The sequence below is a fragment of the Drosophila virilis genome, chromosome X, assembly GCF_030788295.1.
Source record: "Drosophila virilis strain 15010-1051.87 chromosome X, Dvir_AGI_RSII-ME, whole genome shotgun sequence".
Taxonomy (NCBI): domain Eukaryota; kingdom Metazoa; phylum Arthropoda; class Insecta; order Diptera; family Drosophilidae; genus Drosophila; species Drosophila virilis.
Window position 1 is genome coordinate 22,091,687 of NC_091543.1, and position 243,793 is coordinate 22,335,479.

The window sequence follows — 243,793 nt, forward strand, 5'->3', positions numbered from 1 at the left end:
AAGTTTCTTCGGTTTTTGTTATATTAACCGTTAAACAGTGGAATTCGTAATCTGTCGGAATGTCTATGGTTCCTGTTTTAAATATGAGATATCCGTTATGGGCTTTGATAGGATTAATTTCAATACTCTGTGCATTTATATGGTTTACAGTTATTGATAGTAATATTATAATAATTAATTTAAGCTGGTGCTTGTATGTTTTGATCGCTGTCTGTTGTTGACCTGTAATTGTTATATTTGCTTTGATTAGTCTTCTTTTTCTTTTTGAATTTGGTTTTGTAATGTGTTATTTTCCTGCCTCTGTTAGTTTCCTCAAAATGTTTGTCGTCGATTTGTCTTAGTTCTCCTGTTTTCTTGAACGGGGTTGTCGTCTTTGATTTAACTAACGGTGAGTGTTTGTATCTAGTGTCAATTTCATAATTTGTTCGTTTTTTGTTGAGGTTATTTATTAGTTTTTCTTTATTAGCTTGAGTGTCATACTCTGGTGTACCTGCATATATGAATATGTCCGCTGGTGTTCTGTTAGTCGTTTTGTGCTTTGTTTTATGATTGTACGTGTAGAGTATAGTTTCAAATTTTGTAAGTTTATTTTCGACGTCTGAGTCGCTGTTAATGATTCTTAGTTTTTCGTTAACTGTCTTATGAAATCGTTCTACGTCGGATATACCATTTTTACTAGTGGTTATATTAATATTTACTGCTTCTGATTTTAGCCATAATTGTAAAGCTGTACACATAAAAGCTGAGTCTTTGTCTGCCTTTATTTCGATGGGTTTACCCATTTGGTTGAACACTTGTAATATAGCTCGTTTGGTTTCTAGCCAGTCTCTACTTTTTATTTCTATTAATGATGCAAATTTTGAATAGATATCAATGCAAGATAAAAATTGTTTATCTCCTACTATGTAAAAATCCATTACATATTTTTCTCGGATATTAGCGATTTCCGGAGTTATTTCGAAAGTTAATTTTGTATCTCTGTGTTCTGTTTTTGCGATGTTGCAAATCTCACATTCATTTATTAGATTTTGAATTAAATTTTGATAATCTGGGAAATAGTGGGTTTCTTTGAACCAATTGATAGTTTTTTCAATTCCTGGGTGTAATAATTCTTTGTGCTTTTTTAATATTAATTCTTTGAATTCTGCGTATGTTTGAAGGTCTATTAATTTTGTACTAGTTTTCATTGCCTTTGTTGAATTATTCGGACTTATTATTTCTAAGTAGGCTTCTTGAAAAATTGGAAAATCTGCTTCGTTGTGGAAGTATAGCACACTTTTCTTTGTGCATAAGTATTCTTTTATTAATTCTTTGGCATGCGTATTAGTCATGTCTTTGTACGTAATTTTTATGTTGGTTTTGTGAAAGTAATTCGTAACTTTTGTTTCGTTCTCGGTTCCTTTTTCAAATTCTATTTGTCGATTATAATAATTAAGTGGTCTTTCTGTGATTTGTAAATGGTTACTGTTGTCTTCTTGAGCACTATGTATTGTTGCTCTTGTGCTAATTGTATCTTCGCCTAAGAAGTTTTCGTTTAATTGAATTCTGGACAGAGCATCTGCCACATAATTTTCTTTTCCTGGGACGTATTTAATTTGGAAATCAAACTCATTTAGCTTGATCTTCCACCTTTGTAATTTCATGTTAGGTTCTTTCATATTATTTAACCAGACGAGTGGTCTGTGATCACTAAGGATTTGAAATTGTCGACCAAAAAGATAGGACCTAAAGTATTTAGTGGCCCAAACGATTGCTAATAATTCTTTTTCAATCGTTGAATAATTTAACTCATGCTCGTTGAGAGTTCTACTTGCATAGCATATAGGCTTATGCTCTTGCGAAAGGACGGCCCCTATTGCCATATTACTTGCGTCTGTAGTTAATGAAAATGGTTTTTCGAAGTTAGGGTATATTAAAATTGGGTCGGATGTTATGAGTACTTTTAGCTTTTCAAACGCTAGTTCGTAGTCTCTGTCTTTTATATTGATTTTTGCTCCCTTTTTTAATTTAAGTGTTAATGGTTTTACTATATTAGCGAAATTTGGTATAAATTTCCTATAGAAACCACATAATCCTAGAAATGATTTAATTTCTTTTGGGGTTTTTGGAATTGGGAATTTGACAATTGCTTGTATCTTGTTGGGATTTGGTTTTATACCCTCAGTTGTGATGATGTGACCGAGAAATTCAGTTTCTTTTCTCATAAACTCGCATTTATCCAACTGTAGTTTTAAGTTAGCTTCTCTAAGCTTCTTAAATACCTTTTGTAGCGACAAAATGTGTTCCTCCAATGAAGTGGAAAAAATAATAATGTCGTCTAAGTAGACCAGACAATCTTTAAAAATTAAATCTTCTAAGAGATTGTTCATACAACGTTGGAACGTTGCAGGTGCATTCTTAAGACCAAATGGCATGCGAGTGTACTCGTAATGGCCATGTTTAGTCGAAAATGCGGTCTTGGGTATTGAACCAGGATCCATTTGGATTTGGTGGAAGCCTTTGGCTAGATCAATGGTTGTGAAATATTGACATTTTCCAAGTTTGTCTAATATTTCATCCATGATCGGGATAGGGTATTTATCATTAATAGTTAGTTCATTGAGATTGCGGTAATCTATGACTAACCGGAACTTTTGCTTTCCAGATGCATCGTTTTTCTTTGGAACGATTATTACTGGTGAGCAGTAAGGGGATTTGGATTTACGTATGATATTTTGTTTTATCATATCGCTTATTTGTTTATTTACTTCCTCATCGTATATTTGAGGATATTTGTATGGACGCTTGTAAATTGGGTCCTCATGTTTTGTTAGAATTTTGTGTTTAATTGTACTAGTGAAAGTCAAATTGTCACCTTCATGGTACTGGATATCACGAAATTCATGTAAAACTTTTTTTATTTTTTCTTTTTCTTCTGAGTTTAGGTGCTCTAGCCTAAACTCATTGTTTTCTATTAATTCATTATTAATAGCGAAGTTAAATGGTCTGTCCTCTGTTGAGGGTGGATCAAGGCACTCTTGTGCGGTCATGTCCTCTTCGACCTCTTCGTCGTTATATCTAAAACAAAAGTTAAATTCTCCTAAGGTTACGGATCCTTGTGCATAGTCTATTTTTGCTTGACATGCCTCAAGGTATTCTCTCCCAATCAGAACATCATAATGCTCTGAGAAGTCGTGAATATAGAATTTTTGTTTGCTCGGACAAATTTTGCTTGCTCCTAATCGTATACTTTGTTTTAATTCAATAACACCATTTATGGTGTGAACCTTTAATGTTTCGTTGTAAACTGGAAAATTTAAGCGGTTTGTTTTCATTAGATTTATGGTTGAACCTGTGTCGATGACACATTTTAGAACTTCGTCATTCATAATCAATTTTATGAATGGATTTCTTCTGTTTGTTCCGAGGCTTGCTGATGAAAATTTTCGGATGTATCCATTTTCATCTGCCCACTGTTACTATCTCTTTGACGTTTAGTCGGAGGGTTTGGTGCATTCAAGCGTGAATGGGACTGATTTTGGTAGTTTAAGGGATTTTGGTATCTACCTTGACTTAATTTCTGTTGGAACTCGTGGTGAGCTTTCTGATTGTCTTCGGACTTATTATGCTGTTTATTTTGTGCGTGATAACTCTGATTCGTGTTGGAATAGCCACTTGAAATGGTGGTTGGGTTAGCATTTTGCTGATAATTTCCCATGTTCCTACGATTGTTATTTGGATTTCCCTGAACATTATTATTTTTAGGTTTTTCAGTAACGCTATTTTCATATAATCCCTCTCTTTGAGCTACTTGCTTTAGTTTTTGTGTCGACGTAATGTCGTGTCTGGCTAACATCATGAAAAGCCTATCTGGTAATTTTTTTGTAATAACATCTTTGATTGTGTTATTCATAGCATTTGTATAAAGGGTTGTATTGCTAGGTATATTTTCTAGTGCTAACTTATTTAATATAACAAAAGATTTATTCTCGAGCTCCTCGATGAACTTACGGACGTTTCCTTGGTAATTCGTGTTGTATAAGCGTCGAAGGAGTTCTTCAAATGGTGTCTGCACTTTGTATTCTTCAATCAATGCGTTTCTCAGCTCCTGCCAAGTGTTGGCTGCTGTCCTTTGTGATATTCTCTGAGCATCTCCTGTGACTTGCAATTCGATGGCTCCGTATAAGATGCTATGTTGTCTAACATCTCGGGTTGGATACAGGTGTAGGATGTAATCTATCCTTTTAATGAAGGCGTTTAGTTGATCCGTTGATCCGTCAAAGCTTGGCACCTGTCTAAGTTGTGAAAGGGCCTGGTTGAGGTGTTGTTCTGATAATTCCATTGTCATCTTGGTGTAATACACTTTTTTTTTGAATAGTTTTGAGTTTGTAGGTTTGAACTTTATTGTTCTTTGATTTTGCACTTTTATTTTAGGTTAAAGTTTGTGATGGATTATTGGTTAAATGTTTCTTTTTTTTTTTTTTTGTGTGTGTGTCTTAAAAAGACTCAGTAATAACGTATTGCAGGGATCAAACGATATGCAAATCCAGTCGTTATTAACTGTAGTAGCTTTATTGCCCAAAGGGTCAATATTATTAAGCTACTAGTGACCCGAAGGTTCTTGTGCGGATACGTATTCGAGAAAATTTTTATTACACTCCGACAACACTTTCGGTCGCGATTGTGCGTTAGATCTGGGAATTAATTATCCTTTAGCGATCTTAACTTTTTCCCGACGTATCCTACCGGCTGCGCCAATTAAGTTTTGCACGTTAGGTTACTATAAAAAAATATATTTCAATTTATTATTTTCACTTAACGGCTACTTTTGTTGAGTACATTCAGATTTGCTTCCCGAATATGAACTGATTTATCTAACTGTTGCGGTCGCTTAGCAAACTTCGCTTTGAGAGAGTTTGAGTCAAAATTGAGTGAAGTTTGAGCTGCGTCAGCAATTATGCGTGGGATAGTACTCTGATGGGAACATTGACAGTGGCGTGATATTTAGGGTGAATTGTTTATGTCTACCAAAGGGGGACAGTTTGATCTTGACCAATGTCGATGTTATCACCAGGCTCTTTGTTTACAATATTAGAAATGTTTATAATTGTGCTTATGCTTATGTGCTAAGTTATGTTAAAGGGTGGGTGCGACTATGGATATGTCACTATATACATATACATATACATATACATATACATATACATATACATATACATACACATATACATATACATACACATATACATATACATATACATATACATATACATATACATATACATATACATATACATATACATATACATATACATATACATATACATATACATATACATATACATATACATATACATATACATATACATATACATATACATATACATATACATATACATATACATATACATATACATATACATATACATATACATATACATATACATATACATATACATATGCATATACATATACATATACATATACATATACATATACATATACAGGTAACGCCCTGCCACAATGAATCGCAATGTGTGGCAGACGACGGGCGGGTGGTGCAACAAGTGTGTGGTACATGGTAACCAGTTGCCAAATGAAACTTGGCAGCGCATAATGTATTCAGAAAACATTAAATGGAGTCATTGACTCTGTTTGCTGCCTTTGCCTTAATGTTTTCTCTTATGGCACATTAAGAGAGAGTTTGTTGCTTTTGTTTTTGTTGCTGTTGATCTTAGTTCGTGGAAGCCATCCGCTGTATTCCTGCGCATCCTTCGTTAGAAAACCACTTAGAGCGCCGTCCCGATTTCAGATGTGCCACACAATAAACAAGCAAAAGGTCGTGCCGAAGTTTAAATACCCTTGCAGACATGTGGCATAGAAGTGTTTTTATACAATATCTTTAATTTTGTTCTATCGCAGCCATATGAATTAGTGGACCGATGTTGTAAAGGTGTTGCCTATATATAAGAATCATACCAGAGCTTTCACTATCAGTTTCATATTTTATAAAGAGGTTATTAGAGTACAAAAAGATTATCACGAAAAGGACGCTTACGCACACACAAACACTCTAAAGCACAAGAGACAGATACACACAATCACAGTGAAGGCAGCGGTGCACGATCTTTAAATTCTATCTACGTTTTGCATGGTTAATGGGATTCCAATCGAATTCCCATTGCCGTTTCTCATATAGCAAGATTTAAAATAATAAAAACGCAACGAATTCAATCGTGAGCATAAAATGTGTGAATTAATTGAATGAGATCTGGAAGAAACCCCCATATCCAAATCAAACGATCAGTTATTCAAATTCAAATTGATTCAAATGGCAAAATAAAAAAAATACACAAAAAGTAAGTTAAAATGTGTATAAATTTGCAATACTAAGGATAACAAAATTCTAAAAAATATGATCAACGTAGTTCTCGAATGTACAGATGTTTATTCTCATGTAATACTTTAAATCTCTACATATAAAACTGTTTATCCTGACTGACTGACTAATTGACTGGTTGGTAATCAATTTCATTACCAAAGAAAAATAATTTGAGACGTGTTTCACACTTTTCGCAGAATCCCGAAGATTCGGGGGAAATTCTTTTCAAACTTTTTTTGGTCAAGTTTTAAGTTTTGTCCGATTTGCTTCAAACTTATTTATATCAAAACTTAATGAATACAGTATGTCAAGAAATTGTTTTCACATTAGAAAAAAATTATTCTTATACTTTCGCAGCAAAAGTTAATATATTTAAATATTGCAAATATTTTTTTTATAAATTTATTATAGTTGCTTATAGTATTTACTAAATAGAATTCATAAAAATAGTAATAGAAAGTAGAATGATATGTGAGAAATAATACAAAATTAAAAAATAGTCGCCTTTTTCATTGTCAAACAATTGTTTACGCATTTGGCATAAGTAATAATTAGTAATGTAAAGTAATGTACGTGTTTCGGCGATTTGAGAAAATTCCACCCGCGACAGTGGTAAATTGGCGGAACACGTTTATATGAAAGTTGTTTGTTTACCGTCCGATCAGTGTCAAAATCGTTTTTTAAGCTCTTTGGGAATATTGATGTCATGCGTGCCACGGGCAAGATCGGGCTATACCAGCTGGTATATATATGTATAAAATAGCAGTTTACACTGAAAAGAAAAAAATGTGTATATGTATATACACTTGTAGAGGGTATTATAGTTTTCCTTTCCGAAAACAGTATCAACCATAAAACCAAGTCCATCTTACCGTCTGTTGCTATGCAAACAAGTTCTCAATTTAAAAAAGTCATGAAAAGTTGCATAGGATATGGCATATGACGGTGTCTCTAGCACATCGACTTAGCTCGTCGCTCTGATCAAGCATATATATCTATTATGTTTCTTCTGCATGTTACATTAATATGCGCATAATAATCCATTAACATTTTGTACGCATTTTCAATGGGCTTAGAGTATAAAAAAGTAAATGTATTACCAAATAAATATCCGAACTTCTAAAGTATGAAATGTTTTTGAGTTTGGGAAAAGTAAATAATCATGGAGTTTATAAGTGTAAGTATAAGTAATGGAGTATGAAGTTTAATTGTGAAACTCGAAGGTGGAAATTGTTGTTCATTTAGCTTGATAAGCTGAGAAACGCGGGCGCCCATTCAAATCAAATGATTTTTAATTGTACTGAAAGGTTGTCGGTGTGCGGCAATGCTTTAACTTTAAAATGCTACACACATTTGGCGGTCTTTGGCGGCTGTTGGAGGGAAACAAATGGACTCTAGTTAAATGGGCAATTAATCAATCAACTGTGGGTGGGCAGAGGGACGGGGGAAATGTGTCACACTCTCCTTTATGTGGCTCGGTGGTTGCTGGCGCACAATTGTCCACTTGACTATATGCTTTGGCTGGAGCAGAATGTGGTCGAGAATGTTTGGTCTTGATGCGATTCGTTATGGCCACAAGTAACACAACAAACGTGGCCAGCATGGCGACAATTAGTTTGCCGATTGTTGACACTGCCGGCGGCCCCCTGCCCCTACCACGCCTGCTCCATGGGCTGGGCAATGGAAACCAATTGTCCATGGCCAAAGAGCTGGCCAAGCAGCCAGCCAACTTTCTGGTATCAAGCTGATTGCCAAGTGTGGCCAATGGGATTGCTGTACGCAGAATCTCGCCCAGCCGCAGCTCCCAGAGATAGTCGCAGTAACGACCCAAATTCAGAAAGAAAAAAAAAAAAAAAAGAAAAAAACACAATAAAAAAAGAATTGGAGACGCATTTCGATTGTTGTTTTTAGCATTAATGTGGCAACTTTTTAAGTTTTCATCTCGTTTGTTGCTGGACTTTGGTGACTGGCGTTTGGCCGTTTGGGTTATTTGGTATTTTGGTATTTGGTGGTCGGATCTTCTCTGTTGCCAGGCCAGTTTGCAGCGACGATTATTAAGCAAATTAAGGAATGTCAATGCATACGCTTAGCATATACAAAGCAACAGGTTGCCAGCCGTCGGTAAAACTCCATTGAACTGGTTCGCAGCGTCTCTCACACTCATAGATTAACATAATTTGCTGCCTCAGATGATTTTGCGTATCAACTTCCCCACAAAAAAAAAAAAAGACAAAGCTAATAAGCTCAGCTAGTTTTCGTTGTTACAATGCCAGCTCATAAGATACCCTGTATATACCCTAACAATACAAGGGCTGCTTTAAAAATGATCATTGTTGCGATTCACGGTTCAAACCAATTTCCTGCCCTTAGGTTCGGTTTCCGAACGAGCTTCTTAACATTCATTTTAGCTTAAGCCTTGATTAATTGCCTCTTGCGATGAAAATTTGCTGATTGGGCTTAAGGTTCGGTTCTGGACATGAACTGGATCAATTTGAACCTATTTTCATCCATGTTTCCGAACAAGGGTATACAATTTGCTAATAATTGCAAAGATTGAGCAAGCAGTTTGATAAGTACAGGGTATTTTCAAATTTGCATTAGGCGCGCTGCTGATTTTAATGAACAATAAACAATGATCGCACGGATTAGATATTGATATAGATTTCATTAATTAGTTGGCTCAACGATATATATATATATATATATATATATATATATATGTCGGAACAGAGAAATCACTTTCTTTGCAATTAGGCATACTGGCAGTACAGCAAGTCCCGAGTGTCGTTATAGTCACAAAATAATTATATTTTTAGGAGCGAGCACGTCTGTTCTCTATGACTTCCACTTTTAGAATGAATAATTTTCATCGTCCTCGAGCATACTACTCATGCTCTTGTCATTCTATATTCTTCTCTGACTTTTAGTACTGTTAGTGAACATTCAACACTATAGCAAACTGGACGTTATACAACACACTCGGGCCATGCTCGGCAGAGACTATCTTTTTTTGTCTCACACCATGCTTTCAGTAGCAACCCTAATACAAGTAGGACAGTTATGTTAAATAGCAGTACCTTCTGTCAAATTCTCTGATTCTTACTAACACTTAATCGTTAGCATTCAAAATAATACTCACAATAATTTATTGGATACACGACACGGCCTTCCTGACATTTCACACGTCCTCGTGTGTACATTTCGCTTAGATCATGCCATAGTCAAAATTGTTGGGTAAAATTTATTAGTCATTACTTTACTTTAAGAATAGCTTTACAAACAGCAGTATCATCGGTCATTGTAGGTTTTATTTTTTTTATTTTTTTTTTTTTTTTTTTTTTTTTTTTTGTTGTTGTTCTGTCATCACACGTCTATAGGCTCTTGCTGCCCAGCAACGATAATATGGAGCGGATCCATACAGGTCTTTCAACCTCTGACCCCCGCCATAATATCACCCGCTTCAGCACGCCATGATCGAGCACTTGTGCACGGCGTGAGTATTATGGTGCGGTCTTAGCCATCGTGTATGAGCCCAACCGCACTCTCTCTTAGTGCCACAGTGTCTTGAGCAATGTCCTCAACATTGTCACACTCATCATCTCTCAAATCTATCAACTCCTCCGATACATTGTTGCTTGGAAAAGCTCGCAAATACTCATGTGCATACTTAAACGTGCGCTTACTCGTCAATGACTTTAATAAATATCTGTCTCCATCAAGTATTTCGATTATCTCAAAAGGTCCCTTAAACTTGGGATCTAACTTCGTTTGATTTCGTTCTTCCCTCTTGAGTAGGACATGATCACCAAGCTTATATTTTACAATTTTTGCTTTATTTTTATCAAACCTAGCCTTATCATATTTAGCGTTATTCACCATGTTATCTTTCGCTTGTGCTCTTATTAAATCTTTATCAATTGTTTTTTCATCTGATATTGTTATCATTCCTAACGGCCTTGCCTCTTTACCGATTAGCAATTCTAACGGACTATATTTCGTTACACGATTTGTCGTGCAATTTATTGCCAGCTGTATGTCTTTTAAAGCGTCTTGCCAGGATCGCTGACTACTCTCAACCGCTGTGAGCATGCTCTTCAAGGTGCTCATGACACGCTCTACTTGGCCGTTTGCTCGACTGGCGCCCGTCGCAATCAGGTGTAAACCTATCTTCTGCGAAGAACAAAATTCCCTAAACCTTGTGCTAGCAAAACATTTACCCTGATCAGCTATGATGCGTGCCGGCACTCCGAATAGTGCAACAGTTTCTTTGACTGCCTTAATGCAGTTTTCCGTATTAAGGTTCAGCGTATGTTGAAGGTGAACAAATTTTGTGAATGCATCAACTTGAACTATGATGTACTCTTTTAAGTCGTTTTTGCCACTTAATTTTCCGGTTATATCAATATGCACAGTGTGCCAGGGTATGTCATCTTTAGGAATCGGGTGCATTTCTATTTGTAGCTTACCAGATGGTGGTTTTGACACTCTACAGGTAATGCAATTTTCTACAAACTTTTTCACATACTTGGACATCTTCTCGAACCAGTAGTTGGCATACATTTTGTCTAGAGTTTTCTTCCACCCTAAATGCATTATGGCTTCGTGAACATTGTTAATGACTGACCATCTAAAGGCTCTAGGTATTACAGGCAAACATTTTGTGCTGCCATTTCTTTGAATCCTTCGATATAATACTCCTGCTCTCAATTCGTACGACGCTGAGATAGCTTCTCCCATCTTATGGTTTCGCAATTTTAAGGTTATGGAAGCAATGTCAGAATCTCGTTGCTGTTCGGCTAGAAGCCAATCGTCGGTTATCTCAGCTAGGTTTATGTGCATTTCAACCGTTTTCGCTGAGGATTTATAATCAGTAGGCAACGGATTGCGCGAGAAAAAATCAGCATGTAACATGCGTTCTCCCTTCCTGTATTCAATGCTGAAATCAAATGATTGCAGATATGCCCACCATCTATGTACCCTTGGGGTAAGGTTAATTTTTTTGATACTTGCTTTCAGGGAGTTGCAATCTGTATGCACAATAAATTTTTGACCATGTAAATAATGGCGGAAGTGTCTTACTGCGTTGTAAACTGCGAGGGTCTCAAGCTCGTATGAATGATATTTTGCTTCAGCCATTGTCGTACATTTGCTGTAATATTCAATGACTCTGGGTCTATTTTCTATCTTGTGCATTAAAATAGCACCATATCCAATAGAACTTGCGTCTGTATGTAATTCAATTGGCTTTAGTGGATCGAAAATTGTCAAAACGGAGTCATTAGTCAAAATTGATACGATTTTTTGACGAATTTCCTCATATTCCGGCTTCCAGACAAATTTATTATTCTTGGAGGTGAGATTATATAAAGCTTTCATCTGCTCAGAAAATTTTGGTACGAATTGCCTAAAATACGAGGCTAGGCCTATGAATTGTCGCACCTGCGTTACTGACTGCGGTGACGGCAATTCGGCCAACGCTTGTATCTTGCGTGGATTTGGTCGAATTTGACCCGCTTCAACCAAGTATCCTAAATATTCTATGCTTGTTTTCAAGAACGAGCATTTTGTAATGTTAAATGAGAATCCAGCTCTAGACAAGTTTTCCAAGACCGTTTGTAGCCTTTCAAGTGCCTCTTCCTTTGTCTTCGCTAGAATTAACACGTCATCTATATAGACGATGGCATACGTTTGAGCCAAATCACCCAATGCTCTCACGATTGCGCGCTGGAAAATCGAGGAAGCATTTTTTAATCCAAAAGGCATGGCCAAAAATTCATACTGTCCTTCTGGCGTGACAAAAGCAGTGCGCTCGATAGAGTCTGGGTGTATTGGAACTTGGTAAAAACCACTTGCCATGTCTAAACTGGAGAAATATTTGCCTTCACTCAGTCTATTAATTTGATCAGAAATCAAAGGCAGCGGATATTTGTCAGCGACCGTATTAGCATTCAGTTCCCGATAATCGACACATAGTCGATCGGTTCCATTTTTCTTTCTTACCATCAGCATTGGGCTTGCAAATGGAGAGCAACTAGGACGTATAACGTTTGCGTCTAACAATTCTTTTACTTTATTTCGCACGACTTCTTTTTCTTCTATGCTTAACCTATACGGACGCCTTTGTACAGTTTTATTTGGGTCAAGCAGGCGGATTTCAAGTTCACCCGTAGTCACTCGCGTTTGAGGAATACCCTCAATAAATTTATCAGCATAGTTTTGCAATAATTCTAGCAGACGATTCTTATCAGTGTTGCTTAATGCTCTATCGTTATTCAGATGCTCTACGTAACTTATATCTGGCACTTTTATTAGTACATCAACAGTTTTGGTTTTGTACATTTCAAATTTGTCGGCCTCGATGGAGACTCCAAAGCCTAATCCGAGTATATCACGGCCTATCAATACATCGTATTTCAAAAACTTATCCATTATTACATGAAATAATATTTCTAAGGAGTACTGATCAATTTTAACAGTAGCCAAGATTTGCATAGTGCTATACACAGGATTTTCTCCAATACCCCTCAAAACTATCAAATTATTAATTCTTTTTCCGGAAAATTTCTCGGCACAACTCTCTCTGATGAGCGTACATTCCGCTCCAGAGTCAAAACAAAATGGAACGAGCTCACCAGATTGACGCAGGATTCCTTTTGGCTCGGACACACAACAGATGTTTATACGCTTGTCATGTGATCCAACACCGCTCGTAGAAACTCCTTTCGTACATGAAGACGCAATGTGGCCAGCATCGCCACATTTGAAGCAGGTAACGGCAGATCGAACTTTAGGTAATGCTGAGTTTTTTGACACGTTGCCTTCTTCATACTTCCTCTTGCGACATTCGACCATTTTGTGTCCGAGGTTTCCACAATGATGACATTTAATGCCATATGTTTTCGATCTCTTGCGATCTGGTTCCATTGGGATATTTGGCTGTAGACCTCCATTTGACCTTCCATAAGCATAGGCCTTCAGATGCTGTTGCATCTCGTCTTGACTTTTAATATTGGTCGTATATAACATACGTTGCAGACTTTTGTCGATTTTCGATGTATGTGCCAAAACAACTGAGACTGCAATTTCCTCCATGTTCGCTGTCTTCCATTTGGATAAAAGTGAGGTCACAAGACGGCTCGCATATACGGAGAGGCATTCGCCATCATTCGGTCGGCCATTAAAAATGTTCATTAAAGTTGCCGCCGATGTTTCCATTCCCACGAAACGTTGCAAAAACAATTCCTTAAAATTTTGCCAGTTCATTCCAGTATAGCATATTTGAGAAAGCCAGGGCGAGGCGCTTCCTTCTAGGGAGCCGCTGAGGGTCATCACCAGTGTACTGCCCTCAATAGGATTATCGTCAAGTATTATGTCCACAGTTTTGCACCAGGCATTTGCATCTGCGCCTGCAATGTCCGGGTTGAACTTTGGCAACGAGATGCTCTTCTTTGTTGAGGATGCTGAATTTGACATCTGCATTGCTTTAATAATCTCAAGAATATTTCGATTTTGAGATTCCAAAAGCTGACGCCACGAATCGTCAGAATTGCCTCGTGGAGGGGCATCGCCTAATCCCACTTCTGATGTCGGAACAGAGAAATCACTTTCTTTGCAATTAGGCATACTGGCAGTACAGCAAGTCCCGAGTGTCGTTATAGTCACAAAATAATTATATTTTTAGGAGCGAGCACGTCTGTTCTCTATGACTTCCACTTTTAGAATGAATAATTTTCATCGTCCTCGAGCATACTACTCATGCTCTTGTCATTCTATATTCTTCTCTGACTTTTAGTACTGTTAGTGAACATTCAACACTATAGCAAACTGGACGTTATACAACACACTCGGGCCATGCTCGGCAGAGACTATCTTTTTTTGTCTCACACCATGCTTTCAGTAGCAACCCTAATACAAGTAGGACAGTTATGTTAAATAGCAGTACCTTCTGTCAAATTCTCTGATTCTTACTAACACTTAATCGTTAGCATTCAAAATAATACTCACAATAATTTATTGGATACACGACATATATATATATATATATATATATATATATATATATATATATATATATATGTATTTGAATTGGTTCGATCCGGTTGGGCGTGTGTTTCTTTTTCAGTGAATCTCTTTTTCCTTGTTTCTTTTTTCATGGCACGTTGTCAAATCAATGCCACTTCAAACATTTCGTATGCAAATGAGTTGTTTGAGCCGGCGCATAAATTATGAGCACAACAAAAGACAACTTCATATGTTCAAGTAGACAACCACAAAAAGCCAGCAGCAGCAACAGCTCGAGCTGAAGCAACACACTGCACAACTAAAGGCATCGCAGCACGTGCGTCGGCTTGGAGGGTGTGGCTCACTCCTCGAGAGAGGGGACAGTGGCGGGCTTGGGGGTACTAAGTGCTAGTACAAAGGGATCTATCTGAAACGAGGCCGAAATGAACCATTGATATTTTCTGGGAGCATTTGTGCAAGCCACAGAATTTCAGGTCCATATAGCTGACATTTACTTGTTACTTTACCAAGACTACATCTCCAAAAAGAAATATCGCTGGTTCGATTAATTTATTATTTATTTAATTTACTATTAAGAGGTTTTTGGCATCTTTAAACTCTGTTTTTGGTTAATACTTACAGCCTAATACCACTGTCAAAATTTCTTAAAAACCAACATTTTGACATATGCAAAAATGTAACATTTGTTGGTATTCAACCCAAGTAATTCGTATAAACAATATCATTACCATTAACAGCTGATATAGCAACGAAGTTTAAATTATAATTTTAAATTTTACTAGTCTCACTGTTTTTAACATTGAAAGCAAAGAGTCCATTAAAAAGAGGCCCTACTTCGAGTACGTGTTATTTGACTTTTGGAAGAAAAATTTAGGTAAATCAAATCAGACTGATTAGCTGTTGATTTGTAAAACGGTTTTTTTTGCCAACAACTGACACTTGCTAATGGAATCGCGGAATGTGAAGTTTGCAAATGAAACATATTTTGTGCATATTGGAATCAGGCTACTAGTTCGTTGGATTCTAAGTTATTTGAATCGGTTTTTTTTTTGGCAAATGATTTGGTTTAAGGCTCATTCTATAGTACAAAATAAATTGCAGTTCCAGCTTGAACTGGTTAGGCTCAAACCTGGTTTGCTAGCTACGCCTTAAATAGATACATTTTTTTGATATTTGGCGGTTTAGTTGAACTGTTTGTTAAGTTTCGACACGAAATATAACATAAAAAGCTGAAAATGTTCATATAAAATAAACTACTTATAATAAAAAATCGATTTGAATATGCATAAAATAGTGCGCTGGGAAAGTGTGAGAAGAGGGCAATCAGGCAATTCAGTAAAGGACTTAAAAGCCTTGTCGTCAAGTAGATCAAAAAGAAACGCCAACAAATTGCGAGCGGCTGTTGATTTTAGTGTTATTTATTTAATTTTATTTTTGTTTTCTTTTTAGGGAAACAAGATTTCATTTCATTTTAACTGGAATCAAATTACGAAACCCATGACGATGATGATGATAATAATAATGATGTTTATGAGAAGCAGCGGCACACTCTGCCAAGTTGTTTTCTTATACTTAAAATCTCGGATTGGTAGCGAATTTACGTTACGTTTTCAACTTGTTCGGCGAAATGCTTTTGAAGCGCCGCAAACGAATCCTGAATGGCTGAGCAGTTAAGATCTGCTGCCAAGAGCTAGGAACAATATGGAACCAAGGATGTTTCAGTAACCCTTTCCAATTCATTTGGAATGTGGTTAGTTTTCGCCATGCAGTCTGCATACTGAAGACTTTGGCATGAGTTGGATTCTGGCTAATGGCGTGTGCTTAAGTTTGTCTGCTACTACCAATGTGTCATACTAGTTGCCAATTTCTAGTGTACCTGACGCAATACTTCATAATGTGCCCCCTCCCCACTTGCACACACACATACAGAGAGAGAACTGCAATTGGTTGTGAGAAAAGGTTGAGCTCACGCGCATCTTGTACAGGAAGCGTTCCGGGTACCGGGGCTCAGGTTCAGAGCTCGGACATGGGGACCGTCACATACATTTGGCATTGACAACGGTGGCGTCGCCACATGTCTGTGGATCGAGGGAAGCTAAGAGGCAACTGAGGGTCAGTCGAACGCCATGGGCATGAAGTTCACACTCGTAAGTAAATAAATTTAAATGGCGGCACTTCTTCTGCTAATCTTTTTTTCCCTTTATTTTTTTCTGTATTTATTTTGATTTTTTTCTTTCCATTTTTTTTTTTTTTTTTTTTAGTGGTTTCAACCTACTCAGTTGTCTTGTGTGCGTTTTTTTTTTTTATTTTTATTTTGTTTGTTGGTTGCGCGAACGTTTTTCATAAGAAATTCAGCAGGCAAGCTTAAGATTTCGTTTCTTAGCGCTGGCATTAAGATTTTTATGGTTATTAATTCGCTAAATAATAAGAAGATGGCAACGACGAATGCTGATGCGAAGTTGTTGCTGATGTGGCCGGGTCGAGTTGCCGGTTGCCGGTTGCCGCTTGGCGGCTCTGGGAAAGGCCCCAACCTCAACCCAAACGTCAACCTCAACCTCAAGCCCAGCATAAGCATAGCCAAGTGTGGACTTCTCTGAATGAAGAGCACTTTGCATTGAGCGAACCAACGAAAAATTAACGTAACGAGGTACGTTCATGATTCGACCGAGAGACTTAATGTTAACGCAGCTTGTGGGCCCAGAAATCGCGCGCTCTAAATAACCAGCCGGAGTTGTGGGCCCCATATGTGTCCCAGAATTGAGGGACATGGCCATTGCAATCGCATTCAACGTAGTTTCGAAATCTGAGTCCTCAATTATTTTATTTTATTTCAATGTTCAGATCGCAGGATCTCGTGTACCCGATACGATTAAGCAAAGGTCTTCAGCGGTATCGCATATATAACGACTGCCTGGATATAATTACTGCTTAAATGTCTTTAGGCCCCACTTAGCTCTATATAGTAATTTAATAGTGCTCTTTTGTATAAACATATACATATACACATATACAATTAATATGGACTAGATACTTAGTTCGCAATAAGTATTTTATGCAAATACAGAGCATTTGTATACCTTGAACCCATTAAAAAAAATTGCAATAGTTCTCACCCAACCCATCCATAATTCTTCAAGATACCGCTTCAGTGTTATTAATGTCTGAGGGCAGCGCAGTCGGCCAAGCTCGTCTCCTATTCAATTTTGTATGTAACTTTCAATTTCCTTCAGCTCACAAAACTGACAGAAAGCTAAAAAAAAAAAAATTAAGAAATGTGTACAAACAAGCGCAAACATGTGTACAGACATACATAAGTATAATAACGAATTAATACATAAATAATTAAGCAATGCTCTGGGCTTTATTGGGCACTGGCCCGCCACAAGGCCCTCGCCTCTCGGTATGCCATCGGCCCGATGGCATAAACCGAATCTGTCATATCAAGTTTGGCAGTTTGGGGCACATTCCAGCAACAAAAAGCCAATGTTGGGAGTCGCATAAAATTAAATGAAATTCAAAAGCAATAAAAAAGAACCACTCATACGCATTGTGGATTTTAATAATGTTTGTATTGGCGACGACTTCCCCTTTCGATTATGGCCATGTAAGACATGGCCAGAGTCAGACCCAAACCCATACCCAGAGTCAAGCTCAAATTGGAGTCTAAGCCTACAGCTGACTGGGCTCTGGGCAAAAGTATCTGTGTGTGGGACGAGTATGTAAATTGGTGTTTGAAATATTTATAAATTTATTTGCGTGCGCTATGCGTAACTATTTGCAGCCACCTCAAATACGCACATTCTTTTATTTATTCACACATTGCGCAAAAGTATTCCGCGACAGGCGACAACCGAACTACTGAATATGTGAGTTAGCTTAAAATTAAATCTCATTGAAGAGTATATAAAACTCATTTCAATTCTCAATTAAGATACAGTTTTTAAATGCGGCATAATATTATAAATGTAATTACTTAATCCAACTGGACTCTAAGTGAACTCTCCTTGTCTAGCGTATGATAAATGAAATATATAAAATTAATTTTTAATTTGAATTTTCCTTAAAATCAAATGTTATTCTAGACAAATCTAGTACCTACCGCTTTCTAGCAGTCACCTCTTAGCCGCTGTCCTGAGAAACTCTTTATAACTATATATATAAACATATAATATGCGTTTCAATTGATATTGACAAATATGTCGCCTTGCTGGCTGCCTATCTAGGCTTTCTCAGGCTGTTGTCATGCTACAGAACTGAGGGCCCCATTCAATGGCAAGCCAATCAAGTCAGCACTGGATTTTTATATAACTGCGTAGATACTTTCTGCTCTTTTCTTTATTTTCTTTTACTTTATTTTATTTTTATTTTATTTTTTTGTATACCTGTACTTCTATCCATTTACTCATATATGGTTTTCTATTACTCGCATTTCTTGTTGTACTTTTTGCGTATCTATGCGGTGGCCCTCCCTGAACCCTGGCTGGCTGGCAGTGCGGGCCTTTTGTTAATTGTAAGTGGCATTTTTAATAGAGTTTTTATTACATGTGTTTCGTCTTTGGCGCTGCTGCTGCCGCTGCCGCTGCCTTTGTGATAATTTATGCTACCTTATGTCGGGTACGCATCTATTTGAATGTGTTTTGCGGCATTTTATGGTTTTTATATCGCTCGCTTTGCGTATTAACATAAATAGTTTCGGAAATTTCACATACACCACGGTGTACAGCAATAATTACAACGTTTTCGCCCCCTTCCTGATAAGCTAAACACTGAGAAAACAAAAACATTGCCCTTTGTTTACAATTTATGTGGCGGCTGATAAAGGAGGGGGCATGAGTATCCACTTGAGTGCCCCGCCTCTAATGAAGACTAATAGTCCAGGGCTTAGCTTTGACAAATCGAACAACTTGCATATTAACCCATGTGAATGTGTGTGTGTGTGTGTGTGTGTGTGTGTGTTAGGGGGTGGAGTGTTGGGGGCATTGCGAAATTTGAAATTCATATTATTGAATTGAAATTTGGTGTTTTCTTCTGGCTTCCTATTCTTCTTGTTATTTTTGCCCGCTGGCGTTTTGACCTCCAGCTGAGCAATGACGCCACCAGCATCAGATTTGGAATATGCTTGGTTTTGTGGGCGTGCCAAAAAAGGCGGCATGCTCTGTGCTCCTATTCACACGCTGGTTAATTGAATGTGGCAACTGGAAATTGGTTTTACAATCATTAGGCCAACAATTCTTTTAGGGGCAACTTCAAGGCACGCCTCCGGCCAGTCGGCAATCAATGCCGCCTGCCCGCCTGCCAGCCTGGAAATATCGAGTCAATAGCAAAAATGCCACCTTCCATGTTAATTGCAGTAATACCCTACCCCGAGCCGCTGGCCGAAATTGAAATCAATTGAAGCGTACATCGAAGACTCGAGGCTAAAACTAGAGCGCAATGCGTCGAGGACTTGTGTTAATTTTATTGTATCCTGTAACTGCTGAAAACGGCTTAGAATGGGTATAATGGTTTTGTGCAAGTATATGTAACAGCCAGAAGGAGGTATCTCCGAGCCCGTAAAGTATACTTCATTGGACTGAGTCTAACAGGGTGATCGTGTCGATGTCGATAACTGCAAAAGCTTTGAAGCTTAACTCCTATTATACCTAGAACAAGTTTTTATTTCGATATCTATCAAAGCATCTATAAATATCGATTTTTACACTTTATTTATTTCGAATATATAAGGTGGTACACAGAATTTTTCCCTTCTTGGATACTCCATACCTTTCATCTCTTGAATTTTGGTGTATGTGTGTGTGTTTGTGTTCCTTTATAGAGTAAAAAGCTAGAAACAGCTCGGGTACATGGTATCTCCGAGTCGGTCCCACCTAACTAGAGCACTCTTACTTGTTCTTGGTTTGCCCTAACAAAGTGAAGTCTTTGGACTCTTGAAATATAAATAGAAGTCGCTAATATGAGCCGAGCTACCTGGGCATCATTTGGACATCAGCCTCATCAATCTGCTCTGTTCGCAGTTCACACTTTTTATACTCTGTTGGCATAAAGAAAACGAGCGTATTGGGCACAACCAACACCAGTTGCCAGCTAATATTGGCAAAATATCATATAGTAGAGTACATACACTTACTCTTCGCTAAAAAAAATATATAACAAGAAAAACACTGTAAGATTTGAGCTCTAATTCTTATTTGAAAATCTCGTGTTTTATATATCTTTACGCTGGAAACAGTGTATTTTGCAGCCGGGTACTGCTGCAGCAACTTTTTCGTTTTTATTTTATAGTTTCAATTTCGATTTCGGTTCGGTTCGTTTCGGTTTGGTTCAGTTTCAGTTTCAGTTTCGGTTTTGAAATGAAATCTCTGCCTAGTCGCAACACAATGTTTGCTTAAAAAATTCATTAATCATTGATAATTACATTAAATGTAGGCCTATGCCTGCCTAACCGCCCATACTCTAGCCTGTCTAATGAACGGTCTCCAAGAGAAGCCGAGCAAGTCTCTAACTTGGGCAATGACTATGAGTCTGAGTCTGAGTCCGAGTCCGAGTCTGAGTCTAAGTGTGAGTCTGAGTGTGGCTATGGGTACGGTCATGAGAGTTGTGTGCAGGTGTGTGTGTAAGCCATACACTCAGTTGTAAGTCGTATTCAGTGGCAGGCCCATATATGTTGGTACGTGAGTGGCCGCGCTTAGTTCCTGTCTGAGGTTTAGTTTCTAATTTTCAAGCTTGTTGCCAAGCGTTTGCGTGTCAGGCTTTTAATTGCTTGCGAATTACAGAAACACGGGACGGAGCAGCCGCCGGGCAAGCTGTCGTACGAGGGACGCGGATCGCATATCGCGGATCGAGGGCGCGGTTTGCTGGTACTCTAGATGCCCCGGATAAGGGCAAGGGGTATCTTTACCTCGCGCATGTTTGATACGTGCAGGGTCTTATACAAATCCAAATTTGTTTTTTTTTTTTTTGCTTTCAATTTTCGTCGAAAAGGTTTGGGGTTTTTTTTTTTGTTTTATTTGAACAACTCGTTAAACATTTTAGGCTAGTCAAGCTAAATAAATAAATGTTTGACTTTTTGGTACCACTTTTTTTCTGGTGTGTTGCGACCCATTTATCCATGTGGGGAAATCTTCGCACTCTCTGCACCATTTTTTGCATGGAGAATCCAATTTTAACACTTCCAGGTGGATTTTCTCGTACTCCTGACAAAGTAAGCTGCCAAGGTTGTTTCTTTTTTTTTCCATCTTGTTGTCGCGATTTCGGTCAGTCGGCGTTAAAGCCTTTTGAAGAGGGCATTGTAAAGCTAGCTGACAACCAGTAAAATTTTGACATAAAGTTCCATCTCACAAATGGTAAAAATTGTATTATTTATAAACTTGGCTCAAGTAGCCAACAATGAAATAGGTTTCGTTCTGACTATTCGGATATCAGCCATAGCATCCGATGGCCCTCGGTTTTTCCAATATTGATAATGTTCGATTAGCTTCCCTTCATTCCAACTAGCGATTATTCTAAAATATCTATCGTTATCTCAGCATTCTAAAACGATCGGAAAATACGATCGAGGGATTAAAAAGGCGTTTGAGTTTCTTTAAAGGGTATATACAAGTCGGCCAGACTTAACGTTTGTACTAAAAAATACATGCTCAATTTCGTGCATGCGCAATATATTGATAAATATAATTATTTCTGTACATACGGTCATACGCATTCCTTTATACAGCGAACAAAAATAATATTTTGACATCAGCGCCACTTGAACTTTGGCAAAAAGCACTTGAAAAAATTAACATGGATTTTCGGTCTGGCCAGAAAATTGGGGGCAATGCATTTGGCTGCCTGGCCAGCTAGGCATGAATGATTCATGCTAATGCATTTTCCCAAGGAAAAACCTGCCCGGCCATAAAGACAGGCCAGTTGCCAAATTCGTCGTCGTCGTCTTTTAGCAGTCGGTGGCGATCCGTTGGGTAGGGGAACTCACGCTGAATCAGTGACAACATTTCGTGCTCACCAGATGGCGTCATCGGCATAGGTTTTGCCGGCCGGCTGGCCGGCATACGGACTGTTGGCCGGTCAACTTAACATCTCGGCCCACTCAGTCGGAGGCATCGATTTTTGTGTATTTTGTGTTCATTTTGCTGTGCTCTATCTCTTTCGCATATGTGGGGCTGTCTGTGTGTGTTAGTGTGTGTGGGCAGCTTGCATTTTGGACGCATTTGCAGACGCAGAGCCAACTGCTTGTTGCCAAGCGCTTGTCGCTGTGATTGTTATACAAAACTAATTGGCCTCTATTAATCAGTGCTGTCAGATTTAAATATGCTTCTCAGACCCAACACGAATGAGCTGCCGTCTGCGCAGCACCGAAACCCGAACACCCTTACATATATAGCCATAAAGTGAATTTCTCTCAACACAAGCTTATAAAATGCGAGGCTCTTGTGTGTGTGAGGCTTTCTTTGGGTCGCAGGCCACAGTCGTCAGCCATCAACGCACGGCCCAAGCCGTAAGAGCTAGAAACCTGAAAGCTGTTGTAAGCTCATGTGAAGCTTCTGCACGGAAAGCGAAATTCAAGCCCGAAATGATGGAAAAATCATGGAAAATTGTTACATTTAACTTCTCTGTAATAAAAACTTAATTAAAACGTTATTCGGCAATTTTTGAAAATTCCACCCGCAGCTGTGAAAAATTGGCAAAAAACAGTTGTGCGAAACTTTTTATTTACCATCCGAGAGGCTTCTAGTGCAATTTCAAGGAATCTTGTGTAAATTCATTTGATACTTGTTTCCCACTTTTCCGCAGATCCACCCCTCTTATATAGCAAATTGCTGTCCAAAGGTTGTAAACAAACTTTTTTTTTTTGTCTGTAAGCTTAAACTTTATACAAGAGGAAAAACGTTAGCAGGTCGTTCTCCATTGCGAGCTGAATTAAAAAAATTAATAGACAATTGGCATGCCGAAAATGAAATACCCTTTATAATATATGGCTTACGCTTTTTCAGATATGTGAGTTTGATTTAGATATATTGACAAACGGAAAACTTGTCCACACAAAAACACAACTCGGGACCGATTCTTCCTATAAAGCCTAATATAATAGAACAGTTCGTTTTGACAAATATATCTTGTGTTATGATTATGACAGACGGAAGTCGATATAAGTTAAGAATACACATTTTATGACAAAATTATTATTACAACGGAAAGACTTTAAGAACAATATTTGCCAAAACATTTTTTCGTTAATATTGATTTGGTTCGGTTTCAGATTCGGCAACTGGTTTGGTCTAGGGTTCAGAGTAAAAGAAAATTGTGCAGCACTGCATACAAATGTATGTGATTTCTGCTGTCATCGCTACACAACACTACAGTGTTTTCAATACTTGGAAACTAATATTGCCGTGTGGCAAAGCGAGCCGACTTGCCATGAATTATGCATGTACATGTTTTCACATTTTTGGGCAATTTCGGTCATGTTTTCGAAACGTGTCGAAAAAATGCCAGAATTTGGTCGCTGAATCTCGAAACCAGATAGCCAAATCTCTTGCTAATAAACAGTTTATTTAACTGATGAAGCAGGTCCAAATACCTGGGCTATATAATATTATAATGTCATATTTTAAGACTCCCATTCAATAATGCTGAAAAATGAGTTTATATTGCTGTCTCACAATTTATAATTTTCGGGCACACGCACGAAGTTTCATTGTTTGTCGAAGATTTTAAGCTTCTGAGTGGTTGTTGTATTTTTAAACATTTTTTTTTTATATATTGTTTTTGCTGAGGCAATTAACACAAAAGCATTAATTAAGTTACGAACTAATGTCTTTTAGACAGCAGCTGCCCTGACAGACAGCCAGACGACATGAATGAAGATGATTTGTTTTAAGCTCCACAACAACAACAAATATATATGGAGAAAAAATATTGTTAAAATAATAATAAAATAGAGAGAAGAATTCCTCCGCAGGCAGGCTGGCGGGCAGCCCATGGACGGGTCCACGATCCGCAGTCCGGACAAGGCTGCTTAACAATTTTTAACATTTCAATGTTGAAATTCGTTATAAATGAATGAACATTGTAACGGGCAATGTGCGGGGATCGTGGGGGCCGAGCCGTGCCGAGCCGTGCCTCACCGGTCAGGTGGTGCGTGAAGGGGCAGCTGGAGGGATTGTGGTTTACCCAAAAAAGGTTGTAGGCTATTTTCGCCGTTGCCTGGGCCATGTTGCTTGTTGTATCTTTGCTGCTGCTGCTGCTGCTGCTGCTGCTGCTGTTGATTGTTGCTATTGCCTGTTGGCTGTTGTCTGTTGGCAGCTGCGGTGCGTTGTTAGTTTTTCCAGTTTTTTTTTTTTTTTTTTTGTGTTTTTCGTTGTTATCTAAACACTTCAAATACGAGTAAGTAATAATGATGGCTGTGTCCGTGTCCATTGAGGCCTCGCTATTAACCAGCAAACGCAGCTCGTAGGCATTTTGCTAATTGAGCAACGACAAGTTCGTCCATGCTCCGTTGGCCAGTTTGAGAAATGGTGTTAACATTTCCGGTGTTTCGACCATTTGCAGAACCAACCGGCCAACTTTTACTTTTCCCCAAGGCAAAACGACTGCCCGTAACCAAGCGCCAATATTAATTTTTTTTTTCTCTCTGTTCGCGGCCATTAAAGGGCTGCTTAACTTAAGCCTTAATATATTCCAAAATATGCTTGTTGCCAAGCAAAGTGGACTCACGCACAAATATGGATATCCAATGAATAATTTTGATACAAAGCATTAAATTGAAAACCCCTGAAGTGCTAAGGATTGATTTAACTTGCGAAAGTGCTAGCTTAAGATTTCCAGAACGAATATTTACGATGAAAAAGTTAGCTATCATTTAATAGGTTCAATTTATATAGTCTGAAAATGTTAGTTCCCAGGCAGCAAAAAAAAAATAAAGGCAAAATCTCTTTAAGGTTCAACTGTCTAAAATGTTTATGCTATTTTACTTTATATGTCAAGACAATTGTGTTTAGCTATCAAATTGAAGCTAAATTGTAATGCGGGACGTAAATAAGAAAAAAATCAAACTGAAAATTATAATCAGTAAAGTCAGGCAGCAGTAGGACTGTTAGGGAGGGTACGGGTCTGGTAAATAACGAATGATTTTCACACTCGATTAAGCAGATAATTGCTTATGGGGTGAAGTGTCCGCTATTGAACAGAATTGGGCGCTATCTTAATCAAATCATTCATGATCTGGGACTGGCAAGTCACATTCTGTCAATTCGGCAACACTCGATTTCAACGGAAGTAAATAAATTGATTAATCAATATTAACAAATATTAAATGTAAACATTAATAAAAAAAAAAGAAATACAAACGACGCTTTGAAAAAAAAAATAACAAGCGAACGGTTTAAGGTTCAAGGTTCTACCGAGATTTGAACTCGGATCGCTGGATTCAAAGTCCAGAGTGCTAACCATTACACCATAGAACCAGCTGTTAGCTTCGCGTCCAAAACTCAGTCAAAGGCAGCGACATAAACAGTGGCATCAGCGCTTAGCTATAAATAGCATACCGGGGGGTGGCCTCAGTTGACGATGGCGGCAGCGTCGCTGCAGGGCGCATTGCAAAAGCAGAGGCCGTGGCAGAGGCAGTGGCAGAGGCGAAGTCAGCAACAGAGACGGCGGCCGTCGCCGTTACCGTGGCAATTGTTGTTGTTCCTGTTCTGAATTTTTTTTTTCTGGTTTCCTTTGTACGTTGCGAATGCGATAAAGGAACGGAAATACGCGTGTATTTCGGATTATCGAATGCTTGGAACTAAGCGGCGAATAATTCGAACTGATATGCAGAAAACAAACATTCCAAAACGATATTCAATTGGAAATAGTTCAAGCTTGTTTCGCTAATGCTCTAATAATATAAAGCAGCGTAATTCATTCATCTATTCCCATTAAGTATATAACTACTAAGATTAAGCTAGCTGGCTTTAAGATTTTTTTTTTTTTTTTTTGATTAATGAATATTTTTGGTCAGCGTCAACAAAACTGTCTGCTTCTAGTCAAGTAAGTATCTCAGCTTTAAAGCTATCCTGATTAAATGCTCGTATATGAACTTTTGGCGGAAAACTTACTTTGTTTTGTTTTTACGTTTTTGCCAAACTCTTTTGGGCTCAAAGTTGTTCGAACAACAGCAAGTAGGTGTAAGTAATAACTGTATACAAAAAATATGAATGAAATATTTGTATTCAGATAACGTCGATAAAATACATAGTAGTTCGTTTTAAATTCAATCTTTTGAATAATGTAATTTTCTATCGATTGGAATCTTTTCAAATTGAAAAAATATTTCAGATAATTTTAGATTATTGACTGACTTTTGGATTTCTTTAAACCTTTCAATTACAAACGGTTGCCAATATTTAATGGGGACATCAGACAGAAGCAAATAAACGAATAGATTGGTCAACATATGAATAAGATCTTAATAGATTACATTAATTATCAAAGCGGCATTCACATTTGTAATCAGTAAAATGTTTTTTGAGTAAGGACTTCAATTGATTAAATATATAGTGACATATCCATAGTCGCACCCACCCTTTAACATAACTTAGCACATAAGCATAAGCACAACTATAAACATTTCTAATATTGTAAACAAAGAGCCTGGTGATAACATCGACATTGGTCAAGATCAAACTGTCCCCCTTTGGTAGACATAAACAATTCACCCTAAATATCACGCCACTGTCAATGTTCCCATCAGAGTACTATCCCACGCATAATTGCTGACGCAGCTCAAACTTCACTCAATTTTGACTCAAACTCTCTCAAAGCGAAGTTTGCGAAGCGACCGCAACAGTTAGATAAATCAGTTCATATTCGGGAAGCAAATCTGAATGTACTCAACAAAAGTAGCCGTTAAGTGAAAATAATAAATTGAAATATATTTTTTTATAGTAACCTAACGTGTAAAACTTAATTGGCGCAGCCGGTAGGATACGTCGGGAAAAATTAAAGATCGCTAAAGGATAATTAATTCCCAGATCTAACGCACAATCGCGACCGAAAGTGTTGTCGGAGTGTAATAAAAATTTTCTCGAATACGTATCCGCACAAGAACCTTCGGGTCATTAGTAGCTTAATAATATTGACCCTTTGGGCAATAAAGCTACTACAGTTAATAACGACTGGCTTTGCATATCGTTTGATCCCTGCAATACGTTATTACTGAGTCTTTTTAAGACACACACACAAAAAAAAAAAAAACATTTACACAATAATCCATCACAAACTTTAACTTAAAATAAAAGTGCAAAATCAAAGAACAATAAAGTTCAAACCTACAAACTCAAAACTATTCAAAAAAAAGTGTATTACACCAAGATGACAATGGAATTATCAGAACAACACCTCAACCAGGCCCTTTCACAACTTAGACAGGTGCCAAGCTTTGACGGATCAACGGATCAACTAAACGCCTTCATTAAAAGGATAGATTACATCCTACACCTGTATCCAACCCGAGATGTTAGACAACATAGCATCTTATACGGAGCCATCGAATTGCAAGTCACAGGAGATGCTCAGAGAATATCACAAAGGACAGCAGCCAACACTTGGCAGGAGCTGAGAAACGCATTGATTGAAGAATACAAAGTGCAGACACCATTTGAAGAACTCCTTCGACGCTTATACAACACGAATTACCAAGGAAACGTCCGTAAGTTCATCGAGGAGCTCGAGAATAAATCTTTTGTTATTTTAAATAAGTTAGCACTAGAAAATATACCTAGCAATACAACCCTTTATACAAATGCTATGAATAACACAATCAAAGATGTTATTACAAAAAAATTACCAGATAGGCTTTTCATGATGTTAGCCAGACACGACATTACGTCGACACAAAAACTAAAGCAAGTAGCTCAAAGAGAGGGATTATATGAAAATAGCGTTACTGAAAAACCTAAAAATAATAATGTTCAGGGAAATCCAAATAACAATCGTAGGAACATGGGAAATTATCAGCAAAATGCTAACCCAACCACCATTTCAAGTGGCTATTCCAACACGAATCAGAGTTATCACGCACAAAATAAACAGCATAATAAGTCCGAAGACAATCAGAAAGCTCACCACGAGTTCCAACAGAAATTAAGTCAAGGTAGATACCAAAATCCCTTAAACTACCAAAATCAGTCCCATTCACGCTTGAATGCACCAAACCCTCCGACTAAACGTCAAAGAGATAGTAACAGTGGGCAGATGAAAATGGATACATCCGAAAATTTTCATCAGCAAGCCTCGGAACAAACAGAAGAAATCCATTCATAAAATTGATTATGAATGACGAAGTTCTAAAATGTGTCATCGACACAGGTTCAACCATTAATCTAATGAAAACTAACCGCTTAAATTTTCCAGTTTACAACGAAACATTAAAGGTTCACACCATAAATGGTGTTATTGAATTAAAACAAAGTATACGATTAGGAGCAAGCAAAATTTGTCCGAGCAAACAAAAATTCTATATTCACGACTTCTCAGAGCATTATGATGTTCTGATTGGGAGAGAATACCTTGAGGCATGTCAAGCAAAAAATAGACTATGCACAAGGATCCGTAACCTTAGGAGAATTTAACTTTTGTTTTAGATATAACGACGAAGAGGTCGAAGAGGACATGACCGCACAAGAGTGCCTTGATCCACCCTCAACAGAGGACAGACCATTTAACTTCGCTATTAATAATGAATTAATAGAAAACAATGAGTTTAGGCTAGAGCACCTAAACTCAGAAGAAAAAGAAAAAATAAAAAAAGTTTTACATGAATTTCGTGATATCCAGTACCATGAAGGTGACAATTTGACTTTCACTAGTACAATTAAACACAAAATTCTAACAAAACATGAGGACCCAATTTACAAGCGTCCATACAAATATCCTCAAATATACGATGAGGAAGTAAATAAACAAATAAGCGATATGATAAAACAAAATATCATACGTAAATCCAAATCCCCTTACTGCTCACCAGTAATAATCGTTCCAAAGAAAAACGATGCATCTGGAAAGCAAAAGTTCCGGTTAGTCATAGATTACCGCAATCTCAATGAACTAACTATTAATGATAAATACCCTATCCCGATCATGGATGAAATATTAGACAAACTTGGAAAATGTCAATATTTCACAACCATTGATCTAGCCAAAGGCTTCCACCAAATCCAAATGGATCCTGGTTCAATACCCAAGACCGCATTTTCGACTAAACATGGCCATTACGAGTACACTCGCATGCCATTTGGTCTTAAGAATGCACCTGCAACGTTCCAACGTTGTATGAACAATCTCTTAGAAGATTTAATTTTTAAAGATTGTCTGGTCTACTTAGACGACATTATTATTTTTTCCACTTCATTGGAGGAACACATTTTGTCGCTACAAAAGGTATTTAAGAAGCTTAGAGAAGCTAACTTAAAACTACAGTTGGATAAATGCGAGTTTATGAGAAAAGAAACTGAATTTCTCGGTCACATCATCACAACTGAGGGTATAAAACCAAATCCCAACAAGATACAAGCAATTGTCAAATTCCCAATTCCAAAAACCCCAAAAGAAATTAAATCATTTCTAGGATTATGTGGTTTCTATAGGAAATTTATACCAAATTTCGCTAATATAGTAAAACCATTAACACTTAAATTAAAAAAGGGAGCAAAAATCAATATAAAAGACAGAGACTACGAACTAGCGTTTGAAAAGCTAAAAGTACTCATAACATCCGACCCAATTTTAATATACCCTAACTTCGAAAAACCATTTTCATTAACTACAGACGCAAGTAATATGGCAATAGGGGCCGTCCTTTCGCAAGAGCATAAGCCTATATGCTATGCAAGTAGAACTCTCAACGAGCATGAGTTAAATTATTCAACGATTGAAAAAGAATTATTAGCAATCGTTTGGGCCACTAAATACTTTAGGTCCTATCTCTTTGGTCGACAATTTCAAATCCTTAGTGATCACAGACCACTCGTCTGGTTAAATAATATGAAAGAACCTAACATGAAATTACAAAGGTGGAAGATCAAGCTAAATGAGTTTGATTTCCAAATTAAATACGTCCCAGGAAAAGAAAATTATGTGGCAGATGCTCTGTCCAGAATTCAATTAAACGAAAACTTCTTAGGCGAAGATACAATTAGCACAAGAGCAACAATACATAGTGCTCAAGAAGACAACAGTAACCATTTACAAATCACAGAAAGACCACTTAATTATTATAATCGACAAATAGAATTTGAAAAAGGAACCGAGAACGAAACAAAAGTTACGAATTACTTTCACAAAACCAACATAAAAATTACGTACAAAGACATGACTAATACGCATGCCAAAGAATTAATAAAAGAATACTTATGCACAAAGAAAAGTGTGCTATACTTCCACAACGAAGCAGATTTTCCAATTTTTCAAGAAGCCTACTTAGAAATAATAAGTCCGAATAATTCAACAAAGGCAATGAAAACTAGTACAAAATTAATAGACCTTCAAACATACGCAGAATTCAAAGAATTAATATTAAAAAAGCACAAAGAATTATTACACCCAGGAATTGAAAAAACTATCAATTGGTTCAAAGAAACCCACTATTTCCCAGATTATCAAAATTTAATTCAAAATCTAATAAATGAATGTGAGATTTGCAACATCGCAAAAACAGAACACAGAGATACAAAATTAACTTTCGAAATAACTCCGGAAATCGCTAATATCCGAGAAAAATATGTAATGGATTTTTACATAGTAGGAGATAAACAATTTTTATCTTGCATTGATATCTATTCAAAATTTGCATCATTAATAGAAATAAAAAGTAGAGACTGGCTAGAAACCAAACGAGCTATATTACAAGTGTTCAACCAAATGGGTAAACCCATCGAAATAAAGGCAGACAAAGACTCAGCTTTTATGTGTACAGCTTTACAATTATGGCTAAAATCAGAAGCAGTAAATATTAATATAACCACTAGTAAAAATGGTATATCCGACGTAGAACGATTTCATAAGACAGTTAACGAAAAACTAAGAATCATTAACAGCGACTCAGACGTCGAAAATAAACTTACAAAATTTGAAACTATACTCTACACGTACAATCATAAAACAAAGCACAAAACGACTAACAGAACACCAGCGGACATATTCATATATGCAGGTACACCAGAGTATGACACTCAAGCTAATAAAGAAAAACTAATAAATAACCTCAACAAAAAACGAACAAATTATGAAATTGACACTAGATACAAACACTCACCGTTAGTTAAATCAAAGACGACAACCCCGTTCAAGAAAACAGGAGAACTAAGACAAATCGACGACAAACATTTTGAGGAAACTAACAGAGGCAGGAAAATAACACATTACAAAACCAAATTCAAAAAGAAAAAGAAGACTAATCAAAGCAAATATAACAATTACAGGTCAACAACAGACAGCGATCAAAACATACAAGCACCAGCTTAAATTAATTATTATAATATTACTATCAATAACTGTAAACCATATAAATGCACAGAGTATTGAAATTAATCCTATCAAAGCCCATAACGGATATCTCATATTTAAAACAGGAACCATAGACATTCCGACAGATTACGAATTCCACTGTTTAACGGTTAATATAACAAAAACCGAAGAAACTTTTAACAATTTAATTGAACAAAGTAAAGAATTCAATAACCTTATACAAATCGAATACCTAGTAGAGAAATTAAACAGAGAAATAAACGGCTTAAAAATAGCCAAACGTAGCAAAAGAGGTTTAGTTAACATAGTAGGAACAGCATATAAATACTTATTTGGAACATTAAATCAAGAAGACAAAGCAGAAATTGAACAAAAAATAAGCAACTTAGCAGAAAACAGCGTTCAGGTTAACGAATTAAATTACATAATAGAAGCTATAAACAAAGGAATAGAAATCATGAACGAACTAGATCAAGAGAAACAAAAAGGAAAGAAATTAGATATCCTTATATTTAACTTACAACACTTTACAGAATATATAGAAGACATTGAGATGGGAATGCAGCTCACAAGATTAGGAATTTTTAACCCAAAATTACTAAAACATGACTATTTGTTGCATGTTAATTCTGAGAAATTGTTGAATACAAAAACTTCCACTTGGTTTAAATCAGATACAAACGAAATACTGATAATATCCCATATTCCTCGAGAAATAATAAAAAGCCCGGTATTCGAAATAATTCCATACCCGGATGAAAATAATAATATTTTGACAGAAATAGCTCATGAAAAATATTTTACCCAAGATAAAAAAGTTTATAGCAGAGAAACAAAAAAATTAATTAATAATGAATGTTTAACAGGAATTTTAAACCAAATAACATCAGAATGTAGTTATACTAAAATTTTGCAAAATTTTCAAATCAACTACATAGAACCAAATATAATTTTAACTTGGAATTTACCAAAAACTATATTAAATCATAATTGTATAAATAACGAAATAACAATAGAAGGAAACAATATAATAAAAATCTTTAATTGTTCACTGCAAATTAATGAAATTTCAATTTCAAACAATATGTTAGATTATACTCAAAGCATTTACGTAAGCAATGATGTTATAAAATTAGAACCACTTTCGTTTGTACAAACGAAACAAATTATAAATGCACATACAAAATTTAACAATGTATTCCAGATAATTACAATAACCATATTTGTAATCATATTAATAAGTTTAACACTGTATTTGACATATAAGTTCAAAAGCATACCTAAGAAATTAATTATAAAATATAAAAAACCCAAAGTAGAAGAAACACCTACAATAATAGGAGATATACCAATTCTAAAAGAAGAAAATGTTACACTATATCCAAACTTAAACACCTGAGGACAGGCACTTTTCTAATGGTTGGGGGAGTGACATATCCATAGTCGCACCCACCCTTTAACATAACTTAGCACATAAGCATAAGCACAACTATAAACATTTCTAATATTGTAAACAAAGAGCCTGGTGATAACATCGACATTGGTCAAGATCAAACTGTCCCCCTTTGGTAGACATAAACAATTCACCCTAAATATCACGCCACTGTCAATGTTCCCATCAGAGTACTATCCCACGCATAATTGCTGACGCAGCTCAAACTTCACTCAATTTTGACTCAAACTCTCTCAAAGCGAAGTTTGCGAAGCGACCGCAACAGTTAGATAAATCAGTTCATATTCGGGAAGCAAATCTGAATGTACTCAACAAAAGTAGCCGTTAAGTGAAAATAATAAATTGAAATATATTTTTTTATAGTAACCTAACGTGTAAAACTTAATTATATATATGTATGTACATATATACAAATATATATCTGTCTCATTACAGTTTAGTTTTGTCTGACTTGAAACATCTCAATTCATCAGCATTCAGTCATAATGCAGGCAGTGCAAGCTGATTGAAATGTCGCCGAGCGACCACAGTTCGAACCGGTTGACTTGGATGATCCGCTGGAAACTTGTCTGCGGACAGCCTGGGGGCAGGTTGAAGGTGTCGGGGCGGCGATCGTCACGTCTAGACATTGACTGCTAATGACCCGGCCCCAAGACCCAACGGTTGCATTATCGTGGCAAATCCATTAGCCCTTTTTCTTACGGTGAGTGCGAGTACTCGCACGGCGCATACGAGTAGTTCACAGTGGTAACAGTCACACTCACAATAACACTCATTCAGATTCACGCACTCGCAATCTGATGCGCGTCCATGACGCAATCGGCGGCTTGAAATGCTAATGCCAGTCTTTAGTATGGGGCACACAGAAGTCTGGCCAACATTCTTGGGAATTTTTATTACAATGGTTGCGCTGCGGGATGGCTCGAACGTGTTGACAATTTGCCGTTTGCCATGAAGAACAGAGACAGTCAAGTGCGGCAGAAGAAGAGTTCTTGCGAAATAAAACCAATTCAGAAATTCATGAAATGCTTAGACAAACGCTCGCAAAACCCATAAAGCGTACGCACCATTCGAGTCCGTCTTCCTGGGCACCAGGGCCGTGGCAACTACCAGCAACAAGGGACGATCGTCAACTCGGCCATGGGGTGATGGTGACACCTCGTCTACACCTGTGCGCATGTGCGCGCGCGCGTGTGTGTGTGTGTGTGTGTGCATGTTTTGGCTTTCGATTTGTCAAGTTTTATGTTACCACTGTTACGTGTCTAAATTTTGGATGTGCCCAACTCCAGCTCCGACCACCACCAAATTGACTACTTGCACGTAAGGGCATAATCTATTTGCATACGAGATCGCCGGCCTGCCAAGTAGTTGCCACCGTGCAACTTGTCCAACTGGCAGTCAAGTGTCAATTTATTTGGTTGCTTTTTAATAAGCCTAGTTACGAGTACGAGTCTGCTCGCACTTCGTGCCCTGAGCCAGGGCTGCCATCTACCCTGGTGGATGGGGAGAGGGCTTTGATAATGCCGATACGGCTTATCGTGTTCGGGTCTTGGTCTGTGTGTTAATCACCCGTTGCTAAATACGCCGTCTTTTTAAGAGGCAATGCGATTGAAATGGTTGACGTTTTCCTGCCCCGGCTGAGATAGAGCCTTGAGCTATATGAAGAGGATCACTGGCACCCCTCGGGCTGTGGCAATTGCCACCCTTGTTAACTCGCTTCACGTGCCCTTGTTGCCAGTTGTGCTTTTTTGCCTATTGTTTATTATTTACGGCGCACATTCCGATCCCAGACATCAATCCATATTTAATTGTTAATTTACGTTGAATACAGTTTAATTGAAGCGCATAATTGACCCTCGTCAGGATGTACGCGAACTTATGGCGCAATAGCAGCAGATGACATTTCTAGGGGACCTCTGAGATATACAGTTCAAAGAGACAAAAAATCATTACAACTTTCAGAGAGAAACACTCAATTGGATATTCTAGCTGCCGAGCTGTGTGGACTATATACCCTGAACCCATTGAAAGAGAGTAGAAGGAGCATAATAGCTTTGTGCGAACTTATGTAACAGACAGAAGGAATCGATCCGCTATCGATCGCTTCGATTGCTGAAACTATTATCTTCCGCAAAGCTAACTTATTACTTGCTGTGGATATCTTCTACCATTTCGATAATATTCTCTATTGTGGGACATCGACTTTAAAACATAACTCCAAAAAAGAATAGGAGCAACATACACCAAAGGTGAAACGTAGGTTCTCGTTGAGTACATACAGATTACCATAATTTCATATTATGTATTCCATTATCACAAAATCGGAGAAAACGCATTTTTAAACGTAGAGCCATGCACTTGAATATCGTATTCTGAATTAGACACAGATCGGACCATAAGCGCCGACTTCAATAAGGAAAACATTATTATGGCAAAGGGAAGCATCGTGTTAGTCCGGAACTCATGACTGGAGCGCCCTTACCTGTTGCATCTGTCGTTCTTCAATGACTGTAATTTATTGTACAATAAATTATATTAAAAAAATGTAATAGAAGTAGCAGTAGGTAGAGCAAATCCGACTGCAGATGGTAGCGCTTAGATACTTACTTTAAAAGTTGTGGAACTTAAGCTCATCAAATACTTGAAGTACTTCGAATCGAGCTATTGACAAAGTGCATGTGTAGTAAGTGAACTCACAGATTTTATGCTTCGATTTCGGTAATAAATAAATGTTAAAGTCAATGGAAATACAAGATTGCCGAAGATCTTATACACTTGCATATTCATTGAATAAGTTAATAATCAAAGTACGGCAAATTACATTCGGCACATTGAAATATTATTTTAAGCCGTATAACACATAAGAGTTGTAAGCTAGGAATAGACCAGTAGGCACATCGATTAAGCCTGTATATTTGTATCTCTAACCACTGTGCGTTATAGAAATTGTGTAGAAAAATAAAACAAATATTGGTCCAATTTCGGCCGACATCGGCCTTGATGTTTAAGTGCTGATAACGCAAAAGAAACTATTTTATTATTTAATTGAATTTTATTTATTGCCATTACCATACAAATTTCGTTAGCTGGATCGGTTTATTTGCTGATCGTTGCGATAGGCCTCAAGTGCTTGGACTGTGATAAAAACTGAAAATGTCTGGCAGAGGTTTTCCTTTAATCATCCGTCTGAAATCACGTTTCACTTCCACGTTGGCCACTTCAGAACATTTCCAACAATTTGGTTACTGCCCATTGCCCATTGCTAGTTCTTGTTAATCTACAGATACGCCACGGCCTGACAGTAAATAAAAATGCATGCATGACATATTTGTTGGTAGCTAGAAAATTTGCCTCGTCATCCAGTCAAGTTGTTCAGTAGTATACATAGATTAAATGCATGTGTGGGGCTTGTGAACTGTGCACACCCGGAACGCACCGCTTGGATGAGTTCAGTTTACCGATTACTTTTAATATGGAGCACATTCCATGGCAGAGGAATAATTTTCACAATTTGAGCCCGTCTTTGTCTAACATTCTCTTGCAAAACATTGCCATACGATCTGAAACGAACTCTTTTTATGTATCGTGGAGAAAGGACAATTAAAATCTTACAACCACGCAAAACGAATATCTGCAATACCTAAATTGCTTTATAATTCAGTCAGAAATATAAGAATATACAAACAATAATATATATGCCAAGCGAGAACTGTTTGCTACTTGCATGCTACAAATTATTGACTTAAGCCAGCCAACGCCGGGTAGCAGCTACACGAGAACGGTTAATGTTTTGCATGATCTGTACAAACTGCATTTATATTTCTCATAAACATGTTAAAGGCCATAAGGAAGTCCATTTCTCATTGTCAAGTATTATTCGCGCCGCTTCGATATTCCAGTCGTAATGTGTATTTGTAAATGTTTACATACAATTATGTATTGATTTGTTTATTGCTCGGATAAAATGATCCGATGCTTGTTTCTCAGCTGCATTTTTTTTTTCAATTTAATGTTTGTTATTCAATTGAGCTGCTTGTGAGTAAAATGACCTATAGAAAAGTTTTCCGCCTAAAGAATTAATACATACCTTATTTTTGAATAGTAGAGGTGTTTACATATTTTTGTTTTCTTTTGGTTTTCCAAAATCTGATTGATTTGATTATAAAAAGGTCTCGGGAATCGTAAATCCAAGTGGACCATTTAGAATTCGCTAATAAGCTAATTAAGTTTAAACAGATACCAGATATTAAGTATATGTAAGCTTTTCGGAGACTAAGTCCTTTTTATCCTAAGGCCAACATGCAGGCTGTATTCAGGAAAGAGAATTATCAGAATCCAACTTGGTGGTGTTGGTACTGATGACTGTACTTTGATAACAAGAACAACGTCTAATTTCAGCTCATTTTTCTTATTGGGATTCGCCGTCTGTTGCGTTGCCAGGTAAGAAGGACGCGCAAATGAATAATTTGCAGCGCAATCACTTCGTGGTTCATGGACAAAGCTCTGGTTCCTAATAGAGTTCAACCACTCTATTTTTTTGTTGTTGTTTGGTTTTTGTGTTTTTTTTTTGTTTAGGCATACGTATTCATTATATCGTTATGAATTGTTGTTGTTGCTGCTGCTGTTGTGTATTTTATCCATTGAATGGAAAGCTCGTCCTTTTGATGCAAATATTATTTGTTGTGTTTTTTTTTTTTTTTTGTTTTGGTTTTTGTCCTTTGGCATTTTCAGGTAAGCCTTGGCTTTGTTCTTTGTCTTGAGCAGTTCAGGTTTTCGGTTTTGAATTTCATCATAATGCGCATCTTAATTGGTTTCCGAGGCAAAGTTGCGAAAACCTTGACAGAGCTGTACCTACCCATCAAGTAAGTATATGGCTAGGGTAAAGTCTCCAGCAAAGTATGTATATGCCGTGAGCGTGTATCGTTTGATCATCAGCTCACCTACTTACAACTGACAACTAGCAACACATTTGTCGCACTGAAAATGCTTTTCGAAATTTCAAGCAATAAGTGGAAACGTCTCCCAGTCCCATTTCGAATACAAAATGGTTTTGTCTAACCCAAACGAGTTCAAATGTGCCGAGACATCGGCGACATTTGCGCGACAACATCAAAGCGTCGCACTTGGCTACTTGGTTACTTATACTTATTTATGTGCTAAGTATACTGAATATACCGAATATATGTGCATAGTTCAATTTCGATCTGAATCACCAGTGGTTGCCTTGGGATGACGACAAAAGTTACTCGGGCATTGGTGCTTAAAGCATTCTTAAAATTCTCAACTGGTTTAGGTCCAGGCCTAGCCAAGTAATTGAATCGTCTGGCAGAGAGTAATCGTTCCCTTATAGACCTAAAAAAGCCAAGTCCGTATCCATGTTTGTCTTTCAGCTGTAGACTTATGTCGTGGTCGGTATCATATTGCTATATCGTAGAGCTGCAGTATGAAAAGGTTTTATTACTTCTACTCTAAAATCAATTAGTTACCCATCAATATTTTCGAATAAATTTGGTTTTAAATTAGCGGCATTATTTATAATCAAAATAATTATTGAAGACCTGATCACACGTGCCAGCTGTCTAACAAAATATTCGTATGCTTATCAAAGCAAATTCGGGAACTTTTTTTTCTTTTTTTAACCGAGACTAGGGGCGGTGCCCTACAATCAGACTTGAGCAATGTGTTAGATATTGATATTCCCTGGTACTGTAACTAGTATGTTAGATAGTTTGCAGAGGCTCGTCTTGAAAGATCTGCGCATTATATCTACACTCTGGCCACTAGACGATTCCAAAACAAGTTTGGAAAAAGTGAAACAAAAATTTTAATGTGACACTCATGGCGATTTAACTAATTTAATTAATGCGTTTTTTTTTATGCCCATAACGATTATTATTATCATTTTGTGTGTTTTTTTTTTTTTTTTGTTGTTGCGATATTTTAGTTGTAGATTCATTTAGCACATATATAGATACATATATAGACTACATATGCAGATGGGTTGGTGTGTATGTTTGTATCGACAGCGAGAACATTTTATGGGCTGCCGCTTTTGAAAAAAATTCATGATATTTATTGTTCGTCTCCGTCTCGTAGCTGGCAACTGCTTGAATATTATGGCATCATCTCATGATGATATCAAACTAACTGACAAACTCGTTTTCTAACTGTCGCCTAATGACGCTCCATTGGCCCGTGCGACTTTCATGCATATATTTAGTGAATCGTTTAGTGAATAGCTTGGTGCCACCGTCGCATCGCAGCGGGCAGGCAACAGGTGCAGACAGGTGCCCAGCCTCAGGTGAGTCGCAAGCCGAATTAGAGGCCTCAGCCTGAGCATAGGGCACGGGTGATCGCGCGGCTGAGGCTAATGCCTTCGATCAGGTTGGCCGTCTCTATGCTAATTCTGGTTGCGGCAAATCAAATAAACATTCAAATATGAATTAGCTTAATCAATGCAAATGGTTCGCACTAATTTAGCAGTTTCCTTTATCGTTTCATGTTTCATGTTTCGTGTTTGGTGTTTCGTGTTTGCTGTGACGTGTTCTGCGTTTCGCATTATGTGCAAAAACTGTTTCAATTTCGCGATCGCAGCTTGTTTCAACTTGGTTTCTAGCTTGACTTCCTTGTTTGTCGGCACGTTGCATTCCGCAAATAAATATGAATGCATATGTGAATGCTCAAACACACTTATTGTTAAGTAGCATGTGGGCATCTGCTCGTTAACATGCCACTCATAATGACTCCAGCCGCAGAGTCAACGGAAATGTTTGGCCAAATCGCCATTGCCACAATTAACAAGTTCTTATTGCCTGACTTGACGCTTATGCTAATTGAAAGTGCACTCAAACTCGGCGTCGGGCACGGCCACGGGTACGGGCACGGGCACGGGCACGGGGACAGGGGACGTTGACCCCTCTTTTAGCAACTGCCACCCCCTGAGGTACCACCATCATGCCAGACATGCCCAGCGAGTGTTTTTGATGGCTGCAACTGTTTAATGCCATCTTCAGGGTATCTTTACCACAGTCGTATTCGAGGGATATACTGAATATAAAATACATGTTTGCATGTACATTTATCTTTGGGTGTATATAATGACAATAACATTAACTATATAATATAAATATAGAACAAAAAGGAGCAGTACTTGAACCTGAGCCTGTAACCTTGCATAGATATACTGTGCCATGCACAGCCTGCTCATGGCAAAGAATTCCTCAGTTCATGCCAAATTCTTAATTGATATCTCAAGAAATATAAAAATGTTAAGCCAAGAGCTAATTTTTTGAAAGATCCTATAGCGAGATGATATAGGGTTTCGATCCGTAGACTCCAACAAAGTGGCTGCACCAAAAACTGGTTCTATGCGTGAATTATTCAAGTTTATTTAACAAATATTATTGTAAATGTCTTTAGATAAATGCTTGGGGTAAAATAAACTATTTCCATTCGTAACATAAACGTATTTAGAAAATATAAACGTAAACTTAAGTAAATACAAAATTAATAGCGATTTTCTAAAATAGCAACGAAATTTTTCGAGTGTACCCCAAAGAATCTTATAATCCCAATCTTCGGATTATGATATTCTCTTAATTTTCGCAACACTCATTCAATTCAATTGTTTAGTCATCTCTGAAAGCAATCGTGCAACAGTGGGGCAAGCGTTCTTGGCACGAAAACCGTTACGTTTCATTTACTCATTTATAATCTATTTACATGAATGTACGTATGTATGCATGTAAATATGTGTCAATGTGTGTATCTGCATATTGCTGTCATAGTGTGGCAAAGTTCCGCGAAATGTGACTCATTCTGGCCGCATTGCTGTAGTATATTAACGCCGTCGCATTGCTCTACTCGCAGTATACGCTCCCACGCTAAATGGAACTACATATACATACATATGTGCATGTATGCATATGTACATACATGCACACATACTTATCAATACATATGTATAAATGTGACTCAGACGACGAAACACACAGCTGTATGCACATTTGCAGTTACAGTGGAACATGCCTAGCTCGACCCATCATTTGCCACATAAAACAATTCTCATTTGTATATTAGTATGATTTATTATTTAAATAAAAAGAGAATGGATCTCCGACACGTTTAAATCTTTAAAATTATCATTGTCTGTCGTATTCGATTGTCTTTTTGTATTTTATTAATTATTTGCACAAGAAATTCTGGCGCGTATAATTCACATTTTTCGTTAATACTCTTCAGCAGATTAATACAGTCGATAAGTTTGATAGCGTAATAAACTGTTGATTATCTTGGAGTTTTTTTCACTTTCAGGTGACTAGGCCAGGCTTGGCCTACAGCTAACCAAATATGGTAAGACAAATTTTTTAAATATATTTTTCGGGTTATGACTTGCTTATGAATAATGTGAGCAAAACAATTTTAACGCAATTAAAAATTTTAAAACAAAAAAATAACCTCTAAGATCACGCGTACATATTTTTGGATCGCCTTAATGAAGTCCGACTGTAGACTGTAGTTTTTGCAAATGTACATATGCACATGTATGCAGACAGATACAAATATGTACATACATGCATATGTATGCATATGCATGTAAAAAACGTGTTATTGACAGTGTTGTGGCTGCATTGATCGCCATGTTCAATGCGCCATTATTGATATTTGGGGCTTGCAATAGCAAGAGGAAGAATGAAAAGTATGATCGGTAACAAAAAACGGCAGCAGCAGCAACAACAACAACAACAACAACAACAATTGCAAAACTGTGATTTCCTCCTCCGTGTTTATGCTTACAAAATATTTAAACGAATAACGCCTTTCGCGGTAATTTAAGGCATTTGTGTACACAAGTATTTTGTTAAGATTCGTAAACAAATCACGTACAACAACAAACCGCAGCAAACATTGCGGCGCAGCCAACAGCATCGCCTGGCGCTGCAAAAATCAATGCCAATCGCGAAGCTTTTTGAATGGCGCGCAGCAACGTACTCACACACACACATATATATGCGCATGCAGAGACTCAACAGGCTTACATGCGTGCATACATGCATACGCTTGTATTGATGTGCTCCGACGCTGCGTTTCTGGTTGCGTCGGCGTTCTTCGACTGCGAACGTTTCCTTTTCTTGCAGATATTTTACTTTGTCGTTAAGCTGGTGACCCATATGCAGATATACATACGTAAATAGATATGTGTGAGTAGCTGCATATATATGTATGTACATATATGTACAGTACAGATAACATGCGTAGATAAATAAGAGCGTGTATGCATACTATGCATAAACTTTACACCTAAGCAACTTTTTATTGTTGTTTTTCCATAGAGTATTCAATCTTCGCCTTCGCATTTATTAGCCGTATTCATGCCAATGCGCTTTGCAGTGTGTTTGCGTCCGTCCGTCTGACGTTCACGCAGTCTGCCGTCATCCATCGGTCCACTTTGCATGCATGTGCAAATGCTCGACGCGTCATCGCTGTCCGCTTCTCTGTTTTCGTCTCGCCATTTACTACTCATTGTTTCTCTTCTGCGTTTGCTTGTCGCTGTTGCTGTTTTTTTCTTTTCTTTTGCTTTTATTTGTATTTACTCTTGTAGAGAGTATTTTAATTTTGCTATGCAACTTGTAACGCAAACAAGGAGACATCTCCTGCCCCATAACATAAAAATAAACTTGATCAGTTTCCGCGGCCTAGTCGATAAGGACAAATATGTCTATGCATAATAGTCTTCTAGTTTCTGAAGCAGGTCAGTTCTTATGTAACACAATGTTATTGATTAATAGTTTTTTCTTAATTTCTTTAGGGTCCCTATATATGAGCAACATATCATCGAGCTTTATTGGAAGAATCTATCGAAAGAGCGTTTTTTCGTTGCTAAATTTTCTGCTTATCAATTTAAGTTAACCAAACCTAAAACTTAAGGAACCTATCTATTGCCTGGACACTTCTTATTAGCAGCAAACTTAACGTCCACAAGGGTATTTAGTCTTCGGCTTGCTGAAAATAGCCGTTCTTTCTTGTTTTTAATAAAACACGCAAACAGCGCCAATGCCGGCCGGCATTTTTAACCGACTGCGACTGAAGCTCAGTCTGTCGGCGGCTGGCAATGCCGGGGCACCGGCAAACGGCGATTGACTCACAATAAAGACTTCGCAGGTTTTTGAACTTGCACAAGGTACACACACACACACACACACACACACACACAAATACACACAGCATTAACATTGACTCGAGCAACAACGTCTGCGCCGGCGCATTGGCGTGCAGTTTGCGCCCGTTCGCTTTTTGTTGTTTTCTTCTGTATGTTCCCTTTTATTTTGTTTTCGTTTCTTGAATTTGTACGTCTGTTGGTTTTTTCTTTCTCTTGCCAGTTGTTGATTTCTTTTTTGTTGTTTTACCTTCTTTGTTGTGCATTTTTGAAATGCTTTTGCGATTACTTCTTTCGCTAGCTTTAATTTTTTGTTATCTTTTCCGATGCCATATTTTCTCTGCCATGTTAACGTTGTCGCCGCTGCCGCTGCTCTGCTCTGCTTTGCAGAGCTGCTGCTCTGTCGCAGCGCAGTCGCATCGTACGCTGCTATAGTAGGGCTCGGAGTCACACAACTTGTCGATGGCCTCTTAACTACAAAATGGATTTGGTTTTTTGCGCAAACGCCGCAGCCGGCGTATGCAAAGGCGAATTGGTGGCTGGCTGCGGTGAGGACTGAAGTCGAATTGGAGCCGTATCTGAGGACCTGTGTCGCAACGTGAGCACATCATAAAAACGTGCCTAAAAAGCACACAAACTGATCTGCCAATTAATTAAAATGCATAAATTATTGCCGCCGCTCCTTTCCGCACATTTGTTTTCGTTTTTTATGGCGCCGTTTCATTAGTTCAATGTGTTCCTGTTAGTTCACAATGTTGGCGCTGCCGGCGCCCAAAAGCAGGCAACGAAACTTGCGTGTCCCATCAATGCAAGCAGTGCACTGCGCATGTGTGTGTGTGCGTGTGTTAGCATGTGTGAGTGCGCGTGCGTTAAGGGCTGCCAACTTTTTTACACAGGGAAAATACGTTATCATTTACCCTCTATTCAAAAATGACTTACAAGAGTTGATTTAAACAAAAATTAATCGCTAATATGCAATCAAATAACTTACACATGTTACAAGGATTGCAATGTTTCACCTTCGAATGGTTCGAATGGTTACGTTTATACATAAAGTAAAGGGCTCCTACTCCTAATTATGCCCGAAACCCACTTTTTCAACTCCACTTGTCTTATTGTACCTCCTGATTCCTACCAAGCGAAATACTCTGAAAGAAGAATATAGTTGTGTAGCTTTTGGGGTGTTTACAATGATGGGATATTTACATTAAAGGAGTTAAAGACAAAGCCTTATAGGGTAAGGGAGGGTAATTAGTTATCAATTGTGAATGAAAATATAATAATAACAGTGGGAATAATCTGTGTTTTTATTGATATAATTTTAATAGGGAATTTAATGTTTTTAGCTAAATGAAAAGAATTCGTTCCTTTTGCCCACTTGACACAATTTATATGAAGGAAAATCGATGTGAACAGTTTGTTTGTTGATTGGGCCAAAAAAAGTGGGATGAGGCCGTTGAATGAATAAGGCGTACCCGCAGTAAAGAACAGCGGTAAGATGAAGGATGTTAACAAATTTATTTATAATGGATTTGCAATCAATGGTAACTATTTGTCAAATTTAAAGATGTTGCTGCTGATCTTTCTATTAAAATGTTGAAGCCAAATGATACGCAGAGCTTATCTATACCATACACTTTTGGCAGCAGCAATCATAGTTTGTGGGCAATAAACCATTTTTGACTAACAGTTAAATTAGCACTTATCGATTGCCAGCTCGTCGTCAACTCGTCGGCTAGACGTTAGCATAATTGCATGCAAATTTGAACGAGTTAAGAGTATAGAAAAAGGAATTGAAGTTGCAAACGTATATGAGCTTGGCTAGACCAGACATACAGGGTATCTATTGACTCTGCACTCCCGTACGCTTCGTTGTTCCTTTCACACCAAGTCATAGGTATGCAACAGACAGAAGAACAGGACCATGACTTCATGTGCAAAACAAATATATATATATATATATTCTTGATCAGAGCTGGCGAGTCGTCTGGGCCATGTTTGTCCGGCTGTTTGTATTTAAAGCGATGTGGTTCCGAACCGGTCCTGCGTCCGGGCATCGGCATCGGTAATTCCTGCTCAATGGCTCATCGTTGCTGTAAATTTGCCTTAAATTGTTGCCGCTTTGTCGGCTGCCTCTGTGGTGTGTCCCCGAAGTAGCACACACACACATACACACACGCACGCACGCAAAACACTTAATTTTTGACAAAACAATTAATGTTTATTTTTGCATTTTAATTTGCCAACATTAATTGCATGTTTATTGAGCCGCCGGTTGAGCCATTGTTGAGCCAATGAACCGCACGCGTTAGCCTTGAGCCGCCGAAACAAAAGATTAAAGATGCTGTCAGATGTTTTGGGCTGGGGGCGTGCTGTCTGGCTGGCTGTTTAGGATTTGGTCGTCAGGGTCATGGCCATTAGCACAATGAAGGCGGAATTGGCCAGCAGATTGAAGTGGACACCCAGACCCTCCCAGTAGTAGTCGAACATGACAGAGCCGTAACGTGCAGCGAACGCAATTGCCGCCATTCCGCCGTAGACGTTGCTCGACTGGTTGACACCCAGGAAGAGCAGCGACACCACATTGCCGAGCAGCGTCAGATCCTTGAGCGTAACGGTTGAGTTATCCTCGATGTCACGCCATTTGGACACCACATCAAAGGCCAGCGGCACCAAAAAGCAGCCATGCGCCATGGCCAAATGCGGACTCGACGATTTCAGATACAGCTCAATGTTGGTCAATGGCAGCGGCACCAGCTCCATAATCCCGGACGTTATCTGGCGCAGCCGATTGCACTCATCGTCATCATTGTTCGCCGCCCGCACCACCCCCAGCAGCCCATGGACCAGACTCACTGCCGCCGCCGCATATCCGTAGGGCGTTTGCGTTGGCTGCAGCGTGTACATCGCATATCCGGAGCTAACCACCAGCAAACTGTTGAACAGCGCATCCATGAATAGCATCTTCTTGTCCAGCCAAAGCCGAGATTATTCCGATCCACGTCCCGATCCCAAATGCCAGATCCCAGATCCCAGATCCCACTGCTGTTGCACCTCTCGATTGCCTCTGCTGATGTTGTGTGCCTCTCAGTGCGGCAGATCCTGCATTCTTCCTTCGATTATGATGATGCACTGGCGACTGAACACTGGCCTCTGGCGATTGGCGACTGCACCTCTTAACTTCAGCTTTTGGCGGCAGTTGGTTCGGTTTCTCGAAGTTCCTTAATTCCTCTGGCATTCACTTCTGTCTCCTCTGCAGTTTTTTTTTTTTTTTTTGTGTGTACTTGGACTGTTCGGTGAACGAGCACGGCAAATTTTGTGTTATTGAAAATGTTTCAGCCACATGTTTGACTGTTGTGACAGCTTTGGCGACGCTTCATTTCTGTTGGCCCCCAATCACACATTGTTCATCTCTTTTAACTAAATCCAAATTCCTTTTTTGGTATTCTGTATTCCAAAGACCTATCTATTCAATGAAAATTATTATATCGATTCGTATAAGTATGTGTGTATACCCGCAAGTACAGGTTGACTGGCCGTGAGTGCCCGACTTGTGGATACCCAATGCCAAGCATATTCGTTCTTAAGCCCGGAAGCCGAGGTTAACTGAAAGCTAGCAGAATTATTTTTTAAAAATTAGAAAGTTTTATTATTGATATTCCTTCTATATATATTTTTGATTTGGCAATATTTTGTCAGCTAATTTAAATTATTCATCTAAGATTAGCAATCCAACGAAGCAAGTTCGTGAGCCAAATCAAAGGGTTGAATCATTTGTCGATTAACAATCTTATAAAATATGATATGATTGCAAATTTTAGTAAAACGAATTTATTTTCCAGTGAGAGGCACAATAGACCCAGACCCGATTGGTGACCCCCAGTTTCTTTATCTCGATAGACGTTTAATAAATTTATTAAATCGAATATGCATGCCTCAACATGTGACACACGTTTGGGGTTCTATGGGTAAAATCAATAAAAAATGTAGAATAATTTCGTATTCTTTCACATTCAGAATTTGTTCCCTTATAATTTTGAATGAAACATATTGGTTTTGTAATCAATCGATTCAGTTTAGAAATTATTAAAAATGGAATCCCCCGGGTATTTCTAATAGTCATCTATGTAAATTCATGTCAGTCATAATTTAATGATATACGCCTTATCTTTTAGGCTCAGTAACTGCCGCGCTTTCGGAGCTGCAAGGCGCGCTAGTTGTCAGTATCGGTAATGAGAATCAGGCAGAATCTTATATGGCATATCAATGATGACACGAACTTCGTTTCCTCTGTCAGGGGGAAGGCTTCGCATTTGGCTGCACTCGGTGCCGGCCAATGTCTCCGTTGATTTATTGCGCCTTGTGGCAGCTTAATCCGCATCCACCTGCAACCGACACGGAGTCGAAGACGAACAGCTGGCAGATACCCTCACCAATAACGCGAAGCCAAAACTCAAACGCAAACACACCAGACCAGACCAGCCCAGAACAAGCCCCGCTTAATTATTAATTTAAATCGCACCGTTTATATGATAAAGACACTGAGACGTGCCGCTGAGCATTGAGCACTGAGCATTGTGCAGTGCGGCCCCAGACCCAGTGGCTGGCGTCTTCACAAGTAAATAAAGTCTTCTTGCTCGTCTTGAAAAACTCATCCAGTAGCGGTCTGCAGTCATTCCGGGGCCCTAAACAGCTCTTTGTGCTAGCCGAGCACAGTCCAAGACGTCTGAGCTAAGCAGCTGATGGTAAATGTGGGGCCATATCTATAAAAATTGTATTCCAGGGATGAAGGAGACGCCTTCGATCCCATAAAGTACATACATTCTGGACAAGAGTGTATAATAGAAACCAATCGAAAAGAGAATACTTTTCCTTTTTTTGAATATTAGAACCTATTATATCTTCATTGGAGTACTATATTTTATAATTCCCATACGAACAATTGATTGAAATCAAGGCTTTGCTATGACAAAGGAAAATTTTCAAAGATATTTATTATTATTACGAGTTTGATGATTAGTTTGCATTTAGTCGGACCTGATTATGATAAAAAGTAACATTCATATACGTATTGGAATAAAGTAATTGAAGGCTGGATACGCACCTGTTGCATTCAACAACATTCACCTGCAGTTGCGCCCCTGTGCGCCCATCTGGCCCTATAGCGTGACAAAAGTTGTTGCTCGAATGCGCCCCTAGACAATTTGCAGTCGCGCCGCGAACTCCGCAACCGTAAAAATATGAAAAGTGCCGCGCGCGCGGTTGCAAGTGCAGCAAAGTGCAGTCCAAGTGCAGACACTCCATTCCAATTCATAATTAATCAGGTTGCGCTTTTGTGTTTGGGCTTGAGTTCAGGCTTAGGTTCAGGCTTTGGCCAGGGCTACGGCTTAGCTTTGGGCTCTGCTGGCCGTCTCCAGACCGTGCCCAGACTTAACACTTGCATTACGAGGGCGAACCGCGAACGAGCGCCCGTGGCGGGATATGTTGTTGCTGTGCTTGAGCAAACACGCTTGGCTCAAGATGTGCGGGTAAATGCTAAAAATGCTAAAAGCCAGCTGCCCCCAGTTAGGGCCAGAACGTGGCTTCAGCTCTAGTGGGGTTTACTTGGTTTCGGTTCAGTTTCAGGTTCAGTTTCAGTTTTGGTTTTGGTTTTGGTTTCGGTTTCAGTTTTGGTTACAGTTCCACGCCATGGCGCGTGTGGCTCTGGTTTAACCTGTTGATTTATGGGCTGCCATTGAAGTCTGCCTCAGCGCAGTCGCCTAGCAAAGCTGGCGCCAAGGTCTGCCCCGGGCACCTACCACGGTCTGCCCTCACCTCAACTCTTCTCACCTGGAAGGCCCTCCGTTGATTGGCAAAGTTAATCAGCGGCATTTGCATGCAGCTCGCAAAATGTGCCCAAAAAGTTTAATGAGCAAAAATTGCGTGGACAAATATTTTCCGGGGCTGCGCACAAAAAGTGCGTGAGGCGATGCCCCAATATATGTATGTATATATTTAAGTATTTATGTAACTTTGTATATAAATATGTTCGTACTATATGGTATAAATACATGTGTACATCCAAGTCGACAGGCGCTGCTTGAAATGCGCACCAGAAGCCCTACGCACTTCATAAATTATTTAACAGCTGTGCCCGGCAAATTGGAAGACAGACGACGGACGACGGACGACGCCCAGTTGAGTGGCTGAACTGAAGAAGGGAACCAATTTTAATTGCCGGCTACATGACAAAGGCGTCATGGGCAAGGGCCGGGAGGGTCGGGAGGGAGGGGCCGGTGAGTGAGTGAGTACCATGTCCGTATAAAAAATGTGCGAATTTTTGACAACTGCAAATCGAAAAAGACCATCGGTAACAGGTAGGAGTAGGGATTGAGATTGGGATTGGGGCTGGAGCTGGGGCTGGGGCTGGGGTAGTGGGAGCAATGCGTGTCATGTAGCAACATGGCAAGACACGATCGCCGGCTCGGCTGATTTATGGCCCGAACACTTACTTCAATAGCGCGACAAGTTTTGGGTTAGCCTAGCTGCGATTCATATCTCTCTACGCAGCACATTTGCTATGTAGATCCAAGTCCGAGGGGCCTCATTCATAAAACTAATCAATGACGCAGCCGCTTCGCAGAATTTCACACTTTCGACTTCCGCCACGACCCAGAAGTGTTCCCAGAAAGCAGGCACTTGTATGGCCATTATTATGCGGGTTCGCTCGCAATTTCGGTCGCGGTCTCGTTCTCGGTCTCGGTCTCGGTCTCGGTCTCAGTTTGGTCTGGGTCTCAGTCTGCGTTTCCGTCGCCGTCTCCGTCTTGGTCTTCGCATCAGCCTCTTCTGCGGCTGTTCTTGTTATTGTTGTTGTACTTATTGTAGATGCTAAAGCTGCATAAAATAAAACAGAATTTGAGCGGTCAAAGCATTGGAGTTCTCCAAATAATAACAATAATAATGGGAACATAAGAAAACATAAAACTGCCGCAAGCGATCCTTGGCAGACCGACAAACTAATCAAATACACGAGTACTATTTATATAGTAATAAAATAGGCGCTACCTATTTAAATGCTTTAGTAAAAAGCCATCAATTAATCAAAGATCAAGTCCCTGACACGCATTTGCTTTGTTATATGTGAAATCTGTGGCAATTTGTGAACAAAACTCAACTAAAGTCCACTTACCATAATTGAAATGCTTAGGATTATGCGGAAGTTGAAACGCAATTGAAATAGTTTCTTGAGTATCATGCTCTGATCAAGTTTATTTTAAATAATGGATATCTTCCCTCATTTCATCAGAATCGATAATTATTGACTTTAATACCCTGTCTTACAAACATATTCCCGGCACTCCTGACTAAGGGAGCTACCTTTCTTCATTTTATGTGCAATTTTTTAATGTATTGATTGATAATGAAGAAATAAACTTTCAAATGAAGAAAATATTCTAAAATGGCGTAATATAAATATGTAAATATATCAAACCGTTTGTTCTGACTTACTGATTGACTGACTGTTGATTAAAGCACAGCCCAAACCTTAAGAGCTAGGAAGATGGAATTTCTCTTTATAGAAATTCAAACCGAAAGTTCGCAGAAGTAAATGTGTTGCTTGTATGCAGAAGAAGCACTCTGTTTGGAGGAAATTTGGATGCAAACTAAAATTATATTATTTTACTGGAGGAAATACCTTATTAAATAATCGACTCTAATGAGATCGAATACAATACTAAATTACAATATAAAAACTAAATAGAGTATAATTAAATATTGTGTTGTCTTACTAATACACCAAAATATATCTATAGTGGAAAGTTGCTACCTGAATGAAATGAAGAGGTATATTTGCGGTAGTGTTGCCCCAGAGTTGTATTAACGGTATCTGAATAAAACTACGAACCAGTTCCAGCTCCTGAGAATCAGTCGAATGATGAATCGGCAGAGCTCAAACCAAAATCGACAAGTTTTTGCATTAACAGAGCATGACAGAGCAGTTAACAGACATCCTGGCCCCCTTCATGTTAATTTGTACAGCACATCAAAAATGTGTCAAAATTGTCTTGAATGCCTCATCTCCAGCTCCATATTCAGCTGAACAAAGAGTCAGAATCGGGAACAAGTGGGGAAACGGGACCCGTACAGGGAACGGGAACGGGAACGAGGGACATCCATTTGAGTTGGGTAACCAAAAATTTTGACGCTGCATAAAATTAAAGCTGGCTAGAATGTTGATGGCGTGGAGGTGTGAGCAGGGGGCGGTGGGTGGGTGTTTAAATGGACTGGGATCTGGATGCAAGACGACGACGCGTCGTCTGCCTGTCAAATGCCAATGATGTTATTTAAGTTTTTTTTTTCTTGCCCCTCCTGCATTAGGCAGCTCTCTCTTGGCGTGCACCAGACAGTTGAAACTCATTCTTTTTTTTTTTGTGACAGGATATGCAGTGGGCAATACGAAAAAAGAGAATATGAGGGAAAATATTTTGCACATTTAGCAAACTGCTTGGGGGTCGAAGTCGAAGTCAGAGTCAGAGTCGGAGTCGGAGACGAGTTGGTTCTGGGCCAAAGAAGTCATTAAAAATGCGTAGAATGTCAATGTAAAATGCTGATAATTCGCAATTATGCGTCTCTGGCTTCAATTTGAGTGTTGCCGCCGCCTCAGCCGACGCCCCCTACCCGGCTCCCGTCTCCCGTCTCCCGCCGTCACCAGAGTCAACTTCATATAAATAAATAACAGCGCAAAAGGAAGCTAATGACAGTTGCCACATAAAAAATGATGATGACGACGCCGCCGACCAACCGAGCGACCGATCGGCCGACCGCTGATATGAACCGATGTGGGCTGCATGTCTGCTTTAAACTTTAAACTAAAAAAATAAATGGAAATCTGCAAAGAATGGCGCATCGAAGATTAAACACTCTTCCAGATAAACGGCTTAGAAGCGTTTTTTCCTACATGAGCCTACCTAAGCGACAGATTGCCTCTGCAAGAGAATTCCATTTCAATATAGCCTGGCCAAAGTCTTGCATACAAATACTCTTTGACCGATTCTGTGTAAAGAGCTCTACAACAGAGAAATAGGATGTTTTTAAGATAAGTCTATAAATGCCAAGTCTCGTCAAGGTATCTTAAAGAAGAAACATTATATAGACTCGACCGACTCCAACAAAAGACAAACTGGCAGATCCATGTCATAGTCGACATATGTTTATCTACCCGACAGGTGATACTGATCAAGAATGTATATATATAGTGTTAAGGACTTTTTTCTCTATGCGTAACACATTTCGTGTCAAAATTAGAATACTCTCTGCAAGGGTATTAAAGAGGTATATATTCATAAAAAAAAAATATATATATATATATATATATTTATTTTTTGGTTTGTTTTTAGTTTAAAGCTGAGGGAAAGAACAAGAGCTTGAACATAATCAAAAAGTCGTTGGCTTCGCCAAAAGCGAGAGTTACTTAACTGCCTGTCATGCATGGAAATGAAATACACTTGCATATTTAAAAGCCGCCTTCAAAATCTGCAAATACACACCATTTATGTGTGTGCATTATGGAAAAGAACAACAAAAACAACAACAGCAGATTCAGATACAGATACAGAAACAAAGAAGCAAACTTATTTAAAATGACATCCCTTTATTTGCCTCGGTTCGAACAAGTTCAATGGACTTTAGTGACTCCAGACGCTATCTGAAATAACCGATTTAATGACTTTTTGAAAATTACGGAAGTCAACTCTTTCATATATAGTTATTATGCACGTTAAAAGCACTATTAACGGACAGTTCCCTTTTCAAACAAAATGTCCCTAGAGGCTTAAACGTTTCTTATTAAAATAATCTTTTTGGTGGACAATCAACTTTTCCAGCAAGGAACTCCATTAAAATTGGTAGGAGCTCTCGGCCATTGGATTGTCAGGAGCTCTACGTTATTTTCTTTTGTACACAATGAGCCTGTAATTGGCCAGGAATAAAAAACCTTCAATTTAAGGAATTACGTTTGCTTTGCACAAGGGACGATATGTCCTGTATACCGGTTACGCCAGAGGGAGGGGTCAGTTGCGTTAGTAGAAGGAACAGACAGCCCCTGCTCCAGATTTGCTGTCTTGTTGGAGCAGCGGCTAATAGAGGTTCTATTGGATAGCGCTGCTCTTTGAAAATCATTCAAGCTGGTCATTTAAACGACATCCCAACAGAGAAGAGCAAAGCAATTTGGTAATAGAGATTGTGTGAGTAGAAGGCAGATCATCATTATGTTTGAGTGATTTTTTGGTAGGCTGTGGGAATCCAGTTCGCAACTTTTTGTCTCTCTCTTAGTAAGATGCCCGAAGTCCTCCAGATTTTCTGAGTTGACAGCTTAACAGAATCGGAATTAGAAGGAATTTGGGACTTTGACTCTTTCGTGTAAGTTGAATGTACGTTTATAAAATTATGTTTACCCTCAATTTAAGATTTGCAGCAGAAGAGACATAAGTAGAGCACATGTCAAAATGTCACCAAAACGCAAGCACATCAAAATCTAGCCAAGATTTAATTACTGCACAGATCTTGGACAGCATTCTATCCATTTATATTTATTCTATATTTTAGCAACTGCGTTGACAAGTAGGGCTGTCAAATTGCAACTAAATACTTCTGACTTGAAGCTATGTTAAAATGTCTGAAAGCCATTCGATTAGCCTTAAAAGCGCTCGAATGTATACGAAGTTCCATATGGTACCATATATTTTACACGCACACACCCATACTTAGCATTCGTATATTGTACAAGCAGCAACTGCATAATTTTAGCTGTCAAAATATGTAAAGCTTCGAAAGCTCGCTATAGCTAGAAACAAAATTTAAAGGCAGTGCGGCGATGTACACATGCTTATACAAAAATATAAAATAAATATAAGACTTTGCACCCATTTTCCGCCCGTGAAAATACCTTAATCTTTCCATACTACTGTTTGTCAGCGGGATGCAAAGTGCGCAGCACGTCTTCAAAGCTATTGTAGAATGTGCCTAAACCAGTTCGAATGAAAAACATAACTATAATTCGCTTATGTTCCGGTATCTTCCATAAGTATTTAAGCCTTCAAGCTCTGACAGTTTGCGCTCATCAGTCACTTCATCAATCAATCAGAACAAACAGTTGCACTTACATACATACACTGGTAATTATGATTCATATATGATTAAAAATAGAAAAGTATGTTTATGCTTATGTTATAATAACATATCATCCAGGTGACGCTTGCCTGAACTGTCATTTTGATTATTACGAGCGAAGTGGAAAACTATTCAAGCCTTGCGACAAAACACAAAATAAATGAATGCCATTAATTAGCAAGCACTAAGTCCACGTCTGGCAACCTCCTCCCATTACCATCATGGAAGCAGAATTGATAATATTGTTAATAGGTATCGTATTAGGTATCGAGAGAGTATCAAGTTAGACGGGCTGATAAGCAGCAAGCCAAGAAGGAAGACAATACTTAAGAATATCCTCATAGAAGCCTGGATCATTCAGTTAATCTAGTTCTTACGCACTGGAAGAAACTTTTTCCTAATTTTCATGATACAAATAAAAATTGTTTGCATTGTGCATAAACACGTTATTTGCACAGGCGGCCAGATATTTTTATAAACATTCACGATCTCATGCCAGCCAAAAATGCCATACCACGCCCCCAAGTGCTCGTGTCGCAAGATATACACAAACATACATATATATGTATATATATATTCCGGCCTTGTCCGGTTCATGTTTTTTGCCTTACATTTGAGATCAATTTTCCTGCCCGTGAAAAAATTAAATCTTACCGTTTCAAAATATATGTATATTTTCATAGATATTTTCTATTTCGTACTAAGAATCCGAAATTCGAAGCCGAAGTGTGTAACACGTCTTTAATATATATATTATCTTTTCTTACAAAAGTTCAAAAGTCATGTTCAACCAGTCAGTCAGTCAGTCAGTCAGTCAGTCAATCAGGAAAATAAGTTGCATACTATATATAAAGTATAGAGAGAGAGATATATGTATATAGAATCCCACACACTGCACAGAAATAAATACATAAATTCTCGCAGCTCGTATGTGCGAATTTGAAATCTTTTACGCAGTTTCGCGCAACATTGTAACCAAATGAATTTCACTTCCGTGTTTGTGTTTGCAAGTGTGTGAGTGTCTGCCAGTGTGAATGTGTGTGTGCGTGTGAGTGTGTGTTACGCTTGTCTATGAATCAATTACACGTGCGAGACCTTTTAACACGTAACAGCAACATTTGACGCTTGGCTTTTTTTTTTGCATTTAGTAAGTAAAAAGCAGCTCATATACATACATTTTTATAGTACTACGAGTCGCAAAATATACTATGCCATATACCAAATATATATGTATGCATGCATATATGTAAAATACAAAAATAATTGTGCATTCAATTTGCTTGTTTTTAATCAAATGCTCCTGACTAATACCTCAACTGAGACGGACGGTATTTCGGGCTTGGTGTCGGTTCACACATCAATTGTATTATGCAAATACTGTCGGATCATTGATTTTGGTAATCATTCATTGATTCATTCATGCACTCACAAAGTTGCACTTGGTATCCACACGAGATGGCAGTATTTGTATACTAACCCATATGAAATTCGAATATGCCGCCAACTACAATTGCAATAACAAAAATAGCTTTGTTTACAGCACTTGCATAAATAAATTAATAAATTTGTATATAAATAAGTTTTTATATACGGTATATATTTAATGAATGCATCAATTAGTTAACATAAATCTATTACTCTGAAATATAATATTTTAATGATAGCCATAAATGGAGAGCCCCATTAATAAACGCTTGCAAGCGAGACGTCTTCAAATCCTTATCCGTGCACTATAGATGGAATGGGAATAGGTATTCATAGTATATTCAAAGGTAGCCAAACATTTGGAAGCTATTCAGTTTCAGTTTCGTCGCTGACGGCGGCGGCGACACATTTAATGGTCTGCGACGCCGACTGGCCCCGTTAATCGGAAATCTTATTTATGGGCTTTTTGGCTGCGTTTAGCGATTATCACGGAAAGTGGGTCACACGCGTTTGGCTAGGACACTCATTGCCAGACCTGGCAACTTGGCATCCAATCCCGCAGCCAGAACCGCAACCACAGCCACAACCACATCCACCTTGGCAGACGATGTGCGTCAGTTTGACGTCCACTTTGCCGCAAAGCATCTAAAGAAATCGATCTGCTTGAAGCGTGAAGAGGCCAAAAGAAATATGCCAAATGCGTGGGCCCATGTCACCATCTGGTGAGCTGGCCCAGTGTAAATGATATAGAGAGCATCATAATGTGTCCATATAGATCATATAATGGCAAAATGCTATCAACGTAGCTCGCTATCAGCTGCCCACCCCTTTCCAGATCCTCCCTACGCTCTGCCCCTTCTGTTTGGCGCGCTTTTACGGGGCGTATGTGCAATTTGTAGACATGTATTTATAGTATACTCATATGCGAATGTATTCATTCGTACACAAATATGTGTTTACATACATTGCTTGAATTGGCCCTGGGAAACAACGATAACAAAATATGAATAATCATTTATAGCAATTTGTTGCAATTTGTTGCCTAACAACAAAGTCCTACAATCCAATCCCAACCATCAGCTACGCTAAGTAAACATACATATATATACATATATGTATATATATATATATATTTATTTATGCCTACATACATATTAAATAACTACATGGATTGCGTATAACTCGATCGCCGAGCGGAACGAACTGATTAAGTAATAAATATGGAAGAGCGGAAGAAAGGACAGAAGTTGACAGAAAGACGAATTACAAATACACTCTCAGATTAAATTGTTGACGATATTCTAGCCGGAACTTTGTCACAATCTATCAAATATAAATCTATTTGGTACCTAAACTAAATAAATATTGTCCGAATATTCTAATGTGTGCTATATTTTAGAGAAGTTCGTGAAGTGAGATTAACTATCATTTTGGGAATCGAAAATATATATATGCTTTTAAGAATCGGGCCAATCTAAAACAAGTTAACAATTAGCTATTTTTCTTCATAAACACTTCCTTGTACCTAAAGTAAGTTTCTTTGTTTATAAGTTTATTCTGTTTATACCGCACGAGAACCCACATACCAAATTTGATATCTCCAAGCGGACATTAAGGTCAATGAGCATAAGGTGAGCTCCTGAATCTTTCGATTCGTATTACAGGATTTATTAAAACGTAAAGGAGCGTCCCCTTGGACCATCATTTTCGCAGGTACCCACCCATTAAAGACACTTCTATTTGGTTGTGTAGGAGGGACTATTTACATCTCTTTCGATGTAAGAGGATCGCGGCATCCGGTTGTATACCGCAACTTCACATCCACCAATTGTTTTACTCGCATTTAAGCGTTGAACCAAAATCTTTAAGTGTGCATAAAGAAGAATAAGGGAAGATGGACTCCGATCATTTTGAAGATCAGCAGGTTATTCACTTTATGTCGTCAGGGAAGCCCCCTTCTGCCGGCTACAAACATTTGTACAAGAAATTAAAAAGTGCTGTAACTTACTTTCTTTTAACTGATTTGTTGGGAGTTTCGCGACGCAACTGAAAATGAGAGACTATCACAGAAGCTGTCATAATCACAACTCAGTCTGGACAGGACAGTACAAGCAATGCGTGATGATGTAAATAACGTCCATTGACCAATTTTGGAAGCTATAAAAGATCCCTCAAATGATACATTCAATTACTGGCACAAATCAGGCAAATCCGTATAGGCCACGATATAAACGGAATTGGGAAGCTTACGATTTGGAGCTCTGGTATTGCTGGCCACATCAAATCTATCCAGAAGTTTTGCTAGAATTAGAATACGTCGCGTCGTTGGCCTATCCAGATTATGATTCTGAAACCAAACAGGGTAGAGAGTCATCGCGTCTCTTTCGCCTATCAACATTTGCTAAAGTATTTGAAAGAATTTTATAGAATTGGATGCAGAGAAATTTGATGATTTGAATGGGATTATCAATTTTAATTTCGCTTGGCCCTCTAAAGGTTATTCAACTTTATACTTGACAACAATAAACAGACATTTAAGAGAGAGTGTAGCATGTGGCTTTCTTTGTCATTCGCCCATATACCTGATGCTAAATTGTCATGTGGAAGCGTCATGAGTCCTACTTCCTAGTCCTAGCTTATATACGTGTGACTTGAGCGTTCCAGTTAATATGCACTCACGTACAGTAATATATACTGATGACACAGTTATTACCTTCATATCGAATTGCCTCTGCCTCCACACATCTAGCGAAGATAAAACTTGTAACTTTTGTCTATAAAGAGTTTTCTGCGTCCATAATCAAAATAGAGTTCGTCTTCTAAAGAAATGTTATTTCTATATATTTAATTTATATTTGGGGCGTTATAGCTCAAGGCTCAACTCAATACTCAACCGTGTTATAGGAAGTCTTAAAAAAAAAACTAAGAAAAGAGACTTGTTTGAATAAGTCTTAACTTATGCAAGAACATCTCAACGAGTGCACATATTCTTATTTGATTTTGAATTGTTTGATGGACATTTCATGCGGGTAAGGGTATATCTCCGTTTAAGTAGAGTACAAATAGCGTAGTTATGTGTGTAGGTATTTGCTGTATTTCTCGCTTAAGCTGATAAGGTCTATCGGTAAATCCAATAGACAACAACTCTTGTGACTTTGCCCATGAATCGCAGGGGCGGGTCGCATCGGGTCGCATCGGTTCGCGGGGCTTATCTGCCCCATGGCGCTACAATGAGCCACTTTAGAAACAATTGAAAGTCGCCTGGTAAAATTCTATTTGAATTACAAATCGATGTGTGCGTCCATTAGTCCCATTGACAGCTACAGATTTTTTAAAAAGCAACAACACACACACCAATCACTTTAAGAGCGAGAAAGAATGCTTGACTTGAAAATACCACGTACTCTGTGCGTAGATATGTGCTTTATGCTTTATGCTTTATATAATTATGCAAATAATAATTAAAAAGTATTATTGGTATTTAATTATTAATATAATGGAAACATTAACTACTTCTGCATATTACATATATTTTTAAAAAACTTTATGACACCCATTCTTAGCCCTTATTTATGTACAGGGTATGGAGGGAAGAGCAATATTAATGGGCCATAAGCAAATGGACAGATAGAGAGACAAGCTCGTATATATGTCGCTGTAATTCTCGTCTAGGGCATATTATTAATAAATAATGAAAATAAAATAAGCATATGAAAACATCGTTTTTTTAATCAACAATTACAATAATGAGAACACGACCAGTTGGAAATCTCAAGCAATAATCTCTCAATTTATTTGGCTTTCAATAGCAAATTTCTGGCCATTAGTTGTTGGTGTGTTTCATTTTCGAGATCTGTAGTTTCAACATATCAATTAGCCGCGGCCGTTAATAGATCAAAATGTTATGTGTGAAAAGAGTCTGCAACATGGAAAACATTTACCCAGGCATCCGACCTTGATCTCCATCCCCAGCTGTTTCCCACACACGCACTGACAGCCGAAGGCCGACACCCGACGGTCAATTAAATCTGCGCGGATTGCCTAATATGGCAATGGGCCTGTGGCACTTGAAACTATCGTCCAGTCATACTACGTACAACTGTTTGGCGCCAAGGAGCTTATCACTTATCGCATATCACCATTCCATATGAATATTAAAAACCAAGCAACGCCAGATTAAACAGTCAATAAAAGCGGGCAACTTAGTTGAACGGACACATCGGTCACAATATGAATCCACCTCCTTGTTTACACGTGATTTGTTATATTTTTATTTTGTCACGATTACTTTCAAAAGTATTTCCGCGAGAAAGTCCATCGCAAGCCTTTGATTAACCTTGTTAATGTTACGCCAAAGAGGCCTCTACCAGCTCTTATCAAAAGATCATGTTGGCAGAACTCTATATTTAGTTTAACAATATTTAAAACAATTGCAAGTACTATTTTAATTTAATGGGCACAAAGCAGTCCATCATCTGCATTAAAAGTACTTAAGTCAGGATAGACCAACTAGGAGATACCGTCAACCTGGCGTCGAGCTGCCCTCACAGCTCATACAAGCTTCGAGATATGCTATAAAAAACAGGATTTCGATAAAGATAACGGCTATCGATAATCAAAAGTAAATTTGTTCTATACAGGCAATAGAAGTCGAGTCTAGTCTCTAAAATCTGAAAACATGGACAGAAAGTCAGGCATGGCTCAATCCACCCGGCTGCTGATGCTGACAAAGGAAATGCCTCTATCTGACTGATGCACAACAAATTATGCACTTTCCATGCATGTGCAGTCCAGGGAATCGAAATGAACTGAATTGTGTGAATTCCATCCCATACCTATAATAATATTGTCCAATATTTATAAATTAATGTGGGTACATGCTTGTCTGGGCGCAGTATTCCATCAGTGGCAACGCAAGTTGAGATGTCTCTTGTTCATTTCAGATTTGTAATTTGAGCTCTCAGATTTGACTTGTGGGCCAACGCATTTCCTAATCAGCGGCGCACACTTCAAATATTTACGCAAGCAGCTGGGGCGGCTCCTCATGTCCCCTCTAAGCCCCTCGCCAACCGGCTCCACTTACCAGTTAATTTCTTTTCAAAAATTATCATGTCTAGATTACTTTATACATTTTTCACACACACGCAGAGGTTCTACACAGTCATGTGTGTAGATTTTGCGCAAGGCCCATAAAGTAGCTGACAACGCGGCGTATGAGTAACACGATTTTTAAATTTGAATTCTGCGTAGCGTGGCACGTGTAATCAATGCTAAAAAAAAAATGATAGCGAGCTGATAATTTGGGAAATAGCTGGTGACAAGCGATTAGCGTAGAGCTCATTAAAGACACTATTTACAATGCGTATATAGTATATATATATATATATATAGTATGTCGTGCTGATCATGCCGTGATCATGACTCTGCACTTTGCGCTAGTTGGAAGTCAACCATTTTTTCATACCCATTGTCAGTGAGGAGCCAGTACCTGGCTGTTTAAGCTTCTTAGCGGAATGATTTCGTATCGCACACGCAGCTATTAAACAATTTGAAGTGTGTGCGGAATGCGTGTGACGAAAGTACTATACACACACACACACACACACACACATATATATATATATATATATATATATGCACACGCACACCTAGTTGATAAGAACTATAGTTAAGAGCAGCTTGGGTTGGCAACAAGCGAACCAGCATAGCGATCATTCAAGTTGAATAGATAGCTATGCCAGACACACACACTGAGAAATCAGCAATGCGAACTGCTCGAAAAAAGCGGAACTGTGAACAGACATTTTAAACTAAGTAACTTGTCCAAATAATAGACAAATATGCCCATAGATATTCCCATGAAATGATATATGACACAAATTTTAATCAATTAAGTACGAGAATACATATATTTCATATAGCCCATCTATACCACGGTCCGTTCCATTCGGATCGATTGTATATTGTACGATTTCGTACATCGTTGATATCATAAAACTTTATATCGTTAAATTAACATTTTTATTAACTTTATATTACAGTCACAATAAGGAAAGATTAGTCGAACAATACGTAAGGGTTCATAAAATAGCTCTCAATAGCTAAACTGTTTTAGATGAAACCACGATCAAATGATTGGCACATAGAGCTCAATGACAGCATATGACGATAGTATATTAAATATTTTATTGTATTATTATAAGAGTTTTTTTTTTAGTGCATGGTAACAAGTCCTTGATGGTCAATTCTATCTCAAACACACATACTCCATTAAGAAAATTGCTATTCGATGACGGAGAGTTAAGGTTGAGCTATTGAATTTATGGGCAGTAAGTCCTTATTATCAGATACTAGCGAGAGATATAAATTGTAATGTATGACAACAATGAAAAGGATCAGCTTACTTTCCTACACTTCGGGAATGCATTCTTGATAGTCCGATGAGAATGACATGCTCCTATTTTTCTATTCCTATTGCTGTTGTAACCTATTGAACGGTAGGGGTTTATGAATAGGGGTATCTAAATAGGGGTATCTATACATTGCAGTTACTATTCGAGCTTGTGTGTCTAGCTCTTATAACGTCCAAGCTATTCGACATTTTCTATATCTTCAAAATCGGTAAATGGGAATCTAATGAAATTACAAACTGCGAATGAAGCACGAGAATGTATTTGTCATATATAAGTACATTTTCTAGGGTTTTCCAGTTTCGGGCACATACATACGGACGGGCAAACGGACATTGCTACAAGGACTCAGCTCGTTCTGCTTGTAACATACATTTCGAAAAAAACATCATACCCTTTACGCGCATTTTCAGTGGGTTCGGTGCCTAAATATAGAAATGCACAAGAGTTTCTACGTAATCAAAGCTAACAAGCAACACGTTTCAAAGATTTTATTGACAGAACTTTGGAAAGATATAATAAAGAAAGAGAGAGAACAGGAAAAAAAACGGAATGGCGACATTTTTGCAAAAATGGCAAAATTCACTTGAAGTTCGCTTTGATAATTCATTTACTTTTATTGTCACACGCAAACCCTTGAGAATGCAGCCAAATATAAACGTATTTATAAAACTGATTTGATTCCGTGACCAGCTGATAGCATCGACGTCGAATGGGCAGCAATTTCAAAAACTAATCACGAAAAGTTGACCTAATTTTGATAAGAGCCATTCGCAAAATGAGTAAAACAAAAATCGAAAAAAAAACCTAGGAAAATAATCGAAAATCGGGCCAACTTGGTTGATAGACGAAATTTAACCTAATTAAAATTAATTGCGCTTGCTTGTTGTTGTTGTTGTTGTTGTTGTTGTTGTTGTTGTTGTTGTTGGCATCGTCGATCGTTTGACAGGTTCAGCTCATACACGGGCATGACCCCGCCCAGCTGATAAGAAGTCAATACGCTGAATCAAATGATGGCGTTGTTGTTGCTGCTGCTCTTGTTGCTATTGATGTTGTTGTCGTTGTTGCAGTTGTTGTTGTTGTTGTTTTAGTTGTTTCTGTCATTGGGGCACATTTTGTGACACGAAGTTATGAACAGTGGATGCGTCGAAAGAGTAGCTGATAAGCCTGATACTAAGGTAATCGCAAGCCATTGATAACTAAATACCTGACCTGTCATTAGACGCGACACAATCAGCTTCGACGTACATATATATATATATATACAAACATATATATATATACATATATATATTGTACAAACAGCTCCGAATCAGAGACTATTCCATTGATATACTGAGAAAACGAAAAGGTAGACTTACAATTTACAAAGTACGAACGAACAGTTTTAAAATAATGTAATTCAAAATTATATTAGAAAAATCCATGTAAGTTGTAATTACAGTTTTATAATGCAGAAGATTGAACTGAATTTAGGTCTACCATTTGATTAACTTAAAGCTTAGAGAGTTCGTTCTAAGATTTAATACCACTTACTTATAATTATTAAATTATATACATAATAAAACAATTTGACAATATTACCTATACCTACATTTACCGATACAATTCCCCTCCACTCTAATCCAATTCTATTAGCCAGATGCTCCTCTAGAGCGGTCGAAACTTACCCGACTTTTCGCCCAAGGAAGTTTAGGGTTAAGTTAAGGGTAAAGCTAAAAACAAAAATTATATAATGCAATATGGATCAAGAGGTTGTCATCTGTTAATTTTCTCAGTGTTGTATGGTTGAATATTTTGGGAACACTAAGAAAACGTAAAGTCTTTATCTACACTGGTCCGTTAAGAAATCTTCCAGTTTCGGTCGAAATTCATCTCGGTGCGAGTCCCAGACTAGAGTCAGCTAGTTAAGTTGATAGCTTGAAGCTACATGCAATAGACGCAAAAGTAATAATAAAACTAATGCTAATGATAATGAAAAATAATTCATTTGCTGTTTCTAGGTCCGGACTTTATTTTATTGAAATCAATTTTATTTGAATATATATTTCTTTATAGAACAAATGTGTCTTATAAAACTTAATTATAATAATAATATTATTAATAATAATGATAATAATAATGATAATAAATTGTCGTTATGTAAATTTGAATTGTTATTTAATGTTTGATTTAGTATTTTCTCCAGTTAACTTTGCTATTTATAATCCCTTGTGCATTTCATTATAGGTATTAACGAATTCCCGACTTATGCAAATATGTTAGTTTTTATCGCAAAGTAAGCCATAAGCGAATCAAAGTTCAATAAACGATTCACACGTGTGACCCCTCCCTTCCACCCTCTCCCTCCCCCACACCATGCTATGCACACTACAGTTTATCGAAACTCTAAGCACACAACGACTTCCTCTCATTTATTGAGTACTTGAGCGGGGTTGTCGTAGCACTAGGCAAATATGTTGTTCCCTTGAATGCATCATACAAATTTTGAATACTCAACTGATTATTCATTCCATGAATGCAGTTGCCACAAATAAAAACAATGACTAAGCGTTTAGGGGGAAAATTTAATTATGTAAGCCAAATCGTCTATTGATGCTATGTGCATATAATATATCTATAAAGAATATTGTGGTCGGCACACCTGAGAATATCCCCCCAGGCACTTGAACTGACTTCGGTTCCGAGAAACCTCAACTTAATTAGGAAAACACTAAGTTCTCAGCTACATATATCATTTAACGCCGTGAATCGGTTCGCTTGTTTAGCGACTGCAATATGATTATCACGAATAGTTAAGAATTGGCGCCAGGCAATTTTTAGATTTCCGCGAACTTGGGGAACATGCGAAGCTCTGATCGTTCAAATAATATGTTAAGGCATTTGTTTATACATACAAAAAAATATATATATATATAGATATATATATAGATATATATATATATATATATATATATATATATATATATATATATATATATATATATATATATATATGCACATATATAAGAAGTCGTATCGCATTTATGGGTCACACGCTCTATATCTAGAGTTGAGTTGTAAATTATTGCCTATTCATAAATTCGTAAAGGCTTAGTTCAAATACGACCAAATAAAAGACGACAGCAAAATAAACACACATAAAAAATACTCGTAATAAACAGAAAATTATGGATAGGCGTTTGTCGATAGTATACGACCGGGAGATACCCTGCAACCACACAAATGAGCCCACCTCATTCTGATAAGCTGTACAACTTATCGAACTACGTTTGGGACTACTCAAAGTAGAAGGGAGTACTGAATATGGACTCGATGTCAGCCAAATGGTTGTGCTAAATGAAATCCCCTTAACAACTAGAGGTATCATATCCATAGGGATATATACCCTGTAACCTTGCAAAGGAGCTACATTAGAAACTATTCAAAGTGGAAGGGAGTACTTAATATGGACTCGATGTTAACCAAATGGTTGTGCTAAATGAAACCCCCTTAAGAACTAGACGTATCATAACAAAAGGGTATGGTAAATGAAAACCTGTAAGTACTAAAAATAGCATATCGAATTCTTAACATCTAACCTATTATCACACCATATCAAATGAGGTATTTCTTGTTCTGATAAAGTGCTCACGCATCGGAAAGCTCGCTTTAGATAGTCAAAGTTACGCCTGGTATCTGATATTAAGGCTTAGATAATCTATAAAGACTCAAATTTGATATACGATAAAACAGACGTGATCTAAATTGACATTTTTAATGAGTTTTTTACAAGGAACTTATAACATTTGAGAGGGAAACATGGCTTTGTTGTTGTTCTTGTGGTTGGGTTGCTGTCGTTGTGTTTCCGTCATTTATTTCTGTTTAATTTTTCAGTTTTCATTTTCATTTGCTTTCTATTTGTTTATTTATATTTTTTTACACTCTTTGCAGTTTACCTGTACTGCTGATATTTCGCTGTATTTGCTTATTAGCAAATGTTTACCCAAAACCTTGAAATTGAAATATGAACTTGACTTTGGCATCTGTTTCAGTTGTTATTGCCCAGCCCGGACATATGGGAGACACAACAAATAGCGCAGCAGCGAAAACGAGCTATTATACTAGCTCAAAGGCTGTTGGCAAATTGCAAATTTGCTTTTCTGTTTCGAGTGGCAACAAGTGGAAGCCGCGTTCGATCGGTCGCAGTCGAATCGCAGCTACTCTTTGTCTCTCTTGGAAATCGATTACAGCTCAAATTATCGAGGAATTTTAGTTGGTTAATCGAACGAAGTGCTTGCATAGCAATCACTTTTAATATGAATACTTTTCCATACTCTTCGACTACGGATATTTGCTGTCAAATCTGAAATTGTTTTACGCTGGCTGCAATATCCTTTAATACCAAGCCGAATTATGACTTGAAATATCGATAACATGGTCAATAAATCAATACAAAATCGACGGAAATCAAAGATCGCATCAATCATAGGCAACTCTGACAATGCTATTCCTAGGCACAGCACAACTATAAATGCCCTTTCCCCAATTACGATGCCACAATACATAGTTTTTAGGTCTTATGTCAACACGGAGGCTCGAACCCGCGGGTTTCGCTTCGTCAGATCATCTTTGTCCGCTCAAGAGAAGTGCCCGCCCAATGGCCGGTTTTATAATTTTGTTTAGATTAACTGAGAATGAAGTAGATTAATTAACAAAAGTTAAAATGTAAACGATATGAGAATTCACAAAAATCAGATATACAAAAAGATGAGTATCTTTAGCATTGCTACCCAACAATCAGTGACAAGCTCAGGATCTGGATTCTTTATTCGCGGAAATATTCAATATAATTGCGACTTTTTTTTTGCATATCATTTGTCCGTGTCCGCTTAAAAGGCATTCCGCCTAGAGCGTCAAAAATGAATGCAAACAAAAAATGTTTCAGAGAAAATGTGCGCCTTAACGTTCTCGGATACATTACCTAATATTTGAACATATCTATGTACGTTTATGAATGTGAATACGTAAAGTTTATTTATTGGCTCTGTGTGGGGCAGAGGAGGGGTTCACATATGCTACTAGCTGATAACTATTATCGGGCGTGTTGAACCAAATCCGGTCAATGTGTCAGATATTTGCATATAAATATTGTGCATTATAAAAGCCAGTGACAAATGCAGCTGCGGGTATGCTGGTTCCGTATTAACATATTTATATGCAAATAGGAATATTGCAGTTGGGTATACAAGACTGTGATATACCCACCATAGTCCATAAACACCGTGGACTGGGTTACCCAACAATGTCATCAAGAGATATCGTTATCTAAATAAATAAGTAGTCTTAATTTTACTTCATTTGGCGAATCTAGTTCTTAAATTACAAAAAGATATATTTTCATATAAACATACATAAAAGAGTATGTGCGACAATCCAATATACTCACTTCGCTTTGTAAACAGAGTATAAACATAAGTACGATATGCAAAATATGAACATTACAATGCGTTGCCAGACGGCTTAACTGCCCGTAACCGTGCATAACTGTACCTGAGCTTATTGCAGTGCTGCCAGTTAGTGTAGAAAATACACACATGTGTGGCGGCTGGGCAATGAAGCATTTACATACGTGCCGTTCAGTCCGAATCACCTGGCAGACGATTAGCGAGTGGCGAGCGGCGATTGGCGAGTAACGAGTAACGAGTCGAGTGCAGACCCTATTGGCATTAATGAAATCTTGTACATTGCTGTATTTCTAACAAGGGAAGCAACGTAAAGCAGTGCGAATTAAAGCATCAAGGATTGCGTGCTCAGAGGGGAGAGCGGCGCTGCCCAAAGGGTTAGTGGGTGCACTTATCAGTTCTTTTTCGGTGCCAGGTGGCAAGGCGCGGCCATCTCTTCCCTATGTACAGTTTCTTGCTTGCTTTTTTGTAACTTTTTGACTCTGGACACGGCAATAAGATGAGGTAAAAAAGGGTATGGAGTTTTTGTGCAAACGTATGTAACAGACATAAGAAATCAACTCCGACCCATGTCTGCTTGTCTGTGTGAACTCGTCGATCTCTGAAACTGAAAGAGTAAAAATCTTAAAACTTGAAATATATGTACATCCTCCTATACAGTACGCAGGGCATAAAATATCGATTTAAAGATAGATTGCAAAAAACTGAGTAAACAAATTCAGAATATTAACTTGCTTTTAAACCTTGGGACTTTCGCTTGGTTATAAAGTACTCAAAGATCGGACTATAAGAACCAGCTCTAATCAATATGGGAAGAAAATAGCACAGTTAAGTTTGGGGCTTCACCGATGTTAGCTTTTGTGTATATACTTACATATGATGAGAAGACAGCTCGAAGTCCTCTGATACGGCATCTCGGCCAGGGGTATCTCCAAGTCGTGCTCCTCTTTTTTGCTCACGCGTCGCTTAATCGTAAAGTTGGGTTTGGGCAGTGCACGAAACGCAAATGTCAATGCATGAAATTTCACACTGCTTTTCTTTTAAAAGAGGCGGCGCCACGCCCCCTTGGCTCAACTGCAAACAGGCAGGTTAGTTCCCACATTTAATGCTGATAAGGCAAAGCGAACGAACAGAAACAAGCATTGATATGCGCGAGTCTCAAACAAACCATAAACAACAAGCAATATACCCTGTAAATTTATACGCAGCGTATTGAATACACTGATATTTCCTATTCTGATATTTTACTGCCAACTGAGTTTGGATTGCTTTCGATGTCTTACAAATTATCTTAAAGTAACTACATAGTTTTTTTTTTATAATATTTATTATACTGCTGTAAATTTTATAAATGCTTGAGGGAAGTATTTGGAATATTTTATTTAAATAATAAATTATTTACTTCGGCTTTGGTAAAAGGCGCCAGGCTGCGGCGCAATTGAAGTAATATACCCCGCGAGTGCATCTTGTCTGTTGGGTATGCCTACGGATAGTATAACGTCCGGCATGTGCTGACATTTGCAGCGCCGGCAGCTTTGGCAGCGACGCGTCGCAACGCCGGCTGCGGCAGCGACGGCAGCGGCGCAGCCATCTCAATTTGCAAAACGCAGACAAGCAGCAGGAGCAAGGGAGACGGAGACAAGACCGTGACAGAGACGAGGGCAAAGTGCACTACGTCAACCACTGCAACTGCAGTTCAAATGAAAAAAGGAAAAGAATTAAATAATAAAAAATAAAAAAAAAAAACGTACAGCAAAGAGAATATAAACAAAACAAAGCCAGCGGAAAAAATAAACAAACAGAATACATTACACAGGAAAAGCAACAACAACAACAACAACAACAACACGAAGCTGGACAAGTAAACAAATGTGAATTAGACGACATATCGAATGCCGGCGCATTGGTATCGAATCGGAATCGAAATCGGAATCGGATTCAGAGTCTGAAACCTGAGCACAAATCGAAGAGCAAAGGAAAAACATGGGAAAACAGAATGGAAACTGAAAACTATCCGCGTTCTGGTTTACAAATTGACTAACGAACAGATTAAGTACATACACACATCTTTTTCTTAACAAATTCTTAACAAATATGCTATCAAGTGCTGCAAAAGGGTATTATGCAGTCGGTTGCAGCCGTTTCAGCGACAACATTGTGTGACAATGCTTCTTGCTGCATTATCCAATTAAAATACACATATATTCAAATAAATTCGTAGAGTATAATTAAGTACTATAGCAGATATCTTGAAAGCAGTCTACAGAGTATACAAAGCATGAAAATATATACACTGTATATATACACTATGTATGTATGTCTGCACAAAAATGAATGTGTGATTCATTTGGTCGTGTTCATAAGAACACAAATTAAGTATTTAATGTCGGACAGTAAATCACTTCAAAGGAAAATCAACCCAATAATATCAGATTTAAAATATAATTTATTCTCAGGCTTTCTTACATTTGCACTTTAGTTTTATTTTATTTTGTATTTTACTTTGGACAAGTTACGCCCTGTCTGGCGTCTGCTGGCCATTTGGATGAAAGGAAAGTACAACTTTTCCTAATGGCAAAAATGGATCGAGTTGGACATAAAAGGCGCATCGTAAACGGCATCAGCAACTGCTTAGGGATTCAATTTATCTGACACTGCACAGCTGACAATTTTCACATTTGATAGTTCCAACGACTTTATACTGAAAAAGAAAGGAGAACAAAAATGAATTAGGACTTCAATGAAAAATGTTCTCTTACAGGGTATGTTGTCTAAGAAGTTTAAAAAGTTATTTACAGATACATTTTATCAAATATACAAAAGATGTAACTCGGGAAAACTCATTCAAAGCGCGCAAACTGGAAAGAAGTCTTTGAATTGCCGAAGATTGAATACCCTTTCTGATATATACACGAAAGAAAAAGTCGCCGAAAATGGAATACCCTTGCATGGCATACCCTATATTTCATTATTTGAATGTGTTTTCTAATGAAAATCTCATGTACCGGGATTTTCCTTTATTTGCAGAGTACATTGCAGGTCGTAGTTGTCGGGCTTGTTAAAGATATCTGAAAAAAACAAAAACATTTTTTATAGATATTTATAAAGCTCCAGTACATATTAATCAATCAATCAATATTCCATTCAAGGATTGCTTCCGATTGTCTCTATATAAAACTATAAAACCTGAATGCCTTCACACACACACACACACACGCACACACACACACACACACACACACACTGTTAGGGCATCGAATGCACGTAGTGAGAACTAAGTACATTCAATTTCTAATGCCTGATAATGTTTGTTATAGTAATACTATCTACAAAATAGGAATAGAATTTAGAGCACAAGGTATACAACATATTGATTATGCGCCTGCTGCTTGAACTGAGCAACGCTTTTTGTAGATACCCCAAGAATATTTCTAGAGAGTATATTATAGAGATAGGTGCATGCTACAAGGTCTCACGGTGTAGAGACAAATATTTTGTTAATCAACGTTTGGAAGTGTCTGCGTTTCTATGCGGAAGCCACATATACAGACATATAAAGTCATTTATACAAATAAGTATATATATTTAAATATATTTGATCTTAAGTAGTACTTCAGCTATGCGATTATGCATTCCTCTAGGTATACCTGCTCTAAGATCTATTCGTATTAAGATAAACGATTCCTTGAAAATAAAGACAAAGTAACGAAAGTGGTCGAGACTGCTCGACCAGGCGATACCCTGCAACGTATATCCAAATCGATTAAAAGCAGCGCCTACGCTTCTAACAGGGTGTAATGCCATTACCTTACAGTACAGGGTATATTCGTGAAGTGCAATAAATTATCATTCGAGTCAACATTCTGCCCTGCTTCCATTTCAATTCGTGTTCAGTTTCAAGATCATGAACTTCACTTCTCTCCCAAACAAGCCGTCACAATGTCGCACATGAATTGAGATACAACTGGGTGGGAAAAGGGGTGGGGGGGATGGATGGTTGAGCGGGCAGCGATGGGGCTGGGTATGCCCGCCGAGCAGACTTCAGTTTTAATCAAAAATTAACGTAATAAATAATCATAAAATATGCATAAATGTCAAATTATAAATTTAGGCAATTCGCCTCGTAGCAGTTATACGAGCCAAACACATAGTCTGCCTTTGTGTGTGTGTGTGTGTGTGTGTGTAAGATTACTATCGAAAAGAACACAAATAAAACTACGCCTACGATGTTTTGCCCTGGGCGTGGCCAAAAAGAAAAAAATATAAAAACAATGTTTACATGCATATATTTGCACATTTGCAATATACTTTAGTTTAGTATAGGGTATGAAAGAGTATAAGCAAGCCACTTGAAAAGGAGATCTTTCATATATATGTATATGTACATACATATGTACATATATTCCCCCCGCAGCTACCCGCCTACGCCCCTTCTTGATGTAGGTCGTGCAAGTTGCAATTAGCTCTGTCTGCATTTTTGGGCAATCGCAAAAGCAACAACACACACACACCCACACACACACACACCCAAAGCCAGACACCAGCTAACGGTCACTTTTGCTTTCAGCCCATCGCATAGCCAAAGAACAGACACACACACAGACATTTTACACACACATTCACACAAACAGAAAAGAAGGGAGCATGTTACGTGCTTAACCCTCGCCTACTGCCACGCCCTCGCCCTCGCCCACGCCACGAGGTCGCCAAATGCTGTGTGGATAGACAACGCTGACACAGACGCTAACGCTGACGCTGACGTTGGCAGAGACTGCAGCGCCACGCCCCGTAGCCTGCCTGGCCACCAGCACAGCAATTGACACTGCGCTTTTGTCTGTGCTTGTGTTTGCACTTTTGGCGCAATAGTCAACAATGGGAGCTTTTTACTACTCCACGAATGCATATGTATGTATGTATGTATGTATGTATTAACATACGTGCACGAGTACTACGACTGTGAGTACTACGTTGGCGCCGCTGCCGCCCCATTGCCGGCATGTGCCATTATCTTCTCCAAGCAAATCGAGTATAATAGATATTTTTACTCAAAGCCAGTTGCTTCGCGCCAAATTGTGAAATTCATAAAAGTACATACATACATACATACGTATGTATGCATGTACACAACGTGTGAGAGCTTCGCTCTCTCTCAGTCTCTGTCAATCTATTTCACAAATATTTGCATTCACCGGTTTTTCTGAAGCTTTTTGAGCGAGTTGAAGCGTGTTGAAGTTCTCTCGCGCTGCTCTCTTGAGTGCTTAGCAAGTTTTGAGTGGCATCTTGAGTGCGAATTGGTTTTGAGCTTTGAGTACACTTATCGCATGAGTGCTGCAACATTGTTGCCAGAGCGTGGCAACATTTATTTCTATGTTGCAACAAATCGTACCTTTAATGACTGTTACTAAACGACAAAATTCTTGATCATTAGTTCAAGATGCTTGGAAAATTCTATATTAAGCCAACAATGATTTACTCCTTGTTTTATTTTTTTTTCTCAGCAACATTTGTCGATTTACTTATATAAGCCGGATAACTGAATTCCGCAAATTGAACTGTTATCCAATACGTCTTCTACTGATGAAATGATTTTGTATATAGATTTCAGATTTCGATTTCACTTGAAATCTAAACGCAGCATATTATCTAAGATAATACCTATTACACATGCATATACTCATAGGGTTTTTCTTTAGAAGCTCGCTTAGATATTAGTTAGAAACAAGAATTGTTATGCACGACTGAGCTCCCCGCTCCGTCCCTCATCGACTGATACTTACTATGCATTCATTAGTCGGCATCGAGTGAATCCCCCTTGCAATTGATTTGCATTCGCATTTGCATGTGTGCTGCATTCCAGAACGCTTCGAATGAATAATTTAAGTGGAATGCGACTCTTTTCGACTGTTGTTTGAGGTGTTGCGGAGTTATTTGTGCAGCACATTCCCCATACCAAATCCAAGTTAACACACACACACACGCACACACACACACACAATTCCTATGTCAATCAAAATTTACTGAGCTTGCGAATCTTGGTACTTTATTTTTGCAATGGCACTCACAAACATTATTTTATATTTTATATATGGTATTTGTATATGCTTTGATATGTGGTCAGATTTGAAATGATTGAAAGAGATATATTCATAATAAGAAAAATGGTACATCTTGGTACATCTTGGTACAGCTTGGTACAGCTTGGTACAGCTTGGTACATCTCTGGTGCAAGGCATTTCTATCAATCGGCTCTGATTTGAGACACGCTCTCTTCGTGCCACCCGCTCTCTCTACCCTTTTCCACTCTTCTGCCATCCTGCTCGAGTCTTGCATCACGAATTGCACTCAATATTGTTGATTTGTTGTTGCTGCTGCAATTCAATTGCCTGCCATTGAGCTTTGCCAATGTAACTGTCACTGTTCGCGCTGCGCTGCGCTGCTTCCCACTCTTGCTCTCTCGCTCTGGCCTGTGGGCTACTGTTCATTTTGTGAATGGTGCTTTTTGCACACACACACGCACACGCACACGCACACGCACACAGACGCACTGACATGCATAGATTATGTATCTGCAGCCAAATTATTGTTGACCATTGTTGTTGTTGTTGCAGCATTGTTCGATAGCATTCGCTTTCAAATGCAGCACGAGGTCGGCGCACAGAACTAAAGACTTTGGACACAAACCTCCAGCGGCAGCGATGCGTGTAAAAGCAGAGAGCAACAGTTGTAGTTGCATCTCGCTCTATCGCATGCGCTCTTGCGGCGTTCGTGCGAATAATTCAAAATGCACGCACACAGCTAAAGTTAAACCAATCAGTAGCTGCGTGCGCTATATAAGTGCATTTGTATGTGTGTGTGTGTGTGTGTGTGTGTGTGAGTGTGCATATTACGTCACTTCCTGTGGCAGCTGCCTGAGGCATATGCATAACTGACGTTTAAATCCATTGAGCATTAAAAGCTGCGCCTTATGAATGAAAATTCTGTTTTCCTATGCATGCCTTTTATCAGCGTCTGTCTCTCTCTCTCTCTCTCTCTCTCTCTCTGTGTGTGTGTGTGTGCATTTTGCTATGCACATTCATTGATACGCTCAGTGACTCTTCGTCTGTTGTGTTGCATGTGCCAATTATTTGAATAAACAATATTTGTGTGCCTTGTTATTTATTTTTGCTTTTATTTGAACAAATATTCTAAACATTTCTTGCATTTTGTACATTTTTTACATGGCAATTAACTTGTAAACTGTCACGTCATTTTAATTAAATTATCGCAATGGGAAGTCCATTATTACCTGACATTGAGCTGTCGACAGAAACCGCAAAAAACAATTAAGAGATTGACATTCTGAGAGATAAACGCCAAAACGACTTGGAATGAAACAAAACAAACTTCAAATTACAATTAATCGATGCTATTTTGTAGCGAAAAGATAACTTTTAAAGATTTACAAAAAAAAAAGAAAACTAGACAACTTTAAACTAATAATTTGAAAAATATCTTATCCCAAAACGACTTGGAATGAAACAAAACAAACTTCAAATTACAATTAATCGATGCTATTTTGTAGCGAAAAGATAACTTTTAAAGATTTACAAAAAAAAAAAAATAAAACTAGACAACTTTAAACTAATAATTTGAAAAATATCTTATCCCATACCCGAAAAGAGTTCTTTGGTTTTTTTTTCGAAATATTTATACCAGGCAGATTAAGAATATTTCACTACTTGGAGAACTCTCTCGTTTTTATAGAAAACTGAATAAACAAATATTAGGTATTAATACGGTTTCGTATAAAGATCGGACAATAAGCACCGAGGCTTATCAAGAATGTATCTGCCTTATATAGCGGGGGGCAGGGGGAGATCTCGGTTCAGAGCATGAATTAAGAAAAAGAACTATTTACCATTGAGTAATGGGCTCGGAGTATCTATTTGTGTAGCTCTGTTTTCTGTCGATCTTCTGATGATGATATGATCTTTTCTCGCGGCAGCTCCATTTAGCAGATTTAAATAAGAAAAGCCTTCGCTCTGTAAATTTAAAACTAGAACTTAAAAGTTAAGTTGCCGCTCTCAGTTGCGAAACACTTTCAATATTGAGATCAGAAGCTGGCTGCACTGAAGGTTGCCCGACTGAAGACTGACTGTCGCAGATTGATTGAAATCGAAATTTGAAATGCAGGTCGCCATCTGATCGACACAAATGCATTCAATGGGCGAAACTGTGTCACTGGGCTACTCTGTTGGCGGCGGCGGTGTTAACGTGGCTCACATTGTTCACGTTTGTTTTGTTTTCTTGTTGCCGGTGGGTCTGTCGGCCAATGGCCCGGGCTAACAAAGCTGTTGCCACTCTCGCCAGGCACGACTACAGCAACAGCAACAGCAACAGCGACAGCCTAGCCCCAGTTTGTGCTAGTCAACAACTTGCAACTTGCGACTGGCAACTGGCAACTGGCAACTGGCAACTGTTGTGCTGTTTCCCTTTGGGCCAAAATGGCCAATTAACTTATCTGATGCTGGCAAACAGTCAACAGTCAACGGCAAACGGCAAACGGCAACAAAAACAATGCATGGCGCGTTTTGTCTACGATCCTCGGCTCGCCTAGGCCAGCACAACAGTTACCAGATCGCATACACACACACACACAGCTGTGGCACGTATCCGCATTGTTGCCACAAGCCGGCAACCGGTAACGGCCTCTGGGCCAACTCGCTGGCTGCGTCGCTCTGTCTGCCATGGCCTAGCAGCAAAGCCTTTGTGGCTGCGGCTGCGGCTGCGGCTGCGGCTGCGCAATCTGTCAGCTTGGGCGGCTCGGATTGGATTTCGAATTCAATTGAAGTACAGCAACAACAACAACAAAGGCGCCGCACTGGTTAAACGGGTTTGCAAAAGATTTTTCCCGGTTTTTCCAGATGGGCGCAGTTTTACTTTCGACAAGCCACCAGCCCATTGCCAGCTACAGCTTGGAATCGGAAACGGATTCGTGCTTCCCCTCCATCACCTTGTTCATGGGAAGGATTGGTAAATGCTAAACAATGAAGAAAGTCGAAACTAAATATTCTCGCAACTTAGCTGCTGCTTTTGTAAGAATGCGTTAACTACTTACAAATTGCAATCCAAATTTTGAGTAAATATATATATTAAAGCCTTGGCACGCCAAGCAGCTATTGGATATAAAGTTGTTGTTCGATCAGTCCGACTGCTATTTTATGCTCTCCGCTAAACTAAAACAAACCAAGCTGAGTTTTATGACGTTAGCGTTAGAAAAACAGACCGAAGGATACACAACAAAAATATAAAACTGAATCCCGAATAGATGATCTATGCTAGTTCCATTCAGACGAGATTTTAAGGCAGAGACAGGAATCTTATCCTTATCTTCTGGGTTATTTGATAACCCTTGTTAAAGGATAACACATTTGGGGACAGGTATTAAGATCTGTATCCCTTCCGACATGAAGTCTACACTAGTTGGATGTCGGTTGACGGACAATCTACGAGGACTACAAAGAGTAAGATGCAGGACTGCACTCCTGCTTGCATAAAGAAATGTTGAAGGAATTAGCTTTGGGATGGATAAAGGAAGAAATTGGATTCAGGGTAGCTTTTAGTCGTTCATGCCCATCTAGTTGTTATTCTTGGCATGTCGTTCCATTGTTTTCAAATTTGAATCAAAATATAAATTCACAAAAAAACCCGCTTGCTTCACCTATGAACCTTTCGGTTCACCAAGAGTATATTATTTGCTTTCCTAGGAATTCTTTGTAAGTCGATTTACGATTTCGAAGCTTATTTAAAAATGGCTTTCACCTTGGTTCTATTTAACTTTGGTCTTTATTCAATTTGTAAGTGTTATTTAAACATAGTTAAATATGCTAATTGCGCGGATTGCCAAGGATTTATTTTATTTGCAGCATTGTCTTTTAAGTCCTAATGTTGTTCAGATATCAATAAAGTAAGGAAATCAATTTATGTGTAATTGTAAAACAAATAAGATAAGCTCTAATCAAAAAAAAAGCAAATGCTATGTGCGCAGACTTTCAATACTTTCAGGTATTTGTTTTCTTAGAAACTCTTGTTAGCATTAACTGAGCTGACTTTGTGCTTAGCATACTCTATACTGCTCTGATCTTTCTGCTTTATATGAGGTATTGCTGCGCACAGCCGCGGGGGCTGCTCAAGTGCCCAGTTTTGGTGTTGTTTGAACAAATTTGTTTGCTGTTCGCCCACTCGAATATCAAAGACGAAATGCTTTCCATAAAATTATAAAAATAAAGACATGAACGAAAATGGAAAACTCTTAAACCTTTAACAGCTTCAGCTGTGCGCACGGCGTGAAAAGCGGCGCTGCGGGCGTTGCTTTGTTGCCTGTCAATCAAAATTGCATTTTGCTTTTCAATTTTTTCTCCAGTTTTTCTCGTGTAGCAGGCGTCTGGCGTCTGGCGTTTGGCGGCAAGCGCGAACGCAAGGAAAGCGGTGCACCGTCGTGAGGAAAACCGGAAAAGCTTGTCCTCCTATTGGGAAAAACTTCAAAAACCGAAAGCCGAAAGTGCCTGCGTTTAGTTGTTCTTCTTATTGTTGTTGTTGTTGTTGTTGTTGTTGTTGTTGCTGTTGTCATAGCAAGGCATTAATTATGTCATCAACAAACCGTCGACGCAGTAGACATATCCTGTTGACAGGCACACACACACACTAGGCACACACACACATGCCTGCAGAGTGAGAAAAGTTTTTCGCATGGGCAACGGAAGTCACGTCGCCGCCGTCGCCGCCGCCGCTTGGCCTGAAATTTTCCAGTGAAAATCCACAGCGCTAACCACTTATTAAATAATAAAAGTCAATATGAAAGCAGCGGCATTTGGCATTATAAAGTGACAACCCATCAAAACACCAGGCACGCCCTGTCCCGCTTTGTAGTTGATGTCCTGCGAAAATTGTGTCCATGAAGAAGGCTGCTTTTGGTTATGATTATAACGAGCATTATTAATGAGGCCTGAAGGGATTACGTATGAAAGCACCGAATCAAGCTCTTGAGATTGGCTAAGATTTTCGATGCTGTGGAGAAGTCGCTTGACTTTGATTCAGCCAACTATAAGGTTTGTTGAGATGCGTTTCGCAACACATTTTGAGCAGGAAGTCTACTCGCGAAGTTGAAGAGCTGTTGTGAATGGAGAACCAACTCGGCAGGCATCGCATCATAGTCTTTCCCGCTGATAAGCTGGACTCCAATCGGTTTGATATAAGTTTGTTTCAGTCATCTGTTAATGAGCTGTATTCGCATATCTGAGAGAAGAAAATCTTGACTCGAATACCACGCATGGATTTGGTATTATCTAAGTCGAACTCGTAGAATATTCATAATATTATTAATTCTAATTTATTTGCTTTAAATAGTTTATTCAATGTGTCATTCACGAATTAAACAAATTTAAAGATCTGTAAGATCATATTAGATTTAAAAAAATGTTTACTTTCTGTCGTCGGGGTAAAAAAATACGCAGCGCGTGTTTGTGTGTGTGTGTGTGTGTTTAATTGTGTGGAAATTTAGCCCCGTTTTCGTACAAATAATTGTTGTATAAAAATAAAATAGAATCCAGAGAATATATGCTACAGTCATATATGACCAGATACAGATACTTGCGCACGTTTCGGCGCTGACAAATAGAAATTTCATTCCATTCCAGCTTAAAAATAACACACACAACGCGTTTGGCTTTTCGGAATTTTCCAGCAGGCGGCGCGACGAGCCAAATAGCTTGGGGAAATTTTACAAAAATTGTCCCATAAAACTCAATTAATTTATGTGCGTCCTATGGCAACAAGAAAATTTTCACTCCAAAATTAACAAAACCAGCAACAACAAATTAGAAAGAACGCCTATCTTCGGCACGCCGAACATGAAATACTCTTTGGCAGATATGTGAGAACTGAGAGCTGAAAGATAGTTTAATAAACAGAAAGTGTTTCGATACAATAACTAGTTTTGCGACCTTTCCCTTCTATAGTGCTATATGATATAGCTTGTCTCCTTCGTGTGGAGCATGGTAGAAACCGGGCTTGATGTCGATCAAGAATAGCCGGGCAAAGGAATGTGGCTATATAAGCCCGTCAATATTGACCTAGAATATATACAGACAGCCGGCAGAGGGATAGGGCTATAACATCCCCTAGATATTGATCAGGAATATAATAAAATAGAGGGTTAGAGCTGTACCAAAGCGGCTGTTAATATTGATCAGGAATATCTACACTTTATTCCGATTATGCCTATGAGTTACACATCTGATGACAAAAGTATAATACCCTCTAAAACGTATATAAATAAAAAGAAGATAGAAACCAAAAAAAGCATTTTCGTGCTCGCAATGAGGATCGCCTTTCAGGTATTCCATTGACCCCTGCCCCGCCCACTTTTCACTCCTGATGTGCCTGTCAGTTCCTGGCGTTTTGGCGTCGCCGTCGCCGTTGACGTTGGCGTTGGCGTTGGCGTTCGCCGTTTGGCGACGCTTTCAGCCTCTTTGCCAGCGTTCTAGGCGATTAGTTGCTTAAAAATAGCGCAGACATGCGGAAGATGAAGATGCTCTGATGTCTTTGTTGTAGTTGTGGTCGTTGTTGTTGTTGTTGTTGTTGTTGTTTCTTTTGTTGTTGGCCTATTGCTGCCGTGTGCTGGTTCGCTCGGCGGCCGGGTTGCCAGGCCATTGTGGCGTCGCCTCTGCTGTCTCCGTCTCGGCGGCCGCCCACTCGGCTGTCTGCATGTTCGCTACCCAAAAATATTTGTCACTAATCCTACACAAAAGTATTTCGGGCGCTGTCACAGTCAAAGAATTTTTCCATACCACAATGCCCAGCAAAAGGCAATCCAGCCATTCAATCTGTCAACTCGGCCAATAATCCCATTCCGGCAGCCATCAGCCAGCACTTTGAACACGCTGACACCTGCGATTTGCGCCTCTAAACCAAATAATCTTCCATCGAATACATTCTAATCGATAGCTCACATGTTACCAATTTAAGTGGTATATTTCCCTCAACAATCTCAAAGATCTTCCTTGAAATTCACAAGACTAACGAAGCTAAGTGGATTTCTGCTATTAAACTATTTTGTATACCCTTTTAGCTCAGATCAAAGAGAGCATATTGGTTATATGAACGGAGTCCTTAAGCTTGATATGGATACTCGTTCACAGTTCAAACCAATTATAAATATATTCCAATTTACTTGACAAGAATACCTAGAGACTTGAAATTTGGTATGTAGGTCCTCCTAGTCCATGCGCAGTATGAGTTTCCGATAATCGATACCTTAATCCGTTTCTAAGCAATCGATAAGAATCGATATCGAGTATATATCAAGTATATACCAAGTTAATAACCCAACTAGCAATGGCTACCAATTTAAGCCACAATCTTAATGCAATCGGCTATTTGTGAATACACAAATATTATAGAAAGTTTCAGAACCTGTAAGAGCTGGAGTATTTTAGATGTAGGTGCTCCTAATTCCCCCGCAGATCGAGTTTATTTCCGATAATCGATAACTTAATCCGTTTCCAAGCAATCGATAAAAATCAATATCGATATCCTGTTTTTTGGGCAATTTTGGTAAATCATAAGAGCTAGAGTCACCAAACTTGACATATAGCTTCTAAAATAAAATATATATATGCATTTGATGTTGGAAGAAGAGGGTTCAGGGTATCCCCTAGTCGGGAGCTCCCGACTAGAACCTCTTACTTGTTTTTTATAATATCTCGGGTAAATAATGTCTGATTTTGAAATATTATAACTTTTTGAATGCGTACGGATGCCATCAATTGGCATTCAAGCAAATTAAACATCGTTTTGTTAAAAAAAAATGTTGTAGACAAAAAACCGATTCGTTCGTACACTCAACCTTTTTGATGATTTTCTGGAATATTTCCGTCAAATAATGCCCGATTTTACAATATCATACCAGTTTTGACTCGTAAGGATCAGTTCTATCGATTGGCATCAAAAAAAAAGAAAATCCATAATTTTGACCCAAATCGACAAAATGGCAAGGGGTTACATCACGCTATTTTTTTTCAAAATCGAGGTCGATGCGAAAATCGAAACTTTTTCGATTATTTTTTTTTATTATCTCGGGTAATAGCTCTGCGCGCAGATATGACGTTCCAAAACGACATAACTCCGCGCGGACAAAAACGACATAACTCCGCGCGGAGATATGACGTTCCAAAACGACATAACTCCGCGCGGACAAAAACGACATAACTCCGCGCGGAGATATGACGTTCCACAACGACATAACTCCGCGCGGAGATATGACGTTTCAAAACGACATAACTCCGCGCGGACAAAAACGAAATAACTCGCGGGGAGATATGACGTTCCAAAACGACATAGCTCCGCGCGGACAAAAACGACATAACTCCGCGCGGAGATATGACGTTTCAAAACGACATAACTCCGCGCGGACAAAAACGAAATAACTCGCGGGGAGATATGAGGTTCCAAAACGACATAACTCCGCGCGGACAAAAACGAAATAACTCGCGGAGAGATATGACGTTCCAAAACGACATAACTCCGCGCGGACAAAAACGACATAACTCCGCGCGGAGATATGACGTTCCAAAACGACATAACTCCGCGCGGACAAAAACGACATAACTCCGCGCGGAGATATGACGTTCCACAACGACATAACTCCGCGCGGAGATATGACGTTCCAAAACGACATAACTCCGCGCGGACAAAAACGACATAACTCCGCGCGGAGATATGACGTTCCAAAACGACATAACTCCGCCCGGACAAAAACGAAATAACTGTGCGCGGAGCTATGACGTTCCCAGACGACATAACTCCGCGCGGACAAAAACGAAATAACTCCGCGCGGAGATATGACGTTCCAAAACGACATAACTCCGCGCGGACAAAAACGACATAACTGCGCGGGGAGATATGACGTTCCAAAACGACATAACTCCGCGCGGAGATATGACGTTCCAAAACGACATAACTCCGCGCGGACAAAAACGACATAGCTGCGCGGGGAGATATGACGTTCCAAAACGACATAACTCCGCGCGGAGATATGACGTTCCAAAACGACATAACTCCGCGCGGAGATATGACGTTCCAAAACGACATAACTCCGCGCGGACAAAAACGAAATAACTCGCGGAGAGATATGACGTTCCAAAACGACATAACTCCGCGCGGACAAAAACGACATAACTCCGCGCGGAGATATGACGTTCCAAAACGACATAACTCCGCGCGGACAAAAACGAAATAACTCGCGGAGAGATATGACGTTCCAAAACGACATAACTCCGCGCGGACAAAAACGACATAACTCCGCGCGGAGATATGACGTTCCAAAACGACATAACTCCGCGCGGACAAAAACGACATAACTCCGCGCGGAGATATGACGTTCCAAAACGACATAACTCCGCGCGGACAAAAACGAAATAACTCGCGGAGAGATATGACGTTCCAAAACGACATAACTCCGCGCGGACAAAAACGACATAACTGCGCGGGGAGATATGACGTTCCAAAACGACATAACTCCGCGCGGAGATATGACGTTCCAAAACGACATAACTCCGCGCGGACAAAAACGACATAGCTGCGCGGGGAGATATGACGTTCCAAAACGACATAACTCCGCGCGGAGATATGACGTTCCAAAACGACATAACTCCGCGCGGAGATATGACGTTCCAAAACGACATAACTCCGCGCGGACAAAAACGACATAGCTGCGCGGGGAGATATGACGTTCCAAAACGACATAACTCCGCGCGGAGATATGACGTTCCAAAACGACATAACTCCGCGCGGAGATATGACGTTCCAAAACGACATAACTCCGCGCGGAGATATGACGTTCCAAAACGACATAACTCCGCGCGGACAAAAACGAAATAACTCGCGGAGAGATATGACGTTCCAAAACGACATAACTCCGCGCGGACAAAAACGACATAACTCCGCGCGGAGATATGACGTTCCAAAACGACATAACTCCGCGCGGACAAAAACGACATAGCTGCGCGGGGAGATATGACGTTCCAAAACGACGTAACTCCGCGCGGAGATATGACGTTCCAAAACGACATAACTCCGCGCGGATAAAAACGAAATAACTCCGCGGGGAGATATGACGTTCCAAAACGACATAACTCCGCGCGGACAAAAACGAAATAACTCCGCGCGGAGATATGACGTTTCAAAACGACATAACTCCGCGCGGACAAAAACGAAATAACTCCGCGCGGAGATATGACGTTCCAAAACGACATAACTCCGCGCGGACAAAAACGAAATAACTCCGCGCGGAGATATGACGTTCCAAAACGACATAACTCCGCGCGAACAAAAACGAAATAACTCCGCGCGGAGATATGACGTTCCAAAACGACATAACTCCGCGCGGATAAAAACGAAATAACTCCGCGGGGAGATATGACGTTCCAAAACGACATAACTCCGCGCGGACAAAAACGAAATAACTCCGCGCGGAGATATGACGTTCCAAAACGACATAACTCCGCGCGGAGATATGACGTTCCAAAACGACATAACTCCGCGCGGATAAAAACGACATAACTGCGCGGGGAGATATGACGTTCCAAAACGACATAACTCCGCGAGGACAAAAACGACATAACTCCGCGCGGAGATATGACGTTCCAAAACGACATAACTCCGCGCGGATAAAAACGAAATAACTCCGCGGGGAGATATGACGTTCCAAAACGACATAACTCCGCGCGGACAAAAACGAAATAACTCCGCGCGGAGATATGACGTTCCAAAACGACATAACTCCGCGCGGACAAAAACGACATAACTGCGCGGGGAGATATGACGTTCCAAAACGTCATTTTTGATATTTTATTTATTAATGGTCGACAAAACGAGTGTCTTTCTCATTATTAAAAATTGTACAACATATGCTAAAATTATGCTAAAAGCCTAGTTAAAGGATACAATTTTCTAAATAGCATCACCGACCGATGGAGGTGTTTTAACTCCGCGCGGAAATATGACGTTCCAAAACGACATAACTCCGCGCGGACAAAAACGAAATAACTCCGCGCGGAGATATGACGTTCCAAAACGACTCCGCGCGGACAAAAACGACATAACTGCGCGGGGAGATATGACGTTCCAAAACGACATAACTCCGCGAGGACAAAAACGACATAACTCCGCGCGGAGATATGACGTTCCACAACGACATAACTCCGCGCGGAGATATGACGTTTCAAAACGACATAACTCCGCGCGGACAAAAACGAAATAACTCGCGGGGAGATATGACGTTCCAAAACGACATAACTCCGCGCGGACAAAAACGACATAACTCCGCGGGGAGATATGACGTTCCAAAACGACATAACTCCGCGCGGACAAAAACGACATAACTCCGCGGGGAGATATGACGTTCCAAAACGACATAACTCCGCGCGGACAAAAACGAAATAACTCCGCGCGGAGATATGACGTTCCAAAACGACATTACTCCGCGCGGAGATATGACGTTCCAAAACGACATAACTCCGCGCGAACAAAAACGAAATAACTCCGCGCGGAGATATGACGTTCCAAAACGACATAACTCCGTGCGGATAAAAACGAAATAACTCCGCGGGGAGATATGACGTTCCAAAACGACATAACTCCGCGCGGACAAAAACGAAATAACTCCGCGCGGAGATTTGACGTTCCAAAACGACATAACTCCGCGAGGACAAAAACGACATAACTCCGCGCGGAGATATGACGTTCCACAACGACATAACTCCGCGCGGAGATATGACGTTCCAAAACGACATAACTCCGCGCGGAGATATGACGTTCCAAAACGACATAACTCCGCGCGGACAAAAACGACATAACTGTGCGGGGAGATATGACGTTCCAAAACGACATAACTCCGCGCGGACAAAAACGAAATAACTCCGCGCGGAGATATGAAGTTCCAAAACGACATAACTCCGCGCGGAGATATTACCTTCCAAATCATCACGACTTTTCAAAACCGAGGTGGGTGCGAAAATCGAAACTTTTTCGATCATATTTAAAATAATGTCTGATTTTAAAATATTATACCTTTTTGAATGCGTACGGGTCCCTTCCATCAATTGGCATTCAAGCAAATTAAACATCGTTTTGTTAAAAAAAAATGTTGTAGACCAAAAACCGATTCGTTCGTACACTCGGATCGAGTTTGTTTCCGATAATCGATTACTTACTCCGTTTCCAAGGAATCGATAAGAATCGATATTGATATCCTGTTTTTTGGGCAATTTTTGTAAATAATAAGAGCTAGAGTAACGAAACATGATATGTTGCTTTTAAAATAGAATATATATATGCATTTGATGATGGAAAAAGAGGGTTCAGGGTATCCCCTAGTCGGCGTTGGAATAAAAGGGTGCAGAGTATCCCCTATCGGGAGCTCCCGACTAGAACCTCTGACTTATTTTTTTTTTGCAACTCTGGCTATCTCCAAGCTTCTGTCCCATTGCTGGAATTATGGGGAAAATGCAAAGTTCACAGAAGATAAACAAGATATAGACGCCAATCAACTGTGTTTTATATTATAATTATGACTGTATACATTATAAATTGTGGCTGCAAGCCCAAAACACGTTTTCTGGGGTTCGAATCGATTCCTTCCCTTCTGCTTGAATCTATGAACTCAGAATGTTGCCCGACCCATTTCTCTAAAAAAGTTAATAATTTTTTAAAATAATGATTTGATTCTGATTAAGTTCCGCCTGTTCCTTTTTCAACTCATGCGGCTCAAGGTTCGTTTCTAGCAGCCTCATTTAAAATTGGTCAAATCGATCAACATTTATTTCTCAGTCAGACCTCATTAGACATTGAGGATATTAACAATATTACAAATTTTAAGCTTAGCCCTTCGACCCAATATTTAATTATTACTTGCCGTTATTCACTCATTTACGCGATTTTTGCACACTTGGGGATGAAACTCATTAAAATCCACAAATCACAAATCTATTCTCGCCGAACCCATGTAGTATATATATTCCTGATCAGTTCGCTCGTCCGTCTCAATGCAAACTAGTTGAATAAGTAGGTTTTTAGTCGAGTCGTGTTAAACGAAATGGCCGCAATGTGGCTGCGAATACCGCGAATACACCTTCCTTCTTAGACATTCTAGCAGGCGTTTGGTTGTGTGTGGATGTGGAAGAGACTTCTCATATCGTGCCCAGGTAATTTTCATGCAGTCATTCCTCATTCATTAAATGGTCGGCGTGAAGACAGCGCCAAACCAAAGCCGGATGAAGTCAAGAGAAGGAAAACCTGAGATACATAGTAGAGACAGCTCATCAGCTACCTACCGGCAGCAGCAGCAGCAGCAGCAGCTCCCCTTCTACCCTCAACCTCAAGAGACTAGCCAGCACATTCTTAAACCGGCATTGGCACTGGCACTGGCACTGGCTCTGGAATCCCAGAGCTGTCTTTTGCAGGCTTTTTGTCTGCTTCTTTTTCGCGTCTTGGCATGGCTTTAACCTGCAGAACTCCTTTCACTTTACATTCTAATTCCAAAAAGTTTACAGCATTCGCATTCTTAAGTTTTCGATTTGTTTGCCATGGGGCGAGAAGTTTACGATCCAACAACTTGGCCAACAGCTCGTTATGGGTCATCGTCATTGTCTGCGTCTTCCGTCTCTGCCGGCATTCTTCTCGTCCAGGCTGGCGGAGCTTAAGAAACCGGAATGCCTGATGAATGTTAATGCTTTTGGCCAGTAAGTCGTCAGTGGGCCCTATGAAATAAACATGCGGACAATAATAAAGTGTGCGGATGGTGAAGAGTATCGATCGACTTTAAATGCGTCCAAATCGATGGCACACATAAAATATTGAATTGCCCAATTGTTGTGAATTATTATTAACAATCAAGCTAACAATAACAATAGCTGCCCGCCCCTCAGTTGTTTTTAATTAGATTAAAGTGCATGTCACTTCAAGTTGGGCGGTGCAATTAATTTTGTTTGATACACATTCGAAGGTAATAAATGATTTTTGACGCGCTGCGACTCCAATTTTTATTTATATTTTTTAATCACTAAATGGAAATTCAAACAAAATTCCATTGCCAACATGCACGCGCCAAAGAGCCTCTCAAATGTATAAATTAGATACGTGCAGCCCAAGAGGCAGCCGAAAACTGGAGCATTGCTGATAACAGCGATACCAATACCCATGTCCATACCAGCCCAGACCAGCCCAGGCCAGGCCAGGCCAGAGCCTACTGAACGGAACCCAGAACAGAATCGTTCTCCATTGTGGTCTGATGTCAAGAAACGATCTAATAAATAATGCCACAAATATGATTGCAGCGAGCTGACGGCGCGCTCTTCTAACTGTTATTTGTGTTGGTAATATAGCACTTATATATGATATACTCCCAGATAAGATGTTCAAGAGTGCGTTGACAGCACCAGCAGCCGCACTTCAGATAACGCCATCCGCGATAAACAAAATATAGAAATAATCGAAAGCTAAAGCCGCCTAGCAACTGTTCTGGGTCGCCCTGGGGAATTCGGAAAATTACGTAGCATTGCTTTCATTGAAATTTAGACTAACTTAACATATTATCGAATGCATTCAATACATTAGAAAGAGTATAATCATTTTGTGCAAATGTATCTGAGATACTAGAAAACAATTCAAATTTCATTTCCTTTGGCAAGCGTCTCTCCTGGGAGGCCCTTCTTGTATGCCTTCCTGGTATAACCTCTCGGGTAAACCCTCCTAAAAGTCCCTCCTGATAGAAAAACATCATTCTAGGTACTTATGCAATAAATCTTAAAAATAATTAATGCAAAATCAAGAAATAATTAAATAGGTAGAGAAAAAATTCTTGTTCGCTTACCTCCGTGGATTAAACGTCACATTCCTATAGACTTAGGTTATCGGGTTGATTATCTGATGAATGAAATTTCTATGTTGTAACTAGACCTACATATTAAGATCGTTCGGATTCCCCTGTGTTGATAGGGATTGCAGAGTAATCCGTTCAGAGTCTTCCATTCCATCATTATATATGAAGATCAGATCTACGAAAAGAATACATTCAGGCAGCTGTGTTGAACATCAGCCATGTTAAGGTCAGCAAGAGATGTTACTTTTTCATCATTATTTTTGGTTATGGCAGAAGTTGTGGAATTTTGTGATATGTACTACTTATGTATTGATAACTATTGCAATGACTTGACAATGTTTGTATGCGATATCCCATTAACCCCACCAGAGGCTTGGCCCAACCTAAGCCCATAACGCTAGCCGCAATGACAATAAAAACTAATAAATTTTAAGAGCTAATGTCAACACGCGTCGTGTAGCACGCACAACCACCCGCACAGCCCGGACAGCCCCCACGTCCATTGGCCCGGAGCTGCACACACCGTGCTCAATGACCATGACGCCCCAAAGTTGTCGTTGTAAAGTCATTTAGCTGCGTCTTGAGCTTGTTTATTGTTGATTTTATGACTTATGTTGCGGCGAATGGAAGTGGAAGTGGAAATGGAGCCGAAGTGGAGCTGGTAGCTGAAGCTGGTACATGCCAGCGTTTTGTTGGGGTAGACTCGACTTTTTTGGCCGAACGTTTTATGTACAAACTTTGATTGGCAGCTGACGAAACGTTAAATCAAGAACTGGTTGTTACAAAAATGTCTGTTATCATAAGTAATTGGCCGTCTTTGTCTTGGCCCGAGCTACTGGAGCTACAGCACAGCTCCAGTTCCATAGTTAGTGGCACCTAAGCCCATAAGCCTCGCATGCGCTAAAAGGCTTAGAGGCCCGAGTATGGTGCGATGAAGTCATCTGCAGTCAACCAATTGCCTTTTGACATTGATTTAACTGGCCCACGATAAAGTCCAGACATAGGCATTACATGCGAGTACATTGTTTTATGTGCTCCATATATATACATCGATACGGGCTCTAACACACACGCGTACACACTCATCATACATTAAGAGCTATGTACTTACATGGCAGTGCTCGTACATCCGGGTCAGCACACACCAAATGCCACTCAATTGTAGCGACCACTCCAGACTCCAAACAGTATATTGGGCTCGTTTATTGAACCCTTCCAGTCCATCGATCCGGCCCATTGTGGGAAATTAGATTTATTACATTGCCCAAAAAGATGATTATGGCTATTTGAATACACTTGAAAAACGAGCTAGCGCTGGGCAAAACACCCGCCGTACGCACTCACACCCATTCGGAGTGAGTTCGCGCAAATTGATGCCCCCAAGTGCTCTTCAGGTCTTTAGAGTTTTTACCGCATGAAACTGCTGCAAATGCTAGACAACAATGGAAGGCAAATAAATAATATCAAATACCATAAATAATGTCCTAAGCCCTATTCATTTCCCCTGTATTCCATTGTATTAGGCTAGCCAAACTAGCCAAAGTTGTCAATAGCCCGCGGAAAGGACATAGCTGACCATTATTTGCCATAGCCATATATTGCAAAATGTCATGTCAATCAGTGCTAAGCTAACTTGGAAATTCGAAATTGCCTGGAAGAGAAAGACTTTCTCTTATGCATATTAAACAAGGAACAGTTTCAGGTCAGCATCTTTCACATTCATAGCACTCAAGATCTCTTGAAACCCCAGGGCAAGTTTTGCAACCTTGTTTTCTGAATCTTGTTACCCTTGAACTTTTCTATGCATTGTATACAGCAACACAAGCATGTTAATCATAATATTGTGTCTTTTCAAAATGCCACAAAATGATTAAGAACCGATCTCTCCTTATTCTTATCTCTCCTTATCCTTAGTGGTTATTTTGTTCCCACTGGGGTTCATTAGGCTGAGAACCATTGTCATGTCTTAATAACATCGAATTTCCCATGTAGCTTACGTATATTTAGAGGAATAGATTAATAGATTTCATTTGATTTGTAGAACAGAGTCAGACCGGGCCTTTAGGTACCCCTCCGAAAGTAAAAGACGCCACAGTTAAGATTCGCTTCAAATTATTTAATAACTTAATTCAAATGGCAGTCGCATATTAATCATATTATCACTTCGCTATTCCGAGTAATGTGCAAGTCCATAAGCATCCAAATTTCATTTCAACTTTTTCAATTGGGTCTAATCGTGTTTTTTTTTTTTTAAGTATTTGTGTATTTCATGTGATGCGTTTCTCAAACAATTCAGGTTGATTACTTCTTGCCGGCAATGGCAAAGCTAGTTAGCAAATAGAATCCGGACCAGCTGATGTACTTGATCGGATCCCCAGAGCCCTCGATTTGAGTTTCAAGGAATTCAGAACCATATTTGGCCATGAACGCCAGGAAGGCCATGCCGCCCATGTAATAGCTACCCTCGTTGATGGCAAGGTAGCAGAGAGATGTTATGTTACCCAGAATGGTCAGAAGCTTGAGTGTCTCGACCGCATCATCGCCCTCGCCACCTTCACCCTTGATCAGGCCGACCAGCACAGAGATGGCCATTGGTACAATGAACAGGCCATGACCCAGGGCAATGTTGTTGCTCTCGCCGCCAAAGAATATATCAATGTTGACAAGAGGCAAGGGAACTATTTCCAGAATCGAATTGGTCGTCTCCCTGGCCGATTTCACTTGTTCGCTGCCAGAGATGCACTCGATCAGCCCCAGCAGACCATGGCAGAAGCCAATCAAACAGGCCGAGAAAGCATACGGATGACTCTGTGGAGGCATTGCATAGAATCCATATCCGGTAACGCCGCACAGCACCGCATTTAGTATACCGGAGACCGCCGAATTGTCCGACATTTTTGCGTTAACTTGTTAATTGAATAAAGCTTAGTAAAGCCAAAAAGCGCAACGAATTGATAAATTTATAAATTTTGTACAACGAAAGGCCTCACAAAGTGAATTTTAATAAAATTTAAGAGAAAATTCACAAATATTGAATTTTATGTACTTTTCTCTCAATATGTCGACCGAATTGTTAGACTTGCTCTGTGATAATGATATAATCCCAGTTCTGACATCTCGACGGCTACTACGACTTAATTATCCAAGGCACCTTGACATCCAAAAAGTTGAGCAAATAAATATATCAAGCTGAAGCTAAGTATTTGGTTTCCTATATTAAAAAAACAAAAGAAGGAAATGCTTGTATTGTTTTCTATAAGATACCATTAATTATTATACTTATTTACATATATATATTTATATTTATAATAAATATATATTTGGGCAAAGGTAACAAAAGTGTGCCAACAACAAAACTCAATACCTCTTCCCCTAAGAAGCCAACATCTGACAGGCAGACAACAAAAAACAAGTAAGAGGTTCTAGTCGGGAGCTCCCGACTAGGGGATACCCATTTTTAATGGGTTCAGGGTATAATAATAATAATAATATTTTTTTAAATTTAATTTTATTTTTTTTTTTTGGTCCAGCGATATTAGGACTTTATCTCTCTTAAGGAATAATACACGCATAATTATTTTTTCTTCAATTAATTTTTTATTTATACTTTTATATAACTCCTTTAAGTCCAGCTCTATTTTGATCGCTTACTAACTCATCCGTTTAATAAGTAGCTGATCATCCATTTAAGTGTGCTCCAATAAGTATGCTACATATTAATTTCAATTTCAATTTAAAGGTAGCTACGCAATTGCTGCTGAGCATCTGCTCATTTCCGCCTAAGGTATTTTAGTTCGCTTAGTATTTTCATATGGATTTTCCATTCCAAAGGTGTTAGGTTCTAATATTTAAGTGGGCCTTGAAAATTATATTTTCCTAACGCCAAAATCAACACATTTTGTTTTCACATTTTCCCGAATTTCATCAAAGAACTATATATTAAAATACTAAAAAATATTAATAATTATGGTATGTATAAGGATATGTTAAGAACCATGAACAACGAGTTCACAGGCTCAAAGCTGGAGACAGCTAAGATCACAACAAAGAAATCTGTAGACGACATTTTCTTACACCAGAAGTTGAATCATAAAATTGACTGCATAACGGCATCTGAAATCTACAAGTTACATAGCATTCCCATTCCCAAGTTCAATTCTCTGGAATATGGGCTTATGACGGATCGCGATCGGATTTAACTTTCCATTTTAACTGTCGTGTAATACTTGTAGTATAAGACAAGCTTGTGAATTAAAGATTGCAATATAAGAGTGGACCTTAAATCTAAAATAAAGCTAAAAGCCTATAGTTCTATGGGCTGAAAAGCCCTATCACTTTTTGGGACTAAAGACTTGTTCTTCTGTGCGCGGTTCCAAGGATTGATATAGAAAGAGAGAGAATGCGAGAGAGCGAGAGGAAAGGTGTGTTAGAGGGGGAGAGAGAGAGAGCAACTTTGAACTTTTTGTGGTTTAGGATAAGTGCAGCAAAACTATGTAATTAAAACACAAAAGAATTTAGATTGTGATATCCCTTTGGAATTTCCATGCATGAACACTAAGTTTTGTGATTGGAGGCATTCCGCTGCCTGGTCTGGTTAGAACCATGCTTCAATTTAGCTAAGAAACAATGTGTATGGACGGTCTGGCACGCTTATAACAACATGATCTCTAACATCATCGGAATCGGAATCATCTAGCTCCGATGTTGTGGTCGCATCCTCATTCACAACCTCATCATCCACATTCTCCTCATCGGGTTCAGAATCATTGTCGTCGGAACCGGCATATTGTCGCATATCTGCCTGAGATCGGGACTGCCCGGCTGGCATATAGGTGCGCACATTCTCCTCAGTATAGTCGACGATGTGACGGCGTGTCTTGTTCAGATATTGTTTCTGTCGCAAATAGATCTTGAGAATGCCCTTCAATCCGATGAATGTGAGGCCGCCGAGCAGCGTGCGATACAGCGGCGCTGACATGTTCCTGTATATGACATTGCCCATTACTGTCGCAATGCTGGGCAATAGGATGGCGCCGCAAAAGATGCGGGCAAAGTCGACGGGCTCATCGGGTACTGGCGGCGGAGCCGGATCCCCAACACGGGTCGCCGGATTCGTTCGGGCATTCAACAACCAGTTAACGAGCGGCAATTTGCGTACTATGCTGTGACGATTGTGCCAGAGGCGTAGAACTGCGTCCTCCCAGCGGATGAGACGGGTGAGGATCAGAGCGACTGGTATGAACGGCAGCCCGATCAGCAGGAAAAAGGGATCACCCTTTTCCATCAGCTCCATGCCGCGCTGCTGGCCGAACACTTGTATGACCGTGATGCCGCCATATGTGACGGCTGTCCAATAGACGGAACCGAGGAATGCGCTCGCAGCAACAAACGGGCTGCACTGGCGGACTAGATCCTGAAAGCGCTCCAGGATCATCGCCATACGGCTGACCTTGGGGAAGATTATGATGTACTCCACGCGGCATTGCATGCAGGATACCTTCGTTCGCGAGTTTCCGTTCTGCTTCTCGTCGATCCAGCGATAAAGACAGCTCTCATGCACCCACTTGGTGCTGCCGCGGCACTGGCACGGATGCAACCAGGTGGCCAGACGGTTTTCCGCCTCAGTCGCAAAGCATATCCAGCAGGTGCGCTCCGACTCTCGCGCTAATGACTCTGGCTCCCCGCCAAGCTCTGGAACAAGCCCTTGACCAGTCATGTCAATTAACCAATCAGCCCCGAAACGATTGCGATTACCAGGCAGAATAAAATATAAATATTTAAGAGTTAGAAAAATAGAGAGATTAAAATTTTCGGCAAGGCGTGCGATGTTTTTCAGCAGCCGCTCTAAATTAAATAATACTCACGCCATATTCCCTACACCCTACACAAATCAAGCAGCTGTTGACCCAGCAGAAGCACTACGCAATCCCAACAAATCCAAGAACAACTGCGATTCACTATCAATTAACACAATTTTCATAGTATTTTTTTAAGCATTTGAAAACCCTAATAAATCACACGATTCAAAGTTTTGTGAACTAACGAAACGGGTGAAATACATTTTTTACGGCACAAAGGCAACCCTACGCCTTTTCCTTACCATTGATACGAGCTCGAGGTTATCTATTAAATGCCCAGTTCCCAGAGTTGTCTTCTTAAACTGTCGCCTGACTCGACTGGAGCGCTTCTTGACTTTTAAATATACATATCAAAATCAAGGCTTCAAGCTGGGCTTTAACGGAATCACTTTGAGCCCGGAATTTTTTGATTTTTTTTTTGACAACGAAACAACCTTTAAGCCGTTTTAGTTGACCAAAAACCAAAACTAAACCAGGCGCGAACCATAATACAAGAGAAGAAAAAAACCGAAAATGAAGCGTTTCACTTCGAAAAAAAAATAGTTTCATGGGGGAACCTAAGACAGCAATTCGTCATCAAAATACATATTTCCAGTAGCACATTTGAGGCTGCATTGTTCCCTAATAGTATTTGTTTCTTCCGCAATATGTGCATTTGCATTTTCCAAACTTAAGATATGTTGCCTCTTAAATACACCAACTGTTCGGCATCAATAGACAGACTGTCTAATTTAAATATCAGCCCGAAGGTATGCAACACATTTTATCAAAAAATTGCTCGCTGAATGGAATATATTTATATATTTTGTAAATAAATGAAAATGTACAAATGTATATATATATTATTATTAATAAGATATAACATATATATGAAAGACATATATAAATTGTGCCTATTCGTAGGTCAAATGAACTATTTTGAATAGGAATTCTCAACGGAATTGTTTTTGTAAAGCGCGTCAACTTCAGACAAAACAGATTTATTCTAATATTAGCTATGTGCTAAATCAAAAAAGCCAGCCATTTTCTTATTTAAAATATGTTTTTTTTCCGGGAGTTTAGGCCCTTAACTCATGCTCAGATGCTTGGCCCACTACGCGATCTAGAGTTTATTTTCCAGCATTTTAGAAAATATGAAAATAACAAAAGAAAAATGTTAAGCATTGTTATTTTGTTAAATGCCTTTAATTTGTCAATTAGATGCTGTCACTTTTTTTTATTTAACAACAAATTTTAAAATGCATAATTGCCAGTGAATTAGAGCCGGCGACCTGTCGCGTGTTGGTCAGACTAATAAACATATAAGCAGCACTGGCTTTTCAATTGATCGCAGAGTTTTTGGTGCTTTTCTTAAAACCCCACATTTGGTAACTTATCTAAGCTTTTAAATTTAAGGGAGCTTAGCAAAGCACGATTTCTTACTCTGCTTCGTCGCATTACATATTTTTGCTCAGCCCAAAAGCATGCAATAAACTTTTTCAAATGTTGTCTGCTTGCGCAAGCGCACCATCAATTGCAGGCAAGTCCCATATCGTAGTACACACGCGATAGGGTTCTTAAGTGGACCTAGAGAGTTTCCATCAACACGCTTCAGGGTAAACTTCGATGCCATCCCAACCTTTTACCAAGTAGCTACATAGCTCCTGTCTGGCGTTATGGAATCCAATCCGTCTTGCGAAAATCAGTTTGTTACCAGCAAAATAGCTCCGTAATCTTTCTGCACCTTAGATCTCCCCATGTGCCGTTGATGTGACCCGAACATTCAAGCGAAGAGCATGCCGGTTCGAATCCCCGCTACATGAATGCAGCTACAGCTGTAGCAGCGAGTGCTTGTAACTATCTCCTATATCTATAGTTAAATGTCTATGTATCTATAGTTATAATTTTTAGTTATTTTCAAAGATTTTTGAGGCGTTTTGTTTTCTGTAACTAACCAAGTTCCCTTGAAATACCAGCAATCCTTTTAGAAATGTGTCTTTTCCATCAACACAATAAGTATTTGGTGAACACCATATAAGTTCTTAAGTTATTTTTATTTATATATTTTTGTCTTTGATTTACATAAGAAACTATGTATATAAATACATATATACATATATGTATATATATTCTGCAGTTCTTCGCACAACTATCCCAGGGACATCGCCAGCTCTGGAGCTGTTCCCAAGTCCCAAATGCGAGACTTGCAGCCAACTGACTCAAATATCACAACTGTTAATAACAAACGACAACATTTGCACTTCGTAGCATAAGTAGATATACAAAATACATACATATACATATATAAAAAAAAAAAAAAAAAAAAATTTGAAAAAAAAAGCACACACTTCTTGGGTAAATACGCATTATTACTAGAAACGAAACAAAATGGTACGCGAGTGAATAAATCCAATTTAATCAGCTTCGGCGGCCAGTTGGAAGGGGAGGGGGGGGGAATGGGAAGGGGAACTCTAGCATGTCGGGCACTTGACCAAGCCAACCTCATCGCAGTTCATGCACTTGAGGGCCACGAATTCGGCGGTAAAGTGGTTTCGATGGACCGACTTCTTGGAGCCATTGCACGAGGGGCAGGGCAGCAATCGAAAGCCTCCGCAGGTCTGGCAGGTGTACGCCGTTGCCAGCGACTAAATAGATATCAAGGAATCAGTTTTAGATTACAGATAACAGATGACAAATTGAAGCTAAACCAGTCTTGGCTCACCTTATAAGGTCGCAGTAGTTGGCGCAGCTCGCCGCTCTCGTTCAGACGCTCAACCGTGTCGGCATCCTGCAGAAAATGCAATATCTCAATTCGACTTGTATCTTTTATTAAAGAGTATCTGTCAGATACTTACGCCAATGTGCTGGCCCTCAACGAATAGCTGCGGCACCCGGATCGTTTCATGGTGCATGCGATCCCGCATCTCCTGCTGATACTCGATGCTCATGAATACATCCCGTTCCTCAAACTTGACGAGCAGTGTACGCAATATCTGCTTGACATTGGCGCACTTGGCATAGGTATCCCGTATGATGCCCATGCTGGTTGTGTACAGTACTACCTTGCCCAGATCCTTCTCCATGTAGTTCTAGTTCAGGTGATAAATCGGAATAAATACTTTAGTATAACTCGTTTCCATACAAGCATATAAAGGCATACTACGGTCTCGCAAGGCCACCTTCAACAAAAGCAAAAGCCGACACAGATTTCGATATATGTATGTATAAAGCATTAAATTATTAGATACAAATACAAAACTATTTGCTAATTGGGATAGCAATTTGAACAAGAGAAATATTTGTGAAAACTCAAAGTCAACTCAAGATTGTTTGTTATGCTCGGGCTTGAAAAATGTCAATAACAAACCCAACGCACAGTGGGGCAAAACAGCAAGCGCTGAAACGAGTAAGACGACGCTAAAATTAAAAGTTGTTGAATTAAGTTTTCAGGCTAAGCTTGACTGCATTCACGTTTTTTCGGTCACATAGTGTCATTCTTGAAATAAGTATTTCATACGCGAATAAATTAAAGTTGGTCTTAATGTACTTTTAAGAACGGAATTACTTGATTTAAGCATACAATTTTCGATCTTTTTCTTGCTGCTTATGAGTGTTCAACCACAAAGATTGCCTTTTTCTTAGGTATTAGAGTACATACGATTTGGTTTAGTGGCTTGAACCTTGAAATTCTTTCGAGTTAAATCCAAGTTCAGGTGCTAAAAAGACCGAAACACAAAAACAATCAAAATATGTGATGAGTATGTTCGAATTTCCGAATCTGTATAAAGAAGTGCCTTGAAGAAGTTCTTACAAAAGGTATGGCAGCTTAACGATTTGCTTGAAAATAGTGTTCCACCCAATAGTCTGATTGTTAAAAGCTCTACAAAAAGACGGACAATTAAACACATCTAATAAACTGTGCATACTATTTTTAGGCTCCATGCAGTTGCGCCTTTCTTTGCGCTTCTCATTCATATGCGTAGCACATAACGCAGCCCCAATTCGAGCTAAAGCAATTTGCAGCTTGGCGTTAATTGCCTAATTGGAGAGAAGGTTAAAAATAAAACAACGTAAATTATGAACTAATTAAGGCAGTTAAAAATGTACAGCCAGGCGTAGATCTCTAGCTCATAATCGAACTTGTAAATTATTTATGCTCTCGATTATTCAATTGGGCGGAACACATAAACAAAGGCAACCCGGCTAGGCCAAAGCGAATGCGAACGTAACTGCGACTGACTGCACACAGATAAATACGGCAATCAAAATGAAATGAAAAACCAATTGGAAATTACGCATAGCCAATTTGTGTAAATGGCATTTAAAATGACTTAACGACATTTACAGGCGCTGCGAATTTGAAAAATGCGCTAAGTGAAAACTGCCAACAATGCACTAGCCGCACATTTTCCTGCCTATTTCCATTTGGGTGTGTGTCTGTGTGTGTGTGTGTGTGTGTACGAACTGCGATTGCAACTTGTTTTCGCGCCAAATTAATTGGCAGCAGTGCGCTGCCTGTATACCGTTAGCTGGCCAAGTTGGCAATCTGATTAACCAGATCAGACCGCCTATCGCTATCGATCATCCGATAGATATCGTTGAACTCTGCATCGCTCCGCCAGTGACAGTAGCTGTCAAAAGCTTATGAGTTATGCTCATAATAAATGACATAATAAAATGTAATAGACATTTCTTACACAGTGTGCATGGACTACACATGTCTTGTAAAACAAAGTCTTGCAATCATATGAAATAATTGACATCAATCCATTTAGCTGGCTCGGTATTTTACACAGATCTTACTACTATTGTCTGGCTATCAAGCAGCCCTTAAAATGAGCTCAACATGGTTAATAAAATAAAAAATTGACTTAATATTAAGAATAAGAAATGTTTTTAAAGTAAAGGTTTAATGCCATAGCACTTATTGTCCCTAGTATATTCGTAAGTCTGAACACTTCGAATTAATCGAGTTTTTCTTTTTGCATCATTTGATACTTTCACGAAATTGATATTTTAATTAGATGTACTCAATTACGCAATATTTTGCCAGTTTCAATTTTCTTGTCGCTGAACAAGTAGAATGAGGTGCATGTCAAATAAATATGATTCTTTTCATTATTATATAACTTTTTCTTGCGTATCAGCTTATATTGCTGATTGCACTCAAATGAAAAAAGAGTTTGTCATAACGCAATAAATTATACAATCGTAAAGATATCAACTTGCAATCATAATAAGAAATAGATTGAGCAGCCAAAGTTATGTCGTTAATTAAAAGTAGAACAATAATGTAATCGAACCTTTCTTTACGCAACTTTATTATTATATTATAAGTAAATAGAATAACTCATGCATTACGTGTCAATCTGTGTGAACGTACTCGGTTATGCTCAACAAATGAAATTGGATAATATGGGTTCACAGCGGGACCATAAAATGATGAGCTTGTTCTTCGTATGATATAAGAGAATATTTATATCAAATTTCTAATGTCCAATATGGAAGTCGGACGCTGGGTATAAGCGATAAAGGTGTCTGTCTTAATGCTGTGCACCTGTTCCAAGTTGTGGCATCTTTATCCAACTGGCCGGACAGCTCATTGGCTCATAAGCCAAGAGGCTGATGCTGTAGCAAAGGCTTGTTATTTACAGGTAATATGGCATACTTAACGTTATGCTAAGCAACACGAGTATAAAAAGATATATATATAAAACTGGTACATTAATAATTGCCATTAAGCGTCATTTGTGATGTGAACATGGATGTGGATGTGGATGCCTCTAACAGCAAAGTTCAAAGCCATGTTAAGTGACAAAAGACGCCAGCGGCGAAAATGTTTTTAGCCGAAAACTCGTTTAGCTTTTAGTGAGCGCCGAGTAGGAGTTCCCCTTCAACCCCTGTTTGAACGAGCGCATTTGAACTGTGATCCACTGTCCGAGCTGTCACTGTCCAGCATCCACAATTAACACATGCTTCTGCAGAATCGTCGACAGGCCACATCCGAATATGCCAAAGCCAAAGCCACAGCCACAGCCACAACCACAGCCAACATTACAATTTATTTTATGTTTTAGCGGCAACAGGTAAGGCTAGTGGGTAAAAATAAAAAAAAAAAAAAAAAAAAACAAAAAAGAGAAAGCAGGTCACTTGCGATCGACAAGCGTCGATTGGAGGATTGCCAATCGCGTCGCGATATGCGTCGGGAAACATAGCATAGCAACCAGCCCAGCATCTCAGACCCAACAGCATTCGGTTATGTGAGCAAAAGGAGTTGTCTTCAGCGACAACAACTGCAGCAACAGCAACTGCAACTGCAACAGCAACGTTCACACGACTCGACGCGTGGTTCCATAAAGTTCAATTAATACGTCACATGGGGCTGGACATTATGTAAGCGAATGCGTCTCACCCGGGGCGTGCCCAAGTGCGCCGATTCCGATCAATTGGGCACCTGGGAACGGCGGCCCGTGGCCGGCAGAAGGGAAAGCCGAGCGGCGGCAACAAACAACACCAAACGCTCAAATACCTTTTAGGCTTACAACAACAACAACAACAATAAACAAAAACAAAAACAAAAAAGTCATCAAAAGAATTCGAAATTAGCAAATCTTGTACAACAATATTATAAACAAGTTTTCACAATTCAGTGGACAAGCGCACCTGATGTCTAAAAAATAGCCAAAATATATCTAGCTAACTTTCAGCTGGCATTTGATTAATTGGTATCGATAACTTTTATCGATTCCCTTCCATTAAGGCCAACGCCGGAGTAGTAGGTTGCCATCAAATACAGAATTAGGTCAAAGTAAAAGAAATATATATATTTTGCGCTTGAAATGATTGCTATCATTAATTCTAGCATGAAGTATTATAGATTATCTGGCAAGCCTATTTTGAACCGAGTTGAACCCGGAATTGCGATTTATTCTTTACTATGAACCGAGCCCTTTGGAAGACAGTTTGGTTTAGAGCGCATCTTTAATATGATATAAAAAGTTCCAAAAACTGACTCACGAACAGAACCGAAAATGTAGACATTTCGTATATTATTCGAAGAATATAATGAAGAGAGAAACCTTTACAATTTAAATGTTTAATCTTTTGCGCTGTGACCAGTTTCCAAAGAGCTTTAATAATAAACAACAAAGGTGCCGCATTTAGGAACTGAATGTGTCATTCAATGAACTAACTCAATCAATTTAAAATGAACTTATGGAATCTTACAATTGACAACCATTGGAAGTTAGCTATGCTCAAAGTATGACACAAGTGTTCGCTGGTTCGGTTCATGGCAATGTTCTTAGAATCGGTTTGGTTCGATTCGATTTGTGAACCTTTATCTAGTATGAAATGAAGCAGTGCCGTTAAATATATTCAAGTTTTCAATTCTAAACTTAAAAAAAGAAAGTTAAAAAAGGCCGTTTGGTTCAGATTTGGGCCCAACTGTTTTTAATCCAACTAAATCGGTTTAAGGTTCGGCTGAAAGCTGAAACAAAATATTGGTTCAGAACAGGTTTACAGCCTTGACAAATAAATTGCATATCGAATTTTGAAAACGTGACCACGCGATGCTATACCCTTTATATTAAAGTGCATTAAAGGGCGGCATCGCATCATCAACATTCGGCCTCGGCTTGTTGACGGTTCTCATGGCTCTCGGTGTGGTAACAAGCTTCGGTTTCAATTTCAGTTGGCCTTTTTGAGTTGAGGGAGGAAGTAGAGGGGGGAGGTAGGTATTGAATTTCAGTTTAAGTCTTTGGCTGAGCTGCAGGTGCGAGCTGGCTTAGCATTAAAATTCACACACGTCGACACACACACACACACACACACGCACACACACACACATATGTTAAGTGAAACATTTCACTTTCGTTACGGCGGCCAAAAGCGAGCATCAATTTGGCAATAATTGGATATTTTAATAAGCCCATTTGCTACTTTCTTTTGGCCCTGAATGCAAATCGAAATTGAAATGCAGCTAACGCCCCATGCCCAACAGTTGCTCTTGCTCTTGTCGCCGTTGTAGTTGCTGTTGTTGTTGTTGTTGTTGTTGTTGTTGTTGTTGTTGTTGTTGTTGCTGTTGTTTAATTGTATGGCAACAATTTGTATTTTGTGAAACAATGTGGAGGCGCCTCGGCTTGTGGATTGTGGCTGTAAAAATCTCTCAGCACCATAAATCTGCGCCTGGTCACGTAAAATTCGTTTTCGTTTTCACTTTCGTTCGAATTCAAAGTTTGTTTTGCGTTTGGTATTTTTTTTCTCCAGACCCCACCCCCGTCGAATAGAAATATGCATTGTTTTTTATGGTTTTTTTTTTTTTTGTTTTTTGGTCTCTTATTCATTTGCATATATTTTTTCACAAATACCAAATTGTTTCTTAACGAGCTCGGTTTGCTTTTTATTTCTTAGCGTGCGGCCCGGCATCATTTGCATTTGGTTTTAGTTCATTTGAGTTTTTTGAGTTTAGCGACATTTGCTAAAAATGATCAAATTACGTATATATTTTGTGCATATTTTTTTTTTGTTTCTTAATTGATGGCATTAAAATGATGACTTCACTTCGCAATTTGGCAGAGCGATTGGTCCCAAATCGGAGAGGCAGAGCGACAAAAAGACAGCTGCGAGTGCATTTTCACGGGCAATCAAAGACGAAAGTTTTCTCAATATTATTATTTAGTTGAGGTCATAAGATATCTGGGATTTTTTTTTTTTTTTTTTTTTTTGTGAAAACGTGAGAAATCTCTATAATGATGGAGGCGTGTTGTTACGCCTAAAAATGGCCCATGTGAGGCGTATTCTTTCATTTAAGCTTTCAGGTAAGCTTGATGAAAGTTGACAAGAAATTTTCACCTATCAACAATTTGATAGTCTTCGGTTTTCTAATACTCTTGTCGCTCGATTTACAGCACTGTCGATGTTTATATATGAATCGCTCAACTGTTTATTTACAAGCCACATTGCAATTCTATCCTCCTGTTAAATATATGATTTGCAATTTAGACTAATCCAATCATATTTTAAAGTAGGCTTAACGTTTTTTATTTTCTATGAAAGCAGATTTAGGCAATTGAAAAGCCGCTTTAATTTGTAAATTCTATTGTATATTTTTATAAATTTCATGTATTTTTAGTACTTGATTCAAGAATCGATTCCATTTATGTAATATGGATATAATAACTTGATGAAATATAAACTAGATGAAAATTTAAGCCCTATTTACATTAAGAACCAATTAGTCTTCACTTAATACGAAGTATGGCTTTAACTTAAACTTTAGTTAAAAATGCCCAAATACAAGGATTTGAACAAATATATATATGTATATATAAAGATTTAGTTTGAGTGTGGTTCCAAGACGCAATAAATATTTATTTAACAGCAAATAAAATCGCGACTTGGCAGGCAAATCTTAAAAAATGCTGTCTCAATATAATAAGGAACTTTTGCTGATCATATAAAGCTAGTCATAATTCAGATATATACACATACACATATGTCTATCCATTATGCTTATGCTAAAATAAAAAATAAGCGAATACTAAACATTTTTGAATGGACGTTAATCTGTGAAACACTTATGGCACCTGCACATAAATAATAACGTCGAATTGGCGTTGTTGGCCTTGAAGAGCAAATCAATATTATAATTATTGGAAACTGTGTAGACTGAGGGGGATTGTTGAAACAATCGATTGCATAATTTTCAAGAAACCAAAAACCAAAAGCCAAAAACCAAAAGCCAAAAGCAAACAAATATGTATTATAATGATAAAGAGCGGCTAGCGCGCTAATTATGCGCATCTACAAAAAGTCAAACATATATTTTTTATTCGATGGACCTAAAAAGGGTGGTGGGGAGGGGGGAAGCAGATGAGGTTACAAAAACCCGTCGAATTTGGGCGCTTTTGTCTTTCGATGGACAAGTCAACTGCGAAAACGAGTTGAAACGAGTGGAGCGGCCATTAAAACATAATTTAGATAATTTACGTTTATATTTAAAATTTTCTTCTGTTTTTCGTTTAAGTATGTATGTTGTTGTGCGTGTCTCGGCCGCTTAGGCCGTTTAGCCGAATTTTGGCTTTGCTCATTGACGAAATCATATAAAAATGAAAGCTAGCATAATGAGTGTGTGCCACGCCCACATAGATAACTATCACAATTTAGTTGTGGTTACAATTTTTCTATATTCATTTTTGCAGGTAATTTACAAATTATGCTTAGATAAACCAAGAACGACACCCTGTACCACACGTGTATGTAATTGATTTCGCAAACCACAAAAAAAAAATAAACTACAACAACAACAACAACAACGAACAAGCGATAACAGCATTGGCCAAATGAGCGAATCATCGTTACAGATACAAACCAAAAGATACAAAGTCATCAAGATACATATGTATCTGTGTGTGTCTACTATTTTGTCGATGACTCGACAGTTTGTGGGCAATGCGTAAATAATGCAATTTCAATAACACTGCAATTGGGGCTGCTTATTGTTTAATGCTCTGGCTGTTGCTCAATCATCGGCTTTCAAGCCAAAAAATGGGTCAGACCGTCGATGGAAGCGTGCCAGGGCCACAGCTGACCCTGATTGAGAACTTTCGCGATAGCCGAAGCAGCCGAAAGAAAGCCAAATAGAAATCAAAAGTAACTACTACAACTTAGTAACTGCACTTAGTCAGTCCCAAGGGGGCGAGGGGGGGAGGGGCATCTAAGCTAGCATTTATCGCGTCGTTTTATCTACAACTTGAGCCATCTACTTCCGCCAAACCCAAAAGCGGGCGACACCAAAAACTTTCCCAACTTTTGGAGCTCCGTCTCGCGCGTGTTTATGGAAATTCTGATTCGATGCCATATTGGAGTTGCCCCGAAAGGCTTTCTGTGGCGGGGCAGCATATTAAGCCACTTAACGGTAAATTAAAACAACAACAACAACAACAACACGTTCTGTAAATAGACAGCAGAGTGTTAATTTTTTGATTTAAGTCCCGACGAACAAATTTCGGTGAACGCATCGAATGATTTATTAGTTGGTCATACTTTCAGTGAGCTGTTGTTGTTGCTATGAATCAGTTTTGAAAATAACAACAACAACAACAGGCAATAAACAGCAACAGAAACAGAAACAGAAACAATAACAACATCTGGACAAGCTTGGCTTTCACATAGCCCAAAACGTGAGTCAATCTGGGGGTGTAGACTGTTAATTGAAGACTGCAGACTGAAGATTTCCAGCAGCAGACACACGCGCGCGCACACACACTAACACACACATGCATTGCATAATGTGTGTGTATGCGTGTGTGTGCGTGTGTGCGTGTGTGCGTGTGTGTGGGGGGGAAGTCAGCGACCCAAACAGACACCCACGCAACTCACTGACAGCCGCAGACAAAAGTTAAACACACAAAGCCAACTTTCTCAATGAATCTCATGAAGCAAAGACAACAACAAAATACCCACTCTTCTTTTTGTTTTTTTTTTTTCGAATATTTTGATTAACCGCTGCATGTGAATGCACTCATTCATGGCTTATTCTCGATTCAAAGTGATTTTATAGGCATTATGCAATGTGCACGCATTCTCAATTCAATTTTCTCAAATGGCCAGAGAGTTCTTAAAAGTATGCTACACCAAGAGGATCCTTAGTTTCCGAGCTCTGGAATGTGGTTATGCTCTATAGCTAAAAGCAAATAGTCATTAATTAATTCCAGGAATCGATCGATAATAATCAATTTTATACGTAAGCACATTAAGTCTTCGGGCCAATTAATTAATCGAATTATATTTTATTATATTCTTGTTTCCCGAAAACAAGCAAATATTTTGTTTTTTTGAGAACACAATAAATTAATAAAAAAAATATAATGGAACTAGGCCTGAACTTCAAGGAAAGCCATTGCAACGGAGCCTCAAATAGTTCCTGTTGAGGTTGAATTTCAGAAATTGAAATAAATATCAAGCAATCTGAATTCTTAAGAAACATGCAAATCAACGAATTAATAATAAAAGATTGTGATTTCCTCATCTTCTGATTGGAGTTTATCTTAGTTTGGGATTCAGGTAAGGCACAATTAAAATTGTAAACTAAGTTCCTAAGCAATAAAAGAAATTAACTGAACATATAATAAAATGAGCAATTAATTCAAGAATTTAATTTAAATTGTGATCAAAATTTCAGAAATATGAAACAAGCAACCGAAACTTAAGGGGAATATACCAATAAATAAAACTGTCATTCGACTTGAACGAGCCAGCAAATCGATGATCTCTCAATAAGCAGCTCGAAACGTGACTCTTGAGCTTGTGTAGTATTGTTGCACTCTAACATGAGTTTAAGTACTCAATGTATAATTAACCAGTACTTTTGAGTACTCGCACTTAAACACAAACGTAACCAGCTGGCACTCACCTTGACATTCGGCTGCTGCAACTGCAAGAAGGTGGCTACTCCATTGCGCACACGATTCTTGACGCCGCGCACGGTGCCCTTGGAGGAGCGTATTGTGGATGTTTGTGAGGAGCGGCGCACATCCTTGTAGCCGGCAAAAGCATCCTCATCCTGGTCCTCGGCTTCGCCTGGCAAACAGTACGCCTCGTATTCCGGCGACATACGACTGCAGCTCTCCGGACCGAAACTACGATAATTTGCATGCTCGTTGACATGAAAATTGTAATATTGATCTGCCTCATATTGTAGAGGACGTCCATCGATTTTGGTCGCCGTCGAAGACTGTTCCATCTGCCCCTCCCTGGCCACCTCCCTGCCGCGTATATCGCGCAGCAGCGAACTGGGCAAAAGGGCGCCCAATTTAAGTATCGGCGCCGCCTCATTGGAGTGCAGCGAATCGCAGCTCAGCGAGGAGCTGCTCTCGTCACACTCCTCGCTGTCCGTCAAGCTGTAGGCGCGCGAGTGCGTTCCGGATTGCCCGCTCGGCGTATTCACTCGGATGCGCGTCGTCTTCAGATGCAGCTCCAGCTTGGGCACGCCGCTGCTGCCAATGTTGCTGTTGCTGTTGTTAATGTTGCTGTTGCTGTTGCCAATGTTACTGCTGTTGCTGTTGCTGCTGGGCGACTTGATGCTCTCCAGATCGCTGCCAGTGCCGCTGTCTAGAGTCTCGCAGGGCGAGTACTGGCCACTGGACACCAAATAGCATAGCTGATAGGGCGCTGTGGGTGGCTGTGCCTCCGTTTGCGAATGCTGTTGCTGCTGCAGCTGCAATTGTAGCAATTGCTGCTGTTGCTGTTGCTCCTCCTGCTGCTGCTGCTGTTGCTTTAAATGTAATACCATGTCGCTGTCGCTTTGGCTGTCGTTCAGTTTTACCACGCTTATCTGTTTGCCGAGCCTGGGCTGGCTTTGACTTGAATACGAGCTCTGACCGTTGGCTATCTGTATCTTGACCGTGTGCTGTGGCGCACAGACGCCAACTGTTTCGGTCACTGCACCTAACGTTAACTGACTAGCGTCGTCGTCGCCGTTGCCGTTGCCGTTGCCGTTGCCGTGGAGAGCGCTCTCTTCAATTTGAATAGCTTCAAGCTCAGCTGTGGCTGCAGCTCGTAACACGTTTCTAACGTCATCGGCAACATTGCAGCTGATAATAGTTGCTGCTGCTGGCGCCATTTCTACAGCAACAGCATCAGCAACAGGCACAGAGTTAACCTCGGCCTCGGCCTGGCCAATGCGCAGCAGCAGCTGTGGATATAATTTAGTTGCTGGCTCGTTTGTTGCTGCAGCTGTTGTTGCTTCCACCGTGTTGCAACTAGTTTCCAAAACAACATGGCTTGCATGGTCAACCTGCGGCGTCTGCAAATTGTTGTCTTGATCGTTATTGCTGCTGCTATCATTGTTGTTGTTGCTGCTGCTGCTGCTGCTATTGTCGCCAAATGCCAACAACATTGTCTGCGACTTGAGCGACATTTCGTCGCCTTCAATGTTGTTGCCTGCCGGCTTAGCTGGTTGCTCAGATTCAATTATTATTGAAATACCGCGCAACGGCCTTTGCTGCTGCTGCTGCTGCTGCATGCTGCCAATCGCAGCTGCTGCTGCTGCTGCTGTTGCTGTTGTGGTTGTTGTTGTTGCCATGATTTTTGTCGTTGCCATAGTTCTGGCAACAGCAACAGCATTTGGTAATTTGATGCGCCGCCAATATCTAATTTCAATTTTATGCAATTCTCAAGTGTGTTGCTGTTGTCGCTGTTGTTGCTGTCGTTACAGGTTGTTGCTGCTGATGCTGTTGTGCTATTTGTTGCTGACCGTTGCACGGCGCGTTTTACAGTTAGTTGGCCGCATGCAGATTGTACCTGCAACGAAAGAGCAAACAGAATGTCATTAGCAAAAGAGAGCGCCAGCGAAGGAGACAAAAAGCGAGCAAGCAAGAGCGAGAGAGCGACAGAGAGAGAGAGAGAGAGAGAGAGAGAGAGAGAAGCACCTACAAGACTCGGCCAACTGGCTAACTTGGCTAACTGGCCAACTGGTTGACTGGGTGAATGGTGGCTCCCAGCATGAGCTTGACATTTAAGCCGAAGATGTGCCCGGTTCGCTGGAAAGACTCAGACTCAGAAGCAGACGCTGGGGACAAACGGCTGCATAATAAATGTTAAAAGCTTTGCCCAAGCAACAACAACAACAAGACGACCATAAAAAATGAGATATAACAATAATCATTATTATAATGAAACACACAAAACCGCATTTAAGCCTGCCAGAACAAATAAAACAAAAACCAAAAAAAAAAAGAACAGACCACAAGAAAAACAAGTGAGAGTGTCGACTTGGAGATACTCTGTACCCAGCTTCTTTTTCTTCTTCCCTCAGCGCCACACTTTTGAATTTTGGTTATGCCGGCGAAAACTATCCAAAAAAAACAAATACCCTCGAGCTATGTAAAGCAAGCAAAAGTCTACATAACAACATTAATATTGTTCCCTCAAATTCCAAGAAAAAAAAATAAAAATAAAAAAATGAGAATCGATACTTATCGATTGGGGAAAAACATCACGATTCACCTGCGATTGAAAGTCTCTAGCTCTCCGAATATATATTTATTTGATGGATTCGCCTGCACAACAATTAAACTTTTATTCATCTACCTTCAATGGTTACAGGGTATAAGATGTATAAAGATAACGAGTATGTACGATGTTGCCTGCACTTTAATTTTTGTTCTAGGCGCAAAAAATAAAGACAGAAAGTAAAAAACAAAGGGAAACTAGAGTATTTTTGTGAAAAATATAAAAGAAATGATATTTATGTTAGTTGTTTTATTTTACGACATTTGACATAACTATTTGTCTTGAAGCGAATTTTTGCTTGTTTCAATAAGGTATACTAAGCTTTATTCTCCGAGTTCTTATTACAATTATTATTTTTTTAGGGTATTCATAAATAGAAAGCTTTATTCATACACATTTTATTAAAGTAATAGTTATAAGGCGCACTAGACAATAATTGAATCTGAAAATATGTTTGAGAAACTCTGCTCAAAAACATCTATACCCCAGTCTGAGATGCAAGATTCGTCTTAGAGACTAACTGTGATCCCTTAACTATGGAGATTGATTGATTGATTGATGTTGCTCAGTTTTTGTCACATACACATGATACATGTCTAGCCTAAGAAGCTAAAATAAAGAACAAACAGCATTTACAGCGTCCAGTAAAAACGAAATTCATTGTTTCCAAATGCTGTGCAAAGCGAATACACCAGTTTTTATGGGTCGCACATCATCGATACTTTTAGAGTCGAAAACAAAAAGCAACAATACAAAAAAAAAATAAAAATAAAAACGCTTTTAAGAACAAGATTTACATACATTTGAAGTGGTTGAAGCTGATGCTGTTGTTGTTGCTGTTGCTGTTGTTGCTGTTGGTGTTGCTGTTGTTGTTGCTGTTGCTGTTGTTGTCGTGTTTCTGGAAACTGGTAACTGGTTACACTTGAACCTGGCGCTGACCAGTTGTGGGATACCCAGTTCGAAAATATTTGAAGCGGGCGGACAAGGCGCCTAACCTCTAAAAGTAACAGTTGTTGTTGCTGTTGCTGCTGCTGTTGTTGCTGCTGGCCTGCATTCGCCGCTTGTTGCACACAAATTTCATTTGGCGGCACATGCACAACAAAAACACGAAAATAACAAACCAAACTTAGCCAACAAAAAAAAAATACAACAAAATGTGCAGCTTGTGGGGGCAGCTATCGTAAGGGCGGGTGGGCGCGGCTCACACACACACACACACAGTCGAAGGCGCACACGCACACAGGCACACACGCACGCACGCACTCGCGATTCTGAAGAGTTTCGAGTTATGGTTTTTGGTTTTCAGTTTTCAGTTTTCGGTTTTCGGTTTTCAGTTTTGGGCCCCTCAAAGCGAACGCGGCGCGTACAACTCATTCAAAATCGCGCTGGCAACTGAAAACCGCAGCAACAAAGTCGCGCTGGGTTGGCGTGTTTTGCCAGGGATTTGTTGTTGTTGTTGTTGTTGTTGTTGTTGTGTGTGTGTTTTTTTTCTACGTGCCTCTGTCGCTGCCGCGTCCGCTGCTGTTGCTTTTATTTTTTAAATTTTTGCTTTCAAGAAACCAAAAAAAAAAACCCGCAAAGCAGTTAAAAAGCAGCAGCAGCAGCAGCAGCAACGTCGCCGTCGCCGTCGCCGTCGCCAACGAAATAACTTAAAACAACAAAAATAACAGCAAGAACAACAACAAAAAGTCAGCAATCGCAGTCATAAACGTTGCGCTGCGACGACGCAGCCAGCGGCAGCAGTGGCAAAAACAATGTGAGCCGAGAATTTGTTTACGTGCGCAGGCGCAGCCGCTGTCTACGTCGACGCCGATGCCAACGCCAACGCTGGCAGCGCCTCAACCATCGTACAGACCCCCATGCCGCCACCACCCCGCAACCCACCTGTTGTTGCCGCTGCTGCTGCTGTTGCTGCTGCTGCCGCTGTTATTGTTGTAGTACTCGTTTGTTGCCAAAGTTAATTGTGTGCGGCTGCCGCAGTTGCCCCAAGCCGCACAGTGTCACCAACATCGCAAACAGCTTAGAATCAAATGCATATTATTCTCAAATATAATATTTCTGCACTTATTTGCCATGATGGTAGTTCTTTTCACAAAACTCTATCTTGCAAATTACAATTATTTTAAACCTTTTAAATGTCCATTTATAAAGAAGAATCTTTTTTATGACCTTTGAGTAAGTATAAAAATTTTAAGTATTGCCTTAGCGAAGCATGCATCAGATTGGCGGCATCTAAACATATTTTTGTGAGCCCATTGAAAACTAAATATGTATCAGAAACTATTTTGATCGAGAATTTACCAATCTGTTAAATTTGTTACACAACAATTCCTTTGCAAAACGAGCAAAGATTAGATAAGAAAACTTTTGTTTTAAATCATTAACGACTTGATTTGATTTTTATTCTTAAAAATAAGTGATATCATTGCTGCTAACATTTCCAAGCTGTAAGCTCAAAAATGATCCTTAGCTTTTCAATTTTCCTTTATGCTTACACTTCAAACCTGTCAAAATATACTCAAACTCATGTAGATATTCGTGGACATTCCGAATAGCAGTAACATGTGCCAAACCTGCTATCAATGAACAGAACCTGTTAACAGATGCGCGTTATGTTAGGCCACTGTGCATACCACTGTCGGTCGCTTGTAAACGTCGACTTTTGCGGCATTCGTCTTAGCTATTTCATTTATTTCGCCTGCCTCATATGTGTATATATATTGCATACACGTACGTGTGTATGTATGGGTTACGCCTGGGCATGGCTCAATGGCTTGGTTATCTTTCTCTCGCTCCCTCGCTCTATCTCTCTCTCTCTCTCTCTCTATCTCTCTTACTCTCTTGGTCTGTACATATTTATCTTTTCTATTCAACATATGTATTTGTGCATTGTTGTTGCTGCTATTAATGTTGTTGGCGCCTTAGGTTTGTCTAGGCTCGTCCGTCTAAGGTTGACTAGTTGTCGTCTTGACGTTGCAGTCTCTGTCGCCGTCGCAGTCGACGTTGCAGTCGCTGCAAGCGTCGCTGCTGCTGTTGACTTACCATTTAACATGTCTGTTATCGATCGATTGGCGTTGTCGATTGTTGTTGTTGTTGTTGTTGGCGCTGCCACAAAAACTATGCCAACAATTTGTGTGCAGGTGTCGCAGCTACAACAAAAACATAAACAGCAATAACAACAACTGCAGCAGCTGCAGCAGCAGCAGCATGATATTGTTGCATTTTGAATTTTGCTTTTAATTGTACTCGCCTGGCTGGATTTCCATTAACATCTATGCAAAGCTTTTCAAATTTGTGTGTGCATTCAACGAAGCCACAAAAATGTTCAAATGCACATGAACAGAGTTAGCGAAACGGCAACACCAAAGCCATAAGCAACACCAACAACAGCAACACCAACAACACCAACAACAACAGCAACAGCAGAAAAGCCCACTTCAAGCTGTAATTTTCCGCTAATTTGATGCGCAAGCTGCGGCCAAGACGCTGACGGACTAAGCATTGCTGCCCAGCCTATTGACTACCCGGCTGGCTACCTGGTTACCCAGCAGCCTGTCTACACTCCCCGCCCGCCAGGCTGATCACCTGGCAAGCGTTTCCGCCTGTTGCGCTTCGCTGCAGCAAGCCCAGGGGTGTCAACGGGCAAAGGGGCAGAGCTTGCGACTGGACAAGTTAGAACCACAGTTGTGCTGACCGTTAGGAATGCGTGGCATGACTTGCAGCTGCGGCTGGCAAGGTGCCTCAGCCAACTCAGTTAAGACTACCAGTTATCTGGCAAGGCATAAAAGCTCTCGACTCGCAACAAAGCTACAACAGACTGAGACTTGCAACCGCTTAGCGCCCCAGTAAAAGAACCCCGTACCTGGCTCTAGATACCCGCCCATTTTCCGCCCGATTCGCATTCACGCGCAAAATGCAAGACTTCCATTTTATTCACTTTTTAATGAGTACCAGAAAGAAGGAAGCAAGTAAGAAGGTCGGGTCCAGCTGACTGCGCAGTACTCATTTTATAGCCTGACCCCTTTGAAAATTGGTGAAAACCGTATAATTGATTTGATAATATTGGGCTTATATGTAAGAAGATGTCTCATTCGAAGCGTTACATATTTAAGGACAAAATTATAATACCCTCTGCTAAAGTATAAAAATAAGCACATGCACAGGCTTGAAGCACTCTTACCTCTTGATTATAAGATCAAGGACTTCTGAAAACAATACTCTCAGGCACACTAAGTTCCAGCCTGGAATATTCTGTGAACTAGGCTGTAAAACTGCCGAACATATATATATTTATATATATCGAAACCTTTTAGCTAAGCAAGAATCTGGTCTCAAATCCTAGACAACGTTTATGAATATAATATTTTGCGAGCTGAAAGATATAGTTTTTAACTATATATATCCGTATCTCATTATAATAATTATAATAATAATAGCAATGATATTTTATTTTCATATATTATTATTGTCCACATTTGAACAATGAAGATGATAAAAGTAATCTGTCCGTATCAGAAACACCTTTTCCTTCCCTTAAAGTATATAGCTTAAGGCTGCCAATTTATAAAATAATATAATTAGAAGTCGATTTAGAGTTGGCTTTTTACACAATTGCTTTATTGTCATTAGGTAAATTGTTGTTATTGTTCATCATTGGCCAACTTTTAACATAATCGTAATGATATCGAAGTGTCCTTTTATACACAATGCACATCGTTTTATATATATATATAATATTGCATATTATCCTTTGAATTTCGATAGAATATATTTTTTTACAATAGAACAAAATGCAATATTTATTAGAATAGTAAACAATACTTCAATGCTAATTAAATTGAATAAAACGCTTCACATTTTAACAGCATGGTTATTGGGAATTTTTCTGTAATGCTATTTAAGTTCCTTTTTTTATCATAAGTACTTAATTCAAAATTTTGACCCAAATCGACAAAATGGCAAGGGGTTACATCACGTTTTTTTTTCAAAATCGAGTTCGATGCGAAAATCGAAATTTTTTCGATGATTTTTTTTAATATCTCGGGTAATAACTCGAGGGGAGATATGACGTTCCAAAACGACATAACTCCGCGCGGACAAAAACGAAATCACTCCGCGCGGAGATATGACGTTCCAAAACGACATAACTCCGCGCGGACAAAAACGAAATCACTCCGCGCGGAGATATGACGTTCCAAAACGACATAACTCCGCGCGGATAAAAACGAAATAACTCCGCGCGGAGATATGACGTTCCAAAACGACATAACTCCGCGCGGACAAAAACGAAATAACTCCGCGCGGAGATATGACGTTCCCAAACAACATAACTCCGCGCGGAGATATGACGTTCCAAAACGACATAACTCCGCGCGGATAAAAACGAAATAACTCCGCGCGGAGATATGACGTTCCAAAACGACATAACTCCGCGCGGACAAAAACGAAATAACTCCGCGCGGAGATATGACGTTCCCAAACGACATAACTCCGCGCGGAGATATGACGTTCCAAAACGACATAACTCCGCGCGGATAAAAACGAAATAACTCCGCGCGGAGATATGACGTTCCAAAACGACATAACTCCGCGCGGACAAAAACGACATAACTGCGCGGGGAGATATGACGTTCCAAAACGACATAACTCCGCGCGGACAAAAACGAAATAACTCCGCGGGGAGATATGACGTTCCAAAACGACATAACTCCGCGCGGACAAAAACGAAATAACTCCGCGGGGAGATATGACGTTCCAAAACGACATAACTCCGCGCGGACAAAAACGAAATAACTCCGCGCGGAGATATGACGTTCCCAAACGACATAACTCCGCGCGGACAAAAACGAAATAACTCCGCGCGGAAATATGACGTTCCCAAACGACATAACTCCGCGCGGAGATATGACGTTCCAAAACGACATAACTCCGCGCGGACAAAAACGAAATAACTCCGCGCGGAGATATGACGTTCCAAAACGACATAACTCCGCGCGGACAAAAACGAAATAACTCCGCGGGGAGATATGACGTTCCAAACCGACATAACTCCGCGCGGACAAAAACGACATAACTGCGCGGGAGATATGACGTTCCAAAACGACATAACTCCGCACGGACAAAAACGACATAACTGCGCGGGGAGATATGACGTTCCAAAACGACATAACTCCGCGCGGACAAAAACGAAATAACTCCGCGGGGAGATATGACGTTCCAAAACGACATAACTCCGTGCGGACAAAAACGAAATAGCTCCGCGCGGAGATATGACGTTCCAAAACGACATAACTCCGCGCGGACAAAAACGACATAACTGCGCGGGAGATATGACGTTCCAAAACGACATAACTCCGCGGGGACAAAAACGAAATAACTCCGCGCGGAGATATGACGTTCCAAAACGACATAACTCCGCGCGGACAAAAACGACATAACTGCGCGGGAGATATGACGTTCCAAAACGACATAACTCCGCGCGGACAAAAACGACATAACTGCGCGGGGAGATATGACGTTCCAAAACGACATAACTCCGCGCGGATAAAAACGAAATAACCCCGCGCGGAGATATGACGTTCCAAAACGACATAACTCCGCGCGGAGAAAAACGAAATAACTCTCCGCGGAGATATGACGTTCCAAAACGAAATAACTACGCGCGGAGATATGACGTTCCAAAACGACATAACTCCGCGCGGATAAAAACGAAATAACTCCGCGCGGAGATATGACGTTCCAAAACGACATAACTCCGCGCGGACAAAAACGACATAACTGCGCGGGGAGATATGACGTTCCAAAACGACATAACTCCGCGCGGAGATATGACGTTCCAAAACGACATAACTCCGCGCGGATAAAAACGAAATAACTCCGCGCGGAGATATGACGTTCCAAAACGACATAACTCCGCGCGGAGAAAAACGAAATAACTCTCCGCGGAGATATGACGTTCCAAAACGAAATAACTCCGCGCGGAGATATGACGTTCTTAAACGACATAACTCCGCGCGGATAAAAACGAAATAACTCCGCGCGGAGATATGACGTTCCAAAACGACATAACTCCGCGCGGACAAAAACGACATAACTGCGCGGGGAGATATGACGTTCCAAAACGACATAACTCCGCGCGGAGATATGACGTTCCAAAACGACATAACTCCGCGCGGACAAAAACGACATAACTGCGCGGGGAGATATGACGTTCCAAAACGACATAACTCCGCGCGGACAAAAACGAAATAACTCCCCGCGGAGATATGATGTTCCAAAACGACATAACTCCGCGCGGAGATATTACCTTCTAAATCATTACGACTTTTCAAAATCGAGGTGGATGCGAAAATCGAAACTTTTTCGATGATTTTCTTTTAATATATCGGGTAAATAATGTCTGATTTTAAAATATTATACCGTTTTGAATGCGTACGGATCCCTACCATCAGTTGGCATTCAAACAAATTAATCATCGATTGGTTGAAAAATGTTGTTAACAAAAACGATTCGTTCGTAAACTCAACCTTTTTAATGATTTTTTGGAATATGTCCGTCAAATAATGTCCGATTTTGCAATATCATACCAGTTTTGACTCGTAAGGATCAGTTCTATCGATTGGCATTAAAAAAAGGAAATCCAAAAATTTGACCCAAATCGCTTTTTTTCAAAATAAAGGTCGGTGCGAAAATCGAAACTTTTTCGATGATTATACCCTCAACCCATTAAAAATGGGTATAAGGGTTTATTGTATTTGTGCAAAATCCAAATGTATGTAACAGGCAGAAGGAAGCATCTCTGATCCCATAAAGTATATATATTCTTGATCAGCATCAATAGCCGAGTCGATCTAGGCATGTCCGTCTGTCTGTCCGTCCGTCCGTCCGTCCGTATGTATGAACGCAAGGATCTCAGAACATATAAGAGCTATAGACTTGAAATTTTAGATGGGGCAATTTTGGTAAATAATAAGAGCTAGAGTCAGGAAACATGATATGTTGCTTCTAAAATAGAATATATATGTATATGCATTTGATGTTGGAAGAAGAAGGTTCAGAGTATCCCCTTGTCGGGCGCTCCCAACTAGAACCTCTTACTTGTTTTTCAATTAATATATGTTTATTTTTATATTTCTTGCTAATTTCATATAAGTAGGTAAGCAAATTGTGGGCTGGGTCTTTTTGGGGGTGGGGGCGGGTGGAATGACTAGGTATAGTATAATTGTATATGGCATTAAAACATTCTTTCATAATTATTGTCAACATCGATAACACTTAATACAGTTCAATATGCACGCATGTATATACTATATAATAATCTTAACTATACATGGATGCGTGTATATGTATTTATGTAAATATAGTACAACTATGTTAAATAAATTATTAGTTGCATTGCACATTTAACACACATAAATACGTACATATATAGGTACTTATGTAAGTATATTCCTTCAGTGGCATGATATATATATATATTTTTTTTAATAATATTTATAACTCCTTTAGTATATCTAAGTATATTTATAGCCAAGTTAGAGCGAGTTCTTGTCGTCCTACACAATTCGATTTCGGCTAGATGAACGGTTTCGTTTAGTTAGGCATTTAAAATATATGTAGACGTATACTATATAGTATATAGCTGTTAAAACACCGCATGATCAGAGCCCGCAGATATATAGCACATATAAATATATATGTAACTGGCTCCAATCACGTTTAGCTATACCTCAGTTATTACAATTTATGCAGCTTATGTATTTGGCTAAGACGTTCAGATCTTAAATAAGTACATTTGTTGTACTGAGAAATTATTAACAATTTTTAAGAATAACATTCAAAACTAAAAGAAACTAAACACATTTAGATTTCTATATATTCTAGATCCTAATATGGACCAAAAAATAGACGTATGCACAATGTCTGTATGTATACATATTATTATTATAATAGATATGTTCGTATTTTAAGCGACTTAAGAGCTAGAAAATGTTTTTTATAATCGCAACACAGATCAAATTTATTTCAGTTTTCATACTGTCCCCACTTGATAAAGAACTCCAGTAAGCATCTTAGAAACTACAAAACAATTACAAATTAAACATAGAAACTAAGAACCATACGAGAATAGGGTATTTTTCTAGCCAAGGCGTCTTGTTAAGTGATTGAACAACAACACAAAAAGCTAAGCGAATCACAACAGACAATCATATGGGCATATATATAGTGTGTCTAGCAGTATAACATGTCATACTTATTATTTATAACTAAAAAGATATGGTACGGTTTCAACATTGCTTTATCAATAAACATATATTGCACGTATACATACATATATATATATGTATATAGACTAAAGGCAAAAACAAAATAGAGGTATAGAGGACTTCGGAACAAACTATCGAAACACTTTAACTTTAAGCGTCTTTAAACGCTTCAGATACGATTACATTATAAATACATTTATAAGTAGTTTCATATATTAGATATAAGTACATATGTATATATATATATATATAGTCAGCAATTCATTTTATCAACTGGTTGTCAATTTCACTTTGCATTTCAATTTTTCCGTTTCTTCATTTATGTGAAAATTAATGATTCAACTTCGAATATGGCGCGTCATATGAAATCGGAAATGTAGTACATATACATATGTATGTGGGTTATGCCAAAACGTTTCGAGTATTGTATATGTGAGTACCATAATGTGTCCCACTTTTAACTATATATATTCAAAATAAAAAAAAAATTCATTTCCGAAGTTGATTTCAGATTATTTTGTTACTGGCATTTCTGCTATCCGAGCTGCCTTATACACACACACATACATAATTATCGTAGAACATTGAACATATTTATGAAGTTATGCGGAAACATTTTATAGATTTAAGTCGTTTTGTTTTTTTATTAGTATTTGTTTTATTAATTTTGATTTTTTTTTTTGTTTGGTTTTTTTTTGTATTTTTTGTTACTGAAACCGCGCACCAGGCGCTGAGTTCACCGTTGTTTTTGTCTGTGGCCATTGGGGTTCCTAGCATTGTTGTTGTCTTTCGAGCAGTCTTTGGGAACATATAGATACATAACATACATGGGAGATACAGATAGTTGTCGATATTGACGCTGACTTCCATCGGTGAGCGAGCTTTTGGCTTAGTTATTGTCCATATTTACACATAATTGTTTAGTTTCGTTATTGTCAGCAATTGCAGCAGCTGCCGCATTTATTCCTCCTCCTCTTCGAGCGACTTCTCGGGCAGCCCGTATTTGGGACAGCACATACCCTCCGTGCCGTCCATATTAAAGCAAAAGATGCTGCGCTCCAGCTCGGTGGGCTCATGGGGCACGATGCCGTGCACCTCTTTCAGTTCCGCCTCAGGGAACCAGGCAGGATCCGAATCCTCAACTACCTTGATGCCGCACAGACTATTGTTTGTCAAAAACGAGAACAAATTAGCGAACCTTGTAAAGGGTATGAAACGTTTAGACAGTAAAACCCATGAAGCGGTTACCAACCTAAATACTAATATACTTGCTCGATTAACTATTGCTTCAGATATTTGGCATATACTTTTCGCCCAATCAGAGTGAGATGCATGAAGCGATGTTAGCTGTAAGAGCTTTTAACTTACCGCAATATAGCCACAAGTGGTATCCACAGTATGGATGAGAGTATCAGGATGAAGGCAATGACAATGCACCAATGTGGCCACTCCATATTCTCGGTGGCGCCCTTAGCCGCGATCCAGGCCGGGTAGCTGCTGCCCTCGGTCAGCAGCTGGTAGAAGGAGGCCAACAGTATGGTAACCATGGCGCAGGGCGACAAGTACTTCCAGCAGAACATCCAATAGAAGCCTGGCCTCGAGCCGGTCATCATCTCAATGTCATCCGAGAAACGCCTCACCCCATAGATGTAGCTGATCGATAGGCACTCGAAGAGCGCAATAATTAGCAGCGGAAAGTTGCCGGCAAAGCTGTCCATTAGCTGAAAGATGTAGCTGCCGGCGCCGTTGGCAAAGCACATGGAAATCAGGCAGCAGGAGAGGCACAGTGCCTGCAATAAAAATATAACCAGGGATAAGCTGATGCAGCAGCTGCTGCTGTATGGGAGGGATACAACATACGCCAACGATCCACTCCTTGGGCAGATTGGGGAATAGCTTCATGTCCACCAGCGATGTGACTACGCCCTCCAGCGTGCCAAACTGCGAATCGATGCCCAGTGTGAAGAGCATGAGAAAGAAGAGTACAGCCCAGAGCTGGGCGCCGGGAAACTGATTAATCGCTTCCGTAAATATGATAAAGGCCAGTCCAGTACCCGAGGCGCTCTGCAAATGATGACAATTTGCGATTTAGAAAAGTCCAAACATTTAATGAGCGACACACACTTACATTGGCCAGCTCCTGCTCCAGATCGCAGATGGGTAAATTGTGTGTACGATTCTGGGCAACCAGAGCGGCTCGGTCCTCCGTACAGCGGTCAAAGGTCGCTGTGGCCTTAAAGCCAATCACCGAAAAGACCACAACGCCGGCGAACATAGAGGTGCCACAATTGGTTAGCGAAACGAGTATTGCATCCCGATAGCAATTGTTGTTGGCTGGATTGTAGGAGCTGAAGGCTATCAAGCCGCCAAATGCGAGGCCCAGCGAGAAGAAAATCTGTGTGCCAGCCTCCAGCCAGACCACCGGATCGAGCAGCGTGTCCCAGCGTGGGGTAAACAGATGGGCAACCCCGTCGGCGGCGCCCTTCAGTGTGATGCCACGAAAGAAGAATATGATGAGCACCACATAGGGAAATATGGCCGTCATATAGACTATTTTGCCAGACGATGTTATGCCCTGCACCATGCATATGTAGACCAGAAACCAGGACACAATCAGTGCAATGGCCATGTGATAATTGAAGTTCTCCGGCATGTCCACGCCCTCCGAGCACTGCAACGTGGTGCGATACCAATAGAATTGAGTTGGCGATGATGCCACACACTCCGGCTCATGATCGTACGTGTAGTTCCTGTAGAGGCGTGTCGGGCAATCGGCCCAGGGCAATGGCGACTCAAAGCTGTGCAGCAGGTAGATCAAGCACCAGGCAATGATCGTATTGTAATACAGCGCCACAATGAAGCTAACCACTGCCGAGGAGATGCCAATGCCCCCAAGATATGGCGACACCTGGCTCCATACGCCAATTGCCCCCTTGCGCAGTCGCTGTCCAATGGCCAGCTCCAAATAGAAGATCGGTATGCCCTGGATGCACAGCATTATGAAGTAGGGCACCAAAAAGGCGCCGCCGCCATTCTTCTGCGCCAGATATGGAAAGCGCCAAACATTGCCCAGGCCGACTGCATAGCTGTATGGCAAGCAAAAAGAAAAATGTCTGCAGTTCATGAACAGTTCAAGCTAAGAGTTCTAGACAATCGTATTGTTATTTAATTAAAACAGGAATCAGAGAGAATTGTCGAGCTATTGCAGATATTCTGTCGAAATTCCAGCGAATTTTTCGAATTTAAAGCACAGCTCCAATCCTGAACCATTTTTTCGCTTTGAGGTTTTGATTTAATCAAACCTCGCTTAACATACTAGGCAGAAATCCAGGTTTTGGCTCGAACATTGATTGAACACATTCTTCACATTCTTCAAAAGTGAATTGAAGTTATGTATTTAACAAAATTACTTAAATTTTCAACACTGCACAACAATTTAAGAAATAAATACAAAGCACTTTTGAAAAAATAAATATGCTTCGGTTTAAATTATAGTTCGGCTTAGGTTTAGCCAATTTTTCCAATTTAAGGTTCGAGTAATTTCTGGGTTCAAAAAGGACTTGAACTCTTGAATTAATTAATTTTTAAGCTTTTATTTATGCATATAGTATAGTATATCAGGTATATCTTTACTCACCCTATGGTGGCCAGCAGAAACATAATTTTGCTATCCCAGCTCTCGCGCTCGTCACCCTCCTTCTCGCCCTCAACGATATCCTGCTGTTCCTGTTGATCGACAGCAGTGGCCAGCTCGACCTTAATTTTGCTGGTGCTGGCATCGGATCCAAATGGTGGCTCCTGTTCCAGTTCGGATGACTCGTCAAAGGCATCGGACATGAAGCCCTGATTTGTGGCACCATACATGGGCTGATGATGGTGATGCAGTGATGTGTGATGATGATGACTGACGCCATGCTCCTTGGAGACCAGACGGCCACGCAGCTCCTTGAATATCAAATATAATAAGCTCAATGTTCAACTGGTTTATAGGCTACACGATTCACTCACCCGCAGCTCCAATTGATCGATACTTTTTTGGCTCTTGAGCACAATGTCACGCGAGCTCTGGCGGCGCAACAGTTGCGCTGTATTGGCCATTGTCGACGATTAGAGTTAAACGTTAAGAGTTTTGTTGTTACTTTTAAGAATTCTTTTGTCTAAGTCTTTCTAACTGTTATTTACTTAGCAAACAAGTACTTTGTACATAAGAAATGTGCGCTCTTGCGAGTTGATAATCGGCAAATTCTGTGCATGTGCGTGGGTTGTTTGCTGTGCTGTGCTGCTCAGGTAACTAACGGCTTAATCGTGACATTCGCATTGCATACTTTTGTGCGCTAAGTAAAATTATCACTAGACGCCATCTTAATTGGTGCTGTTCTTAGTTTCCTTTGGGCTTGATGGTGACGGCTAAACAAATTGTAATTTCAGGCAAATGAGCAAGAACGTAAAATAACCAAAACGTATATAAAAGTATCATGCAGCAATAACAATCAATCAGTGTATAAATACACAATATAAAACAGCCAACGGAGACACAAACATGCCCACAGACGACTGAGGGCTCCCGTTCAGGACACATACTGACAGTCATTGACAAAGCGCAGCATGGCTGGAGCACCCGTCCATAATAAATCAATCAAATGAACTTTACTACAACGACCCACATACGCAACACACACACACACGCGCATACACATACAGGAACACCCACAGCAACTGATACCTAATACGATAGGATTTTAGTAAAACAGGCTGATAAAGTACCCAGGATAATGGTTTTCACGGACAGAAACAACAGTAAATGTTGCCTTGAAAACCCTTTGATATCGTGAGTTCTAGTCAGTCGTCCAATACTGTATTCTAACAACACATACATATATTTTAACGATTTTTTTTTAACATTTTTATAATTCAACGCGTGCATACACATCATTCCACAATTTTTGATTAACTATATTGTTTATTTGAAATTAAATTTTCAATTCATTTTTCGTACCGTCGTCAGCGATTGAGTTAGTAAGATTAACAACAACAATTATATGTTGCCTACTTTTCGGCTGGCACTTTTACATATATAAAAAGCCCACGCAAATTGGTTGGCCCTTATATAACGAAACGCTCCTGCTGCAGACGATAAAAACGAATATGACGATAACGAAACGAGCGTAGGGTAAAGGACACTTTACACGTGCTGCTACGCAGGTGAGTGTCTAGGCATTTAACTGTATTAAGAGCCCTTCACATACATACATAAGCTGATAATGCACATATATTTCCAAATATATATGCGTATGTATGTATGCGATTACAAGCTTATCAACGTTAGACCCAGTAGCGGGTCGCAATGACGCGCCGTACTGCTGAAACTGCAGGACGATGACAAGAAACTGTTGAGCGGACAACAGGATGAATACCAGAGGTCGCATACGCAGCATGCTGCTGGTATATTAAGCGCGCGCGCAGTCAACAACCAGGATAGCTGGTGGCAGTGGGCGTCAGTTAGAGCGAGACGACAACAGTGGGGGGTAGCTGGAGTTCTGAATGAAATGGTTTGTGTAAACAGAAAAGGCCAAAACAAAGAAATGAGCAGCAACAAATTAGGCCAAAACCACCACTTCCACAGACAGCTGTTGGGCATATGCTTTTGTATTTGTATGACGGTTACGTGAATTATAAAATTTAAAAACTGCCACGACCGTTACATGTGAAATCAAATGCAAAGAGTGCGTTAATGTTAATGGCAGTTAAATGAACAGCGTCAACGTAAATAGTAAAGACGTAAAGCCAGGAACGTAAGCACAGTTAATGTATATACAAAAAAATACCCAAAACAAAGCGCAAAGTATCGAATCATCGCAAAGCAGAACAACGTAACGTAACGCAAACGCAATCGAACACGTTACGATATTTACCGAGTGCATTTGTTTTTGTTGTTGCCGGTTTCGGGCCCTGTAAATGACAACACTTGCCAAAAGATTTCATAATTAACCCAAACAAACAGCTGCTAACAACATGGTCTTCAAATGTCAGGAAGACAGCTTCCTTAAGCAGGCAAGATGCACTCACCTTCAAAGGATGCCATCACCGCTTAATCCATGTCTTTCTTGCAGTTCCGGACGACTGTCGTCTCGTGCGAATATGCTACTTTGGAGTGGAGCGGCGAGGACAATAGCGCAGAAGCGCGTCAGCTGCGCGGCGTCAACTTGGTCTGTGAGGACACCATCCTGTTTCCCGAGGGCGGCGGTCAGCCCTGCGACTATGGCACGATCAATGGGCAACCGGTACGCAATGTCTTGCGCAAGGGCAGCACAGCCATTCACTTTGTCGAGTCGTCTACCTGCTTTGAGGAGGGTACCGAAGTGCAGCAGCATTTGGATTGGCCGCGCCGTCTGGACCACATGCAGCAACATTCCGGTCAGCATCTGATAACAGCACTGTTCGATCGCGAGTTCAAGTATGACACAACGTCCTGGTCGCTGGGCGCCAGCGTCTCATATATACAGCTGAGCACACCACATCTTATTAGTCGCGAGTCACTTGATCTTATAGAGCGGCAAGCCAATGATCTAATTCGCGAGGGTCGCGCTGTCAGCGTGCTGCTCGTGGACCCGGAGGTGGCACAAGAGTTTCAGGATGCACGCGCACCACGCGGCCTGCCCAAGGACCATGAGGGACTGGCACGTGTTGTCCGCATCGAGGGCATTGAGTCCAACATGTGCTGCGGCACACACGTGACCAATTTGTCCCAACTACAGTGCATCAAGCTGTTGTATGCCGAGAAGGTCAAGTCAAATGTTCTGGTGTATTTTGTGGTGGGTGAACGTGTCCTGCGAAAGCTGGGCGAGATCTTCAAACGCGAGCAGCAGCTCACAGTGGCGCTTAAGTAAGATAACCTGATAACCCATTTCCCTTATCATGAAGAATTCCAGAATGTTATCCAATCGAAATCTTTTAGGGGCGGCCCACAGCAGCATCTGGAGCTGGTGCAAAAGCTGCATCAAAATGTGAAATCCACACGCAAATCGTTTCAACAGCTGTTAAAAGATTTCGCTAACGCAGAAGCCGAACGCCTGGAGAATCTGCCCAAAGCTATGCGTCCCAAATACTTTGCCCTTCATCGGCGTGACGGCATCGAAGTTGACTTCATTAACACATTTCTGCGAAATGCCCCAGAGGAAATTTTCTATTTTTTGACCGTGTCCGAGAGCGTGTCGAGCGGCAGTGGCGCCAAAGGACATATGGTACTGCGCGGTGAACCGACGCTGGTGGAGCAGCTTGGTCCAAAGTTTCTTGAGCTACTCGAGGGCAAAGGCAATGGCAAGGAGAACAATTTTCAAGGCAAGATAACGAATCTTTCCGGACTACAAGAATGTAATGCTCTGTTAGAGGCGCACTTTAAGCCAAAAAAACCAAATGCAGATCCCGCGAGCGCCTCGTGAAACAGGAAATATCGCATTACTTATATTAATTTGTACTAATTGGTTTGTTTTCTCTTGAAATGATGTACAATTTATGATATTAAACATAACTAAGCAGAGGTAACAGACAAGTTGATTTCGCGATCACTAGATGAAGCACACTGTGGTGAGCCTATTCAAACACTATCACAGATAGTTGATATCGTAATTTCGCATCTTCCACTTGAGACGCCAGAACTGGTTCCAAAAGCCCACATCGATGATGCGTTCGTGGAAATTCAGAAGGCCTACTGTTGTGTACTCACAAATGGCCGGATAGGTGCAGTCATCCTCGTCATACATATCCACCCACATCAGCGTGAAGAAGCCCAGGGAGAGGAGGCGCAGCTTCTTCTGATTGATGGCACGCTCCAGCATAATCAGATATTCGGCAGATTCGGGGTTCTGTTGTGCCGGTGGCAGCGTTATCATGCGGTTTGTTTGTTTACGCAATAGCGTCATAAAGGCAAGGTGATCTGGATTGTTCTTGGCCGTCTGGTACAGGGCGATTAAGCATGTACCGTATGCCAGCGTTTTCTTAGGCTTAGCATACGACTCTTTAATGACGCCAACGGCCACTTCTGAGTAGTCACGCAACAATCCTTTCCAGTAGTTGGCCCACTTCTCCACCACAGTTCCTTTAAAACGCTCTGGCAGTGTAAATTTCTCCTCCAAACGCACACGCAGAGCGGCCATGCGGTTGCCCACTTTAAGCAAACGCATTATGCAGCGCTGCAAAAGATAATTTAATTCAATTTGATGCAACAATAATAAAAAGTCAAAAAGATTTTACATACGTTCCGAACCTTATATTAACTATCGAAATTATTTTGTTACGTTCTGATAGTTTGACATGTTGTAAGATACGCTATTGAAAACTATCGATATACCTTATCAGCTGCAGCCAGTCACAAAGCGTCGAATAGTTTCAAATTCATAATGTGAATAATAAACTAATACGCTAGACTACCTTTTTTTTATTCATTACCTCATTTCGATGTTATTCTCCTAAGCTGATTAAAACAAAAAGTTTATTAAATATTTCCAACACCATTGAATGAGCGATTTTCCGTTATAAGTTCTTAAGGATGGCACTTAATTGAATTTCATCGAAACGATAGCGAAACTCATCGTCTCATGATCTTATAACTTGAATTTTCCTTAGCATACATCGATGTTTCGATATCAATAACAATTACAGTGTTGTTTTGAGGACGGTGCTGCCCGCGCGTAGCAAAATAATTGCATAAAAAACGGGAAACAAATGCTATTTTCAGAGTTTTGATTACCATTGTGTCGAAATCAATCGCGCGTGTAGACGTAGCGCCCACCGTCTGATTCATGCCAACGTCACACATTAACTTTCCAGACACACACACGCACACAAACGCGTATACACTGCTCGCCTGCGCTTCGCTGCGCGGTTGGACGACAACAACGACAACCACCGACCACAAATTTTATTTATCAAAAACGTCATTTGCGCTGAACACTCGAATTTCATAGTCTCGGCGACGGGGTAATTACAGTGCAATCGGAGGCGTTTGCTTGTTGTTGTTGTTGTTGTTGTTGTGGCAACTAGCCAGCAACTGTGTCGAGCCTGAGTGAAAACGCAAGAGAAGCCTTAAATTGCAAATAAAAGTTGACCATTGGAAAAAACAAACTTGTTGCTCACTGCCGCGCCAGAGGCTGGGGCTGCGCATTGTGAAATTCAATTCGAAGAACCAAACCAATCAGAAAATCATCTCAGTCAAACTGGAGAAGTGGAAGAGAACTCGCAATTCCACTAAAAAGATGGACCAACGCCAGCGTAGTCCAGGGGGCGCTCCATCAGCCGCAACACCCAACGCCGATAAGCCCACAGTTCTGGAAGGTAAATGCCAATTGTTATAGTATTCATTTGAATAAGCTACATATATTGTACATCTGAGTTAAATATGCATGACACACCAGCCGATATGCTCATATGTTGAATTTCACATGAAAATAACTGTGCGTGTATTTTCGAGAACAAAGCTGCCTTCAAGAAAGGGCCGCAGGGCGCCAACAAACGCTCCGGCTTACAAAACAGGCCAGTCTATAAATATAACTACGCATTAGCTGCTTTGCTATCCTGAAAAGGATTCGCACACACACACACAGACTTGTGTGTATTTAGTATTTGGTGTGCGTATGTGTGACCTGTTGATTGAGCTATTTTTATGGGCCTCAACCCGTGGCCCATTTACAATTGCGACCCGACACTGAGCTTGAGCCCTATGAAAGGCAACCCACTCAGCTCTCAATGTTAATGTTTCTATTGATGCGCCCTCCTACCGGCCCGACATACAGCATTTGCTGGTAGATTAGCGGCACGAGTAGCCCTTGCCTACACTTCATTCAAATTGTACTTTTTTTTTTTAAAGTACATCAACGAAAATTATGTGATATTAATTAAAGTCAGCTGATAGCTATTATCTATGGAACTGGCGAAAAAATGTTCTTTGTTATAAGTATACAACAAAATAGGGGATATTTTAGCTAAAAAATAATCCATTGCTCTGCAGTGTCCGACATAAAGATACCCTGCATCCAGTGCCAAGATTCGATTACAAGCATCCTAACTTCTTTCTATACATTGTTCTGCGTTTGGCATAGAAGCCTATATACTTTAGATTCCAGTTAGAGATCTAAACTTATCACTAGCATGTTTGTCATCGCAAAGTGCTCATCAGCAAAACGAAATACAATCTATGATGATGCCAATCGTAGTGCTTCAGCAGATGTTATATTAAAGGAATAAACTGATCTTTTTAGTCGCCCTGCTTGATTTATTTGAACCGACTTCGGCGTGAACTCAAGCTGCAAACCTATTGAGAAACGCCCCCGTTAAGTTAGTGTGTTTGTGCATTCCACAGGCGTGATGTCCAACATATTTGATGGTCTGACTGACAAAGATGAGCAAGTGCGTCAGGCCATGCAGCAGGCGATAGTGAAGATTCTGGAGACGCATCCATTGCGTGCCACGCTCATACTGACTGATTATCGCGCCAAAAACGCTAAGCTTAGCGAACAAACTGTGTCCATGATATTGGAGTAAGTGCTTACCGATATTTTCCAGTGCTGTTTATTTCATTGTTGATGTTTCAGTTGCATTCATCGGGTGGTTGCCGCGGACACCCCGTTGCCAACGGCAGCTAATGAAAAACTGATTGCCCTGGCCTTAGAGGAACTGACACGCAGCGTGGATCAGCATGTGCCGTTAATACAGAATCCCTCATTGCATATACTCGTGTGCATTGGTCGGGGCGATGACTGCAACCTGGTGGTTGAGGCACTGCAAGCGCACAGTGGCCCCTCGAGCACTGTGCCGCATTTTATGCTGATGCAGTGCCTCGGCCAGCTGGCCATGGCCAATACGGCTGGGCTGGTGCCGCACATCAAGACAATATTGGCGCGTTGTTTGCCACATTTGGGCGGCATTAAGCAGGATCACGTCAAGCTGGCATATGCCTATGCAATCGGACGCTTTAGTGAGGCGCTTATGGAACACGGCACCAACACGCCCACAGGCGAAGCCAAGGCGGCCGCCAATTGCGCCACGGAAATCAGCGTTGCCTACGACGTGCTCTTCAATCAGTGGCTGCACTCGCGTGAGCCTAAGGTATGCATGGAGATACTGCAGGCACTGTCCAGCATGTATCCGTTGTTGCCAAGCGATCGGATATTGGACCAAGCGCCGCGGCTGGTGCCGCAAATTCTGACGCTCTATCGGCGCAGCGTCGATCGCAATGCAGTCACACAATTTTTGTGTTCAGTGCTGAAAACGAATCTCTTGATGCACGCTCACGTCCTGGATGGAGTAGTCGACGGGCTGATAACGCACCTCTTCGATTTAGTCTGCGTTTATCCGGACTATGAAAAGCCACAGACGGTCAAGGGCCACTACGAGGTGCTGCGCTGCTTTCATCTGTTGGCAGGCAACTACGCAGCGAAGATCATGGATACGCTGCTCATCCATCTGCGTAACAACAGCGAACGGGAGCGCATCAAATCGCTGCTTATATTGACGCACCTGCTGAACAGCTGTGCGGTGCACATTGAAAGCCGCCTGCAGGCGCTCATCGAGTGCCTCAAGCAGCTGATATTGGCCGAGCGCAGCGTCAAGATGAAACTAACGCTGCTCAAGACCATTGTGGCGCTCGCGCAGAAATCGCTTATCCGGGACAAAGAGTTTGTGTGGTTTGTGGTGCGTCACAGCTGCAAATACAGCAAAATTAGCCAGGAGCATGGCACCCTGGAGGAGCATGCCACCCTGGTGCTAAGTTGCGAGAATACGCTATTCATGCTCGCCTCCACGGTGGGTACACTTGACGAGCTGCTCAAACGCGAGTTGCTCAACTATTTTCTGCTATTGGACTACACAGACATTTGCGGCAATCTGGCCAAGTGCTTAGCCAGCTTGTTTGCCAAATCGCCGCACATTGAGTACGACATAGCCGACGATGAGGACCAACAATCGTCGCCAGCGGTAGCAGGTGGCGAAGCAGCGGCGCCAGCTGCTGAGGATCGCGGAGGCGTGGTGAAGCGCGGCAAAGTGATTGTGCCCAGCGCCGAAAGCATCTATGCACGCTGCTTGGCTCTGCTGGGCAATCAGCAGTGCATCAAACGTGCATCGAACATACTCAGCTTCCTTAAGTACTATCATCCGCAGCTAAATCCAGCACTGGAGGAGCTCTGGAACCGCCGTATCTCCGACATGCTGCTGCACATCAACAAGCCGCAGGCATATCTGCAGCAGCTGCAAGACTTCCTGCTGGAGACCAACGAGTTTTTGGGCGCACGCGATGAGCAGTTTCCGCAGCGCTTGGCCATCAAGCTGGGCGATCAAATGTATTTGTATCCCATGCAGTTGCCGCACTCAGAGTGGCAGCTGCCGGATCTGAGCGCCGAGCGGGGCATGCTGCTGCAGTCTGTGGCGCTGACACTCTGTCAGGTGACGGATGTCGCCTGCATCCATACCAAGATAGATTTGATTGTAACAACGGCGCGACAGGAGCGTCTCGATAAGCACATCAAGCATGCGGAATACGAGCGACGCATCGAGCCATGCGCTCGGGCACTCGGCTATATAGCCCGACAACACTTGGCGCATGTGATCAAGAAGCTATCGGAACTGGCGCAAATGGGCGGACGCAAACATTCAACGGGTTTCTTTAGCAATCTGCACTTTATAAAGGACACGCACAAGGAGCTAGAGAACTACAAGAGCAATTTGCTGGTGGTGAAAGCCTTTGGCCGCATCATGGACGAGGCAGATCCGTTGCAATCGCTGCAGCATCTAGATGATACCATGCTCAACTTCTTAATGATACAACTGGCCGGTCACAAGGATCAGACCATTATGTCGGCCATACTACAAACGCTGCTTAGTATTTGTAATCAGCTAATTGTCACCAAAGAACAACTGCCAGCTCCGCTCAAGCATCGCAAGCAAATCATGGAAACTGTCTTCAGTATACCCATTGAATCGCCCTTCCATGACCTGCCATTGCTGCCCACCATTTTGAAGCTGGGCACAGATTTCATACGCATCGGTGAGTGTGCACAGACCTAAACGGATAAAGTATTTAATCCATTAATAACTTTGTTGCTATATTTTTGGCAGGCGGCAGCGATAGCTCTGAGTGCGTGGACGGCAGTATCATCTTTGAAATAGCTTGCAAAAACTTTTTCGGCTGCGCCAGGCAGTTGAAAATGAAATTTGATTCGCAGGAGGAGGATGAGCACAACAGCTTTCTTGCCAAGCATCTGAACGAATCGCTGCCACAGCTTAATGCACTGGTTCGCGCCATTGTTGAACTGGATCCGTCACCCTCAACGCTGGATCTGATCATTGGCATACTGGAGTGCTGGATGCGGGACAAGAACTCAGAGGTGCGCATCTGCGCCAGCCATGTGCTAAATAACACACTTGAGGTATACATTAAGTCCATGAAAATTGGCGGCTGTGAGGCGCCCTCCAAGTTCAATCAGACTGGCCAAATGCTAGGCAAAATTGTGCCCCGTTGCATCGACTCCAATGGCACCGTGCGCCAGGTATCAGTGGACATACTGCAAAAGACGCTGGAAATCGCCTGCATCTATGAGACACTGACCATAGCGAGTATTGACAGCAGCGCCGAATGGCTAAAGGAGATTGAATCCATCAAGGAGCACATCATCACGGATGAGCCCAAGCAAATCTATAATCTGGCTGGCGATATTGCTAAGATTATAGCGCAACGCATTTCCAGTTTCCAGTATCTGCAATTCTGGTTAGTATGATTTTTAATATCTTGTCACATCAGCTTTTGATCAACTTTTCGCTCATTATCTATTAGCTCTAGCCTCTCCATTTCATTGAATCGTAGTCAAATTGTTAAAATTGAATTGAAGGATAATAGCAGCATTTTACGAGCATTTGCAAGCTCATGAATAGATTATTCAAATGGCATGTTTGATATTTAGAATTAAAAAACCAAACAAAAGCCAGGTTCTAGCTTAGCCTTACGACATAAATAACTCAACCACAACAGTTTATGGATTAACCTTTTATGTTTAATTCTGATATCAGACTCCAGCTCTTGTAGTTTCCCTGGCAAACGCTGGAATTGCTTACCTCCCCTTAATTTGATTTGTTTCTCGAAAATTCGTACATAAGTATCAAAGCAGAATTTTGAATCAAGCATTAACTCGAATAGAGAATTTTGAATGCATGTGGCAACAATAAATAAATTCAACTACTTATAACTTATCTAAAAAACAAAGGTCGTATGCGCGTGTGTGTGTCTCTCTCTCTCTCTTTCGTAAGCCATTTACTTTGAGTCAAGCTTCTGGGTCTGGGTTCCTATTCCTCATCTTTTGACGAGCTGCTTCCCGGCGCTTGGCCTGCTTCATATCGGCCGAAGGACTTACGACATAGTAGGGCAGTTCGTAGAGCTTGTGAAATTGACCATCAACTTCGGCACAGACGCAATGAATTTCCCGCTTCTTCTCCCTTAGACGTGCGCTGCGGCGCAACTCCCTCACCGGCTTATAGTTAGGCAATTCAATTTGTTCATCCGACATCTCCTCATCCGTATTATCAGTGTTCACTTCCTGGTTTTGGTCATCTTGAACTGATGGCTCATCGCTTAAGCGCTTGAAGAAGATTATGTTCGCAGCTGAGGCAGCCTAAAGGATCCTTGACATTTTCCATTTAACTTTTATTTTACTCTCCACCATTCAATAATTCTTACCAATTGATAAACAGTGCCAAAAATGTTAAATATTCCGCTCATTTTATGCTAGTGTTTGATGTTACTGCTATGAAATCAAATCTCGACTGAGGACTATATTTTCAGCTGTGCTAAAATGTTGTGCCGCATGGCAACTAGCTCGGGACGTACTCGATCATAATAATAATAGCGCAACTAGACGTTGTCTGTAGTGCAATCATTCTGTTCTCAAATGGCAAACGCGTATATATTTTTGGTCAATGTCCTAGGCTATATCGGCCTACCTTCAACAATTTTAGGCAGACTATTGATGAATTCCTCTAAGGATCAAGATAAAACTCTTCCGGCTGGTTCAGCCTCACACAGAGAGCAGACGACCCGACTGGTCGTTCATATTATGTGTTCTAGCCTTGCTCAAAGTATTCGTAATTGAAAAAATCTGTTAAGCAAATTCAAAGATCGCAGTCTCGATAAGGCATCGCACGTCTACCCATTCGACTGGGTATCTATCTGCAAATCAATCCCTGTTCGAAACTAAGCACAGGATGCTTCTTTAGCTGCAAGTACAGCTGTCATATTAACGTTGGGGCAAGCATGGAGATTCCTAAAAAAAAGACCAATTTATGGGTTTCCAAACGATTTGTGGATGCTAATAAAAAACTTAAACTTCTATTTTAGTCTGAGAACGAAAGGCTGCTGACCGATATATTTATATATTTTATATAAATGCTTATAATTTGGGTCGGATTTCGTTGTAATAATATAAATTGAAGGGAAGATGCGACGATGCAACGCTATCTCTTTCCAGCTAATGGAATCTTCTATTTGTGTCTCTCACAAACCCGTGTGAGCTATCAAAATACAAATTTGGAAACGAAACAAATCATTGACATCAATCGATTAGTGACTTTTGGAATATATGAAGGAATAATGTAAATGAACTATTTATAAGTAATCTTCAGAAACAAATTGCAAATGTTGCTCTACCGTGCGCCGGATGCTACGCGTCAGGCTTAGGGGCTGGGAGTATCCAGCTTGCGCCCTTTGACGAGCTGCTTCGCGACGCATGGCCTGCTGCATATCGTCTTGAGGATCAAATACGTAATCCCGCAGATCGTAGAGCTTATGTAAACGACCATTAACCTCCTCACAGACGCAGTGAACTTCCCTTTCCTTATTCGGACTCGAGCTTATATTGATCGGATCGTCGTACAACTCATCCGCATCATCGGTGGACTCTTCCTGGCTTTCATCCTCTTCAGCAGATGGCTCATCGTCCAAGGCCCCGAATAAGATTTTATTTGCAGCTAAGGCAGCCTAAATAATATATAGTTTGTTATGGTCCTCTTCGTCTGGATCCGTTGGGTATTCCTATTTTATCACTTTTGATTCTTACCAGTTGATAGAAAGTGCCGAAGATTTTGAATATTCCGCTCATTTTGTGAAAGTCTTTGAGGACTTTATTCTAGTCTGTGCAGGCTTGCTGTGTCCGATGACAGCTAGCTCAGAGACCAACTTGATCAGAACAAGGAATTATTATTCAAAGTCCTAAGACAAACCAGAGACTTCTCGCTTCTAAGTCCGACACCCAAAATTGTTAGTAAAACTTTGATATAGATGTAAATATATATATATATATAAATCTTTAACTTTTTGCAACAAAAAAGTATATAGTTTGGGTACTCTTATTTCAATTATTTTCTTCTTTTTTTCAAGTAAAACTCTGTTGCAGTCCCTGCGCGATCCGGAACAGAGCTCCACCATTGGCGCTAGTGTTGTCCTAAAGTTCTTCATACAGCAGAAGGGCTCAGAGCTATTCCATGCCGTACCCGATCTGGTCAAGGACAGTCTGGTGGCGCTGCAACTGTGCGATGTGCCGCGTGCCAAGTCAGGCGTACTTAAGGCCCTGGTGGCTTTGACCAAGCACCATCCGAAGCTCGTCTGCGCGGAGATGCTGCAACAGCCGCTGCCCTACGATGAGCATCTGGTTGAGTATTGGCATCTGGTCTGCAATGATACGGAGCTCACCGGCCTTATGCTGGACAACTTTTTGCAGCTGCTCAGCGGCGCCTGCCTGCACGAACCGCAGGATGCGAGTAGCATGCCACACGATCGCCAAAGATTGGCAAGCGTTCAGCCGTTTGCCATATTTTGTGCGCTGCACGAGATGCTGCCCTGCAAGGACATACATGATGTGAGTAGCCTGTGGGCAAGCTTCCAAGATTTGTGAATTAATTGCTTGTGGTTTTGATTGCAGCAATTGAAGGCGAGATTTGCAGAGATGTTCAGCATGCTGTTGACTTCACTGTCCAGCTATACGAATCTGGCCGCACCCATGCCAGCAGCCCCGCCGGCAAGTCCCAGCCAGCCGAATAAGTCATCCAGCAAGTTTGGATTTGTGCCCAACAAGGAGCTAATCAAACTGAATCCCTGCCAAATAGCACTCGAAACATTTCAGGCATTCCTCAACAATTTGGAGATGGAGCAAATTGCCACCGTGCTGACGGTTAATACCCAACTGGCTGCCAGCACGGACTGGCACAGTTACATTGAGCTATTGACCCCGATGGCCATTGGCCTGGCCAATCAGCTGCAGCTAACCAGCCCAGGCATGCGTCAGCTGGTAAATGCTTTAAGCAAGTACGTGGCCTCGCCCCATGATGGCCAGCGCGTTGCAGCCGTTGGCCTATATTCGCGCCTTGTGCCGCTCAAGCCGTGCGGCGAACTGGCCAGCTGCCTAATGCTACATCTGGGTGCAGCTCTAAGCGATCCCAATGCGGTTGTGCGCGGCCTCAGTCTGCAGGGCATGGGCTATGTGGGCCAGCTGGGCGAGCACGAGTCACCGCGCTATTCGGAGATGGCAATACAGGCTCTGCTCAAGGGTGTCGACGATACGGTTGGCGAATGTCTAATCAATGTACCGCTGGAGAGCATGCGCGGACTCTCACGCATTTTACAGGCATTGCCCAGTGATCGAGTCGAGCCCTTTCATGTCTCGCTGGCCATACGCATACGTCCCTTCTTTGGCAGCTATTCGATGGAAATGCGCGAGGCGGCAATTATTCTATTTGGGGATTTGTGCGAATCAAAACATGATGACGGCAGCAGTTCGCCAACGTCATCGATGGAGGCACTACGCGAACAGCTCTTTGCCAATCTATTTCCGCTGCTGCTCCACCTGAGCGAGAGCGAGCCGGCCATTGCCTCCGCTTGCAAAGGCACCCTAAGACGTGTCTGCCGCCTGCTGCGCGCTGTACGCGTCAATGAGATTGCCCAGCAGCAGCTCGTGAGCGACGCGGATCAGCAGCGTCCACTTAACTACAGCAACTTTATCGTAGATTTTGTCAAAGTGATCGTAAGTATGAGAGGATAATTGCGATGCTATAAACCATTTAACTTTCAACCATTAACAGGCACTGGAACTGACCGAACACATCCAGGACTTTATAGACTCGTGCATGCCCAAGCTGCGTAGCCAGTGGCCAGAAGTGCGCGGCAGTGCGGCCATTGTTATCGGTAGGTGTCCATCCCAATGTTGATTACAATGAGCGAAATCTATAAACATATTTACCCTTAGGCATACTGCACAATTTCCTTAGCGAGCGGAATGCACAAACCGAGTCTGTAGCCGGCAAGATTGCAGTGTTGCTCAAGGATGAGCATGTGACGGTGCGCGTGCGTGCTGCCCAGGCGCTGGGCTATTTCTTTGGAGACATCTAAAATGGGAGCATCTAGTGCGCCTTCAGGCTACATGCACTGGGACCAATATAAACGCAAATCTGATCTTAACTTAGTATAAACACACACCAGCAGTCGTATTTTATGATACACATTAAATTTAGTATTTCTCCAAGTGTGATCCCGCATGCGCTTAGCATGGACGTCTAACCTTCATGTATCCTTATTATGTTTGATAATCGTTTAACTGTTTGTTCTGTTATTCGTATGTGTGTAAGCATATATGTATATATATATGCGTATATTACATGTATGGAAATCGTTATTATTCTGTTTGGCATATTTCTTGTATATAATATATATATATTTATATAAGGTATGATTGTTATCCCAGTATATTTGAAAACGCGACACATTTGGTCTTGTGCACGACCATAACATAGCCGAAGACAATACCTTGGACTTGTTTCTCAATAGATCTTAATTTGTGCACGAGCTTCAGCTTTGTGTCAATTATTTGTACTTTCCAGTAACCAAAACTTTTTTAGCATCTAAGTCTAACTCTTAGCACAAGATCAAATGCTCCTCTGTCAGCGAGCTGTTATTTTAATTCCAACATGTTATTTGTGTACCTTTATTAACGCTTATAAAAACCAAATACATAAAAATAAATAAATCCTATTCACATAGAATCGTTTAATGTAAAGCATAGAACTGAATGCGACCACTTGACCAGCCAATGGTCAGCACCGAGCGATCGTTGTCCTTGTTCAATGGCTGGAAGCAAACAAAGCTGGGATACTCGGCCGTCGTTTGGCCATTTAAGTAGTAACCGCCCGAAATTTGCAAATCGTACTTCTGTATGTATGTGCGGAAAATGGCAATGGAATTGGTTGACTTGAAGGTGATCACCAGATATTTGCCCTGCGGATCCCATACCAATTGCTGGACAGTGCCTCCAATGAGCGTATGCTTGCTGCTATCCAAGGTGCAAGCATTTAGGTCGGCAACGGGCAGCACTTCCTTATCATCGGATTTCGCTGTAGCAAGGCAAATGGGAATCAGTTTATAAAACATTAAAAGACACAACGCGCTTTGAATATGACAAAGCATGTAGGCAGCATTATACAGACGATCTGGATGCTTAAGCAGTCGTCTACCTGTTGCATGCCAACCTAACTAGTTTTGGGTTTGCTCTTGGGCAAGCTGCGAGGCGTGTGCTTGCATTAACTCGCCAGACACGCACTGTACCAGCAGTGCCCGCATTGGGTAAGTGATTCAAGTCCGGCCGGAGCACTTACATGACTGGAGAAGCAGCTGAACAAATTGAAGACGATACAAAATTGGCTCAGCAGTGCTCGCAAATAGCAGAAAGCGACCGTAGGGAGACCAGCAGGCGGCTTGAACGTTGCCACCATCGCATACCCAGCGGTCTGAGGTCCAGCGATCGTGACATTTCCACACGCGAAACACCCGATCCACAGTTGCCGCAAAGATCCATTCATTGCACGGTGACCAGCTGAGCAGAGAGCCTGGTGGACCCAGACGTTTCAGCGGCTTCAACCTTTTACTGTCAGGATGCCAAATGAGTATGGCGCGATCACCAATGGAGGCGGTGGCCAGCAAGGTGCCATCCTTGTTCCACTGCAGCGAGCTGATGGGTAGATTGTCCGGACTGAAAACACAAATGAATAAGCTGAGTAATGGCACGCTTCAGCTGGAGATTTACGCACTGTTTTAATGTGTGACTGGGATTGATGGTGCGACCCAGATGGAGATTGTTGTCAATTATCCAAAAGCACAAGCCCTGACGGCAGCCAACGACAAGCTCAAAGGCACACAGCGGCCGCCAGGCCATGCATGTTATTTGGGTTTGTGTTGGGCTTTTCAGCACGGGGCCCATACCGGCATTATTATCTGTAATCTTACTGTAAACACGCACCACGTCGTCCACGCCGGCCACGGCCAGTTTAAAGAGATGCACGTGCCAGGCGATATAGCGAACAGAGCTGTTCACCCAATCTCTGAAAAATGTATAAGGGCAAGTCTTATAGTATCACGTATAGATATACTACATAGAGAACAGAGATCGCACCTGGTCTCAGCATATTGAGCAATGCGCTCAGCGCTCAGCTGCTGTGTGTGAGGAAATACCTTTAATTTAAATCTGCTATAGAGGTCCAGCAGATGCGCAATGTAATCGGCTGTTTTGCTTATAAGAGGCGCTTGTTCGCGCGTTTTTTCGCTACGCGCCTCCGCCAGCGATTCCCAAAAGCCGCCATCGAAGAATGTGCGCGAAATGCGCTTCGGCACGCTTTCGCTCTCGACCGGTATGAAGCTGTGGCCCACAGAAAAGCGGTGAGCTGATGGATTGAGTAGCTCGTTCTTTAGATTAATTGTTGGATATTGCTCCAATTCTGGTATATAGTTTTGGCGATGCCCCACGCCCGTTGGTGAGGACAATGTAGGTATTTGTTTTAGGTTGCTTAAAGATGCCATTTAAATTTATTGTGCTTGTTGAGCTTAGAGCTGTGCGATATATACGTACCAGTTACTTGTCACGAATATGACAAACAAGTCGCGGCTCTGCCAACCTATCAAAAGCCTTCAACGAAATTAACAGTTATCAATAGAGAAATTAAAATGAATCTTCTGTACAATAAATACAGAAGTGGCAATTATCTTATGCCGATAATAGTTTTTAAAAGCAGAGCAAACGTTATAAATTATTCGTTCAACATTCTTAAGCGATGGTCGATTCATCGTACGTAAATCACGACTGCTGGTTGAATATCGTTTAAATACTAATTCATTTATTTTAAATGTTTCCGTGTAGCAGTCACTGCAACTTGTAATGTTTGACGTTAACGTTTAAACCCAAGTAGGCTAGTTTAGCATGCGTTCGGCTCCCTTTGGTTTTTCTCATTATGAACCAAAATTGACAGCAGATTGCCGGGAAAAGACTCAAATGATTTTGCAATAGAATTGAACCAAAACTTTGGGAACCACTGCATACAGTTCAGTTCAGAACCAGCTAGCATCCCTCGTTTTTTCTTAATTGTTTGGCAGCAAACAAATTCAAACGAGCTCTTTGCCTTTATTATTATTAACAAATAGTATACAGTTAGGCGTTTTACCGTTTTAGTTTTGTTTCTGAGTTGCCATTTTTAGCATGTGAATTGCGGCACGCAAAGGGAGAGCACAAGTGAAGTCTCTGCAGCTGTGTTATCCGTTCATTCGTCCAGCAGTTGTTGTTTTTTGTCCCACCGCCATTTTTGGCACAAACACAAACGCGCGCGCCTTCCATAAATTTGGCGAACGATTTATATTGTGCACTGCAAATTGACAAACGCCGTACTTTAGCAAAACAACAACTGAAGTAAAGATGCCTAACTCGAATAACAACACAAGTAGCAAAAATATTGGATATGAATTTAAAAGCCTTATATCGAAACTCAGGGAGGGCGTACACCCCAAGGACTCGCAGGAATTATTAGGTAAATTACGCAGCTCTTACACTTGCTCTGCTTTCTAATATGCATTTGCACTTTCCAGATCGAATGGTGCCGCTGGCGGTGCAGTATATTAACAAGTGCCCCGATATATTTGACAGTCCACCGCCACTGACCGAGGATGATTGCCTAGACAAGATTATGACTATATTGGAGTCAAACCCGATGTGGGGTGAGGAAGATAAGCCTGGTTCGGTGTTCCACGAGCATTACGTTGTTGCCTCCTGTGAGGTGAGTGTGGTGTGACTGTAATTGGATGACGCACCAAATACTCTTAATCATGCTGTTGCAGATTGAAGATCAGCGTATGCGGGACCTTCTATCGAATCTTATATTGTTTAGCCTGGAAACTGATGCACAGTACGTTCCCTTGAACGAAATTGGACAGCCACCTAGTCGTCGTTCCAGATCGTCAACCAAAGTGGACAGCACAAACAGGAGCTCGTGCAGCAGCATCCTCCAATCTAATGGCATTGGCTTGAATGGCAATAAGAACGGTATGTCAGTAAAGCCCTGCAGCTACGATCCAACACAGACGAGCGTGGGCCTAGGCAATCTACCTTTGCCCAACTACATCCTGGATACAACAAAGCAAAATAACGTCAACACCGATCATGATGTTGTGCAAAATGCGATATATTCGTTTATGGGCGTACAGGGCAAGTATCTTAAGAAGGATGTTATTACGGGACGCTTTAAGCTCGATCCGCTCACCATGAAGACCATCTCACCAGTGCAGTGTGGTATGCTATTGCGGCTGTCCGAGCTGGGCTATTATCATGATCGGGTGTCCAAATTTTCGAATACAATGACGGGCTACAATGCCATGGGCAGTATGGGCCAGGCATTCATGGCGAAGCTGAAACTGGAGATGAGCGAATTTCATGGGCAGGTGGCACTGCTGCAGGATCAGCTTAACGCATTTCGTCAGACGCAGATGCGAGACTTTGTCGATCGCGATCAGAGCTGGTTGGACAGGCAACGCGAGCAGCTGACGCTAATGAAGCTCCTCTGCTGGTACATGGAGCCACTGCGGCGCATGCAATGGCTGACGAAAATCGCCGATGCCTGCCAGCTAAAGAAGGGCGGTGACCTGGCCTCCGTGCTATACACATTTCTAAACAATGGTGATCCCATGATCAATAAACTGGCCAATGACCTGTTGACCGTGAGCTGTGGACCATTGGTACGCATGATCTCAAAATGGATGCTCGAGGGCGGCATCGAGGATAGCCACGGCGAATTCTTTGTTGAATCCCTTGACGAGGTCGGCGCTGATCGGCTCTGGCATGATAAGTTTCGGCTGCGGCACAGCATGCTACCCAAATTTATCACACTTGAACTGGCCGACAAGATACTTAAAACCGGCAAGAGCATTAACTTTTTGCGTGAGATATGCAAAATGGAGGAAGCGGTAAAGGGCCGTAAAGAGCTTAAGTACGTTATTGACAATCATGGTAAGCCGACATCGATACATATGCATATATATCTATATATATATATTAATAATTCATTGTATCCATTCACTTTTGTTCAGTTTCCCACATCTTTTCGTACGTGCCAGACACAACGTGGCATGCGGCCATTGAGACCTGCTATTCGCAAACTTCCAAGCATGTGCTGGACATTATGGTTGGACCACACAAGCTGTTGGATCATCTGCAGGGAATGCGTCGCTATCTATTGCTTGGCCAAGGCGACTTTGTCAGCATTTTCATCGAGAACATGAAGTGCGTTCAAGAACTAATTCAAAATATGACCTGCTTTTCAGTTTGTTTGCTTGTTTTGTGGCTTCCGCAGGGATGAGCTGGAGAAAATTGGCACCGACATTTACTCACACGATCTATCCGCAATGCTTGATGCCGCCCTGCGCTGCACAAATGCCCAGTATGATGATCCAGATATACTTAATCATTTGGATGTGGTGGTTAAGACGCCATATGCCGGTGACTGCGGCTGGGATGTCATCTCATTGCAATACACGGTCCGTGGACCGTTGGCCACCATGCTGGAACCAGCTATGCCCACATACAAGGCGCTATTCAAGCCACTCTGGCGCATCAAGCACATGGAATTCGTTTTGTCCACAAAAATTTGGAAGGTACAAATGGGCAACGCCAAGGTGAGTTAATACCAAAATAGCTGGCTATTGAAACCGAAATCCGCGAACCAAAAATATTCCACGCAAAACTACTAACCAGATTCTAGCTCTTGTGAGCTCTGGACAACCAACAAGCCTGATATACAAATTGGTTCTAATCGATTTTATCGATTATTTGTTAAATCAAACTTGATCAATCCGTACACCTGAAAGAGCTACGCTCCAAAGTCTTCAGTCCATAGTTTATGGGATCGTTGCCATTATACACAATATATCGATCATTTACTTGAGGACTGTCATAAGTGATGATGCAGACTTATTCTGTCTTAAAAACATAGTTCTTTGTTAGCTTTGCATCAAGCTGCTACTCAGTTTTTTTTTTTTTTAGTTTATTGCAAAATTTTGCATTTCGAGCTATGACACGCTTCGCTTAAACGAGTGGCAGCAGCATGTACTTTATTGGAAAGGATGTCTACTTCTTAAGTATTTGCCCATTATCAACGGGCTTAGACTACGCAAACTAAGAAACTGTTTAGTGTATTGCGATTTGATAAGGTTAGTCGAGCAAGATATCCCTGTTGCCGAATGCCAACTGTCCCCTCCATAGAAAATGGAGAATTCTGTTTATCTTTTATGGCTAAGATTAGCGCATACCTTGGCACGTAATCTAATCCATGGCCCCGAAACATACGGCTAACAATAGTCGACTTCCCGTTGCACATTTGCTATTGCCAAACCATGATAAGGGGCTAGGCTATCGATATCTGGGTATCAGGGCGCAGGTTTAAAGTACACGTACTCGCCAGGTACTTTGTGCTTGGGGTATAATTAGATTGAATGCAATAAGAAATCGAGCATAAATTCCTTCTAGGCTTATGTATTATTTTCTAATTACACATAGTATTAACATACAAAAAAAACACACATACACATTGTGCAAACACACGCGAAAATATCGCAATTACGATGCTGCAAAGTTAAACAAACCAAAAACAAAAAAAAAAAAAAAAAAAACAAAAACAAATGCGATACAAACTGGTCATACATATGTGGGATATATGTATGTACGTTGGTGTGCGTTAGATTGTGAAATCACTAAAATGTGTCTGTTTACAACTTGGCGTCCGTCTTGAGCAGAGGCGCCAGCTTCTGCGTCAGCATGATGTTGCCGGCAATCTTCAATTTGCCCTTCATGAAGGCAGCCTGGGGATTCAGCTTGCCCAAGGCAATGTCGACCATGTCCTCGTCGGCAACCGTTAGTGTGGTGTCCACCTTGACGCCCTGGGCGGGTCCCTCATACGCCTTGGCGCTCTTGCAGTCGAGGGCTGTTAATTAATGAAATCAATTAGGTCGTCGTCGTTATTATCTATCTAGCTAAATAGCAGTGCTGGTGCCGAAGTACGCGACTGTTAACTGCACTTTGAACTTTACACGGTGCTTTATCGTTTGCGTCGCGTGCGTGTTATTAGAAGTTTGCATATTTACTTACTCCATTCCTTGGCTACTTTGCCATCCTTGGTGATTTTATAGAGGAACACGCCGTTAATGGCCTTGGCCTTGGCGGCATTATCCTTCAAGCCATCGATAATTTTCTGGAAAACGGCGTCCGATTGCAGCGACATTTTATATTGCTTTTGTTGATTTGTTGGAACTGCGATTTAATGAAACCACAAAAAGAAACGAATTAGTGTTTCATTAAAAATTGTGCAATATATGTATAACGCGCGTCAAATGCTTACACCTGAAAGGAAAAACGCCAAATAATGAGCAAACAGCGGCAATCGTTGATATTTATGTGCTTTTTCTTCTCTAATTCCGCTTTGCTCAAGCGCTCTGACACTCGACTGCTGAGCTCTCGTTCATTTTTTGACACACACACACACACATACATACACACGCGCGGCACGCACACGCACACACACAAAACAAATAGTGACCAATAAAATAAATCGATAGTCCGTTGGAGTTTGCACTCTCTCTCTCTCGCTCGCTCGCTACCGGTCTGTTAACTAACATGAGCAGCTGTTGGCGCTCGTACTCGCACTGTGCAAAGTGCGCCAACGATTTGAAGATCATAAATTCTCAATGGGTATAACGATTAATGGCAGATTATGGATTACACTCAGCTCGCCCTATCATTTCTTTTCGTACTTTACGTACACATGTACACATGTGAATAAATACAACAGCAATTTGTTGAAAAATACATTTTTGTACATAGTATTATATTTATTATGTACATGTTAATATTAAAGTGAGCTTAATGCTTATGCCTGTAGGGCGTTCTCAAACTTTTCCGGGTCCAGTCCGGCCTGCTTCATCTGAACGGCAATGGAGAACAGGTAGTCATAGCACTCCGACCTGAAAGCATTCACACAATCGCACATGGCCCTAATAATTAAATATTCATGTACGAATGTAGTTACATACATAGTCTTAGTCTTTTCCCATGTCTGACCCCAAACATAGACGCCGTGTCGGCGCACGAGAACAGCAGAACATCCGGGATATTCCATCATGGCCGCATACATGCTGTCGGCCAGGTCCCGTTCAAAGGGCGTGTTTTCAATGATGGGCACAACCAGTTGCTCGTCGTACCGCAGATAGCGCTTATCAGCTTCATCATAAACGCCCTGCAATAGACCAAATTAGCATACTACAGCCCTCTGCACGTGACTTGTACCTTAATCATTTCCAGATGTGTGCAACGAAACGTTTTCCCCGGCCACAGCAATGTTGCCATTACGGCATGCTGGGAATGCGTGTGAATGACTGCGCCGGCATTGCGATGCCTGTAGGCGAGCATGAAGAGCGGGGTGCACTGACTCTTGCTCAGGCCTTTGATCTCTGGTGGCAATTGCAAATCCTTGCCATCTATGTCTTGCACAAACAGGTCTTCCGGTTGCATACGCTCCTTTTGTACACCCGATGGCGCGATATAGATTTCGTTGCTGTTTCAAAAGTCATTCAGGTTCATATTTATGGGGTTAACATTCGTGTTGCACTTGCTTGTATTTAATGCTCATGCCGCCACCAGTCCCGGTTACCCAGCCCAGGTGATAGAATTGCCTACATAGCGACGGTATCAAGTTGCGCGGATGCTCCCCAGGTAAATCCTTAAAAATTGACAATGCCATTATGAAGTTGTGCGACTGATAAGACAGCGACTGCTCAGTCACGCACTCACGTATGTAAACAATGATAAATGCGATTGTTAGTTTCACAGTCACTCTGCGCGCTGTTATTATTATCGATATATCGATGTAAATATATCGATAGCAGCCGTATAGTTTAAATCTGAGTCTTACTGTTTTTCCATGTATGTTAAACGTGTATACTATTGTATTTATGTATTTTCAGGCGCTGCGTTCGATGGGCAGTGAGATTGCCAAGGCCACCTACCGATTGCATCTGTTCACATCGGAAATCATGCACTTTGTTCATCAAATGCAGTATTATGTACTCTTCGAAGTGATCGAATGCAACTGGGTGGAACTGCAGAAGCGCATGCAACAGGCCAAGGCATTGGACGACATACTCGATGCACACTCCAAGTTTTTGCATGCGATCAGCATTGGATGCTTCGTGAACACGTCAACAAACATGGAAAGCCATCTTGAGGTGGTCTATGAGAACATCATTTCGTTGGAAAATTGGCAGGCCAACTTTTATCAAGACTGCTTCGCTGAATTGGAAGCACGTCAGCAAATGGCTAGAACGATTGCCGAGTCCGAACAGGCCGGACGTTATGGTCTGACCACTGAACAAAAAATGGAACGCGATCAGGAGCGCAAGATATTCGAGCAGAAGCTTATAACCTCCTGTCGGACGCTTGAAGGATTTGCCGTGTCCTATGGTAAAGCAGTGGGTGGCTTTCTGCTGGCCCTTAATTCCAGCGATGATCCCAATCTGCAGCTGTTTGGCACCCGTCTGGACTTCAATGAATATTATAAAAAGCGGGATACAAATCTCAGCAAACCGTTAACCTTTGAACATTGGCGCTTGAGCAATGTGTTTGGCACCTCCAAAAGCCACATGGGCGGGCGCTACAGCATGCATCCGCAAACGCCATCACAGTTTGCGAACCATGGTCACACTCCATTACTGTCCTGGGACTAACGGTTAACTCGGCCGGAAGATTGTGATACTCGCAATGAGCAAGCGCTTTATCCCAGTGCCAACAACAACGACAACAACAACAACAACAACAACAGCAATAACAGCAACAACAATAACCGCGTAAAAGATAACAGTTTTGATCGAGTGGCTTTGGTTAGACGCCCACTTTTAAAATACAGGGTTGTAAATTGTTGCGTTGTCATGTAAATTGCATTGTGCTTTTATTTCGTCATTAGGCAACGAGCTATTACCGCACGCGAGCTACCTGCATATTGTTGTTAGAAGACAAGCGTTTTTTAATGTATCATAATTGCCAAAATATCCCCAGGAAAGTATTCTACTCTACTCACATCTCTCCGAACCAGAAGTAAGAAGCAAACAACATGCACCGTTAAAATGTTTTGTTTTTTTTTTTTCACAAAAAGATATGATTGTAATGAAATGTAAGGATATACACTCATACACAGCACATTTGCTTAGCTAACCGTGCCAAAAGTATTAGAAAATTCGAAATTCTCTTGTATTAAATTAAAACATTCTGCGGCCATTTCAGCCAGTTTAATCTACACATCAAACAAACTCCTTCATCAAATCAATTAATCAATCATATTAAAGACTTGCATTTTTCTGTTATATATATCTCATATAAATCGTTAATGCTATAAACAATTTGTTAATTAACTATGTAAAATTTTGAAATCGTTTTAAAGCAAGTACCCAATTTTAGAGAAATGTCACATAACATGTTTCCACTTAAATTTCGAATAATGATAGAAACGATTTTAAATGTTAATATATTGAAACTCCACAAGTTCTAAATAAATGGTTATGTATTTTAAATGAAATATGCTTGTTTTTTTTTAATTGCTAAAAATGTTCGAATCTGGTTTCAGCTTGGTGGGAAGAACAGTTTTGTCTAACCAATCCGAATATGCCCGATGTCTTGCACATTATTCGGTTGAACTAGCTTATCGATATAATGTAGAAATCGGAATATTCGTATCGATAGTTTATGCAATATCGGCTGCAATATTTTTTTGTCGGGCGATAAACAAATAGCACAACAAACTTGTAAAAGAGCGACAAAAGAAAAAGAAAATCAATTGCAAAAAATAACACTGGAATCCAAGCTAAGCCACATCGCTTATCGCCAACAATTAAAAGCTGAAATCGGTTAAGCGCATACAAGTTCAGCAGCTTATCAAAGCGAAAGGCGTCAACAGTTTGGATTCGCAGTTTCGAGTGCTATTCGCGTTGGCAGTGATTTTTGCAAGTGCAAAGCAGCAAAGCAAAAGAACGAACAAAAAGAGAAAATCTGACGCTGCCGGCGCTGGCATTACCAATACATATACAAATTATTTTCTTTTTGTTATTGGTGCTGTGGCTGTGTCGAGTTGTTTTATTAAAATTTCAAGCAACCATATTGCTGCTCTGGAGGCGAATACAATAGCAACAACAAAAACAAAAACAACGAGAGCAACAAAGGCAGCGCACGCATCAACGGCGACGTCGACGTCGACGAAATGGCGTTAAAAAAAGTGAAGGGAAATTTCGAGCGCATGTTTGATAAAAACTTGACAGACCTTGTGCGCGGCATACGAAATAACAAGGATAATGAGGCAAGTGCTATATTGCCAAATATATTTTGTTCTTCTTGTTGTTCCTGTTGGCCAACCAAACTTGCTAATTAGCTGTCAAACTTCATTTGCATTTGCATTGGCGTAGGCGTGTATGTGTGTGTGCGTGTCAGCATCTGCTAGCTCCGCAAGGCTCAAAAGCTTGACTCAATTAGCGGCAGTTTGTAGCGTCTCGCACTCTTTGTCTCTCTCTCTCTCTCTCCCTTTCTATTAATGTCTTTCAGCTCATTTCCCTGATGTGCCACCTCACACACAGATACAAGCGCAGGCACACGCACACCCACACACACACACACACAAAAGCGAATGAGAATGCGTCGTCTGTGCAGAGCCAAACTTTCTTACTAACTTTAAGCTTGCGTTTCCTTATCAAAACCAAAAACATTTGCTCTCATGACTTCACAGGAGATCTGCAGCTGATAAAATATATATAAAAAAATACCTGAATCTTTAACTGTCGGAAATTGGCTTGTGTGTATATATAAATTGCACTAACTCGCATCTTTCGGCTGACGGTCAAGCCCATTCTGCTGAATCTGCACAGTTCCAGCAATTTGAACTTTTCCGTTGATATGGCAACAAACGCTCCTTTATGCGCAATCTGCATACCAACTGAAACTGTATTTAATGTCAACTGATAGCAACCGACAGACCCCCCCTCCCCGCACTTGGCCACAGCCACGAACTGTGATGACCCAACTGAATCGTTTGACTCTGGTGATGATGTTAATTTATAATTTTTGCTTCGACTCGTCTATCACATTGGTCATGCAGATGGGCCATGAGACCTTAGCGTGATTAGACATGCTTCCAATTGTTTTTGCAGTCTCCATGCACACTCACACACTACTCACACACACGCACACACACATATACACATAAAAAGGCCTGAACATGGCAATTTAGGAAATGTTTGGCTTTTGTAATTGAGACCTTTCTTTCTTTTGTACTCCACAGGCCAAATACATATCGCAGTGCATTGAGGAAATCAAACAGGAGCTGCGTCAGGACAATATCAGCGTCAAGTGCAATGCTGTGGCCAAGCTGACCTATGTAAGTCCATCCTCGACCAACGCGGAGGCAGCTCCCGTGTTGGCCACAGACCAACCGCAACATCTGTGCAATCACAGGGTGTCGTTAGAGATTGAAGACAGCCTTAAAGCGCAAAACAAAACTAAAACCCCCTTAATAGAAGTTAAGATAACCGCCCAATGGGTTGGTATCCATCCATAAATCACTTAAATGTAACCCTATTGGTTTCTTGGTATACCTTTAATGATGTCTACGAAGAAGATTTCACTTATTGCAAATGTTCGCACAGCTATTCCGGCCAATGTGAAAGCCTATCTGAATCAAGTTCCGCTCTCTGGACAATTCCGAATTAGCTCTATTAACAAAAACCAGAACCTTGCGCCAGATGTGATCAAAGGCTTGATGAACATCGAGGAATACCACAGGACATCTCACATCTTCCTTTCTCTCGAAGGTAGCTAGCTTATGGTTGGTTACTTTATTGAGTTGCTTTGGAATATTATGCCGCACTCTAAATCCAAGTCTATGCGAATTATCCACGGCAAACGATAGCAGTTCTTAATGATAAATGGGCTTCTATTTCCTAAGCCTGACAAAAAGTTAAAATATAATTGACTGACAATTAAGGTGCTGCAAGGTATTGTATTGACTGCTTTCATTTTTTGATAGATACAAATGCTCGGATATGACATCTCGTGGGCAGGCTTTAATATAATTGAGGTGATGAGTTCCTCGCGCTTTACATGCAAGCGAATTGGTTACCTGGCCGCCAGTCAATGCTTTCATCCGGACAGCGAGGTAAGCAGCCGTTAATTCAAAAACGTATCAAATCGATCTAATCACATTGCCTTTGCAGCTACTCATGCTAACCACGAACATGATACGCAAGGACCTCAACTCACAGAATCAATACGATGCCGGCGTGGCGCTGAGCGGTCTCAGTTGTTTTATATCGCCAGATTTATCGCGGGATCTGGCCAATGATATTATGACACTGGTGCGTATGGTTTTATATTTGTATGTTCGAGCTGACCGATTTAACTGCATTTCCTTGTTACCGCGCACAGATGAGCTCGACAAAACCATATCTGCGCATGAAGGCTGTGCTGATGATGTATAAGGTATTCTTGCGCTATCCTGAAGCCTTGCGACCTGCATTTCCCAAACTGAAAGAGAAGCTCGAGGATCCGGATCCAGGTGTGCCATGCACAAATGCACTTTAACTCCAATGTTAAATAATTATAATTGTATTCTTAGGTGTACAATCGGCTGCTGTTAATGTCATTTGTGAGCTGGCGCGCAAGAATCCGAAAAACTATCTACCTTTGGCGCCTGTTTTCTTCAAGCTCATGACCACGTCGACAAATAATTGGATGCTAATTAAGATAATTAAACTGGTGAGTATTTGCAGTGCCGTGTTACTTAATGAGTTTCCTTTTTGGTTTTCTTTTTTTTTTTTTTTTCTTGTGTTCAAATAATGAAAACGTTTTTTTTTGCTGTACAATAATATGAATACGAACTGAATATTTGTCTATCAAGTTAATTAACACAACTCCTACTCCTCCACTTCCCTTACCTGCCCAACCAAAAACGAATATTAACAAAAAATAAAAAAAAATGTTATTCAAAAAAAACCAAAAATACAGTTCGCGAGCCTCACAACTATTGAACCGGCGCTGGGACGCAAATTGACTCAGCCCCTAATTGAAATTATTTCCAGGTTTTTATCGGCGCGCTTTTATTTATTGAAGCAAGCAGCCATATTAAGAAACTTATTTATTTATTTACAAAAAAAAAAAAAAAAAATAATAATAATATTAATTAAATAAACAGCACGCGCTTTTGTTTTAATTTCTTTAAGCATTTCTATTTAACAATTGAGTTGTAATTCTTGATTTTCTTATTCTTATTTGTGCAACAGAAAGTTGTTCTTAACGTTAATTTTTCACCGTTTCCATATATTCACATTCACATTACAATTGGACAATTTGTTGTATTTAAATGCAAGAAATCAACTGCCAAATTCAATATCAACTGTAAATGTTGTTATCGAACATCGAGATCCTTTGTTCTTCTGCACTCACCGCGCATATATGTGTTTATCCTGCGGTTATCCGTTATCCGGCTAAAAGAAGCTTCCCTTCGAAATGCCACTGTTATGATTTAAGAAAGTAACTGGTTCAAATCATGCGAAAATACGTTAAAGCTGATTAAAAACAAATTGAAAAACAATAAAGTTGCATTTTTCGACTTGAATATGCTGAAATTGGCATTTAAACAGTTAAATCGAATCTTTTCGCAAGTGGAAACACATATATGCATACACACATACACACACATATAAATGTATATGTATAAATATATATACATATATATATGTATGTATATATACAGAAGGAACACGCACTCACAAGCCCTCACCGTATGCATACGAGTACATAAATATATTTATTTTTTGCTATTTATTTTAATTGATATATATACAAACATATGCGTATGTATTTGTTATTTGCTTTACTTTGCCCGAGCTAAGAGATGTCCCTGAAAGTCGCAGAAGCCAACTCTAGACTAGCTACATGCCCCGTACATGTCATGTATATGTATGTGTATATCTATGTATGCAGTATATATGTGTGTATGTATGTGTGTGTGGGTGTACGCTACAATAACGGCGTATATAGTTCAATTGATTTTTCGATTACAAATTGCGTTGTTTTCTATTTATTTTGTTCTTCATATTTTTTTGACTTTCCTTTTAAGTAAATGTTATGTCTGCATCATTTCTTACATTATTATTTTTATGTCTTTAAAGAGGAAAAAACAAAAAAAAGAAGAAAATAATAATAATTTTAAAAAACGGTTGTATGTATTGTGTATGGTATAATTTGTTGCTTGTTTCTTTTTCTCTTTGCATATTTGCAGTTTGGCGCTTTAACTCCCTTAGAACCCCGGCTAGGAAAGAAATTAATAGAGCCACTCACAAATCTAATTCATAGGCAAGTTTTTATCATTTAAAAAAAAAAAATAAAATAAAATAAAACAGAAACAAAAAATTACCCAAAAAACTGCATAAGTGCGCTCTCAGCTGTTCGATGATCGAAAGCTGATGTACAGCTAAACATTAAAAGAAAAAAACAAAAACAAAAACAAACACAAAAACAAAAACGAAACAAAAGCCAAACAAAACGCTTGTTAAGTCTCTTATACATATATGTTCAGTTACATTTGCGCTCTCCCTTCAGCTCTCTTGCGCTTGCTCTCTTGCGCTTACTCTCTTACGTTGAATGCTTCTCTTCGAGCACCAAAATTGTAATCTTTACTGTTATTTTTATTTTTTGTTTTGTTTTTGTTTTGTTCTCTTATTATTTGCATTTTTATGCTACTCTTGAATTGTTGGCTGTTGTATATATAAGTAAATTTATGCATAGATCTATATACATTTTTTATTATTCAAGTAGAATTTGTATATATATATATTTTTTTTTTGTTTGCTGTTGTTGTTGCTGTTGCTGTTGTTGTTGTTGTTGTTGTTGTTTTTTGTTTTACGCTTCTTTTGGGCCGCTTTAATCGAACTGAACTCTTTGATATACCGCCGCCCTAACCCGCCAACCCGTGTCCAACCGTCCAACCCAAACAGCACATCGGCAATGAGCCTGCTCTACGAGTGCATCAACACGGTCATCGCGGTGCTCATCAGCATCAGCAGCGGCATGCCCAACCACAGTGCCTCCATACAGCTGTGCGTGCAGAAGCTGCGCATCCTTATCGTGGACTCCGACCAGAATCGTAAGTATAGCTGCATAACAAAATCAATCTGCAACCTGTTGAGCACCAACACCAACAAATTCGCAATAGCTCACATTTTCTGCCTTTTTTGTATTTCAAGTCAAATACTTGGGCCTGCTGGCCATGTCAAAGATACTGAAAACACATCCGAAGAGTGTGCAGACGCACAAGGATTTGATATTGGCTTGCCTGGACGATAAGGACGAGTCGATACGATTACGCGCCTTGGATCTGCTATATGGCATGGTATCCAAAAAGAATCTCATGGAGATTGTGAAACGCCTGCTCGGCCACATGGAGCGCGCCGAAGGCTCAGCGTATCGCGATGAGCTGCTCTATAAAGTGATCGAGATATGTGCCCAAAGTTCCTACCTGTATGTGACCAATTTCGAGTGGTACATGACCGTGCTCGTTGAGCTAATCCAATTGGAGGCCGGCTCCAAGCACGGCCGTCTGATTGCCGAGCAGCTGCTGGATGTGGCCATACGTGTGCCCGTGGTGCGTCAATTCGCCGTCGTCGAGATGACCAATCTGCTGGACACGTTCGCCATTTCGACGCAAAGTAACTCCATGTACGAGGTGCTATATGCGGCCGCCTGGATTGTGGGTGAATTCTCTGGTGAACTGGCCGATGCCGAGAAGACTCTCAACATATTGCTGCGACCGCGTCAACTACCTGGCCACATCCAGGGCGTCTACGTGCAGAATGTGATCAAGCTCTTTGCACGCCTGGCCACCTCCTGTCTCGAACTGCAGGATTTGCCCGGCATTGTGCGCGTAAGTAATCGGAACAGCTCTAGTAGATCGAAAGTGTTAATAAGCTTTTTAATTTCTCAAACTGTCTGGATTTACAGCTGTGCGATCATGTGCTGGAAAAGCTGCAGCACTTCAATGGCTCCAGCGACATTGAGGTGCAGGAGCGTGCCAATTCCGCCTGCATGCTAATCGAAATGCTGCGCAAGCAACTGACTGCGGCTGTGGTTGATGATGGGGAGGCGGCAACGGGATCAATACCAAGCATGGCAATTGAGATTGTCCAGGAGATGGCACTGCTCTTTGCCGGCGATCTGATACCCGTGGCGCCCAAGGCGCAGCGCAAGGTGCCGCTGCCGGATGGACTTGATTTGGATGAGTGGATCAATGCGCCGCCTCCGGAGGACGCCAGTAGCTCCTCTTCGGAGCACGACAAGGATGAGTTATTTGTCAGCTCAGCTCACGATGGCACCGGTGTCGGTCATACAGACGTCAAGCGTCGCAAGAGCCTCGAGCTGACACCGGAACAACTGGAGCGTCAGCGCATGGCGCGTCTCATCGAACAGTCAAACAATCCGCACTACCTGAAGTCAGCGCCAATCTCGGCGTCTGCTGCCATCGGCAGCAGCAGCAATAACTCCAATGCGGATCAGTATGACAATATTGATGACATACCCATAACTGAGCTCCCACTGGACATCGAGGGCGTGGCCGCGCTGCGTGTGGGCAGTAAGTAAACCCTATATAACACACTCTCGTTGCCTGGCTGATTGGCTAATCATTTGTTGCAGTTACGAAACGTTCGGACAAGTATCTGAAGGAGCAGCAGGCGGCGGCTGCGGCGCACAGTAGCAAAGATGGCAAAAAGAAGCATAAAAAGAGCAAGAAGAGCAAAAAATCAAAAAACAAACTAGCCTACAACAGCAGCTCCGAATCGGATGCGGGTAAGCTTCAGCGAAACAGCAGAGTCCAAAAGCGAAAACAGAAATTCATATGATTTGTTGACCCCGTAGAACCGAAGCCTCTACATATTGTGAACACAACGCTGGACATGCCCGAAGGCGTTACGCTGTCCGACAGCGAGGATAAGGACGGCAAATACGATCCAAACGATCCACACCGGGCACTTGACATTGAGCTAGACATGTAAGCTTTATTTTCGGGCTAAATCATTTTGGACATTAACCAACTGTTTTACAATAACTATCAGGGCTGATTTTGAAGCGCCGACAAAGTCATCCAAGGCTGCGTCAGCTGGCAAAGAAAATCTCAGGGCGCAAACCCAAGCCACGTCCAGTTCAGCTGGAACAGGTACAGGCACAGGTGAAGTGGCAAGTGGTAAGAAGGCTAAGAAATCAAAAGACAAGACACGCGAGCATAAAACACGCAAGGTTCATCCAGAGCCCGATTTGATCGATACGGGTAGCAGTCCCTGCCGGACAGCAACAGACAATGGCGGCGGCGGCGGCGGCGGCAGCACCACCACCAACAACAATAACAATAATAACAACAACAACAACAACACTGTCCAACCCGAAGCTGTCCATAGTCAGCAGAAAAAGAAGAAGAACCGGGAGAAGAGCGAACGCAGTGAAAAGAGGTCGCAAAAATCAAGCAAAAAGCCAAATGATGACGCACCCACAATCACCAGCTCCGCGAACATTATCGATATGGGATTTGAGCTAACCGGCACACAGCCGGCAGAGCCGCAAGCCGAGGCGGCCGTCAGCAAGGGTCATAAGAAGAAGCATAAGAAAGACAAGTCGCAGCACAAGGAGAAGCGGACACAGGAGTCGGCCGCCTCGGACTACGAACAGCCCATGGGCATTTCGACGCCCAGCAAAGAGATTTTCTAGGTACTAAATAATGGAATAGAACACGCATCTTCATCAATGGAGCCATTCACAATTTCCATGCAATATGCATAGTTAAGAACTTTGCCATTAAGTTTGAATAATGCCTACTCCTAATTCCTACGTCTAAATTATCGCTGCGATATAAAAACAAGTTGAACAAATTTAAAACAAGTGCTAGTAATATTTGTGGAGCAACAAAAAGAAAAAAAAAACAAAAAAACAAAAAACACATGAAGAAAATTATGAACAAAAAGAAAATATAAAAAGAGATGATTTTCTATTTTTTAAATGAATTTGTAGCCAGGACCAGGCAGTCGATTCCATTATATACAATTTGATCAAAATACAATTATAATATTTTAAATAATGCTAATTGAACAGCATTAAGTGAATGTATATAGGTTCACACCACGTTGAATACATAGAGTGCATAATGTATATATAGTATTAAAAACACGCAAATTATTGAAGAAATTGTAATACCTAGACATATAACCAATGTGCAAATGTTGCGTCCAATTATTCAACAAGTTGTTTAACTCAAGAACTCAATATCTATAAAGATCTGCTAACAATATAGGATATATATATATACCCTTGCCTTGCCCAGCTATTATCCCATCTCAATCGGGCTGAAACAATATGTTGTCTGTCTGTTTTCTAGCGATATCCTTAAACGTAATCTTGTTTTCAGCAAGCAGCTCTCACTTGTTTACCTGTCCGATTGAATTACCTTATCGATTAGTTTCCTTTTGCAAATACCTTGTTTGCAAATCTTTTACAATTATATTTCGTTTTAGGTACGACGAGTATCGAGTCGTCTGCAAGGGTATAGAATCTTCGGTGCTCCGAAGACAGCTCTTCTATTTTGTTCCAATTTTTTTTTTTGAGGCAGAAAAACGAAATTTTCGCTTGCAGCAAGCAAAAGGAAAATTGTTTATATATATTCACAACACACACACACACACCAATACACAATAAATATAACAATCAAAAAGAAAATATTTGTTTTTAATTTTGTTTTTGAAGCTTTGCGAACAGTTTTTAAAAGCCCAAAGCTGCAAACTAAAATGCTTAAAGAGGTAGATCCAGCACGAAATTGAAACAAACAAGTAAGAGGTTCTAGTCGGGAGCTCACGACTATCGGATACCCTGAACCCTCTTCTTCCAACACCAAATGGATATATATATTCTTTTTTAGAAGCAACATTTCATGTTTCGTGACTCTAGCTCTTATTATTTAACAAAATTGCCCAAAAAACAGGATATCGATATCGATTTTTATCGATTGCTTGCAAACGGAGTAGGTTATCGATTATCATTTTTAATGGGTTCAGGGTATAAAAATCCAGTTTCAAAAACGTCACGACACCGAAAACCGTCTTGAAAATATGTTGCTAAGGCGGGGCACAGGGATTCAATGGATCGGTTAAGAAACCCAAAGCTGGTAAAAAGCGGATGATTATCTAGGCTCAGCAAAGAAATCAGGAAGTATGAGACTCTGGAAGACTTCATTTGCAGGTGCCAACACAAAGTAGATAAAATAATGCTCTTTATTACTGAAAACCTCCTGAATACGAACCGATTCGAACCGATTGGAGAAACGGTTAACCGTTAACCAACACACTAACAGTATTTTTTTTAACGGTTCGCTGAAGCTTGGTTCAATTGAATTATTGTGCTAGCTTTAAACGAATATTTGTGTAGCGATTTTAATTGTTATTGTTATTGTATACATATACATATATACAGGTATATATATATATTTATATATATATATATATATATATAGAGAGATATATATATGCATGCCTACTGAATTTTGCACACAAGAGTCTTAAGATAGAACTGAGAACGTTGCAAGTCCATTGAGATCGTTGCAGCCTAGACGGGTGGATATTTCTCTTCGATGGAGTGATTGCAATCATGGAGATGATAAATGGAATACCAGTGCATTATCTGCTCGGTGGCGAAACCGAACAGAATACAGTAGACCATCAGGGCCTTGGCGAAGCAGTGCCAGGAGCTCAAGACCAGGGTGCGTTCCGTGATCTTTAGCAAGAGTAACGAGTTGGTTACGAACATCAGGCAACAGGTGGATACCCAGGGCATTACGAGGAGCACAAACAATTTCTTGCCAGGCTTGATAATGCCATTGAATTCTTGAATGGGCAGCACTGCCAGCATGGTGAACAGGGCCGCAAGTAGAATGCTCTTCCGGAAGCCCTTGATGGCCGCATGGAACTGATGCGACCGATTCGCGTCCAACGTAATCAGTATGGATACCTTTGGCGTGTGTATTATCAATGCCAGCAGCAGAGTACCGTAAATAACCTTTGCAATTGTGTCCGACATGGTTTTGTTTCTAATTTTTTCTTCTTAATCTTCTTCTTCTTCTCAATTGTTGCCTTTTCGGAGCGGTCGTCAGAATTACTCTTAAAAATTTGGATTCGTCCGGAAGTAAAATAATATGTGTACTAGATTCATGAGCTACTGTTCAACAATGATTTGCTCCAACAGTGTGCTAGACGTGCGCTTCACAGCACTGACGATTGCACATTTCAAAATTTCAGTGCTGTAAAATGCAAGTCCCACTGAGTCGTTCGCCCGGCCCGGCCAGTACAGTCCGTTGAGCGATAAAAGTCTACACGACAAGCGCGAGCAGCTCTACACAAGCGCATTACCTTTGTAGACTTTGCGCGCTTTGTAGAATGTTTTGAATTGAAACAATTTGATTAATTTGGTTGTTGTTTTTTTTTTTTTTGTTTGTTTGTTTGTATTTATTTTGAGTTGACTGCAATTAAGGCAGTTGTGTACTGTAGTTTAACGGTACGTTTACTGTACTTAAATATTTTGTGTTCACTTTTTGCATTTGTCTGCTGTTAAAGTCGTTCTTGAAACTAGATGCTAACGGTAAACGGTTAACGGTAAACTAGATGTTTAGACGAGTTTGCTGCTCTCGCTCTCAGCTTGTTGTTGTTTATAGTTCATGTAAGCAGTATATTATGCGTTGCTCAAATAATTAACTCTTGCTGTTTTCTCTCTCTTAGATATGCATATACATATGTATGTATGCATGCATGCATGTATGTGTATTCTTTGAATCTAATAATGCAAGTGGCGGTAGACTGACCAAACACACTGTACACACATATACATACTTATCATATGCACGTACATTTCTGTATAATTAATAGTTGTTGTTTTTTATTTTTTGCATCGCTCGCAACTCATTTGCTTAGTCTAATTGTTGTTGTTGTTTTTTTTTTTTTTTTTGATTACCAGAAATGATACTTAATTCTCGAATAAATAACTCGATTTACGGTCTTTAACTTATTGTTTGCTCGCATTTCTTTTACATATATCTATGTATAAACTATTTTTATTTTTATTTTTTTTGTTTTTAATTCTTAGTTTTCCAATGGCTTCGCTAGCGCATTTTATTTTAAGGTATATTCATCTTGCTTTTCGTAATTATTGCAGGCCTTTTAAGTTGACTTTGTTTAAGTTTGTTTTTGTTTTTTTTTTTAATTAAAACTCTTAACTTTGCTCTTGGTATTTGCGTTCCTATAATTGTACAGCTTAAGTGCTAATAAATAAAAGTTTTTCTGTAGATTTTATTTTTTAGGTTTTTAATTTTTAAAGTAACGCCTAATTTTAGTTTTCTTCTTCTCCTTTTTTTTTTTTTTTTTTACAAATTTTGTAGCTCTGTTTTCCATACTTTTTAAATGTATGAATACATATACATATACATATACATATATGTATATATATATATATATAATTAATTGTTGGTATAATGCAGTCTTTACGGCAAAACAAAAACATAATTATGCTATTTGATTTTTCACTTGTGTGTCTGTGTCTGTGTGTGTGTGTGTGTGTAAAGTTTCATTTGAAGCTTTAAAAATTACTTGTTTTAAATACGTAATAATAAAAAATATATGTGTATACTATATAAATATTTAGGTTTGTTTTTTTTTTTTTTGCATTTAAAGTTTATGAAACCAAATACACTTATTTAGGCGTTTGCTTCTCGCTTCTTGCTTTTTGTTGCTGTTAAATAAATAATATCTCAACTATTTTCGAAATCAATTGCCAATTTATTGAGAATAATATGTGCTTTTTCTTCATTACATTTCTTTTTTTTTCTTCTTTTTTTTTTTTTTTGCTGGCATTTTTTTAAATTGAAGCTTGTGTCATTTTGTGTTTTTTCTACTCTTTCTCTTTCTCTCGTCTTGTTTTAATATTTTTTAATTTAAATTAATTTTTTGAAGGCAGTTAGAAGTGAACTTCACTTTAAGATGTATCTCAGCTTATTATCTATTTGCAAAATTTTCAATTATTTTCCCCTTTTGCAGTTTTTCTTGCTGTGCTTTTTGTTTTTGTCACATTGCATTATTAACAGTTACAGACTATGTTATGTTAATTGTTTACATTTACTTAGATTGCGTGTTTTGGCTTACGTTTAGTATTCAAATTTTTTTAAGCTTCGATTTTTATATGCTTCTCTTCCTCTTCTCTGGCTAGCATTCACACAAAAATACATTTTGGTTTGCTTCTTGGTTTCACACGTTTATTTGTTCCCTAAAGGCAATTTCTTTTTGTTTTTGTTTTTTTTTTTTTTCAAAATATATATGCATGTATATATGTATGTGTGTATAAGTATTTGTATTAATTTAGGCATTCATTGATGTATGTACACGAAATTTTACACTAACAAAATGAATACATTTGAATGAACATGCAGTAAAAAACTCTAGATAATATCGCCAAGTTGATATATGTATGTTTGTATGTTTGTATGTATGTATGTATGCAGCATATGTGTAATTATTTTATTATTTGTTTCTGCTAATGATTTGTTTTTTTTTTTTTTTTGATTATGCATAATTTAACGATATGAACGAATTTCTGATTTTCAAGGACCTCAGTGGTGGTGGCATAGTTGAAAGGAAACAAAATCCAACCAAATTTCATAAGGCAGAAATTTGAATAGCCAGTTGTACATGATATATGTAACTGTTGATTTTCTTTTTCAATCTAGGCAATGCACTAAGCATGAGAACACGAAAAGAGAACAATAAAAGAAACAGTTATAACACACACGCACGCACACGCATACATATGTGTGTGTATGTGGTGTCATTATGTTAGTGCGGATTCTGCAACGCTTGCTGCGCAATATAAGTAACGTAACGTAACGTAACGCAACGTAACGTAACGCATTTACATTGTGTTGTGTATTGTTAATAATATTACTATAAATATTCACAATTGCATGTCAGTTTTTTTTTTTTTGTTTAATGTACATATGATTAAATAATTACGTATGTACAAATTATGTTTATTGAACAATTTGGGCTGGCTTCAATTTGTGTGTGTACGTTCTGCCACAAATGTTAACAAAAATTGTATGGCATGGAAGCGATGTGTTACAATTTACTTCTTGTTATATGATTGTACAATTTGCTATTTGATTAAGTTTGAGAGGGTTTCTGTGAACATGTATGTATATGTGGTACGCTAATGAACCAAAGAGAAAATGCACACCAACAAATTCATATGCACGTATGTATGTATGTATTGACGGACGAGCCCATGCATGTGCATTTGCCCTCGTTTTCTACTTCTACTCCCACTCATTCGCTCTTACTCTCATTTCTCTGTCTAGCGCATGCATGTGTGCGTGAGTATTTTATGCGGCAAGGAATTAGCGATGGTACTCCAATTCACTTTCTTTACATATTAATGCCTTTTTACATTGTGCATACAATATGCATATGCATGCATGTACATATGTATATGTAATTACATATTAGACGCTTATGCCCATCTTCTCTCCTTGTTTAATGCTATCTTGCTGTTTGCTTTACATGTACGTTTCTTTCATTTGTAAACGTTTTTAAATGAACAATATTTATTGCTTATGATTTGCTGTCGTCACTAATTTTGAATGCAAGTATGTATGCATGTATGCATGTGTGTGTGTGTGTGTGTGTGTGTGTGTATGTGTGTGTTTGTGTGAATGCGTGAGCACGCATGTTAAATACATACATATTATTTATGAACTACATTTTTCGTTTACACTTTGTTTTTCTTCATTTTAACAACACAGGAACAAGTTTTAAATCTTAAAAATTATGAAAAAAAAAAAAAAATGTTGACACGTAAGATTTAATTATCTTACTGAATGCGGTTAATTGGCAAATAATAACATGTATTTCTGCCCTTTCCATATGCAATGTATAAAGTATAAATTTAATGAATTAAATGTAATTTGTTTTAGCATATTTTGCGTATTTTTGTTATTGGTTTACAAGTGACCAGATATAAGTGTAGTATGCATGTAAATATAATTTCTTAGATCTGAATTTTTAAAGCACTTAAAATAGTTTTAAAACAAACAAAATTTAAGTTTAATCCCTTACAGTAATAATAATGCACTACATTAAAGTTCAAGCGACTGTTGTTGGTCTCGAACTCGAACCATCTATATATTTAAATTAATTGATGTTATCATTAAATAAGAAATCCAAAAGTCAAAAATAAACAAAATGAAAGAAAAAAAAAAAAAAAAAAAAAAAACAAGATACTAATAAAATGTGCTAATTAAAGGTTTATTTTTGTTGGGATTCGCTATGCGCAATGGCGGCTGTTGAATTGTGACGTCAGAGCCGCATTACATTTGCTTAATATGTTAAATGTAACAGCGGTTGTGCAGCAAATTCTAAGAGTTCTGTTTAACATTGAACTAAATGTAAATGAAACATAGAGCTAAATGTATTCCATAGTGTATTTGTTTTAGTTTTAGTTTATGTTTTTTGTTTTTGTTGTAATGTAGTAACAGTATTTATTAGGCGGTGGTTCCTCACATACGCAGTTACATATGCATTAACGATACAAATTGGTATCAAAGAAATCGATTATGTAGGTCGATCAGTATATATCTATATATATGTGTGTGTGTGTGTGTGTGCAATAGTTTATTAAGTTTCAGTTTCCACTTGTTCCTTTTGAGTTCGGGTCGCTGTTGCAGGTTGTTGTAACTGCAGTTATTGAGGGTTTTAATACGTATATGTAAATGATATATTTATTTATACGTATGTGTATGTGTAGCGCACATAATTGCTGATATTTGTTGCATTTAGTCTATATGTGTATATGCCTATGGTAAATCAAATTTATACCATTTCGTAAAAGCTGATCAATTGAATCGCGGTGTCCGTAGTTTGCTGTACTTTAAACTACATACGTACATTATTGCTCTGTCTAAACATAATCTGTAAAGGGTATAAAAAAAAAAATAAAACAAGATGATTAATTAAATGTTTATACTAGCGCAATGAACAAAGCAACTGCTTTAGAAACTCACCTTAAATATAAATATTTGGCTCTTGTTTTGTTTTTGTTTTTTTTTGTTTTTTGTTTTTTTTTTTTTTTATAGAAAATATTTGATTTGGATTTTGAATTCGCCGTCCTCTGTTGTTGTTGTTGATGTTAATGTGTTGATGCTGCTGCCCTTTCCGCATGGATGCATGTATGCATGTGTGTGTGTGTGTGTGTGTGTATTTGTATGTTTCCATTATGTTAAGCTTATGTTAAATGCATTGAAAGGGCACATAAGAAAAATACACATCATGCTTATATGTCTGTTTGTGTGTGTGTCCGTGTGTGTGAGTGCGTGTGTGGGTTGAGCATGCTGCATTTTTCTTTGTGTCTTTCTTTTGTAAAACTCTCGATAAATTTGGCATAGGCAACTTCTGTTATCAACAAATTCAATTAGCTTGCTCCGCTTGGATCATCGATGCTGCTGCGCTGCTCGGTCGCTGCTCGGTGGCTGCTCTTAAAAGTGCATGTCCAAGTCATCCTCATCCTCCTCGATCAGATCGTCCACTTGGAAATCCGTTGGGGAGAATGTCTCACGTTTCGTGTAAACGCTCTCATCGTAAGCTGTCGCCGTAACAGCAGCTGCAGCATTGCGCGCTCTGGAGCTGCTCTGCTTGAGCACAACATCGACGGGAATGAGCGGCGGCTTGTTGTTGTTGCGCAGCAGCTTGTTCGCCGCACTTGCCGTCGCCGTCGCCGTTGCCGTCACAGTAGCAGCGACGCCAACAGCGCTGAAATTGGTATTGTAATTGGCGACGGCGGTGTTGGCAGTGCGTGCAATGGCGCCGGCAGTGACTGTCGCCGTGGAGCCAGGATCATTGTAGCGCGGACGTTTGTTTTGCAGCTTTGTCGCCCAGCATTCGGTGGCGCGGCGTCGTGCATTGGCGCAGATATTGTCGCCGGTGCTGTTGTTGCTGCCGCCTTTGGCGGCGTCGCACGTGGCATAGCTTACGTGGCGGCGCTCCATTTGCGTCTGCTCCTGCATATCCTGATAGCTTTTGTATTGCTCAATGCGGCGCGCCGTGTATAGGGATGCGTTGGGCAGGCTGTTGGCGCCGCCAGCTCCTTGCGGCCGGCTGGCATTTGTGTGTGCGGCGGTGGTGTTTAAGAACATATCATCCTTGACAGCGCTCTTACCCTCCAGCTGCGCCAGTTGATCGTCCAGCTCGTTGAGATCGTCCCCGCCTTGGGCGCGCTGCTTTTGCCGCAGATGCTGCAGCTCCTCCGCGGAACGCTGCTTACGGAACTCATGCACCAACGGGTAAATGTGCTGTATGGCGGATTCCACGTCATTTACGCTGGCGGCTGTGGACGCAAAAAATTGTTGTTAATAATCCGCGATTGCTGATATCAATATACAAAAAAAAAAAAAAAAAACAAAAAAAAACCAACTCTAGATGAACAAAACGTTTACGAAAAGCCGCATCAAAAGCAAAACTTAAACTCTAGATTAGAAAACATAAAAATAAAAGATTTTTCTCTCTATATCTTCCTCTCTCTCTCTGTCTCTCTCTTTCTGTCTCTCTCTCTCTCTCTCTCTGTCTCTCTCTCATCCTCTCTGTCTTTTCCTATCTTTCACTTTCTCTCTGCCTCTTTCTCTCTCTGTCCCTCTTTCCGTCTGTCTGTCTGTCTCTCTCTCTCTCTCTCTCTCTCTCTTTCCGTCTCTCCGTCTCTCTATCTCTCTCCTTCTTTCTTTCTTTCTGTCTCTCTCTCTGTCTCTCTCTCTCTGTCTCTCTCTCTCTGTCTCTCTCTCTCTGTCTCTCTCTCTCTGTCTCTCTCTGTCTGTCTCTCTCTCATCCTCTCTGTCTCTTCCTATCTTTCTCCTTCTCTCTGCCTCTTTCTCTCTCTGTCTCTCTTTCTGTCTGTCTGTCTGTCTCTCTCTCTCTCTCTCTCTGTCTCTCTCTCTCTCTCTCTCTCTCTCGCCGTCTCTCCGTCTCTCTATCTCTCTCTTTCTTTCTTTCTTTCTTTCTCTCTCTTTCTCTCTCTCTCTCTCTCTCCCTCCCTTTCCCTCTCTATATGTCTTTCTCTGCCTCTCTCTTTCCCTTTAGCAATACACAAACGTTTACGAATGCGATAACAAAGCAAAACAGCTGATAATGTGATATACTCTGCCAGCAAGGGTTATTTCAGCTATAGATTTTAGTTTAGTTTTTTGCAAAGAGATGAAATCGTCGCTTGTGTCGCTCACCTGTTACCGTTATGCTGCCCGTGGAGAAGATCTTGAGCGTGGCCTTTGGCTCGCGCATCTTGTACGTAACGCCCGGATGCAGTTCGGGCTCGTAGCTGGCATTGTCGCGATGTCGCTCCGAGAAATTGACTATTTTAATTGCCCAGGGCATGCTGCAGGTGCCCAGCACATTGACGATGCGAAAGTTCTGGAAGTGCGTCGGGAAGCCCAGCTTGCTCAGGCAGCGCGCGTACCGACGGGCGGCGATCTTGGCCTGCAATCAGTCGAGCATGTGAGTGTGTGCCGGGGCAGGAGGAGGAGAAGTAGGAGCAGTAGGCTTACCTGTGATTCAGATGTGGCGCCCGTGCACGTTATCCGGCCCGATGACCAAATGGAGGCAGTCGTATAGGGACGCCGCAACTTCATCGTAACCATGCCATTCTCCCGCCTGTACTCCACATTGGAGCCATTGAGCGCGATCTCGCGCAGCTTGAGATGACAGCGAACGCTGAACGAGCAGACCACATTGTTGATCACAATGTCCAGCTCGGGCTCGGCATCCTGGTCGCCGGATTTGATTGAGTTTGGCGCTGACGATGTTAGCAATGCCAATGGCTCCTCCAGCTCCTGCTTGATCTCAATTATGTCTCCGATTTCGTTGCCAATCTGCAGCTCCTCGTGCTGCAGTTCATCAATCACAGTCGCTGCTGGCTCTTCTTCTTGTTCTTGCTCTTGTTGTTTTTGTTGTTGCTGCTTGTTGTTTAACACTCTGTTGCCATTAGGAACTGTTGTTGTTGTTGCGGTTGTTGTTGTTGCGGTTGTTGTTGCTGCTGCTGTTGTTGCTGCTGTTGCTGTTGTTGCTGCTGCTATCAACTTGTTGTTGTTGTGGTTTGGGGTGGCAAAGATCAGCGGCTTGCTGCCATTAACCAACACCATGGTGTCGCCATTGAGCAGCTTCCGTTGCCCAACACTGGTGTTCAGCTGCTGCACCGGCTGCAGTTTGCTAAACTGCGAAAAGTAGCGCACGGTGCCAGCTGTGCTGCTGGATGCTGTCGCATTTGTATTGCAGCTGCTGCTGTTGTTGTTGTTGTTGCTGCTGCTGCTGTTGTTGTTGTTGATGTTAATGTTATTGCCCGTTTTGGCAGTGGCAGCGACGCCAACGCCTGCGGTTGCAGCGCCGCTTACAGTTGTTTGTCGCGCAGCTAAATGGTAACTGGAGGCGGGCGTCAAATAGACGCGCTGCGCATTTGTCAACACTGTACCGGCAACGCCGACGCCAACGCCGACGCCAACGCCGACGCCGACGCCAACGACGGTGCCGCTGCCGTTGGCTGCCTTGAGGCCGCCGTTCATATTGGCCGCTGGTATGCTTACCATATTGTTTTGCATTAGGCCGCTACCCCCCACCGCCTGCGCTTGCTTAGGGCTTTTTGAAAATGTTTTTATTACAGTTAACTTTGCACACTATTTTCTCTTTGTAACTCTCTCTCTCTTTTAATTGCCGCTCTGCTATCGCAGATTCTAAAGCACTTGCTAACGTAACTGCTGCTATTCCTGCTGGGTGTTCATCGCTGCCCACTGCTGCGCTGCTGCTGCTGCTGCTGCTGCTTTCCTCTGGCAGCGGCTGCGGCTGCGGCGGCAGCGTTGACGTCGCGCTTGATGCTGCTTGCTTTTTGTTTTTTTTTTTTTTTTAGTAGTTGTTGATGCGCTGCAGCTGTTGCCAGAGTTGCCGTACTGCACGTTTGTTGATTATCTGCTTCCTGTTGCCTGTTCGAGCTCTTGCTGTCAGACAGACAGACAGAGAGAGAGAGAGAGAGAGAGAGAGAGAGCGAGCGAGCGAGCGAGAGAGATAGAGAGAGTAGGCGATTGTTCTTTTTCTTGTTGTTTGTGTCTTTAGCTTGCTTTAGCCTAGTTAGAGCGTAGCCAGGTTTCTTCCTTTTATCGCGCTTGCAGTTTCTTATGGTAATATACTAGTGTTTTGTTGTTGTATATAAGGCTAAAGTGATTTTTGTTGTGTTCGCTGTTTGAATGATGACAAAAAAACAAATACTTTGCTTTTTAGATTTAAATTAGGTTTTGATTTGTGGCTGTTGTTGTTGTTGTTGTTATTATTATAATTATTATTATTATTGCTAGTCTTCCGTTCTTTCTCCTTGTTTTTTTGTTTTGTTTTTTGTTTTTTGTTTTTTATGATTTTAGCTTGGGGTTTTGTTGTTCCTTGTTAACAGTCTGCAACGAGAAAGCAAACAATCGTATATGAATATCAATTGATGGCACAAAAATCAGCCTATTTTGTTTATTTTTATACAACGTTTGCCTAGCTCGGCCAGAGCACGAAATATGTCAACCCTCACCTTGCCAATTACTACGAACAAAACAACAGGTAGCACACGCTGACGTCGTCGCAGCTCTGCCTGCAGATGATGCATGCAAAACAAAACATCAATGAAATCGATGACACACATCGCATATGGCTATCGATATGCGTATAAAATATGCATAGATATGCTCATACATATGCATTGGTTACAGTTCGAAGTGCCCAAATGTATGTACATATATACATACGCCCGCCCACAACAAAACGGAACGTCTAATAACAGCTGAGCACGCCTAACAGCTGTTGCTAACAGTCGTCTGTTTGTTAACAGCTCATAGGATCGCATAGCAGCAACAGCGGCGACAGCGAATTCAACCTTAACCCAGTTACGCTGCCTGGGGTGGCCTGGTCGGCCCGATGCAAAATGCATGTGTGTGCGTGTGTGTGTGTGTGTGTGTATGGCAACTGTTAGGCGAGGCGTTGATTTGTTGTTTGCCGGTGCAACTTTTGGGTCAAGGGCGGCATGCGAAAAGTGGCACACACGGCATCAAAATGTGGCGCGACGTTAATTGAGCACAACGTTGACGCAACAGCAGCTACAAAACAGCGACTACTGCAGTCGCGCTGCAGTCTGTCATTTAACAGCCAAAATCAAATGCATTTGCGAACGCACACAAGCACACCCACGCACACACATGCAAGCGCACGGCGACAGAATACCGCAAATGAGCAACAACGGCTGCTAACGCAAAGCTGCAACTGCGCGGCTGGGCTATTTTTAGAGCGGCCGGGCGGGTGGTCGGATGGACGAATGGTCGGCCAGGCGAGCAACGGCAGCAAGTGCAAAAATCAAAAATTGTTATTGTAAATTAGCGTAAATTGTAAAACGCAAATGTCCGTTGAGTTGCGGGAAGAGCGGCAGCATTAATTGTAAATTTGCGCTAGTTCGCTCTGTTCTTGTTGTTTGCATTCAAGAATATGACAGCAAGTAACAAGTACATGCATATGTACATATGTCTGAATGTGTATAATTGAAAATATTAGACAAACGCTTGCTGTTAAATTGTTATTATTATTGAATCATGTCTCTCTCTCCTTCCACAACATGACTCACAATCAGCTGTGCAGCACTTCATATATAGAAGAGTCACGAGTGTAACATACATGCATGCATGCATACATACATATCTGTTCATCTGTTAGGCCTATGCAGGCGTGTGTGTGTGTGTGCGTGCGTGCGTGCGTGTGTGTCTATGTGACCCAATATATTAATATATGCGCACATCAGCTGAGTCTGACTTTAAATTGTAAGAGCTTTTATTTGTTTTAAAATTGAAAGATCAATTTAATTGCATAGCATATTTCATATATATTTATTACATATGTATGTATGTAGCTACTCAATTGGCTTAGCAAGCCATAACAGATATATGTATGTATGTATGTATGTACATGTATGATGCGCTGTGCGTGCGTGCGTGCGTGCGCGCGTGCGTCGCATTCTGTTGCTGTAAACGCTTTTGTTCGACTATTTTTGACGGCAGCAGCAGATAAAGTAAGCGAAAATCGGCTTGTCGAGAATATTCGATTTGCTGATACCCTACACCGAACACAAAATATCAGTGTACATGCATTCTTATGGAGATTACACATAGTAAATGTCAATTATATATGGCCAAATAAATGTAAAAAAAAAATCAACCAGTGCATGTACATCAAGTACATATATATATTTCATCGTTATTCTATTTAAGTGTCAATAGATTCGGTTTACAAGTATAGCCTTTTTCTGAAATTGTTAAACCCTTTTTAGTCAATTACAGGGTATACGATATCGTAGCGGCAGACACGCGAATCGAAAATAGGAAGCAATAAAACTTAAAAGAAACAAATGCACAATAAAATGCAAATCAAATGACAAATGACAAATATGTGTGTGCTCATTGCTTGAATTTCAATACAAAATAGCAAAAATGTACAAATATTTATTTGCCCAGCAAAACAATTTGAAATATGTATGCACAGGCGAAGGCATCTGCGCAGTTTACCTACACAAACACACAGATGCATGCGTATGAATGTACATGCATGTGTACATACATGTGTACATACATGTGTACATGCATGTGTACATACATGTGTACATGCATGTGTACATACATGTGTACATGCATGTGTACATACATATGTATTCAAATTTATAGGTAAGGGTGCATTCTATCGAAATCGAAATTTGAATAATTTTACAACACTGCAATGTATATCCATATGGACATGGCAGCCATTTTGGCAATTGTTCACCTAGCTATGATACCCTGTAAATTGTATTTGTATCTCTGCTAGAGCAATCGATTTCCCAATCTGTCTGTTTGTATGAAACAAGTCTAAGGAAAACTAAATGAAAATTCGGACGAAAATAAAGCATTTAATTGCAAGGGTATTTTTAATTCCAGCCAGCCGCACATACCCTTTAATTTTATATTTATATTTATATTTTTTTTTTATTAATTGCACGCTTTAAACAGCAAAGTTAAATAAAATTCAAAATTACACAAAAGGCGGGAACGACCCCTAGATACTTGTGTGCACACATATGTACATATGTATGTATGAATGTATGAATGTATGTGTGTATGCATGTGTGTATTGTGTGCGTCAGTTCATTAACCTAGAAGGCGCACAAGTAAATGCGGCAAGTCCGTGCGATCGACTATGGCATACCTCAACTAAACTGATATTGAATACATATGTATGTATGTACATAACATACATATGTATGTATGTACATAACATACATATGTATATATGTACATGCTTCTAAATGGAACGCTTAACAGCGAGAGAGCGAGTTCTAGATGACATCTCCATCTCCATCATCCACAGATTTGGATAAGGCTATGTATATGTATATGATCAATATGCATGTATGTATGTACAATACAAATGCAATGCACACATTCATACACACACATAAATATTTGAGTAAATACACAATACATTAAGTTCTCTCAGTGATTACTTCCGCGTTCATATTTCCATTATGATTAAAATCTCAGAACAAAACAAAAATAATAATATACGCAAATGTTGTATATATAAATACACCTGTGCTGAGAACATTTGCCAGCCATAACCTTTTAAACTTTGATTTCCATGCAAAGATCTAAAACTTTAGCATAACCAACAATACATGCATGCATGCATGCATACATATATACATGCATACACGCATGCATGCATGCATACACGCACATGTATTGATATTGGCAAAAAATGCCAGTCAACGCACCGCAACACAGCAATGTATGTGTGTGTGCACATACATGCTTCAAAAGGCAAAACAAATCGCGTACAAAAAAAAAAAAGAGAAGAACAAAAAAACGTAGCTGAACTTCGAATTTCAGGTTCAAGGCCAAATGACAACTGTTTTCTAGCAATGGCAACAAAACGAAGACATCCACATACACATGCACAAATACACACATGCAAACACATGTAGCGCGGCACACATACATACATTCATACATACATACAGAAATTGTCGCTTGTTGTTGCCAAATAGCAAAAAGCACTAAATCAATCGATTTCTGCATAAAGCTCGGGGTGGGAGCCCGCCCAAGAGACTTTAGACTTCCATTTAATACAGATTGACTCAACGTAAAAACAACATATCTATATATATACACATGTATGTGTTTTGGTGCATATATGTATGCATGTATGTACATTACCAGCGGGTTTTACCCGGCTTTGCCCGGTTCACCCACTTCACGCTGCAGCTGAAATGATTCAGATGGTTTTTAGCCTGAATATTTAAAAATGAGTCGGGGCTTTTATAATCGAAAGCTAAAAACTATTCACCAAAAGCGTAAAACTCAACCCTTTCGGTGCAAATCGGGTTTCAATGTAGTTCTTGGGAATTAAGTTGTGTGGCAAAGCGGAAGATATGTGTAAAAAAATAGGTTATAAAGCTAAACTGAATTCTTGAAGAAAAATTGAATATTGACACGAAATTAGAAAATATATTGGGATTTACGAAATGATGAATGAATAAATTTGATGACACACCTTTGTGAGGATGACGAATTAAAAATGCTATAAATAGACAGAAGTCTATGTGGAATTTAGTTAATTCCAATTTGGATAAACGATCGGCTTTTATTTAACATTTACCCAACATATTATGTGTAAATGCAGCTAACAGTAACAATAACAGACTGTTAAATACAAGTTGTAACCTTAAGCCCTTAATGATGAGCATATGCTCCATGCACTCCTGTTAATCACAGAATGTTAAGTGTGCAAATAAAAGAAAAGATCAAGCAATAGATAAATGCAAATGCAGCAAACAGTGCCAAATGAGTAAATGAGCAAAGCTCATGGTGCATGCACCGTTATTGGTCGCATCACAACTGTTTTTTTTTTCTTTTTTGCAAAGAACGGAACGCATGCAAAACCAATTACTGTATTTATGGTTGTTGTTTTTAAGCTTAGTTTTACTTTTATTATAGAACGTATGAATGCATTGGAGTATGCGTGTGTTTGTGTACATATGCATGTGCATGTAGGCTTCCGTTCCATATTTCTAGAAATTTAAGTGTTATCAACAACAAAAACGACAATATAAACCAGAGTTCGCTTATAGTCTCCGACTAGGCGATGCTCTGTATATCCGAAATTTGGAAACCAAAGGCGGTATATAAAAAAGGGGGTATGTCATAAGAAACAGAACTAATTGTATATTCACGCTCTTCAGATTTTGCTTTTGCTGCCCACTCTCACGCACGCACATGCATATGTATGTATGTATCTATGCTGTTATACTGTTATATTGAGGCTCTTGTTGCCTTTTATCAGTGCTATTTGAATGCTTGAATATGCTGCTCGAAAGCGAGACTCAATTTCAGTGCACACATGCATACATACTACAGCATGTATGTAAATGTGTACATATGTATGTGTTAGATTAGTGTTTAAATTGTGGGAAAGCTTGCGATTACTATATAATGACATCACAATTATCGTTGGCCGGAAATAATATCGTGCACATTCACATACATGCATACATACATGTGTATATGTATATATGTGTGTGTGTATGCATGTATGTATATGCAAGAGGTTTAGTAAATGATTAAGCGCGATCGGCAAGCGCAGCGTCAGCCAAAGAGAATGACGCGTGAGCCGACGCACGTTGTTCTTTGCACGGCAAATGGCAAAAATGGATAAGTAGCCATTTTTACTTTTTTACCGTTGACAAATGTAAGTCGCCGAGACGGCCGAGACGGTTTTAGGCCACTGCCTGTTCTCTAACGGCATGAATCATAGACATTTCATCATCAGTTGCAAAATTTACAACAGTTACGCTTTAAGTGCGTCATAAATACACCCCCCCCTCCCCTCCACCACCTCCACCACCACTAATATATCAAACAATTGTATAAACGCTTGTATAACTGCAATAAGAATGCATAGGAATTGAAACAAAAAGCTTAGGGTGTGAGGTGCGTGCTTATGCTTGTTCTCTCTCTCTCTCTGTCTGTGTGTGTGTGTGTGTGTGTGAACTCTGTTTGGCAGTCATGCGTAAACAAACCTGTTCATGGAGTAGCGGGCGCTTGGCAACAACAATATAAAAAATACTCGCACAACAGGTGACTGCGTAGAGCTTGCAATAAATATGTATATACATATGTATGTATATACATAAATGTATGAGTTTACATAAGTACACAGCGTAACAGTGGCCTGAATGTTGAGCGTTTACAGCAGCATGTTAACGGCGAACCGAAGCTGTTAAGTCCAGAGGCATGACCCAATTTGTATGTGTATATGTATATGTATGTGTGTATTTGACTAAGCAGCTGACCGTATTCATAACAGCAGCACAACCATCAGAAACTCAGCAAAGAGGGGCAATATATCACACACATACATATATATATGCAAGAGTACGTATATATGTATGCATATGTTTTATTGATTAAATGCAGTTGACGCATCGTGCTGTAACGCCAGACACTCCAAAGTGCCAAGAGTTTGTCGCCATTTCCAATTCAGAGGTAGGTCCCAAAAATTGACATAATCATTTATATACTGTAATTGCAGGACACAGTGCTCAGTCGAGCTCAAAATGTGTACAGATCTGTGTGTTAGTGGGTGCGTGCGCATGTGTGTATGTGTGTGACGTCAACTGTATTTGCGGCTGAAGTGAACCGTCGACAGCGCTGCTCACCCGCAGAGCAATCAGCTGCACTGCAGCAATGCCGTTAGACTCATGCCAGCTAACAGTTGCCATGCGTTTATGTAAATGTACATTATGTACAATAACATATCGTTTATGTATATGTACATTATGTACAATAACATGTATCGATATGTGTGCAGCCTTATGTATATTTAATTCAGGTTTAGTTTGTGAAATGTTAAAAGTCCTATCGAGAATATTGCCATGGTCTTTTTTAATGCATGAGACGCATTCTGCCTGAAACTCTTATTTTGGATAAGTCCAAGCACATTTTTTAATGGAGCAATAAGGCTTTACAATAATGAGAAACACCTGTCGAGCCCAAACGTTCTAATCAGCAAAAATTATTATAAAAACAGCTGATTTTAGCATAGTAAATCACTTGGTAAAAAAAATAAAATAAAATAAATAAATAATTTTAAAACAACAATATAACAGCAGATGCATCTGCAGCACGACAAAAGCTGCTCTTGCTAACAGAAGAAACAAATTTAAGAGAGAAAAACAAACGTTTTTAGCGGATTTAGCGACAAAACCGGTTTAACTTTAGCAAAGTGCATAAACTAATGCACTTTATATGCATGCATAGATGTGTGCGAGTCGAAGAGAGTGAGACCGGCATCTTGTTGCCGGCTATTTGGATAATACTATCGGCGCAGTGCGTCATCGTTAGCAACATATGTACATGTATTTGGTTACACAGTGTCCGAATCGGAGACGACGAGAGACAACGACAAACGATCGCTCTGTACTCGTTCACGACTGGACGAGTGTTTCGTTATCGATACCCGTTATCGATACCCGTTATCGATAAACGATTGCAGTCACTCACCTCTTAATAGTCCTTAATTAGTTTTGTTGGAAATCTCGACCAAGGAGCCTGAAAATATAAAACAATAGAAATAACACAATTAGATAACGATAATCAAATATTATGTATCAATTCACTCAACGTATGTGTGTATGTATGTATTCAACAAGATTGAAATTTATAGCGTAAATCTGAAACTTTAGTTTACGAATCAGAATTGAAATATGTATGTATATGTATGTGATACGTTCTTTTGGATTTCAGCTTTCTGACGACTTCAACGAATACGATCCACTGTTTATGCGCACACATACATACATGCACACATACATGAACAGATAGATAAGCACACATACACCGATAAATTATTGCGATGTTAGAATTATGCTGAGAGAAGCAAAAAGTAAAAGCTTAAGAGTTTGCTGGCAGGGGTGGGGGAGCGCAGGGTGCCTTATCGAAGAAAAAAAAAAATACAGTTATCGGCTTAACATAAACATTAAGGGAACCTACTTAGACCGGATGTATAAAGGAATGTCTCTGTTTTCATTTGTTATTGTTGCAATGAAAGGATTTTATAATTTGCAATAAACTAATTGAAATGTGTGTGTGTGTGTGTGTGTGTGTGTGTGTGGCAGTGTTGAAAAATGTTTGCTGACATGCGCCATACTTAAATGGAAACCATAAAAAAAAAAAAGAAGAAGGCAAAAAACACTTGGTATCCCTCTAAGCAAAGGAAAAAGGGCAAAGACAAAATGCAACCCCAAATGTCGACATCGCCCTTAATTCAGTTCAAAAGATGTCAATGAACCACATACAAAAAGCGAAGCTGTAGGCGGCAATGGGATAGGGAATACGACAACAAACTCCAAGTCGTTGACATTTTTTTGGTTCCCATAAAGCAACAACAACAACAACAGCTCGCACAGCTGTCGATATGTTATGATTAACTGTTAACCGAGGCACCCGCCAGACAATTTGTATTTTTGGCAGGATAATGAAATCAATATACAGACAGACAGCAGCAGAGTTCAACTGGAAGTGGAGACAATGCAAAAGTTGGAGACGCTGTCTGGCAGGCCAATAACACACACACACACACACACGCACACATGTTTACAGCGAGTGCAGACAGCTGAGAACAGAGAAAGACAGACAGACAGAAAAAAAAAAACAAAAATGTTAAACGCTGCTCATCATAAAACTGACCTTGACCGCAGTTACCGTTAGGTGGCGAAACACAATTTCATATACTCCACATCGAAAGCTACATACATATGTACATATGTATGTGTGCAAGTATTTATGTACCAACATATTTTTGTATGCATGATTGCTTCTATTAGCATAAGTAGAAGGGTATTTTAAAGGCCGCAAGAGCCGAACAAAATATTTGTATTACTTTACAACGTGATCGAAGCGTAAATCAATTAAACTAACATAAATATGTTTGTTTATACACATATACACACACACACACACACATCATATATGCATGCAATTGTTTGCGTAAGCATACGTTTACACACATACATACTTATGCCACGATTTGGATAATTCCAATAAGAATATCACATGTGCTTGCAAGTCAGCAGTGTGTACACACTGTTCGGGCACACACAAACAACAAACAGCTGACAGCCATGGGCGTGCCAATTTCGAACGTCTTGCCGCGATTTGTATTCACATACATACGTACATATGCATGTGTGTGTGTGTGTGTGTGTGTGTGTGTGTACATATGCAAGTATGCATACAAACCCAACCAGTGCATTTACCTGATACCCATTAAATCAATGGGTATGACACACTTCCGTGATAGAAGCAGTAAACAATAACATTGAGAAAAATACTGTAATGTTAGCAAACACAAATTCTGCCATTGGAACATTGGACAATGGAGAGCGCGTTAACAGCAACATTCGAATATTCATACACACACTAACATAGCACATAAACGAGAGACAACATAAAACCAACAAAGAAAGCGCAACAATGGGGGCAGGCAGAAGCAGCGAAAAACGAAGACGAGCTTAACAGAAAGTAAAAGTCGAAATCAATGAATTTGTATATTCCGCTTGTTGAGTAGTAAATTTCTTTTCGTATGCCATCCTCTATTCACACACACACAGAGATTACGTAGATGCCCACTCCACAGTAAGCTGTAGACGCATGCGTACACTCTGTTAGACGACTGCTGATTTTGACAGCGAAAATTTTTAACATTGACATTCGTTTTTGACTTGTCCCTGCCTGCCTAAATCTCTCCTCTCACGTTAATTTCTGCCTTTCGCTCTTCGTCTGCAACTCCCTCTCTCCTTCTCGCTATGCCCTTCGCACATTAACCGTTCGTTTTGGTCAGTAACCAAATAAACAAGCGTGTGTAAATCAGGCATGTACTTACATACATACATATGTATATGTATGTTAGTTTATGTAGAGACATTTATATGTATGTATGTATGTACATATATGAACTGGACTGCACCGGCTAATTTACTCGTATCTATTGTCGTACATACAATTATAAGGGACCCAATTCTGCATGAGAACTGCGTGAAAATAATGAGACAAGCGACAAGACAAGAAGGTTGTACCAGATTAACAGTTCGCCAACCCAACTAATCGATAAGCATTGCAATCTGCCGATCGATCAGTTGTATCAGTAGATTATAACGTTTATGGCAGAGGGGGAGGGGGGTGGTAACGAAGACGATGACAAATGCGGCACTGATTACTGAGCAGTCCGCGATATTAAAATTTCATAAGCATAAGAGTCCGAAATTGGATATTTTCACAACCTACATACATACATACATACATACAAGCAATCTTAGGAAAACAAACCGTGTGTATGTATGCATGTATGTATATATACAAAATCAATTACGAGCCATTTGCAAGCGGCGATAAGGCGCGCACAGCTCTTTTCACTCTCTCACTCGCACACTCACTGACACAATCGGTTCCTCTTGCGATCATTTACAAAAAAAAAAAAAAGGAGGGCAAATTCCATTTTGTAAACAGCTGTAATGACGACGCTGGCTAATAAACTTGAAAATCAATTGAATATGCGGGTAGAGCAACACTCATGAGCACCGCTATCTTCTCTGTTACGTTGTATTTGCGTTCTTACTCTCGTTGACAGGTACACACATATATATATGTACGTATGTATGTATGTGTGTATGTATGTAGCTAAACGCCTCTCGCAAGCACGACAACGACGACGACGCCATCGATCGATGTTTCCGCACACACGCGCGCTTCTTCCCCATGGTTGTCAGCGTATGTATGCGTGTGTGTGTGTGTGTGTGAGTGTAACTGTGACGTCGCCTTACATGCTCTAGTTAAAGTATTTGAAATCAGTGAAAATATGAATGTACATAATTTGTACAAATGCAGCACACTCTCCAAAGAGACACCACGAATATTTGCATGATATGAACTATGCCATTTACATATTTCATGGAGGTCAATTTTAAAAATACATTTTAATGGAACAAATTTAGAAAACACACACACACCCCCTTATATGTATGTATGTACATAGAGAAACATGTTTTTGATGATCAAGCGAGAATAATCAGAACTGCCGATTACATGTACATACATGTACATACTTATGTATGTATGTGTGTATATGCATGAGCATTGCTATGACATACTCAAAATTAGCGATAAGTGTGACTATCACAAAAACACATTTACACACACGCACGCACATTAATGCGGGCATCACAGTTTTTTATTTATGCAAATTTGTCAAGCGGAAGTTACAATACACGTGTACCCTGCTACATACATATACATACATACATACATACATAAAAAAGCATGGAACAAGAGGGGCAAGCAGAAGGATGATCTATTGCTGCAACGATGGCAAGTGGTTAATGTTGGAAAGAGATGTGCAGGTCTAGAAAAACAACGGTCAACAGTCGGCGCATTGGTGTTAGTTAAGCTTGTCTGTATGTATGTGTGTTGTACGATTCAATTTTGTATTCTACTTTTATGCACATACATACATACATACATATGTGACCCCGTTTGGCAGAGTATGAATAGTATAACAAAGAATAGCAAAAATAAAACTGAAAAAGAAGTAGCCGCACCTAAAAAACTATTACATCACTATGAAAATTGACACACATGCATCAGCATGTACGTATGTGTGTATGTATGTTCATACAAATGTGTGCATGTATGGATAACGGAAGCAAACGCAAACGCATACACAGATGTAGATGTGAGCAAATTGAGCGTGAATGTATGTATGTATATACAAATCTATGTATACATATATACATAAGTACGATAAAGTTGTAATTTTCACTTCGGATATGTTGGTGAAATATACGGTATTAATTCTAATTGCATTTAATGAACATAAACAAATTCAAAACAGAAGAGGAACAAAAGCTGCAGCTGACTTCTTTTGTAATGAGCAAAAAGAAAAGCAACGAATAACTCATGGGAGAGGAAACAGTGAAATGAGTAAATTGCGGCGAAAACTTGTTAGCCTGTTTGATGCTGTTTGATGGTGTCGCTACACTCCGCGCGCTACAAAGCTACAAAAGAGAGTTGCGGCGAATTCACAATGAACGCCGACGACGACAGCGGCAGCGGTGGTTGACGGCCACAAACCGAAGTTCGTTGAAATTTCGAATGTATGAAAACGTTCAGTCTGCCGCCAGCGCGGGCCCGAGCGTTTAGCTCGAAAACGCGGCAGAGGGCCCAGCGAAAAATAAGCTGGGTCAACAAGGTGACGGGTGGTGGCAGAGCAAGAGCAGAGCATTCTCGTACGAGCGTCTGTTTTGCCATTGCCTCTGTGGGTATGCACGTGTGTTTGTGTGTGTGTGTGTGCGCGCGCGCGCGACAATGCGATGTGCTTTGCTGTATATAGCGTTTGGCTATTTTTCCCCCCATTATAAAATACGAAATTATTTGAGGAATGCGAATGCGGCGATGGCAACAGCAATACACACACGCATACGTAGGCAGATACAAATGCTGAACACACACTGTAGCTGGGGCTCTTTTAAAAATAGCCAATGTGCTCTTGGGCGGACAGCAGGCAGGCAGGCAGGCAGACAGGCGGTCGGTCGGTCGGGCGGGCGGGCGGTCATTCAGGCTGTGGCAGGCAGGCGAATTGTCAATCTGACGTCATCTAGCGAACGCAAGGATGAATCAGTGAAATTTATGCAAACGCGCTCGCTCCACACAATTTCTAGGTTGAATGCCCTTGACAGAACCTAAAGAAAAAGAACATGTCCCTCTTCCGACCCAATGAAATTAAAACCACAAACACATGCAGATCCAAGAAGAATCTGGCCATCACTCTCTCATTCTCACCGCAGCAATCACTTGTGTAGTTAAATAAAAACTCACTGCTGTAAATTTGCCGTTTGAATGTCCCAAGGGTGATAAATTTGTCGCCTGTTTAAGGACAGACGGACAGGAAATGACAAATTCACACACATGCACAAGCATGCGTTTGTGTATGTGTGCACACAGAGCAGAAACAAACAGGGCGGCGCACGTGTGGCAACGCTGGCAGTGAGAGCGCTCGTTTATATTTCCCGACTGAACGAGAGTGCTGTGTGCACGACGCGCTACAAAGCGACAAATGAGCGTAAAGCGAAACTCTCACATTTCAAAATGGGACGCGTTAAATGGCGCATTTCGATTTTGTGCATTTTACTTTGTGCCCTGAATGTTATTTGTGGACTGAGCCACATTTATTGCATTTATGTATATTTGCAGCTAGAACCAGACATAATTGGCCGAAATCTATTTACATATAGATCTACACATGTGATGATTGTCAGCTACAAACTAGTTATGAAATAAAGAGCCAGCGACGGCGACTAGCGACTAGCGAGGATGTACATACATATATATATACACATACATATATACACATACATATATATATATATACGAGGGAGAGAGAGAGAGAGAGCGAAGAAAAGTGTAATTGTTTTTTTTTTCGGTTAAAGGCAATGAAAATTACGTTTATTTAACTTGAGTTTCTCATTCTTTATATATATATATTTTTTTTGTTACTGTTTGTTTTTGTATCATTTGAGTGTTGATGGTTTTTCGTTACGTCGAAATGTGTAATTTTTTTTTTTTAGCTACAAATTGTTGTTTATCGTATTGTAATTGTAAATATGTTTTTTTTTTACTATTTTTCTTATGGTTATTTTCATTGTCAAAGCACTTTGTGGATGCTGTTGTTGCTGGTGCTGCTGACTTTTCAATAACTAAACTTACTTACTAATTTACAAATTTGTTAGCCTACAGAGGAGTTATTAAGACTATGCGAAAACTAAAACGAAAATCCAAAAAAAAAAAAGAAAAAGAAATAATACAAATTGAACAAAAAAAATCACCTTTTTTTCTTTGAGTAGGTGGCGTCGTTTGTATGGCGCTCTTGTGCTACTCTCTGGATTGAGCGCTGCTCTTTGCTCTTAAAAGCTCGCGGCTACATCTGCTCAGCGAGCAGCTTTGTTGCCGTTGTTTTGCCTTCTCGCTTGCTCCGCTGTGATTTCTGGGCCGACAATGCCGACCACATTAGCGAGCAAAGAATGTCGTTTACGAACTTTCCGTTACTTTTGCTTGCTTTTGTATTTGTACACTTTTCTTTTTGTTTATGTCTGTACATACATTCGCTTAATGTTTTCATGTATTTTAAAAGTTACAAAAAAAAAAAAAAACGGTGACTAACTCTGTACGTATATAGTTTATATGTATGTATGTCTGTGTCTATATACTGTTGTTTTGCTAGAACTTTTTGCGCTTGCTAAATTGATATAATTAATAGAATATGCATTGAAATGACTGACTGCCTCAGTAGTTAATTAACAGTAGTGTGCTAGTTAAAATACTTTGTCTTCTGGCAAAACAGCAAGCAAACTGGGAGCAAGCAACGAACGAAAGCCACAAAGCAGCAGCTACAGCGGCGACTCGCTGAGAACACAACAATGGCTAATGGCAAAATCAGTGTGTGAGTTTACGGCGGTGCGGATAAACGGAATACGCGCACACTAAGCAGCGCGTAGCACGGCGAAGGCGAAAATAACGCGACACAAACGTACACACACACACACACACACACACACACACATTCACAAATACAGACACGCATACATTCGTAGAGGTAGACAAGGGCAACATTTGAGCACATATCGCGCATGCTCAAGTCGCACTCGCTCGTTCTCTCTCTCTCTCTCGACACTACACTCGTACACACATTTTTATTCCATTGTATTTTACTTTCGGTGGCAGCGACTTGTTGTTGTTGGCCGCTGCGCAGCGATTTTTGTAGTTGGCGCTCTTGCTCAGCAGCAACGCAATAAAAGTTCAAAAACAGTTGAAGTATACCGCGACGCGAGTAAAAATCTTTCTTCACCGTCGTCGTGTCGTCTTCCGCGAATTTCAATTTCTTTTTCAATTGAACAAAAGAAACGCTAACGCTTTTTCTCTTTGGTAGATATAAATATTTGTTCATATTCGTGTCAATTATAAAGGCGAAAAAAGTGCATTTTCGATATTCATAGTCAAATGTTTATAAATTGCTCCCATATATATGTACATTAATATATATATATATATATAAGTATATATTTATATATACGTATATGTAAAATGCCTATGTATGTACAATGTACACAAATAAAAGTGTCGCTTCAAAATAGGTTTTCGTTTTTAATTCATTGCGTTTCATACATTTAATGTTGCATTTAACAACAAAACAAGCATTTCATTGTTGTTTGTGTGGCTGCTGCAGTGTGCGCGCGGCAATGTGTAATTGCATTTGGTTTTTTTTTTTGGTTTTTTTTTTTATATTTTATTTTGCTTGCTGCTCTGCCAGTAGGGGAAAAAAACTGCCTGAAATTTGCATAAATTGTTTCTTTTAACATTGTACGTTAAACAAATTGTTTATTAATTAATATTTATTGCGGCGTTAATTTATTTTATTATCGTGATTTTGTTTAAAATACTTATTAATTTAAACCAGAAGCAAAAAATTACCAAAAATAAATTCTGAGAGCACTGTATGAGCACACACGTACGTCTTCACAGTCGCTCGGCTCTCTAACAACTGACAGCACTGAGTGAACAGTGTGGCCCAACGTAGCACACGATAAGTTTCATGAGCGGTCACACTGTTACAGTTCGGTGTGACCAAAGCATATACGCGCAAAAATCGAACGGAATTTCAATTACAAATATTCATGTGCGAACTCTTCTAATATTACATAATTTTAATATTCTCAGCAAGAATCGAAATACAAATTTATGACTGCTGGTTCCGAAGTTTATTTAGAGCACATCTTTAAACTTGGTCGAACTATATCCGGATATGTGAACAAGTTGAAAAACATTTTATGCACTTACAGCTGCTGTTGTCAAAATTATACATGTATAATATATTTCACAGACTAGGATACACCACGTGCTCCAAACCATAAGAAATACACGTTACTTAAATAATAAGGTTCTTAGCTGCATGCGAGATTGGAATCAAAATCATTTGGTGTAACATAATAATAAACAAGCATAATTTTGTATAGCTCTTAATGTGTTTTTATTACCCCTTTGGTATGTTTACAAATGCTTCTGCGACACCCACCACACACACATAGCACAATAGGTTAATATCGACAGTGTGCCCAGCCTACAAAAACCAACCAACTGCGCTTGCAGTTGCTTAAATCTATCAAAATATCGATATTCTGTCTCAAACTGTAACATTCATGTACAAATCATAAGAAATGCAAATAAATGTACACTTTTCATTACTTATGATTTGTAAATGAGACTTTGGACAAAATATTGGTTTTAACGTTAATGCTTCAAATAAACGAAATTCAACGTTTAAAATATATTTGCAATAAATATCGATATTCACTGAAATATCGATGTGGAACCTTGGAAGAGATGCTGATCTTTAAAATATACTGCATTAATAGGAATTAATCATCCGATAACTAAAATGAAAACAAACAAATAAATGCCAAGGCAAGAATAATTGATATATCGATAACATATCAACTTCCCTTTTTAATTTGTATCATAATAATTACATAGTAGTATTAATGAGCATTTACTGCTGCTGCATCTAAATGACCACTGCATTGGCATTCCTTTTGCTGCTGCTGTTCACGCCGCTCGCGCCACTGGCTCTGGCTCAGATCCACCAATCCCAATACCATACCGATGAGCAGTTTCATGAGGAACTGGTGGTGCGGCCACTTGCCGGCGACCATGTAAACACATACTTTCAATTCACCACACGTTGGCATTATGGTAATCGCAACAATCGTAAGTAACTGTGCTAATTGCCACGCCCATAAGCACACATTCAACAATTGCCGCCCATTAGTTTATCATACGCAACTGACGCCGCGCGTCATTGCCGAAATACTGCAAACGTACGATGTGAAAGAGCTGCACATAGGCCTGACCCAGGGTCTATGGCGTTACGAGACCTGGGGCTATCCCATTGTGGAGGCAACCGGTGGCGCCGAACTTTGGGCCTGGTTTAGTTCACCAAATCTGACTAGCGAGGATGTCGACAAGCAATGGATGCGGTTGGCCAATGTATTCTCCGGCGTACTCTGTGCCTCGCTCAATTTCGTCGATAATACCAATAGCATAGCACCCAAGCATATATTCCGTCCACAGTTTATGCATTTGGGCAATCAGAGCCAGCAGTTTGTGCGCTACTCGACGCTGCCGCGAGAAATTGTCTGTACTGAGAACTTGACGCCATGGAAAAAGTTGCTGCCCTGCGGCAGTGCCTCAGGCCTGGCTACTTTGCTCAATTCGGGCTATGTGCATAATACTAAATACCATTCCCTGGGCGTTAAAGTGCGTACATTGTGCGACAGCAGCGACCCAGACAATTGCATTGTGGAGCTGACACAAACGGCTAATCTGGTCTACGATTTAAAACTGCTGGAGCAGAGCAGCACTGACTTCTCTCTGCGCCGTCTGTTCGGTATGGGCCTTAACGGTTACTGCGAGCTGGCCACCAGTAGCAATATTTATGTGCAGCGCAACGAGCAGGGTGAACGCTTTCAATTGGTGCCACAGCCACAACACGAGTTGACCAGCACAGTCGGTGGCTACACGGTGCTCTATGGCGTCTACGATATCCAACAACTGTTTGCAGGCCCTGGTGCCCGACTCTTCAACATCGCCTGGGTGGGAGCTAAGGGTAACAGCAACAGGGAGCAAACATTGCCGCCACCCCTCTATGCGCATCGCTATCTGCTGGGCAATGGCCAGAAGCGCGGACGCATTGCCACTGAGGTGACCAACACACATTACGAGCCACTTCCTGTTGTGCTCATGGAGCTGGTGCCCTGGTATGTGCATGCCTATCTGCACACGTTGCGTTTACGCAGCAAGCCGCAGCATCTGCACGAGTGCAGCGCCAAGATGCTGAAGTTCCAGCTGTTGCATTATGCGCCTGGCAAGCAGCGCGAGTTGCCCACACATCTGGAAATTGGCTTTGTGCTGCCTGCACAGAGCAGCGCCCTGATTACCATCGAGGTGGACTATCTGCTGCTTAAATGGCTTGAGTATCCGCCGGATGCCAATCATGGTCATTATATTGGCGCTGCCGTCATTAGTAGCCAGCTGCCGATTGGACGCAACTATACGGCCCTGCCGCTGGAGGGACATCTCTTCAAGGATTCGTTCAATGCCTCACGTGCCACATATTTGCTGACATTGCGCACCGAGGCGCTGATTGTGTCGCTGCCCACGCCAGACTTCAGCATGCCGTACAATGTCATCTGTTTGGCTTGCACCGTGGTGGCGCTGGCCTTTGGGCCCATACACAGTGTCGCCACCAAGTTGATCATTGTGGAGCGGCAAACGACCATGCCGCGCAATCTGCTGCGTAAGCTCTTCCATAAGCTGACCAATCGGGCTGGCAAGCGTTCGACAGATGTTGTTGGCGATCAGCCCTTGAAACGGAAACCAGACGGGGAGCCGGAGGCGAAGGTGGAGGAGGTCAAACAGCAGCCAGATCAGGCGGAAAGTAATCAATCTTGTGATAAGCAGGCGTCCATGTGATAAACCCGGCAAGCGTTTGACAGCGAGAGATGGAAACAAAGAGAAAGAGAGAGAGAGGGAGAGAGATCTTGAATGAAGCAGGGGATATAGGGAAAGTGGACAAGAGATACTCGTAAGCAGCACCTATTTTGGCAGCTGTTTCAAACATATTCCAAAGTACGCCAGTCATTTTGATACATCAGTTAGTTAAAGAACTTTGGCATGTCCTGATCATCGGTTACACAAATAAAACGCTCCATGTTCATGAACATTTTTTTTTATGGATTTGTTCTCAATCATTAAATAAGATATTCAATCTGTGAAAGCAGTAGTCCATCTGGTTTCCGCTATTTTAGATGCTAAAATAATTCTGTATACATTGATTTTATAAAAAATGCCATATTCCAAATCATTTTGAATAATTCTTAGCAATCCTTGATCAGGTTGACTGTCTTTTCTACTTGCTGGCAAACTAATCTACTTTCTAAAGCTAAGCAGTATGTATCCTAGAAATAAGCACATTGGAATAGTATCACTTAACCAAACAACATATAGGCTGGACATGCAGTGTAAAATAATGGGGCCATGCATTTTATACGCGACTGGTCCAAAGTCACCTTCGTTTTTGTTCGGGTTCGCGACACACTCGCATGCACTCGCAGCAGCAAGAGAGTAAGAAATACATATGGCGAACGGCATCGCTGCTCTATCTTATTCGCTCACACTACAGGAAACCGCTTTGGCTTACTCACTTCCATATGATACAAAACTGTTCTCTATGAAAAGCTTAAAAAGATTTTGTACACAAAAATGGAACAACTCCAAAAAACACCGGCTTTTATAGTGATCGTTCCGTATTAATCTTAACGCCCAATATAATGGAAAAAACAAATCAGCGTATCGAAATTATCATGTTCAGGGAAAATATATCTATGCATTTCACAGTACTCGAACATATAGAAAATGCAAAAATTAGACAGCTTGTTGCTTTTATTGAATGCATTTTGCTTTTGTTTTGTTCTTCAATTATACGTAAGTATTTTTAAATAATAATTGTATCTGTTGTGTTGTTTTGCTTTGTTTTGTTTTTGTTAGCAATAGCATTTGCCGTTTCTTAAATACAGTTTCAATATTATGTAAATGCTATCGATGACGATACACACATACATGCATGTTATCGATCATCGGTAAACCCTTTCGGCTTACAGTTACAGCTAGAATAAAGTGCGCGCGCCACTCACTATGCGTTTGAGCAGGACAGCAGCAGCAACAGCAGCCGCTCTCACTCTCACACACACACACACACACACACACACGCACAAAAAGCTTAGCCGCGTGTTGTCCGTGTTAAAAAGTTGCTTGAGTGTTTCTGTTTTGTTAATGGAATATTTGATCATTAAATACTACTTAAATCTTGGTTATTTTCATGCTTCTGCCATTTGTCGAATATAAATGGTTTATATTGTAAAATTGTATTAAAAAAAAACTACTTAGTGCATGTTGTGCGCTACATTTTACAATTGGATAAGGACAAAAACGTTAATACACACACATTAAAAAAAAAAAATCGATAGTAATTAAAACAAAAAAAAAAAAAAAAAGGGCAGACAACACACACATTTTAAAATCGAGAACATTAATTAATTTGTATATATGTAGGTAGTTGAAAATCGTATAAATTAAATGTATGCATGTAGAGTTATGTATATGCCTAATGGACGCGTCTCGACGCTTGGCTCAATTACAGTCGCTACAAATACAAAGTAATGCTATTTGTTAAGAAGTATTTTGTTTTACGCTTTCGAATTCCTGCGCGTCTATCGCAAAAGCAGTTGACAAGTGCTGTTAATAGGGACATAACTGATGGCTAGCGCATGACAGAGAGTGAGATAGAGATAGGGAGAGAGAGGGAGAGAGAGAGAGAGAGAGAAAGAGAGAGGTATCGATAGATCAAGAAGGAACATTACGTGGCGCGTGTTCAGCTCTTGTCATCCTTGTCATCCAGCCTGCGCAAATCGTTGAATGTCGTTTGTTCACTGCGGCGGCTGACTACTATAGTAGCCATATGCGCCTGCCGGCGGCGGTCCTTGTGGTGCGCCCGGTGGTGGCATCTGTGCACCGCCCGGTGCTGGCCTGTAGCCCTGATAGCCCTGTGACGGCGGATACTGCGCATAGCCACCTGCCTGCGGCGGCTGATGGTAACCGTGTCCTGGATACGCGCTGCCTGGCGGCGGCGGTCCATAGCCCTGCGGCGGTGGTGGTGGTGCTCCATATGGCTGTGAGCCAGGCGCTGGCTGATATTGATTCGGTGCCATTGGTGGCGTTGCCCCATTCGGTTGTGGTGGCGCATTTGAGTTGGGTGGCCCGCCAGGCGGTGGACCGCCCTGTTGCGGCGGTGGACCGCCCTGTGGCTGCTGTTGTTGCTGCTGCTGCTGCTGCTGTTGCTGCTGCTGCTGTTGTTGTTGCTGCTGCTGCTGCTGCTGCTGTGGTGTTCCATAGCCAGCCACGCTAGTGGGTGGCGTCGAATAGGTCGGTTGCTGCTGTGTGGGCAGTGGCGATACACCAGACACAACGGCATTCAGCTGCTGGCCAGGCTGTCCCTGTTGCTGTTGTTGTTGCTGCTGCTGCTGCAATGGCTTAAAAGAAGTAAGAAAGATTAGCTGCGTTTCATCTATATTCCATTTATTGTCGTTTTACGTACCTGCTGTTGCTGCTGCTGTTGTGGAGCATATTGCGGTTGCTGCTGGGCAGCGTTCGCGCCTGGCGCCTGCTGATTTGGTGGCACACCCGCCACAGATGTGGCTGGGGGTGGCGTCGATTGCGGCGTATTGGGGCCATTCGGATTGCCTGCTTGCTGCTGCTGTTGTTGTTGTTGTTGCTGCTGTTGCTGATTGGACGCCGACTGTTGTTGCTGTGGCGGCGGCGGTGTCTGGCTGGGTGCTGTGCTGTAGCTAGCCGGCGGTGGCGGCGGTCCGGCATTTGTGCCCGCAACGCTGACCTGCTGGGCGTTTGGTGGTCCGGGTACAGGTTGACCCGGATAGCTGCCGGGTGGCGCGCCGGTTGCCTGCTGGTACGCCTGGTACGGGGACTGTGATTGGCTAGTGGGCGGCGGTCCATAATTACCGGGCGGTCCACCGGGCGTGCCCCCCTGTCCGTACTGATTCGGCGGATAGCCTGCATAGCCCATTGGTGGCGGTCCGGGCGCCACAGCACCAGCATTTTGCGGCGGTGGCGGCCCATATTGATTGGGCAACACATTCTGTGGTGGACCAGGCGGCGGTGGTCCCGACTGTCCGCCAGCTGTCGGTGGTGGCCCGTACATTTGCGTTGGCGGCGGTGGGGGTTGCTGCCCTGGTGTCACCTGCTGGCTGGGTGGTGGTGGTGGTGGATATGCACCCGGCGGCGGCGCTTGCTGCTGCTGACCTCCGGCAGACACGCCCCCAGCATTTGGATTGGGCTGATAGGCATGCACCACACCTTGTGCACCCGCTGCAGTCGATGTGGGCGGCATGCCAGCATGATGATAGGCAGCCTGAGCATTTGGCGGCGGCGGCGGTGGCCCATAGCCCTGACCGGGCGGTCCGTACGGATACGCATTCTGAGGCTGGTACTGGGGCTGCGACTGCGGCGGATAGCCCGGATAGTGTCCGTGCTGTTGTTGCTGCTGCTGTTGTTGCTGTTGATAGCTAACCCGATACTGTGCCTGCGGTGGCGGCACCAGCCCCGGACCCTGTTGCGGCTGCTGTTGCTGGTTGGGCGGCTGCTGCTGTTGCTGCTGCTGCTGTTGCGGTGGCGGCGCCTGGCTCTGTCCGGGCGGTAGCGGTCCGTTATTGGGCCGCTGCTGCTGATCTGTAAAAGAGGAGCATATTAAAAAGTTGCCATAACGAGTTTCACGTGTTTTCCCGCCCGTTTTCGCCCACTTTCTGACTAGCCAAATGGCATACTTGAAAAGAAGAAGAAAAATGGCAGAGATGGCCAACTGGAGTCAACATTATATCATGCAAGAATTCACAATCTTTCGCATGGAAAACAGAAAGCTGTACGCCAGGCATACCCCGATACATATATATACCCCGATATATAATATATATATATATTTGGTTGCACGCTACTTTACACTTACTGGGCGCTGCATTGGACACGACCTGAGCTTGGCCAGCGCCGGCCTGTACATTGCGATAGGCGGCCTGCGGCTGGGGACCAGCTTGGCTAACTTGCGGCGACTGCTGCACCTGGCCGGCTTGTTGTTGCTGCTGCTGCTGTTGCTGAGATTGCTGCTGAGCGTTGGGCGGCATGCCCGGATGTGTAGGCTGCTGTTGCTGGCCGGGATAGGGTGGCATTTGTACGGGACCAACGCCAGCATCTGCGGCATGTTGCATCATCTGTGACTGAATGACACTGCCCGGCGGAGGCGGTCCCGGTGCCCCTTGTTGGCCCTGAACCTGCTGTTGCTGTCCGGGCGGCGGCACACCAACGCCTGACATGCCATGTGGCGCCGGTGGCTGGTTGCCCTGCTGCATTGCCTGCGTTTGCAATAGCTGTGGCGGCTGCGAAAATGTAAAGTTATACGTACATACTTAAATAATAATTATTCGTATGGCACTTACTGGCAAAATTTGGGCAATATTCATTTGGGGATCGGCAAGCTGCGCCAAGTAGACCAGATTGCGATGCAACGCCACGTGGTAGCTCATGCACTCCTGCGACTTGCCCATGTTTTGAAAGTCCTGTATAGCTTGGATGAGGCCGCAATTCTCGTCCAGCATTTTTTGTATTTGTGCCGAGTTAACCTGCTGCGTGGGAACGCCGCCACGTTGTGCATTCGGATTGGGCGGTGTGCCCATCATGACGCCGACACCACCGACGGGATTACCAACTGGCCCGGGGCCAACGCGCTGCTGCATCGGACCCATGGGCCCCATTGGTCCAACTCCAACGCCACCTGGCGGTCCTTGTCCACTGCCAGGCGGCTGCTGTTGTTGTTGTTGTTGCTGCTGCTGCTGCTGTTGTTGTTGTGTTTGTTGCTGCTGTTGCTGTGGCGGCGCCTGCGGCGGCGGCAACTGCACGGATCCCGGCGGATGCTGCGTCGGTGGCTGCTGCTGCTGCTGCGGCGGCGGTTGCGGCGAATAAACTGCAGACATTTTACTGGCTGCAGCCTTCTTCTTCCGCTTGGGAGTTTTCTCCTGTTTTTCCACAATTTTAGCGGTTATTATAAAACGGTTCGTGAAAGAAAATTCAATTTAATGCCCCCGGTACCACGCCCCGCTCGCACACACAAGCGCTGATGTGGAGTATGCGGACTTGTCTTAAGCAACAACAACAACAACAACAAAAAAGTCTACGCCTCGGGTTTGCGGAGTGCGGCTTTTTTCACATTCGCAGTCGCCGCATTAAAACACATACACACACATGCACATATATATATATATACATATATAAATATACACATATATATGCATATATATACACATATATTTATATATATATATATATATTCATATATATATGTATATAAAATGGAAATTGTAAGCTACTTAAGCGTTTTGCGTGCCACGCGCAATAGGAACGTCTTCGAACTATTTGGCCTAAAACTTAGTTTTTGCAAAACTTTTACAATGATATACTTTTGCCAAAAAGTCTACATAATTTTTCTTTTTCTTTCCACTTTTTTGCGAATTGTAAAGAACGTCAACGACGCTTTAAACGATTACAGCGGTCGGGCGATTAACAGTTATCGATGCATTTCGTTTTGCTTACACGTTCAGACCGTGCATGATGCCGCGTGGTCAAATGGCTTACTACCCTCTAGGGTTCTGAATCTAGGCATATACTGGCATTTATGTAGTTCATATTCATAAAAATACCACAAAACGGTTTATTCATAGAATATCATTATTAAATTGCGAATTTAAGAATAGATATTTAACATTGCCTTGCATGATGCATGGTAAGTCGTGTAAGCCAACATGGCGTTCTGCAAACCTGCGGCCGCTATAATATAAGATAATTGGATGTACTTTATTATGATGTAGAAACAAAATACTATACACTTAGCCTAATATATATTATCTTTATTCATTTAAAGTCTATTTTTATTTGTAAATAGAAATATTTGCTCTTAGCATAGTGTAGCGAATTTTCCGCCGATACTAATGCTAACCGGCATCAAAAAAAAAAAAATGTAAGACAATATAGCGCATATCGATAAACCAACGATAACAACACCACGCTCACGGCGACAATCTCTTTTATTTTTCACAATTTATTTTTTGGACTGGCTTTTGGCCAAATTGATTAAAGAAGTGTGTGTCTGTGTGTGAGCACGTCAGAGTGTGCGATTCATTAAACAAAAAGCAAGAACCAGATTACTCAATATCAAAGTGCAATATATATTTTTTTGCCGCGCGACACTATTTTATAAATATAAAGATCGAAAGTAAAGGTTTTTTTCTGGCAATTTGTTGGTTTTCCCATGGCAGAGTGGCTGGCTAAATAAATTAAATGCAATAAACGCATGCCTAAACATTGAAGCAACGTCCGCAACGGCGACAATCAAAATCGACGAAAAATAACAAAAATTGTGACAGCAATCGCAAGAGGCCCAGCAAGTAACAAATACAACAGTGAAAATGAGAGAAGTGATGAAACATTTAGCGCAATCAATGGTGTAAATAGTAAAATAAACCACATCAAAGCCGTGCACACGTATGCACACATGTGCATGTACATGCGTACAAACATAAACAAAAGCAGGATAGATCATATCCTTTTGCAGGCCCCGGCGGAACGCTTGTGTTAAATATCGATTTTGTGCCCTGCGCGCCTCTCGCCTGTTTCGTCTATATATATATATATATATATATGAGTGTATGTGTGTATGAAAGGTGTCCAAAAAAGCAATAATTGTGATATCGATACCGATAACGATACCGCAAAGTACAACACGGAAACACAAATACAAACAAACAATTTGAGCGCGTTATCAAAAGCACAAGAGCAACAACAACAATTTTGTAGCTCGACAGCCGGCGCGTTGTTTTTGGTTGTTTTGCGTGACTGTAGGAAGCTTTTATTTTATTTTATTTTATTTTTTTTTTGGTTTTTTTTTTTGTTTTTTTTTTAATTTATGCTAACTAACGTTAAGCTAACCTACAACAATAGTGGAGCAGTACGTTGACAACAACGACGACGACGACGACGACGCGACTGCAACTTAACAAAACTCGATTTGTAATTGCGGTAAGAAGAGAACTTCTTACCAATGATTTCGCTGGTGCAAATGAAATTTCATGCGCTGCTTATGCTGCTATCGAAGGTTTGGACATGCATTTGTTTCATGTTCAATCGACAAGTGCGAGCTGTAAGTACATCATCAAATATAGATAATAAAGTAATTATAACAAAGTGATCTGTTTATAGCACACACACCTACACACACACACACACACACACACACGCACCAAACATTATCCAAATTAGAGCTTAACGTTTTTCTGGTATTGGCACCGATTAAATAACAAATGCCAGCCACTGGTCAAGGCCGCGATAAGCAATAGCAATGCTCTACCCCTTTCTATCACACCACCTGGCCACCCCATACAGCCCTGCTGCTCATATGGTTTTTTGTCACATTGACATTTGCTCCATGGCTTAGCGATGCATTTGCATTGAATGCAGTTTCAGCGTCTTATCTCGATTGCTGTTCTTTGCATTGGTTTCTCTCGTGCCCGCATCTCTTTTGATTTGTAAATTGTGCCTTGACAGCATGACACTGCAGCAGGGGATTCACATGACTTTAGTGCTCCAATTTTGAAAGCTTTCATGATCACACTTTTTGTATTGTTACTTGTCCTTATAACTAATCACATTGTATTCCTTTTTATCAGCTGTGCAAAAACAATTGTGAATATACAACATTTGAATGTATAAATTAACTCTCTTAGTTTATCCAGTATCAGCCGGTTAAATATGAACAATTCCCGCTGTCACCGGTATCCCGCCATCGCCTCAGCCTGGTGCAGCGAAAAACCTTGGTGCTGGATCTGGACGAGACGCTGATACACTCACATCACAATGCCATGCCCAGGAATACGGTAAAGCCTGGCACGCCGCACGATTTCACCGTCAAAGTGACTATCGACAGGCATCCAGTGAGGTTCTTTGTGCACAAGCGACCGCATGTTGATTACTTTTTGGAAGTGGTGAGTCTTTTGCCGGTTACAACAACAACAACAACAACAACAACAACAACGGTCGACAAGAGTGTGAGAGCTCAGATGTGTCTGACATATGCCTATCCTCGCGTCCGGCAATCTTTCTAATATGCGTCATTCTGAAACGTTGCTCCATACATATGACCACCATCATCATCATACTTAGTGACATATGTGCATATATTGTTTATCCGATAGTCGGGTTTCTTAAGTCCTCTTTGTGCGTCATTCTTAAACGTTGTGCCAGTAATAAACATACACACGAACCACAGCTATAAACTTTAACAAAGTACCTAGAGCAAGCTATAATTTTTTTGTATAACAATTCGATTTGATTTATCACAAATCATATTATTCATATTATTTTGAACATGATTTTACAAATTTGCAATAAATGTAAAGCAATATGATGGCATTGTAATACTTCCTTCTATACGATGTGTGGAGGATACTGAGAAAGAGTTTCGAGTTCTAGATTAATTCAAAAAACTACTAAAAACCCGTTGGTTAACTGTCATATGTTTATTTATTTATTCATTTGTATAATTATAGGTATCGCAGTGGTATGATCTGGTTGTTTTTACGGCCAGCATGGAAATCTATGGGGCTGCTGTGGCCGACAAACTTGACAATGGCCGCAATATACTGCGGCGTCGCTACTACAGACAACACTGCACGCCCGACTATGGCTCCTATACCAAAGATTTGTCAGCCATATGCAGTGATTTGAATAGGGTTAGCTAACAAATTGTCTATTTGGTGGCGTGATGCCAACTAATATGTTTGCCATCTACGATTCTTGCAGATATTTATAATTGACAATTCACCAGGGGCATACCGTTGCTTTCCAAACAATGCAATACCCATTAAAAGTTGGTTCTCCGATCCAATGGATACGGCACTGTTATCCCTGCTACCCATGCTGGACGCGTTGCGATTCACAAACGATGTACGTTCGGTATTATCACGAAATCTACACCTGCATCGCCTTTGGTAGCGGGTGTGTTGCCACCAAATGTTGCTAATGCACTAAGCAAATGCGTTCGAAAAGTTAGTAAATAATAATTGCAATTAACGTTTTACAACAATTGAATTAATAACAACAACAAAAACAACATGAATGAATGAATGGTGGTGCTGTGACACATAACGAATTTTTTTTTTCAGTACGATTATGCTAATTAATAGACGAGACATGTTTGTAATAGAGGAATACTATATCTACTTCACTTCACAATTATTGCAAATTTTTTAATTGAAACAAACCCTTCGGTTTTTTTTTTATTTTGATTATGATCATTATTATTGATCAATTGTTTTCATGCGTGTGTACGTGTGCTAGAAAACTAGAAAATTAAACAAATTTTCGGGTTATTTGTACTATACGAAAGAGGCCAGTCTCTAACACACACAGTATGTTAAAAGGAAAGTTACAACTAAACTAGAAACTAGAAAAACAAACAGATAAAATATCAATCGAGATATATATATATATGTATATATAGATATATATATATACATATATGTGTATACAATCTAAGCTAAGCAACCACAACACAAACACTTTATATGTATAATATATAAAAATTACATATATTTATGTTAGACATAGTTTGTTGTAATTATATTATAAATATTATTAAATATAAAAGATTGTTTTCTATATTTACAAAACTTTACTGTATGTATACTTTAACAATTAGTTTTGACTGCAATTGATCTGGAAATCAGAGCGAAATGCATAAACACATACATACTTACATTATATATATATATACATATATTAAACAAATAACTTTTGTATAGGTTTTGTACAAATCAGGCGAATAACTTTTAAACCTCTATAGTTTTCGATTTGCTAACTTGTCAAAAGATCAACAAAACTGAAACGAAACTAAATTTAAAAACAAAAAAAAAAAAAAAAAAAATGAGTTAGGCTTATTTGTGTTATTAAAGAGAAGGATTATGTTAACTCTTAAGATATGCCTGCATGCAGGCCAAGGCATTGAAGGCGTACTAAATTTGTATTTAAATTGAAATAAGACAATGATAACTATTAAAGTATAAACAAATCAAATCAAGTAACATCTATTTTAAGGGCATAAAACACAAATGCAACGGTTGAGCCGCAGCAAAAATACACAATTACACGCTTTGGTTCAATAGATTCTTCAAAACACCGATAATATTTAAATAAAAATAAAAACAAAAACAAAAACAAATAAATGATAGGAGCAGCGCCTGCAATTATGATCTAATTAATGATAATATTGATGCAAGTTAACTGACAAATCGTAGCAAATTTGTATTTTGAACAGCAAATTAAACTGTTCGCAATACATTATTAATTGGCTGACTAATATTAAAAAAAAAAATAAATAAGAAAAAATGAAAAGAAAGAAACAAATCGCTTCCATAGATATTTATTGATCGGCAGAACAACATCCCAAGCTTGCGCCAATTGAAATTTGTTTTATATCGCATTGTATTGTAAATGTACGAGAAATGATTGTTTATTTATTAAATATGTATGCGATGTTGTTAACTATAAGTAGTTTGTATCTTTAAACAAATTTGTTAAATGAAAAGGAAATACAAAAACGCAAATAAAATTAAAAGAAAAAGGGAACATTAAACAAAATGACAAAGCAAAAATAAAAAATACATGAATTATTTTCTTTTTTTTTGGTTTTTGGGTTAAATGCAACTCATTGAATGCATATTAATAAATACTTATTTAACTTTTGTCTTTGGCCATTAGTGTGGAGCGGCAAATAATCGAGATTAAATCGATAACAAATCGCCAAATGCAACATTGAAGTGGGCATTTATTTTCCATTTCTATTTTGAGGTTAATTTTACAGTGTACAACACCGACAAGTGCGTTCTCTAATATTCTACACACTTGCACACACACACACACACACACACAAACATAAATTTACGCAACGTTTGTGGCAAGCAGGTGAGACAGAATGTTGAATTAAAAATTGTTATAACTATTTTAGCAGAAACGTTTGACATTTGCAGACGAGAAGGAGAGAAAGAGCGAGACGAAACCGAGAGAGCATCGACAAATTCGTTCGTACACATGGCAACCGCAGTGGCAAAAGTTGGAAAATCAGTTCACCGCATTTTTGTGGGCAATCTTCCTTGGACGGTGGGTCATCAAGAGTTGCGAGGCTATTTCAAAGAATTCGGGCGCGTAGTTAACGCCAACGTTATATTTGACAAGAAAACAGGCTGCTCCAAGGGCTACGGCTTTGTGAGCTTCAACAGTTTGCAAGCACTCGAAAAGATTGAAAACGAACAGAAGCACATATTGGAGGGCAATTATTTGAACATACATAAGTCATAAATGCAATACAAAATTGTCAAACCAAATACACACATCCACACAGAGACACATACACACACATATACACATAATCACTGAAAACGAGAGTAAAACAGTTTTTAGATTAGTTAATTAGTTGTTGCAGTTGCATTTAGTTAAGCATGTTTGACAGTGACCTGGAAATCGGCGATGATGAGGAGCAGCAGGAGATCGAAAAGCTCTTTTCAATGGCAACGGCGCACGTGATGCGCAAAGCGAACGTCTATGATGCCAGAGATTTGCTCGAGTTGTACGCACTATACAAACAGGCATCGGAGGGAGTCTGTGTCACGCCACGCCCCTCGATTCTACAGATGAAAGCGCGCAGCAAATGGAATGCCTGGCACGAGCTGGGCGACATGAGCTGCGCAGATGCCCAGCGTGCATACGTTGAGAAGGTGCACAAACTGGACCCCCATTGGCTGGACGCAATGTCGAGCGGCGGCGGCAAGCTGAGCGGTTGGGTGGTGCACTCGATTGAGTCAGTGCCCATTGAGGAGACCAACAGGCCGGAGCATCTGAAAACGTTATTCGATCACGTTAAGGAGAACAATTTGCAGCGTTTGCGTGAGCAACTGACTCCCGCTGATCTGGTGCAATTGGATGATCAGGGTATGGCATTGTTACACTGGGCAACCGACCGCAATGCCATTGAGATCATTGAGTATCTGGTCAAGTGCGGCGCCAATGTGGACCAGCGCGATGCCGAGCAACAGACACCATTACATTATGCCGCCAGCTGCGGCCATGTGGAGGCATTGCGCTATTTGTTAACGTTAAATGCGGATATGGATCTGCGCGACGCCGACGGCCAGACGTGCATTGATGTGGCCGATGATGAGCAGATTTGTGCCATGCTGCAAGCGGAGCTGCAGTTGCGCAAGGGCACTGCAGATAATTAAGATAAAAAAATATGCATAAATTGTAAGAAACATTCTGCTGTTTTACTATATTTTTAAAATTATATTGTGTGAAATTAAATTAGAATCAAAGTGGTTCAGTGTAACTATACGAGGTTGTTACTTCCACAGCTTCTTAATGGACATGTTCTTCTCAGAGTCCTTCTGCATAACCTTGGCAACTGCCATTTCGAAATCCTCCTGGGTAACATGCACACGACGCTCGCGCAGGGCATACATGCCAGCCTCGGTGCATACGCCTTTCACCTCGGCACCAGATGCACCCGGCATCAGTTCGGCAATCTTGCGCAGATTAATGCCGCGCGTTAGATTCATTTTGCGCGAGTGAATTTTTAGAATGTCCAAACGTGCCTCCTCATTTGGTGGCGGGAATTCAATCTTGCGATCAATGCGACCTGGACGAAGCAATGCAGGATCAAGTATATCAATACGATTGGTGGCCATAATGACTTTGATGTTCTTGGTGGCCTCAAAGCCATCCAGCTGATTGAGCAGCTCCAACATGGTGCGCTGCACCTCAGAGTCGCCGCCAGAGCCGGATTCAATACGTGACGAGCCAATCGAATCGATCTCATCCATGAATATAATTGATGGCGCATGCTCTCGCGCCATCACAAACAGTTCGCGCACCATGCGTGAGCCCTCGCCAATGAATTTCTGGACCAGCTCTGAGCCAGAGACACGTATGAATGTACATTCGGTATGATGGGCAACAGCGCGAGCCAGCAGTGTTTTGCCAGTACCGGGTGGGCCATACAGCAGTACACCCTTTGGCTGGGCAATGCCTAAGGCGTCAAACAATTCTGGATGCTTAACGGGCAGCTCGATAACCTCTTTGATTTCCTTGATTTGTTTATCTAAGCCGCCCACCATTTCGTATGTGGAATCTGGTACCTTCTCGACCATCATCAGCGAAACTAGAGGATCCACTTTGTTTGGCAATATCTTGTGCAGTGTATAGCTTTCGTTGCGCAGTGCAACACGGCAATTGGGTGTCACATCGTTAATATCAATGTTCTTATCCAAGTCAACAACAAATTTGCCCTCTGGATGCACTTTAACAAGCACCTTCTTCTTGTCCATCGGCTTTACAACTTCACCGACATAGCTACCTTGTTCCTGCAACAGCTGCAGCTCCTCGCGTAGCATACGCACTATTAAAATAAACAATAAAAAAAAAAAACATTATGTGGGCTTTTATTTTGTGTCGTTTCTTACCCTTGGCATTGAGTTCGTTACGCTGTGCCTGCAGGCGGCGAAGATTTTGACTCTTCTCGGCAACAATTAGCTGCAGTTCCTCAATTTTTTGTATGTAATATGAGCGGAAGCCCTCGCCTTTTTGGTAGGCTGCCTCCGTATCCACCTAAAATTTACCTTCTTTTTAATTGTTTGTTTTTTTTTTAGCAAACTTTGGTTATGCTCAATTACCCGATTTGTGAGTGTCATATTGCTCTACTTTTTTCAATGGATTTTCTTCTTAATAAACGACTGCTGCTTGAATAATAAATTTACAAGTTGTGTTAGATTTCAGTCGAACGCCTGCTAAGTTAACTTCTTTGATTATGACTCGGCAAGTCTACTATTTGATATATTTTGCGAGGATGCAGGGATGCTAATATTATATCGATTGTGCGATGTTAAAATACCAAGCTGTAATTGGAACGTTATCGTTATTGTTAACAAAGCAAATTTCTGTTAATTGCAGAAGTTGTCTGGGTGATTGTTTAATTTAGGGCCCATATATAAAGGAGATCCAAATAAGGCAGGTTTTTGGCTGAATTTATATAGCTTAGCATGAACTATTTTTTTCCTGGCGGTCAAAAGTAGTTCTATTGGCTTATCAATTTAAAATGTACTCAACAGTGCTAACAGTGCCAAGTGAGTCGGGTATCGATAATAACATTAACAGACCATCTGCTAACGTAATAAAATTAATAAATATGCAGCCGAAAAGTTTCTTTTCGCAAATATAATGGAGTTAAATAATTTATTTGGCTTAAAGCATCTAGATATGGGCACTGTTTGTTAAACTCTGAATAACTGGGCTGAAAACTGTAAATGGCTTCCATCAGTGGCTGTGCATATATAGTCGCTGGCATCGTTATCGGTATTTGAATGAGAATTCAATCAAGTGTTCAATTTGAAAACAGGGCATTTCTTGTCAAGCATGAGAAAACTTAATTACACAAGTTTTGTTTTGTTATAGATGCACTCAGAGTTTAATAAATCAGCGGTGAGTGGCTTGCAGATGTACTAATTAAACGAGCCGTTCGTTTTTAAAAAGGAAAAAAATCCATATCAAGATGCCGGCTACATTTGGCTTGCTATTCAAACACAATGTTCGAATCGAATTGGCTCTATGGAAGCGCACTGTATTCGAATGCATTATCATATTCATAATGCTGATTGTAATACTTGAAAATCCCATTTCACATTCAAAAAGATTGCTCTATAGCCGCACAGATTACGAGGGAGACAAGACCATCGTATCCCATAAGCTGGATGATCTTAATATACTCACGTAAGCTAAATGCAAATGTTGTATGTCCATTTAATTGAACTTCAAAGGTGTCAACTGGCAGGAGTCTGGTCGACTCAAAGCGGGAACAAACCAAATACAAGCTAGCCCACTCACCCAATACGAAATTTGTGTCAGAAGTAATCCAGGAAGTTGCCACAAAACTGGAATTGAATGGATCCGTTGGTTTTGATAACGCTGGGGCCTTACAAAATCAATTCGATGAGCGCACCATATTAGCCGGTGTTATTTTTAAGAATATTGATGTAAACGATGAAATGGTGCCAAAGGAACTTTCCATTTCCATACGGTTCCCCAGCGAATTTCGTACGCTTAGCCCGTTTCTAACTGAAGATCGTTTATGGCTGACACGGTGCTCTGGCGTTGTTAATCCAAAACGGGATAATTCCAAGGATTCCGAAATTAATCAGGATATATACATACGTGAAGGATTCCTTCAGTTACAACATCTAATATTTTTAGAATGGTTTCACAAGCTACGAACTCAAAATCCCTCAACCGCTACGGAACCTCGAACGGAAGTTTTTAATGTACGACTCCATGAACCAGCCGAACGCTGCTCTACTATGGACTTATACACTGTTCCGTCTTTTCTATTTAATTTTCTCTTTCTGTTGCCATTCATAAATATCATACGGGTGAGTCTATAACGTTTACCAGATATTATATTTAAAACTATAAACAATGTGATCCGACCGATTGGTCATCAACGTTCGGCCCAAACCGTTCAAATACCGAAGCTGACGTTCTCAATTAGTTTATTTGCCCCACAAGGGTTGTCATTTTCAGAGTTTACCAAAAACTATGTAGAAAAAGTGTATTGGTATACTGGGAATACATACATGTTATTGCCGTTCACGGGTAACTTCTGGAAAAATTCAGCTAACTATCTTACACCGTTTGGACTGTACGTTGATCATCAGTCAGTCCATCAGTCAGTCAGTCCTTCAGTCCATCAGTCAGTCAGTCAGTCATTCAGTTAGTCAGTCAGTTAGTCAGTCAGTCAGTTCATCAGTGAGTCCATCAGTCAGTCAGTCAGTCAGCCTATCAGTCAGTCCATCAGTCAGTCAGTCAGCCAATCACTCCATCAGTCAGTCAGTCACTCCATCAGTCAGTCCATCAGTCAGTCAGTCCAGAAGAAGAGGTTGCGGTGCCGACAAGGTTTAATATTCAATAATTTTCCTACAGAATATTGCCGGACAACTGAAGGACAACGTAATGACGCATCAATGGCACTACGGATATCGGTTCATGACACAATACTGTTGTATTGTCCTCGTGTTGATGATACGCCTCGTGGTTCTGGTACTTTTCGTGATGCTTGTCACGTTTGTAAGTTGTTCAAATAGTTTGATATATATGGATATGCCTTTTGTTGATTCAGATTGTGTTTTACAGGTGTGGTGGTCAGTCGAAGATGGCATCTTTTCTGGAATAGCATTGATTCTAATGATTCTCTTTGTACTGATCTTCACCTTCGAGTTGATCATAACGGGCATCGTATTTGCCAAGATCTTTAAAAACGTAATCAACGCAGTGCTCTTTGCGGTTGTTATCTGGCTGTTCAATTATGCCGTTTTTGGGGTTATCCTGAAACGGTATTGGGACGTACATGGTCACTATGTGCTCTTCATACTGATGGTATTCTTTAGCAACCAGATACCGTACAGCATGCAACTGTTTCATCGGATCATTGACGAGCCACAGACGATCGCGGCGTATGATATTGGTGCACTCTACATATCTGCCATTGTCTGTGCATTGATATACATCACGTTGCTAGTCCTCTTGCAGTGGCGAATGCCAGGACGTCTAATCAGCCGGCGTATGTTGTATAAACGGCGGCGCAAGGAAATTGAAATTGATAATACATTAATTCATCTTGGACGATTACCGAGCTGGCACAATTTCGAGTTCGGCGATGTGGGTAGCAAGGAACTAATCCGATTGCGTCATGTATACACAACCCATAGCACCTCGGAGCGCAAGATATTGAAGAACATCTCAATGCGCATCTATATGGGTGAGGTCTATGTGCTATTGGGTCATATTGGATCCGGTAAGCTGACGTTGCTGCGCGTCATTTGTGGACTCAAGTATGCGATTCGCGGCTCGGTGCATTATATGGGAGAGGATCTTTATAGCGATATGAAGAATCAACGAAAAGTTATTGATTTCCGCAGCGAAGAGAATGGCCTTTGCCCGCATTTGACGATAGAGCAGACCATTAACTATCACGTGCGACTGAAGCTCAGTAGCGAGAATTCCGATCGTTACAATCTTGAGCGGAACAAGTGGATTGAAATACTGGAGACACATGTCGATAATCGTCGTACACGAATCAACAATCTCACCTATGGGGAACGTCGTGTGGTCGCCCTTTGCTGCGCTCTGGCTGGCGATACAAAGGTAATCGTCTTCGAGGAACCCACCCAGGACATGACGGCACGCGAGGCTCAGGTATTTTGGAGCATTATAGCCATGGAGAAGGAGGAGCGCGCCTTTATCATTGCCACATACAGCATTGATGAGACCGAGGCCGTTGCCGATCGGATTGGCATCCTTAGCATGGGTGTCTTGGAAGCCAGCGGAACTCCTTTCTTTCTACGTGCTAAGTTTAGTAGCTGCGTTGAGCTGGTAAGTCACGATGTCGGTCTGCCCCTGCGTCATGGAGAATTGCAATTTACAATATATATATTAGGTAGTTAGGCTCTCGATATATTTCCACCATTTACTTAATATCGATAAATATCGATTTTAAAAATGCTTTATTTATAAGCATTCAGACCAAGCCCCACTAAAAGTTTGGCATACTATAATCATATTTTTGGTATTTGCGGCAGGTGCTTATCAAGAAACCACACGTGCCGGATGCACCTATCACAGACTTTATTGCCCTGTATATACCGTTAATAGAGCCAGAGAATGAAATCGGCGATACCTTGACATACAAGATCGAATCTGAACATAGACCGAGATTGCAGAAGATGCTGATACATTTGGAGAACGATCGCAAAAAGCTGGGCATTGAGAATATACGAGTTGTGGGCTCCGAGATGTCCGACATTTATATGAAGCTGGTCACATCGTTTCGCCTGCAGCAACAGTTCATACCCGATGTCAGTAAGTAAATCGATAATGGCAGCATACTTGTATTCGTTGATCGATTATTATCGCTTGTTCGCATTAAACAGCGCAAACCTTTAAATATGCCGTCGTATCGAAGAAGCAACTGCGAAGACAGCAAATGCGCGCCATGTTCTATAAGAAAATGATCCATTCGGCCCCGAACGTATGGCCCGTTATAATGATATTTACTTGCTTTATACTGATTGTGATTATAACGCGCCTGGCCATGGTGTTGGATGTTCCAAATGCGAGAAGCAATACGATACCGATTGGTTTTAAGGGCGAAGAGCAGTATTTAAAGAATATACCAGATATTAGGGAGTGCGGCTATATTGACATCAGATCGTTGGCCAAGATTCCTACGTATAAGAAGGCGAACGCGATATCGCGCACCTTTGATGCGAACTCGTTTGCCTGCGAGAAGGGTAAATATAGAGATGATCTGGCCAAGAAAGGCAAACAGACCAGCCTGGGTGCCGTTGAACAAAATGGTGAGCAGGACATAAACGGTTATATTAGCCAGGATACATTCCATTCAGCGCCCATGATGCTTAATCTATTGCACAACATCATAATACAGTGAGTACCGATCAGATATTCAAATGATCCATTGTTCAACTCACATCACTCAGATTATCGTATACGAATAAGACAGACTTTAGGACCCTGGTAGAGAGTCATCCGATGCCGACGCCCTTATCCATGAAGATCAATCTGCTGGACAATGAGATAGCCCACATCAATGCACCACTGGCCATTGGCTGTATTCTGCCGTTGGTCGTATCGGTTTTCATCATACCCCTGGTCGAGGAACAGATAAGCCAGATGCGCATACTCCAGCTGATCGCGGGTCTAGGTTTACAGGTGTTCTGGGGTGTTAGCTTGCTTTGGGATTTTTTCACATACTTTATCTATTCGGTTATAATTGTGATCATTGTGGCCTGCACTAACATTGGTGATTTTGGTATCTATGAGAACCTGCTCCTTCTGCTGCTCATCACCGTCTATGGCCTGGCCGCCCTGCCTATCACCTATGTGCTATCCATGTATGTGAACAGGTCAATTGTGCGCGCTTTTCTTGCCTCTGTTGTCTTTCAAAGCCTCACAGGACTTGTGCTCTACATTGTTTACTGGGACGTTGCCAATAGCAATGTCATATTCTTCTATGGTGCTTGCATGTCGCCCGGATTTTCCCTTCTCGATGGGATTAGCAACATCTATATACGCTGCCTGGAGAAGCGTTTGTGTCTGACCAAGTGCGATGCACTTGAAAGTTGCACACCTCAAAATATGCATGAGCTGGTGCCCCGTTGTGATTGTAAGTAATCCGGTTTCCAATTAGTTAAACGACCATATGCTTTAGCTGCCACTGATCCACAGTTGATACCTACTTCAAATGGGCCGATCCTGGCATTTTACCGGCCTTAACATTTATGATGCTAGCGGCACTCATTGCATTACTCCTCATATTCTGGATCGAGTTGCATCGCAAGGAAAAGAAGTTTCATACGTCAAAAAAGTAAGTGGCTTAACCAATAACATCTATTTATTTATTTATTATAAGTACCCTGGACTTCTTATAGCTAGTTTTTATAAAAAAGTAGCTTCTCAAAAAAAAGGCGGAATAGGTTTGAGATCTTTTGGTATAAATGGTTGAGGCAGACACGGACATTACTTGGACAAAGGCTCAAATCTAGTATTACCCCTTATGACTATTTTATTGAAATGTTCAGTTTTAGTTTATTTCATTTGAATATTTTTTGATATATGGAAGAAAGATTATTCTGAGTGTTTTCTAGGGTCATAATAAGTTTGACGCTTTTGTCCTTCCACGTTTTGGTTTAAGGTCGATATACCCTGTCAAATATACAATCTATATATACGATAAAGTTTCTGCCTACCCTCTAAATATTTTTCCACCGGTTTTTGATTCAACATTTTCAATCTTGAGGCTGTCATTGAAACAACCTGCAGCTGCCTTCGACTAGTTCCTAAACCCAAACTGGAACAGTCGGCCTGCCTAACTAAGTTCTAAAGTTTTAATTTATCAACGGAAAAGCTTTTCAATGTCGATTTCGTTTCAGTAAATTTACCAAATCGTTTACATTTAATTGGCAGTTTGTGTATTGGACATTAAATTAACCAAAACCTATTTAAGGTCATTGACAAAATGTGACCTTAAAGTATTAATACCCATAACAAAAACACGCGACTTCTATTCGGAACTAATCCAACTAGGAGATACCCTAAAAAAATAGCGCCTACCTTTACAAACATACACAAATGGAGAAGGGCGAAGATATCTAAAAAAAAAGTGAAATATTCTGGATCTTAGAAATCTTTTAAATTCAGTCAATAGTTCGTATGTGCTATAAAGAACAGAATTTCGATAAGGATCTTTATCGATTGCATGAAAATGGGCAGGGTATGGAACATTTGAAAGGAACTTGATCTGCGCGTGTACTAGGATGACCTAAGTTCAACAATACAAGAGTCTAGCTCTTGTTGTCTCGGAGATCGACAAACGGCCAGGAATATATCGACAGGAGAGGGTTGTCTGCTCAACAGGAGTGTCCGCTCAACAGAGGTGGTCCGCTTAATAGAAGTATCAGCAGTTCTCACTCTAGTTGATGGGCTTGAAAATGATTCATTTTGCCCCCTTTATACATTTCGATACGAACAACATACCTTTTATTTTTGTCCATTTTCAATAGGTATAAAACTGAAAACGCATTCAAAGTAAGTTGTTCCACTTTGGGGGGAATTTAAAGAGTGTAATATTTTTCGTCTATGTATATTACACGAGAACTCTATCTGACTGTTACATACAATTTCCCTAAACCTATATACCTTAATTGACCCATTTTCAGCAAAGACAGGGTATAAAACTGGACCGCTTTGTTAAATTTTTCCTTCTCCAAAGACATATGCCGAAGTGTATTTACGCTTCGGCTTGATAGATAACGTTTACCTGCCCTACATAATTGCGCTTTGCGTCTTCGTCACGTAGACAGCTTTTATAAATTGAATAAACTGCTGACCTCTCACACAATTGTGTCGTGATAATGCTTTTGATTTTGCGCTTTTTGCTGGGGCTTTTGTTGGCACCTTCGACGTTGCATTCCATTCGCCTTCGATAGCTCAGTTGGTAGAGCGATGGACTGTAGTTAATGGGCACAATTTGGGTGCCATATATAGATATCCACAGGTCGCTGGTTCGACTCCGGCTCGAAGGATTGATTTTTCTTTTTTGCCCTAGCAAAATTGTTATTAGTTTGTGCCCAATGCATTATTTAATTTGAACAATGTTGGATGCAACTTTTTTGTTTACCATCCGATCGTACTCAAACTTATTTTCAAAGATCTTTGTTTAAATTCATTTGACGAGTATTTTACATGTTTTGGAATATCCATCCTACTTGATGGAAATCGGGTGGGTGAAGAAAATCATTTGAGACGTGTTTCACACTTTTCGCAAAATCCAATCGTAAATGCAATTCAAGGATTTGTTGGCCTTAGTTTTAAGTTTAGCTCGACTAACATAGACAGAAGCCGTTGATTCCGACACTTGGTTCTTTTTTCGATCCACTTAAGGAATATTTTTAAGTTAATACCAAAAAATTCTGGTTCGGCTTTTGGATCGTTAAATTCATTTGTGATTTTGAGCTCGAAGCGGTTCGGCTCATTGTTCAGTGTAATTTGGCATTAATTTAATACTCATTTTACCCATAGACTACTTGACATGCGCACCGCTACCTATCATTTCGATGATAGCGATGTGGCCGATGTGAAGCAAAAGATTGCCGATGCGGACATGAGTAAATGCAAGCAATCGGTGTTTCTGGTCGATCAGGTTGAGGGCAAGATACCGGTAAAGGGCAACAAGGTCAATACGGTATCGTTTGCGCTAAACAAGTGAGTAAACTTTGTCCATGGTTTAACTAGAATCCATTTGCCTATTCTCTCTCTCTCTCTCTCTCTCTCTCTGCCAGATATATGAGCATGGGCATCTTTGGGCCCCGTAACTCGGGTAAAAGTCATCTAATACGGCAGCTGGTGGGCGTTGATGGATTTGCCTTTGGCGAGATCTATGTAAGGGGCCTGGACTTCAAGTACGATCTGGACACCATACTGGGCTATGTGGGCTATTGTCCTCAGCATTGTGGGTTGCTCGATGACCTAACGCCGCGCGAGCACATCCGGCTCTTGTGCATGATACGGGGCGTGACGGAACACAAGATAAGCGAGAAAATGCACGATATTTGCCTTATGCTGAACATGACCGGTTGGATGCATCGCAAATGCGGCTCCCTGACGCCGGAGAAGCGCCGCAAGGTGAACGTTGCACTCTCGCTGGTCGCCTACAACAAGATATTCATACTAGATGAGCCCACCTGCGGCATGCCGTCGACGACTCGTCGCGAAATCTGGAACATATTGCGCTATTTACGCTACTGCGGCAAGACAATTATATTTTCCACAAACGATGAGCTAGAGTGCAAGGTGCTTGCCGACTTTATAATACTATTCCAGGACAGTGAAATGCTCGCAATTGGCAGCATGCAGTATTTGCGCTACAAGTACAGCCACGGTTTCTATCTGGAGGTGCGGCTTGTACGTGATGGAGCCACCGTACAGGAATCGGAGGCCAAGTGAGTTTTCTACCAGACATTTGCAATTGATTCAGCTGATATCTTTCGTTCATAGCTTGCGCAAGGATGTTGACAATTTGGCGCGATTTATTAACTTTCTACATGATAAATCGGAATTGGTGTAAGTAAGGCGCAAAGTCAATACATGTACACGGTTTAACATTTAAAATCCATTTTTTATACCCTAAACCCATTAAAAATGAGTATTTGTGCAAATGTATACAACAGGCAGAAGGAATCTACGACCCCATAAAGTGTATAAATTCCTAATCAGCATCATCAGTCGAGTCATGTCCGTCCGTCTGTCTGTCCGTCCGTATGTATGAACGCAAGGATCTCAGAACCTATAAGAATAGTGCCCGCGCAGATCAAGTTTGTTTCCGATATTCGATAACTTGCCCCGTTTTCAAGTGATCGATTAGAATCGATTTCGAAGTCCTGTTTTTTGACATGTTGCTTCTAGAATAGTATATATATTTGCATTTGGTGTTGAAAGAAGAGGGTCAAGAGTATCGCCTAGTCGGCAGCTCCCGACTAGAACCTCTTACTTGTTATATAATATATATTTTGATTTTGATATTGATTTTCTACTTGATATTGCAGCGGCCGTTTGCATAACTGGTTCAAGTATTATATACCTGTGGGCCACATAGTCTACTCGTTTCTATATGGCGCCATGGAGAAGAACAAGGTGCGCCTAAATGTGAACGACTATTGCATCTATCAGGCAAGCATGAATGTTGTCATTGCCCAGGTGCAGGAAACGCGAGCCGCGCTGAAGCGTCGCATGTCGGAACCGCCAGCAAATGATACTGCAGAGAGATCAGCTAAAACTTACTCAGGTCCACTACACTATACACGCTAACGTAGCGGCATGTATGAGCATATTTATTTTATATCCTTTTCTACGTCAAACTAGCTACGCATGACTGTAAGCTGATATTTTGTAAATATAAATTGAGGGTTTTGGGTTGTGAACACCCGGAACTTCGGTTTACCGTGGCAAGTTGGTGCGAACCAATGCCTCGACATTATGTTTGGTTTCCGGATCGGGTGCTCCACATCTGTGAACCGATGAACGATTGGCTGAAACTTTAGTTTCCTTTTTTTTTTTGCTTTTCAACTTTGTAAAAAATGTAAAGGCATGTGAGAAGATATCCACAAAGGGAAATAGCAAATCAAATCAATAAAATGAAATATAGTTGTTCGATGGAAGAAAGATCAATCTCAGGTCTTGTCTATCTGCAATGCAGGCACTTCTGGCGGGCTCCAAAAGCCTGATAGGCGACCATAGCCTGCGTATCTCCACCAAGGCGTTGCTCATCAAATCGAGGCTGATGTCCATTTGGACCTATGCCGTTCAAGTATTGGGTCGGCCTTCCATGGTATCTCTCAAACGACTGTATCGAACGTGAAGTTTGCCTCCTAAAGGTCGTAGCTCAGGTCAATCTCTTCAGCAGCTTCTAGTTGGACGGGATCCGAACGCAGTCGCAATGGTTCTCGGTGACCCCATGACGTATATAAACCCCAAGACAACATTCCACATGCACAGTCTTTTGTGAGGTAAAATTCGACAAACAAACGCTTATTCTAGGAGTTTCGCTCAGCCTTGCGCCGTGCTGCCAGCATATGTAAATGTTCTAGCTTTCGTCTAAGCACAAAAATTGATATTGGATTTTTGAGCGATTTTAAGGAATTGGGACAATATATCGATAATTTGAAACAAGCTCAGGCGGGATTACGTTCAAATATCACTAAACTTTATGCTTTCCGGGATCAAACCGTTCAAACGGACAGACAGACAGACAAATGGACATGGCCAAATCGACTCGACTATTTAAGCTTAAGTCTTGTTGGGTTAAATATGTTTCCTTCGGTCTGCACAGAACCATAATACCCTTCTTTACACTGCTTTTCGATTTCAGTTTAGGGTATAACAATCGAGTTGTACCAATATTTTGGCATTGGAACGTATGTTATAGGAGAACATATATCTTAAATGAACTCAACCATTGATATAAGCGAAATATATCTATACTTGACTCTATAGATGATCCAGCTACTGACAGATTAGAATATGTAGAATACAGAATATAGAATATCGTCTGATTGGGCCTTTTTTAAATTCTCGGACTCAATGAAAGCAGGATCTTAAGATGATTTCTTTTATGCGTTGCAATATAATATCCTGCGCGAGGTCATAAAAAAGTCGATGCACTTAACTGAGTCAGTCTCTCCTAAAACGTGAGGGAAATTAATTGTTTACCAATGAAAGTCATTTCATGAGCAATTATCAAAATTATACTAAATTGTCGACTCATTGGGGCAAATGATTCGCTTATATAAGCCCCACAATGGATTCGTTGACCCATTCTTATAAATATTGAAAATTCCATGGCATGTCTTTTACATTCTGTTGAATATTAGTAAAACAGGTCAAAATGAATATTTTATGAACATGACTCTTCGTTTTTGAATATACCATAGCATTTCGACTGGGAATTTCAGGACGGTACACATATGTTCACGCAGTCGTGCGAGCAAAATTGATTTTTTATTTAATACTTTGTAAAATGCCGATAGAGCAATGGGCGTGTCAATAAAAAATTATTAAAAAATCAGTGCACACGTGATTTTCAAGTGTATTTGGCATGATTATGTGCTTTAAATTATTGAATTTGATCAATTAATAAATAAATAATTAAATTCTTTTTTTTTTCTATTTCTTTTATGCGATGCACGTTTTGTCCGTTGCATTCAAATTTTCATATTTCCAATATATGGTCACTCTAATCGACAGCATCTGTCGATAACCGATAGACAATTGACTCTCGCAGCTGACAGCACGCACGCATACACAGCCCTAATTTCTCACATCTGTTTTGTATTTAGTTATAAATTTCTCTTGGTTAAATTGTGCTGTGGGCGTACTTTTCAGTTACCGCTGAGAGTTGGCTTGCATTTGTGCGCGAGCGTTAAAAGTAATATTAGTTCGCTGAGTATTGTTTTGCATGCACTTTATTGTATGCATCTATGTTCAAGTGTGTGACTGTGTGTGCACCGCACAGCTGTTTAGCCGAGGACGAAGGCAGCAACGTCGAATATTGCAATACACATTCGTAATCAAACGTAGTGTTTTGTTTGTTTTTGTTTTTTTTTTTTTTAAGCCTATTAGTTTGTGATTTTTGTTTGATATTTTGATATTTACCTGCGCATGCATGTGCTTGTAAATACATACATACATATGTACACAAGTGGGGAATAGGATAACGGGATAGTATTGAGCTACTAGTAAGCCCCCCATATAACGGGAAAGTGAGTTTTTTTTTTCGACAAAGATTACATACATATTTAAATATATATGTATATGTGCATGTCTATATGTATATCAACAAGTTCTTTCTGTTTGACAACACTGCCTTTGCGTCTAACGGAACATAAACACACTCAGAAACTGACGTGTCTGTTGCATGCGCATCGTGATTCATGGCATTGCAGGCAGGCAAAATAAACATACAGTAACCGTTATAAATCGCACTCAAAATACACCGTTACGGTATTGGACATGTGTATTTCAAGCATAAACCTATGCTGCCAATTATAAATACCTAAATAACGATGACATTGCAAAAATATTTAATTGCAAATCGAACAAATCAATTTATTTAATGTAGGTTTCTATACATCTATTAACAAATTGGAAATTATTAATATCTATACATATAAGCAAATAAACAAGTTAAGGCCCTTTGAGTTAAGCAAATCAACGGTTACGGAAAGGCAGCTAACAAAATTGGATGTTAGACTATTGGTAAGTGTAAATAATTTCGATTATAATCGTATATACATATATTTATACATGTATATTAGCAACTATTACCCGTTTGGACAAAGTATTTATCATCAAATCTAAATCTAGTTTTTCACGCTAAATCAGCTAAATTGCCCACTGTGCGTAGGGTTGATATTGCTTAAATCTGTATTGATCAACTAAACATACCTCTTTATTAACCTGACCTAACCTAATTCAGCTCAGAAATGTGTTTAGAATATTTGATCTATTTATATACTTCAAGTCTTGAAATCTTAACGTTCTTGAGCTCGACCAGACTTGGCTATATGAAGTATTTGTTTTTTTTTTGTGCTTTGATTGAGAATATATATTCATGGGGATTTGCACAAAACTCTTTGACACATATAAAAAATAAGAACTAGAAACTCTGTGTCATCTAATGATAGAACAATATTTGGCGAATATAAATAAATTCAAAAATGCCGCCCAACATTTATACGCATGTGTCACGCGTGTATTTGCCACGTGCCAGGAGTCCAATTAAAATTATATGGGTGCCGATTGGCATGTTTATGTTTTCACCCTTGAGTGTGCTGTATTTTGTTATCGGTTATGTATAAACTATAACTAGCAATGTATATATGTACATATGTACCTAATCGAATTTGAGTTCTACGACGCATGATTTTTCCAGATAATTTGACAAGTACACCCAAACGAGTTTCGAGTGCCGCGTGAGTCATCTGGTTCACACGTGTCTCTGATTTGTATTTCTGCACTCAAATAGATGATAAAGGGTTGTTTTAGTTTATATATTGGATATCTGGCACGAAAATTCGCTTACGCTATATTTAGAGCTTAGCAATAATTGGAGTACGTGACCTTTTGCAAAGGTATAGCAGTTGCAGCTCGCTGTTGGGTACAGGGTATCTACTAGTCAGGCACTGGATAACTCTTGTTATATTACGATTTATTAATTCATATTTATTGGTAATGCGAAGCGCCAGCTGGCGGTATTTTATTAGGAATTTTAAATACCGTTTAGAACTCATGTATAACTTAAATGATGTCTGCCAATTCGTTATTTTTATACCCTGAACCCATTAAAAATGGGTAAAAAGCGTATATTGTATTTGCGCAAAATCCAAGTGTATGTAACAGGCAGAAGGAAGCATCTCCGACCCCATAAAGTATATATATTCTTGATCAGCATCAATAGCTGAGTCGATCTAGCCCGTCTGTCTGTCCGTCCGTTAGTCTGAACGCAAGGATCTCAGAACCTATAAGAGCTATAGACTTGAAATTTTAGATGTAGGTGCTCTTAGTGCCTGCGCAAATCAGTTTGTTTCCCATAATCGATAACTTACTCCGTTACCAAGCAATCGATAAAAATCGTTATCGATATCCTGTTTTTTGGACAATTTTGGTAAATAATAAGAGCTAGAGTCATTAAACAAGACATATAGCTTCTAAAATAGAATATATATATGCATTTGATGTTGGAAGCAGAGGGTTCAGGGTATCCCCTAGTCGGGAGCTACCAACTAGAACCTCTTACTTGTTTTCATTGGTTGATTCTCATTGTTAACAAATTAGCGAGGTTATCCACTCGTAGGCAAATTCTCGAGAGCAGCCTTTGGCTGCCAGGGTCTTTTGCTAAATAGGCTAAATGTGAATACCACTTCAGACTTAAGTAATCGCAACTTGCACGACCTTTCGACGTACTTGTTGGTATAAAATGCATAAAGATAACTAATCATTGATCTGTCCAGCGGCACAGTACCCGCCCGGTACCCATTTGAAATATGATTGCTTATAAATTTATGGTGATTTATATTCGTTTATCGAATATACTTGATAGATAACAGCTAGAGAGTTATCTGCGGTATATGTCATAAAAGCTGTATACATACGTTATATGTATATTGAGTACTTTGCACTGGATATACATATATCCAAATGATGTCCCAACGTGTTTCCTGAACGCAATGGCAATTCTGACACGATCTGTGTGACGAATCGATGATGAGTAGATTATAAATATATGCTTATATATATATGTACATGTTCATTTGATTTGACATGCATTGAATAGGCTTGAAATTGCCGAATCGTGTATTATATAGCATTCATCGGGTTGATTCATCAAAATCGACTATTAATTTCATTATGGAGGCTACATTTACTCAAACAATTATCCATATCCCATAACTATAGCATATAGCTATATCGAGAGTAAAACTTTTAAAAAATGAAACACATTTCCAAATACATACAAACTTGCCTCGTTAGCATTGATGTCTAAATTAATGGCTCCTTTACTCGAAATAAAAGGCCAGAAAATAGTTTTTTTTCCCAAGCAGATGAGTATATTGGATGCCAATTGATTGTTTTAGAATATAATTTTTTTTGGCTAAATAGTCATTCAACAACTTGTTGGCGTAAAACAAACCTCGTCAAATGAAACGGAAACTGACGTCTGTTGGGGATATTTTGAAAATGGTTCACAAATTGTTGAAACCGGTTTTCGATAAATCAGGCTTCAATCCGAGAACAGGCCTAAATAATAATGCTAATTCCCTTAACGTATCAGCGTGGGTAATGTCTATTAGTTAGCAAGTGCACATCCACTTCAGACATGAAAGGCAACTAAAACTTTTAGCTCATATCGCCGTTTTTATGGACTAGCGATGGTCGGAAAGGCCAATGGTAATTAATGTCATATGCGTTATTTTTGTTATTGTATAGATTGTATATTTATTACTGAACAATTGAAAAAATGAGCAGAATACGCTTCTCGGTTCACAGTTAACTCAGTTTGCGTTTGTCGCCAACGCCGAGCAGTTGGCCGATCTCTGCATTAACTATTCTTTTTGTTTTTTGTTTTTTTGTGGTTGTTGTTGTTTTGGTTTATGTACCTCATACAAAGGTATGTACTTCCATGACTCATCTACCATGAAAGTCGGTTTAACAATTATTTTTATTTGTGTGTGGTTAATTGAGTCTCGCGTTCTAAGTGCTGGCAATCTAAGTATGAGAATTTGCGCTTTGTAATCCCTCAATGCGACATTTATATCGGATATTCTGTTCATTCTTTCTTCTCAAGCCTTTTTTCAATGCTCTTTCCTTGTTTCTTTTGTGTGGCAGTCGAATCGACTTATGCTCCGGATTATTAAATATCAGTTAATGGATTGTTCCATTTCGTAAACTCTTTACATAAATCTTTAAATGTAAATGATTATTTGCTACCCTGTACTCATTGAAAAGGTGACAAATAGGGTGTAATGCTTTGGTGCAACTGTATGTAACAGCGCAGCAGAAAGCATGTCCATTAAGGATATATATATTCTTGACCAGGACGATGAGCTTATAATATAGATTGATCCAGACTCGTATAGTCTGGATCAAAATTGATATAGAGGCTGTCGTGTAGTATATATCGTACATACAGTTGAGAAATCTTTCACTCTTTGGACAATTCTGCCACTCCTCCAAATTTGAAATCAATTTCAAAGCTAGTGCCTTGCGATATGGTGTATATATGCACATATTATGTCATATTTATACCTTTCAATATTCATGAAGAAATCGTACTTCAAACAAAAAAGTTAATCAACATTTAATTTTCAATAATATATCGGGCTTTATTTTATAGTTTTAACAAGTCAAAGCATGCTGTTGTTAACCAAAATATTTTCTTGACCCAGGTATATAGGGGATTTTAAGGTCGAGCATATTCGACTACCGCGTTCTTACTTTTTTTGTTTTGTTTGTTTGGAATAACTCACAAGGCATTTCCAACGTATGTACACTCTATCAATTTAAAGACAAACTATCTCCAAGTCATGAGCTGTGTATATGATATATGATTTGGACGTCCATACAAAAATAAATTTTCCGATCGATTCCTTCCATAGTTTCGATGCTGACGACTAAAACTATTTAATGCCGAGTTTGATCAAGCACACAATTTTTCCATATCTGAACCTACATTTCGTCTGATCGTTCCTATGGCAGCTATATGATATGGTTGTCCGATATCAAACTATGTACTGCCTGGAACACAAAGGCGGACCTATGCAACTTGGCTGTTGATGCTGATTTAGAATATGTATTCCTCAATTAGAATGTCCTCTAAAAAAGTGATCAATGTTGTGTTTATTGAAGCCCGAAAGAATATTAAACTTGTGGGATACTTTGTCCAAAATTCTGACAAATTGTAAAAAACTCTTGGAGTTATATTCTTTGGCTTTGGGACTTACACATATTTTGATGCCATATTTGTGTCCTGGAAATTGTAAAACGGGAAGAAGCACAGCCGCAGCATAATTTATAAAAGTGCATTTTTATACCCTGTATCCATTGAAAATGGGTATAAGGGTATATTGTTTGTGCAAAATTCAAATGTATATATATTCTTGATCAGCAACAATTGCCGAGTCGATCTAGCCATGTCTGTCTGTCCGTCTATCCGTCTGTCCGTCCGTCCGTCTGTCCGTATGTATGAACGCGAGGATCTCAGAACCTATAAGAGCTGAAGACTTGAAATTTTAGATGTAGGTGCTCCTAGTGCCTGCGCAGACCAGTTTGTTTCCGATAATCGATAACTTACTCTGTTTCCAAGCAATCGATAAAAATCGATATCGATATCCTGTTTTTTGGATAATTTTGGTAAATAATAAGAGCTAGAGTCAGCAAACTTGACATATAGCTTCTAAAATAGAATATATATATATATGCAATTGATGTTTAAAGAAGAGGGTTCAGGGTATCCCCTAGTCGGGAGCTCCCGACTAGAACCTCATACTTATTTTTTGTATAGAAGAAAATTAGAATGTTTGTAAAGCCGGGTTCAGGGTATTTCCTAGTTGGGCAGTCCCGACTAGAGCGCAACATGGATCCTGCACGAACTCTTTTGAACTTTGTAAACTGAATAGTTTTGAAATATTCACCGATTAGGAAATATCCATTACACGGACAGGATATGGGACAGAAAAATAGAAGTGATTTTAAAATAAAATAGTACATTTAATGCAAATGTAAATGTGTAATAAATAGCTTAATAGTGTCACGAGACATTTTAGGTACGCCTGACAGCAATCACATTTTTTTTTGTATGTGTTACGAGTGCTTTTCATCTAATGATAACAAAAGAATCAAGATTACCATATCAGTCCATTCTGACTGTGTTAATTCTAATCTTAAGTAGATTAGCGTTGTTATCAATAATTTGAGACTTTCTTTTTTAGAATGACTAGTGGCAGGTAATACCCCGTCTTTTACGGCTCCAAATCGGTTAAACACTTCTCGAATGACATTTTGAAAATGAGTTCAAGGTTGAGAAACTGTAGAAATATGCAATTGGCTTGACGCCCATTCTTTTTTTTTTGTTTAGCCGCTTTTTTTTTTTAATCATTTATAACTTTAATAAAAAGCTAATCGAAACGTAATTGAACTTTGAAATTTCACCTGAGAGAGAAATTGTCTTAAGCTCCGTCTGCCGTTAGCTTACTGCAACGTTATCTAATCAAGACCATAAAACAATTCTATTATTGCAGGAGCAGCAACTCAGACAACTTCAACTTAAACTGCAAATAATATAAAATATTGCATTTGATATTTCTATTTAGATTTATATATTGTTTGTACAGCAAAACCTTCCCGTTTTTAACAATTACATTACTTTTTTCAACATCTTCTACTTAGTAGATTAGGCTAAACGCGCATTATTGATTTCACTTTTTGTAAGTGTGTAAGTCTTGTGTGGGTGTGTGTAACAGACAGCAGAAGGCATGTCGTCCGACCCCATAAAGTGTATATATGTATGTTTGATCAGGACGAGCAGCTGAGTCGATTTAGCTATGTCCGGCTCATCACGAAAACTACAAAAGCTGAAACTTGAAATTTGAAGTATATATGCTCCTATGTCATATCAAAACGAGTTTATTGCTGATATATTGTCGCTTTTTCAAAAGAGAATTCAAATCGTGATGCTTTTAACCAATATAGTATTAAATATTGATTGAGGGGTGCTCGGGGATTTATTTCTTGGCGATGTTATACGCCTTATTGTCAAAACCCAAATTCCACGTGTATTAAATAAATACTCTTTTATTTTACACATGTTAATATGTTAAGCCGATTGTGCTAATTACAGTGTATCTTCTAGTCGAGCACATCGAATTGATTCGGTTTTTACGCTCTGTTCTAAATGTCCAATAATGAATTTTCCACGCCAGTTCCAATGATTGGATACCCTGAAAATGATTGTAAGGGTATATGATAGATTTCTGTATACATATGTCACATGCAGCAGGCGGCGTCTCTAACATTATAAAGAACTGTTTGTCCTGACTGACTGACTGACTGACTGACGGATTGATTGCTGATTCGTGAACCGTAACGTGATTTGTGATCCAACGCTCGTTTCTTTATTCGATGCAATTAAATCATATTTAGAAATAGAAGTGTAAATCAAGACGGGTAGATTTTAGTTTTCCACTTGCGTTTACTTAGTGGATCTAGAAAGTAGAAAGCTTAAAGACTTATGAATGAGTGTAAATTCGGCTAAAAGGTAATAAAGATATCGAATCGACAAACATTCTATATTTGATTAGTTTGTATTTTTTAGACGTGATTTTCATTTTGTTGTTAAAGAAAGTTAATAAAAAATCGTATGATTTTAGAACGCTCGGAAATTAGAATATTTATCCTAATTACATTAAATACTTAACAATTATAAGCAACAATTTTTTATTTTCTTATTTTCTTATTAGAATAATTCAATTAAATTTATTCAGTGTATAAGCATATAAACCATTATTTCTGGCAGTCTTTGACAAAATCATTTTATATTTTGTGCGAGCTAGAAAAATGATAAATTCTGAAAATGTGCAACATCACAGTTAAATAAATAATAGCATATAATTGTGCTTTGCAAACGTGGTCTATGTCCAACTAATTTTATTTTATTCACAAAGAAAAAAATATTACTGTGAAAATAAATGAATCAGTGAAAAGGAATGGGAACACAAGGTTTAAGGCTCGAGCCGTCGAACAAATAGAAGACAACTAATTTATTTTGTTCAAATAAGAGAATATTTGTTTATAATTAAATCAGATCGAAGTGCAGAAATAGGCTAAAATCATTTGCAATGAACTGGTTATAAATAGAATACGATGTGGAATTATGATAAATGCGTCGACGAGATTTTACGTTTAGTGTATTTTGTGTACCCGGAGTCCATTGAAAATGGTTGAAATGATTTTGTGCAAAACTTTGTAAGAGGCAAGCGGTTAGATTTCTATTCGTTTGGCATACACAGATGGAACCCTTTCCATAACCTGTTAAATCTAAAATACTCACCTGGTAGAAACGTGAAGACTTTTCTGAAGACTGTCTTCCCTTGAGAATATTGATGCTCAAAATTAAAAATATTTGAATATATTTAGTATTTTAGTTAATTTTAAACTGAGATAATTCCACTTTAAAATCTCAAGATTAAATGCAATAAGCCAAGATGGATGAAGCATCATGCCTGCACTCTTAATCTCTACATATAGAAATGATTGTTCGGAATGATTGATTGACTGACTGATTGACTGACTGACTGAGCTAAAAGTTGACTACTCTAATTCTATGTGGATTTGCGAACTTCCATTCGCAAGAGTGGAAAAATCGCGAAAAAAGGGTTGCATGCAACTTTTTTGAAACTTCAAAATCATTTTCAAACATTCGTTTGATTTGGATCTTTCACACATATTTCACCTTGGTATTAATTGGGTTGAAACATTTGGCTTAGTATTCATTTCATAAGATCTTAATATAAAACATTTGAGACGTGCTTGACACCTATCGTAACATTCGCTCCGTTTTGATTTGAATGTTTCCATGTCCATATTTTCTATACAACTAAAATCCTGCGCTAAGCTAGTTAAGAAATACATAAATCTGATAATAATTAGTTTTAATTGTGCTTTTCTAGAAATAAAACGAAGTTTCTTTGTGTTGCCGACGATTCACATTACTATTATTATTATTATTATTATTAATTAAATATCTTTCAGTCTTACACGTTTTTGTATTGGAATCCAAGGATAAGGCGAGTTAAATTAGTTAGCAGCAGGATATGAAGGGATGAGCCAACATGGGCAAAGTAACCACATGTGATAAGTTTTTGCTGCTGCTTTGGAAAAACTGGGTTATTCAATTGAATCACAAAACACAATTTGTATTCGAACTGCTACTCCCGGTATTATTCATACTGCTGGTCGCGCTGGTACGTGTCGTAGTTGACGTGGAAAACATAGAAGAGAAGCACTATGAGGAGCAAAAAATCGACAGCTTACAGTTATTTAAGTGAGTTAACATCTATATCTATATCTATATAGCTACATGTCCATATATATCTATGCAACTATACATCTATACAACTATAAAATCGATATAACTAGATATATATATGTATATATCTAAACATTTACATGCATATATTTATTTATATTTACACTTATATATAAATATATATTTATCTATATTTTTACATATCTACACACCTTTATGTATATACATCTTTATATCTATATCTTAGCCTCGAACCAATTAGACCACTTCTGGTCGATATCAATGCCGCTTCGTCTACCTTTCGCTATGGGCATATATATAACGTTTTTCATGTCTCACCAGGTTTTAAGCAACTATTTACCAACAGTTTATAGACAGATACTTCTTAAGCTTTCTCACAAGTGGGCTTTGGGTCAGAGTACTTTTTGAATTGCAGTCGCCTTCGTTCCCACCGTTTGTTTATATTCTTTTAATTCAATTTGTATGTTTCCGAGCCAGCACTTTCACAGCCACGTATACCTAGGCACAATGCTGTAATTATATAAGGTTGCATTCTCTAGACCGACTATCAGTAATCAGCTCAGCTGGCCGAGGCATGTCCATACCCAGAGCCTGCTTCCAGCTGCTTTCGGGTAGAGTCTATAGACGCACATCCATCCGTGAGGGACACGGCCAACTCAAATTACTGACGTTAATATCCGTTATTGGTCTTGTAGCTACGCCTAGTTGGCGGTCAACATTTCATTATAATCGTACCACTTTATGGTTACCATAGGAACAATTGGTCAAACGTTGAATTTGTGAATACACTAACTTCGGGAATTCAAAATTCAGAATTCTTTCTTGTTTTTATTGTTCAAGTTTTTAAAACGGCATAAAATCCAAATATTAAAATTAATAATCGAGTCAATGTAGCTGTGCCCCTCTGCATAAATACCTTGCTCTTAGCTAAAATCTAAAAGCTTAAAGTTTCAACTTTAGAATGGAGCTTCAAATTATCAATAGCTAAGTTAATTTCGACAAAATTGGTGCACAAATCTAGTATTTACGTTATTATAGATTACTAACAGGTATTGCCCGGCCTTGCCCGGCCTTGCCCATGGCAAGCTTGGTGTGCTGGAATTTTACAAAAATCGAACAAAACTTAATGCGTAGCCCAAAAATTCTATAAATCGCATATCCATCGAGAATGCTTGAATTCTGCAAAAAGTGTGAAACACGCCTAAAATGAATTTTCGTTAAGATCTTTGAAAATGAATTTGAACGAGAAGGAATAGATCTGAGTTTTCTAGACAAACAGACACGACCTGATAAGAAAAATATTTGTATGTCCTATGTAAGGTCTTACATTCATGAACCATACAATTCACACCTTGTATAAGCTACCTTTTTTTACGTTCAAAATTTTCATTTATAGAATAAATATTTTCATATTTATAAGAACAGCAGCAGTAGCATATGGTTATGTGCACGTCCATACGTATGCATTCAATATCTATAATATGATTTTGTTATCAACACAACTTTCAGATCTGAATTTGAAAATGGGCGTCGAATGAATTCGCTCATGAACCTACTAACTACAAAGAGGTAAAAAAAAAACTAAGTGAAATCAAACAAGTCAAAAACAAAACAAAAAAAAAATATATATATATATATATAAATAACAAAAAACAATACAACTAATCGCTCTTTTGCCTCGCCGAATATTTATACCTTTGCAGAAGAATAGTATTGAAGAGATTATAATTTACCTGTCTGGCCAGTTATGTCCGTCTATATAAGCGGGTCGATCGCCAATGCTTCAAGGGTAGATATTCGAAATATATATTCGCCCTTTTTTTTAAGTAGATTTTGTTGCATGATCTGTTTGGCATAGCTCGGAAATTATAGAAGCTATCGAAATTTGGTATTTTGGTTTCTCATACTCTAAGAAATACAAAATTACGTTTGTCTAGCCTTAAAGATCTAAAGAGTTAATGTATACGCCGGTTTCGATGTAACTCCAGAAAGATCGAATAATAAATATCAAATATATTTGAGCATGAATTTCCCACAAAGTGAGGCTGAGGGAAGTAGAAGCACATCTGCTGCTATAAAAAAGAAGCTAACATGCCAGAACACACTGGGTAAAAAGGGTATAATGTATTTGTGCAAATGTATGTAACAGGCAGAAGGAGGCATCTCCGACCTCATAAAGTATATATATTCTTGATCAGTCGAGTCGATCTAGCCATGTCCATCCGTCCGTCCGTCCGTATGTATGAATGCAAGGATCTTGTCCCGTTCCTAGTAATCGATAAAAATCGATATCGAAATCCTGTTGAGTAATTTTGGTAAATAATTAGAGTTCGAGTCACCAAATTCGCATTTGGTGTTGGAAGAAGAGGGTTCAGGGTATCCCCTAGTCGGGAGCTCCCGACTAGAACCTCTTACTTGTTTTCTTTTTTATTCCGACTAAAGGATCATCCCAACCAGAGAGTTATCATATTGTACAGTCTGCAAAGTTATAAAAAAGCAACTAAGCTTTCGCAAATTACAGATCAGCTCAGAATGAAAACCCGGTAAGGCTGCAACCTTATGTTTTGGTAGACTCACTCGGAATAAAGAAAATGTTTTTATACAGCCTAACCATTGAAAATGGAGGAAAAGCTTAAATTTTGTTGTAGAAATGTATGTAATGGCAGAAGGAAGTATGTTCGAACCCATAAAGTATATATATTCTCGATCAGCATCATCTGTCTGTTCGTCCGTACGAACTTGGGACTTGATTATGAGAGCATAAGTACTTAAGTTTCATGAAATTGATAAAAGTTTACATCATTAAATTGTCTTTGAGCACATCTTGAGTTTACAAGCGCAAGCGACACCACTTTTGGAATCGCAACCGATTTAATACTTATGATTATGAACCTACATGAAAAGCTTTTTCGGTCTAGATATAAGTTAATATCTTACAGTTGCCATTGTAACGATTGCTCGAAAATTAAGTTCTTGTGAGGCAAACTTTCTTGTTTTTCAGGTTATCTGGACCAAACTTGGCTTTTCCTAGTTTTATTTGTTTTTTTTTTAAGTACTTCATTTGTGGACTCAAGTTTATCAACAACGTTGCAACCTTACCATAAAAAAGGATAGATTTGTTGCGCAATGTTATCAGAAATTGGTTCGGCTTGCAGCTATACATATTTCATAAAGTCCATTCTAGTGGACTATTGCTTAGCACAAATTTGTTATTGTTTTGATACCCTGAACCCATTAAAAATGGATTTAAGGGTATATTGTATTTGTGCAAAATCCAAATGTATGTAACAGGCAAAAGGAAGCACGCTCCGACCTCATAAGTATATATATTCTTGATGAGCACCAATAGCCGAGTCGATCTAGCCATGTCCGTCTGTCTATCTGTCTATCCGTACATTTTAGATGTAGGTACTCCTAGTTCCCGCGCAGATCGAGTTTGTTTTCGATAATCGATAACTTACTCCGTTTCCAAGCAATCGATAAAAATCGATATCGATATCGTGTTTTTTGGGCAATTTTGGTAAATAATAAGAGCTAGAGTCAGCAAACTTGACATATAGCTTCTAAAATAGAATATATATATGTATATATATATGCATTTGATGTTGGAAGCAGAGGGTTCACGGTATCCCCTAGTCGGGAGCTCCCGACTAGAACCTCTTACTTGTTATTGTTGTTATTTGTAATAATTGAACATCATTTTGCTTTATCAACTAAGGCTTCAAGCCTGAAGAAGAAAATATATTTCAATATGTGTGAATATTATTTAATTTTTGGTTGTGTTAGCAAAAAAGCGAAAGAAACATATTTATATTTCTTTTACTTTGACGTGTACGTTTTTTTTGATTCAATGTTATTTGAAGCATCTTTTTCTATGAGAATATTTCTAGGGGGGCAAGTTGGCGTAAAGTTCATGTTTCTGAGATGCCTGTGGATAATCAGGTTGGCCTTGTCCGATTATTATTCCGAAACAACTAACAACTATTTTCACACACTGCTCAGTAAAGAAAAACGTACATGGATTTTGTGGAAGCTCCGTCTTAGTCTCTGTCCGTCTGTCCGTATTCATGTGCGAGACTTGTAACATGAGTTTACGTGTTAGACGAAAGGTTAAAATTATGTCGGGTCACGCCCACGTGGGTAGACTGAAGATTGACGAGAAACTCATCCGTTTTTAAAAAAAGATACTCCTGAATTGGTATATTATAGCAAGGCTTTTATGTTGTTTTTTTTCTTTTTCGCACTAACAAAACCTGCATGGAATATATAAATTTGTTGTCTTGTTGGTTTTTGCTTTCCTAAATCGATGACAGTACGTTTCAGTCCCTGATAGAAACAAAAAATTGCTTTCGCTTGCATTTTAATTTAATTAAGTTTTGATTTTTACCCTGCGCAACCAATCATATCGTTTGTTTTAGGTGCAAATTATTTTACTAATAGAAATATGCCGTGAATTTCTTTTATTTTTATTATTATTTGTTGTTTTTGTCAAAAGAAAACAAATTAATTATTTACGTTCAGCTTAACACGTTAAAACAATTTTGTATACTACTTAATTTTGATTTATTGTACATACATTTATGCGTAGCCAAGATCACTGTTCTTTCGCTTTATCATGAAAATCTTAATATCCAAGAACTAATTGTAACAAATTCGATATTTAGTGAATCCATAAAAAAGCTATCCCAAAGTAGACCGCCTAACTTAAGGCTGGTGTTCTCGCCGGTTAATGATGAACTGGAGTCTATAATGCAAGATGCGGCCGCAAGCCTGGGCATGACCGTTTCAGGTGTTGACAATGCCCAGGAGCTTGAAGGGCAGGTGGTGGCCAATAATTCCTTTGCCGGCGTACTATTCAATGTATCCATGGACAATTTTGAATACACATTGCGTTTTCCATCAGAGCTGCGGACGGCAAAAGCCGCAATATGGAACACGTGGCTAACAAAGCGACTATTTTTATCGTCTTATATATCAGGACCGCGTAATTATAATGATGACGATGGCGGGACACCTCCGGGCTATTTGCGCGAGGGTTTCCTGCCCATACAGAACGCGATTAGCATGTCCTATATACGAAGTAAGGCGAAAGTTAAAAATGATTTGCCTGAGATTGTGCTGCAGCGATATCCGTATCCGGCCGGGTTAATTGATCCATTTATAAACGCAATTAGCACTATGTTCTCGTTCCTATTGCTGTTGAGCTTTATCTATCCTTGCACGTGCATTACCAAGGTAAGCAATCGTTAGCCTCTGTCCATATACACTGTTCACCAAATTAAAAGTTGTATCTTAGTTGTGTTCCGTCCGTTCAATTTAGATTTAATGAACCCATTTCAAATCTAGATTGAGTTAACCTTTCACTTGTTTTAAACAGTTTATAATGGGCAAAAGTAGGCTACGGGCAAACCCGAAACGAGTCGATAAACACATCGATCTCAGTGACTATATGAGGTGGAGGAGGAGAAGGCAAATCTGGACAGCAGGGAACAAGTTAATGTTAAACCCTCATAAGCTGTCTATACCGTTTCTCCGAATTTGATGTGACATTTGTTAGTGACATATTCAGGGTATCTTCCAGTCGGATAATCCTACTCGCATTTAACTTTAATTACACTGTGAACAGAGTATTGGACAGTCGGTTGCAGCCGACTGCATCGCTGCTAATCGATGAACTCTTCTCACGACATCCCTTAATCCCTTGCAGTACGTTGCCAACGAAAAGGAATTGCAACTGAAGGAGGTCATGAAAATAATGGGACTACAGAACTGGTTACACTGGGCCGCCTGGTTTGTTAAGTTCTTCATCATGTTCACCATATCGATACTTTTGATGATAATTTTTATGAAAATACGTTATACCGATGACGTCGCCGTCTTCACCCATGCCGATATATCTGTGCTGATAGTTTTCTTCCTCGCGTACATAACAGCCACCATTTGCTTCTGCTTCATGATGGCCTCTTTCTTCTCAAAGTCCAGCACAGCAGCTGCGGTGACTGGTCTTATCTGGTTCATTACCTATGTCCCGTATATGTTCACATCAGAAACCTATGATCTGCTCACTTTATCCGAAAAGTTGGGCCTGTGTGTTATATTGAATACGGCAATGGCGTTTGGCGTTGCTATAATAATGCGTTTCGAAGGTACGGGAGAAGGTCTACAGTGGAATAACCTTTTCAAGCCGGTCAACGTCGATGACAATTTAACCGTTGGATATGTTATTATCATGCTGCTAATATCCGCTGTTCTCTATATGCTCATATGCTTGTATGTTGAGCAGATATTTCCTGGCGATTATGGAGTGAAGCGCAAATGGTATTTTCCCTGTACGCGCGTCTTTTGGTGCGGCAAAAATAAATATCAGAGTGTTGATTATATTGACAATGAACCGGAACAAAATACTTCGGTCGGCTTTGAGCCGGAGCCTCAAAACAAACGCGTTGGCCTGGAGATAAAAAATCTGAAGAAAGTATTTGATGGCAAGCTGGTTGTCAAGGGTATATCGGCTAAAATGTTCGAAGATGAGATAACCGTGCTGCTGGGCCACAATGGTGCTGGCAAAACGACCACCATATCCATGCTGACTGGCATGTTGCCGCCCACTTCCGGCACGGCCATCATCAATGGCAGCGATATCTGCACCAATATCAAGGGTGCGCGCATGTCTCTTGGCGTTTGCCCTCAGCATAATGTGCTCTTTGGCGATATGAGTGTTGCGAATCATTTGCGATTCTTTAGTCGTCTGAAAGGTGCTAAGGGCAAGGCCATAAAGAAAGAGGTGGACAAGTATCTGAAGATGATTCAATTGGAGAATAAAGCTAACACTGCTGCCGATAAATTGTCGGGTGGCATGAAACGCAAACTTTCGCTCTGCTGTGCCCTTTGCGGCGATACCAAGGTTGTGCTTTGCGATGAGCCAAGCTCCGGTATGGATCCATCTGCGCGACGACAACTGTGGGATCTACTGCGACACGAGAAAGCGGGCCGCACCATTCTGCTGACCACCCACTTTATGGATGAGGCCGACGTTCTGGGCGATCGCATTGCCATCATGTGCGATGGAATGATCAAATGTAACGGCTCCTCATTCTTTCTAAAGAAGCAATTCGGTCCTGGCTATAGTCTGGTAAGTGCACAAAACTACTTATACGCGACAGGCAGCTCTTTAGCTTAGAATCGAACGAAAGGAGAAAACTTTGCTCCTAGCTGAAGGTGGCAGACTAGATTATACACTGCACCCGCAGCCAACTTTACAACTTTATTCTAGGAATATTCTAGGCACATATTCGTAAATCAAAATGTCACACGGGGAATGTAGAAGTGCTTTGTTGGGAGATAAACATTAATATTACACTAACATATATATATAATTCAGTTCTAAAGGTAACTTTTATATCGGCTGCCCACTTTTCTTTATCGTGGCATGCCTGAATTCTTAAATTGTCGAGTTTGGTAAAAATATCTTAAAAAATAGAAAAGTTTTCCATACAAGAATTTACTTTTCGACCGATCGTGATTATGGTAACTATTTGATATAGCGATCCGATGTTGATAGGATTTTGCTTGTGTGTGAGAAGCCTTTTTAGACTAAGAAATGTCGAGTTTGAACAAGATGTTTTGATTAACAACAAATTTGTTCATACAAGAAACTACTTCTTGACCGATCAATACTATAACAACTAAGTATATGATATAGTGGTCCAGCCGGACAGAAAGAACAACGACAAATGAGAAGCTAGTTCAGACAGGCGGACGAACGGACAGATGGACAGATGGACATGGCTATATCGACTCGGCTATTGATATTGATCAAGAATATGTCTCACATACATACACACTTTGTTAATTAAATGTTTGTTGTAATTCAGGTATGCGTTAAGAAGGCCAATTGTCAACCGGCTGAGGTGACGGCAATGCTTAGCAAGTATATTCCCGGAATACGGCCAAAAAGCGATATTGGGACAGAGCTGGCCTATAATTTGCCCGACAACTATTCGTATAAGTTTGAGCAACTATTCAAGGAACTGGAGAGTCGCACAGCGGAACTGAATCTGAATGGTTTTGGCGTGGGCAATACCTCGTTGGAAGAGGTATTCATGAAAATGGGTGCCGATGTAACAGTCGATCGGAATGAGGAGGAACTGGCGGACAGGTTAAAAGGAGGTGCTGTAACTAATAATGTTGACAACGAATCAATGAAATGTAAGCAGTGCTTGAGCTTATTCTCTGGCTTCATTTGACCATTTTCTGATAAGCTCAATTAACTGTTTGCAGCGGATGCCGCCCTCTCGAACAATACTCAACTGTTGCGCGGCATGAAACTGGTATCGAACCAATGGCATGCTATGATCTACAAGAAGGCGATCTATTCGTATCGCAAATTATTTTTGCTTATCTTACAAAACTTTGTGGCCGTATTCTTTGTGGTACTGACAATAATGATCGCACGTTCGCGTGGTACCAGCCGTGATCTGCCGGCGATTAAGATCGGCCTGGCACAGTATCCGGTTGCGGTGACTGTCATGGAACGCGGGCAAGACTTGAATGCGAATTCGTTAAATAATCGCATTGCCAATAAATACGAAGAGATGGCACAGTCATTTGGCCCAGATTATACGTACGAGAGCACGGGCGATAAATCCTTTACGAAGTACATACTGGACCTGAGCGCATCCCTGCAGGTTTGGATAAACGCACGATACCTGGCAGCCGCCACCTTTCGAAATGATAAAATAATCGCTTGGCTGAACAATCAGCCGCTGCATACGGCACCGCTCACAATGAACATGGTTCATAATGCGATTGCCCGGGAAGTGATCGGAGAGAATTCGAAAATCAGTGTTACCAATTGGCCGCTGCCCTACAAGACGGAAACACTGCTGCAGCAGTTGCAGATGGGCTCCAGTCTGGGCACACAGTTGGCCTCCAATATAGCCTTCTGTATGTGCTTTATTACCGCCTTTTACGCACTGTTTGTGATTAACGAGCGGCAATCGCGGGCCAAACTGTTACAGTTCGTTTGCGGCGTCAAGGGTTGGATATTCTGGTTTTCACTGTTTCTCTGGGATTTCATCACGCTTTTATTTACGGTTCTGGTTATAATTGTCACATTGGCCTGTTTCCAGGAAATACATTTTAGCACATTCGACGAGCTGGGTCGCATCGCTTTCGTGCTAATCATCTTTACATTTTGCGTGCTGCCCTTTACCTACGCCTTCTCCTTATACTTTAAGGACGCATCGACAGGCTACGCACGCATCTCTATATTTAATAATTTGTTTGGCATAGCGGTATTCCTTACATTCGTTCTACTTGCAAACTTTTACGACGACTCAATTCTATATAAAATTCTGAATCGAATTTTTAATCTTTATCCACACTTCTCGCTTGCCATGTGCATCAACAAGATAAGCGTAAATGCTGCCTCGCGATCTGCCTGCTCCAAGCTTAGCGGCCTGCCGCCCATTCTAATCTGTGAGATGGTGCCAAATTGCTGCAGTAAGTAGACATTCACTTGATCATTTTGCTCTCTAACCCTTTGACTATTCCTACAGGCATCCCGGGTTACTTTGCTTGGGAATATCCCGGAGTGTTAATCGAGATTCTTACCATGGTCTGTGTCGGCATCATCATTTTCCTACTGCTCGTGTTAGGCTCATATGGCATACACTTGAACTTCGAATTTTTAAAGTAAGTGTGTGCAAACAACAGTGCATAGTGGTGTGTGCACAACTAACATCTATCCTGTACGCAAACAGCTCTGCTTCTACTTTTCGCCCCCATACTATGGGTATAGCATTCATGAATAACCTTGGTTCAGGGCAGGATTATAGTACAGACACTGTACAAGAGACACCTTGTTATGTGTCCAGCTTGTTTCAAACAGCAGAGTCGATCTAGCCATGTCCATGTCTGTCTGTCCATCCTGCTTCAAAAGAATTGTCCTTGCACACCAAGATTTTCTTCCAAAGGGCACACGTTTGTGCACGTGCTGGACCGGGTCATATCTAGTAGAAGCTAGCAGTTTAATAAGTTACTTTTGACTTCAACCTGTTTGGCTTGCTCACATTTTAGGAGGAAACGTCATCCAGATCCGCGTACTGACATGGACGACGATGTGCTGAAGGAGAAGCTGCGCGTTGAGAACATGTCTCCCGAAGAGAAAGCCGCCAAGAATCTGGTTTTGGATAACTTGGTCAAGTATTATGGGCCCTTTCTTGCCGTCAATCAGGTGTCGCTTTGTGTGGAAGAGTAAGAATTTTGTTTCTATTGGGCTGCGGAAAAGACACTAATTTGTGCTTCATATTGTAGAAGCGAATGCTTTGGCCTGTTGGGTGTCAATGGTGCTGGCAAGACGACTACCTTTAAGATGATGACTGGAGACGAGACGATATCCTTGGGCGCTGCGTATGTGCAGGGCCTGAATTTGAAGACAGACATGACCAAAGTATACGACAAGATTGGCTACTGTCCGCAGTTCGATGCGCTGTTAGATAATTTAACAGGCCGTGAGAATCTTAAAATATTCTGCCTGTTGCGCGGCGTGCGGCCGGCGAACATCAAAAGTATTTCCGAGGATCTGGGCAAGACTTTTGGCTTTACCAAGCATATGAACAAAAAGACAAAGAACTACAGCGGCGGAAATAAGCGTAAACTGAGCGCGGCCATCGCAGTGATTGGCTCTCCAGCTATTATATATATGGATGAGCCCACCACGGGCATGGATCCAGCTGCACGACGTCACCTATGGAATATTGTGTGTCGCTTACGGGATGGTGGCAAATCAATCGTGCTAACATCTCACAGCATGGAGGAGTGCGAGGCACTATGCACACGACTGGCTGTTATGGTGAATGGCGAGCTCAAGTGCATTGGCTCCACGCAGCATTTGAAAAACAAGTTCTCTAAAGGTCGTGTACTCAAACTGAAAGTCCGACGCAGTGGAGCACCTCGCAGTCAACAACAACAACCATACAAAGAGAGCATGCTCAAAGCGCCTGTCTCGGATGAAGATTTGAGGACACCGCTTCCATACGAGAGCAGCAGTGCGGCGACGCCAGTTGCCTACGATGGCAGGAGCAGAACATCATTGGGCCGTAACGACAACAATTTCAGGAACGGAGAAATCTCAATGGAGCAGTTGCCGGGTACACCGATTCCCTACTCGGGCAGCATTGCTGATATACTAGAAGCGAGCAGGTCAGTGGATTATCTGTATGCATGCCACTAATAAATATATATATATATATATATATCTATAAATATTCTTAATTGCTGGCATACAGCTCCAATACACCCAATAGGCAAATTGAGGAGGATGTTGTACTGAGCCCTGATCAAATACAGAATGACATTGACAAAGTCAAGAAGTTTGTCAGCACCAATTTCCCAAATGCCGTTTTGCAGTAAGTCTCGGGCTAATGCAAATTCGAAATAAATCCCAACCTACTCTTGAAATTTTAGGGAAGAATATCAGGGCATGTTGACATATTACATTCCATTGCAAGGCATCAAATGGTCGGAAATCTTTGGCGTAATTGAACGCAATCGGAATGATCTAAATCTGGACGATTACTCCATAACTCAGACGACATTGGAAGAGATATTCTTAGAATTTGCTCAGTTACAGATTGAGGATAAACGCAACGTGAAGTGAGCTAGTCACGGACTATATATTCAATTTTTTGTTTCTAATTGTTGATAGCTTTTGCTTACATTTGATCACATGCTTGTCCACGGCCGATCGTGTACTTAAGCCTCGCTTGAAACCGCTAGCCAATTGATATCTTTTTTTTTTTTTGTATATCTTTTTTATCTTTTTTTTTTGTTTGCTAATCATTAATTAGCAGAAACGTGCTTAAATTAACGACCTGTGCTAATTGCAGTATACGTAGAATTGTATTTTTTTTTTTTGGCATTTGGTTGCGTATGTAGTCTTTGAGCTACTTAAGTAGTATTTTGTACTAAAATTATGTTATAAATTTAAATAACTTTATTTCCCTATCCACCTGTTTTTAAGCAGATCCCGTCGAAAATGTTGTGGCTGCTAAGTATCCAGATATTCGCGACTATATTTACCTAATATACCCCAATGCAGAAACTGCCACCGAATACTGGGTAGAACTACTGTCGGTGAACCCAAGAGTTTTACAACCAATACGCTAGGCTAACCAAAAAGGATTTTAAGATAGAAACTAACGGACGTAAACGGCATTGCCTTGTAAAATTTGTGATTTAATAGCGAAATTAAAGTTAGAAACCGTGTATATAATAGGAACAAATAGAAGATCACCACGGTTTCTGCAAAATAATCGGTAAATTATTATTTTTTTTTTTTTTTAATTTTTTTCTAACCAAAGACTTGTTAAATTTTGTATAACAATTTTGCGCTTGGTAACTTTTTAAAATTTATACCGTGAGTGTAAGCACAATTTATTTTCGGTAGATTAGTTGTACACATCCCAAGAATTTATTAAACGAATAAATCATACATCAATGAAAAACAATAATACATTTTTAATAATTTTAATTAGAGTGCTTTTAAAGTCGAATTGAATCGAATGAACAGTAAAGTAATTATTCTTGCCCAGCGTGATTTTCGTTGCAATCGAAGAGAGTGTTGTGTAATCGTGCTATATTATAGCCTTTGTTTACTATGCTTAAAAAATGTCAACATATTGGTGTTCCATTGGCAATGTGACATATTTTTGAAAAATGTCTAAAATGTGTTTGCTTATGGAGAAACGTACAGGCCGCATTCTACACATTTTTCAAAAATATGACATTTTCAAATATTTGCAAGAAATGTGAACAGTGGCTATTACTCAAACAAGGCTACTCTAGTAAAAAAAAAACAATGCGACAATAGACTTGACGGCAGTTTGCAAGACTGCTGGATGACCTGCAATATTAAATTTTATTGAGACGAATGACACTTGAAGAGTAGGCAATATGCATTTTATTGAGAGCTTGGAGTAAAGGAAATCTATTGTGTTGACTCTACTTAGATTTGTGATAGTTACATAGCTTAGGTGGCAATCTTCAGTGCTGAACGATCGAAAAGATCTGTTTGCATGCCCGTGACAATGTTACGAGTGATATAAAAATCCTCAATGTTCAATTCGAATGCGTCCTTGCGTATGATCAAAAATATTTCCGAGAAATTAGTGGAATTGCGTGGTATAAAAAATGTCATGGAACTCTCTTGCTGATGCCTGTGGAATTTATTCGAAGATTTGAGTAACATTTGACGATGTGTGCAGGCAAGGCCGATCACTTACTGTAACGTCGCCTCCGGGAATTTCACTTGAACGAAAAGAATTAACTTGTTGTGTGGCGACACGGGAAACTGATTGATGCGATCCCAGGTGCTCCTCGCCGTGCTAATATCGGCATTCGCCTTTCGCTTAAAGTGCACCTCCAGCAGGTAACCGCGACGATAACGCTGCTCTTGGGCGCCCATTGTCCACAGCTGACCATCATATAGGACCGGAGTGCGCTGGCACATGCGTTCGCAGTCCAAGCCAGAGAGATTAGTGTAAAGAAAGCTGCAGCCACGATTCTGCATGTAGGCGGTTAGGCTGTAAAGGGTGCGCTTGCCATTGGGATCGATGCCACCTGGAGGTCCATCGACGCATATCAGCAGCGGATCGCCGAGTATGGCCAGCGCGAAGGTGATGCGGCGCACCTGTCCGGTGGTGCATAGGCAAATTAGCTGATGATAACAGCTTTGAAATCCCAGCAAATGGGACAAGGCATCGCAGACCTGTATGGCAAATTGGGTGGGCAGCCCATGCAGCTTTGACTGAATGTGCAGTATCTCGCGCGGTGTGATATCTTTGGGCAATATCGATAGCTGGGCGCAATAACCCATCAGAGGATAACACTTGGCGCGCTCTAACTCCATGCTGTAGCCCCCTACCCAGATGCGTCCGTGCGACGGCCGTGTCTCCCCCACCATCATTTTGACCAGTGTCGTCTTGCCGGTATTGTTGTAGCCCATGAGACCAACGCATTCGGACCTGTAGAGACGACACGATTACCAGCTTTGAATATGCTACAGGTCAATTGTTGCGCCACTTACTTGGATATGCAAAGATCTATGCGTATTAGTATCGACTTATTGCCATAGCTTTTGCCAATGCCCTGGCATACGGCTGCCAGCTCAGCCCGTTCCTGCTCGGTCAGTTTCTCAACGCGCAGCCGTTCGGCAATGACAGACTCGTCCACCATATAGGCACCCATGCCCTCATGGCGCGCCTGATGATCCTGCTTCTCACTCCAAATGCACTTCTTCGGTATTGCCCGGTGCAGGCACGTGCATGCCATCAGCGTGTACTGTTCTCCCACAAGGAAGAGCGCTAAGGGCACCATTATTGCGCAGAGCAACATGAATACGTCAAAGATAACGCCATAGTTTCCCCTCCAGTAATCGTACGAGACTGTGGACGCAGGTAAATTGACAAATTTTTTAATTTGATTTATCTATGAGTCAGAATGTTGATACTTTTTTGAATTTCTTTTTTCAGGTAATCAGTAATTGTAGCCTGTGTCTATGCAAACTTATAAACCGGATCAATATGTCAAACAGCCGACACTTCCGTGTGGTTCAGTTAACAATATAAATCTTGCTTTTCAATATATATGCACAGATCGTTCCTATAGGAACAGGATATTTATCTGCATAGTCAGCCTCTTGCTGTGGATTTATTAAAGTTGATAACGAGAAAGAATAAGTGAAGCCAATGAGAATATCTAGGAAAACAGAATATAAGAATCTACATTTCGATCTTTGCTAGAGCAAGCAATATGATATACCGGTCCGCTGATTACTAAGATTTTGCTTATATATATGCGGCCCATAGTGGAAATATTATATTCCGAGTTTGGTCAAGAGTTTCATACAAGAATCTACCGACCATTTCTATGGCAGCCGACGAAAGTCATAAAAGACATAAAACTAAGAGATTGAATCGCATTGAAAGAGAGAGAGAGAGAGAGACGCACAGGACTATATAAACTCGGCTGTTAATGCTGATCTAGAATATATATATATACTTGATGGGATCAGAGATGTCTTCTTCTATGCGCTTGGGTATTAAATCTTTGGCGTGCCCGTTAAATCTATATGGCATATGGCTGGATACTTAACTGCAACAGTTTGGAGTAATGCGGCACTTCTCGACCTTGGACGAGACGAATTTGATATTTTCATCTTTGCAGAGCCAATGGTACTCGTACAGAAATAATAGCTTGAACACGATCTCGCTGAAAGTGTATTGGGGTAATAGCTGGAACGCATCGCTCATATCGGCCAGCCTATCGCCGACAGTTAACGTGAAAATGATAATTCCGATGGTATTTATAAATGAAACGGCGACAAATGCATTGTTTGGGTCCTTGCAAATGCTGGTGAGCACGTACGATAATGTTATGACAGAGAAGCCATTCATAATCAGCGCAAAGAAAACCCAGACTGCGGATAGAATGCCTAAAATTAGCAACTGCACAATGATAATCGGATTTAATTAGTACGCACTGTATAGATGAAAGTCGTGTCGCGGACTCAGATAGACAGCTATCATCATTATCATGAATATGCTCATCAGCACCACCCTTATGGCATCGAAGAGGGACAAGCAGAAACTGTATATGGAGAGTCGCACACCTGTGAGAAACTGTTGCTTCTTGAAGGACTTCTCGAGTATGCTGGCAATGGCAATGCCCTGCCATATGTTGCTGAATATAAACGAAAAATTGATGGCCATCATGCCGCCCAGGCTAAGCGGCGTCTGTGGCAGCGTGTTGACACGTGCCTTAAATGGCAGCGGTTGCAGGGTCACATCGATGGAAGACTCCTCGTTGACAAAGCGTCTGCGGTTGATAAGATCAGGTAATTAATATATGATAATTATTATTTATTGTATATGTGATAGCAGGTTTTACTCGGCTTTAAACGGGTCAAGTGTTTGGTTTTAAATTTGTACTCAGCTTTTTCACCCATTTCCCATGCGCGTGAAATTCAAATCCGCCCGTACAACTTTTAACATAACATAAAATTATTTTAAAATGAGTTCTAGGCAAACAATTCAAAATTTATCTAAAACAACCGAAAGGGTTGGATTGGATCCGAAAAGCGTGAAATACGCATCGCATGAGTTTTCCGCAACAAGATTTTGCAGTCGATCGGGTTGTTAACAAAAATAAGATTATCAGACTAGTCTCTCTAAAGCTATCCGTTATTAGAAAGCGTTTCTTATAATTTCGGCAGGGTATACAAAAATTGAAATATTCTAAATTTATGTAAAATACGCGACAGTCTATGGACTACGTTTTATGTGTCTGGCTGTAAAAAGCTTCGATCCTTATTGATTTCAAGGATTTTCAAGTTCAAGTTCTTACCGTGCAATCACATTGTGCACCAAATTGAGGCCATATGGAGCAGCATGAAGTGGTATATTGTTGAACCAGACCGTTATCAAGTCCTGGCCAAAGGATGCGCCGAACATGTAGCGAAAATTGACAACCTTGTTGAATTCGCTTTGCTGCAGCAGATAGAAGTCCGAGATGTCCGCGGTCTCCAGTACTTTAACATGACCGTCATACCAGAAGAGCAGCTCCGAGAAGAACTCCTGCATCTCGAGCACATCCAAGCTATCAGACATGGTCTCCACGAACGCGTCTATAGAGTGCAGCTGCGTTAAATTGAAGGAAATCGGTATCAGCTGATAGTTCTTGCCATAAAGCAATACAGCGGAAAACGTGCAAGCCGTGGCCACCAGCAGGGCTAACAAATAGATGACTTTTACGGGTATTTGACGCTTGTTGAGCACCCAGCGCATATAGAACAGGGCTTGGATATGCATCTGAGTTAGCCTGCGTCCTTTGGCGCGCCCATTGCTGTCGGCTTCTTCGAGTACCAAATTCAGGTCTTCGATCAATAAGTTTGTCTCACCGCTGACATCACCTTCCTCGGAACCAAACCGCATAAAGATCTCATCCAAGGATGTGTCGCGCAAGCGAAAACTGATTATGTCCAGGTTCACCATCTCCTCTTCCAGAGCGTCGAACAGGCTCGGGAATCTATCCTCGTACTTTGTCTCTAGCACGAACGTTATTTTATAGCCAATATCGCTTTCTACTGTCAGATTCGGCAGATATTTGGCCAACAGGTTTCGTAGCTCTGCTAAATCAAAGGCATTACCTTTGATACAGGTCTAAATAAATTGGACAAAAATAGGTTTCAATTTACTTCGATTGCTGTGTAGATCTGGCTAAGGGACTCTTCTCATCTCATCTATCTACAAGAAACTGAACAAACAACAGGCAAGGCAGGATGGCAGCCACAAGTGAGAGAACTTATCAGGAATTTTCTTAGATTACTTTTGATACCGGTCTAAATAAGTGGGACAAGATTGGCTTTGTTGGCAGCTGATCTGCCAAGAGAGGCGTCGTTAAATAATGCTGAGTGTCTTTCCACATATATCTGCAAGAGAATTACAAGGAATCGAACAAAACAGACAACGGCGGATGTAAGCTGAACGTGGAAGGACGTTGCAGCCGGTTGCACGTGGACTTGTCAAGATTCAATTCCTGGCAAGGTCAACCCTGCATCGAAAGCTACCCTCCCAACCTAATCCAAGTTGGCTATATCAAGCGGATATCGATTGGAACAATTCGTGGTAGTAAATTGAGTTAGGCTAAGCTTGAATAGTTGTTGGTTAATCTTACCAGACGGAAGCCATGGCCGTACATGTTGCGCAGAAAGGGTTTGCTGCCGGTGCACTTGAGTTCGCCATTGGACATGATCGCCAGACGGTCGGCTAAGTGGCTCGCCAGAGATGTTGAGTTGGATACCAAAAGGATGGTGCGCTTCGATTTCTCCTCATTGATAAGATTGCAGACGAGCGCTTGTGTGACCAAATCCAGATCGGCGTGAATATCGTCGATAAGTACGACAGGACTGCCGCCGGCAAAGGCGCATATAATGCTAAGAAGATTACGTTCCTGGCTGCTCAGACTTTTCACCTTGGTGTGCTTAACATGTGTCAAGTGTAGAAGCTGAGTGTATGTCTCGATCTCTTCACTGGCATCCTTCCATGAGGCACCTTTCACCATGCATATGAACCGGATCTGATCGGCAACGCTTAGGTCCGGCAAGAGCAGATCGTCACTTAGCGCTAGGCCAAGTTGCATGGAGGCATCGTGGCGTTCGGTTTGTATATTATAATCGGACACCATGACCACGCCACGGGTGGGCTCCACCAGGCCGGCGAGTACCTTAAGCAGCGTCGTCTTGCCACAACCATTGTGGCCCATCAGGACTGTTACCTCGTTCTCGTACACATTCCACGTGAACGAGTTAAGGGCACCGCGAGTGTTGTTCGAATAGCGTTTGCATAATTTCTTAATCTTGATCTTGAAACGGCGATGCGATGGCTCTACCTCGTAGATTTTGGTCGCCTTCACTCCAACCGGCTGTGAGCCCTGCGGCATGAAGCTGTCGTCGCGTTCCTGAAATGTAAAGTCGCCGCTGTGGGCGGGCGCAGGCATATGCTTGCGCCGCCCACCACCCGTTTCCCCAGTATTCCATACATCCATATACAAGCCGATGGCGCAATAAACGAGCGTTGTTATCAAAAATATACATGCGCCCTGATGGACACTGATCCGGTCGGCATTATAATTTAGAGAATATCCCATGTCCATCCATTTCGTGTCACGAAACACCTCCCGCTCCAAGAGGCTCTCGCATATCAGCGCCAGTACAGTGTTGGGCAACGCGCAAGCTATGTAACGTATTACCAACACAGCCTTCTCCCGATTGTTCCACAGCACAAAGAATGGCATATAAGTCAGCAGCCAGAGCAAGGTCGCCACCCGCAAGGCGAACGCGGTGTTCTTAAAGAAGGAGGCCACCAACAGGCAAAAGCTTGTGGCTGCCACATTATACGAGCACAGCACTAGCAATATAATATACCATGGTGTTTGAGTCAACAAGGATTGATTGCCTTTCCAAGGCACCTGCTTCACAGAAGGGACCAGCATGAATATTGTAAGTTTGCCACAAATGGGAATACTTGAATAATAGATACCCTAAATGATCAAGTATGCAATCGTTCAGTTAGCAAAAACTGATTAAACTCTTGCATGCTAGTCTAGCTGCGTTTTGCTCTCATTTGTATGCCCTGCGAGAGTTCCTTTGTTGAGAGCGTAGGCCGAACGCCGAACGCCGAGCCTCGTTAGCCGAACGATCGCTCTGTGCCAACGACAGCCGAACTGACATTCTCTCCTCTCTCGCAGGGCATACACAAAAGAGAGCAAACGCTGCTGTCAACCACTTTTCCACTGATTGATGAGTCTCTTTATTGTATCCTCGGACCTCAAGACAAACTCATGTCTCTTGCTTAAAACTTCACAGATGAATGGACGGACAAATATTAATATCCAATATTTTAGATGCACTTTATTGTGACACGAATTAACTTCATACCCTCGTAGAGAGTATGCTAATAAGAGATGCAGATAACTGCTGTGTCCGTCCGTCTGTTTCTATGCGAACTAATCTTTCGGCTTTTAAAACTTTGGAACCACTTTTATCTAGACTAAACTCGGCAAGGGTATTAAATCTTCGGTGTGCCGTTGTAATCAGCTGAATCACAAAGGCAAAGCGAAGACGCCTCATATATAGAAGCAGGCTCGAGTCAAATTGACAATTAGTTAAAAGTAACACGATTAGCTGATATTATTGGGGTAACGCACCTTGATGATAACGGTTATAAGCAGCGAACTGATGAGCATATAGGCGAGACCCTTAAAGAACCAGGCTGCGAAGTGTATAATATTGCCAATGTTCATATTGATCAGATATAGACGCATCTGGCGTTGCTTTTCTTGAACGATTTGCTGTATAAATAGATAAATGTCTATTTATATATATAGATTTATGTTAATCGAGTATACGAAAATGGTGCCTACCCAGACTAGTATCTGTGCCGGAAACAAAAAGCCAACGATAATGAGTAGAGGTAGCCCGCGATTTATATAGTGCATTAGCGGATCCTGAATGCGTCCGTCGACCGGAAATCGTCGCAACACTATCTTGGGTATGCCCGCCTTCGGTTTGCTCACCATCGTCAGATATGTCTCGGAAATGGCTTTCTGGATGTTAATGAAGCCCTCGCGAACGTAGCCCAAATGACCATCAATGCTGCCTTCATTGAGCCGTCGCACTATGGATGTCTTTGGATCGTCTTGGTAGATTGTCTTCCAATTATCTCCAATGAAGCTGGCACTGAACATGCGCAGCTCACTGGGAAATACGATTGTGTAGTTAAAGTGCGGCAGGACGGCCTCGTCCAAGTGATTGTCAGTCACCTCGTGGTTCGATTCAATTTGGCCCCGTTCAAAGCAAACGCCAGCAAACAGAAACTCATTTGATATTGCCTTTCTCATGTGCGAGCATTCGCTAAAGTTGCGCAATTCCATTGATTTCAGTTCTTGCAAAGACAGCTCCATAATCTTCCCAAATAGGCTAATATCGCTGGGCGCCCAGGCCAGCACCAGCTGCGGCATAAACACATTACTGCTCTTATTTAGCTGCTTGCCCAGCTTCTGGCGCTCCTGCAGTGTACCGATCAGATCCGCCCAGCTCTGGGCTAGATCGACCGGAGCATAATAGCTGTTATACCGCTCGTTCAGGGTAATGCCCATGCGCATGCCCACCGCAATGCAGCATAGGAACAAGGGGGCGAATATCAGCCAGAGCAGCTCCGCGGGGCGGTTCCATTGGGCCTTATGTAGCTTCCATGTCAGCAATATAAACTTGTCAATATAGTGTCGGATGCTCATGTTGATTGTTTTTGCTGCTCTTTAAATGGAATGGCCTTCTACGTCGGTAAATCAATTTCAATTCAGCTTAATGTCATTTCGTAAATGCCTACACATCGAGAATAATTCCCAATTTGTTTACCTTTTGCCCATGCCCATTATTTGAAAACGCCTTAAGCTGGGCGACGTTGGGGGAAAAGCGTTCTTCTTGGGAGAAATTATATACTTAATCTGTATAATTCGCACAGGAAGCTCAATACACAATTTCAAGCTGTTGTAATACTAATTTTTATCGATATTTATCGATCTAATGATGAACATAAATGAAATGAACGTGATGTAGGGTATTTTCGTCGTCGTTTATTTGTATAGCAAATTTGCTCAAAAGCATGATATCGATATCGATTTTATCGATTACTTGGCAACGAGGCAAGTTATCGATTATCGGAACTAAACGCGGAACTATCGACTCGGCTATTGATACTGATCAAGAATATATATATATATATAGTTTATGGGGTCGGAGATGTCTCCTTCAATGCGTTACAAGGGTATACCCTTTGCAAGGGCATAAGGCTCGAACCAAAACCCCAATTCGTAGATGCGTTAAGTCAGGTTCACCGTGAACTGAACCATTGGAAATTTTTGTTTGACCTGCAACCCGTGAATTATCTAAACGAATCGATCTGAGAAACTTATAGAACTAGACTTGGAAAATGTATCTATCACAAGGCGAACAATTGCTTGTTTTATTTAAATTAAGATATTACTCATGAGACATATGCAATTATGTAGGGCATTTGTCGGTCGGCTTCTATTTGGATTTGGCAAATGGAACTAGTCCTTTTTGCTTTTTCTACTCGCCGCCTCTTTTCACATTCAATTGCATTTATTGACCGAAGAAATATTTTATTACTTTACGCTTGGCAAATATTTGTGTCCAAATGATATCAACATGGATATCTCTATGTGTGTGTGTGTGTGTGTGTGTGTGCGTGTGTGTGTGTGTAAATACGGCTGTATGCACTTCATGGATGCTTGTCTTTGTGCTTATTGGCCCACAACTCGAAATGAGAGCTGGCAGATATATGGACACATGTACATATAAGTTGATTCCATGTGAGTAGCCTACAATTGGGTGATTTGGCTATGGGCGGTGGCAAGGGGGGAGGCTGCTGTCTTTGGTGGTCGCGGATAAGGTTGATGTTAACACGAGAGAGGAGCGACGACCTGCAGCCCACCCACGTCTCTTCTCTATGCCGATCTGTCTGATTGCCTGACCGCAGGGCTAGCTGATATATCCAGGCCATTTTGATTTCTCGGCTTTAAGTTTTACACAAAAAGACTCTCTCTCTCTCTCTCTCTCACCACACTCTCTCTATTTCCATTTTTTTGTTGTTGTCCACGAGCTTTGGCAAATATTTTGGTCATTGCTGAGATTTGCGTGCCTTCAATGCTTTTGTTTGTTCTGCTGCCCACAAATGATGACTGAAGCGTGTCTCTCTCTCTCTCTCTCTCTCGGTGCCTGTGTATGTGTGTGTGTGTGGAGCTATGAATGTGGGTAATTCGGTCATGAATATGCGAGCAATTTTTCCCATTGTATACCATACAATGTCCGAGTATTTTGGGTGTGCGCATACATATTTGTCGCAAATAGACTACATTACATTACTGCGACAGTTATCTCTTGATGTATGCACGAATACATAGGAATATAGTAGTAGAATTATAGGCAAAGAAAAAGTCGCATAAATAGCACGAAAACATATGCCCATTCTATACAGCATTGACAGAAACAAACAGAAAATGTAGTCGACCAGGCAGTTACCCATTAGACATGTT

The 243,793-nt window shown here is 40.3% G+C and overlaps 25 protein-coding genes, 3 long non-coding RNA genes and 2 other non-coding genes across 51 annotated transcripts; 12 read left to right on the forward strand and 18 right to left on the reverse strand.

Moving 5' to 3' along the window:
- Positions 1-25,773: 25,773 nt before the first annotated feature.
- Positions 25,774-25,845, reverse strand: TRNAQ-UUG (transfer RNA glutamine (anticodon UUG)). The gene has a single exon. It is a non-coding gene; the product is annotated as a tRNA-Gln (tRNA).
- Positions 25,846-45,696: 19,851 nt separating this feature from the next.
- Positions 45,697-46,860, reverse strand: LOC6631930 (uncharacterized). The gene has a single exon (XM_002055442.4). It carries the CDS (start codon positions 46,459-46,461, stop codon positions 45,886-45,888), a length of 576 nt encoding a protein of 191 aa, XP_002055478.1. The 5' UTR covers positions 46,462-46,860; the 3' UTR covers positions 45,697-45,885.
- Positions 46,861-53,654: 6,794 nt separating this feature from the next.
- On the forward strand, positions 53,655-55,275 carry LOC116652118 (uncharacterized). Of its 2 annotated transcripts, none has more exons than XR_011416616.1 (3): positions 53,655-53,895; positions 53,954-54,650; positions 54,724-55,275. It is a non-coding gene; the product is annotated as an uncharacterized lncRNA (long non-coding RNA). The 2 variants fall into 2 exon arrangements; XR_004305123.2 differs by having other exon boundaries at positions 53,951-54,650; positions 54,724-55,274.
- Positions 55,276-67,279: 12,004 nt separating this feature from the next.
- LOC26530861 (uncharacterized) lies at positions 67,280-69,012 on the reverse strand. Of its 2 annotated transcripts, none has more exons than XR_004305165.2 (3): positions 68,799-68,988; positions 67,909-68,531; positions 67,280-67,787 (listed from the first exon to the last, which is right to left on the reverse strand). It is a non-coding gene; the product is annotated as an uncharacterized lncRNA (long non-coding RNA). The 2 variants fall into 2 exon arrangements; XR_001450010.3 differs by lacking the exon at positions 67,280-67,787 and adding an exon at positions 68,656-68,723 and having other exon boundaries at positions 67,802-68,531; positions 68,799-69,012.
- A 21,924-nt stretch (positions 69,013-90,936) lies between these two features.
- LOC6631929 (uncharacterized) lies at positions 90,937-91,921 on the reverse strand. The gene has a single exon (XM_002055441.4). It carries the CDS (start codon positions 91,734-91,736, stop codon positions 91,143-91,145), a length of 594 nt encoding a protein of 197 aa, XP_002055477.1. The 5' UTR covers positions 91,737-91,921; the 3' UTR covers positions 90,937-91,142.
- A 1,369-nt stretch (positions 91,922-93,290) lies between these two features.
- LOC6631928 (E3 ubiquitin-protein ligase MARCHF5) lies at positions 93,291-94,826 on the reverse strand. The gene is made up of 2 exons (XM_002055440.4): positions 94,706-94,826; positions 93,291-94,544 (listed from the first exon to the last, which is right to left on the reverse strand). The coding sequence occupies exon 2, from the start codon at positions 94,327-94,329 to the stop codon at positions 93,454-93,456; it is 876 nt and encodes a 291-aa protein (XP_002055476.2). The 5' UTR covers positions 94,330-94,544; positions 94,706-94,826; the 3' UTR covers positions 93,291-93,453.
- A 2,179-nt stretch (positions 94,827-97,005) lies between these two features.
- LOC6631833 (glutaredoxin domain-containing cysteine-rich protein CG12206) lies at positions 97,006-111,090 on the reverse strand. Its single transcript, XM_002055439.4, has 5 exons — positions 110,495-111,090; positions 107,094-108,982; positions 97,534-97,767; positions 97,401-97,466; positions 97,006-97,323 (listed from the first exon to the last, which is right to left on the reverse strand). Exons 2-5 carry the CDS (start codon positions 108,780-108,782, stop codon positions 97,150-97,152), a joined length of 2,163 nt encoding a protein of 720 aa, XP_002055475.3. The 5' UTR covers positions 108,783-108,982; positions 110,495-111,090; the 3' UTR covers positions 97,006-97,149.
- A 3,102-nt stretch (positions 111,091-114,192) lies between these two features.
- On the reverse strand, positions 114,193-124,345 carry LOC6631832 (sodium-dependent neutral amino acid transporter B(0)AT3). 4 transcript variants are annotated; one of them, XM_015171201.3, is made up of 7 exons: positions 123,956-124,345; positions 122,968-123,044; positions 122,597-122,904; positions 121,088-122,045; positions 120,820-121,023; positions 120,328-120,749; positions 114,193-120,121 (listed from the first exon to the last, which is right to left on the reverse strand). In XM_015171201.3, exons 3-7 carry the CDS (start codon positions 122,821-122,823, stop codon positions 119,920-119,922), a joined length of 2,013 nt encoding a protein of 670 aa, XP_015026687.1. In that variant the 5' UTR covers positions 122,824-122,904; positions 122,968-123,044; positions 123,956-124,345; the 3' UTR covers positions 114,193-119,919. The 4 variants fall into 4 exon arrangements, with proteins under 4 accessions (XP_015026687.1, XP_032295849.1, XP_070062996.1 ...); XM_032439958.2 differs by having other exon boundaries at positions 114,194-120,121; positions 122,968-123,366; positions 124,210-124,345; XM_070206895.1 differs by having other exon boundaries at positions 114,194-120,121; positions 122,968-123,366; positions 124,206-124,345.
- Positions 124,346-124,849: 504 nt separating this feature from the next.
- Positions 124,850-126,501, forward strand: LOC6631831 (alanyl-tRNA editing protein Aarsd1-B). Its single transcript, XM_002055437.4, has 3 exons — positions 124,850-125,010; positions 125,070-125,842; positions 125,915-126,501. The coding sequence occupies exons 1-3, from the start codon at positions 124,972-124,974 to the stop codon at positions 126,396-126,398; spliced, it is 1,296 nt and encodes a 431-aa protein (XP_002055473.1). The 5' UTR covers positions 124,850-124,971; the 3' UTR covers positions 126,399-126,501.
- On the reverse strand, positions 126,419-127,344 carry LOC6631830 (mitochondrial import inner membrane translocase subunit Tim29). The gene is made up of 2 exons (XM_002055436.4): positions 127,214-127,344; positions 126,419-127,148 (listed from the first exon to the last, which is right to left on the reverse strand). Exon 2 carries the CDS (start codon positions 127,137-127,139, stop codon positions 126,564-126,566), a length of 576 nt encoding a protein of 191 aa, XP_002055472.1. The 5' UTR covers positions 127,140-127,148; positions 127,214-127,344; the 3' UTR covers positions 126,419-126,563.
- A 262-nt stretch (positions 127,345-127,606) lies between these two features.
- Positions 127,607-138,024, forward strand: c11.1 (maestro heat like repeat family protein c11.1). Its single transcript, XM_002055435.4, has 8 exons — positions 127,607-128,289; positions 129,314-129,491; positions 129,546-131,992; positions 132,064-132,712; positions 135,371-135,848; positions 135,912-137,009; positions 137,068-137,170; positions 137,232-138,024. The coding sequence occupies exons 1-8, from the start codon at positions 128,211-128,213 to the stop codon at positions 137,372-137,374; spliced, it is 5,175 nt and encodes a 1,724-aa protein (XP_002055471.1). The 5' UTR covers positions 127,607-128,210; the 3' UTR covers positions 137,375-138,024.
- On the reverse strand, positions 132,974-135,191 carry LOC26530605 (uncharacterized). 2 transcript variants are annotated; one of them, XM_015171272.3, is made up of 3 exons: positions 135,051-135,191; positions 133,676-134,971; positions 132,974-133,610 (listed from the first exon to the last, which is right to left on the reverse strand). In XM_015171272.3, exons 1-2 carry the CDS (start codon positions 135,090-135,092, stop codon positions 134,600-134,602), a joined length of 414 nt encoding a protein of 137 aa, XP_015026758.1. In that variant the 5' UTR covers positions 135,093-135,191; the 3' UTR covers positions 132,974-133,610; positions 133,676-134,599. The 2 variants fall into 2 exon arrangements, with proteins under 2 accessions (XP_015026758.1, XP_070063017.1); XM_070206916.1 differs by having other exon boundaries at positions 132,974-133,620.
- Positions 137,953-139,875, reverse strand: Aladin (aladin WD repeat nucleoporin). The gene is made up of 4 exons (XM_002055434.4): positions 139,428-139,875; positions 139,066-139,356; positions 138,634-139,007; positions 137,953-138,372 (listed from the first exon to the last, which is right to left on the reverse strand). Exons 1-4 carry the CDS (start codon positions 139,829-139,831, stop codon positions 138,029-138,031), a joined length of 1,413 nt encoding a protein of 470 aa, XP_002055470.1. The 5' UTR covers positions 139,832-139,875; the 3' UTR covers positions 137,953-138,028.
- Positions 139,876-140,363: 488 nt separating this feature from the next.
- Positions 140,364-147,868, forward strand: Grip91 (gamma-tubulin complex component 3). The gene is made up of 6 exons (XM_002055431.4): positions 140,364-140,829; positions 140,888-141,075; positions 141,137-142,301; positions 142,382-142,574; positions 142,645-142,966; positions 146,306-147,868. Exons 1-6 carry the CDS (start codon positions 140,718-140,720, stop codon positions 147,062-147,064), a joined length of 2,739 nt encoding a protein of 912 aa, XP_002055467.1. The 5' UTR covers positions 140,364-140,717; the 3' UTR covers positions 147,065-147,868.
- On the reverse strand, positions 143,807-144,826 carry LOC6631827 (peroxisomal multifunctional enzyme type 2). Its single transcript, XM_002055433.4, has 3 exons — positions 144,685-144,826; positions 144,435-144,596; positions 143,807-144,270 (listed from the first exon to the last, which is right to left on the reverse strand). Exons 2-3 carry the CDS (start codon positions 144,565-144,567, stop codon positions 144,056-144,058), a joined length of 348 nt encoding a protein of 115 aa, XP_002055469.1. The 5' UTR covers positions 144,568-144,596; positions 144,685-144,826; the 3' UTR covers positions 143,807-144,055.
- LOC6631826 (probable methylthioribulose-1-phosphate dehydratase) lies at positions 145,138-149,298 on the reverse strand. 3 transcript variants are annotated; one of them, XM_015171200.3, is made up of 5 exons: positions 149,198-149,298; positions 145,955-146,061; positions 145,629-145,896; positions 145,376-145,578; positions 145,138-145,306 (listed from the first exon to the last, which is right to left on the reverse strand). In XM_015171200.3, exons 1-5 carry the CDS (start codon positions 149,225-149,227, stop codon positions 145,213-145,215), a joined length of 702 nt encoding a protein of 233 aa, XP_015026686.2. In that variant the 5' UTR covers positions 149,228-149,298; the 3' UTR covers positions 145,138-145,212. The 3 variants fall into 3 exon arrangements, with proteins under 3 accessions (XP_015026686.2, XP_032295850.2, XP_002055468.1); XM_032439959.2 differs by having other exon boundaries at positions 149,144-149,242; XM_002055432.3 differs by lacking the exon at positions 149,198-149,298 and having other exon boundaries at positions 145,955-146,126.
- Positions 148,094-157,124, forward strand: g (adaptor-related protein complex 3, delta 1 subunit-like garnet). Of its 2 annotated transcripts, none has more exons than XM_032439956.2 (13): positions 148,094-148,683; positions 149,659-149,754; positions 150,403-150,531; positions 150,590-150,730; positions 150,801-150,930; positions 150,991-151,130; positions 151,380-151,453; positions 153,371-153,519; positions 153,620-154,296; positions 154,374-155,001; positions 155,064-155,216; positions 155,286-155,418; positions 155,483-157,124. In XM_032439956.2, the coding sequence occupies exons 1-13, from the start codon at positions 148,588-148,590 to the stop codon at positions 156,126-156,128; spliced, it is 3,192 nt and encodes a 1,063-aa protein (XP_032295847.1). In that variant the 5' UTR covers positions 148,094-148,587; the 3' UTR covers positions 156,129-157,124. The 2 variants fall into 2 exon arrangements, with proteins under 2 accessions (XP_032295847.1, XP_002055466.1); XM_002055430.4 differs by lacking the exon at positions 151,380-151,453 and adding an exon at positions 152,656-152,729.
- Positions 157,125-157,893: 769 nt separating this feature from the next.
- Positions 157,894-158,644, reverse strand: LOC6631745 (uncharacterized). Its single transcript, XM_002055429.4, has one exon. The coding sequence runs from the start codon at positions 158,481-158,483 to the stop codon at positions 158,013-158,015; it is 471 nt and encodes a 156-aa protein (XP_002055465.1). The 5' UTR covers positions 158,484-158,644; the 3' UTR covers positions 157,894-158,012.
- Positions 158,645-159,455: 811 nt separating this feature from the next.
- On the reverse strand, positions 159,456-167,685 carry Trf2 (TATA box binding protein-related factor 2). Its single transcript, XM_032440202.2, has 4 exons — positions 166,027-167,685; positions 165,706-165,958; positions 163,504-164,822; positions 159,456-163,411 (listed from the first exon to the last, which is right to left on the reverse strand). Exons 1-3 carry the CDS (start codon positions 167,071-167,073, stop codon positions 163,975-163,977), a joined length of 2,148 nt encoding a protein of 715 aa, XP_032296093.1. The 5' UTR covers positions 167,074-167,685; the 3' UTR covers positions 159,456-163,411; positions 163,504-163,974.
- Positions 167,686-167,766: 81 nt separating this feature from the next.
- On the reverse strand, positions 167,767-183,264 carry LOC138910897 (uncharacterized). 5 transcript variants are annotated; one of them, XR_011416078.1, is made up of 4 exons: positions 183,097-183,264; positions 181,455-182,952; positions 175,081-175,128; positions 167,767-167,913 (listed from the first exon to the last, which is right to left on the reverse strand). It is a non-coding gene; the product is annotated as an uncharacterized lncRNA (long non-coding RNA). The 5 variants fall into 5 exon arrangements; XR_011416079.1 differs by having other exon boundaries at positions 181,455-181,864; positions 183,097-183,177; XR_011416080.1 differs by having other exon boundaries at positions 181,455-181,733; positions 183,097-183,174.
- An 831-nt stretch (positions 183,265-184,095) lies between these two features.
- Positions 184,096-186,401, forward strand: PIG-T (phosphatidylinositol glycan anchor biosynthesis class T). Its single transcript, XM_002055427.4, has 2 exons — positions 184,096-184,389; positions 184,451-186,401. The coding sequence occupies exons 1-2, from the start codon at positions 184,191-184,193 to the stop codon at positions 186,151-186,153; spliced, it is 1,902 nt and encodes a 633-aa protein (XP_002055463.1). The 5' UTR covers positions 184,096-184,190; the 3' UTR covers positions 186,154-186,401.
- A 703-nt stretch (positions 186,402-187,104) lies between these two features.
- On the reverse strand, positions 187,105-191,858 carry LOC6631742 (basic proline-rich protein). Of its 2 annotated transcripts, XM_032440200.2 has the most exons (5): positions 191,667-191,858; positions 190,740-191,315; positions 190,256-190,679; positions 188,834-189,981; positions 187,105-188,768 (listed from the first exon to the last, which is right to left on the reverse strand). In XM_032440200.2, the coding sequence occupies exons 2-5, from the start codon at positions 191,271-191,273 to the stop codon at positions 188,166-188,168; spliced, it is 2,709 nt and encodes a 902-aa protein (XP_032296091.1). In that variant the 5' UTR covers positions 191,274-191,315; positions 191,667-191,858; the 3' UTR covers positions 187,105-188,165. The 2 variants fall into 2 exon arrangements, with proteins under 2 accessions (XP_032296091.1, XP_032296090.1); XM_032440199.2 differs by having other exon boundaries at positions 190,740-191,858.
- A 482-nt stretch (positions 191,859-192,340) lies between these two features.
- Dd (CTD nuclear envelope phosphatase 1-like protein dullard) lies at positions 192,341-196,426 on the forward strand. 3 transcript variants are annotated; one of them, XM_002055425.4, is made up of 4 exons: positions 192,344-193,492; positions 194,076-194,333; positions 194,898-195,080; positions 195,151-196,426. In XM_002055425.4, exons 1-4 carry the CDS (start codon positions 193,394-193,396, stop codon positions 195,340-195,342), a joined length of 732 nt encoding a protein of 243 aa, XP_002055461.1. In that variant the 5' UTR covers positions 192,344-193,393; the 3' UTR covers positions 195,343-196,426. The 3 variants fall into 3 exon arrangements, with proteins under 3 accessions (XP_015026420.1, XP_002055461.1, XP_015026421.1); XM_015170935.3 differs by having other exon boundaries at positions 194,085-194,333; XM_015170934.3 differs by lacking the exon at positions 194,076-194,333 and having other exon boundaries at positions 192,341-193,492.
- Positions 196,427-197,201: 775 nt separating this feature from the next.
- On the forward strand, positions 197,202-197,814 carry SLIRP1 (SRA stem-loop interacting RNA binding protein 1; the record flags this gene model as incomplete). The annotated part of the gene is made up of 2 exons (XM_070208636.1): positions 197,202-197,310; positions 197,357-197,814. Coding segments are annotated over 2 exons (456 nt in total), but the record flags the coding sequence as incomplete, so codon positions are not given.
- Positions 197,815-197,843: 29 nt separating this feature from the next.
- Positions 197,844-198,727, forward strand: anox (acyl-CoA-binding domain-containing protein anorexia). Its single transcript, XM_002055423.4, has one exon. It carries the CDS (start codon positions 197,844-197,846, stop codon positions 198,621-198,623), a length of 780 nt encoding a protein of 259 aa, XP_002055459.1. The 3' UTR covers positions 198,624-198,727.
- On the reverse strand, positions 198,640-200,229 carry Rpt6 (26S proteasome regulatory subunit Rpt6). The gene is made up of 3 exons (XM_002055422.4): positions 200,070-200,229; positions 199,860-200,004; positions 198,640-199,795 (listed from the first exon to the last, which is right to left on the reverse strand). The coding sequence occupies exons 1-3, from the start codon at positions 200,085-200,087 to the stop codon at positions 198,741-198,743; spliced, it is 1,218 nt and encodes a 405-aa protein (XP_002055458.1). The 5' UTR covers positions 200,088-200,229; the 3' UTR covers positions 198,640-198,740.
- Positions 200,230-200,791: 562 nt separating this feature from the next.
- On the forward strand, positions 200,792-210,186 carry LOC6631687 (phospholipid-transporting ATPase ABCA3). The gene is made up of 12 exons (XM_002055421.4): positions 200,792-201,162; positions 201,224-201,818; positions 202,369-202,512; positions 202,579-203,817; positions 204,024-204,303; positions 204,375-204,888; positions 204,942-205,627; positions 205,690-205,828; positions 208,042-208,224; positions 208,302-208,961; positions 209,017-209,082; positions 209,565-210,186. The coding sequence occupies exons 1-12, from the start codon at positions 200,945-200,947 to the stop codon at positions 209,824-209,826; spliced, it is 4,986 nt and encodes a 1,661-aa protein (XP_002055457.1). The 5' UTR covers positions 200,792-200,944; the 3' UTR covers positions 209,827-210,186.
- TRNAY-GUA (transfer RNA tyrosine (anticodon GUA)) lies at positions 207,440-207,545 on the forward strand. The gene is made up of 2 exons: positions 207,440-207,476; positions 207,510-207,545. It is a non-coding gene; the product is annotated as a tRNA-Tyr (tRNA).
- Positions 210,187-211,823: 1,637 nt separating the features above from the next.
- Positions 211,824-233,631, forward strand: Abca3 (ATP binding cassette subfamily A member 3). 5 transcript variants are annotated; one of them, XM_032439645.2, is made up of 14 exons: positions 211,824-211,942; positions 212,636-212,772; positions 220,822-221,113; positions 222,629-222,688; positions 225,784-226,354; positions 226,827-228,248; positions 228,991-229,324; positions 229,397-230,620; positions 230,677-230,812; positions 231,197-231,373; positions 231,434-232,336; positions 232,408-232,527; positions 232,586-232,774; positions 233,145-233,631. In XM_032439645.2, exons 3-14 carry the CDS (start codon positions 220,902-220,904, stop codon positions 233,170-233,172), a joined length of 5,376 nt encoding a protein of 1,791 aa, XP_032295536.1. In that variant the 5' UTR covers positions 211,824-211,942; positions 212,636-212,772; positions 220,822-220,901; the 3' UTR covers positions 233,173-233,631. The 5 variants fall into 5 exon arrangements, with proteins under 5 accessions (XP_032295536.1, XP_032295538.1, XP_032295539.1 ...); XM_032439647.2 differs by having other exon boundaries at positions 211,825-211,942; positions 231,434-232,321; XM_032439648.2 differs by lacking the exon at positions 222,629-222,688 and having other exon boundaries at positions 211,825-211,942.
- A 426-nt stretch (positions 233,632-234,057) lies between these two features.
- LOC6631685 (phospholipid-transporting ATPase ABCA3) lies at positions 234,058-242,006 on the reverse strand. Of its 2 annotated transcripts, XM_032439650.2 has the most exons (10): positions 241,100-242,006; positions 240,884-241,027; positions 238,853-240,145; positions 237,524-238,338; positions 236,661-236,995; positions 236,274-236,597; positions 235,206-235,563; positions 234,888-235,143; positions 234,403-234,809; positions 234,058-234,336 (listed from the first exon to the last, which is right to left on the reverse strand). In XM_032439650.2, exons 1-10 carry the CDS (start codon positions 241,970-241,972, stop codon positions 234,150-234,152), a joined length of 4,992 nt encoding a protein of 1,663 aa, XP_032295541.1. In that variant the 5' UTR covers positions 241,973-242,006; the 3' UTR covers positions 234,058-234,149. The 2 variants fall into 2 exon arrangements, with proteins under 2 accessions (XP_032295541.1, XP_002055455.3); XM_002055419.4 differs by having other exon boundaries at positions 234,403-235,143.
- Positions 242,007-243,793: the final 1,787 nt, after the last annotated feature.

Coding starts and splice junctions, on each gene's coding strand:
- c11.1 (XM_002055435.4), top strand. CDS start 128,211: ATGGACCAACGCCAGCGTAGTCCAGGGGGCGCTCCATCAGCCGCAACA. Junction 132,713..135,370: donor TTCCAGTATCTGCAATTCTG/GTTAGTATGATT, acceptor CTTTTTTTCAAG/TAAAACTCTGTTGCAGTCCC. Junction 137,171..137,231: donor CAGTGCGGCCATTGTTATCG/GTAGGTGTCCAT, acceptor ATTTACCCTTAG/GCATACTGCACAATTTCCTT.
- LOC6631831 (XM_002055437.4), top strand. CDS start 124,972: ATGGTCTTCAAATGTCAGGAAGACAGCTTCCTTAAGCAG. Junction 125,011..125,069: donor AAGACAGCTTCCTTAAGCAG/GCAAGATGCACT, acceptor TCTTTCTTGCAG/TTCCGGACGACTGTCGTCTC. Junction 125,843..125,914: donor CAGCTCACAGTGGCGCTTAA/GTAAGATAACCT, acceptor GAAATCTTTTAG/GGGCGGCCCACAGCAGCATC.
- LOC6631745 (XM_002055429.4), bottom strand. CDS start 158,483: ATGTCGGACACAATTGCAAAGGTTATTTACGGTACTCTGCTGCTGGCA.
- g (XM_032439956.2), top strand. CDS start 148,588: ATGGCGTTAAAAAAAGTGAAGGGAAATTTCGAGCGCATGTTTGATAAA. Junction 150,731..150,800: donor CCAATGATATTATGACACTG/GTGCGTATGGTT, acceptor TACCGCGCACAG/ATGAGCTCGACAAAACCATA. Junction 155,419..155,482: donor CTTGACATTGAGCTAGACAT/GTAAGCTTTATT, acceptor AATAACTATCAG/GGCTGATTTTGAAGCGCCGA.
- LOC6631685 (XM_002055419.4), bottom strand. CDS start 241,972: ATGAGCATCCGACACTATATTGACAAGTTTATATTGCTGACATGGAAG. Junction 236,598..236,660: donor ACACGACTTTCATCTATACA/GTGCGTACTAAT, acceptor TTCTATCCGCAG/TCTGGGTTTTCTTTGCGCTG. Junction 235,144..235,205: donor ATAGATCTTTGCATATCCAA/GTAAGTGGCGCA, acceptor TCGTCTCTACAG/GTCCGAATGCGTTGGTCTCA.
- Grip91 (XM_002055431.4), top strand. CDS start 140,718: ATGCCTAACTCGAATAACAACACAAGTAGCAAAAATATTGGATATGAA. Junction 140,830..140,887: donor GGACTCGCAGGAATTATTAG/GTAAATTACGCA, acceptor TGCACTTTCCAG/ATCGAATGGTGCCGCTGGCG. Junction 142,302..142,381: donor GTACGTTATTGACAATCATG/GTAAGCCGACAT, acceptor ACTTTTGTTCAG/TTTCCCACATCTTTTCGTAC.
- LOC6631929 (XM_002055441.4), bottom strand. CDS start 91,736: ATGTCGGACAATTCGGCGGTCTCCGGTATACTAAATGCGGTGCTGTGC.
- LOC6631687 (XM_002055421.4), top strand. CDS start 200,945: ATGCCGGCTACATTTGGCTTGCTATTCAAACACAATGTTCGAATCGAA. Junction 204,304..204,374: donor ACAGTTCATACCCGATGTCA/GTAAGTAAATCG, acceptor CGCATTAAACAG/CGCAAACCTTTAAATATGCC. Junction 205,829..208,041: donor AAGTTTCATACGTCAAAAAA/GTAAGTGGCTTA, acceptor TTTTACCCATAG/ACTACTTGACATGCGCACCG.
- LOC6631930 (XM_002055442.4), bottom strand. CDS start 46,461: ATGCTATTCATGGATGCGCTGTTCAACAGTTTGCTGGTGGTTAGCTCC.
- LOC6631833 (XM_002055439.4), bottom strand. CDS start 108,782: ATGGCAACGACAAAAATCATGGCAACAACAACAACCACAACAGCAACA. Junction 97,768..107,093: donor TGCAGCAGCCGAATGTCAAG/GTGAGTGCCAGC, acceptor CACCTGAACTAG/AACTACATGGAGAAGGATCT. Junction 97,324..97,400: donor AACTACTGCGACCTTATAAG/GTGAGCCAAGAC, acceptor ATATCTATTTAG/TCGCTGGCAACGGCGTACAC.
- LOC6631830 (XM_002055436.4), bottom strand. CDS start 127,139: ATGCGTTTGCTTAAAGTGGGCAACCGCATGGCCGCTCTGCGTGTGCGT.
- Trf2 (XM_032440202.2), bottom strand. CDS start 167,073: ATGCAAAACAATATGGTAAGCATACCAGCGGCCAATATGAACGGCGGC. Junction 165,959..166,026: donor GCGCCACATCTGAATCACAG/GTAAGCCTACTG, acceptor GACTGATTGCAG/GCCAAGATCGCCGCCCGTCG. Junction 164,823..165,705: donor GGGCAGCATAACGGTAACAG/GTGAGCGACACA, acceptor TTGCGTCCACAG/CCGCCAGCGTAAATGACGTG.
- Dd (XM_002055425.4), top strand. CDS start 193,394: ATGATTTCGCTGGTGCAAATGAAATTTCATGCGCTGCTTATGCTGCTA. Junction 193,493..194,075: donor TCAATCGACAAGTGCGAGCT/GTAAGTACATCA, acceptor TAACTCTCTTAG/TTTATCCAGTATCAGCCGGT. Junction 195,081..195,150: donor TATGCAGTGATTTGAATAGG/GTTAGCTAACAA, acceptor CGATTCTTGCAG/ATATTTATAATTGACAATTC.
- Aladin (XM_002055434.4), bottom strand. CDS start 139,831: ATGGCATCTTTAAGCAACCTAAAACAAATACCTACATTGTCCTCACCA. Junction 139,008..139,065: donor CCCAGTCACACATTAAAACA/GTGCGTAAATCT, acceptor TTGTGTTTTCAG/TCCGGACAATCTACCCATCA. Junction 138,373..138,633: donor TCAGCTGCTTCTCCAGTCAT/GTAAGTGCTCCG, acceptor GCCTTGCTACAG/CGAAATCCGATGATAAGGAA.
- LOC6631827 (XM_002055433.4), bottom strand. CDS start 144,567: ATGTCGCTGCAATCGGACGCCGTTTTCCAGAAAATTATCGATGGCTTG. Junction 144,271..144,434: donor CAAAGTAGCCAAGGAATGGA/GTAAGTAAATAT, acceptor ATTAATTAACAG/CCCTCGACTGCAAGAGCGCC.
- PIG-T (XM_002055427.4), top strand. CDS start 184,191: ATGACCACTGCATTGGCATTCCTTTTGCTGCTGCTGTTCACGCCGCTC. Junction 184,390..184,450: donor TTATGGTAATCGCAACAATC/GTAAGTAACTGT, acceptor GCCGCCCATTAG/TTTATCATACGCAACTGACG.
- LOC6631826 (XM_032439959.2), bottom strand. CDS start 149,227: ATGGGCTTGACCGTCAGCCGAAAGATGCGAGTTAGTGCAATTTATATA. Junction 145,897..145,954: donor GGCATGAGCATTAAATACAA/GCAAGTGCAACA, acceptor CTTTTGAAACAG/CAACGAAATCTATATCGCGC. Junction 145,307..145,375: donor TGGGAAAAGACTAAGACTAT/GTATGTAACTAC, acceptor GAATGCTTTCAG/GTCGGAGTGCTATGACTACC.
- LOC26530605 (XM_015171272.3), bottom strand. CDS start 135,092: ATGAGCGGAATATTCAAAATCTTCGGCACTTTCTATCAACTG. Junction 134,972..135,050: donor TCGGCACTTTCTATCAACTG/GTAAGAATCAAA, acceptor TATATTATTTAG/GCTGCCTTAGCTGCAAATAA.
- LOC6631742 (XM_032440200.2), bottom strand. CDS start 191,273: ATGTCTGCAGTTTATTCGCCGCAACCGCCGCCGCAGCAGCAGCAGCAG. Junction 190,680..190,739: donor ATATTGCCCAAATTTTGCCA/GTAAGTGCCATA, acceptor ACATTTTCGCAG/CCGCCACAGCTATTGCAAAC. Junction 188,769..188,833: donor AACAGCAGCAGCAACAGCAG/GTACGTAAAACG, acceptor ACTTCTTTTAAG/CCATTGCAGCAGCAGCAGCA.
- LOC6631832 (XM_032439958.2), bottom strand. CDS start 123,057: ATGGCCAATACAGCGCAACTGTTGCGCCGCCAGAGCTCGCGTGACATT. Junction 122,046..122,596: donor TTTCTGCTGGCCACCATAGG/GTGAGTAAAGAT, acceptor CTTGCCATACAG/CTATGCAGTCGGCCTGGGCA. Junction 120,750..120,819: donor CCAAGGAGTGGATCGTTGGC/GTATGTTGTATC, acceptor TTTTTATTGCAG/GCACTGTGCCTCTCCTGCTG.
- LOC6631928 (XM_002055440.4), bottom strand. CDS start 94,329: ATGCAATGCCGCGTGGAGTACATCATAATCTTCCCCAAGGTCAGCCGT.
- Rpt6 (XM_002055422.4), bottom strand. Junction 199,796..199,859: donor TAACGAACTCAATGCCAAGG/GTAAGAAACGAC, acceptor TTATTTTAATAG/TGCGTATGCTACGCGAGGAG.
- Abca3 (XM_032439645.2), top strand. CDS start 220,902: ATGGGCAAAGTAACCACATGTGATAAGTTTTTGCTGCTGCTTTGGAAA. Junction 228,249..228,990: donor TCGGTCCTGGCTATAGTCTG/GTAAGTGCACAA, acceptor GTTGTAATTCAG/GTATGCGTTAAGAAGGCCAA. Junction 232,337..232,407: donor AGCAGGTCAGTGGATTATCT/GTATGCATGCCA, acceptor GCTGGCATACAG/CTCCAATACACCCAATAGGC.
- anox (XM_002055423.4), top strand. CDS start 197,844: ATGTTTGACAGTGACCTGGAAATCGGCGATGATGAGGAGCAGCAGGAG.